Source organism: Mastigoproctus giganteus, chromosome 10 (genome assembly GCF_048544385.1).
Source record: "Mastigoproctus giganteus isolate SK-2022 chromosome 10, ASM4854438v1, whole genome shotgun sequence".
Lineage (NCBI taxonomy): Eukaryota > Metazoa > Arthropoda > Arachnida > Uropygi > Thelyphonidae > Mastigoproctus > Mastigoproctus giganteus.
Genome location: NC_143584.1, coordinates 91,743,506 through 92,031,863, shown reverse-complemented (window position 1 = coordinate 92,031,863; position 288,358 = coordinate 91,743,506). Strand labels below are relative to the sequence as shown.

At 39.3% G+C, this 288,358-nt stretch overlaps 1 protein-coding gene across 2 annotated transcripts; it reads right to left on the bottom strand.

Moving 5' to 3' along the window:
• Positions 1-57,814: 57,814 nt before the first annotated feature.
• LOC150079150 (ankyrin repeat and fibronectin type-III domain-containing protein 1-like) lies at positions 57,815-263,364 on the bottom strand. Of its 2 annotated transcripts, XM_090383663.1 has the most exons (23): positions 263,113-263,364; positions 142,728-142,861; positions 121,971-122,072; positions 110,786-110,915; positions 109,621-109,743; positions 107,281-107,576; positions 105,911-106,015; positions 105,339-105,417; positions 93,889-93,992; positions 93,578-93,708; positions 90,190-90,268; positions 87,923-88,042; positions 87,349-87,537; positions 86,851-86,964; positions 78,716-78,818; positions 78,481-78,613; positions 74,060-74,173; positions 71,192-71,413; positions 68,170-68,336; positions 67,813-67,965; positions 67,407-67,561; positions 63,041-63,141; positions 57,815-62,200 (listed from the first exon to the last, which is right to left on the bottom strand). In XM_090383663.1, the coding sequence occupies exons 1-23, from the start codon at positions 263,253-263,255 to the stop codon at positions 61,037-61,039; spliced, it is 4,161 nt and encodes a 1,386-aa protein (XP_090239789.1). In that variant the 5' UTR covers positions 263,256-263,364; the 3' UTR covers positions 57,815-61,036. The 2 variants fall into 2 exon arrangements, with proteins under 2 accessions (XP_090239789.1, XP_090239790.1); XM_090383664.1 differs by lacking the exons at positions 121,971-122,072; positions 142,728-142,861; positions 263,113-263,364 and adding an exon at positions 120,797-120,904.
• Positions 263,365-288,358: the final 24,994 nt, after the last annotated feature.

The window sequence follows — 288,358 nt, the reverse complement described above, 5'->3', positions numbered from 1 at the left end:
CATGCTCCTCATCATACGATTTTCGCACGTGTGCACAGAAGGTTACGTGAGACTGGTTGTTTCACGAGAGGTACCATGAATCGAGAGCAAACGACCAGGATGTCAGACAATGAGGAGAATGTCCTACGTCTTGCAGAAGGCAATCCGAGTACGATAGGCCAACGATTGGGTATTTCCCAATCCACTGTATGGAGGATACTGTCAACAAACCAAATGAGTTCATACCATCTGCAACGCGTCCAATCATTGGAGCCTGCGGATGATCCACTCCGGAGGACTTTTGCTACTTGGTTTCTTCAACAGAGTGCGGCAGACAGCGCATTTGCTGCGTCCGTATTGTTTCACAGATGAGGCAAGTTTCAGAAGAGAGGGAACCTTCAATCAACGTAACACCCATTTGTGGGCTTTGGAGAACTCCCATGATACGCGAACACGTGCAACTCAACGCCGTTTCTCTGTCAATGTTTGGGCCGGCATTGTTGGAGACCACCTCATTGGACCGTACCTTCTGCCCCCTCGTCTGGTCAGTAGGGCATATTTGATCTTTCTACAGCAAGTCCTGCCTGAACTTATTGAAGAAGCACATGTTCCTCAGTCGTTGCGCCGCTCAATGTGGTTCCAGCATGATGGGGCTCCCCCACATTACACCAATGACATCCGCCGACACCTAAACGTTACATTTGAACAGCATTGGATAGGTCGTGGTGGTTCGGTTCATTAGCCTGCTAAATCGCCGGACCTATCATGCCTGGACTTCTTCTGCTGGGGTCAAATGAAGACATTGGTGTACGAGACTCCCGTTGATTCAGTTGAAGACCTCGTCGCTCGCATCTCTGTAGCTGCCGGGGAGATTCGAGACACGCCAAGAATCTTCCAGAACGTTCCATGCGGCGGTGCTGTGAAGCCTGTGTGACTGCTTCTGGTCGAACTTTCGAACACCTTCTGTAGCATGGCTTTTTGCCAATGTAAAACTTGTCATTAAAATGATTTCTGTTACACTAACGAGTTTCTGTTTCTATTCTTTTTCTTTGCTTCTTTGTTCACGCGACCTCCCGCATGACGAAGGCATTTCGGACCCTGCAATTCTATGTGATTCCGATTCGTCTTTGTGCCCCCTACACCTCCTGCAAGTTTGTCGCACTGGTAGTGAATCACCCTGTATTTGTCAAATGAACTAGGAAGTGTTATACCTACAGGTATATAAACCGAAAATATAATTCGTGAGAAAGCTTTTTTTCATTTTGGAAGTACACGAGCTAAAATGAGTTGCCATTTCTATAGATTCTATAAGTATTCTGCAAATTTTATCCTCATACGAATCATTTCAGAACCAGATCTCTTAATTTAGAGCTACAAGCTTGGCAATAATCAGTTACAACGAGGCTACCATAATTCCAGACAGGGAAAGTGCACTTAAGTTTCGTCCGTCATGAATAACACGAGCCGACTACAGGAAGTTCGAACTCTTTTAGGAACAATGTTTTACTTTAAAACAATTGTTTCAAACCAAATACGCATATCCAAAAGCAGTTTATTACTTAATATACAAAGCACGCCAACTACAAAGACATGACGAAACAAACATCTCTGGCAAAACTGTTCTTGCAATAATCTAATTTGCATAATAACTCACGATGAAAAGAATATTTCTGAGAGTGATTTCCTGGAACAATGTCCTAAAGATGGTGACCAACCTTTTTTTATTAATTCATAATAGTAGTTGGCAGTCTGCGAAGTAAAGAAAAAAAAAAAATCGCTTAAAGTTTATCCATACCAGTTCCTGTACTGCAGTCACAGATCCAGAACTGGTTTTCCTTCAGCAAACAAGTCACGTGCTGAACTGGATTTTACCGGAATCTACCAGTCCTTTAAACAGATGTTTAAATAAAAATTTATGCATTTGGTTCTTGTCCATTATGTAAATAGATACGAACGGGATAATCTGGCAACCACTTATAATTTAGTTTAGGAATATGTAAATGTCGTTTTTTTTAATAAATTAAAAGGTCCACTAGAAAAAGTCATCGTCACGATTCAGTGATAATTTTATATTTAGAGATTAAAGGCGATGCATAAATACTGAGTGCTTGTTAATGCGCTACTTTAAATGAAAAGATGTCCGTGAAGACCAGTCATTAGAGTGGTTGGTTTTATAAAATATGTTTAACCAAGAAGACTACGCCCCTGTTATGGATGACCTGATGATGCTTTTCTGCAGAAAACTATTCGATGGAGCCTAGTTCAGTTTTACTTCCTATGTTTGTTTTTTTGACGTTAAAAACGTTTTTACTGGCGTTATTCCAAAAATTTGTAACGAAAAATCGTCATGCGAAAAGCGTTACGAAAATTTATTCCAGTTTAATTTATCTTCTACTGGACCAAATTTAATGAAATTTTGCACGGAGCTTCATCTTAGCTCTATACTGAAGGAAAAACTTTCAAACCTCTGAAAATTGCAGTAGTTTCTCCAGGATAGTGGAAAATGTGACCAAGGAAATTTTATCATGTAATAAACGGGTTAATGAGGACGTATAGCATATCGTTGGAAAGCTAAGGAATTTAGAAACAGAAATATTACGATTTTAAGATAAAAAAAAAAAAAAACTTTCAGAAACTAGGAAATGCGTTAATTCTGGCTTCATGTCACCTGGTGTTTTCAGATTGAATGTAATTTTTTTCTTTTCAATTAAATTGCGAGGCTGGAAAAGAGTTGTGCACATTTATGAAAACATTCTTCAACTTGGACACGTCATCAGATCTTTTGATAAATATTACACGTAATGGAACAACTATAGATGGTGTATTTAGTCGTGAACTCTTCAATGTAAAAATTTTACATCCTACTTTAGTGATCACAGACCAATACTTTCAGTAACCGATATGTAATTATTATTAATCAAATAAAAACATTGTTATATTATTATCCATGAATTTTATTAATATCTCAGAATTAAAACGTTTTTAACGCCTGCCGATGACTCTTAATTTAGGAGAAGATGCGTAATTTACTGAAAATTATTTGAACATTCATATATCATGGGTAGCATCTATAACGTTAATAAATGAATATTAATATTATTAATATTAACAAAGCTATATTGGCATGAAATTAGCTTCAATATTTAAATTCTGTAATCTATTTCTCGGTAAGCTCTCCAAATAGCCCCATTATGGGGCTATTTGGAGAGCGCACCCAACGTATAATGCTGATTTGCTGCACTTTCTTCTTGTTTTGTTTTATATGGTGTTTTTATGTAGTGTTTTCACTTATATGTACGTACCGACTGACATCCCATAATCTCATCTTGGTTCTGTTACGCATTACACCACAGTTAGGTGCAATATGGCCAAAGCTGCCGTTGAGCCCAAAACAACCCAAGGAACAATCCATTTTGGTTTGTTCGAATCCCAGTGTACGACAAATTCGGACCAATACGCTCGAAATAATATCGACAACAAACTGCCTCGTTGCTGATTGGGTCCCGCACGTTCTTCTAATTTACATCAACTGAATGCTGAAAATCTGCGGAAGAAAAGGATTTGAAAGCTATTCCTTTAAGTAGTTTTTAATATTATTAAGGAGTTTTATTTGTTTTTAGATTATTGAGGGCAGAAGGTGGTGATGTAATGAATCAATTTAATCTTTCAAGGTTAGCGTCGATTTTACCACTGATCTTTTATTCTTGTCATTTTTTCACGATTGAGTTTTAATTTGGCCGACATTTAGAATTAAAACTGCTGACTTTAATCAGCCCACAAATGTAATTTCTGTTTAAGAATCGTAAAGGAGGTGGAGGAGTTGCTGTCTTTATTTAAAACCAGTTTAGGATATCAAATCTATTTCATCCAAAAAAAAAACAAGCTTTCTTTTGATGGAGTTAACGCTAATTAATGCTAATTATAGGCTTGATCTGTTATATGTTGTTGAAATTAATTTATAAATAAAAGTTTTGTTTATCATCCGATACGATCATACGTGAAGAGATTACAATTAATCATTTTGACAATGAATACAGTCATTAACGACAATGGACAGTTATTCGGACTTCAACCCTGGTCCACTGAAACGAGTGTGCTAACTCGCTCTCGTGCTCAGCACTCCTGAAATATTTATCAGTTTTATAAAGGAATTACATACGCGTAATGATTGACCTTTCCTCGATGATTTTAATTTTCATTTTATTTTCCCCATTTTAGCATCACCTTTTTACGAGAAGGCCAAACCATTAAATATGATTATGGCCAATTCAACAAAAAAAAAAGAAAAATCCGACAAGAACTCTTCTACTTTTTTAGTGAACCGCTTCTGAACTTATTTAACAGATTCCTTGATGAATGATCCTGACATTTTCATTGGGTCCTTCTGTAATATCTTCCAGGTGCAGATTTTCTTACTCCAGTTGAAATTTTACATTTCTCAATTTGAAGTGCTTAAAACCATCAACCATCACTTGTTTCTTGATTGCCATCAATCTCCACTATGCAGTTAAGGCTTTCCAGAATCGAGTGTTGATTTGTGGTGGACCAGCAATTACGTTATGTAGCACTTTACTGTATATTGTGATACTATTTATTTGGCCCATATCTTTACGTTGCTAATCATTTGTTTAAATGCATTGTAATCTGGAAGTCCACATCTCTGAAATACCATCTTTAAGATGTATCGAAACTTGTTATGAAATTGTGTCCGCGAGTAGTACATTGGTTATAATCGCAGTTCTCCCACACCGACAGGAAAAGGCTCAATAACGCGTGGAACTTTTATGAGCTTTTTGTACTTGGCTGAGTTATTCGGTCTCTGGCAAGGACAGCAAGGTTTTTTCCTCCCGTGAAGTTGGGAGTTATTTTCCAACAAAACAGGCAAACTGACCAGAGAACGAGCACTATGTAGGAACATGATACACAAGGCTAGATGAGTTAATTCTCTTGTGGCCCTACAGGACAGTTTAGACAGTATTATGAACTGGCTACTTCCTTTCTGTGTATTCACTCAATAAAATGGATTAAAAGTTGCTATTTCCTCCAGTATAATATCTCTGATAGTATTGTTTGTCTTCGTATTTTTGTTTTTTTGCCTTCCATTTCGACCAGCCCCTGCCACTTTATTCTTAAGCACAACACACTTAGTTGATTTATTTCTTTACCTACAGATGCCTTACCTCCAGTATTGCCACGAGTTATTTTAAGTCTGTAATTAATAAATTAAAATACCATAATAACTAATGGTATGGTACGACCGGTTTCAAGGTTATCTAGTGTTTTAAAGTTATAAAAATGTTTTCAAAAGACCTTGGGACCAAAAATTCCATTCTTCAACGAATGATGAAAAGAAAATGATAAATTTCTTCTTTTGAATTTTATGGCACAAGGAAATGCAATAAAAAATAAGGTCAGTATGTTATTACAGTACAGGTGTAGCTTTGATATATCTAAATTATTAGCAGCATTAAAAATTGATCCAGGTCTCGTTTTACGGGTTTGCAGCGAGCAATACTCCTTTTGAGAGTACACCAAGCTCCATCGATAAATCCATTAGCCATGCGCTTTGAAGTCCATGCTTTGATAGATTGCGGATATTTAATTTATTGCAGATAAAAAAAAAAAACCAAACCGTGCAAATAAGCGTGACTGGTTGACATAAGTATATTATGTCTTTATCTGAATCTCAACCTACGTCTTCATTAAGGTCAAATTTTCCGCTTCGTACCCCCGATCCCTTGCTGTTAGATCACGGCACTGTATATGGTAGGCAGGAGCGGATTTAGGCATGGTGTTTATGGGCTGCAGCCCACGGCCCCCTTCAATCAAAGGGCCCCCTTCGCGGTCAAAACAATTTAAATTAAAAATTTAAGAAAATATATATTATACAAAATTTTTTCTTACCTAGATAATGTTTAAATCGTGGGTTTGCAACACTACTCGATTTCAATAAAATATCAATGTTTTAAATGACAGTAAATATGGTTCTGTTTTCTATGGCCTCAGTCGGTAGTCGGTAAAATCAAAATATACTTTGTCATTTGTCAATTATGCAAATAATGTGGCAACGTCGGAATGGGGGGAGTGCAAGTTTAGCCCTCTAAAGCGTTGTGGTGGGAATTTATTTTCCCGTTCTTTTAATCTTAGTATTTATTATTATTTAAGCCTTCTCTATACTCAACCAATCCGCCTTTTTGTCCCCTTCTACCTCTGCACCTCACGTGTTTGCTCCTAGAAGGTTCCAGGCCCAAGGAGGTTTCAGCAATAATGTATTCCTCGCACGGACTATTGGCTCTGTGTTCAAAATGACTGACACAACTAGTATGACCTATGTACAAATTTGTTTATTGACATTATTTACAAAGTTTAATTGAGAACTGTGAACATCAATCAAAAAAAAATTCTTTATATCTAGCAACTAATAATATCTTTATATGGAATGCAATATGGATCAGAATAATTAATAAAGCAATCACATTATTCCTCTCCGTGTCCCTTGAATAGATGTATAACAATAGGTCCAGGGCTTAGCCTCACTTGTCACCAATCAGTATCCAAGCCGTTGATTTCTCAAAATGTAGTAACATGAGTACATAATGTATATAGATATATATGTCCTTATGATTAAGTCTAAGAGAGTCCCTCTTAATAACTTCTCAATTTTGTACAGACTCCCAGGAAGAAGTTAACCTACACGTGCTAACCTTTCTACCTGTTCCATATACACTTAAATACCTAAATAAATAATAAATAACAGAAAATAGATTAAATCGAAGCAATTTATTCAATTAACCAGTAATATATCAAGCACGTATAATGTCAAATTTCCACACGACAATGGCATTAACGTAGCAAGTGATAAAAAAGTAATAATCTTATTAGCATTAATAAAAAACACAAAATATATATATAAGGATATAATAAGAAATACGACAAAAAAAATAAATAAAAATAATGGTAGAACGTAACGTCCGGAAAGCCAGAAGGAAGATAGCCGAAAATGTAGAAATATAATAACCTTAAAAAAGTAGTGGCAGTCTACATCACATAAAGGCAGGGAAAACATTTTGCAGAAAATGGGGAAGAAAAGCAAATATGCAATTAAATTAAGGTCTGATGACGGCAAAATGAAAATTGATACGTGAACAATTATTCCATCAGGGGACTACACCTAACCATGCATCAAAGAACTGCGTTTCCATACTAGTCAATAGCAGTGCAAGAGAAAATTTTTTTAAAAAAGTGAAACTAAACGGAAAGATAACTCTTATATAGTATGGACAAGGTAGTCCCTACGCAGTTTTTTAAAGAGAAGATTCAAGTAAAATTTAGTGAAATAAAATTAAAAGCTGTCAGATAAAACAATTATATATATATATATATATTTGTATACTATCATTGAATTATATTAAATAAAATTAAATTATAATAAATAAATAAATAAATAAATAAATAAATGATTAAGCATTCATTAGAGGCAGCGACATGCAATTCCTCCATATGAAGCTGAAATACATCCATTATTTTAAATTAAACAAAACATAAGCCAGCAGTATGGCAAAAACTGTAGAGCGAAAATTAACATAAAAATCGAACGAAAAGAAAAAATAGATATAAATAGTAGCCCAGAAACCCTAATATAATTTCGATCTTTAAATCCAATTAACAAAAACTATACAAATTTTAGAATAATGCCAATTAGTTATTAATTTAGCGGTACCCCCCCGAGAGGTACCAGTTCCGAAAGACGTGAAATATCACCCAAAGAGGGTTAAAGGAACTACCAAACGATAACCAAATCAAAATAAACTAAAATAAAATAGACTGACCATCATGCCCCATATCGACAGAGGACCACGAGGCCAATAATGGTCATGGAATCGCTGCATTTCAATCGTCATACAAAACATCGCAAAGGCGGAAATATCGAAGAACCAAACCACCCTACCATTCTCCGATAGATCAACCAATGCAGAGGATTTGCATGGCGGTGGTCCTTATGCAGCGAAAATAAACTATAGAACAGACAGCACTCTAAAGCAGAGCCACACTACTGACATACTGTAAGCTGAATCAGCTTATATTGGAAAAAAAAAAAAAAAAAAAAAAAAAAAAAAAAAAAAGAAAATAGATGGCGGCACTGGCGTTGCTAAATTAGCATATCGACCCATTACTATTGAATTATATTAAATGTTGACGAAAATTAAATTATAATAAAAAATTAAAATAATTAAAATAATTAATTATTTTAATTTATTTTAGTTTATTTTGATTTGGTTATCGTTTGGTAGTTCCTTTAACCCTCTTTGGGTGATATTTCACGTCTTTCGGAACTGGTACCTCTCGGGGGGGTACCGCTAAATTAATAACTAATTGGCATTATTCTAAAATTTGTATAGTTTTTGTTAATTGGATTTAAAGATCGAAATTATATTAGGGTTTCTGGGCTACTATTTATATCTATTTTTTCTTTTCGTTCGATTTTTATGTTAATTTTCGCTCTACAGTTTTTGCCATACTGCTGGCTTATGTTTTGTTTAATTTAAAATAATGGATGTATTTCAGCTTCATATGGAGGAATTGCATGTCGCTGCCTCTAATGAATGCTTAATCATTTATTTATTTATTTATTTATTATAATTTAATTTTATTTAATATAATTCAATGATAGTATATATTTCGGCTTCATATGGAGGAATTGCAATTTGCTGCCGCTAATGAATGCTTAATTATTTTAATTATTTTAATTTTTTATTATAATTTAATTTTCGTCAACATTTAATATAATTCAATAGTAATGGGTCGATATGCTAATTTAGCAACGCCAGTGCCGCCATCTATTTTCTTTTTTTTTTTTTTTTTTTTTTTTTTTCCCAATATAAGCTGATTCAGCTTACAGTATGTCAGTAGTGTGGCTCTGCTTTAGAGTGCTGTCTGTTCTATAGTTTATTTTCGCTGCATAAGGACCACCGCCATGCAAATCCTCTGCATTGGTTGATCTATCGGAGAATGGTAGGGTGGTTTGGTTCTTCGATATTTCCGCCTTTGCGATGTTTTGTATGACGATTGAAATGCAGCGATTCCATGACCATTATTGGCCTCGTGGTCCTCTGTCGATATGGGGCATGATGGTCAGTCTATTTTATTTTAGTTTATTTTGATTTGGTTATCGTTTGGTAGTTCCTTTAACCCTCTTTGGGTGATATTTCACGTCTTTCGGAACTGGTACCTCTCGGGGGGGTACCGCTAAATTAATAACTAATTGGCATTATTCTAAAATTTGTATAGTTTTTGTTAATTGGATTTAAAGATCGAAATTATATTAGGGTTTCTGGGCTACTATTTATATCTATTTTTTCTTTTCGTTCGATTTTTATGTTAATTTTCGCTCTACAGTTTTTGCCATACTGCTGGCTTATGTTTTGTTTAATTTAAAATAATGGATATATATTTGTATATATATATATTTATATGGAACACTTCCCCTGTTGGCATATCTCCACATTCACTAAGGTCCCTTTTAATTTGTCTATAGAGTATTTTGCGTGTCTTAGCACTCACTTATACTGTCGATTTGAATCCTACTGCCAGGCGTTGATCTCGGCACTTGGGGCTGCTGCCGTCGTCCATATGTAGAGTAATGACCATAACTCCCTAGAACTCATCGCCTAGTAAATGGACGGCGGAATTTTTCCGATGCAGGCTGCTCGTCTATACCTCCATGCGGTAATTTTTCAGCTCCCTTATCACTTCTTTTAGAATTTCACTTCTCCACTCCCCACTATACATTTTCTTTACTCATTGAACTTTTCACCCCCCTTTAGCTTGCAAGTTTTCTCTGCCACGATTCCCTTCTTGAGGCCTTACTCATCACTCGCCCTCGCACTCTCCCTCCTCAAGAAAAAACTCTCTCTCTCTCTCTCTCTCTCTCTCTTCTTGTTGCATCGCCTTTTGTTCTCTTCCCCCCACACTTTCATTTTCCACCAATCATTAGCTATTTCGCCCATTTTATCTCCTTTCTCATTTGCTCATCCCCATCCTATTGTTTTGACCTCCGACTTGTTGCCAGGACTTCCGGCGTCCAGAATTTTCTCGAAAGTTCCAGAAGGATGACCAGAAGGCTAGAAGTTTCCACATCTTCTTTGTGACTAGAGATGCCCTTAATTCGCCCAATGAAATTTTTAAGTGTGTGCTCCATTTCCTCGGATTTTTTCTCCACTATCGAGTGCTGTCCCTATCTCAATGGGTTTTGTGATGACCCATTGTTTGATTAACAGAGGAGTCCCACCTCCTCTGCATATACCTCTACTACGATTTTATCCAGATCGATGAACCTATTGTTCTGCGTGTCCGAGATGCTCCCCCCTTTAGCTTCCTATTATTTTTCACCCACATAAGGATTATAGGGAAATTTTTTTTTCATTAAAGCTGGGAATACCTGAAGTAATATTTTCGAATCTATTATTTAGTTAAAACCCAGTATTTTCTGAAGGCTGACAAAAAATTACAAATAATTCTCCAAAATTGAACAAGATCACTATAATAACGGTTCTAAGAACAGGTTCTTACCACCCTTACGCCCCCTTAAAAATTTATATCCTATATATAAATTTTCTGCAGGTTCACCGGTAGTGCACTTCTTTCATGGCCTACCTACTAACAACATCTTATCCTCCCCCCCCCCCTTTTAATCAGTCTCTAAACACCCCCTGATTTGCTTACCTTTCCCTTAAGCAAAAATTACCTGTATGTTGTCCTTGGTAATCCAATCTTCCTCTTTTCCTCAGCCTCTCTCCCTGACTTGTGTGTGCCTTACCTATGTTCCGATTTCTGGTTTGTCGGGTTGTCGATTGCGTCTTCCCCGTTCTCAAATCTCTTGGAGGCAGGTCATTCACGTACTGTCCTCCTCTGAAGTGGTATTGTCTCAGATGGTTCTCATGCTGAATCCTGACTTGGTGGGGTCATTATTCAGTGATCACTCAGTGTATAGAATCGATCTGGAAGCGATTAGCCGATACTAAGTTTAATATGCTGCTCTCAAATTTCTACACCTGCTTTGCACAATTGGACTGGCTTTTTCCTTGAGATGTATATGAAGAGTGACGAGCTACAATCACGTGACTTATTAGTATTTGCATGTGGGCTTCGTTGTGTCTAATAAATTGCGTGTTCAGTGAATATCCAAGTCACAATATAAAGGAGCCGATACGACATGAAGAATATTTCAGCTTCGGATGAAATATTGAGGAAAAAAGTTGATTTGTTCGTTATTTTTATTGTTTTATAGCGATTATAAAAACACATCTGACGATATATATTTTGTTTGCTAACAAGTGGACATTCAAAATATTAACCTTTTATTTTATTTAACCCTACATACGGACGTAGTTGAAATTTATGGGTTAACTATGGTGTATCTACACCGATATTATATAGTCTAATAACTATATACACTATGCTGTGAAAAGTATTAGGACATCAACACACATTCATGTAAGTGAGCAAAAACACAATTTAAGAAAATATATATTATACAATTTTTTTTCGTACCTAGATAATGTTTAAATCGTTGGTTTGCAACACTATTGGATTTGAATAAAATATCAATGTTTTAAATGAGAGTAAATATGGCTCTGTCTTCTATCGCCTCAGTCGGTAAAATCAAAATATACTTTGTCATTTGTCAATTATGCAAATGTGGCAACGCCGGAATGGGAGTGCAAGTCTAGCTCCTCTAAAACGTGTTAGCTTAGCGTAACTCTCACCATTTGACATTATATATAGTACAGTATAGTTGAATATTAAATAGACATTCGTTCGGTGAAGTGTACTGTTCACGTGCTTCGTTTCTTCACTGGTAAGTATCGACAAAGTTTACTAAATAAATATGTCAAATCACTCTCCGGAAAACTGTTGTTGCCACTTAAATTCGATCGTTTTTTGCATTTCCTCGAAATGAACCATAATAAAAATAACTGGACACCGTTTATTTGAAGTAAGCGATAGGCACTAGTAAGCGGCGTAAGCTATAGACAATGACATTATAAGATGTCAAATCTTACAAATTTAAAATAAAAATAATTGTTTCTAGAAGTAATGTTCAAGTTTGAAGAACGCTAGATTTAGTGATGAGATAGTTTAAGTCTGAGAATTGAGAATAGTAGCAAAGTGGTAAACAAGTAATTCAAATAATATGAGAGAGCAAACAGGGACAGCAGGAGTAAGTAAAAGGGTGCCATTTGAGAACGGACGTGAAGGGGTTGCTTAAGGAAGAACAATAAGACCTGAAGCGGGATTATGCGAGGCGCCTCCTTTGATCTATGACACCGTTGGAGCCAAAGCAGGAAATGAGTGGACTTCCAGTATTTGCTTCAAATTAAAAACGGCGTCAGGCTGACTGATTTTTGGGTGTTGTGATACTTTTAGAGAGAAAGGTGTGAAACGAAAATGAGTGTTTTTGGAGGTGGACATGAAAGGGTCATACTGCCTGTGAGAAAAAAAATAAGAAAGTTCGACAAAAGGGTTGGTTTTCCCGCTAGGGAGACAGCTTGGGAGAATTGTGTTGGCAAATGGAAAAGAACATAAATTTAAACAGAGTGGAAGGATTGTTTGGGGAAGAGTGAAGTTCGAGGAAAGAAAAATTGAGAGAAAAGAGCATGAGTGATAGTCCTTGTAAAAGAAAGAAACATTCCTGTTGTTAATGATTATGAATAAATGTAAGGGTGGTTCAGGAGTAGTAAAATCAAAGTAATAATGTAAAGGAATTAGCAAAGAAATTTTATTTATAAGGGTAGTACTGTAAGGATAAGTTAACCTATGTCATTAAATTAGGCCAAGTGCCAAACAAGGTAACATATCAGATGAGGTGCAAAGAGAAATAAATTTTATTAATAGATAAACCTCGTGAGTAAAGAGGGGTGGCTAGGATATTAATTAAGGCAGAATGTGTGACCTATAAGGAATGTTATTGAGATAAGAGGGTACCAAATGTAATATGTTTTATGTGTGAGAGGCTAAAACAAAGATTCTAAAGGAGTAATAAGAGCTGAAGTAAATATTATTGATGTAAGAGAAAGAAAAGAAAAAAATTGGTAAGGTTAATAAGAGAATGATTGAGTAATCATTGTGGAGTCAATTTTATGTAAAATACAACTGAAAAAAACTGATGTTAATATTGAGATTATAATTGTTAATATAAAGATCCAAAAAATATATATCCAGTTTAAATAAGGAATTACAAAGAACAAAACAGATCATTTTCCAATAAGTATTTTACGAAAAAAATTAAAAATGCCCAGTTACTGGAAAGATCTTGGTTGTGCTTTTCTACCAGTATGAGAAATGTTTTTTGTCTAGTCTGCAAACTTTTCTCTTCAGTCAGAGAATCCGGTTGTGTATTGAGAAGTCCCTTCTCAATACACAACCGGATTCTCTGACTGGAAACATATAGGACCTTGTTTAGAAAGTCACGAAAATTCTAATGAACATAAGAAATCATTGTTAGTATGGTTAACACGTAAAGAAAATAAGTCTGTTATTTACAAGCAGTTGCAGGAGCAACTAAGAAAAGATACGGAATATTACCACAATGTCCTAAAATGTGTTATTGCAGTGGTGGAATATTTAAGTGTAAGGGGCTTAGCATTCAGAGGTCACGAGGAAATATTTGGATCTCAGCACAATGGTAATTTTATGGGGCCTCTGGATTACTAGCAGAGTTCTATCCATTCATGCGCGAACATATCCAACAACGAGAACTGCGACCAAAGCCTTTCACTTCGAAAAGTTGATGAAAAGGTTTAAAAGTTTATGAAAAAATAATAGAGATTATGGGAAAATGAGTAATTAAAAGAATTATAGCTGAAATAAATAGTGACGATGCAAAGTACCACTCAATTGTGATGGACTCGACACCAGATTTGTCCCACAATAACCACAATTACAGTTTGGTAAGGAAGTGAAGCTCCCTCGGAAATCTCACCCTATGGTTAGAAACACCGCTCTTCCACCTTACCTATAAAACGGCTGGGTCCGAGTCTTATTTAGACGGGAGGGATTTTTATGGGTTTTTCCGCACATTGGTCAAATTAGTTGATGTCGGAGAAGATTTGCAAGACCATCTCTCTAAAAACTTGAGATTTTCATCCCACAAACACAGGAAGCCGACCATAGAATACATTAAATTTACAGATTATTCCCTTATAGTCTTAGTTTTCTCGACTCATTGTAATGCACCAGAAATATTACCGTTCATAAAAAATAAAAGTTTTCATTTGAAGAATTACTTGGTAAACATTCTGTTTTTGATTTCAGAATTTATACCTCGTTAGAACAATCGGGATTTAAACGCGAAGAGTTAGGTGTAAGTATGTGGGTGGGAATATATCAGAGTATCATGTCACGGATTGAGATGACTTTCTGGTAACTACGTATCTGTGATAATTGGAACATAAGGAAACTGCTTTCCAGACCATTAGGAGAATAAGTTGCACGCGCCGAAGTAATCTTCCCGGTTATCCAAGTAACTGCAGTAGCTGACAAGACTACAGAAAACTGGCTCATCCTTAATCTCGGAGCGAAGCCACATCCATGTCAAGGCTAATAGTTATCAGCATGCTGGAACCGGCCCATTAAGAGATCACAATGGGAAGATAACTAAGCTGAAAGAGAAAAGCGACGACACTGTGCACGTGCTCATACGCAGTGTCCCGTGGTAAAGCGATGCGATCAATTCGAAGGTCAAAATACAGAACAGTGCAACTGGCAGGTGTTGTGATCGAAATAAATTGTGTTTTAGGAACAAGAAAAGTGCTAGAACGCAGCTTCCATAGTTTGGTTCATCTACGATTGCTAATCACAGGAAGCAAGACATTGGTGAAGAGATGCGCTTTCTGGTATCTGCTGTTCAGAAGAACATTTATAAATGTTGAAAAGGTATAACTGTCATGTCGATGTAGTTCAAATGAAATGCCGAAACATTCCTAATTGTAATTTCAATATGAATTACCACTCGTTCAACCTCTACATTAATTATAAAATACCGTTGTTGGGTTGAAGGTTGCAAAGAACAGCTCTAAACTGTCGATATCGAGCTAAAATTTCTTTAATTTTCAGGAAAATTGTTCTTGAGGGAAGATGTAGCGAGAATAAATAATAAAAAAAAAAATTTCTTCTGTGAAACTGGACGTGAACCATGAAAAGATGGTTGGCATACCTGTCTGGATTGAAAGAGTTGGAATTAGAGATCGATGAGTGCGTTCACGAGAGATCAATAATTGACCAAATTTACTGTTCTCTTTTGGATAGAGCCGAGAAGTTCTTTTTGAGGTGTAAGGAAGAGTGCGAGAGCCATGAGGATAATATTACATGGAAGGCAGATCTGATGTAGCTATGGAATTAACAGATTCTCAGAAAACAAAAATTTATGCTGACGTACAGATTAAATTGTTCCAAGTATGTATATATTAGCATAATGTTTTGTGAAAGGCGCCACCTGTGGTTTCCCACATCTGCACCATGGTACTTTGTGAAGAAGTACAGAATCTCTGTAAAAGCCAGAAAAAGTGCAATGTTTGGTTTCTGTCAGAGTAGTGTTATGTTTTGTTGTTGTGTCACTGGCTGCTTGGCCGCAGAGCCCCTAGTGGGACCCCACGTTACCCGCCACCACCACTGGGAGATGAACCAGGCTGCCCATTATACTCTGGCTGACTTTTTCCAGGGTTGCCAGAGCTTCCTGACAAAGGCCAAGTGAAAAAAAAAAAGAGGGGGGAGGAAACATAGAACAGGGGTACGAGTTAGAAGGAACAGAAAGAGGGAAAAGGAGGATGGACTGAAGTTGAGGAGCAGTCCGCTCTTTGTGAGGTGAAAATAGAGGTCTGGGAGTGGGAGTTAAAGTAGCAGGGGAGGGTGCCCCTGCATAATCACCACAGGCCAGTGGACTCTGTATCCCGCACTCAGGAATTCTCCAGAGTGCCAGCAATCCCGCACTAGAACGGTGCCGGCTGATCCTACCCTATTAGGGGTTTGCAGCAGTATCCCGCACCAGAATGGTGCCAGCGGTGTTCCTACCCTTAAAGGATTAGCAAGTTGTCAGGGCAGTGTCCTCTAGCAGAGAAGGAGCTAACCCACGCCAGTCTGATTCAGGCCTTGGGCAGCATGATCCAATGTTGTTCTCATTTCAGCAATCTTGGCTCGCCTCAGTGCGAAGATTTCCTGCGCATACACAGTTAGTGCCCTGTATGTGTTTTCATCGAGCAGCAGCGAGGACTCTTGATTACGTGGATTCCTTTGAATTGCGGTAACAAATTTGATTCTACTGTTGTCATAGGCAGGGCACTCATACATGAGATGCCCCCAGGACTCTTCTTTTCCAAAATGGCACCGCGGGTCTCTTTCGGTCCCCATAGCTGTGAGTTTCTGACGGAAGGGGCCGTGTCCAGTGATAATAAACGTCATATAATATGATAATAGACCAGGCGAGAACCAGGGAGGGGGCTCTGGGTGAGTATGGTTTATAGTTGGGAGGAATCGCCTCGTGATGTCTCCTTTCTGTATGGTTTCCCAGCTCTGTTGCCATATCGCTTGTAGGTGTTGGATGATTCTCCCCCTCTCTATCTTGGGGTCATTTGCAAGATCCAGCTGGAGATTTACTATTTCAGCTGGTGTTCCTTTCCTAATGTGGTAATATAGGCCTCGCCTGACTACTTCTAGGTAGAGTGGCTGACATCCTGTTAGAACTTGCAAGACATTGGTGCTAACAGTGCGGCGCGCCCTACTAATTGATAGCAGCATGAACCTTTGAATTGTATCCAGCTTCTGTTTGTTTTTTACTAGTGTAGCTTGTCTGTACAAGGTGAAGGCACCGTAGCAAACTATCGGGACGTATACTGCTTTGTATATGAGGGTCAGAGCTTTTGTGTTTCAGGCCCCAGTCGGCTTTGCTCACCCTCCTGATCATGGCGGCATACTTCCGGATTTTGGTGGCTAGATATTTCAGGTGGTTATGGAACGTAAGACCCGAGTCAATGTAAATACCTAAGTATTTAACCTCTGTGTACAGTCGGATGGAAGTGAAGTTTAATTTCATCGTAGGTGGTCTTCTAATTTGTAGTCTGCCCTTGAGGAGAATGGATTTCGTTTTTTTTGCCGAGATGGTAAGGTTTTGCAAGGCTGCCCAGTTCTGGAGCTTCACAAGCGCCGCATTTGCAATAATTTCCAAGGACGACCTAGTGTCCGCACGCACCAACAAGACAAGGTCGTCCGCAAAGGCCAAGGGCTCAGCCGCCCCAAGGTCCAAGCCCAGGAACTCGTCCAAGACAATAGATCAGAGGAACGGGCCAAGCACAGAGCTCTGCGGACATCCCCGGTGGATGGATCTGGCAACTGTCTGATATTTCTTAGTAACTCTTACTTTTCTGTTGGTTAGGTAAGACTTTAAACTGTTATATAGATTTTTAGAAACATTTGATTGCCGAAGTCTCCGAAGAACGCTGGGCCACCACAGGCGGTCGAAAGCTCCAGCAAAGTCCACCAATATAAATAAATAAATAAATTTTCTGTTTATACTCCGGGACAACCAAACGGTCAGAGGAGTTCACTTGATAGATTGAATACAAGAAACAGCACCGTATTCAGTAGTCACGGGCTTGAACCTCGGTCACTCAAGGCACGTATACTTAGGCACCCGAGCGCCTGACCACTAGGCTACGGTGACCTCTCGATAGCAAGAGAGTACTTGAAAACTGAGTGCGTTGCTTGGGTGATTAGATTGTTGATAGCGTCTTCATTGCTGCAGTTTGTTTTAAAGCCATATTGTTTTTCTGAGGAGAGTTGGTGTTCTTCGTAGCAGGCAGAAAGTCGAAACCAGAGTAGACGCTCCAGTAGTTTGGCCATCACGGAGAGTAAGCCAATCGAGCGATATGAGGCTGGGTTCAGTGTGGTGACTTGTCCGAGTTTTTCAGAATTAGTTTTAAGGTTGCAGTCTTCCACGAAGCTGGGAAGGTGCCCTCTGCCAGGCACTTATTCAGTAGGCTTAGAAGTATAGCTGGGCAGGTCTCAGCGAATTTTTTGAGAACTTCTACCTCCAGCAGGTCTGCACCTGGTGTTTTTCCGTCTTTCATCTTGTTAATTGCCAGGTCCATCTCAAAACCGGTGAACAGGGGCTCCACCGTTGCTGTGTGGTATTTTAAATTCTGGTTGATAATTTCTTGTTGCTGTTGCGTCAAGGGTGCCTCTTCAACAGAGTAAATGGTACCAAGAATGTTATTTATAGTGTCCTCCCAGGTATAGGTGGAAGTACCTCTATTTTCAGTGTTGTATCAAGCACCTCACCACGTGGTAATTTATAAGTTACAATTTTGAAAACGATCAAGTATATATATAGTTGTTGTTGTTTTTGTTGTTGTTTGTGGACTTTACTGCGCAAAGGCAACAAAACCATTATGCGCCAACATAAAGGCAGCTTTCAATAATCTGAATGAAGACAGTACACCTTAGAAATAAAATTAAACATTCTGAATTTCCTGCAGTCGCTACTTATACACAATCAGATCCTCCAACGCCCAATCCATGTAAGGGTTCCACAAGGTGGAGTTTTGTGTGGACTCCTTTTACTGCCACGCTGATTCCTTTTTTTAAGGATTTGGATTTTGTACGCATTGGTGTGTTCATTCAGCTGTGTTCGGTGACGTTTTCATTTGTTTTTTTTTTCATTTATTAACACACAACTGTATATACATTCTCAAGATACATATTAATCAATTTATATACAAGATTTGTATATTCAAATCTCATATACATACTCTTATATATGCTGTAGCCTTCCTGTACATTTGCTTGTGTGTGTCCTGATATGAAGGGTGTCTCCTAGACATAAGCCCATCTCCACCTATTCCTCCTGTAAAGCTCAGAACCTCTGCAAAGCAGGCTTGAAAAAAGCGTGTTATATCAGGCCATTTCGCCACTAGGGACTAACCAACACCTGGATCAACCATTCTGTGTGTGTGTGTGTGTGTGTGTGTGTGTGTGTGTGTGTGTGTGTGTGTGTGTGTGTGTGTGCTGTAATGCACAAATCCCGCACCTACCGGAAGTAGTGCTATACTGGTAGGTGCCAGCAATTGCCCCCAAGGCTGCCCAAACTTGGAGGCCAGCGGGAAAAAAAAAATAATAATAAAAAATTCCAACTAGGAACAATGTATACTTATAGAAACAAAAGCAACATTATACAATTATTTACATGTAAATAGCAAATACATACACTCAGAATGACATTAACTTAACAATAAAACTTAGAAACATTAACATTAACATTCTCTCCACTTAGAGTCCATCCAAAAATGGAAGCCTGCATTTGGGTATCCAGGAGCGGAAGATCAACTCGCACTGTAAACCAGAAACATCCTATGAAGATGACAGTACACGAAGCTTTCTCTCGTCAAATGTGCAGCACTTCCGTTAATTGGTATCCTGCAATAGATTTCTTAACTCCTGTCTTCTTTTAAAAACTTTGGCCGAGAATTCCTGAAGCAAAGCAAAGATGTCCCGCCTCTGAACCAAGAGAGGTAAATTATTCTCCATGAGGTTTAGTAGCCTATTTAGTAATTCCTGCCTGTCTGAAGTATACAGTCCGCATTCAAGGATGACATGGCTCCAAGATTCAACCTCACCACATGAAAAACAACTAACACTATGAACCGACCGGGCTAACCAGGTGGGTAAAGTGCCTTCCTGGCAACCCAAAGGTCGCGGGTTCGAACCCCACCTCGGACTTGGATCAGAGTAGAAAATGCAAAAACCTTGGGAGGTGCAATATGGCCACAGAAGTCGATGCGCCAACAACTAACAAAAAAAAAAAATTATAAAATAAAATAATAACGCTTATGAGCTGTCAGTATCTTACGTCTGTGTTACGGGTATTTTTAGCCGATTTGCGTGTTTACTAGACGAAAACCGAGTTTCAGGAGTGAAACCATTCTACCCTTGCCTGAGACCCACTAATCTGGTCCCGTTGTGAAAAAAGTTCATAAAAATCTCGCGTTCTTAAGTGGTTTCGAAGGCCTTTTCCATGGGTGGGGAAGACGATGTTGTGCGAACACTGGGAGGGAGGGGAGGATTGGTCGATGGTAACGGAGAAGCACTGGGAATATTCCAGGGAGTACACCATTACAATTAGCTAGTTGTTGGTTGTAAAGGACCATCCAATAATCTTTATCCTGTAGGGTGCGCTGTTGATAACAAAACCCTACGGTGTCAAGGCGTTGTAATTCAGGTAGCATTTGATTTGGGAGGAAACGGCCAGATAGATGATTCATTGCTTTGCAAAAACGGCCAGATACAGGATTCAGTGCCATGCACCAACGGTCAGATGTAGACCTCAATACTCTGCACACAGAACTGGCGAAAGGTAGCCTCGATTCTGTGTACAGAGTATTGAGTTTGTCCGGAGTCCTGAGTTTCAGCAAATAGAGTCCCGTATTAACGCGGATGAGAAGTGGGCTATGACCATATCTACTGTGGCTTTGATCTTTTAATTTCAATGATGGCAGGTAGGTGATCTATCTCAGTTGCACTTGGTAAGATAGTTCAGTAACTAAAGCCATATTGTTTTTGTAACCGTATTGTGCTTGTACGTTGCGTAATTTATAGTCGGTTTGTCTGTTTATCTGGACTGAAAACCTGTTTCTGTCCAAAAAGCCCATGCATATTTCGCCCGAGACTGACTAACTCAGCCACGGTGTGGTAAAAGTTCATTAATGCTTCTGCGAGCCATACGAAGACAGGATGGGTTTTTTTTTAATGGCAACTTTTCATGAATTTTCAGGCCGTGTTCCGGGTGCTTAGTAGTACCCATTGTGCTAGACGCGAAGTCCCACGAAAACAGACAAACCATCTACAGAATGCACGCAATATACAAGCTCGATATTCTTAGGACAAATTCAATATTCCAATTCACACTGATGGTTGTTTTCTTATATTTTCAATATTGCAAATTGATGATTATACAACAAACATAAAAGAGCGCACGTATCAACGAACTGTCCGAGTAACGCAGTAAAATGATCATCAACAGAGTCCTTTGTTGCCCAATTCACTTTGTAAATACATTCTTTTAACGAATCTTGAAACTTAATACGAGAAAATTTATTTTTATTTCGAAATGAGACGAATTCAGTCTTAATGCAAATTAAGTTGCACTGAAAAATGATCCATTCATATTTGATCATTGTTGATGTGTTCTATTTTCTGGAATTATTATTATTATTAAAAGAGCACACGTAGAAATAGCGAGGACGTTGACTTTTCATGAATGGACGGATAATAAGTTTATCGCTTTTAAGTTTCCTCTCTCTCTCCTTCAGGACGTCTCTCATCTTGTCGGTGGATGAAAGGGTCTTCGGGATAAAATGTCAAAGACCTCCAGTAGCGTAGGTTAATCACGGATTGTTTGGCCTGCCATAAACCTGTTACAATTTGATGCCGGCAGGGAAATGAGTGGGGCTGTCAAATGTCAGCTTCTCTTAATCTTCCGCGAGGAGTGTCGTGTATGTGTGTGTGAGTGAGAGCGCGCGCCAGAGAGGTTTTTGATATCGTCAGGAAATATAATTATAGAACTTCTTGAGTTATTTCATGCACTAGGCCTAGCTACCTACTTCTTCCATCCTGCGGGGTTCTTGCTGTGGTGCATGTTAACGAGTTCTCGCTATTTTAAGAATTAATGTTCGCTGTGTATCTTACTCGGGAGACAGTACGCATAATTAATAATTCATTCCTCTGCTTTCTTTTTTTTTTTAGTTATTTTTGAGTTGTAGTAAGTAGGTCAGGATAAGCATGGTTTGCGGCCATTACAGCAACCTATTAAAATTGAAATTCTAAGGCCTTCTTATCTGAAATGATACCATCATTAGTCTACAAAGCACCATAACAGACTGGCCGTGATCTACTGGTGATAAAATTTCTCACTCTTTACTTTCACGAACCAAAACTCATTCATCGAATGGAGCTAAAGAACTGGCGCTATCGCAGGAGGACCTCCGAATGATACGTGACCCGACGGTAGATGGAGTCATCACAAAGATATTCTCAAGGCCAAATGCATTGTGTTACTCAATCTGATCTGATAATCAGCGCCTTTAGCTGATAAGAAACCAAAGAATACGAAGTCAGCGGGTGAGCCCTTCGAAAACAATAAGATATATTGCCGAATATATCGAATAGCAGGAACCGCTCGAGCGACAGACTCATAAGGAGGTTGAGTAGATGGAAATCAGTGATGCACAACTTTTGTTTTATTAATCCCAAAGGGATATAGGATCACTTTGTACAGAGTTCGTAGGTTGCATTCGAAGAAACTTTAAGTTTCTTCGAATGCAACGAACTTAAGAAACTTAAAGAAGAAACTCTACTCTCGTTAAAAAAAAAAAAAAAAAGATTTGTCGAGCACTGTATAACGAAAAGAAATTTTATGAAAAAAAAATGAAGCGCAAATGATGGTCCTCTTCAAGTTTCGGGCATTACATTTTGAAAAGTGTGTTCTCAAAATAGAATGCAAAATTATTATTTCCTTCCCTCTTCTGAGCATTTTCATTTCTGTACCAAAACTACTGGTGTCGCTTGAAGAAATATACTCGAATCTTCGCGATAGAAATGTTTAAATGCAACTTCACAAAAATAGCCAGTTTGAAATATAAGTTCTTATAAATTATGTATAAACCAACTGTCCATCGAGTCATATTTGTATAAGCAACTATAGCTACATTTAGCATGACTTTTTATATCTCAGCTGAATTTGCAGATCGCAGTGAGTCCGACATTTAATATTTCGTTCGACTCCACTTGTATGAAAATAAGTTTGGTTGATCCGCTAACAATGAGGTTGGTTGCTACGATTAGACCCTAGGCCGAGCCCTGAGGCGTTAATATTTCTTTTCTGTAAATTGCATGTGTTCTGCGATTACCTGAAACATACAGAAGTATCTTCCTTTACTCAGCGTTGTTACAACTCTGGTTTGCTTTACCACATCTCGGCATCTACTGTCCCAAATTATGTGCTTACTTGTACTGCGGTTCCTGTCATGATTGGTAGCGATGTTCATTAAGCAACTGGATCTGAAGTTGTTAACATATGGGACATGTTACTGCAGAGTGGGAAAGACGGTTGTACGCTTGTGAAATGAAAGAAACTAGAGAAAAATCTTGGGGGTGGGACCTATAACATCTGACGCTGTCATGACTGAGAGCTCTTTCACAGTCTGCAGTAACAAGTCCCATATGTTATGGCCTGATGTAGCCGAGTGGTCACGAACGCGAATGCAGTAGCACACGCTTTTGAGTGGACCGGGGTTCAAGCCCGTGACTGGTAAATACGATTAACATTTGTATTGATTAATTTATTGTAAACTCCACTGACCTGGTGGTCGTACCGGAGTATAAAGAAGAACTTTTTCGGAGAAAGACGTTTCCAACTGTTAACATTCCCACGCTGTTCTAGCTCTTCAGAAAGATAACGAAGTGATTTTTGACTTTCTGTATTATTCCCCTGAAAAATTTTCTGGTTCGATAACTTTGTCTTTAGACACCTTCGCTAAGATATCCTCAGATTGTTTTGTGTTTGTTTGAAAGCCGAAGCGAAGCGTATGGTGTTCCTAAAATTGCACATATTCTATGATCAGTTTCGCTGGATGAAAAACTCTAATTTCGTACAGAGAGAAAGAGGTTGGTTGGATGGTTTTTGTAGTGTTTTAGGTTAGTTTTTATAGGATTTTAGGTGCATCAGCAACTTAGGCCGTATTGCTGATTATAACATGTATGTAAATTACATGTTTTCTGTGGTCGATTTGCTGGACGAAAAATCCCAGTTTGTGATGTTGTGAAAAAGCTTCGAGCCATTGACCGAATTCAAACTCGGGTCTTTTTCACCCGGTGTGTAAAAGACCCGATTGATTAGACCAACTATACTACCGACGAGGCCTGAGAGAGATAGAGAGAAACTCGTGCAATCCTCTCCTAAGACCGACTAAGTCTCCCAATTAAGTTTCCTAAGAAGGGTTGTTTCTGTCTGTTTTTTATTTTTTTAAAGATTTTGTTGATCAGGAAACTGTAAACGAAGTTAACTACGTGTTCTTTCCGGTGAATTAAAAAAGTCCTGCTCGAATAACTGGAAGAACAATGAAGAAATTACAAAACCAGTCTACACGAATCTTTGTCTCACCGTAATTTTCATTTTAAGCGATTATAATCACAGTAGATTTATGAAAAGTATAAATAGGGCATAATTGTTAATTGATAATTTGATGATTGAAATTTTTAGATTTTTTTATCGTTAGTACACGGCTTAAATCTTGCAGAGGGCGCTGCATTGTACAGCACGAGTCTTTCGTTGGAGATTTGGTGGATAACGAAGCACGGTTAGTAATTGCTATTATATTTAGATTATCGTATGTTGTTTTAATCTAATAAATTCCGAGACTTCTGTTCTGAGTAGCATTTAAGGATATTTCTAGTGACGTACTCATAAGTACTTTGAAATGTTGCCCTGAACTGTGGATTTTAATGTTCAATTGCAGTGCACTCTTGTAGTAAAACATTATCTTCGTTTCTCTTTGAATAAAGTTCCCACTGAAACCAAATTAGGTTATTCGTAGGTCTAATTCCGTTATTGTGGTTAACAAACTATCGCAGACAAAACATTTTGAATCAGTGTCTGCCGAATTGTAAAATATTAATCGTTCAAATTTTCTCGCTATGCCCTAGTTAGTGTTACTTTACTTCGACTGGGTGTGGTATGGACTTCGCACAGCAATTGAAATGTAGAATTAGTAGAAGTGGGCGAGGGGGGTACTCATGTAAGGTGGCGATATAACTGCGCCTATTTGATCGACATCTTCAACTTGGGCGTATCATTTTCCGTTGACGTTGCTGAGCTCATTTTTATAGTTAATGATTTAAAGAACACTTTTCAATTTCGCGCAGGATTTGATACAGATTTAAAATAATATTTCATAAATGTGTTCTTTCTCGTCGTAGCATTCAAGACACTGGCCGGAGTAGAGAATTGCTTCATCAAGGATTCCACGCGGATTCATCGGCTGGTCTTCGAGGAGAAATGCAACTAGTTACAGGCATGTTTTGCTTATTTACATATTGATACCTTTTAACATAGTAGAAGTGTAGCGTTCAATTCCCTTGTTTTTTATTCAGAAGATAATCTAGTTTCACCTAAATTGACTATGTGGCGTTAATGTACTCTCATTTGATTTAATGGCGTTGGCGTTCCCATTTTATATGCCTCCGGTCACGTTTGTGTTATTTTATTTGCATTCTACATCGAATATTGCATAATTCAGCTGATGTGATGAGTATTGAAACATTTGAAACGATTTCAAATGTTTTAAGTAGGCCTGCATTTACTAGAATTTGCAATCTGCTTCCTTTTTGATTCGGCATTAATCTCTTTACAACAATCCGTGTTACGGGTATAGTTAATTGAAAAATTCCTTTTGATTACAAAAAGGAATATACTGTTTATACTAAATGATGGTGTCATCTTTAATCCCTTCTGAGATGAAACGCAAAAGATGGCATACATTTAAATTGAAAAAGGGTAGTTGCAGAATAGATGTGCGAAAATTCGCATTCGGCCGAAGAGTTGTCATTGATTGGTATAAAATTCTACTTAATATTGTGGATGTGGCTAGTTTGGACAAATTATTGAAAGGAATGTGGAAATCCTTTTTCGCTGGTGCTGTATAAGCTTTGCTTTTTAATTATAATAGTAAGCGTACGGTACTTGTTAATTATCCTCACTCAGGGCACGATTGGATAAGGTGATGATGTCATAAAAAATAAATGTTCTCTTTATACTCCGGGGCGACCACTCGGTCAGAGGAGTTCACAAAACAGAGAGAAAAACACCACCGTATATATCAATCACTGGCTTAAACGCAGCACGTGTACTTATGCTTCCATAGTATTACACCATGCTTTATTTATATTTACATTTTGTAGTTTATACATAAGTTTAATGGCGACAAAGATTGTATAGTTAAGAGTGGTGACCTCACAACTTAACAAGTATCATTTTCAATGCCAGATTAAGGCGCGGGCTAGTAGGGCCCTTGCCCGGGGCGCCTATCCCTGAGCACCAAAAACAGGAGGATGAGGCAAGAAATATATATACAAATTTGTATATATCCCTAGTAAGGGGCGCGGAAATACCTTGCCCATTTTAAATTATAAAAGTGTAATTTTCAAATTATTATCCATGGGATAGTATTTTTTCAAAAAAGATTTTTATAATAATTTATTTAGATAACAACTGCCCATATTTTTTAAAAAAATTATCCATTCAGTTACTCTGTCTATAGCTCCAATGGGCTCCTGCGGCCGGGCCATATTAGCCATACTCTGGTTCCATCTCTAGCGTTTAGTTCATGAGAATTCAATTTCTGACCAAAATACAGACGAGGCTTTGTTCTACAGGAATCAATTGAAAATCGATATCCAATATTTGAGTGCATTTTTAGTCTCATTCAAGAATTTTACTTCAAGAAATGTCAGCTATTCTGATGAAATGTGCTGTATGTTAATGCGCAGTTTATATTGATGATAATGTTCAACCATTTTATTAGTCCATTGAACGCCCCCTCCTCATCCTTTATTCGTAAAATTTTGTTTTGTAGATCATAAATGATCCGAAATCGCTCAACTATCTTTGTACAAGAAACGTAAACTTTCAAATGAATTCCTAATATATTGTAGATGGTATGGTTTAGACCAAATTGGAATGTCTGAAGACTGATTTGCACATACACTGAGTGATCACTGAATTATGACCACCACTATGAAAATTGAATGCGACCCGTTGACCACGTGAGGTACGAGAGTGCGCAGTTAGTCGACCTACGTACATAGATAAGGTGTCGGTGGTTCAGTTGTAAAATTCCTAGCGTGATGGGTAAAAGGATTTATCGGATTTTGATAAAGGACAGATTGTGGGAGCTCGACGAGCTGGTGCCTAGATTTCCCCAACGGCTGAACTGGTGGGGTGTTCGAGAGCCACCGTAGTTAAAGTGTACCAGGACTGGCGTCAAAATGGTCAAACAACGACCCAACTGCAAAGGTCAGCGAAAGGTTGATGTTAGAGGTGAGCGCCGGGTCCGACGACTCGTACAGGCGAATAGGCGCAGCACTGTTGAAAAGTTCACTACCCAATACAACATGAGCCAACCGGGAACAATATCTGCAATGACCATGCGTCGCACATATGAGCTATACCAGAGACTACCCCTACGGCAGACGACTCCTAAGTAAGGTGCAAAGAGCATGCAAGTTGGACGTTAGAAGACTGGAAGAAGGTGTGCTGGTCGGATGAGTCACGTTATTTACTCCACACCTTGGATGGTCGTGTACGGATTTGGCGTCAACAACAGAGGCTCTTCATCCATCATGCATGGTATCAAAAGTGCAGGCCGGTGGATATGGTTGTATGGTGTCGGGCATATTTCACTGCAGGAACTTGGACCCCGCGTGCATGTGGAACAACGTATCAGTGGTCTCCGCTATCGTCAACTGCTTGCTGACTGTGTACACCCCGCTGTGTTAAACTTTTTTCCGAATGGCCATGGTGTCTTCCAAGATTGACAATGCTCCGAGCCATGGGCACTTGAATCGCAGGAATGGTTTGAGGAACACAGTTCTAACTTCCAGCATATTGATTGGCCTCCGAACTCACCACGACATCAATCCCATAGAGCACTTGTGGGACACTATGGAAAGGCATGTCAGGCGTCTGGATACACCAATCACCTCCATACCTGCATTGCTGACCGCATTACACACAGCTTGGTTGGCCATACCTCCCGAACGCTTCCGACATCTTGTTGAATCAATGCTAAATCGGATATCTGCTTTACTGAAGGCAAAAGGAGGACCTACGAAGTATTAGGTAGGGGGTCATAATTCAGTGACCACTCAGTGTATATACGTCGGTACAAAATGGCAGAATAAGGCGACTTCTTGGAATCTAAACTGATTCAATCGAAGGGATGATTACAGCCCTAATAATCGTCTTGTTGCGGATAAAAATATGAGTTTACTATCTCGTATAACTAAATTACGGTCTGGAATGTATATTGTTATTGGCAATTTATGAAAGTGGATAAATTGTTGGTCCAAATTCAGGGAGACAAAGGGCGAATGCATTTTCTGCATAGTCGTCTATTATCGAAGGGAAACGACAAAAGCACTTTCTACAATCCGAGGCTGAAATGAAGTTTTACAAAGAAATCAGCGAGAGTGCAATAAACTGTGCGAGCCACTTAAGGAAAAGAGAAATTCTTATTTGTAGCCAAGCGGGTACTTTTTGATATCATCAAGGAAACGTCATCGGTCGAAGTCACTCCGAAATCGCTGACTTGAGTGGGGAATCAAAATAGTTCACAAACCCCGTAATTATTGGTTTTGGGAGGGAGAGTGAGTTTGGAAAGTGATCTATTTTGTCCATAAGCAGTTGAGGACGTTTAACTGTTATCTTGTTACAGCGGCCCGAGGGCACAATTGATCGAACAACCACCCCGCTTCAAGGTCACTAGTTTAGTGAGCCGCCATCATTCACCCAATGGCGTTCAGCTCCGGGCAGAATTCTAATTTTGTACTTGCGCGTGGATAAGTTAAACAGCTGGTACAGGTAGAAAGAAACGACCACATGAACAGCCATGGGGAGCATTCACAAGAATGGTCGGGAAGAGGCAGTTGGTCTGAATATTAACTAATGGCAGACTGGTAATTACACGCTATTTATATGTCATGGAGTAGCTGAATAGCGACCTATTTCAGTGAAAGGTCCACACAGACGCCGTGTTTACCCTTGCTGTATTGTCAACTTCTCAGCACATACCAGTGAGCCCCCCTCCGATCTTGACATTAACTTAATGTACAAAATATAAATAGCAGTTGAGCATTCCCCCTCCCCCCTCCGCTTAAAAGCTTCTGAATAGTGTGGACACACTAGATAATGACACCATTGCTTATTAATACAGTACATGAGCCTTCTGGGACAACACAGCTGCTGCGGCTACTGTTCTTTCCAACCATGTGGATAAGGTCAGAGTGCAGTTTTCGTTAGGACTGGAAGCGTATTTTTTTACACCCTATCGGTGGGAGGAGATTGTTGTACCGTTCTGCCCCTTCCTCGGAAACTTGAGTTTTCATCCAGCAATACAAGCAAATGGACTACAAAATTTACAATACACTGTGTCTGTAAAAACAACACACACACACACACACATGGTTGAATGCAAATGAATTCTGGAAACCAGGAACACTTGCATTTTAAGGGAGGTACGACGCAATTAAGATGCGCATGATGATGAGGCTGCTGACGAACTTGACAGAACGAAAGATAGAGGAAAACAGCTACAAATTGTCGAGTGACAATGGTTCCTGTAATCAATAGTTGATCTGTAATAGAGCAGCCCGGGGAGTTATACAAAAGCCGAAGAATATGAGCAGTCCTTGGAGAAGACAGCTGAGAATGGAGACAATTCTACTTATATGTAAATGCAAAGAAGAAAAGAGTAAATTAGATCGACTCCTTAAAAGATTAAACAATAGAAGTAGAGGTAAGACAGCTGATGAGCTGAACGGGTACCTCACATCCATCTTTACCACCCAAAAGATTTCAGGACTAGAGAGGGGCAGTGTGGTGGAATATTGATAATAATAATAATAAGATTCTTTATTAACATAAATTTTATACAATAGTGATTCCTTACACAGAAAGCCAGAGGAATCTTATAATTCGTTGTTTATACAAGTGATTTTGATTTATAAAAAAATAAATAAATAAAATAAAATAATAATAATAACTAAATAATAATTAATAGATCAAAGCAAAGATGATAATCAAAATGTAAAAATGAAGTAGGAATTACAGCGAAAAAGGACTACAAGTTGAGCAGAACATGAAATGACATCGGCTAACTAAGATTGGCACTTACATAGATGTCCTTTACAAACAGCAAGATAGGACAAGATGCCATCTCGATATACCTTGTCTATGGTCCACAGGTCGATGTTGAGCGAGTTGAGTGTCCAGAGTCACATTAGGGAAGTGTCTCTTGAAATTCTGTAACCTCTGGAGCCTTGAGCACAAGGAGGGGGTACTACGGAATGTCTGCCTGGCAAACGCCAACCAACCGTGTTCCAGATGTTGATGTGATCCTGCATAGCTGAGCACAGATGAAGGAATGACTTTATTTTTAGCACATGGGCTCTGTGGACTATGGGCGTATATTGCAGGTTGCAGCAGAGAGTAGATTTAGATGTTGTGTAGATCTGGTGCGACCACAAGTTGGCCCACTTCAGCACCCAGAATTCGAGGCCCCATAGTTTCCTGAGGCTGGTGGGTGGTGCCGCCGACCAAACTTCCACGGCATAGGAGAGTACACTACAGAAGTAAGTTGCGAGGTACTTCTTGATTATTTTCTTATTGTGCGTTTTGCACAGATCAATTTTCATTCCCTAGAACGCCCTCAGGGCTTTGGAATGCTGAGCTTGGATTTGTTTTTTTATAGGTGAGGTTGGCATCAAGGATTACTCCTAGGAATTTGACACTGTCTGTCAGGAATTTGACACTTGATATCCCAAATGAATCAAAGCATGGATTTGTAAAGTGCCACTCTTGTCTAACGCAATAAATTATTATGATTGCCCAAGTACTTGGTTGAAAAAGATCAATTTCAACATTCTGTACTTGAATTTTAGTCAAGCCGTTAATACGGTCTCATTATCGGTTACTATTCAAACTGGAGCAAACTGGAATTAGGGGTACGATCCTCTGGTGGACAAGGGGATAGTTTCCGGAGGAGGAGCCAGAGGGTGGTTATAAATGGACATTCTTCACAGAGCAACCATATTCTCAAAGTGGGTTTTCTTTGGAATTTTTTATGCCTCCCTCATTATGCCCGCGGTTAGCGTACTTACAATCACCATCCTTACACACCACATTCAAAACGTATGGATTCGAGACCCACTTAGAAGGGAGAAATCTCAGGCGAGGATTGCATAGTATTTTCACTTAAAAAAAATACAGATCAACCACAGAATAAATTGTTTTTCTTTCTCTCTCTCTCTCTATTTTTTCATGCGACGTATTCTCTAGTAGATATTTTGTATCGTTATTGATAGAAGTATTATACCTTCTTGTAAATAATTTTTGCTCTTTATTCTTTAGCTGGCCTACGAATACGTAATAACAGTGTGTTATAAATTCATCGAGGATATTCAGTGACGTTTCCATTATTGCTATGAATAGTTATTACGCTGATGCTGTTACTGGGGGGTCGGAGTTCACGGTCCGTTACTTGCTGTGTACTTGAGTATTATGCTCTGTCAACTTCTTCAGTACCGATTGTCAGATTTTTCTTGTGTGAACTGCCCATATTGGCATAACCAGTTGGGCATGGTATTAGTTAGTAGTGGCAAATGATGCCAGGAAGTAAGCTTATACATAGTTGGCTGCCAAACTGTGACCCTTACTTAGTGTTGATTTTAAAGAGGAGTAAGTTGGGGATTTTATGCTTCCCCCGCTCTCCATTGGGCTGTTCTTCCGCTTCAAATACCATGAGTCACTCATTGGTAACCTATTCTTCCGTGGTCATTCTGTGTAACACCGATTGCAGTTCACACTCTGGTCAGAAGCCTCAGGGTGACCAGTCACACAATTCACTGTCACATTCGAGAGCTGCAGATTTATTTTGTTTTAGGCATCCGTTTTAACATCTCTGCTACTTCGATAGGATACGTCGAAGTAGCAGAGATGTTCAGGAACTTTTCACACATGAAACAGAATTTGCGAAGTTAGTTGGTTTCGAGGGCTACAAGATCTTCTCCCCCAAACAGAAATTCGGAGTTTTCATCCAGGAAACAGGCAAAGGGACCATAAAGCTTACACAATATACTGACGCGTCATAGTCCGTTGCCCTCAAAGGCGGGCAGTAACATGTTTCTGTAGTTAAACCCCATTTGGGAAGCTAATTTGTTACTGAAATATAATATCTGTAATATTATAAAGACTGATTTTTGTAATATATCGAAGATGGCATGTTTAGTGAGCACAGCACACCAGCTTGTTTCCTGCGCCATTTTAATATACTGTATTGTTAGTTGTAGCTCCTTATGCTAGAACAAATTAACGGTTTGTAGTTATTATAATAGAATGTTATTTGTTTCTGGGTTTTAGGAGCATCAGCTACACTTAAACCACATTGAGCAATTTTTTCTGTACAAGCTGTGTTCAAGGGGCCGATTCTTATGTTGTGCAGGCTGAAAAATTCTGAATAACTCATTTTAAGTTCATGCCTACTATCTCTATTCTACCTGTGAGTTTTATTAAACGTTTTCTGATTTCAATTTCAAAGCTAATATTAACGCTATACAGAGCTTTTCTTTCTGTGATCTGGGTTGCACAACCACTAGACGTATTCATCTGATTAAGACGTCCGAAACTGGGCTTGGAAAAGATTCGTTTTCCTTGATGAGCGTGTGAACTTTCATCGAAAAAAATAATCTTACTCTCCTCTTTCAGAAAGAGTTAGGAATAGTTTGTGTTTGATCCAAAAAGTTCTGCTTGTTTAAATTCAGAAATTACTCTCATATGTACATTTAACGTAAGCAAAGAAGCCTCTCAGCCAGCTCAGGAGTTAAGACCAATGCCACCCTCCATACCATGTGGAAGAGACCAGTCCGATTTATTTCGAGATGGGAGGAACTTAACAAGCTTCTTTACTACAATCGAGTTAGCGAGGATTCAATGCATAGTTTTTCATCCCATACATTAGGGAAACTGACTGTAGAATACACGCAATTCTTTTAATGAAAACCCCAAACACGAAAGATATCAAAACCTACCTATAGTACTTAGTACTATTCAGGGTTTGAAGGAGGAGGGGAGGGTAAGGATCCATGAATCTTTTCTCTTTAGACTAAACACAGGTTTCCCTACTTCAAGCCTCCAATAAGCAAATTTATCGACCCAATTGCCTCGGCACTTGCACTAAGCAACCCTTTATTTTTCTTGTCAAATTATTTTGGAAGAACCGTGATTTTAATATGAAATGTGAAGATTTCTCCAAAGAACACAGATGGGTCAAATGATTGTAGTTATAGGAATTAACTTAGATCTGGGTGCATTAATGGTTGAGTTCGTGGAAATCTGTTGCGTCAGAATTCTTAGTAGGTTAGTGTAAAATGCCATTTTTATATTTGGCGAAGGTCAAAAGTAAAGGAAAACAAGCAAAATTTTCCCTGGAACAATTCGTGAGAGAGAGAATAGAAATGCAGTCAACAGGGAAAGACCCAGGTTGCTATCACATCAGTTATAAAGTGCATCGCCACTGAATGAAAAGATGAATTCGCTGATAGTTTCACTTCATTGCTGTGTGCAAACATCGCAACAACAGAAATTTAAAACGTGTTTTGCATTCAGGAAAGGGCCTACAAAGTAAATACACGTTTTACCGACTGATGAATCGATTTTATCAGCCAGTTTACGCTAACTGAACTTTAGACAGGAGTTCATATTGGGATGACACAAAAATTGGAAGAAAACTGGGTTACCTTTTCGCCAATCCGTTAAAATTTCTCTTCATTTGACCTGTGGAACTTTTAACTGGTTTCACGGGGAAACTTGGAATTGTTCTCTTGTAAAAATAGAAATTTTCATCTTGATGTACTCTAGGGTTGCTTTGTCCCAATGTTCCAGTTTCCTCGTCGTTACCTCCTACCTCGCGTAGTTATAGTAGTAGTAGTAGTGGCACATGATGCAAGAAAACAAGTGTAGGAGCTTATGCAGCATCAGCCAAAAAAAAAAAAAAAAAAATCATCACGCCATTCCCTCCAAATGCCTGTCCAGTTCCTCCTTAAATTTATTTAACCTATCAACTTCCACAACGACAGATGGAAGTTTGTTCCAGCAATTAACCACCCGCTGGCTAAAGGCAAATTTCCGCACATCTATTCTACATCTGTCCTTTCTTAATTTGAACTTATGTCCCCGTAGGTTCGTAATCTGAACAAGTGGAAGGATCCCATCAGAATTCAGCGTGCTCAACCCATTCAAGGCCTTATAGACCTCAATCAGATCACCGCGCAGGTGCCTAGTCTCCAGCCACTGCAATTTGCAGAACTTAAGCCTCTCTTGGTAAGAGAATCCCTTCATTCCCCTCACCAATCGTGTTGCTCTTCTCTGTACACGCTCAAGCAAATCTACATCCTTCCTAAAATGAGGCCTCCAGACCTGTACGCAGTACTCAAGGCGTGGCCTGACCATTGCCTTATACAGAGGGACAATCACCTCCTTTTCCCTGCTAGCAAAATTCCTATATATCATTGACAAAACCCCATGACCTGCCCTAGCAGCCTGTCTGCATTGCTCAGAAAACTTCATATCTGACTGCACAATTACTCCCAGGTCTTTTTCATTTTCTACCACCTTAAGTGTAGTACCACACAGTTGGTACGTTTCTCTGGGGTTACTTCTACCCATATGCAGTACTTTGCATTTGTCAAGGTTGAACTTCAGTTGCCACTTCTTAGCCCATCTGCCCAAATTATCTAGATCCTGTTGCAGTAGCACACTGCCATTACTGTCATTAACAACCCTGCCAACTTTTGTGTCATCTGCAAACTTCGACATTAAGCCTGATATACCTTCATCAATATCATTGATAAATACACAAAACAACAGTGGACCCAACACCGAACCCTGTGGGACTCCACTAATAACATTAGTCCATGAAGAGCAGCACCCATTGATTACCACCCTCTGTCTTCTCCCACTTAACCATCCTTTTATCCATTGTAGCAACTTACCCTTAATACCATTCTGCTCCAATTTGTACAGTAGTCTTCCATGCGCAACAGTGTCAAAAGCTTTCCTGAAATCCAAGTATATGATATCAAAATTATTTTTCGCATCCAGTTCCTTTGTGACCACATCATAATAACCAATCAAATTTGTCAGACAAGACTTTCCCTTAACAAACCCATGCTGTGTTTGAATTATTGCTGCAGTCTTGTCTAGATGATCCTGCAATGCATCTTTAACCAGTGACTCCATTATTTTACCCGGAACAGAAGTTAAACTAACTGGTCTGTAATTACTCGTGTCACCCTTCGATCCACCTTTGTGAATTGGGGACACATTTGCACATCTCCAGTCCGTGGGAACCTCCCCTGAGTCCAAGGATGCTCTCATAATTATGGCTAAGGGTTTGCTTAGTTGCTTTGCCGTCTCCTTTAAAATAACTGGATAGATCCCATCCACCCCAGGTGCCTTTCTTATGTTTAACTTCAACAATTTCTCCTCCACTTTGCTCTCAGTTATTACAAAATCATTAAGCACACTGCTACAATTTGATAACCTTCTTCCATTTTCAAACTGTAATAATTCCTCACGTGTGAATGTAGATGCAAAATACTCATTCAGTTTGTTTGCTATCTGAGCAGGATCATCAACAGTCGAACCATCGATGTCAAGTGGACCAATCATATTCATCCCCTTCCTTTTAGAGTTTATATAAGTAAAGAAATCCTTGCTGTTTTTCTTAGCATCCTTTGCCAAAGATTTCTCGTAATCCGCCTTCGCCTGCCGAACCTCCTTTGTGACCTGATTACAGACTAGCTTATATCTGCCACAGGCTTCTGCGTCACCTGATAATTTATATGCATCCCATGCATTTTTCTTCTCTGTCACGAGTCTCATTAGTTCATTTGATAACCATTTAGGCCTAAACCTTGAACGATATTTCTTAATCGGTATATAAAGTCTAGTAGCTTCCACGATTAATTCCTTGAATGCCTCCCACTTAGAATTTACTGTTGGTAACATCGTCAGTTGATCCCACTGTACAGAATTTAAAAACTGTCTGAGACCACTGTACTCCCCTTTACGGAAGCAAAAACCCTTTCCTTTACCCCTGACGGTAGTTACCTCTTTGAGTAAATCCCACTTCAGCACACTGTGATCACTGCCACCTAGTGGTTCCTTTATCTGCAAATTCTTAATACACGAATGATCACTGCTGATAACCAGATCAAGAGTGTTACTTTCTCTGGTTGCCTCTCGAACATGCTGCTGCAGAAAACAATCATCCAATAAATCCACAAAAGTCTGACTGGTGTGTGAGTGACCAACCCACAAGTTCCAGTCAATATCTGGGAAGTTAAAATCCCCCATTATAAGACATTCAGATTTACTGGCCCACTCTATTTCTCTGTACAATTGTTCATTGTACTCATTCAAGTCATTAGGCCTATAACACACTCCTACCCTTATTTTTCCTTTCGCAGTGCTTATCTCGCACCAAACTGACTCAACAGAGCACTGTTCATCTATATTAACTGGGTGCACTTCCTTTGATTTTATGTTTTTCTTAATTAACAGCATAACACCCCCTCCCTTTCTGTCCTGTCTATCCTTTCTGTACACATTGTACTCCCCAAATTGGCACCTCCGCAGCCAGGTGGGAAGGAGCAGCAGTGCGTAGCACACGCTTCTTGATTAGACCCGGGTTCGAGCCCGTCACCACCAAATACGGAGGATGCGGAAAGGTCAGGGAATGACCACCGCATATCCCGGAGCAATATGACCTTAGTTGCTAATGCTCCTAAAAACCAAATAACAACAACAACAACAACTCCCCAAATTCCAGTTCTGCATTCCTTATATCTTTGTGACACCACGTCTCTGCTATCCCAACAATATCCGCCTTTGATGTCTTGACCAACACTTCAAATTCATCAAATTTATTTACTATACTTCTAGCATTGGTATACATGCAAGCATACATGCTCCTATGCCTATTCCTGGTTACCCTTACACATCCCATATACCCAACTATTCCATGATGACTGCCATCCGTCCCTGAAACCCCCAACACCCCTCGCTCCAGGTCGCTTCTTATTCTAATAGAAGTTGTGCAAGAATCGCCTTCACCTCTGCCTGCGGTTACTGTTAAACTATTAGTCTTTGTATCCCCCCAAACTAGCAGTTTTCCGACCCACCTAACACTGCCTCGATAGCATCAGCAAATATTCTTGCACCCTTTCTATTTAAGTGTATCCCATCCCTGTAGAATCAATCTCTCCTGTTAACAAGTACAGACCAGGCTGAAAAAAATTCTACCCCTTGAGCCTTGCACAATCTTTCCAGGGCCGAATTGATCGAAAAGGCTCTCATCATATACTCCCTCCTATCGTGTCTGGGCAGAATTGCAGACACTTTCAAATTCAACCCTATTTCACGGCTTTTTTTCAACAGTGACCTGTACTTGTTGAGTAATTCTGCCGGTCTCCTACTCTTAATATCATTAGTGCCAACGTGTACAACTATATCACCTTTTGTGCCCTTGAAAGATGATATCCGCTCTACAACGTCATCAACCTTTGCCCCTGGCAGACATACCCTGGTCCTGTTCCACCTATCCTTTTTACAAAGGATGTTCCCCGTTTCCCTGACAATAGAGTCACCAACAACAACTAGTTCCTGTGGGACCAGCGCATTCTGCCTTAGGGGTTGCCGCTGTGTTGCGTGATGACCAAGTGCAAGCTCTGGCGTTGATGTGGGCAGCTGAGAGCCTGATGGGCCCCTCAATTTAGTTCCTTCGAGGGCATCCACCCTGTCCTTCAAGCTCTCATATAGGCCCATAAGAACGCTGAGTTGTTGCCTGATTTCGATACACTCCTTGCATCGCGCACACACAAAGACATCCCCCATGGCAATATCATGTTCCGTTCCAGAGAGTTCGGCAAACATTTCACAAGTTGCACATTTCTTTAGGCTGTGATGCGTTGGAGAATTGCCCCCCTCAGTTCTCCCCCGAGTCACAGCACTCCTGCCACTTTGTGCCCGTTGCTTTGCTGCTCTAGTTTGGGGCATGGTAGTTTAAATTAATAAAATCAATAAATTAAATATCAATAGTATTTGAATAGAAACTATTAAATAGAAACAGTGAAGCGTATTACTATATAATTATGCGTTAGAGCTACCTAGCTACCTCAATTAAAAAATTTGAATTCCCTACCACTATATCCAAAAACAATGGCTACAGAAATGGAACGAAATAACGGTTTTACCTATCGTAAGTAAAATCCACAAAAACTCTTTATCTAAATTAAAAATAAAAAATAACCAGCGTAACTATAACTATATGACTACGTATTAAGTACAATATAAAATAACAATCATGTAAATAACAGGTAAACACTTATCGTTTTTGCAGAGCCTGTAACTGATAGCTGTTATCCATAACCTATGGATGAATTATTATCGACACAACACTAATATTACTTTAGTGCCACAACATTAATTTTGTTTTCCATTCTCTTCAACACGGATCCACACATTTTGCGTGGTTTATTTATACAGATGAGGAGAGATAAATTGTCAATGTTAAACATTCAACATCCTCGTAGGCAAAGACGGATAAATGGTGTGATGCATTTCTACAATGTTTCAAAGGCTGATTTGGTCATTTTGGACAGGGAAATATGAATATAGGCAGTTTATGTAAGATGTTGAAGTAGATAAGTACTGGATATTCCGTGTAAAAACATTTACGGATGGCCCGCATTCCATATCGGTAAGGAAATGCAAAGGAAAATTTTGTTTTCTGTTTTGGTTGGAACTTTCCTCCTTCACACTGATTATGGCATTTTAATTGGGAAGTCAAGAGCAATTTGAAGCTGAGGAATCATGGGCCATTTGGCAAAGTGCTCTAATGATTAGCTAATGGGGTTGGTGTGACATTGGCCGGTATTGTAAGACGCATGCAAATATTTAGTAACACGCATTAGAATGTTTTTATTTACTGTGTACACTTAAAATATAAATTTAATAACATACAAAACGATAAAATATAAACTTCTATAGTCTGATGATCGTTCCTGAGTATAAACAGAACACTAAATGCTGGACATTGTCTACCTGCTGATATCTTATTTAAATCCGAGCGATCTTTGGGAAAAGGTGCAGGAAGAGTGCTAAAATTTGTAAAGGATCACAGCTACTGTTCAGAATTTATCGAAATATCTCCGGAGGATGGAATTTTGAAGGAGGCAGGTACTATGAAATGAAAATTGGTCTTAAAATCTTCAAAAGAACCAACTCAACGTGTGATGAAAATTTAGTGCTGTCCGACTTTCTCCTCTCAAGTAATGTCCAAAATAAGAATGAGGGGGTATCATAAAGTTCATACCTTTACCTTGAAATAATAGCCCTAGGAAGGTGAAACCTCACAGGAACTTTAATCCTTTGCTGTGTACTCTCCACGTGTAGTAACACATTTCTCCCATCTGTGGATCAGTTGTTTAATACCTTGATCATAGAAGTCCGCAGTTTTGCCTGAAACCTCGATTCCACTTCATTGATGACTTCCTGAAACGAATCAAAGCGGCGTCCACGCAATGGACTTACAAACAAGAAGTCTGACGGTGTTAGGTCAGGAGAATAGGGTGGATGCTGCAGTAGCACAATTCCAACAGTTGGCGAGAACATTGCATTTGACATTGCTTCTGCAAAGGTGTCAGCAATATTGGAACCCATTGTGTGGAGACCTTAGACATGTGCAGATGGTCATGTAAAATGAAGACCAATAACTAATTCCCACTGCATTTGCGATGAAATGAATTGTCACTCTTCTGTTACTCAAAACAAGCAACTCAGTCTTTGCAACTATCTCACTGTCTGTGGATGCTGATGGCCTTCTCTTGGTTGGTCAACGACACTTGTACGACCGTGCTGGAACTCCCGTTTCCATATTTTTACAGTGTCATAGGATAGACAATTCTGCCCATACACAGTTTTCATTTCTTCGCAATTTCCTGAGCTTTCTTGTCCTGCAAATGATCACTTGATCAAACTTGATCACTGCTCGATACTCCACTTTGCCAACCATAGCTTCCTTCCTCAAATTCCGGACTCCACCTCTGGTGTACCATCACCTACGGGAATGAAATTTCACACGTTACTTATTGAATATGTAGACAACTTATATTGAAAACGGCATCTTCCTGCTGATGTTTTATCTAGGTGAGGGTACGAACCTTTTGATACTTTCTTGTATATTAAGCCAGCTGTAGAGGCAGAATTGTTCTGAAACCTTTGCAGCAACTAACAGAACGTACACTGAAAGTGTGATGACAGCCTGCCCTGGAATTTGTGAATGTCTTATTTCCTTTTGTTTTCATATATCTTCATAAAAATTAAGATATATGAAAACAAAAGGAAATAAGACATAATTTGAATGCATTTCTAACTACGTACGCGTCCGTTTATTTTATTTATTTATGTACATTATTTTTTATTATTATAAATTTTTTTTGTTGTCATTGACTTCCACCCTACTGAAGTCACGGGCGGACACAAATTGCGACTCTGACTACTATTTTCAGAAAATTCCAAATTCCTTGGTGTATAAAGCGGTAAGTTAGCAGGGCATGAAGACGACACAAATTTTACATAAATAGCAAACTTTTAATAAGCATTATATAACAAAATTTACATAAATAAATTCTTTTTATGAGATATAAATTTACATTTTACATATACAAGAAAATTCACCATCTCACACACAATCAGCTATTCTCAAATAGTCCTCATATGTGTGCATAATTTACATTGGTAACATAACCCTTCCTTTCCTTTTTCCTTATTGGAAATCTCTCACACAATTAATAGATTCCAACTACTGCTTAGGAATAGGTGCTTCTCTCCGTTTACAGGTTTACACACATCACCATACATCAGTTGTCCTTACTACAAATGACCAATCTGTCAAATCAATTACTATTTTAATAATGTAGATTACTACATTCTCATCCTACTACGCCTATGATTTATTCTATTATTAATTCCTTTATATTTTTTCCCTTCTTTACCCCGTTAGTATTCTTACATCATTTCATGGTCGTTAACTTTATCCATAACCCAACCCGACTTAATAACTAAATTGTGCAATCCAAAAAAGAATTTCCATTGAAAGACTATCCAACAATATCTCAGAGTTTAGCATATACGAGTAATTCTATTAGTTCGGGATTCAATAAAACTGAAACACACTTGCTTTCCGAAATGGGCCGCTACTTCAATTCTTTGGCACTCTGGTTTCCTTCTTGGCAGACAGGCTCCTCGCATCCGTTTCAAATCTTTTTGGCGGTCTAACTCTTCTTCGGGGGCTCGTGGACTGGACACTCCTCCTCACCTAGATTCTTTACTCACATATCTGCATGACTGGATCTGGACGCAAGTGTAGCTTCCTACATGATTATACTTCAGAAATACAGCATGCGATTTCGTTGCCAGACACGCCGATCAACCTACGACTGGCCTCCCTCCCTCCCTCCCCCCACGTAGATCTCTTTCCACACTTCTGCATACTTGGCTCATTCTCGACGGGACTGGATCTAAACACATCTTAGATCTCTCACACTTCTCTCTATTCCGAACCCGCATTCGAACCCCCAACTCTCCATGTTCTCATTTTCTCTCTGCCTCACTACTTTTTTTCCCTTTTTGGTCTTCCTCTTACTTCCACGATTTTCGAACCTCTAGGAACTCTAACCCCCACACATCTTCAATCCACAACTCATGGCTCACAAACCTTCTTCCGAACTTTTTTCCTCAGCAGCTTGAACCTCTTCCCACAAGACTCTCAGTCAATTCAATACTCTACTAATTTCTCACTCTTTCCTATTTGCTTTTTTTTAAAGAAATTACTGATAACTAAGAAAGAGTAACAATTTAGTAGAGTATTTGACCACAACTCTCTCCCTCGTGAACAAACCAAACCCTTCTCTTGCAGTTGTCTTGTTTACTTCATTTATTTCACCCCTCAAATGACCACTGCTTCCCTAGTATGAGCCACTGCTTTGTTTACTCTCAGTTCACCCTTTTTGTACCACTTCTTGTCTCCATTTAATTCACACCATTTGTAATCTTCCCTATTTCTAATCCTTAATATTCACCATATTCATAGTTAATACTCAAACCTCAATAAAAACATTTCCATTATATTTGTAAGTGTAGTCTTACAACTAGTAAATGCCAGCATTTTCTAGACTTTTTAAGTGCAATTGCACTAATTGTTGAGGAAAAATCCATTTGAAAAACAGTCCAAGATTTAGGTCAAATGGCGTTTATTCCCTTCCAAACACAGTGATTGTTCTTAGTTATCAGTAAAGTAACTCAAAAAATATATCACCTGGTGTAAAGTTGTATTCTTTACTAAATATTTTTTCTTTATAATCAGAACGGTAACAGCTGTAATGAAACATCCCACAGAATTGTTGAATATCTTTCATATTCCTTATTTACACATCATCAACTCCTCATCCTGAAAACAAAATCGATAATTAGTAGTGGTAGTGTCAGTTCTCATTCTTGCGTAAAGTAAGTTCAAAGGGGACCAGTGACTGGCAGCTCTCCTGATTAGAGCATCCCAGACATGCTCTGTTGAATAAAAGGCATTAAGAATATCATCTCGATACCTCAGAGTTCCTCACAGAAACAATTGAAGATTTGAACTGCCATTTACACACATTACAGCTCGCACCTGAAAACTATCATCTGCAAAGGTTTCTTTTCGCGATTTTAGAGGGATGGAATCTAGTTCCTCCTTCCCTCCAGAAGATATTGCATTGAAAATCCAACTGATGATTGTATCTAGACTCATTAGTGAGGAATACAATGGCCCACTGCTCCTGGGTTCGGCACGAATTCAAATGGGATTTTTGTGTAAAAGGGCCAAGGGAACAACTGCTGACCATCGCCCAAAAAGACCCACCGTGACGCCTTCAATAGCAGTTATGCCTTGATACAAGCTCCAATAGATCCAGCAAACTCTGAAGCAGGTTTTCGTGATGTGAAGTCTCTGACGCTTCGCAGGTAGGACCAGATAACGTAACGGTCTCCTTGCGCGGAGGTCATGCCTGCTGAAGACTCTGCGAGTCAATTCAGTCATCTGGCCACTTCGACTTTCTTGCCTCATTCAAACGGTATTTTTGTCTGGTTACTCGATTTACATGTTTTATTTATTGGATTCAGAGAGATTATTTTTTTTTTCATAAATGAGAAATATTTGAGTACGTTGTTTATTAGTGTAGTTATCAATAGATTTTTATGCCTATAGAAACAGACAAAATCTATTGATAACTACACTAATAAACAACGTACTCAAACAAATATAGTAGAGCACAATTAGGCATCCTGCAGGAGTGGTTGGTTAATAGATTTCAAGCAATATTTCAAATATGCACGTGGCATTTTTACATAAATTATGTACATAATTTGTTTATTTCTTTTTATTTATTTCTTATAAGAACTTACATTTTAACGTTCAGTGGTTAATTTATTAAATCTGTGAGCTAATCCCGATTATATGCTTTCTAGTTTATATCCGTAGAATCAATTTTTATTTGTCGACAAAAATTAGAACAAAGAGGGGGGAAATACTTCTCCCCTGCATACTTGATGCCATGTACTAACACACGATATTCACGCACACAGAATTCATTCATCCAATGCAAAACAATACTCAAATGATTATCTTGAAGGCTCCGTATCCAAGTGGTCAAGAGTGAGGGTTAAAAAACTGTCAGTTAACCACTGTTCCTCTTATCCATCAAAATAATCGAAGTGGCGTTTTAAAATCCCGTAGGAGGCTAATTACTCGGTTCTGTGCTCCAGTAATTGCACGAAAATCCATTAAACAATTCTTTGGAGTAAGAAAAAAATGCCATCTGGTGGTGCGCTATCTCATAATAATTCTGCTTAGCAACAACTGCATTAAACCTTGGGTTCCCGCGACTACATTATTAAAAATTCCCATCAATTGTGCAGCGAGTAACTGTTATTTTAAAAGGGCTGCTGATAAGCTCGCTCCAGGGACACCCAAACGGTTTTTGAAGGTCGTGTTCAGTTCCGGCAACCTCTGTATAGAAAGTTATCGTTTTTGCTCGATTAACATTAAGTGGGAGTACACGTTATTGTGTCAATTGGTAACCTTGTCCTAACTAAATCGCTGCTGGGTAGTGCCACGTCGTGCCAGTTCAGCATAACCCTCTAAAGAGTTATGTTGAATGGAAGCGCGAATGAAACCTAAAAGTGTCACTTTACATGAAATCTCAAAAGAAGTTGTACTGAGAATTTCAAGAGAATACGAGCCGATACAAACAACGGCATGTGCAGTTGTCGATTGATGCAATTCTGGATAGGCTTTAATATGTATATGTATAGGGCGGCACCCGGAACGTCTGTTCAACTCAGCCTCTTGTCTCTCTAAAGAATAGAGTCAACTGTAAAAGGGCCAGAAATATGTTGGTGTAGGTTTTCGTGTGTTCTGTTCTGGCCTCTTGGTTACCCAGAACCATCAGTCACCTGGACAGATGATTTTGGGTACTCGTCCACACCATGGGAAGGTGGGCCAGTTCCAGTAGAGCACATACTGTCTCAAAAGAGACTCTGACCCACCTAGTGTTGCCAAAATGTAGGCCAGGATCCACTGGGGCCCATTCCCTCTTGACGATATATGCATAATTACATATTATGTTATCGCCCGTGACGAAGTATTGATGAATACCAAAATACGGTCCTCATGGATAGCCCCTTTGACACCGCATTGGTCTGTTTTCGAACCTGTCAAAGTGGAGGGAAGTTTTTTAGTTTTCTCACTCCGTAGCGAGTTAGTTAGTCTCCCAAAACAATCAAACTGATCACAGAATTCATGGATACCACAGAAACAACTCACGGCTGTGTGAGTAGTGTGTTATTTGTGCCAGTCAAACAACACTCACATCGACTGGCTTTGCATTGTTTTGCAGCATCACAGAGTACTTAACGCGGATTTGTGGGAACCGCATAACAATAATACTAGTCCAGACACATTACGAACATAAACAAAGCACTATTTTTGTTGTCGTGCTGGGCCATACGTTTAATTAATCTTTTTGGTACATGTTGAGAAATAAAAGAACGGATCGATTATGTAAGAATATCGTTGAACAGTGGTTTGGTAGTCTACAGTGGTCTATCATACACCGGTTCTGTGTACGTGGGAAGAAAACTCCACACCTCTGTTTGACAGCTTAACACAAACCGAAGTTGAAAAAGCCTTCATGGAGAATTCCTATACGAGAGTACTTCATATTTGAAACGAAGACTGCCTTTTAGGGTAGTTTGTGATGAATTACTGGTTTGGTCTGCCGTAGTATTGTATTCTCGTCTACCATGATATTGATTTCCTTCACTTTTGACTAAGCTTAATCTTTCTTCTATTTTGCATTATCAAAACCGTTCTTGAATACGTTTGTTGACGACATTAGCCAATTGAGTTAATTTTTAAATACGAAAATAAGTAATTGATGCGTTTGCTAAAATGACTGCTGACATAAATGAAGATATTCTAAGCACAGTTAGTAGCTGAACAGTATTGCAATGGATAGAAAATATTCGTGTGTGCTTTTATAACTTCGGGTATAGGTGATCAAGTCCAAAAGTAGGATTTTTTTTTTCTTTTTTTTTCAATCACATCTCCATGTGATTAGTTTTTGTTCAACCTGGTTGAATTTGTAGACGCCAGTCATAGGATTATTGCACGACCTCAGCATGTCGATTGCATTTGCATCTATCCCGCACTTAGTGGTGGTTATATTGAGCGTAAGAAAGATTCAGGTTGTTATGGCTTATAAATATTATTTGGTCCCTAACGTGTATTGATCCCTTAAGCAAACTTCTGAAGTGACCCTCGTAATTATCATCGTATTTTCTCTGCTAATGGAATCCAGAACTCAATTGCATTTCTCCTTGTCCTCTCCTTCAGCTTCTGTCAAATCTTCCAGATATCCAATTCCTCTTCCCCTCAGTCTCCTGTCCATCACCTGCTCTTTAACTGCATCCCTTAACAACCACTGGCCTTGTCCCCTCAGTGCATATTCAATCCAATTTTTCATTCTTTTCTATACAGCCTTTATTGTTCTTCGATTTCTTCTTACCCTCCTCAATACATACTTCTTCGCATCTTACACTGTATAAGTAATACGCGAAAATTCCTCTATCGTTCTTTTATATCTGTAATTAATGCGTGTATCCTCCGGTATCTTCAATAACTTTTTCCAAATCCAATCCTCTTAGCATGTATATTAAGAGGATTAGATTTGGAATATTTCATGATGGATTTGTGTATTTTTTCTTTGGACAGATTGCATCATTTAAATAAATAATAACAACGATATCGCCGAGTGAAAGAAAATAAAATATGAAGTATGTAGTCCACTCTTCATTTTTACTTTCATCCACCATTGCAGCTGACTAAAATAACTTTCTGTTTAGGAAGTTATATACACTGCCCTACTAATTAATGTACGCACTCCTCCGATGATAGTTGGTAACTTCCTATCCAAGAAACACGTGTCAGACAACTATAAAAATTGCACTCGAGGCCTTTGAGGAGTAGGGTTAATAGACTCCGTCGATCGGGGCATCCAGCGAAGAATGATAAGAGGATGCCACATAAGCTACTTGGCATTTCCACGGCACTGAGCAGCATCCTTATATTGAAACGGAAGGTTTCATGAAACCTTCACGAGACGATCCAGAAAACCTTCGAAGCTGACAGAAGGTGAGAAGAGAGCTCTGCAAACAATCGACCGCTCGGAATGCGGGTCGACATTGTCGCAGCACATCGAGTTCCTTTGCTCATTTATCGATACAACCTTCTCCTAATATGAAGAAGAGCTCAATCCTATCTCCTAACCTGAAAGAGCTCTGTCTCCGAAGTTAGAAGATAGGATCATTCCATTTAAAGAAAACTGAGTATCACTGAAAATGATCAAAAGCGAAAAGATTTTTCTTAAACAATAACCAAAGAATTCCTTTCAGAAATATTAAGGTTCAGAGAGAGAGAGAGAGATAATCTTTAATGCCCTTCACGGCCAAAAAGCCAGGGGTTTACATTTTTACAGCCTCCCGAAACTTCCGGGAAAATCAAACAATTATTTACAAAAAAAAAAAGGTAATTTTACAAATGAAAACATATTTTGATAGAAAGGAGAGAACTCCTTACGAGAGTTAAGAGCCGACCGGGCTAGCCGAGTGGGTAAAGTACCTGCCCGGCAACCCAAAGGTCGCGGGTTCGATTCCCGCCTCGGGCTTGGATCAAAGTACTGCAAAAACCTTGGGAGGTGCAATATGGCCACAGAAGCCGATGCGCCAATAACTACCAAATCAAAAAAAAAAAAAAAAAAAAAAAAAAAACGAGAGTTAAGTTTGATTGAGCTGACTTAACATTGAGATATGAGCACCAGCTCAATCAGACAGGAACAGATGCAAGGTACACATGTCATTGCTGATTAGTCCTACTAGACATAATTTTTTTCCTGCAAGTCCGGTCAACAGCGAATTTGTTCAGGTTGGCGTCAAGTGCCTGGGTTTGCTTGAACATCTGCTGAGGGAGGAACCTGTCCGAGAGATGGAGTCGCGCTGAATGCGAGTAGAGCTCGGGATTGGCCCTAAGGGCAGCAGGGAGAATCCTCCAGCCACAGGTGTCCTAGAATGAAGGTGTTGCGATTATGCCTGTTATCATATTGACTGTTGCTAGGAGGCGTCGGTCGTCGACTAAGGTGGGAAGCCGTGGAATCCCGAGAGAGTTGGCAAGCTGCGTGGTACGAATCAGAGCTGGAAGGTTGTGCTTCCTATTGGCCCACTTTAGGAGCCAGAATTCTGTGGCAAAGAGTGATTTCTTTATTGACGGTGCCGCTGACGCCCAAATTTCAGCAGCATAGAGTAAAGGTGGAAAGATAATTGTTCTTATGTACCTCACGGTTGTCTTTTTATCTCTGATATGAAGGAGATGCTGTTTTGCTATCCACCGGAGTCTTGACGCACGTGTGAGGAGTACGTGCGTCTGAGATATACCTCTCTGTTCACTGAGATATACCTCTCATTCACTCACTGGACAATAATATAAATACCAGCAATGAATATTCAAAAGGTTTTGGTAGTTTGTACAGCCAAAGTTGATCAAATAAGCAAGTTGGATGGATGCACGAGTCGTGCATCCAACTTTCTCATTTTAAGAACTTTCATTAGAAACACTTTAGATGGGATTTCCGTTGAATAGCAGGTCATTGATCTACAGAAGACCAGAATCTTGAGGTTAGGCGATGTTTGCAATTATAGACTAAAAACTTAATGCGTTCTAAAACTGGTTTGCCCATTTGTGTGAAAAATAAACCTTTAGATCGCTGCCTAAAACCAGTTAACATCCCATTAGAAAATGCCTCTACGAATTTTTCATCATCGACGAGATTCAAACCAGAACTCTTTGGCACAGTTGTGGACAGAACACATCGCTGCTTGTTTGCATCACAAGAGTCATTGTTTACAACTCGGGTATTCTTGATTTATTAAAAAAAGCACTTTCCAATTTGGCCAACGCTAGAGGGGGCAACCAAATTTCACTTTTTATGAGAGAGCTTGTCTCGTTTCTCAAAATTACGGAAACGTCTCCATCTCATTAAGCATTTTAGCGGCGACAACCTTCGGGCAATTTCAAGTCCCCCGTAAATTGGAATGAACTCATTATCGGATATTTCCTTCGTTAACTGAGTTGCAGTTAAGATCACTATCTGATCTGAAAACTAGTCGAAAATACGTTTACTGTCAGCAGATCCTAAAGTAGATTTCGACAGCACAGATAAAAATATTAGTCACTTATTTCCTTATCAGTTTATTGCCATAATTGCAATAAGCCATCAGTTGGAATTTTCTGTGAGGTTTTTTGATAAGGACGGCGTAGGGAAACCTCTTTGAAGCAAATGGCTGAATCTTTCTTTAAACGCACCTCTTCCAGATTAATGCAGAATGAAGATACGAAGAATATTTTGGATTACTTCATAGCTACTGACTTTAAGTTCAGTTTAAATAATGACGGACTCTTGGGTTAAACTTAGACATCTAATTTTCGCTGATGTGATAATCTGTACATATTCGCTATTTCTTTAATTCCTTCGTTCGAGACCAGGTGAATTCCGTTTTCAGCAATACTGACATGTATCGGAGCAAGCTTATGTCAATCCTTGCGTTTGGGATTTTTTTTTTCTTTTTTGCGTTCATGTCCAGCCATTGTGCTACATTTCGTGTGTTATTCTTTTCTATGGCTGGCTTTCACCTCTGGAAGTCATCCATAGTGTGATGCCCCAGTGTGCAATTTCTTTGAACAGGGAGACCCAACTCATTCCTTTGGGGTTGGGTTTACCAGCTTGGTGCCCTCCTGACAGAATACTCACTCTTTACCACCACCTTCTACAGAGAGCTTAATCCCCTGGTGGATGAAGCATCACCGACCTTGTTCCTTTGGCGGAGGAGACCGCCTGTCAGTGACATAGCTCATGCTCTGCAGCACGCTACTGCCTCAGAAGAACTCCTTGGAAGTCTATCTACAGTATTTACGCTTGGCATTTTTTTCTCTATTTCTCACTCCCACCACCCTTCTTGAGGGTATCCCACCTACTATAGACTTTCTTAGCTCCTACTCGGGACATTTTTCTTGGTGTTCCCCTTTCGCCTTTGATTCTTCCTTCTTCTACTGACCCTTATTAAGGGCACTTTATATGGTACGAATCTTCAAGCTCTTTCACTGATGGGTCGAATTCATTTCGCTTTGCCAAATGTTACGACTTACATTAGTAACCCCAATATGTGTGGTTATACACCGTCTTAAAATTGTATAAAAGCCAATTTAAGCTACAAAACAATTGAATAATCTCTATTACAAAAAGATATATAGACGGACTTGAAAAATCATTCGTGGTACAATCGAAGCAGCATCAATGAAGACAGCAAAAAATGTCCACAACTCATTAGTGGCAACTCCCAAATGTATAATGTCCTACGTTAATATCCGGACACCTGAATATCTACAGGAAAACTAATAACGTGTGCTTAAACCTTCACCCTTTATGATAGCCTCTGTTGAACACTCTCCACTTTTTTTTTTTCTAAATATTCTCCGATAATCCCAGCTATCCAGTCTTCAAAGCGGCGATCAGTCAGGGATCTTGGTTGACCAGTCCAACTAGACGACTCGCATGTCCTCTTATTTAGATACGGGCCTTCTCCAATGGGCTGCCACAACTTAGGTAATGCATTACTGTCCATGACAGCTAGACAAATCTCAGCAATCATGGTTTGTCCAAAACAACGATGGTCCTAGGCCAAACCATTTTCATGGTTTGACCTAGTTTCATTGTTTGTGATCGGACGATACAGTCCCTCAAGAACTTTTTCTGGGCATTCGCCATACCCAGCCAAGACCGTCAGAGTGGTATGTCATATACCGTGGCTCGTCACTGTAAGGCACATAAAGACCTTGGCTCAACTTTATTTAAAATTTTGTCATTCAAAAATCAAACGGTGTTGTACATTATATATTAAAGAAAGTCAGATTAACAAGAACGGTTTTTCATCCCTTCTTGGGCATGTGAGCCTTGAATATTCATGGTTCACGTGCCCATGCCCAGTATTTTCAGGACATTTCGTTCATTTATGATGAGACATTGTTCATTAAAGTTTTGAATGGAAACTAATTGGAGCATTGTGATCCACTAAGACTGATGATCCAAATACATCTCTGTTGATCTGAGAAAGAATTTTATCAAAACAGCTCGATGGGTCCCCACATATGGCAAGGAGAGTGTGAGTACCTTAATTGCTTGGATATGTCTGTACCCAAGAGAAGAAGCTTTATATCTTATTTTGTTTATGAGTATGATGATTATTCCTGCTTTGTGAGGTGCGGTTAGTTAATGTAGTAAAGCTAGGATGCGCGTACTTTAATCGTCACAGCCGGCATGAACAATTCTCGTTATGTTTCGTGGTGCTCTCAGAAAATGTGCACACTTCTTTCTGGTCTGAAAGTTACAATTAACCCTTAAAATTACTGCTTCATTTAATCCTTAAAATGCTAATGCGTTGACATTAAGAAAATGTGCCACTTCCAACATACCCCCCATTTTTTTTGGCAAATACAATAAGCTAATAATTAAGCCCATAATACTCTTAAAACTATTTTCCTCTCACGTAGCTTAACAACACCATTAATTTTAGCTGCAGTTCGTAGTTTATTATAAAATTTAAATGTATATTAAGATAACTGTGTAATTGCTTCTAAATAATTAACGAATGATTTTAAAATATTCCTCGCGCATTGTAAATAAAAGAAAAGAGTTAAAATACGAATGTTTTCCATAGGCTCATATTTTATTAATTAAAATGGGACTGAACGAATACGACGTGCACCGTTAAAAGTGTTTTAAATCTCTTTCGCCAGGAGATTAAATCAATTTTAAAGGTGCACGTCAAATTCATTCAGTCCCATTTTAATGAACAAAAATGGTTTGTATTAAAAATAAACACGAGATGAGCAAGGAGCTACCCTGCCGGCGTGGGGTAGTTCCTTAGCTGTACCTTGAAGTTCAACACCCCAAAAACGGGGCTAGAAATTCCAAGAAACGCGAAGTGTAGTGGTGTGTAACCGACTGTCGATTTTAGGTCTGTGAGGGGAAACCGGAGTACCCGGAGAAACTTCACTCCACGGCCTGAGATCGAGTGGAAGAAGGCAGGAAAAAACTTCCTAAATACCTTCTGCTGGATTCGAACCCAGGCCCTTCCACTCGGCGAACGAGCACGCTACAACTGTGCTACCGTGGACCACCTGACCAACCGTTTACAGTAATTTATATACCCACATATCTTGGGAGAACACGTCCTTTCCCCCATTTATGAAGGGGGGTTTGTTAAAATTATCTCCTAACTATTTTTAATTAAACAGTTACTGTGCACACCACGCCATTTTGTGTCTGTGAAAAGCATAATTTTGGCAATTTTCCAATATAGGACTAGCTTTGCAATATGCGCATACAGTGTCCAAGGAGATTCATCCGAATAGACAATCTTAATAATTTTCCAAATATTAGTTGAGTCTCCCGAACTTTCTCACCCCACATTCTTCGTTACAAAACTAGGGGTTATGGTTTCTTTGAAAGTGTGAGTATACCGTGCGGTGAAAATCGCACGAAGAGTTTATGACGGCTTTTAAATTAACAAAGTTAACGATTTTCTTCCTCGCTTATGATCTTATTGAGGCACATTACCGCTTATACACTGGTGTGCAAAACTTAAGGACTAACAGTATTTCTAAAGGTTACAACCACAAAATCAAACGAAACAGCCTGTGGCCATTTGCATAACTGTTACCGTTCAGTAGAAAGCTTTTGCACATGCAAAATTTGAATCGTGATGAGAGGGCTCACATAAACAGATAAAAGCAGCAGTTATGTGCAAATTACCGAATGGTGAGCACGTGCTACAGACGTTCGATTGATTTCATACGGTGCTACAGACAACGAAATGGCCAGTAGACAACATCATATGGATGAGTTTACCTGGGGTCGAAGTGGGAGAAGTGTAGCTGCAGAGTTCGGTATCACCCATAGCATCGTCTCACGTGCGTGGTCGGCCTTAAGAACGAGAGGTACAGCTGTTCGAAGGACCAGTGGTGGTCGTCCAAGAAAACCAACACCCAATGATGACCGCTATATACTCCTACAGGGCAAGAGGGACTGACACCAGACAGCAGGATCCATTGCAAACCAGCTGCACAGGATATCGCGGTTTACTGTGGCCAGGCGACTCCACAAAGGTGGACTGTTTGTTCGACGGCCAGTACGCTGTGTCGCTTTAACACCTGCCCATCAGAGACATCGAACACAAGGACTGAACAGCAGCGCAATGGGATAAGGTACTCTTTACTGATGAGAGTAGATTCAGTCTCAGCAGCGATTCTGGACGTCAGCTAATCTGGCGAGAGGCTGGCACACGATATCGTCCCGCAAACATTACTGAAAAGGATCTGTATGGTCGTCGAGGTGGTTTCTTGGATGGACGTACACAACTCTAGATACTGGAAGGCGGTACTGTAACCGGTGCACGCTACTGTAGTGAGGTAATCCTTCCCCATGTGCGTCTGTTCCGAGGTACCATTGGCCCTGAGTTCGTGTTTATGGATGATAAGGCCACACCCCATCGCACTGCAGCTGTTGATATGCTTTTGGAAAGGGAGGACATTGTTCGTATGGATTGGCCTGCCCGTTCCGTCGATTTAAATCCCATCGAACACATATGGGACGCTCTGGGAAGACGCCTAGCAGCTTGTCTACACCTACCAGAAAATGTTCACCAGCTGAAGATGGCGCTGACAGAGGAATGGACGATGTTACCGCAAGAACCTATCAGCAACATTGTTCTAAGTATGGACAGGCGGTGCAAAGCCTGCATCGACATTAGGGGTGGCCATATCTCCTACTGAGGACCACGTCTTCTCTTTGTTCCATCTTTCGCAGTGATGCATCTGTATCATGGCAGCCAGTGCTACGTTGCCATTTTTGAATAAGTTTCTGTGTACTGTTTTGTTTCCTTTATCATTTCTGTACCTCACGCAGTTCCTTTGGTATGCTTTTCCCATATCCAGGCGACTTCTATGAAAAGCTACAGGTGAAAATCTGAATGGTCCTTAAGTTTTGCACACCAGTGTATTGTTTTCATTCTATTCGACTCCCTGTAGGTGGATTTTCGTAATAATTTTGTGTTTTAGAAAGATTTCGAACCTTCCGAAATTTCATTAAAATAGGGCCAGTTGAAAACCGGCAGTTATTGTTAGTTTCACACATATCGCATAGGCTCCGCATATACTGTATATTGTTGCCGTGCATTGATTGGAGCAATGTGGCGGATGCGCAGAAACGAAACGTTGTCGGTTGGCGCATAAAAGTGATTCCTTTTTGCTCGTGTTTTTTTTTTATAAATCATTACTACAAGTATCCGCTAACACTCACGATTGCTTATATTAACTAACTTGTTCAAATTTGCCTTTTAGCATTAGCTATATAGTGCAAGAAAGTCCCATCTGCTGCAGCAGATAAAAAATAGACTAGTTATGCGTTTTCCTCCTCCTACGTTAGGAAGCACATAATTAGTCTTGGTGTGATTCCTCCTCGTTCTGTTTGCCTTCTCCCCCCCCACAAATTACTTGCCCTAAAACTGAGCCAATAATTACTCTATCACGACTGTCCTAAAGAACCATTTTCAAAAACACCACGACAAAGATATTTCCATCAGTAGTGAAACTAATTTTGAAGTCTTTCACCTGGTAAAAGTGCTCATTGAGTACTAAGGGATTTATATATATTTAGATAATTTCTGTTTCAAAAAAAAGGTTATCCACGCGACAAATATCATTGGATCGTTTGTTTCTCTTCTTTCCGTGTATCCAAATCACTGCTACCTCAACGTAGCATCACGTAAAGTCTGTGCCTTTGAGCAAAGTGTCTTTTATTCTGTCCAGGGTCTGGTCAAGAATTTAGGCGTCTGTATGCAAACAAGGAAACACCGTAATGTTGTATTCATTCATAGGGGAAGGGGGGATCACTATGTGACAATATAAAATAAATGTTCTTGCATGAACCTACACACATTATAGCATTTTTGGACAAATTCATGAACATGAATCCGGTATTGAGAGAAAACCTTACATATATTGATGGAATTCGAGTTCTGGTTTAATTAATTCATCTGCGCTTCCTCACAATACGCATGGATTCTCAGAGAAAATGCATTTGGTCTACAAGGAAGTGACTTTTAGTTTATGAACAATTCTGCCTATAGATGGCGCCACACAAGTTAGTAAAACGAACGGCCAATGCATCAGTGTTACCACAATCGTATTTTTTAAACAAAAATGCAGTTAAGACATATGTTCGAAGCAATTGAGGAAAACTCGAGTCAGATTATTGTGTTTTCCTAGTCCACCCCCCTTTTTTTCCGCTATTAGGCAGAAGTAGCTGATTTCTAGTCTGCGGGGCCCTAGATCGTGGCGATAAGTTGCATTCGCGCGCATATAATAAATAAATAAAAACAGCCCAGTAAGCACACAGAAGGGAGGTGAGCTAAGGAAAATGACAGTGTGGAAAGCAAACAGATGAACGGGCGGGAGTTATTTGCAGAACACAAAGGCGACAAGTGACACACATTAAAGATAGCTGATATATCACGTGCTTGTAACTGGAGATGCCCCCTGGTCGCTTTTCAAAACATCAAGAAAAAACACAGTTACGTACGCAGTATTATTTTAGGAGTGAAATGTGGCCCACAATGAGCACGTTCACAGCAATATACACCACGTGATTGTCATGTTTCGAGACTGAGTGCAGCGCACTCATTTGGAGGCTTAATGAAGGCAGAAAAAATAAGCGGAGAATCGAGTAATTGTACGAAATAGGGAAGGTTACTTTCGTGTGACACTTCGAAGCTAATTCGTGGGCCGTGGACGGCGACCTACTTCCCCGTGAAGGAAAAAGATGCGCAAACTCATCTCCCCGATCGCGGCACAATCACACCCATGGCACTCGCGACTCAAACTGGAGAAGCAGTTCGGGAATGAGGCCTCGGATGACCAGTCGGCTGCAGTCATTTACCCCACGATGCTCGGGGTACTCCTCCGAGTTTCGTATCACCGTGCTTTACCCGACTGACGGGCGTTATAATTACGAGTCTCAAAAGAACACGCAATTCCCCGCCGAAAAAGATGTTAACAGACAACACGCTAACCTAAATTTATTTGCCGCAATCAACCAACTGCCGTTCTATTAACATAGCAGACGACCGTTGAATAATGGAATATCCGAACAATAGAATTTCCAAACAAAGCAGCACCATTGTTAGGAAATGAATGGGTCGGAACATTCCTTAAAATAAAGTAGTTTAAATATCTATCGGCTTACCTAAGCAGTGACGTTATTGGTGGAAGACGAAAGTTTGGCATTAGACCGTGGGCACGAGGTTGCAAATTTTGATTAAAAATCACCGTTCGATTTGGGGTGACAGCCAAAAGACAAGGATTGCGAAGGTGTCATGTCGGATTTTTTTATGGGTGTCTTGAAAAGGAAGCAAATATGTCTTAATATTAGAAACCATTCGTGTTAGTTACAAACCGGAACTGTGTATGTCCATATATTACAGGAAAAATGATGACAACTACACCCCACGTAACCTTGCTCCACTTCCTCCGTGCGCTCGCCAACAGTGGAAGGCGCAGACAAGCAAAAGAAATGCCCGACATGGATAAACGGCCAGCCACCACGGAACTCCTACAAGTCTACAACAAAACGTTTCCATTGGCACGTGTCTATCGAGCGTCCTTGTGCCATTGCAACCCCCCGTCGCGTTCTTTATGTGTCCGTTGTACATAGTCGTATTCAGACCGCCGCGTGTCCTTCGTAAAATCGGCTGAAAGGAAAGGAGTTGTTGGTCATCCTGTGTCTGAATTTCTTCTTAGTGTTAGGGTGTAAATAAGTGGAAAATAATCACAACCACACGTAACAATCAACACCTTTATTACAAGCGGCCAATAACGCTATCTACAGAGCAACATCGTCTGCCTGTTGCCACCCACCAACAAAAGTCCGTGTCCCTATGTACATACGCTGGTCCGTAGTATTCTACAAATCACACGATGCCTGCCACTTCAACTGTCTTTAAAAGAAAAATAACGATTACTTCGAAATCTCGCTTGAAAATGTCTCTGTAATCTCCACTGCAGACTGTTCGGAGTTGAATGTAGTTAAGCTACAGGAATCGGGGCTGAGATTCCGTTATTGCAGTCTACAGTGGCACGCGGGACTAAAGAACACGTGAATACTGATCAAAGCGAGGGAGTTTTTTTGTCTCTAGGAGCACCAACTACTACGGACATGCTGTTTCAACTTGGGGAGTATTTGTTGGGAGGGGACGTACACCAGTCTACGTCAGCTACAAACAGGAGGGGGTTAACTAGTGATCAGATCGCTTGGAAACACCTCGAAAATCGGTGTACAAATTGGTAAAATGTTAAAGGAATCGCCACACTTGTTTCCCTTGGGAAGGAGAGGAAAGCAAGTGACATTAAGGGGGGGGGACTGTGTTTACTCATTAGGGAAAAGGGAGTTCGTTTCAACTTCGCACCATTTATTTCCTCCAAATTTTTGCTAGAGCTCCATTAATTAAACAATATTTTTTAGAATTTTCAAAAGTGTTTTAATAAAGCAGGTGGCGCGGCAGTATCGATTGTTAATGTTGGAAGTTATTTGAATGCTTAATACACGCACGTGAACTGCTTGCATTTCTCATACAGATGTGAGAATATATGGAAAATGGAAGCGGTGTATATTATTCATACCCGTGAGAGTCTCTCTTATACATTTAGACACAAACAGCTGCAAGTTCCATTTCAATTTATTTAATTGGCCTCGTTTGTTCAATACTACCTTAATTATGCGGCGTTTTTATTTAAAATTTGATATTATTTGTGTTAATTTTGCCTATTAAGCGTAATTTAATTTTCTTTATTTTAATAGTTATTTTAATGCATATTTATAGGGACACCTATTCTTTTTTTGTAAAGCGGTTCATATAAATGGATCGATAAAACATTTTCACGCTAAGGAAATATTCCTTTGAGATACATTGTTTGTATTCCTTGCTGTCGAGTGATTTACACTCCTGCCCAAAAGTTTGGAATCACGTTTCAAAGACCAACTTGTTTACGATTTTTTAAAATATTTAAGAATATTCCAGTGTTTTGTAATAATATAAATAAATATAAATAATATAAATTTAGCAGTAAGAGTTCAAACTTATAAAACCAATACTTCTCACGGAATAACTTTCTGTCAAGAAAGTTATTCCGTGAGAAATATTGGCCAAAAACTGGGTGTGTCATGTTAAGGAGAACAAACTACCATTCGGCAATTCAAGGACAAACCACACGTAACAACGGAAGCACAAGATAAGACCACAACGCTGATTTTTAAACGCAATCCTCTACTTACTGCACTCTGAAATCCAAGCTGAGTTCAGTAGGAACAGAGAAACTACTGTGTCTACATCAGCTGTAAAACTTCGTCTTAAACAAGCAGGTCTTCATGGTCGTATAGCAGTCCAAAAACCTTTATTAAAACCAGATAATCAAAAGAAACGGTATGGTTTGGGCCAAGAGATCAACATTGGATAACTGAAGAGTAGCAAAACGGACTGTGCAGATGAATCCAAATTATTTGACCCAAGCATAGAGTTTCTGTTCTCCAATCAACTGAAGAGAAAATGGTTCCACATTGTTTAGTGACTATTGTCAAGCACCGTGGTGGTTTCACCATGATCTGGGGTTGCTTCTGTTTTTCTGGACTGGGTGACATCGTCGGAATTTTAAGAAAAGAGACTATAAAAACATTCTTGAACATAATGCAAAATCCTCTGGACTTCGAATTTGTAGAATAAGTTTTATATTACGAGACAATGACCAAAAGCGCAGCTCTAAGCTGTGCGGGGACTTTCTAGCAACTAAGCAACAGGAGCGGACATGGCAAATTATGGCGTGGCCATCCCAATCGCCTGGCTTAAACTCAACAGAACTTTTATGGGAAACATTACAGATAGCTTGTAATGATGTTAATGAACGCATTTATAAAATTAATCGCCAGAAGTCTGTCTAAGGCAGTGATGAAATCTCGTTGAGAAAACTTTGATGAAAAATCAGTAGTTTTAATATTAATCATTTCAATGCTTAAAGTACTTTGTAGTGTGTTTCTTTTTTATATTAAACATTACATTGTCATACGCTGTGATTCCAACTTTTAGGCCGGAGTGTGCGTGTCATACCAAAGAACTATTTTAAGAAAATACGAAGGTCGTGACCAACAATTTTAAACAACCAACTTTTCACTTTAAAATTTAATATTCAAGATGCGAAAACACTCTCACGAATGATAAATAATACACAAATAAATTTATTTAGGATCTCCCTCTTGAAGACCTAAACTTTCATTAACCACTGCGACTCCGATTGTTTTTTAATGCATCAAAAATTTGGAGGAGGTCGTCTGTGCACACCTAAATAGAGACAAAACAGCATTTCCAGCATCTATAAAAACCTCGTCATATACAACAAAATTTGATTGCCAAAAATACTATTTTCCTATACAAATACCACTCCACTTTTCTCTCTTTAATATATATTCCCTACATGTCGGGTTCTTTTTTTTTTTTCATTAATCACATAAGAAAAATAAGGATAGTCGTTAAGTATTTAAAATATTAGCTTTCTATCTTCCATCCGACCGCATTATTTACAACAACCTTACATTGAGAAATTAATAGAAAACTCTCTTCAGCAAACTCGTTTGGAAGAGGAATCAACACTGTTGGGGTTTGATGTAAGAAAGGTATAAGTACATCGAAGCAAACCTAAGGCACAAGCAATAGAATGACGTAGTTCAACTTTGCTCAGCCCTTTTTTGTATTTTCTTTTTTTATTTTTACTTTGAATGCTTTTAGGTAGAGCACTTAATGGCAACATGCTCATCTCGGAGCATTGGAACAGACAATTAACAAAAATAATCTTCGTGGATACTTTGCATTAACTGGTATGATTCTGCAAGACTCTTTGCATTCTTCAATTAACCGCGAACAACAACAAAACTGATGTTGATGGCTGAAAACAGCAACCAAACCGTCTTTGTTTGAGCACCACGTGAATAAAAGCAATTTTCTGTATAACAACGCCTCCTAACAAAGAAATTTCGCAACCATAGAAGCGGCAACAAGATAGGATTCATTCATCAGCTTGGATTCCATTATCGCGTGATGCACGCCCGATTTTGGCACAAGAAACGTGCCCTTTTGTTGAACAGAACTTTAATTATTAGAATGGCTTTGATTAAACCATTGTAGAATGTTTGTTAGAGACGCACGAGCGAATAATTTTTATGAAACATGGCCGGTGATTGAGAGATGAAGATACTCGTAAATCTGATGTAATGGCTTTCTTGTTAGAACTTTTTAAAGTCATTAATCCTGCGGTTGTATTGAAATTTTTCATAGAAAGCGAATTCCAATGCATCAAAAATACTTTTTCTTATACCTAAATGGTTATTTTAATTTTTAAATAAATACTCCGGGACAACCACACGATCAGTTTTTCTTGATGGGGATCGTTGCTTGATGAGATTCACTAATATGGCGAATTTGTTTTTAGAAACCTTAAACGAATAAAGAGTGACTAGATGCGTTTCATTTATATACCGCTCATTATCGACATCTAAAGAGGAGAAAGAGAAAAAAAAATATATGCGCGCGCACATACATAAGGAGGGGGAGGGTTAAACAGATGAGCAACTGGGCACTGTAGTGCGATGGAGGGGACAAAACATCACATTACCGTAACTGTCAGACGCTTCGTTCGAGGACGGAGAAAGGAGGATCACACAAATGGGGGTTGGTTTCGATTGGATATATCAAAAGACAATCCGCCATTAAGGGGGTGCCGTACAGCCAAATAATGAAACGAAAATGTCGGGATTCGACTGCATCACAGAAATAAAATTCCACGAGAGGACTCCTTCGTCATGAAAGGGTCCCACTGGCGAGACATTCCAAGGTACAATGTTTCGGGGGACGAGTTGTCCGTTCAGGTGGAAAAGGGCGCCTGTAAGGAACGTGAAAGATTACATTGATCGAAGGAAGAATCTTGAGAGTGGGACGTTTGTGATTATTAAAGGGGGATGCAACTACCAACGACTACACGTTCGTTAAGTAAGAAACAGTAGTGTGGAAGAGACTAACAAGACCTGATAGGAGGAGGGTGTCGAGATGAAAAATTCTGAAGAAGCTGCCCTGTTTGTCTCACCTGCGAAACATCTTCAGAGAAGTCATCAGTGAACTGCTAAGGGACGCATTGTCCCCCTCTTCCTCCCGTTACGCTGGCTTCGGCCGTAGGCCAGTACTGACACGGAAGGAAACCGGCTGTGCGAGACGTTTCTGGCCTGAACTCCGTTCGAAGAGAAACGGGAGCGATGCATGCGGGTACTGAAACTGGGGAGTCTCAGGGATTGCTTTAATACTTTACCGCTAACCTATGACCCTCTACCGTTGTTGTAGGTCCCAGAGAGTCAATGTGCTCGCCTTCCTTCTCACGTACAGCTTTCCTTTAGTCCACGGGTTTTGCACCTTCAGGGGCTGGAAGTCGTCACTCAAATACCTCTCTCTCCTGCCGACCACCGCCACCAAACACAGATTGCGGCGGTCCTTGTGGTTGTAGATTGGCCTTCGCTTTCCTTTGATGATAACGGCCATGTTCATCTGCTTCACTACAGTGTCCACTACATCCCTGGCAGTAGTCTCGGAGGTTACATCCATCCGGACGCTGGTGCCCGACGGAAGTCCACTGTCGTACGCAGCATATACCCGCAACACCCCAGGATGGACGCTAGAATCATCCATAAGCGCCGACGACAAGGAAGGATCTGAATTGGACGACGAGGGTCGACGGAAGAAGTCTGCGTCGGATTCATCCTCGCATTCCTCGTCTACTCTATGCAGTTCCCTGAACTGCACACCGATGTCGTCTCCCGTACTACAAGAGCTGTCTTTGGAATGCACACTGGCGTTCTCGAACTCGATGTCGTCTTCCTGGGCGGGTTCTGTGGCATCATCATCTTCAGCCAAACCGATGTCCACGTTTCTCAAACTCTCCATTGGGTCCTCTTCCTGTTCGTACGCGGTTCCGATGCTACTACTGCCTGCGTCATCATTATCCAGATCAAAGTTCAAACTCATCTGCTCCACACTCAGAGTCTTAGGGCTGTCCTGCAACGAATTACACTCTGTTTTGTCGTTGTCACTAACGGGCGTCCGCAAGAGCCTGGAGGTTGACGCACACCGGCGCATTTCCGTATTGCTTCCCGTACTCTCGATGGTGTCGTTCAAAGAGAAGCTGGAGGAAGAGTTGGTAATTTTCAAGAAGAGTATATCCGGAGTAACTGGCTGCGGAGTGAGTTTTCCGTCTCGAGACATTGGAGGGAGCCGAACCGGCGACTGGTGCGGCGAGGGAAGCGGAGACGGCGACCCGGTCTTTTGTATCCAGATGTCCATCAGAGCGATTCCTCCAGCTATCTGCTTGTCTCGTGCGTACGTTAGGACATCCATGAGCCACCGCATTGCCCTCCATGAGTTGTCCAGCTGCTTTTGGAAGTCCTGCAGTTGGGCTATGCGATACCTGGCGTGGGCCACCTCCGAGGACGAAAACGCCTGAAAGAGGAGAAAAAGCATTAGTCAGATATTAACATATTGCATATCAAATCAAAAAGCATTGAGAGACTCAGGTTCCCCATGAGGGAACCTCAGTCTCTGTCAATGCTATCGGAAATAATTGTTGTGTCACACACTATCAATAGGATTGGCTTAAGACCTTCCACGTGATAACAAGAATATGCTTCTCTTTTTCAGAAAAATGGTAGGTTTTTTCTTGCCTAACCAGGCCTTGGTTAGCCAAGGGGTCAAATTAAAGTAGTGACACCACAAAAGAGTATTATGCTTTTCCCTGAATTGATGGTGGACAAAATTATACAAAGCAAACAACGGCCCTTTTTATTCAAGCTGCTTCCTCGTTATCATTTGTTGTTTAGCATCTGCAAAGCAACCTGAGTAAACGAAGGCAAAAAGCTAGCGTGCCTTCTCTCCTCCTCACACATAAATAACACTACTACTTGACTTGAGTTCCTTCGCATTGGATATTCATTAAAAACTAAATATCAAACTGATAATCTTAAAAAAAAAACTCATTATAGCTAAAATTAACAATACAGAAATAATCTTTAGCATTTCCAGGGCAACTTCGCGTTTTATAATTCATCAGCGTAATTTTCTATTGTCATTATAAAAGAAAAAAATCCTTATACGAAGTAATAAATCTCAAATTGACCTCCGTAAAACCTTTACAGCTAAAACTGATAATTAAAAACCACAGTCCGATGTCAATTATTAAAATAAACAAACACTGAGCGCTATATTAATTAGCGAACATTGCCAATTTTTACTTTATGTACACGCACCTGCAAGAAAGAAGGCGACCATAAAACGTGACCTTACCTCTCTGTGCGCGTGATGGGCCACGGTCGTATCCATCTCCAGTATCGAGGATAGGCGGGCATAACGAAAGATGAACTTCGGCTGATAGGTTCCCATGTGAACTGTTGAACAAAATAACCCGGATGTTAACAGGTGTACAGATCACTAGGCCTAATGTACTCATATAATAAATCTTAGCTTGAACAGAGTGATTTACGATCCATAACAGCTAACTTCATTATTTATTATAAAAGTGTCCTATTTTGAATATTGCGCATAAAAAAGCAGTCAGAATTCATTATCCTGCAGCCATCAAGATATGACATGACACAGAGGATTGGTTATTGGCCTCGAAAGCCGCTATTGTAACTGGAAATGGTTTCTCGTGGAAGAAGATGGTCATAATGGATATTTCTAGAAAGAACTCATCGTGACGGACTTTGTTACTGCCCTTTGTCTTCAGGAAAGAAAGAAGACAAAAGAAAGTTGCGCAAATGGACAGAGAAATGGAAGCAAAGTAGGTTTATGGACAGTGTGAGAAATGACACTTCAGTAGAAGGAAGTGAAGCGTGTTTATCTCGGCTGCAGGGAGTGAGGGGAGAAAATAAAGCCAGATGCAAAACTTTATTGCGAGGATAGCTTCTGCAACTGGTGGGCAAACACGTGACCAAATTAAGGCTTCTTTGATTGAGTGGTACAGTAAGCATTAATTCTGCCATTTTAGAGATCATTTTATCAACAGGATATAAAGAAAGAAAAGGCTCTGAAAAGTATGACCGTATTCAAACTGTCAGAGTTCGGCATCTATGTAATGCCATACGTCTAAGTGGCTTCATTAAACGTCCCACTTACTGCTTCAGGAATCCCTGTTCGATATTGAGGGGTTTTCTCTTCAACTTGGACATGGGACAGAAATAATTCGAAGAAAGTGCAACTGCTAGCTACCAATCAGCAGTCCTATCCCCTGCGGTCGACTTTTTGAGCTTCGGTCCAGTAAATCGAGAACAGCCCGACTTCCACTGCCTGTTCGTCATCAGTAATATACCAAAACAAACATTCTTCATAAAAATACCAATACCAGCATGTCAACAGAGAACTCTGAGTACCACATCTCGAGCCAGACAAACGGCATCCATTATGGCATCATGGACACCTCTCCGTTGACCTGAATTCGCGTTTATCGACTGATTTGTATTTAACTTACTCAGCTGTTGCTGTAACTGGGATTTTATTGTAGTATTCTCAAAATATTGATATTCCTGCTGAATCACACCATCTGTGAGACTATGGGAATAGCGGTTGTAGCAAAAATGCGATCAGTTTTGCTACAACCATTTTTCTTTCTGCTTCTGTTATGGTTGCCGACGACTTAAAAACATATCTCGGCCTACTTTCCAAAATAAAAAGGAGGGTTTTTGCGCGTCTTTCTTTTAATTTTATAGCCCAGGTCCAAACCAAAATGGAGATGTTTCTATTTTGATTTGACATTTCGAAACGGACTCTCCAACGTTAATTTTCGTTCAAATGTAGCTCTCAAAAAAGAAAGAACATGTTCGGAGGTCGCCGGCCACCGAGTTCATACTCGTGAAGAAATCAAAATTTTACAATTTTTTGTGTATTATATCAAAATGGGTAGTGGAAAGGATACAGAGTGAAACAGTGCTAATATTATGTCAAAATTGGGCATCCACTTTGGAAAGCTCTGGTCGCGACCCTCCCGAATAAACACATGTCCTTAGTGGCTTTGGTGAAAAAAACTGCAACTCTGTGGAATTTCTATACAGTATGTTACAGTAGCGGTTTCCATTTCCTTCCGCGTCTGTTCGTATATTATGTGTTCACAGGTCAATTTCAATGGCGGAGGGGGAAGGCTGAAAAGTCCATTCAGAAATTTCTCCAGTCTCCGATGAAGAGAATTAGAAATCACTGAACTCAAATCTGGTAACATCAGGTGGCACCTTAGTGTGCTCTACAATATGCGGTCAAGAGGATTTTTCGTTTAAAAGGATTCAGTTCAGTTTTGGGATTGATCTCGACCATTGTCTTTATTTGAAAACGATTTCATTCTAATAAAGAGAATTACACTAATGAATGTGTATTTGTCTCCATCCTTCAATTTTATATTTTCTTCTCCGATAGCGTGCTGCCTGCATCCTGCCCTCAATTTGACGGATAATAAACTCGGATTTTTTAAGTTATGTTAGTTCATTTAAGATCTTAAACTCTAAGTTAATGTATGGAGGAGTGCTTGTACTAAATTTTAATACATGTCACACTTATCTTAATCACTGGATATTGTGTTGTTGTAGTGCAGTGTTTACAAGAATGAATGAGCAATATGGTGGATGCGCAGAAAGAAGCATTCGTTTTTGTTATTAATATACACATATGAATTATTACTGAAATGAAGAAAGCAAGCATATACAGCATCAGCCAAAAACCTTCCCATTTCACCCCACCCATTTGCCCCAAAAGTTTGTCCAGTTCTTCCTTGAATTTATTTAAGCTATCAACGTCCACAAAGACAGATGGAAGTTTGTTCCAGCAACCAACCACCCGCTGGCTAAAGGCAAATTTCTGCACATCTATTCTAGAACCGGCTTTCCTCAATTTAAGTGTATGCCCCGCAGGTTCGTAATCTGAGCAAGAGGAAGAATCCCATCAGCATTGAGCCTGCTCAAACTATTTCCTTAATCAAACCATTTCCAAAATCGCAGGTGCCTAGTCTCCAGTCGCTGCAATTTGCAGAACTTAAGCCTTTCTTGGTAAGCAGACCCCCCTTCCTTCCCCTCATTAATCTTGTTGCCCTTCTCTGTACTCGTTCTCGGAACTCTACATCCTTCCTAAAAGGAGGTCCCTGTACACAGTACTCACGGTGTGGCCTGACCATTGCCTTATATAAAATTCCTGTATATCATTGAGAAGACCCCATGATCTGCTCTAGCAGCCTGTCTGCACAATTATCCCCAGGTATTTTTCATTCTCTACCACCCTGAGTGTAATACCACACAGTTGGTACGTTCGTTTCTCTGGGTTACTTTTTTTGCGTTTGTCGATGTTAACTTCAGTTGTCACTTCTCAGCCCAACTTTTTTAGATCCTGTTACAGTAGTATACTATCCATTAACAACCCTTTCAAAGCCTGATATACCTTCATCAATAAATATATTATACAAAAAAAAGGGGGTTCAATACTGAAATCATGGGGCAACTCCACTAATAGCATTAGTCCGCGAAGAACAGTGACCATTGATTACCTACCACTCCTGTCTTCAACCATCCTTTTATCCATTGTAGCAACTTGCCCTTAATGCCATATCTCTCCAATTTGTACAGCAGTCTTCCATGTGAAACAGTATCAGAAGCTTTCCTGAAATCCAAGTATATGACATCAGAATTATTTTTTGCATACAGTTCCTTTGTGACCACATCGTAGTATGCAATCAAATTTGGCCAGACACGATTTCCCCTTAATAAAACCATGCTGTAATGCTTCTTTAACCAGTGACTCCATTATTTTTCCCGGAACAGAAGTTAAATTAACAGGTCTGTAATTACTCCTGTCACCCTTTGTGGATTGGGGATGCATTTGCACAACTCCAGTCCAGGTGGACCTCCTCTGAGTCCAAGGATTTGGCCTGGATAGATCCCATCCACCCAAGATTCTTTCTTATGTTTAACTTCAACGATTTGTCCTCCACTTTGCTCTCAGTTATTACAAAATCATTTTAAAATTACAATTTTTTAATTAAAATACAGAAAAGCTGCGAGGTATGTTGAGGGAAGTGAAAACAATTCCTTTTTCTCCTATTGATCGCACAAAACGATGGAATTCAATTAATTATAAAATATATGGAACAGTGATTTCACCTTTATCCGTTCTTTAAACTATCATTGTGGAATTCGCGATGTGTTCTTTAATAATTTGAATGATGAGAAAATGATGCACAATTTTTTGTGAATCTTCATTTTGGTCCGCATTGTGCCATAATTCACTTGGTTGTCTGCCATTGATCTGAATTGTCGAAGAAGAAAATGACACAATTTGGTGCTATGTTCTTATGTACTTTTAGTTTTCGGTGACAAGTTAAGCAAAAGGCATCCAGAATTAAGTTTCCAATAACATCGCTTCGGTATGCTTTCACCCCTCCAAAATTGAAATTGGCAGTTTAGAATTAATAGAGCAAGTTGATAGCAACATTCTTTTCAAATAACATCCGGGGACTTCTTTGATCGCATCTCCTACAACACAGTGACTGGAAGTTTGTAAATGCCTGTAAAAAACAAAGTTCTGCTAATTCCAATTAAAAGTTTCCCAACTGTCAAATGAGAACTGTGGGTCCGCATTTGTTGCAAAGACAAGTACCAGCTAAGGATTAAAAACTTACTCATCTCGAAGATCTGGACCGGTAGTAAGATGCAGTCTGTTCTCGATGTGAGCTCTTCGTGCTGACCAGGAATGGAACATACATTTTCGACAGGAGGTAGCACCAAAATAAAAGACACATCGCGGCTAAGTTCAATCACTTCCACGTCATATATCCTACAAAAAGAAGAAACAGTGGTGAAGAAGAATAAGGATGCCACGTGTAATTTCTAATTCATATTTTTACTATGAATGACTCTTTCTGTCTGGATTATGGTAATTTGTTACACTAACTCTATTCGCATTTTGGAGAAGGGTGTAGGGTTTGTTTAACTCATACAAAAAGGGTAATCGCGTCAATTAAGTTGCAACTAATATAATAATCGAAGGTGTCTTCAACTAAACATGATCTCGAGTGCTGTTCTTACCTGTGGTAGTCACACTGTTCAAAGGGAATGTCCAGAAAGCTCAATAAATTACGGGCGGCCGATGAGATCGCTCTCTGAAACTTTATTTGAGTGTCATTTGGATTTCCTGGCTTTTCTTCTGAATTCAGAGATTTCAACCACTGCCACTCCTCGCTGCAAGAAAAACGAGCTTTATAAGAATTCTTAGAAGATGCAATTGCAAGAAACAGCATTTGATATTGTAACGAATCTAAACTGGCGAAAGAAAGTCAAAAGGCGTTTAGGTCTTCGTTAATCTCGACCCTTTTTGAATATTAAAAGATCCCATTGATCCTCGTTATCTTTCCTCCGCCAGTTTAACTGCTCTTAAGGGCTTACCAGGATACGTGTGGATTTTCTCTCACTCTACAGTACGGAAGGACGTTGGGAGACTTTCGCGGCACGAGCACCCTGATCAATTCTACAGAACTTTTTAACTTCACGTACCCCAGGTACAGACCTCGTGGAAGGGGAATGTTGCTCAGCTGATTGTAAGTGATCATGTCCTGGAGAAAAAGAGAGAATTGTAATTATTAAAGCTATACAAAAATCCAGGACAGTGTTTCGTCATAATAAACATCGCTTAAATACTGTATACGCTGTCACTAGTATTTAGAGTGCTGAATATCTTTCTATCGAAGGTTGTAAAGGTCAACTGCAGCATACAGATTGATAAATCTCAAGTATAATTTTGCCGCGTGGAGATAGAAGGAAACATCAACGGTGCCCCTATTTCGTACGTTAATGGGCGCTGCTGGCGTCCGAATACGTGACGGCAAACCCTTCAAATACAAGCGCCGGGTGCGAACTTCGTGTTTAAACATCCTAGCGCCAGTGCACCAATTCGTACATGTCAAGCACGTGTGCCCCAGTTTGTGTAGTTTGCCAGGTTACAATTACATCCCACGTGCCTCTCAATTTCTCGAACCATAGTGTTCCAGAAACGTGATGCAAAAGTTTTCTCCTCGGCGCTGTGCACAATTGCGTTCATTTATTTTCTTCGCTGAGGTTGAGGAGAGGACAGTGTACCAATAATTATCTATTAAACTTATTTGCGTTTGGTGAGCGATTACAAAAGAGTCTCCCTGGTCCCTTTTTGAGCTGTACTGAGTAACCAGTTTCTTGTGGTGTCATGGCGCAAGTGAGCTTAGTGTTATCGGAACTGTGGGAGTTTTTAGCCCGAAAAAAAATGGCTTTTGTACCAACACGATTTCTTACAAAACAATTCCAATGATTGAATGTGTGTGGCATGGAATGCTTGCCCTCAATGACTTTCATCGGCCTTTTAAATAGCAAGTTCGGAAAGAAATGGCTTCCATTAGACTTGCTGAATGACAGAAAAGAGCCAACGATGGTGTTTTGTTTTCACAGCGATTGGATAATTCTTAACGCAATATTTTCTCCTAAACAAAAAGCGAATCACTTTTTTTAACCTACTTTAACGGGCTTGGGAGCGTTTTCTGTATTTGAATGCAGATTTATTTCCAGTTTGCAAGTCCCGATTTTAAGCATGTCTTGAATTTTCATCGCACATCATCCCTGTTTACTTAACCTGTCACCATATTTCCGCTGTATCCTCTATATTTACTTATCGTAATGCCGTGAACTCCGGCAGAAAGGATACGTGACTTTGAATTGAGAAGCAAAAAAAAAAAAAAAAATCTCGACAAAACTGTACCGATTTCCCCTCCCCACCCACTCCTGGGCAGCTCCGATTTCTTATCCCTTAAAACCTCATTCAGAACGAAAGTTCCAAGGAGCGTATATTGGATTAGTTAGGATAAATTACAGTTATAAATCGCAGTATAGAATTTATTAAAATATTGTGTATTTTACTGACTTCGGTTAATCCTTCGAGGCAGCTTTATAACCCAAAAAAAAAATAAAATAAATAAATAATAATTTGGAATAAGGCAGTCTTGTGCTATCAAGAGTAGTTGAAATGTCAAATCTTCAACATGAAAGAGCGTTTATGTGGCATCATGAAATTCATTGGCAGCTATTACCCTGATAATGAAATGTTAACACAAACCACACCTTGAAGTAACATAAATTTCTTAACTAAGCGCACTACCAATGAATAATGATTTTCCTCCAATAATATAAGAGAATTTACACTAAAAGGATGGGATTCCTGGGCAATGCGACGCTGTCACTCCTCTCGCTAGTGGGTGAACCCACCGCTTGGCAGGTATATACGTACACGACATTCACGTAGTCAGTATGGATAAACGTCGTGAGTTAATCGACTTTGAAAAAGGGATGATAGTGGGTACCCGACGCATGGGTCACTCTATCGCGGAGGTGGTACAGAATTTGCACTGTCCCCGTTCGATAGTTTCAAGAGTGTATCGGGAATACGCCATTTCCGGAATAACATCTCATCATGGACAGCGGCCTCCGTAGCCGAGTGGGCAGGAGCGGGAGTGCAGTAGCACACGCTCTTTGAGTAGACCGGGATTCAAGCCCCTGACTGCTGAATACGGTCGATCTGCCAACCCGTACTGGACCAACGTGGCAGATTATGGTCCATTTCCCTCAGCATGAATTGTTGAGGAGGCTTCCATCCTGCTGTGGGTTGATAATGGCTGTACTTTACATGGACAGCGCTTTGGACGAAGAAAGGTGGTGGTGGATGAACGTGGCCGTCGACGTCTGCCTCGCATTTTTTCAGCCACCCGGAGAGCAACAGTGGCATAAATCACCGCCGACTTCAACGAGGGAGGTGCTAGAAACGTCTCCACCAAGACCATCATTAGCCGCAGCAGGTTATGGGAGCCGCCGACCCAGCAGAGTCCCATTACTAACACCAAAACACAGGACTTTATGGCTCAACTGGGCAAAACACATTGGCACTGGACCGGACCTTGGATGATTGGGGACGGGTCTCTTGGTCCGATGAGTCCCGTTTCCAGTCATTTCGAGCGGACGAGAGGGTGCGTATCTGGCGGAAACCGCACGAAGCTATGCCCCGTCATGTCAACTGGAACGTCTAGACGCATCTCTGAACAGTCCAGGTTGTGTCCATCCATGGTCATCGTGCACCCGCAGAGCCATGGTTCGAAGAGCATTCCGCAGATTTTACCACCATGGAATGGCCTTCCCGTTCACCGGATATGAACCCTGTGGAGCATCTTTGGGATGCAGCTGAATGATGGACAGCGGTGCAGCAAGTTTGGATGAAAACACGTGTGGAATGCTTTCGTGAACTAGTGGACTCAATGCCTCGCCTTGTGACTGCCCTTATCTGGGCGAAAGGTAGGTGTCCCATGATTTCTATCCACTCAGTATATTACGGTGCATGTTCTTAAACTAATTGTGTGTTTAAAATTAAACGGAAAGCTGAATTCCACCAACTTACCTGTAGAGAAGAAAGAAGAATGTCATTGGTTGGCTGATCGCCACATTCATTCACGATGCACAGTTTCCTCTGGATCTTTGCCAGCGGGAGCCACCTGAGAGATAGATTGTTTACTGTTTTTGGATCATTCACATATCTTACAGTACACAGAATGATGACGTCAGACATATCTTTGAGCGGAAGATAGTGAACCTGGCCAAGGTCTTGAATTCCTAGAGCAGCCTGCAACGGGATTTAAATTCGCATGAGGAAGGCGGTTTCAACAGACATTTGGAAAATATGGAATTTTTAAATTGTTCAGACCTCCCGAGTGGTTGTTTTTACAATCACTACACTTCTCCCCAATAGTAATCACCATATTTATACTTACCCATCTTTTTTGCAATGTTTTTCCTTTAACGAGCGTTATTTCATGACATTAAATAAAAATAAGGATTAATTCTTTTCTCGTTCTTCATTCGTCTGATGTTCCGTGGCATCATAAAACTTCTTAATTACTCTCGGAGCTTGCGTTAATTTTGAAAAGAAGGAAACAGTAATTTCTTACGCAGTTCAACCAAAAATAATATTCAGATGCAAATGTCTCGTGAAGAATAATTACAATGCATAAAAATAAATTTTCCGCGTCAGAACCTTACCGTATTTCATGGTATGCGTAGATTTGAACAAGAGGAGTTATTATCTCTACTGGCACAATCAACAAATTCACTTCTTTTTTGTGGAAATATATATGCGAGACAACACTGCCGAATACACCCGGATTGTAATCAAAATTATGGTAATTACCTTGTTTTGCTTGTGCGATAAGGCAAACACTGAGCTACTTAGGATGAACCCCAAATATTTTGAGTGTACTGCAGCGAGTATTGAATCCTTTGCCCCTGCCAGCTCTCAAGCCCTTCACTACACACACAGGGTCTTTTTAGTTGCTGACTCTGATGGCAAAAAGTCAGGAATGATGATTACATAGTCTGTTGGTGGCTCCAGCGTGTGCTTCTTGACTGCCAGTCGTATTGCAACCTGGAGATCTATATGAGACATGATGGGAGAAACATTCGTGAGGCACAGATAGTTGACTGGCTCGCTGGTATGTAATGCCACGCTCTTTGCTTGTGGAATCGACTACCGATGGAAATAATTGATTACTAAATCGACAATAGTGACGAACAAAAATGTAACGAAATCGTTGCGTTGAGCAAAGAGCACTTTCCATTTGATATTTGACAATATTAGATCGAATCTGTTCAGGGGTTTTTTTTTGTCAATCGCCTACATCTTGTGTTTGAAGTGATATTTAATAATTGGAGTACTACTTCGTTTAACTAAATTTCAGCAGATGCACTGTCATAAGTTAATGGTGCTACTCCCTTTGTTATTATATGGTGTGACTAAGCAGCTTTAGGAGACATTGAGCTGGCACCCGATTAGGACTTTTGCCAGATCTAAGAGCAACTTGAAGTGAGCTGCGCTTCTCCCTGTTAGCAGATGCACGATAATGTCACTGAATGGGCAGTCATTGTCCAAGCATAATAAATTAAAGCTTTAATGTGCAGTGTTAGAAGCTGACAGTCCAGTTCGAGAATCTACTCACTCGAATCAAGGCTTTATTCATTTATAAAGTGACAATTGGATGGATTTAAAATTAAACAATGAGAGTCACAGTTCCATTTTCAGTCTTTGAGAAATGCACAGACGATAATGATGGCATTCATTTTTCTATTATCATGAATTAAAACTGCTTCATTTGCTTTTTTGAGCTATCGTCTGCTTCATTCAAGAATCATTTTACTGCTGCCATCTGGTGTGAAAACTGCGAATTATTAATTTTCAGTCCTTTGACATAAAGGCTTCAAATCGTTTTAGTATTTGTGCGGTAAGTAAGGTCATGAACAGTTCGTTGTTTTTCCTCGAAGGCTAAACATATATTATACTAAATTAGTTTACTTTTATTTTTACCGTTCAAATGATTGATTTTATTTATTTATTTTTCAGAATTCCATTTGACTCAAGCTATTTCGACTGTATATGCGAACGCTGTATCTGTTTAGAAGCGCACAGCTCTGACGCTAAAGGTTAAACTTTAAAAAAAAAAAGAGACAGCAGAAGGACTCGAACCTAAAGCCCAACTGTTTCATTGTCTTATGCCACTCAACCATTCTCTCCTTGTGAATTTTATTGAGATTATTCCCATATCTGAAACGTAAGACAGCAAATCCTCAGTTGTCATTAAAGAAGTATATCCATACCAAGCTATCTTAATCCACAGTTCGTAGTTTCTTCCATCTGGTGCTTATAGATAGCCATATAACGCCCACACCACATATCTCGACTCAGGTCGTCTCCTTTTGTACTTTATGCCAAGAGGGTCGTCTGTAAAACCCTACAGTTGTGGTGTTGCAATAAAGATATACAGTATTTTTTAAAGTCTAACCGGAAGAGAGTGGCCTCTTCTCAGATTGATCCCAATCAGACTATGAAGCAGGCAAATTATTTATCTCGCTATTAGGATTCTCAAGAAATGTCTGGCAAATAATTTTATATGATATAAAATAAATGCTGTTTGAAACCATGTGGATAATTCCTACCAGGAGCATCAAATTCTTGTTCTTTAAAAGGGGGATAAACCATCTGGACTCTTGGAGCGTGTCGCATAGTTCAAACTTACATTTTCTTAGCTACTGAATTCGACATTTGAAGATAAATATTAAAATTATAAGTTGGTACATTTTGATTCAAATTATTAAGCAACTTACCTTGGTAACTATCGTTGATCAGCATCATTAAATGGATAGATTTTTCTTTATTAACATAAAGGCGAATAAAATAAAAACAAGACCTGAATACACACGCTGTAATTATTTACCGTACCTGCATCTGCTCTGCTGCTTGTAGTAGTTTACTCCGGAAGTGCACGTGTGAACAACTGTGGCTTTTCTCCATTTCAAGCTTCAAAGACTTCACGTCTTCCCACGTACATGCAACCTAAGAAATAAATGCGTATTTCTTATTTTTGCCTCAACTTTAATATCGCGAAGCAATTCAATTATATAAATATACCATTGGACGACAAGCGGGCAGAACTAGCTTTAATGATTTTCTTATCGGGGAGAACCTCTCATGCAAGAAAGAAAGCGGTTCCAAGTAGGCACATTTCCTTTATCCTGCAACACAAGACGATAATAGGCTAATCACTACTTATACGAAAACTTCTGAGTTACTTTTCTAATGGAATTTGGTAGTTCTTAAAGTATAAGACTGTTATATTTTGACGAATAAAGGCCTGGTACTGCACTGCACCGAATTGTAAAAATCCTTTACTAACAAAAAGAATAAATAGTTTTTCTATCGATAAAAATACCTATCTTGGCTGAACAAATAAATATGCATTTACAGTAATCTGTATTTAGAGCGCACAACCCCAGAAATCAAGTACTGTAAAGAAATTCCTGGCAACTGAATATTGGGATCTGAGGTAGTTGAACAAGATCCATGGAAACCTCTCCATCTCTGGATCTATGGAAAAGAACCTCATCACTCTTGCCAAACTATTAAATAGGATTTATAAATTATTTCAGCCTCAATTGTACATCCAAAAGAGCGACATAAACGTTATAGGTCGATTCTTACCAACCCTGTCTGCCTTAGAGATATGCTCCCAACAAACTATTGGAGGACAAGAAATACAGAAGAATATTCTGAAAGACTTGCATCGAAGCACCTAGCTTCAGTGAATCCTGACTAACACATTCAAGTCACTCCATCACATACCATCGACAGACACACATAATTCTCTGTATTTTTAACAGATTGTAAACTACATTAATTCTCCTTACATGTTCAAACCTAAGTTTTCTTCCTCTTGTAAATATACACAGTACTACCATAAATATTGTCGCAAAAGTAAGACTCCCGTAAAAATAGAAAATGATATCAGAGAGCTGTGGGTTTTGCATCATGTGTAGTACTAATGTATGGTTTTCTTTAACAGGTATCATCAACTAGTAAAGGAATCCAGTGAAATGGGGAGATAAAGAAAACAGGACTACTGCCATAGGTCTTCATAAGGCAGGACACGATGTACCTATAATTTTCAAACTTCTGAAACCACTTGGAATAAGCCGAAAGTTTGTCTACAGGGCAATTGATAGGTACAACAGAGAATTGATGACAGGCCCAAGAACTGTGAGGATCCCTGCGGCTATCAAGGCGGTGGAAAACAGAAAATCATGTCCAGAGAAATGGGAATATCACCAAGACCGACGTAATGCATAATCAAAAGTGATCTAGGATGAGTGCCTACCGCAGGACAATTCCTAACGCCAGCTCTGATGGAACGGAGGCACTGCAGCGTCTGTACACATCGACAGATACTCTTTACAGATGAGGAGAGTTACAACCGTCAAAATGACAAGGTGTATGCCCATAGCTCTGCAGAGGCATGTCAGGCCGTTGAAAGGGGTCACATTCCAGCATCAGTGATGGTGGGTCTCCTACGACGGTGTAACAAAGATGCATTTTTGTGTTCGGGGAGGGTGAAAACCAGTGCAAGAGTGTACCTGAATGATATTCTGGAGCAGCATGTGAAACCCCTCAATCAGACTCTCTTCAATGGCCAGCACTGGATCTTCCAACAGGACTCAGCGCCTGCCCACAAGGCAAAGATCACCTAAACATGCCTGAATCCATCAACCATGACGAATGGCCTCCTTCCAGCCCAGATCTTTGATTACTGTTTGTGGGTTATTTTGGAAGGGATGGTCTGTGTTAAAAGGCATGACACATTGGAGACCCTGAAGAGATCACTAGAATATGCTGTGGCCAATTTCCCCCTGGATGTTGTACCTACTTCTATTGATGGCTTGTGTGAAAACAAGGGGGGGGGGCATTTTGAATGAGTGTTCAAGAATAAATTTGTTCTGTGGGTACATGCAATGACACATGTGACAGTATTTATGGAAGTACTGTGTATATACCTATACTACGCCAACTCCAGGAAAGCGCACTATCCAACATTATCTATTGTCCTTTTAACGTATGTATTTTCCCTTATAATTCTATGTACACCTTCTAGACAACCAGCTGTACAGGGGGTGAAATCAATCTTAATAAACTGAATAATAATAATAATAAATATCCATGCTTTAGAGACAGAATTACCAACAATGAACAGTCAACAAGATAATACTCCCTAGAGCAGAGTTTGCCACAACTCAGTATTATGAAAATCTCAAAGGACAACAAAGTTCAAACCTCCGTTGTTGTATCCGATTCGGATAGATGAACCTGATCGACGTCTCACTCTGCAATAAGGTTTTTACCTTCCAGGGATCAGTGTTTTCAGACTATCCTACGAGAGACACTGATCCCTGGAAGGGATCAGTGTCTCTAGTAGGATAGTCTGGCATCACAGAATCAATGCCATACTTTGAATATTCCCTCTAGATTTTGGTAAACCACAAAAGTGAGGAATTTAATTATAACAGTGATATCGCAGCCATTAATATATTTCCTATTTAAAAAAAAAAAGAATGTTTAAGTGATTTGAATTCTGTTACTTATCACAAAACTTATAAATTAAGGTTTACACTGTTGAACCGAGAAAATCCTATCTATAAAACATCGTGAAAGCCACGTTTGGTAACTCACTGTCGAACGTCTGACCATGGGGGAGGGGCAAAAGCAGTGTGCGTTTAAATTGACAGCTTAATCTCAAACGAGCAACCACACAGATAAGTGGTATGAAAGCACTTATCATTTTAACAAATGCTGAACTTTTCTGGGCTGGCTATTCGAAAACTTGGATGGAGATGTGCGCCTATGGAAAATTTCAGCCTCTTCGATCGAGTAGGTCAATATAAATTAATACTTCCTGTGATATGGCATTTATCAATAGTAGTATGACATTCAGTCTTCAAATTACAGGCCATTAAAAGTGTCCGATTTCAAATATGTATTCTTTGATCTACAGGCTATAAACCATGTGTTTTTTTCATGCAGAGACACTTCAGCGATATCCTGAACAATAATGATTAAAAGGACGTTGGAAATGGTATCCCATTACTAAGAAATAGCAACAAGTATTTGATTTTGTTATTATCTTTATGACGATTTAAAAATTGGTAATAAATGTTGTGTGAAAAGTCGACTTTTCACAGAATGCAAAAGCGTTAAGAGTTACTGCTATGATTACTCATTTAAGACATTTTACTTTACACCGTGGTATGCCATCGATATTGGTTCAAAATGTCAAAAATAAGATTCCAGTTTATATATTCCCAATGGGAGAAAGAAAAAAAGCACATAATTTTTTTCCCAAAGAATTAAGGAGGAAAAAAAATAACTTCACCTGGATTTGATCACATCTAATCCAAAGTACAATGATAAGTCTTCTAGCCATTGCGCTGCTGGTTCAACTCTCACGTGTCTATATCCTTATTTTTTAAGTTAGTCAGTAATTTGTGCAAACAGGTCAACTATTTAAAAAGAGATCATATTGTGGGATTATCGAAAGTACGCAAAAGTTGTCCATAGCCTAGCGATTGTACTGATAAAAAAAAAAAAAAAACTTTCTCTGAATTTGATCAACGGTTTGATTTATCCGTTCTTAATTGATGGAGTATTAAGAGGAAATCTTCATCTTGTCTCATGCAGTGAATGATGAAGACCCAAATTCCACAGTGCTGGTTTTCTCCACTGAATCGTTAGAAATGATTCAGTGGAGAATCATTAGAAATGGCCAGCCAGCAGTAAAACGTTGGTCAAAGCGAGGCCCTTACATTTGAAAATTCACCTTAAATGTCTTGTGGTGTTTATGAAGCACGATATGAAAATCGGGATCCCTCACACTTTAGGCTGTCGGAGCCTAGTGGTCAGCGCGAGGATGCATAAGTGCACTTGGTTCAACCTCGTGTGACTGTTTCTTGTATTCTCTCTGACCGTGTGGTCCTTCCGGAGTATAAACATACCTTTAATCTTCCCAACCTAAGTACTGCAAGTTCTAATACCTTTCGTGTTTTCATTAAAAAATTTTAAGGATATATTATATGAATTTTTTGCTTGACATTAGGACGATTCTAAACGTTTTATTCTTTGTTATGTATAACAGCAGATAAAGATTTTGAGAGCGCGTATATTTTTAATATAGAGGTACTGATAAAAGTTGTAGCAGGGTGAAAATTTCGCGATAAAGGGCATCTTTCTTTTAATCCTCAAAATTCAGAACTCGTCCCGAGGAAAATTTTTAAAATAAAGTATATTTAGCGCTATTAAAAACACTCCTCGAACCTTACCTTCATTAGCCAGTGGAAGTCCGTATGCAAGGAGGCGGGATAATTCTCGTCGACCTCCATGCTGGGCAAGGTGTCCTCCGAAGTAACAAGCACTCGATCTTCGTTGTACAAAAGGCACGCCAAAAACACACCGCTGCAAAATAAATCCTCAATTTCAGCGTCCACGTTTTACATTCTGTCTCTGGAGTTTAATTAAATATCCGCACTGCGAGAATAAATTAACGCGGGTACTTACCGCTTAAGCGTTTTCTGAAACTTCGGAGCTGCTGCAAACAGATTTTTGATGCTTTTCTTCACCAGGCGTCGCTGATGTTGGGGTGTTTCTGTTATGTCTATCCCTGCAAAAATAAATTACGGATTCCTTCAAAAAATGTTCTTTCAATAACGCGTAATAAGTTGTTTCTATGACAACTGCTAATAGCTTCGAAGCGGAGCAAAAACAGTACGATAATGAATAAGCTGTTAAGGGGATGAATAGTTCAACATTTCTCCGCAAGATGGCAGCACAATAGATCTCGTGCTCCAGAAAATGAAACATTCGAATTTGAAAGAACGTGACATTTTTTTCCCCTTAACCTCGCTTAATTAACGATAGTTAATTATACATATTAAAAGAGAGTGAAGTTTCTTGCAAAATAAAAGGATTTCCAGAACCTTCAGCAATAATTTCACTTTTAACTGCTTTGGTGATAAGTTTCATTACGAGATGGCAGCACGCTCGATCTAGGAGTGATAAAATCGTTGATTCACCTATTTTGTTTTCTATTCAAGCTTGTAATTGCAGGAAGGCTTCTTTTCATCTCTCTCTGTACCATACGTCATAATGTGCCGATTCATTAACGCTTAAGGATTTTTTTCTCTTTGTAATAAACTTATTTGACAGCAGGTGCAAACCCTAGCAATTAATTTTCGCATTTTAGCTCCAACTGAAATTAGTGCATTTCTTTTAAGAAGTGCACATGTCTTAAATAGACTTCCCGCAAACCACTAGATGATGGTGGCGCGGCTGCCCCACTAACCCCCTTCCCTCAAGAGGAAAGTTCGCAGCGAAAACGCTGCGAAGTTTAGTCTACACGCGTCCCTAGCCCTATCAAATTTTCGTGTACCCCTCGGTGTCGCGAAGGGCGGTTTGTCTGTTGTGAGGGGAAAACCGGAGTCAATCCCGGTGAAAAACCTCACGACCACGGTTTGAGACCACCAAACTCAATGCTGAATTGCCCCTGAGAAAATTCCCATGAGGGTAGTGCTGGAATCGAACCTCGATCAGCTATTCAGCAAGCCGGCAACGTTGCCTCACGGCCACCGTGGTCCCGTGTGCTATCGTTTTAATTTCACATTACATTTCTCACCAGTCGCGTGGCGTGAATGCTAAACTTCCGGTACGTTGCATTGTTAGCTGCCGCTATAGATGTTTTCACATCAAAAAAAGTGTGACGCCCGATTTATTTCCATATAAAAACGTAAAGTCAATCAATTCCAGTGTGTGAGCAATGTTACTTTGGAAATCATCCATCTGAAGTTGTTAAAAGTGAAAATGCATCAGATACAAATTACTCGCCCCTTTCGTGTATATTTTTAAATATATATTTGTGCCGATTCTTTAACTGGCTGAAATGTAGATTGCTAATTTAATGATATAACCTTTTGACAAAATCGTTAGGTATGGAAATAATTTTCGAGGGCTACACAGCTAAATTAGGCGTGTATCACTACTGAAATGTCACTTAAATTTTCCGTCACTTCCAAAAATATAAACATACAAGACATCCTTTCATGGCTGCCGTTTCACTCATTAATTGTGGTTGGGTGGTTCCTAGACTAACGTCTAACTCCACCTGTGATACTGTCTTATTTATAAACTATGTACGCTGTAGGTTCAGGCCTCTTAACCACTAGGTAGTCAACACCTGGGCAGCTGCTGCCCGTCCCTAGCCAAAGGAAGCGGATCTTAGTTCTACTAACTGTGTAAAACAGTTAGTAGAACTAAGTTATCCCTCACCAACTACCTCGGGTGTTTTTATATACACAGTATACAAAAACACCCGAATACCCCTTACGTACATACACGTGAATTGTGACTGCGTTTACTTTTTCATATGGAAATAAATCGGGCGTCATACTTTTTTTGATGTGAAAACATCTCTAGCGGCAGCTAACAATGCAACGTACCGGAAGTTTAGCATTCACGCGACGCGACTGGTGAGAAATGTAATGTGAAATTAAAACGATAGAACACGGGACCACGGTGGCCGTGAGGCAACGTTGCCGGCTTGCTGAATAGCTGATCGAGGTTCGATTCCAGCACTACCCTCATGGGAATTTTCTCAGAGGCAATTCAGCATTGAGTTTGGTGGTCTCAAACCGTGGTCGTGAGGTTTTTCACCGGGATTGACTCCGGTTTTCCCCTCACAACAGACAAACCGCCCTTCGCGACACCGAGGGGTACACGAAAATTTGATAGGGCTAGGGACGCGTGTAGACTAAACTTCGCAGCGTTTTCGCTGCGAACTTTCCTCTTGAGGGAAGGGGGTTAGTGGGGCAGCCGCGCCACCATCATCTGGTGGTTTGCGGGAAGTCTATTTAAGACATGTGCATTTCTTAAAAGAAATGCATTGCATGCACTAATTTCAGTTGCTGCGAAAATTAATTGCTAGGGTTTGCACCTGCTGTCAAATATAAGTTTATTACAAAGAGAAAAAATCCTTAAGCGTTAATGAATCGGCACATTATGACGTATGGTACAGAGAGAGAGATGAAAAGAAGCCTTCCTGCAATTAGAAGCTTGAATAGATGAAGCAAGAGGGCCATATTGCTCCCAGTTGGTTTGGCTTCGATGTATAAAAATACAGGAGAGAAGGAATCGAAGTGAATCAACGATTTTATCACTCCTAGATCGATCGTGCTGCCATCTCGTAATGAAACTTATCACCAAAGCAGTTAAAAGTGAAATTATTGGCCAAGGTTCTATAAATCTTTATAGTTTCCAAGAAACCTCGTTCCTGTAGTGTATGTTTTTACATCACACTAATCCCTCAGGTGGGTGTCAAAACTGCCAACATCCGAACTTTGGCTGCGCAGACCCAAGTGCCAGCAAAAAAAAAAAAGTATATATATATATATAATATCAATCAATCAGAAGTAAATTGCATTTTTCTTCTCTTAAAAATATTATCAGAGTACTCTTGTAAGGCTAAATAAGATACTCGACTTTGTAAATATGTGCTCTCATTACCACTTGCAAAATTACCTGCATCAAATTAACTCTGAAATCGGAGTAGTAGTGGCATGTGATGCAAGAAAGCAAATGTATGAACTTATGCAGCATCAGCCAAAAAAAAAAAAAAAAAAATCAAATCGCACCATTCCCTCCAAATGCCTGTCCAGTTCCTCCTTAAATTTATTTAACCTATCAACTTCCACAACGACAGATGGAAGTTTGTTCCAGCAATTAACCACCCGCTGGCTAAAGGCAAATTTCCGCACATCTATTCTATATCTGTCTTTTCTTAATTTGAATTTATGCCCCCTTAGGTTCGTAATCTGAACAAGTGGAAGGATCCCATCAGAATTCAGTACTCACCCCATTCAAGGCCTTATACACCTCAATTAGATCACCGCGCAGGTGCCTAGTCTCCAGCCACTGCAATTTGCACAACTTAAGCCTCTCTTGGTAAGAGGATCCCTTCATTCCCCTCACCAATCTTGTTGCCCTTCTCTGTACACGCTCAAGCAAATCGACATCCTTCCTAAAATGAGGCCTCCAGACCTGTACGCAGTACTCAAGGCGTGGCCTGACCATTGCCTTATACAGAGGGATAATCACCTCCTTTTCCCTGCTAGCAAAATTCCTATATATCATTGACAAAACCCCATGACCTGCCCTGGCAGCCTGTCTACATTGCTCAGAGAACTTCATATCTGCCTGCACAATTACTCCCAGGTCTTTTTCATTTTCTACCACCTTAAGTGTAGTACCACACAGTTGGTACGTTTCTCTGGGGTTACTTCTACCCATATGCAGTACTTTGCATTTGTCAAGGTTAAACTTTAGTTGCCGCTTCTCAGCCCATCTGCCCAAATTATCTAGATCCTGTTGCAGTAGCACACCGCCATTACTGTCATTAACAACCCTGCCAACCTTTGTATCATCTGCAAATTTCGACATTAAGCCTGATATACCTTCATCAATATCATTGATAAATATACAAAACAACAGTCGACCCAACACCGAACCCTGTGGGACTCCACTAATAACATTAGTCCACGAAGAGCAGCACCCATTGATTACCACCCTCTGTCTTCTCCCACTCAACCATCCTTTTATCCATTGTAGCAACTTACCCTTAATACCATTCTGCTCCAATTTGTACAATAGTTTTCCATGCGCAACAGTGTCAAAAGCTTTCCTGAAATCCAAATATATGATATCAAAATTATTTTTTGCATCCTGTTCCTTTGTAACCACATCATAATATCCTATCAAATTTGTCAGACAAGACTTTCCCTTAACAAACCCATGCTGTGTCTGAATTATTGCTGCAGTCTTATCTAGATGATCCTGCAATGCATCTTTAATCAGTGACTCCATTATTTTACCCGGAACAGAAGTTAAACTAACTGGTCTGTAATTACTCGTGTCACCCTTCGATCCCCCCTTTGTGAATTGGAGATACATTTGCATATCTCCAGTCCGTGGGAATCTCCCCTGAGTCCAAGGATGCTCTCATAATTATGGCTAAGGGTTTGCATAGTTGCTTTGCCACCTCCTTTAATATAACTGGATAGATCCCATCCACCCCAGGTGCTTTTCTTAGGTTTAACTTCAACAATTTCTCTTCCACTTTGCTCTCAGTTATTACAAAATCATTAAGTATCCTGCTACAATTCGATAACCTTCTGCAATTTTCAAACCTTAATAATTTCTCATGTGTGAATGTAGATGCAAAATACTCATTCAGTTTGTTTGCTATCTCAGCAGGACCATCAATATTAAGTCGACCAATCAGATTCATCCCCTTCCTTTTAGAGTTTATATAAGTAAAGAAATCCTTGCTGTTTTTCTTAGCATCTTTTGCCAAGAAGTACAATACACAATAATGGAGAACACCATACAAACTCAAAATATTCACACTGGCTGTTGGTTCGTCGACAAGAATAAAATAAAATAATTTGTGATTAAATGAGATTAAATTAAGTGTGGTTGGTAGAAAGGGAGCGTGCCAACCACATTTAAATTGACTCGAGATGAGCAAAAGCTGCAGTCAGCATTACGCCAATTTGTAATTTGAAGGTGGCAGGTCTCGAAGGTAAGAGGATGGATGATGTCACTCGCATCGGTATTACCGTAAACCAGGACAACTTTGTGACACCTACGCCGCGTGACTTATTTTTGATTTTACCGGGCATTCTGCAATCCGTCCGAGGACAAAATTACCCCCAGCATTTTTACAGTTATTGCTTCCATCTGTTGGAACTGTTAAAACTACTATCACAACCCTCAAGCGGCCTAGTGGAGCCATTGTGTGTGTCGCTTGCGAATATCATTTTCAGGCAGCTGTTGAAACTTTGTTTTGATACAGAAAAACTCCAAGTGCAGTGGATTTGAAAGTAAGTTTATTTTGTGATAATTTTGTAAAAAGTAAATTTTAAATAAGTGTTTATTTACTTTATTTTTCGTGAAAATAAGTAGAACGTAAACATATGGAGTACAACATTGTGAAACTGGCGGTGTCACACCATATTTCAACACTTTCTTTTATTTTATTATATTTATAATAATTTATCTGTTTTAGAGTATAAAATGCCCGGAAAATGCAGAAGGAAAGTTGGGTCACGTCAATATCGAAATTATACTGATGCTACGCTGACAGAGGCCCTTAATGAAATTAAATCAAATCAAATCAAATAAAATATCCTTACGGAAAGCAAGTTTCAAGTAGTTTGTATCAGTATTCTGTTTAAAATTAGAAAAATAATTTAATACTACCGTTATTAATAATTTTATGCTAATTAATAATTTTATACTAATAAATAATTATTTTTTAGGTATGGGATACATAAAAACACCCTATGGTTAAAGCTGAAAGGGAAATATATGCCACCCCAGGACATCCAACTGTTTTTAGTGAAACTGGGGAACAAGCTTTCGTCTCTCATTGTATTGTGATCTCAAATTATGGCTTTCCTCTGACAAGGGTGGGCCTGTAGTGCATAGTGAAATCCTATCTGGACCGCGTGGGCCGTACAGTGCTTATTTTTAGAAATAATTTTCCACGAGTTGACTGGCAAAACTCCTTCATGGGTCGCCATAAAATTCTTACGCAAAGATTTGCTCAAAATATATCAATTGCAAGAGCAGCAGTTGATGAGGATGTTGTTAATAAATTTTTTGACCACTTGCAAGCAGAACTTGATGGAGTTCCAAGTGCAAATATTTGGAACTACGACGAGACGACCCAGGCTCTTGCAAAGTAATCACAAAAAGAGGTACAAAATACCCTGAAAAAATTAGGAACTCCACAAAAGCTTGCACTTCTATAATGTTTTGTGGGAATGCAGATGGCCAGGCCAGCTTGCTCCACTTTATGTGAACTACAAGTCCAAGCATTTGGGAAAATACATGGACTGAAGCTGGTCCTGAAAGCGCAAGATATAACTGCATTCCCTCTGGATGGTTTGACTACAATACGTTCGAGGACTTCTTCACCAAGGGACACTAATCAATGCAACGGAACCAGCAGGTAAATACTGGAGATGGCCTGCGGAAAAAGACGAAATTTGGTACGAAGACAAGGAGATTGTATGTAAAATAAATGTCCTAAACAGAGGAAGAAGTGAGCAATTTTTGATGTTCCAGAAACAACCCAGTTGTTTTCAACGTAATGAAATTGAAGGGTTTCTTTTTGTTGTTTTTTTAGTAAAGTTTCTACCCTATGTTCTATAAAAAAATTTTGTGCTGAAGTACTGAAAGCTAACATATTAATAAAATGCATTCATGACATTGTTCCATCGAAAATACTGAATGATTTGCTTCCGTTTATCCTTTAATTGTCCTAAATTAGTCATTTCGCCTTGACTCTGCCACCACGGACTTTATGAAGTTCAGTCCACTGAACAGAATCAGCAAATGACTCTCTCATTGATTTCTTTGACAACTCCCAATCACTGATGAACTCCATCCACAAGTTTGCCTCTTCTCTTAGACTAGAAAGTGACTAGCTCTGATCTAATTATTGTAGTTTATTATTTTTCTATTCTCTAGCTGATTAATTATTACTTGTTTTACCGGTAACTTAACTTAATACAATCCTCTTCTGTACATATGATTTTAACGTTTGAATCTATATCAATGTTTATCGTCCTGTTGGATTTCATATTATTGTTATTATGTTTATTGATCTGATCTCAGATACACTGTTAATGGTTACCTGTTGTGTATCTTGTTATTAATAAAAATAAATAAAATTTATAGATACAACACTATGACAGATGTTGAAATACAAAGGAGTGATAGCAGAATTTTGGTTGTCACAAAGTTGTCGTACAAAGGAGTGTAACATTGTGACACCTAATTTCTCAAATTCTAATGCAAATCTGTAAATAAACGTAATGGTATTCAGAAGATGAGAGGTAATTATAATCGTAATCGGAATATCATTTCGTTTATACTTACATGTATCTATTTTTAGAAAACAGCAAAAAGTGTTACAAAGTTGTCCTGGTTTACGATACTTCTGATAACGCCGAAAGAGAATTTGCAATATCCTGGCCCATAACTGCCTCGCCTAAAATCCACATATTTGGATATAATTGCTGGCACCAATGATATAAAATCCACGTGACAGTTTTACGTTTTAAAATGAAAAACAGGAACCATCCCAGAACAAAACCTGATGGCGAGGACCAAAGAAAATTTCTTCCTAAGAGGTAGTGGGGCCCGAATATGCAGGTTCCTCGTGGCCATGAGATCTCAACCCCATTGGGAATAAAATTATAAAATTCCAGTGTGGTTCAATTGAAGAAATTGTTGCGTGGATCCCAAAATGATTTTACAGATCCTTTGTCATTAAGAAGTAGCAATGTTCAAAGCATCTCAGCACGTGTCATTTTTCCGGTTGACCATGAGGGTTTCTTCCAGGCACTCATTCCAGATTACCTGGTGCATATAACTAAAACGACCCTCGGGAGAAGTCTTTTTTTAATAAAAAATATGCATTACTTACAAACTTTGATACCGTGTCATAACATAATCCTAGAGAGTGCTATAAAGGTAACCTACCGGCATTTTGAAGCATTAATTGCTAAAGAATTACAAATTAACAAAACTGTTAAGCCTATTCAGCCGGCACTTAGCTGCTGTTGAATACTAACCTTTGACCTCCGAAGCATGAGGAGGACGCGAGCAGATTATTTGCTGGAAGATACCATCTAATTGGCTTAGCCTACCGGAAACCCGTGACATTTTCCCATCGACGTCTCTCCAGCCTGAGAAAAAAAAAGAAAAAACAAAGGGCATTTAGCAGACGCTATATTCCCAAGGCAGTTCGCATCTTCAGTCATTCTACTGCGTCGTTAGTGTTTTAATTATAAGTTATATATACGCCTGTCTCTCGGCACAGGATGTCATTAAGAAGGATTCAAAAAATCGACCTCCCCACTTCACTTCCCAGATTTGCGAGTGCCTTTAGATGTTTACAAAAGAAAAATAAGTTTTTATTTTTGCATAATAACACCTGTTCAAAGAGACGCATGCGTAATTCGATCTTAAGGAATTCAACACAAAATAAATCACGGCTGCGCATTTAATTTATTCGGACACGTATGGGAAATTCAAAAGTTGTTTCTATTCATTCTGACAGGTTCACTTACTCGAAGGTACTGCAGAAGGCGGATTAGACCCTTCGAACACACTGTACCCTTTGGCGTTCCCAGCTGCCACACGAATATAGCACGTGATACCCTGAGTGAGGTCTGGAATGGTGACTTCTAGCCTTTGCAAGTCTATAATTTCCCTCGAACCCGCGAGAGGATTGAAGTCTTCGTAGCAGCTCCACTCCACTAATAAAAAGAAGAAAAAATTAGGAGGAAAGACCAGACATTGTTTGAAATTCATAAATTATTCAACTGCTCGAATAAAGGTTTTACTCGCATTCTTTACGCATGCGTGACGAAGCTAGCTAGAGGTCGCTTAGGTTAAATGTCGAGTTAATGAATTTGATACTGGCTTATGGCCGTTAAACGATAAAGTGTCACCAGGTGGCGTTAATATGACTTAAAAAATAAATAATTGATTAAAATCCTGGCGACATTTTACTCTTCATTTTATTGTACGGCAATTTGAAAAGCACACGCTGTTTCCTTGACAACTAGCTCTGTCCGGTCACGTGACATCCTTTTCCGGTTAGATGGAAAAGCTAAAAATGCACGAACCCGCGTTAATTACCTTTGTACTTGGTAACAATGGTTTCGGCCTCTCCAGCACTTTCTGGTTCAGTGAAGCGAACTTTCAGAGATCTTGTACCCACCACTTCTAACTGGACTGCAGTCGGTGGATCTGGAGGCCCTGGATGAAAAAAATAAATCAACATTTTTTACAGCGCATTGCATCCTACATGAGAAGAATTGCGCGCAATATTAAAATATTATTTCTATTTCCAAGAAACGCTTTCCTTTCTGTAGCGCAAACAGGAAATTATGAATTTTCTTAACAATGTAATTTTCTCCACAAGATGGCAGCACAATGACTCGCGCTATTAATTTTAAATAAAAAAGATATTTATTATTGCAATTAGCAATAACAAAACCATTCACAGCCTCTTTTTTTTTCCCCTTCTTTCTTCTTACGAAAGATGTAATTTTTTTTGGCCTTCTGATGGAATGATAGGCTGCATTTGAGAAATTGGAAATAACGAATGATTGCTGCATTTTAGATTAATGTGACATTTGTATTATAAATGCCAAATTAACTTATATTCACAAATATCAAGTTTTCTGAAATGCAGCTTTCAAGGGAGAAGATAGAAATTACTTCGATTTCTATTTATGTAATAAATTGATCGATTCGTGTATATATAAAAACAAAAAAATATGTAAATTAACACTTTATTATTATTATTAGCCATAGAGTGCAAGGAAGCCTGAGGCTTATGCTGCACCAGCCAAAAAAAAAAAAAATTTTGAATTACCCCGAGAGAGAGAGAGAGAGAGAAGGGAATCACCAAGAAAAAGAAGAATGATGATATCCAGCTCAGGACCCTGGGTGTGCCAAGCCCATACTCACCAGATGTGAGCCCCTGGGGTACACATTTTCATCAATTAAGTAACTTTCTATATGGCTTATATATATATATATATTTTTTTTTTTTTTTTTACTGACGTGTGAATTCGGACCCTGTAAAACTCGCCACGAGGCGAACGAGTATTGGGACGAACCGACAAACTCTCGAGGGACATTTATGCTTCCTGGAGGTCCTCACTGAAGTCTCCAGTGCATCTACTTATAATTCATACAAAGATACTTACCAACTGTTGACTACTACATAGTTTTCGTGCGCGTCCTCACAAAGAAATTAATTTAGTAATTAAATTATTATATAATCACCATCTGTGAATATTTTTTGATTAAGACAGAATTTGTAAATCTTTCTCTCCATCTACAGGAATGTGCTGTAATTGATTTTAAGATAAACTGTCAATGGCTCTTTTTTTTGGTCTTGGAAATGGACTAATTTTCCTTTATGTGCAATGATTCCTTCCCCAAACACAGTAAACTCCATGTTGGATAGTCTAGTAGTATTACGCTATGGAAACAAAGTAAAGTTCACTACAAATTACTGACAGCTTGTTCCAGTGAAACAGAAGGCCACCGGATTTGAAAGAAGTATTTTAATCTTCGTTTCAAGCAGAATAACACAACTTGCGATGGCCAGAATGGAGTATTTCGAGTAACTGTACAACGTTTAGGAAAAGCAAGTGTCATAAGACTGAATAATTCTTCTCTAATATGAGTTCTATACAGGACTTTATTATCACTCGTTAAACTCGAAACTTTCAGGAGAACATCCGAAAATTCCCATTCAAACTGCAAATAGAGAGAATAGGGACAAAAGCCATTGTGTTCAAAGCGCCTGGCAGTTGTCTCATAAAGATTTACGTTTATGGATTTGCGGCGCAACAATTTACAGTTAGCCTTTCGCACAATAGGCCGGTGTGGCATTCAGTACTGTCTTGAGAAGGGTTCTACACAACAGGTCCAATTTATAACCTCAGTTCCATTAGCAGAGGTCCCAATCGCTGGAAGCGAACAACTTTTGAAGCTTGTTTCATTTAGAACACTGCCTATCCGCCACCCTGTGAAAGGTACACGAAATCTATACTCGATAAAGAGGAAGGATTTCTTCATTCGGTAAATGCGAAGTGAAAAGATGGATTAACTAATTTATACAAACACAGAGCATGAGAAGGAAAGATAAAATCTGGTAACACAGCAAACGTGGGAAATATTTTGTTTCCCATGTCTAGACAATGTATTAAAGAACTGGCTAAATATTATGGCAGCACTCTGGAACAAAGCTAGCAGACCGGCTGTGTTTGGAGGTTAAGGCAACTCAGGGTATTAGGCGTTTGAATGAACTTGCGTTTTAGTCTAATTTTTATCGGAAATCCATAAAATAATATCTAAATTATATAGGAAAACTGAACGGAACTTACTGATTTTATCAAATCCTGACTTCATTCGCCATAAAAGATGATGCCGTCTTTTCCATATAGTCAGCTGTCTTTCCTTTTCCTAGAAAATAAAAGATATGGTCTTTATAGTCGCAACATACTCGATTTTTGAAATGTTTTTACTTACGTATTCTCTCTTGACCATTTCGGCGCTGCCTGCATCATCAGCTTCTGAGTTTATCGTGGAAATCTTTTCCTTCCATGCGAAGTATTTGTGGTCTGTTTTATATGTAACAGAAGAAAAATATTTTCTTCTTTTAAATGTCTTTCCATTCATGAAACAAATTTGGATTTATATACTTGGGAGATTTTATCGAACGCAGAGAGTGCTCTTTGCTGGCTGTTCTTGAATTCTGCTATTGAGAGACTTTCTAAACTGTATAGAAGCGGTTTAATGCTATAAACTTATCGGTCTGATAAAGCAGCTTTCTCGATACAAATATTTAGGACAGAGAAGATGATAAAAGAAACCCCCCGCTTGCTGCTTCTGAAGTGTGCTGGTATCGGACCGAAGACGCCATAAACAGATTGGATAGTGTTTCAAGGTTTTGTTTGTATAAATCTATCCGAAGCACATCTATCTTAACAGTTGTTTTCTTGAGATATATTTCGGTCCCTAGCAGTGCCCATTGTTCATTTTCTAAAGTGGCATCTTTGTATCTATATGAAACACAACCCTGTAATGCCAGACAATTTTTTTGAGAAGTTTGGCTTTGGGTAATAGAAGCTTCAGTGGGAGATATAAAACCATTACGTTATTTCGCTTATAAAATCAAAAGTAAGAGTTAGTTTATACCATTAACTGGTGCACAATGACATTTGATCTTTCTTTGCGTGAAAATGCAAGTTTGTGGGCTCCATATCTTTAAATTTTCATGTTATGGTACCTTAAACTAAGTAGAATATTAATAAACTATATTTTTTGTTTCTTATTGCATACTGGAATTAAAAGATACTTCTTGTCATGAGAGAAACCTTTCCGTCCCCTTCGGGCACTACTGATAAAGCTTCGCGATTATTTGTGTTTAATGAAATAATCTTTGGACCAAAGAGTATTGCGTATTCAGAATGTTTGCAACAAACTTTCACAACCGGAAATCTCTTAAGTTTTGGTTTCCAGATTTTTCTGACGAACTCTTTGCTTCTGTGTCATGCTGACGCAGAAGCAAAGGGTTCGTCTCTTGTCGGAAACAGATACGAAATTTTAACCTTAGCAAATAAGAAATGCGTAATCAAAATTAAGAACTTTTTGTAAATCATATCACCATAATTTACCATTTCAGCTGTCCTTAGAGTCACTAAAGAAGTGGTACAGGAAGTACCACGAAACTTTTGAGAATAATCTGTAATTCTTTAAGAAATTAAAAGAATATTACACGTCATGTAGGTTTAAGTGCTCATCATTTTACCAATTTCCAGTTCTTAAGATACCTGGGCACCATGTCCTTAAAAGAATATTTAAAAACCACGTTATTCGGAAACAGCACCTGGTTACCATCCATATGATGTCTGTGTGTTCACGTATATTTGCACATTGTGCTGGCTGAAAAATTTACTCCGACTAAGCTAACTACAGTTAAAGATTAAGCCGTTCTTTTTCTCTATCCGATTGTAAGCAATGCACTTAGTAACAGAAAACTCAATCTGTGGGCGTAGCGAATCATTAATTTGGGTGTTTACAAATACAATACATATTCCTTCTTATAAAGACCTTAGAAAACTTTCATGTACTCTTCTTCAGTGTGTTGTAGAAGAAAGAAAAAAATATTGTTCTTCTTTGTCTGTTTAAGAAGAAGGAATCAATACTGATCTTGTAAAGCACGAAATAAATTATTGATTCACTACTCCCGGAGGATTGAATACAGTACTGCGCCTTTCACTTACCAACTTCCTGAACCTGCGCATTATGCCGTAAAATGACTTCATCAGGTGTGAGTAATGTTTAATCTTCAAGACCAAAAATGCCATTCTAACACAATATGATACGCTGTATGCAGTCTTTAATATTGATAAATAGAATTTTTACCATATCAAAAAGATCTCTGGCTTCTCAAAATTCAGAAAACATTTCTGATAGAAAAATGAGGCCATAAGAACATTGTGACGCACTAGATGGGGATATAGATTGGTAAAATCAACCTCCAATATTCTGTTCCGATTAAAATATCCTTATTCCAGGATGGCTCATAACTGGATGAATAGATGGTCTCTGGACCAAAAAGCCAAGAAGACATCATCTTGACTCCAGAGATACATTCCTGGCCAATATCCTAGAAATCTCCAACAAATTACGCTTACATCCGGATGTATGCTCAATTTGTTGAAGGATATATTCTGAAAAGATAAGCTTATGAATCTGTGAAGGGAAATTCACCTAATCAATGAATGTTCATCCCTCCTAGTCGAATGACCGTCAAAAATGGAATAAACAGTTTCAATAATATTAAACAATTATATTTAAATAATTGATTATTAGCTAATATGCATCTACAAATAATTTGTAAAAATTCAGGAAGTGTGTAATAATTTCAACACCTTTTGTATGTAAATGAACGTGTGTGTAAACTTCTCAGAAGAAGCCTGCGTGAACATTGCATGTAACCCAATGTAGATGTGGTACTTCGCACGTTGGATTGTAAATAATACTTCTTTCTGGCACAGAGCCGTCCCTGGCTGGTCCTCATTTCGTGGACAAATAAGCGGATAATAATAAATGCCATTTGATGAACCCAGATTTATATTTTTTATTACAAAGGCAATTTTGACTGGTACTGCAGCTGATAATACCGCTGTAAAGCGAAACTTAGCAGATACAGCAACGAAAATTAATTGTCAATCGCAGAAAAATAAAATAAATATACAAAATAAAAACGCGAGGTGGCCAGGTTAGTAAACCTGACGCTGTGAGGATCATTAGCGTTAATGATCGCACTAAATACATGTTACTCCTGATGTATACGTACTTAGAAATAATCATTAAGTTCAGCAACAACGACAATACATTGCATGAGATAACCGAAGAGGGCGCCACATTCAATAAGATCGATTTCGAAAATGGGGACAACTGGGACTAATTATCCCCGGTAATATTTCATGGCAGACATTACTGTCCACGTAATAGCGGCAGCGCTGTGCTGCAGGGATGTATCCGTCTTCCGCCTCATATTTGGCTTCTTAAACATTGAATAAGGCGCACGATATTTAAATGCAATTATGTATATTTATAAAACTATGTTAATATACAGAACTCGATAATAATGTTTGTATGTGGCAATAAAAAAAATACTAAGACGAGTTATTTATTTCTATAAACACTAGCATGGATTGGTCAAGTATTGATTATTAATAGGAATGAATTTCAGCGGAATACCTTGAGTAAAGCCACTGATAAGCTTCCACTGGTAGCCGCTGTTAACACGCAGGTTGTGAGGTCTCCTACGCATTTCTCTGCCTCCTTCACCAGGCTGATTAGCTGGTTGAATCGACTCTCTTTTGTTCTAACTGCAACGCAAAAGATTGTCATCAGAAAGTGAAAAACATCCACATCATTTTTAATAATAAATAAATTAATGTAGCTTATTTCAAAAGGGGCATTTTTTACAGGAAATCTGAGATCTGTAAAGAAGTGGGAAAAAAATACACGTGAAGGTTTATACAAAAGAGATCGTGGATGGAACTTACACCGAGTACTCTCTCTTCCTCCGTAAGATTGTAGTAATTTCACCATGGAGACATTTGACGTCATCACAGCTATGTCAAGAGGAGTAAAGCCATCGACGTTCACACTAGAAACAAAGAAGATCTCTTTGAATTACATCGTTATAACTTTTAAAATTAGCGTAGATTAACTACTGCTACCATTTCGCAGCGCTTTTAGAGTATCAATTTCGATATTTTGAGCCAGTATATCATCAAAAAGTTGCACTGAATTGCAAAGATAGAGCCAGTCGGCTGGAAGGTACACGGAAGAGGCTTAAGAAGTAATTGGAGACTTAAGACGTTCAGTGTTATAAGAAAATTGAATGTGAAGCTTTCATTTCGAACATTACTTTTCGTGCATGATTGCAAATATTCAAGGAAAGGCCAAACGCAACACCAAACCTAAAGAAAGCCAAAATATTGATACCATTCGCTATCCGAATGCCCTGTTAACCGTTAGAAATCTGTCAGTGAACAACGCATATTACACCCATTTAATTCTACGAACCCAACTTCCCCCACTCTGGAATTTTAACTCTTCCTGTGTGTTACACGATGTTTATTTGCACTTTAACAACTACACCGAACAGCTGACCTTTACGGGATATCAACTACTCATTCTTTTTACGACATTTCCTTAACTGCTCGTCTTATCTATTTTTTGTTTCGTGATTCTACGCATTCACAGTAAGGAATGAAATCAGACACTGATAAGGGGAGTTTTGCAATCTGATTACAGCGGTTTAAACTGCACCGATTTTTCCGATTGTATAATCAGGAAGAATACGCGTCAAGAAATATAAGACTGAGAAAATGGACAAATCTTGGTTTCAAAAACTAATTCCAACGCTTTAAAAGGCCTCCTTTCTTGCTGTATACAGAAATATTTGGTTCTTCCCAAGTGCACGTTCGGGCACTTGCTGTTTGCTACTTTTTTTAGTATAATTAACAAAACTATTTTAGCTTGGAACTCTCAGGAATCAGAAGTTACCACGTTCCACTAGTATTCTATTGGCAAACAGTAACATTGATTCATCAGCTTTAAATTCTAACTAGTTAGCTAAAGAACTATAACGATTATATCAAGGAAAAGTCTCGAACTATGACGCTGCTAAATGTGAAGGTCCACAATGAGATAAACAAAACGAAGATGGTCATTGGAAGAAGAAGAAGACCATTATAAAGGGCTTCTGCCAAATGACAACACTGACCGGATATTTGCTCTTTTAGTTTATTCTGTGTGTACAGCTGAAATTAGTGAATTAATTACATCAAAATTACCCCGATGTTCTAGTATTATCACTTCATGCATTATACAGACATTAAGCCTAGAGAACGATACTGAATTTTGTAAGCAACCCTTGACAGTCAATAATTATAAGCATATTGGCAGTTATAATTCACCAGCCTTTGCCTAATGTGGGTAAAATGACTAGAGAGATTATCATAATCTGAATTACTTTGCCTTTTTGAAGAAAAAATATTTGAACAAGGTTCTGTTAATTATTGGCGTGTAATCCAGAATATATTTTCATAATTGAGAGTTGGGTTAATAAAGAGATTAAATTAATTTTCTGCTATTTAATCCTCAGCAGCACTCTTCTCGATAATTTAATTATAACGAGGCATTCCTTGTACATTTTAGTTGCATACTTTATAACGATTATGAATCAGTCTGTAGTTCTATGATTGTGACAATCAAGTTTGGGCAAAATAATCATTCCAAAAGGCTTATCTTCGTGGTTTAAAGTTAATTATTAATTCAGCTTTCAACAATTTTATGTTTTCTCGTAAGGAAATAGTAGGAATTGCTTTTAAATGTAGTTTATTTATTCTTAATTTAAACACGCGTATTTTTGAAGTTCTTTTAAATTTGTACAGTTCTGAATACGTGTAGAAAGACGTTAATCCGGTTTTTCACATTAAAAGAACTCGCTTCCGGTAAATAAATTCTAAATGTTCTTACCTGCTTTAAAAAGAAAAGCATGCTAAGTCTGTAAGTAACAAATGCTACACACAAAACATTTTCACACATTTGGCAAAGTGTGCGAATGAACCTTTCAACGCGAAGGCGAAACTGGCGAACTGAAAAGCGTTCTTTCACTGGCTTTGTCCATCGCCACGCGCATCAATATAGATTCCAATAGCGGTCATTCGCAGCACAAAATCCAATACGATCTTGACACTTTTCGTATATACATTGCGGCCTCTCTAGCTGGCTGGTCATGTGATCGAAGCCTGGAAGTCCTTTGAAACGCCTACTCTACCACGAATCGCATTTCCGTTTTCAGGCCGTAGTATCCCAGATAAACAGGAACACCCACTTCCGCAACTTTAACGGGAGTACTAAGTAATGACAAAGAGTATAGATGTGACCGTTGTATACCCAGACTGCGAGAGCCACACTAATGCACAGAGCTGATAACCGAAATGCGAAAGTACGCTTTCTTCAGCTGAAAGAAAACCGCATTGAAATTATGAAAGCTCGAATTTTTTTCCCCAACTCAAAGCCTTTTCAGCCATCTCTGCCAATACCACTAGTTTGGATACTCATGAATCATTTGTTAATGAGTTTCTATTGAACAACTGCACATTGGCCATCACGTAATTTCCCCATTTATATTAAAATAATATCTTTAACTTGTTAACGTGTACTGACACTACAAAAAAAAAGCACATTTCTTTATAATGCCAGCAGAAAAGTCTCCTTTACCACATATGCTTGCCAAATTGCCATCTCTTAACTATCTTGATACTTCAGACGAATATTTCTCTGTATAGTGCTCAACGGATTTGTTTCTAATCACATCACCAAAGAAATACCGAATTAATTCGATGGCCAACAAGAGCGCAATAGTATGCAGTTACAATTTAATGTCTCGAAATATTTTAGATTAATAATCAAAAGGGATTCAATGTAAAATTGGTCCTGTTTGTGAAGAGCAGTTCATCCCTTGGGGCATTTCTCCACTCGCGATCAGTAGAGTGGGTATGCGCGCTGTCCGTAGAGTTGATGTGGGTTTCTAACGTAACCTAGTCCATTTCGCAAAGCTCTCAAAGCTTTCTTCCTCTCCAACTCCTGTAAAGTTTCGCAGTAAAAACACTTTTACTGAAACTGAGTTCCTCTGACTTGTCAGGTCTTTTTTTGTTTATTGTAAACTCACTCATTTGCTTTGTCCAAACAGATAAAACAAAATTTTACCAAAGAAGAGACTATATACTCTGTAATATGTGGACGACTTTTTCCCTTATAGCGTTCATATCGCATTGTTTTAGCAAAAAATTGCATCTTGGGTTTGAGGGCAGCTGTAATTTGAAGTAAAGGAATGCGTATAAACATGTCTTCATATTAAATGGCTGTGGAGTTCGGAATGTTAAAAAATAATAAACAGACAGATGCCTAATTAAATGTTTATTCATAATTACACGTTTGCCTATTTTCATGTATTATTTTTTACTATTGAAGACTCCACAACTATTTTTTAAAAATTCAAAAGAGCCATAGTTCACAATCAGAAATGTATACGAATTTTTCAAGGCTTTCCAGTATCGGAATAGATCACGGGTGCGCGTCCATACGCCTCACTTCCGTTCCAAAACATCCCACAAGTATTCAATCACATTGCGGTCAGGCGAATCTGAAGTCCAATCAAGATGGACTACTAACCACACAGCTCTTAGGAGACCATTGCAGGGTGCATTTATGTTTAAGCCTTAAAAATTTTGAACGAGTGTCCGAGTCATAGTGATTATTATTATTTTTTTTAATCTTTTCTCTCAATTATACTCATTTCTTGATATTTTTTCCCCTTTCCTGAGGGACCATACGTTATCTTGTTCTGTACCTCGTATTTAATTATAGACTTTGTGGAACTTCCCTCTGCCTATCAAAAGAACTGTCTTACACTTGCGTTCATTAAAGTATCTCCAGACAACATGTTCTTCCCGCTGCCTCAAATTGTTTTTGTTGGAATCTTGGGCGTGGCAAAAATTTTTCTAGAAAACTGCGAATTTAAAAATGGCTATTAGTACCTCTGAAATGTCTTTTTTCTTTGCCGGGTGAGTCACTCTATGTTATCAAAACCCTGTCTAATTGACAGTCTATAAAAATGCATAAGAAAAGAAAAATTAAAAAGTTAAGTTAATTAAAACTAGCACTATTTTTATAATTATACTGGCCCTTGTTATTTATGGTATGAAAATCAACGTATCTGATCTTTATAGGATTAATTCAGTAAGCAAAAAATAGCGCTTACTGCAATTCTCTGTGTTTCTTTGATATCAATAAATGGCTTGAGGCGGCTCAATCCATTTATTGGACATCTATAATAGGTCCAATACTCCCCACAGGCCACAGTCATCGGCAGTTAGCTTTCCTATCCTGAATGGTACAGTACAGTCCATTGCACTGGTTTCCATTTACTGCTTTGCAGAGATGTTTTTGAAGCTGTTAACATCTCGCATTTGAGAAAGTTGCCAGCCCGATATGATCATTAATTTCTACAATTACCTTCCTCATTAACATAAAATTTAACAACAGTGAATTAGTGTTATTCCCAGAGCCTATATTCTTTCAAGAACATCCACGAAGAATCAACCGAAGAAAAAAGAAGAACCCGAAATGATCATTGTCAAAGTTTTATAGCCTTCATTATTATTTCTAGTATTTGTCTCATACTCTCAGTGGACGGTTTATTAGAATTACGAGCGCCCGCAAATATATGACCACGTGTAATCCATTATGCATAGTTTATAGGCTGGCAGTAAAATGGACAAGACATGTAAATGTGGAATGATAGTAGGAGAGTGATAAAATTTAAAAATGTCTCTCAAAGTGGCCAAAAACAAGCGGATCGAAATTACAGAGAATTTCTTAATTCGTTTTATTTTAATTTAATTTAATTCGCTCGAGGAAACTTGACTCTTGCCAAGTCGTTGTGAGAGGTGAACTGCAAGGATATAACTGACGCTAAGCAGCCTTCCGTAAGGTCCACGGTAGCACAGTTGCAATGTACTTGTTCGTCGAGTGGAAGGATCTGGGTTCGAATCCAGCAGAAGGTAATTAGAAAGTTTTTCCTGCCTTCCTCCACTCGATGCTGAGTTAGTCGATCCCAGGCCGCGGAGTGAGATTTACTCCGGTTTCCCCTCACAGACCTAAGATCGGCTGTAGAACCCATACGAAGTTACAGACCAATACACTTCGTGTTTCTTGAAATTTCAATGTCCCGTTTTTGGAGTGTTGAACTTTCAAGGTACCGCTGAGGATCTACCTCTCGTGTTTTTATTATAATATAAACCATTTTTGTTTATTAAAATAGGACTGGACAATTTGGACATGCTCTTTTTAATCTCTTCTGATGAAAGGGATTAAAATTAATTTAAAGAAGCACGTCGAAGTCGTTCAGTCCCATTTTAATAAAACTCTCAGTCTATTCCAATGCGATCAATGAAGGACAGTTCTTTCCAAAGCTTTTTAGCTGCAAAGAAACTTTATAACCCAAGGAATTATTTGAGCTTTTTCAGTATTTAAGCTCTCTTAAAACGAAGACTGCACCACATGACTTCGCTCACACTGCAAGGAAATGCATATTTACGATGGAAGGCATTGCACGCAAGTGCAACTTGGCTTGCGATTATTTAGATTTAATCCCTCTCTTTTCGCTGTGCGCAATGAGTCAGTTGCGTTTGGAAACCAAACTTCCTATACGTCGTCACAACCACGAGGATCAACAACTAAATCACTACACTTCAACTTCCTGCAGATGACGACATTGCATCCCAGTCCTGGAAATCGGTAGCTTGTCACGTGGACTCTTACTCAGGAAGGAAATGTCAAATAATAATTTTTACCTGTCCTTAGCAATTTGAATCGAGCGAACTGAATTCGAGATGGCAGTGGCCAGTACATCGTGCAATAATGGACTTTATGAAGTTCTGTGGCATGATTCCATTTCAAGTACACTTCCAGCAACGTTTGTCATTCCGTTCTAGATGTTCTTCCTGCCTCTTCATCGAAATAAGCAAAATATTATGCTGATGCAATAAACAGATCCGGCCTGATTGTAATAGCTAAAGCATCTTATACTTTGTATAAACAGAGCAATTTAAAAAAGGTTACAAAAGATGAACAAATCAACGCGCGATCACATAAAATCTGGAACTTTCAAGAAATGAGCTAATAACTGCTCTGAACTCGCCTGTATATAAATAGTATAGTTGTAGTAGGACTTTCACTCTTTGAATTATTCAACACGTTAAAGTAATAAAACCGTTTATGAAAAGTTTTAACTCCTTTTCTTAAAATGTTTCCCTTTTCAAACTCACACCTGCAACAACTTTTGTTACAATACACAATAATATATTTCCTAAAGCGGTTCATTGTAAATTTGTGGCGTTTATCGTCCAAGATCTTTGAATACTCAGAGAATGACCTTTCTACTTCTATGAAGTGACTGAGTTGTATTTAAAAATGTGAGCTTTTGAAGCCTCTACTTGAAATGAAAGTTCATTTCCTTTGCCATTTAGAATTCATTTATTTTCCTTAAAGTGTGAAATTCTGAGTTCTTTTTTAAAACATTAGCGCATTTTCTTCTTATTTCTTCTCCTATGCATCCAGGCACGGTTGAAATTTGCAACATTGATGACCCATTTCAACTTTATCCATTTCTCCAATTGCGCTGCTCAAAAAAGACCCCACACAAATGCAGACTCTTTCGTTTTGGGTCGATTCTGGCCCAAAACGAGAGAGTCTGCATTTGTGTTGGGTCTTTTTTGAGCAGCAAAGAATCATTACAAAATCTTGCTGTCGTAGAGTAATTCATCTTTTCGAGGGTATTGCAAGCAAGTAAATTTGGACGCGAGGTTCTGCGTTTAATTTTCCATATGTAAAAAGTGCAATTAGCGTCCATCGCCAAAACCGCTGACGTTTTGTCGATGGACATCCAAATATGGTTTTCTCTTAACGAATTTCGCGAATAATGTGGTCACAAATAGCGTTAAGGCAACTCTTTCTCAAGGTAGATTCGTCTGGAATATATTTTTAAAACTTTCTTGAAGATTCAATTGTTTAACTTATTAAAAGAGATATTGCTGCTTGCCAGGGCGAGACAAATCCTTTGAAAAATCATTTTTCTCTTCTTCTGAGGTACATGGCTTAGTTAAAAGTGGCTACTCTGGAAATTTTTCCTTGCTTTTCATTTGCTTGGCCGCAATGTGCGATGCTCTTTTCACACGTTGATCGATCTGGAATTTTTTCTCTCATGGAACGTTCTTTTCACAAACACCAAGAACACAATAATGCCATCCATAGTAAAATCTTTTCCGGATTGGCAATCCACAATTCCATACGAAGTTTTGTAAAATATTCATTTTTGGAATGTTTAACGAAAATGTTTCATCTGATGTAGTCGACAGCATGATAATGAATAGCAAAATAGCATTAAAACTGTGGGCTATTTACTTGTTTATTTTATTTTTTTTTTCTTTCCTTTGCTAGCACTATTTTCTCAATTTGAACATTTCGCTACTACAAAATAGTAGCCTCCATTACAGAGCAAATACAGTTCCCCTCTATTGCGATTTGTATTGAGGCTGGAGAGAAGAATAAAAAGCGACTCATGCTACAATCAGTACTGAAAATTGAAGACTCGGTCGAATATCTTGACATCTTGTGGATTAAGCCCATCGTTTTTCTAACACCGGTAATGCTCAAAGTAAACGGAATGAGCAAGCAAAGTTTACTGTCTAAATACCACTTCTTGATTGGAAACAGATCAACGGTTCTTAAACTTATCTCCACTGGACAGGGAACACATTCTGGAAGGAACAAGCGAGCAAAATTACAAAATCACCTAAAAACTAAATACTTTTAAAGAGGCATGCAGAATAGACTAACTGATAGCCGAAACTGAAATGAAAGATTATAAACCATTTGTACCACGGTTTTCAAATTACAATCATGTAATTTGGAATCACAAAATGTCTCAGCAAGTTCCTGAGGCTGATTCCTCTGGAAATCGGTGGAATTTGAGAACCCCTGCGATAGATTGACCCAAATGCTGTGCATAAAAAGTGGACTGGATGTCTGAACATGGTAATCGATTTTTTTTTTTTATGAGAACCCCAAGCACGAGAGTTAATAGAACCTATGGTACTTAGTGCCGTGCATGGGTTGAAGCCTGAAAAGTTGAAAAAATATATTTATTAATATTAGGCTTGAACTGCAGTAGATTGTAATTTTCAGGAAATATATATAAAGGAAGGTTATTCCAGAAAACAGAAGTTTAATAAATACACGAGGAAGAAAAAAAGTTGGTTCTGCTGTTGGTTCGGCAAACCATAAGATGAAAGCTTATTTAGAAGACCTTTATTGCCAAACACGATCAAAAGCCTTTCAAATGTCAAAAGCGACTGCTTGAGTTTCGCTAAACTTTTTCATTGAATTTATCCACAGTTGGGTAACAAGCGAAAATACCACCATTTTCTTATCGTCAATCTTTACGAGAAGAAAATCCTTCTGATATCCTTTTAACGGAAGAGTGTACTGGAAATGGCAGGAGGTGGTTCGCTAAGATCATCAATACAAGAGTTATAAGAAAAGTAAGATGCTAAAAGGTCAGCTTTATCTTTGGCTGAAGTGGCAATAGAACCGCCTAACTTTGACAGAGATGGAAATAGAGATGGGCAAAAGTTGCGACCAATGGCTTTGGCAAGAGACCAGAATGCCAAACTACCATTTGGACAAGAAGCAAGTTTTCTACTGTTCGAATCTAGTTTGGACTGATAAATAATAATGATAATAAGATTCTTTATTAACATAAATCGTATACATTCGTGATTCCTTACACAAATAACCAGAGAACCTTACAATGCATTGTCGATACAAGTGAACAAACAGAGATAAGCTACATTACGAAGTTACATAAAATAACGAATTAAGATTAAAAAAACAAAGAAATAAAAAAGTAATAGTAATTAAAACGAAAAAAGGATTACAAGTTGAGCAGAAAATTACCTCACTGTTAGGAAAGTCGGACCGGAAAAGCCAAGTTTCAAAGAGTTCCACCGGAAAAAGCCAAGTTTTAAAGAGAGGAAGTCAAAGAGTTCCAAGTGACATTGACTAACTAGGATCGGCACTAATAACTGCTTTACAGCTGTTGGTGTAGGCAGAAAATGAAGCTGGAGATTTAGATACAAGCCAATTGTGATATGCAACATTCTTATCTTGAAGAGCCTTAGCACATTTATTGTAAAACAAAGCTTTAGATAAAGGACAATATTTTAAGTAAGAGTGTAGAAAAAAGGATTTCATCCCTACAAGAATAATTTTACTGACACTTTCTGAGCAAACGCTGACATCAGAAGATTTGAAACAGTAATCCGACCAAGGAAAGTAAATCTCACAGATCATCTCATTTTGTATTATTTTAATGCCAAACAACACGAGGTTGAGAATGGCTCTATTGGAGAAGAAACCATCACCAAGTTGTGATGTGAGGTGCCTTGAGGACCACTCACCTCGACTGTGTACTCAGAAGAGTTGTTTGTGAGAAAAAGATCAAGCGTGTTGGCTGCGTGGTTAGGATTGCCTGGTATTCTGTAGGTAAATGAACAATCTGTCCGAGGTCATTAGCAATTGCAAAAGCTTCAGCATCTCAACCAGTTGGGTGGGTCTGTGTGACTAGAAAACAGAAGCCAGCTGGAATTGTGAACATTAAAATCACCGAGAAAAATTACCTCACTGTTAGGAAAGTTGGACTGGAAAAAGTCAAGTTTCAAAGAGTTCCAAGTGATTAGTGGATTTGGGAGAACGATAGAGGCAACAGATGAATTTGGCAGAGAGATTTTATGCCAGAGATCAAAAACAGGAGAGTCCAAATTCCTAAGTCTCTGACAGGGAATATCAGAATGGGCATATGAACAAATACTACCTTTGAAGCGAAAGTAGTCATACAGCTAATAATTTGGACAAGTGAGATGAGTAATGGTTGAATCAACTGATAATTGGGATTCTGTCAGAAAGAGTACACGAGGTTTGGCAGACTAAGTGGAAACGAATGTCATTGAGATTGCAGCTGAGACCTCGTATATTTGTGAACTGGACGAAGAAATCCTTGGGAGGTTTAGATCTTTTCGCAGATAAAAGTTTGCACTATTAGTTTGACAATTCATGATGTATTCGATGGTAAGAAAAGGTAGGGAAGGGTACATGCTGAATGAAGTAAAGAAATTCCACATGGGAAGAATGTACTCGACTCCTTGACTTAACGTGACCTCGATAATGCCTCCTCCCGCATACACAATACTCGACTCCTTCCAGCCAATATCAGACAGGGTACGGGCAGAGAGATTAACATCCGTTATTTCCGGAATGCTACGAGCATGGTCAAAATGCTCGTGTTCTACAACTGAGAACAATACTGTAAACAGATATACGGTTACGTGGATATTTTTCAGACAGACATGTGACTATCTTAATATACTAACAGCTTATTCAAAGAGTAAATGGTATAAATAAAAAGAAAGAAAAACTCCCAGTGGAGACTAAAACCGTAGAAATATCTGCTCCACATCAGTAGATCCTTTTCCGCGGTAATGCCTTTACCGTGTATCGTAAGCTAAGCAACCAGGACAATTGATCCGGCATCGACACAACTTCACGGAGCAAGGTCTAGCAATGATCCACGCTATTTCAAGCTGATTAAGTAACCAGAAAGATACGAGGAGATCGCAATTATTAAGGGCAGTACGGTGAAGAAATGTTTTTTGTTCAAAAGTTACAGAAACCTACTGAAACTGGGTTATCCAACTTCTAAAGGAGACGACCCAGTTTGATCAGGTTCCTGTACCTTCATTAATGAGGTCCCGTGGGACTTCAGTTTTCCGGTCATTGAACAATGCATTGAGAGCTCATGCCCTCAATGCACTGCTCACCAAAATTAAATGAAAAACCGGATAAGACGCTGAATCACTGTTTTTCTTTTTTATTTGGGAGTACATAAATGAAAAATTGCATGCAAGGGCTATGATAGCCTTTATGGTTGTGTGCACGTCTCAACGCTGTTTTCTGTGTTCAATACGGAAGCGTCCATCCAAGGGCGGGGAAAGAAGTCCCATCTTCCTTAAGAGTTAATTTCAATAGGCCAGAGGTCTTTGAAGATGGTTGAACCGCTTGCAGATTCATGGATTTTAATCAAGAGGTTTTCATTCACTTTTTTCTCGGTGATAAAAACGTACTGTGATGTGAATTCTTGCGCTATCAGTAGCACTTTAATCGAAATGTCTAATTGCAAGTCAAATTCCACAAAGTCTTTCCATACCTAATAGAAACTTAGTCGATAAATCAGCGTTGAGAACAAACCAAAGTAAGGTAATCCCATCAAGATTTTAGACAATAAGTCTTCAAGAACAAAAATTCAAATTGCCACACTTACCAGTTGATGTTGACATCCGTTGTCTCCAGAATGCTGCGAGCACGGTCTAAATGCTCGTGTTCCACAGCCGCGAACAATGCTGTAAAGAGATATACGGTTAAGTGGACATTTTTCAGGCAGACAGACATCATGTGACTATCTTAAAACGCCAACAAGTTATTCAAAGAGTAAATGGTATGAAAAATTCGTTGCGCGAATTTTAAATTTAACACATTTAAGTTTTCCATCGTGAACTCAACTTCATGGAATTATTTTCACACTTCTATAAAAGTTATTCATGCGATATCTACAAATATGTGGGAAGGGGGTGCTAAGGAAGGCCCATTTCGTTTAGTGAATCGTTGTTTTGGAAATGTTTATAATCCTAAAGAAACGCTCGCCAAGATTTCTGATTTACTGTAAAATTATTTTAACTACAAATGATATTGAAAAAAAATGTCTGAGGATTAACGTGGAATAATCAATTTTGGGGGAGGAGTAATTTCTAAATAATAGTAACATAATTCACTGGATTCGCACTGGCGCTATAAGGCATTTCAATTCTCATTTTGAGTTAAATAATAAATTCTTACCTTCTAGATCTATGTTGATTTTATTCAACTTTTCCAACCTCTTCCGTTCGGCCTTGTTAAGAGGAACTCCTTCCAGTAGCATTTCCACGCTGCTCTGTCTGTAACCTGAAAGCCAAAATAGCCATCAACCATCGTTCTGCTTAAAGAATAAATCAAAACGTGCAATGAGATTTTAAGATACTGAGGGGAGGTGAGTGTGGCAGTGTGTGAAAAATCCCACATTTCATCGGCACGATATTTAAAAGACTCGACAAGGATTCCCATGCCATGTTTCACTACACCTTCGAATTTTCGATATCTGGTTCATCGATCTACAAAATGCAACTTCACGAATATCAAGTTTTGATTTAAAATTCTTGTATTAATTGCAAATTTACTTCTAAACAACGTATGCTTTCCATTAGAAAAACGTTTTGTTTTTTCAAGCTAATAAACAGCTATCAAAACCCAGAATTAGATGAGTTAGGCAAACGACGCAGCAGTCCTAAGAATACAAATAAATAAATGCGTATTCGTAAAGAAATAAAGGAGATTACTGTAAGAGAAATCTCATTTGGTGCGAGCTAAGTAGCGGCAAGGTCTTCCAGTGGAATGATGTCAATTGTCCAGTTGGTGCTGCCATCTAGGTACAGAGTAATGCCTAAGGTGATCAGAATACCCATTTAAAAATACCGAACAACTTAAACATGAAACCTTTTCTCGATTCTCAGCCTTAACAGAGCGATTATTGGGGATGTTAAAATTCTCTCACTTTCCAAAACTTTAATTTGATCAATTTTATCTTTGTCCTTTGGAGTTTTTGGTGCATCATCTATTCAGATCATAATGGGCTAGTTCCTGCGTACTCATAACACACACGTCTATACAAGCGAGTGAATGATTCACAGGCAGACCTGCATGTCGCGCGCACTAAAAAAACTCAGATGAACACTACTCCACCAAAGACAAGAATACAGCCCCGATTAAAGAGACCTTCAAGTGTTTTCCAATAGGATTCTAATCACAATCTCTCTAATCAGTGAAAAATATGGAATAACCAATAAATCGAGGGCTTCGATGAATTATTCTTTGAACTTGTTCCGAGGAAACTAAGGTCATGAAGCATAATTTTGTGTCTGAAAACTGGGCATATTCTATGGTCAATTTGTCTTCTTTTTTGTTGTTGTTTCTCTGGAGAAATGTTCAACCGACAGAGACTCACCATAGTATGAAAATGGCCGATAAAAATCCTTCCTGTCAAGTCGGGGGATCGAAACTTAAGCCTGCGTTGTGGAAGGACTCGTATTGAAACCACTGTGTTACTCTCCTAGCTAGCCACTGTGGTTAAGATCAATTCACTTAGAATTAAGGAAACTATGGCACTTCCTTACCTGTGATATTCCTTCCTCTAATGGACATTGTCGGGGACGGAGGGATGTCCACCCTCTTATGAGCCTCGAGTCTGGCGGGAATACTTGGCGACGGGGATATTGTCTTGGTATCCATGGGAACCGTTAGATTGTCGGTAAAAAGCTCGGCACGGGAGTGTGTATAGGAATCCGCTGTGAGATATAAACAGTTGGTGGAGGCCCTGGACTCTTGGATGTCCTCCTTCAAGTGGTGGCTGCTGCAGGACACGTCTAGCAGGCTGTCGATGCTCCCAGACTTCCTGAGACTCGTGATTTCACTAGAAGGTAATTAAGACGTATGAAAACATGAAGTACATTGAATTTCATCTGGTTTTCTACACATCTCATTCTCTTTCACCAGACTCTGCCATGTATCTAATTCCACCTATATATACGCGAGACATTCCTACATGGTTTTTGGCCTCAGCGATGAATTTGAGATTATCGCAAACTGGCGAGCGCAATTTAAATGCATATGAGGTTCGATCAAAAAAGGTTCTTCTCTTTTATAAAATCAGCAATGGAAAGGAAAGGTAACCACATTACTTGGTCGACTCGATTACTGTTTAATAATTCCAGTTAACCAAAGTAATGGGCAGCGTCTTGATACGAAAGAGGAACATTTGAAGGATCTCCTTTTTAATGAGTCCTCTTACCAAGAAAGGCTTAAGTTCTGAAGATTGCAGCGTCTGTAGACTAGGTACTTGCAAGACCCAAAAAAAAAAAAAAGGGTTATCCTCCAAATTTTAAGAATTGTATTTTGCAATGCGCGTTTATATGACTGCCGTTCATAGCGGATTCTCATAAACAGTATTACATTCCATAATGTCGGAGAATCTGTCAGAGATGGTCAATGTTGAGGTCGCCTTCCAACTTCAAGCAGTGATGACATGCTAAAGTGCCCAAAAAATTTCAATGTCATCTGCGATTAACCATTTGAGAAATGCTGGTGAACTGGGAACCCCCTTTGGATCATGGCGGCAGTAAAACTTGATATATGTTGTGACAGCAAATCTGTTCCAAGGATGTTGAATATTGATTAAAAAGTGTCCTGTTGAGAACTGTGCCAGAAACTGAAATGAAGGTGGTGGAAATGGACCTTCATTGCATCAGTTGCATTGTTACTAGTGGCGAAAAATGGGTGTACGGCTATGATCCCCAAAAAGGAAATTCTAGTCCATCCCAGTGGAAGTCAAACTGTTTCTATCCAAAATGCCCAAGTTCGTCAATTGCGAAAGCAACGGGGTTTTTTTTTTTTTTAGGATCGTTCATGATGAATTTATTTAGAATACTCAGACGGTAAATTACATTATTATAAAGGTCGATTATAAGAAAAAAAGGTTCTGGCTTGACTGACCGAAAAAAAAAAAAAAAGTTAAACAAAAACATCTATTTAGAAATGGTGGATGGTTTCTCCAGCAAGAAAATGCACCTGCACGCACCTCACTCAAGAACATTCCTGTAGTATTCTAACAGCCCATATTCACCTGACCTCTCTGCGTGGTTTTTTTGGTCAACATAAACGTCAGTCATCTCAATGCCATTCCAAACATCCAACATAATGTGACAGTGAAACTCCACCTGCTCACAGCTGTACACTTCCAGCGACAGCAATGATTTCAGAAGTGGCAGGAGCATTGAAACACTTGCATATCATCGGAAGGCCAGGGACCACTTACAAAATGTTGTACGTATCCTAATTTTTTTTTAGAAAATTAGGATCTGAGAACTTTCTAATCTGAAATCGCATGCTCAATGTATCAAATATAAAATGTCTAAACAAATCTCATCCATTGCATACAATGTTTTATCATTACTGCAGCTGTATGCAAAAATAAATAAATAAATCTACATTCGTTTTAATAATTTAAAACTTAAACTGTAGCTTACTTTTCTTTTGAAAACACCTACTGAAGAACTTCCATCTTCCTTCTTATAACAGTAGGGGTATATCGGCGGATGCGAAACACTAATATAAAATGATATTTAAAACCAGTGGACTACGTTCAAAAAAACAACCAAATAAGGTTATTTTACAGAATTTAATTAAACGTTTTCGAAAGAGATGTTAAGTGAATTCTTTCCCCGAAGAATGGAAGGTTTCATTTCGACCTGGGTGCTCCCATCATCATCACCAAGGGCGATGGAAGTACTAAATGGGGTAGAGATTTTTATAATGCGTTATAAACATCGCAGTGACTCCTAGCTGAAGTTTTCCATAGTTTTAAATCAGTAAAATATAAACATACCCACTTATATAGAGAAACAAGAATAAAAATAAGCTGTGTGCTAACTAATAAGACGTGTGTTATGCATACGTACATGACTGGTACAGGACCGGAATGTCTGTGTAAGCTTCTGTCTCCACACTTACTCTCTTTCGAAGTAAGGAGTCGAGCCAACTTTGCCAGACCAACTCGAGTTGACTGACCCGAGTAGTCACTCCTGCAAGGGGTAGAAAAGAAGAGTTACTTGCGGTAATAACTAGGCAGTAATAAACAAGTCAACTAACGACATAAACATATCTTTTAAAAAGCGACCAGATAGGAGGGTCTTTCTTCTCAAACATACCTCAAACACACGCACATTATTAACGAATATCTAACTCTATTGGCTTTACTTCCACTTGAACAGTTCTTACAAATTCAGATTCAAAGCAACCCCGTTGATTTGCATTATTCGTAACACTTTATTGAACATTCGGGTACATACACCAAAGTACAACGAGTATAGCCATAAAGAAGAAAGTGGGTGAATTTCAAGAAATAGTGTCGATGTATTTCCAGCGTATAATAATTATTATTTTTATTGTTTTTGTCTGTCGTAATATGCTCCATATTTCTCTCTATCTTTTGTGGAAGTTCTTTTCCACCATTTCTTTCTTTATACTGCAAGTCCTCGAAGAATGTGTCCGCTGCTTCTTCTTAGCAATCACTCTCTCAGTTGCTCTGCCATCGGCTATTGGAAATCCCGATGACACAGTGAGCGAGTGGCTTCCGGGAAGGATTATTCTGTTGCTGTGGTGATTACTGGCTGCTGGGGTGCTGTTTATACCCGAGTAGATGTCTGCTAATTCTGTATAAGGAAGCATCCGATGTACACAACAGGATTACTTTCGTTTATTTGTCGAAAAATAGATCCTATACGAGCAAAAGAAAACGTTATTCGAATAAATGCACTAATAAAAGATTTTGATACACAAACTCGTGAACTGAAGTAGTATAGAGATATCAACAGAAGCCATCATCGATTCCTTGCATGCATGATAGATATGTGCCTAATCTGTGGTGATTTTTCAGAAAAATAAAGGACCAGTTGGTGATTCACGTTTCTTTAACTTGACTCATGGTACGACCCAGGTCTAAATATTTAATTTACCAGAGAGTATTCAGAAACCACTAAGCAATTTTATTGCAATAATTCTGCTTGATGAATGAGGACACTCACCACGCAGATAAGATATGTCCACTATAAATAAGCCACTTACTTTCTAGACTCCTTCCCACTGGAAATCTGGGAGGACGCGGACCCTGTAGAGGACAGACTATGTCTAGGGGATGCACTTGGAGACTTGCACAGCATGGAGGATTCTTCATCTTCCGTAACCAAATGCCACCCTAGAAACAAAAGAAAAATTGGCTAAGTGGCGTGTCAGAAACATCTATTCTTAACAAATACCTTAAAATATAGAAAATGGCTTAAGACATTAAATATTTGCCGAATGGCATCCGTCTTTACAATTACATAGTCTTTCCAGCTCCACAAAATTAGGCATAAATTATTCCATTAAACGATTACTCTTTAGGGTACAGGCAAATTTTTCAAGTCTACAATTAGTCTTTCTTAATTTAAAGCGATATTGATCGTGTATGTTGACGAGAAAGAGAGAGAGAAGAAAATGCCGTCCATTTGGAAATAGTCAACACTTTTAAATTTCTTAAATAACTGAAGGTCACCCACGAAATGGAATTCTAAATTACAGAACTGGGCTGAATTCCCATAAGAACTTTTTTCGCCCATAACAAATCTTGTTAAGCTTCTCTGTATCCTCTCCAGCAGGTCCACATCTTTTGTAACGTGGGTGTCCAAAGCCTGCATGCAATATTCAATATGTGGCCTACCCACTGCCTTAATACCATGGAATAATCACCGCTTTGTGTCTACTAGCAAAGTTCCTGCATATGGTTAGTATGCAGATATCAATTTCTCCTTTTCTTATATCTTGTCCCGAGGGATCACCTTCCTTTCTTATTCCCGGACATTTCAGCTTCTGTTTTCAATGTGAAGTTAATGCTTGGTCATTATTCATTAATTTCCTCACGTGCTACTAAGCTTAGTGGAATTTACATATTTTGCTTTCATCTATTTCGCTGTGGCTTTCTTTTGACTTTTCGTTCTGTCTATTGTTTTGTGAATCGCAACCCACGCCATAAAATTAGCCGGAAATTAAGGAGTTCTTGTATTCAGCAAACACCTGGCTAATCCTTTAATCGTGTAGGATTACTAGGATTTTATGAGGCATTACCGAAAAGTCAAATTAGTTTGCGATTCGGGCACACTTAATCCGCGTGTAATGAGAAAGTGGAAAGTTCGGGATTAACGTGTGAAGACAGCGTTCTTATTTGCTGACTAATCAGCCAATTAGCTAATTGGAATAGCGGGACAATTTCAGGATGTTTCTTCTTAGCATACTGCTAAAGCAAGAAATATTAGACTTTGAAACTGGTTGTGGGAACTTTAAAGTGCAATGCTATTGCACGGAGTAATTCCTCTAACACCGGGATAACATCTCTCTGCATTCACCACATCCCTGATTAGTTACGCTGCATTTTAATTTGAAAAAGAAAACCGCAAAATTCGATGAAGTTTTTTCTGGCCGATCAAGCGATTCATAATCAGAAACCTAAGGCGGATGCGTACACATATCCATCCTCGAAATCGCTTGTAATAAACTACTTTGGGTGGCCACTTTAATAAGTATATTTACGTAATAGACTAGGTCCATTTTAGCCCTCAGAACAGCCTGGATTCGTCATGAAATAGTTTATGCATTCTTTCATCGAGGGACTCAGCGAGGTGTGAAAAACGTGCCACGGAGATGCTGGTGCATGTTGACCCAATTGCCTCCTGTGGGAGGCAATTGGGTCAATATGTTTTGGCATATTGGATGGTTGCGTCTCAATACAATTAAGCACCTGAGATTGGGAGACCACAGCAGTAGATTGAAAATTTGCATGGTCCTGGAACTAGTTCTGGCCTTATGACAGCATATTATCCTGTTAAAAGAATTTATTCGCAGATGGATACACTGCAGCCTTGAAGGAATGTGCCTGGGTAGAAACAGTTTCCAGAAAACCTCAGCAACCAAATTTTTTACATTGATATCAAGGGAGGCCCAGTGTGCACCACGAATATACTGGTTGGTTGTTGTAAGGTTTTAAGCACGTCAGCAAATTAGGCCATACTGCGCCGTATATAATATATCTGTAAACTGCGTGTTCTTTGTCTATATTTTGAACGAAATACCCGAATTTTGGGGAGGAAAACCGTGCTACCTTCCCCTAAGACCGATTAAGTCAGACAAATTGTAAAAAAAAGGTCCATAAAAATTCTTCGCGTCATTGACGAGATTCGAACTCAGGTCTTTTCCACCCGATGTGGGGAGGACGGCGATTATACCAGGAGCGCTGAATCCGGTTCGGCCGTCGATTGCGATATCCCATCCGTGACTATGTACCACGAACTGGGCGTTTGAAATGCCTCTTTGGTTGCTACCGTTACACTGAGTTGTAATTTGACCGAATGTAGCTTTTTTTTTTTTTTTTTTTTACTCCACACAACTCTTGTCAGCCTATCTTGGTCTCTCGCATCAACGAACTGTTTCCTACCAAGGATCGCAATTCGCTCGATGTTATTGGATCAATCTGGACACATTAAAGACACAGATGTTCGTGAAAACCACAACATGGTTACAGTTTCTGCGATACCCATACGGGCGCATCTGGTGCCAAATACCATATATCATATTCAAAATCTTTCGTCTTCTGCCCCCATGAGTAGCACAGTTGGTAGAATTGCCGTACTCCCCACAAGGGGTGGAAAAGATCTGAGTTTAAGTTCCACTGATGACAGTAAGAATTTTTATGGGTCTTTTCCACAAAGTGGCTGAGTTAATCGGTCTCGGGCGAGAGTAGCACGGTTTTCCTTGGAAACTTTGGTTTTTCGCTGGCAAGAAGGCAAATCAACCACAGAACACACGCAATTTACAGACATGTATAAGGCTAATATGGTCTAAGTTGCCGATGAGCCTGAAAAAAAAAAAAATAATCCTTCCATAGCATCTGTAACTGAAGGAACGTTCCATTTCATGCAAAGGATAGGTGTACCTAAAAAGTTGGTACTCTGTACGTTCTATCTTTATAAATGCTTTGAGATAGTCGTGTTCCTTTGTAACTGCTAGAAGATTCCAGCGAAAGAGCTATCTCCAGATTTCTAAGGACACTTTAGCTCTCAGTAAATAAATATCAGCCTGCAGTCGTAATTCTACTGATTTCTTCTTTAGCCTCCATCAAAAGGGACTCGATACAGTAAACTTTTCGAATGTCCACTCGTTTATCTTGCGGTTTATCTGCTTTCAAGTTGGAAAATCCCAGAAAAGCTCTACATCTCTGACTGAGATCAGTTACGCCACCACTTGAATAAAGTTGTTGTTGTTGTTATTTGGTTTTTAGGAGCATTAGCAACTAAGGCCATATTGCTCCAGTGCGGTGGTCATTCCCTGACCTTTCCGCATGCTCCGTATTTGGTGGTGACGGGCTCGAACCCCCGGTCTAATCAAGAAGCGTGTGCTACGCACTGCTGCTCCTTCCCACCTGGCTACGGAGGCGCCCCGCTTGAATAAAGTCTGAAGTTCCTCACGTCATAGAACCTTTAGAAGCACGTGGAAAGAGAAAGAGATATATACGCTTAACTACAGAGGCTGGCTTATGACAGAATTAAGATGAACGGTATTATGGTAGGTATTAATAACTTCATTGATTATTCTTTTCTTTCCCTCGAACCAAGAAAGCCTGTGTATTCTATAGATTTCATGAAAAGAAAAGATACACTAACAAGTTATTCGCATTAATAGCAGTGTTCACCTAAAATTCGAGAAATTTCTCGTGGTCAGCCCCTAAATTAAAAAAATAATAATAATAAATAAATCATATCCAATTATATTAGTCTTATTCTTAAAATAGCAGATAATCATCCGATTTTAAATACCCTAAACTGAGATGAAACACATGAGATGATGGAATGGATCCTGGTAGGACAAAAGCTACTCGGGTCGTTCATTTATGAAACTCAATATGCGTTGGCCTTAGATTAACTCTTAGTGTAATGCAGTTATCTGATTAGCATGCTAAGGTTCTTTGTCCAAGTTTATATAATATAAGCTCGCGTGCATTTTTTAACTCCTAACAGAGTTCAGAGCTAGTTGCGTTTAAGTTAAATTCTTCCTGCAACAGAGGGAAGGGAATTCCAAATTAAAAAAAAAAAATACTTCCTCTAACTTGGTGGTCCTGGATTTTTTCAAATGCACTGGCGCTGTTCATCCGCACATGTGTGTAGAAATGAAGTAAAAAAAAAAATGAGACGAAGTTTTTCCAAAATATACTTTACAAAAAGACGTACCTGCCTATGGCTGCAGAATACCAGGAACTTGGGGTTTTGTCTTTGGAATAACGCCTAACAAAAGAAAGGCGTCAGATGGCGCAGAACCAGTTGTAAGACAGTGCGCGCAGAGCTTCGCTTCTGATGTACTGTATTACCTCGCGTTAACAACACACTTCGTGCTGTTGTTGCTTCGGCGAAGGGTCATCGTACGAAAGTGTGTTGCACTAGTTTGTGGAGTGCTAAACACCGCAACTTTCCCACAATGTTTTTGTGTGTGTCGAACATGCACGTATCCCCAATGAATCTCTACGAAACATTAGCGGGGAGTCCAAAAAGTACTTGACGTCTTAGGCGATTGCATCTTCTAAACGGGAAGATCGAAATGCATCCAGCGACACGGTAATGCCGGTGATGGGATCTGTGACTGAGAAGAGCCATTTTGAGTTTAAGAAAGTACATAGAGCGTCGCCACAGCATAACAAAAGTAGAATTGGAAATTTACTCGATCCGGTCTTGCAACATTCATAAAGAATACATCCGAACCCACGCTTACCATCAAGGTCCAAATAGTTAGACGGGTGTAGGGTAGTAAACATCAAAAGAGTACATTTAGATCGGTACAGTCGTACAGATATGAACGGTGGTTCTTATGCCATCCATTCTGGCAAACATTCCTTGGCGTTACTGGATGTGATTCTCCATATAGTTCAGGAATCTCTCTATTGGCAACTCAGCGAATTGGAAGACTGTGTTTTGTTTCGTCGGCCTATTTAAACTTATGTTCTCTCTCTCTCTCTCTCTCTCTCTCTCTCTCTCTCTCTCTCTCTCTCTCTCTCTCTCTCTCTCTCTCTCTGAGGAGGCAACACTGTAAAGCCTTGGCACATTCATCCTCACAAGATCATTGTATGTACCACTACGTACAAACATCGAAATTCCAAATAGAAATTTCCTTTAGAGGGCACCATCGATTTATACCCTCGGCTTAAAAAGTTTCCACGGCCTTTGTGTCTCTGGACTATTATCGAGTTACCTGTATTCGGAGATGTGTCGTTAGCAACCCTGCTTGGCATGATGAAGAGTATTATATACAAAATTATGAGCATTTTTTTTTATCACGTGGAAGTCGCTTTGAATAGACACAGGAAAAGCATTGTCGACTGCCATCAGCAAACAGCAACCAATAGAGTTAGCTGTATTTCATCCCAAGGTATCAAATTTAAAACACAGCTAATTTAGGAATATGATAACTATGAATAAAAAAAAACTGAAAGGTCAACTGCAGCCATTATATCAATCCACTGCAGGATGGAATCCTCCTCAACGATTCATGATGAGGGAAATGGACCATAATCTGCCACGCTGGTCCAGTGCGGGTTGGCAGATCTACCGTATTCAGCAGTCAGGGGCTTGAACCCCGGTGCACTTCTTTGAGTAGACTGGGGTATGTCTACGGCCAATCCCTTAATTTCCACAGAATATGCGAAGGAGGTAGTTTCTAATTATTGTCAACAGGTTATAATCATCATAATGCTCATTGCGTCTTGAGAAATTGCACGCAGTATCCACTATAACAAAATAAAAACATACTACGAATAACCAACACTTGTTTCTGCAGTCTAAACTTTGAGGTTAAGAACCACACAGAGAAAAAAAAAAGTTGTACCTTACCTAATAGTTTTATGTACCCTGGAATTAAAAAAAAGATAAATCTTCATTAACAGACGCATACCAATTTCTATGAACAACACACTGTTCTTAACAAATAGTGCCTAATGATTTCAGGAACCAATCATTTTCATCTAGTATCAGGCGATTTCTTTTTGACAAAGTGTTTCTATTAAAGCGCTATACGCTTTAAACGTGTTATTTTTTGTCTTTTTCTTTTCCCGAAGATTAAGAAGAAAAAAATTCGATAAGTGATTTAATATTGCCGCCCTAATGAGGCCTATCGAAGTATCACATATCTGCAGGAACCATAAAGGCAGCAGTAGGGAGCTCAGAGAAGGGCTCGACGATAATTTAAAGCAAATCTGCCAAGGGAAGCGGTAAATTGATATCTCATTAGGGTCACAATAACGCAATGGAAAGTCTCAGCTTCCATTAAAATTCAGATTAATATTGGAGAGGAATGCAATTAACAGAAATAAACTTGGCTTTGCTGTTGGGCTAAATGGACTTGAAAAGTGATTTGGTTACTGCACTGCCCAATTGAACTGATCCGGAAAAGTTGTATAGAAGGGGAGTGTTTGGGAAAGGGCAAAACATTGCAGCGTTGTATCGGAAAACTTAAATGTGATTAAATCGCCCAAATGCCAAGAGAAATGCTACAGACATCTCGTGCATGTCTGATTCCTGCCCCCCTCTCTCGCCCGATGCTTTAAAGTACAGGGATCGCTTTTGTAACTGGAGCATCAGCGCCTGCATGACCTCGCGAGTCATATTTCTATGTTACGTGACAAAGTAGCACATAGCAGACGTAGCACGTTATATCACTTCCACTTGGTGGGCTCGCGTGGAGTGGCTGCAGCTCCTCTCTAAGAAACACTTCACCTCGAAGTGAGCGACAGAATGAAGGCCTTCAAAACGATGCCGAATGCGGGAACGAGACCAAAGTAGGGCAAGTGTCACAGAGTAGGTGATAGTCGTGGCTTGCGCTCTGGGATACTGTGATGATCCGCGTTGCCTGGGCCAGTTATTTCCGCGTGACCTATTTTGAAACTCCTCAGATGTGAACCCCCCCAGATCTTCCGGACTCCCTTCGCATTTCAATTGGAAAGACGTTTTTCCCCCCAAATTACTTCGAGGATTCAGGTTTAGTTTGCTCGTCTTTCTGGCTATGTGGGCCAACCGGACTCACACTCTTTCGAAACGTACTAGTTGGCGATTTCTTTTTATCTTCGCTTCCAATTTAATTTTTGATTCCCGATGGGAACCTGTTTCCACTCGCCTCCTGACAACCTGCTTCTCTTCTCTAAATGCTCCATCAGAAGTTCTGAGAGAACAACAGCGTTAACAGAGTCAGAGTTAACAACAGTCTCAGTGTTAACAACAGCGAAGTGCTCTGAACTCGTTCCACCAAGCCAGGAACTCTCTATCTGCTTCTAACAATAAATAAGTCATATGATCTTCTCTTTTCATATGCATTTTCAGGCTGGTAAGACTGAACTTATGGTTGTGCTCTTTTATAAGTTGATTTGTTATCTGAATGTTAATTATAAAACTTCACTCTATTTCTCATCTTTCCTTTGACTCAGCACACACACACAGGAATCAAAGAACTGTGCCCATTTTCATCGATTTTCTTATAACCATGGGTTTTTGCATTTTCTCATTTCAGTTGGACGAACTTTCAATAATAAATGGTAATTATTTGCTTTGATAATTAATCTTTTATAATTTAACGTGTTGCCTGACTTTTATCAGCCTATTTTATAATCTATTTAATGTATTATATAAATTTGACGACGTAGACACGTGTTCGTTTCACGTCAGCCCTGGAGAAGATTTGTTTTCGGATCAGTTCTGAGCTAGTTGATCTCAGCCTACTTTTTTTTCCAAGAGAAAACAAAAAGGCATTGGTCCAAACTCATCTTCTCTTTGAAACTCGACTATCAGTGACCTTGTGGCTCCAATGCACGTGACAAGGAAGGAAGGAAACGTATGACGACATATCATTGAGCTGCGTTCTTCATTCTTCTAACATAAACATAAGGAAGTATAAACCAGCATATCTCAATGGCATTCTGATATCTTTTCTACCATTTGCTTCAGAACTATAGTTTATTTTCTTTGTTTCTTCTAAACTTCGTAATACCAAATATAACCAGGAACAGAACTTTAATAATGAAATACAACCTCAAAGGATCATCTCAAAATCTTCGGTGCTTGAATGTGAGTTATATAGTATTGCCAGATGGTTTCAAACACTCGTTATATATATCGGCATTTTTTTCTTATCTCGCAGTTTAAAGAAAAACCAAAATTACTGACTTAATAATCATTTATAAAGCAGTTAAAATTCTATTATATACATGGGCTACATTATAATAAGCACTAGAGCACTTTAGGTATCTGGGGCATTTATTTGCACAGGACATTTCATGTCAAACTGAGATTCAATCCAGAATTGCAATGGCAAAACAATCTTTCAAGAATAAACTGTCCTTGATTACACAGAAGATGTCACAAGAAATTAGGAAGAAGATAATAAAGACATATCTGGTCAATGGCTCTATATGTAGCAGAGACATGGATTCTAACAAAGAGACAAAAAGCGACTTGAGGCCTTCGAGATGTGGTGCTGGCGCAGGATAGAAAAAATTAAATCCTGCGTCAAACTGTGGAAGTATTAAGACGTGTCCAAGAACAGAGGAAAATTTTAGGTAGAATAAGGTCAACTAGACTAAAATGGGTGGGTCACGTGATTCGACATGGTGGATGCAATGGAGGGGACTATGGAGGCAAAACGCCTTAGGGGTAGATCAAAAAAGACCTTCATCAGGACGTTACTGGACGAAGCTGGACTGAAAAACCTTGACGAACTGAAACAAGAGATACAAAGATGGCGACAGCTCACCAGAGGAACTGACCAGTCACAAGACAATTACTGATAATATTATAATGAATGTGTATTTGTTTATTGTTTTTTTTTAATTATCTTATTTTAATGAAAGAATTTTAATTATACAGAATCATATCCATATTTTTATGATTTTCTTCTCGTCCTTTTTTTTTTTCAATTTTCCAAAACTGGGTTGAAAAAAATCCAAAAAAAAAAAAGAACTTGTCAACGTCATGTCCCCGTGTTCAAAAGCCAGGGCTTTATTTATTTTTTAAATTCTTATCCCGACGAAAGGGATTTCTGCCTTGTCAAAACCATTATTACGCTCAAGATTCCCAGAACACTTGAGATTTTTCAACAACGCAGCTTTCCTTAAGAAGAGAGGGAATATAATGCGATATCCGATTTCCAATAAAATGGTTCCAAAGCCCCACAAACACAATTCAACAGACTACTTTAACACAGACAAATCGAAACGAAATTCCAACTGCAAGAAAATTTTTACAGAATTCCAAGGATTCAGAAAACAAAATACACAAAATTTTTTATCGAAAGATTAATTAAAATTAGTTTCTACATTAAGCTATAATTAAAACGATTATAAATATTAAAAGGGGAAAATGTCGTGTCCAAAGTAATAAATAAATTTCCTCTTCGAGTAATTCCATTACAATTAAACCACGAGTTTCACTTATTCATCCCTTAACTTTTTGAAGCGAATTTATTTTTCGGTTCGGCACTAGAAGCATATGATATCTTGATTGGGGGAAGGAGGAAGAATGCTCCATTTGCAAATGTATTGGAGTTTCCACATGTGATGTACGGACACACCATCTATATGTGGATCTGTACTAAGAATAACGTGTGTACTGCAGGTGTTCATGCACTGGAATAGCCAGTTAAGTTCCAGACCACTTTTTATAACAGCAACCATCACCACACCACAAAAAAAAAGCACTAAAAGAATCATGACTACGTGTTCGCAATATTAAAACGCACCCCCTCCCCCTTTTCGAACGAGAAACTTATGCTTACATTGTATAAATTTGACCACTTCGTGATTACCCTGAGAAGGTCACCTGCAAAAAGGAGGAGAAAAACGCCAAGGGTCGTCGACACGCCATTTAGCGGGGTGAAGGGGGAGGGAAACGCGTTTTCTGGCTGACGGTAATTTTCTTGGAACTATATTTTTCGTTTTAAGAATCAAGCTCTAAGATATTTCGAAATTCTTACAATTTTAAAAGGAGGCGCGAAGTTACAAAGGCAACTGACACTTACCATGCCGCGTTCTTCCATGTCTGGTTCGAAAGCCCGGAGACCAGTTAAACTCGACTTTGGAGACGCGGGGGAATGACTGAGCTGTGCTAAGCAAGTGGCCAACCATTGTTTGAACAGAACTGAAAGGAAACGCAGTGCAGACTGACTTTTGTAACTGGTTCTTGCTGACGAGCATCCAGTTTTTGAACAACGCTGCACGTGGAGCAGTAGAAACATCGGGAGGTTGAGCAGCATCGTTTGGTAGAGCGTGGGAAGACGGGCCAATCATTTTCGGTGTTAAATACAAAGGGGGGAGGGGTAGAGAGGAACGAATTCTTTTAGAAAAAGGAAGATCGATCTGTTTCCCCAGAAGGGAAGTAGTGAACACGTGTGCAGGTAAAACACTTCGTACTGGCATGCTAATGACGCCACCAACTCAGCGAAAAGAATGATCGTGTTGCTGTCTCTCAAAGTGTTCGGTAAAGTTTTCCTATTTTGTTTAGCTTCCGAAATAACAGCGCATCTCACTGATTTACTAGATCTGTCAGATGATTCCCGAGACTTGCTTTCAACGATTGTTTAATTCTGTCTTACAATGGAAGAGTTAGATTGGGACAGAGAACCAATTAAAAATGCGAGGAAACCGAATAATAAGGATTTGCGCTCTAACAACTTAAAAATATGCAATTTTCTCTGTCTAGTTGATTGTTGGATGTCCCAAGCTGGACACACTTATTCCAGTTATTCGATTCTTCGATATAAGTGAGACTTAACAAACCGATAAGGATTGCTATGGATTGAGAGTGCTCCTATGGATTAATTATTGAGAATTCACATTGGTATTCACAGTGATTCCTTCGTAAATTTGCTATGTTTGATGTGGAATTCATCCCCGAGTTATAAAATATAGCAAAATCAAGGCATGTATAAATTTTACATCGATTTACTTAGCTAGCGTGGCAATACACAGCAGAATATGCAGATAGTAAGTATACTCTCGGGTGTACAGATAAGAAACGAAGTTCAACAAGAAACAAAGCCATAAACACACGCATACATTATGTAATAGCGTCACGGCATGAAACTTCAAAGACCGAAGTCGCTGTAAGTTCCATGGTAGACATATTCAAGTTTCTCACACACCTCAGATCAAAGAAAAACAAAGTAATATGCTCGGCAATTTCGCTGAACTTACTGACTGATTCCTGAGACGTTCTGATCTTATCTACAACACTTGATGGACTTTTCTTTGGCCTCGTTTGCGGAAGGGACAGCTTTCCTCGTCGCTGTGGTTCTTCTGAAAAAGAAAACAACAGTACTTAGAGGAGTGAGAAGTTAGGAACGTCTTAAGAAAGCGGTTTCCTACCATCGCGACCTTTGGTAATAGCTGATGTGGACAGAGTGCTTCATCGTCCCGATAGACTTCGTGTGTTATTACATACTGATTTTTTGCTGTGTCGCCTAAATCGTCATATTGCTGTGAAAGGAGGGAACCCAATCCTGTATGCATTTCTCAAGAACTTTGACACGAAATAATGGAAAGCGAAGATCTACGACACATTCTATACAGCGCGTAATCTCCTAAAGCAGCAATCTGAATGGGAAATAAGAGAACCCCACAGTTCATTCTGTTTTGATATCCTATCTCTCTCTTTTATCGAAATCTTAATTTACTCTTTTAAAATTTGATGACGTCACATTCAATTCGGATACCTTCGCTAATTGCATTGCTACTGCAGCTAACTTATCCGATTTCTTTTTGTATCTCTTTCTTGGATGGCTACGGGAGTCTTTCTTATAATAAAGAGTGAACTGCTGTCCAATTTCTTTGCTCTTGTTTTTTTAAGAGCAACCAAAATGGAAACAGCAAGTTTGCCTTAGCAGCGACAAACTCCTTCGATCCCTCTATTTGAAAAAAATGATTGGTTTCCAACAATTGTTATTATTATCTTTTAACTGGATCAGCACATTTAGCTAAATACAGCAGCTGGATCACTCGCTTTGAAACATCCGTTTTAATTATGTAATAATATAGACTGGTCTATAAATAACGAAACATGTTTAACTGTAAATAACAGCGCTATTTTAAATGTATTTTAATTAATGTCAGCACAATAGAAAGGGCATAAACAAACTGCTTATATAAACGTAAGAAAATACGTGTTCAATATCGCAGCCATTTTGTTCTTTACAAAATTGTAGTCTTTTGGGAACAAAGCCACACACGGCAAGGCACAATGAAAATGTTCTCAAATTCTCTATTGACTGTTGAAGCACCCACAAAGACCCGTGCTTATTTCTCAATACTGTATTCTTTAAGAATTCCACAAAAAGTATTCACAGGTTGTTAAATCTTGGGAGTGCAGTAACCATTCAATGGAAACCAGCTGCAAGAGCCATCGACCTGGGAGCTTTTCGTCTACGAATTCGCGGACAATTTTGGCAAGGTGAGGTGGTGTTGGTGCTCCAGCCTGCATAAAAATGCAATGCTGGAAAATGATTTTGAGCTCCTTTAATAGAAGGATTTTGTCTCAGGGTTTCCTCAAAGAAAAAAGGCTCAAGAACACCTCAAACTAGGACGTTTAAATGATTCTTAAAGATTAAATGGAGGATCTTTAAGAGAGCAGTAATAAACACAGTTATAGAGATTAACAGTAAATTCAGATTAAATGTGGCTTCACCAGTCCAAAAAATATTGCAACCGACTTGGGTTTGCAACACTCATCGCCAAAATCCATCCGGCAAGTTTCACTCTTCTATCTGGGTCGTCCTCGTTCAAACGCTTTTGAAAGCTTGATGAAGACATTGAGTGATAGCCTTTGTTCCTTTTTCGGAACTCCTTTCGGTATCCTCTCTTACAAGTTTTTGTAAGTTAAAATCCACTATTCCCATGTCATCAAACTTATTCACAATTTGATGCATATCTTTAAAAAATATCTTAAACTGGCGTGCAACTTCTGCAGCTTAAATCCTCTCCTTCGTTGTAAGACTCATGGTACTTTTCATATGTTCAAATTATTCTGAAATAATTTTTTAAAAATTATAAACCATTTTTCAAATAACTGCTGATATATTCACATCAGCAGTTATTCAAAATAGTTTCCTTACTTAAGGACCATCCTGTATATTTGAGTGCGAATTAATCGTTCACTTCCTTTCGTATCTGCTGAGACATTCTACTGACAACATAACTGTTACAGTGGTAGTGTCACATGGGAAGACTGGCCTCCAGCTAACAGAAGTAACACACTTTCTTGGCTGAAATTTTAACGTTGTTTCAAGGCGAGTAATCCCTCTTTGTCTTCAGCTAACTTTGCTGATCTAATTAGTAGATCCCTATTTCTAGGAATCTTCTAAACAGGTCAGCGTTTATCTTATATACTTAAAAGTAAAGACGCGTATAAAACATAGCTTAATTAGTTAAAACCAGATTACTTAATTAATTAGATATTTAAACTTGCGTTAGACAGCAATTTTACCCATACCTTTGTCCTTCGGTAGTCCAGACAGATGGGTGAGTTACGTTGGCAGCACTTTAAGATGATATGAAAGTTTCTTGGAAAGAGTTTCGCGATATCGATGTATAGCGTTTGGTTCCGGGTTGGCATAACTGTTGTAAAATCGTCTCGTCTATCAAAAAGGTTTCCGGAAATCAATCGATTTGACACCTTTAGAAAAATATAACATTCCGCATAATGAAGCACAAGTGGTGTTATTTCTGGAGGTTAAATTAGTCCTGTTTTTTTAAAGAATACTTCGACATCATAAGAAATATTCTGCGCATCCTCATAAAGCTGTTGAATCAAGAGTTCTCATTAAAACCACGCATATGCTGTAGTGAAAACTTGCTATCGTGGAATACTTCAAAAGACACAGACTTATTCTTCCTTTCAATCTGTTGCTCTACAGGACCTATCTTTTTCATCAGCCTGGATAACGCCTCGTTATATGCAGCCGGCAAATAAGTGATCCTTCACGTCTAACCCATCGAATACATCTTCATGCGGCAACGGGTTATAATATATAGTCAAATCAACAAATAGAATCTATGAATGTATTTCAACAATTTGGTACAGTTGACAGCCAAACCTACTAAATCTTAGGATTATGATGATGAGATTACTTGGGATGATGATGATGTTAATAATAATATCTACCAAGCCATAAGAAAGATAGACAAACGGCACACAACACTCAACTTCAACAAGGAGACCACACTGACACAGACAGAAGAAACCAAGATAGAAAAATGGGCGAAGAAGACACTCCATGGCGGACACTACAATGATCTCCATCAAGATTATATAGATAAGATGGCTTCCAACGCTTGGCTCTCGAATGGAAGGCTCTTCCACGAAACCGGAGGATTCATGCTCGTCGTCCAAGACCAGGTAATCAACACTAGGAACTGCTGGAAATACATCGCTAAGGATCCCGGAATAAGAGAGGATACATGTCGACAATGCTACCTGTCTCCAGAAACATTCCAGCACATCACCGCAGGATGATCATCCAGACAGATTTTACTCAGAGACACGATCAAGTGGCTAGGATAATACATTAGAAGCTAGCGAAAAATATCAGCTGATCAAAGAAAGTTTACCGTATTACAAGTACAAGCCTCAGTCTATACTTGTAATAAGGGTTTACAAGTATAGCCTTGGGAAGTTTTTTTTTTTTTTTTTTTGTATAATAATAACTTAAGACAGGAGATCGAAGACATGTGGCATATGCAACAAGTAACGACCATCCCGATCGTCATGTCAACCATCGGTATGTTGCCAAAGACCCTACATAACAGCCTGGCAGCAATAGGTCTCCCAGCGAACACCTACAAGGAACCCTAGAAAGTCTCAATCCTGAATACCTGACTGTAGCAAAATCAGAGATTTCCTCGACCAACAGTAACACAAGACATAAAAACCACCCTATACACTTGGTACCAGTACCCGTCACGGGATGGAATCCCCCTTCAGGGAGAAATAGTATAAAAACAATAATAAGTTTGTTAGTAAGTGTTCTCCTCTCAGCAGCATTTCTCTAATATAAAAGTCCTTAACGGCAACATGGGACAAGAGGAATAACAGATAAAATACTTCAGGTCAAGTACGTCCAAACATGTTTAGTACCCATACCCCTATATATTGTGGCAATATAGGGGTATAGGTATTATCTTCCCAAAACCCTACAGTGCATTTCAAGAAACATTTGAACATGGAACATTGGATTATGAGGTAACTCAGTTGAATCAGTGGTCACGCCCCTGACTATATCCAAACTGATTCTCCGATCCAGTAATCATCACTTATAGAGAATAAAATTACTGTTCAGTATAAACTTTTAGCAGGGAAAACTTGATGGTCCTGACTTGAATAATATCGTTTGCAGCCCAGATTCAACAGAAATTCTCAGGGAGATGAGTGGATTCCACTTCACCTAACCCTCAAAAACTCAATTCGACTCATGAACCTATCCATTAAATATTCTCTGCATCTTTAATAATTTAGGGGATTAATCCTGGCAATTTGGTGAATTATTGTGATGTAATCATCAAACAGTTGGATGTAAGTAACAATTTTGACACTGTATATGAAAACTTTAGTAAAAGCTTTGATACTGTCCCTCGCGGAAGGCTCCTATACAAACTGGAAGAAGCTGGTTGCTGGTAGGATCCTAAGCCGGATCGCAGGAAAGCTAAAAGATGGGAGAGAGAGGGGGGGGTGTCATAAATAGTCAGTCTTCAGAATGGACGAATATAAGAAGTGCTCCTCAGGAGCTCAGTGAGTGTAGAATCTCCTCCAATTTCTATTTTTCAAAAGTGATACTGAAGAGACTGTTTGTTGTTGTTTGTTATTTGGTTTTTAGGAGCATTAGCAACTAAAGCCATATTGCTCCAGGATATGCGGTGGTCATTCCCTGACCTTTCCGCATCCTCCGTATTTGGTGGTGACGGGCTCGAACCCCGGTCTAATCAAGAAGCGTGTGCTACGCACTGCTGCTCCTTCCCACCTGGCTACGGAGGCGCCTACTGAAGAGACTATCCAAGAGAAGTTGTCAAAGTTTGCTAATGATTTGAAGGTGGGAAGGATGGTTAACAATCTATGTAGCTTCAAAGGGCCTTGGATCGGTTTCATATACGGACCGATAAATAGCAATCAAACTTTAATGCTTCCGAATGTAACGTTTTTCATCTGGGGAACAGAAATCCTGGAGACAGGTATAAGCTAGTGGGAGCGAGCAGTGCTTCAGGACGAAAGAGACTTAGCTGTTATGATTCAATCTGACAAGAAATTTTCCATGCAGTGTAAACAGGTAGCTAGGAAGTCACATGGTGTTCTGTCCATGATTTTTCGGACCTTTTATGACAGGGAAAAGGACGTCATTATCCCTCTTCACAATGGGGTGGTGAGACGCATTTTGAACACTGTATTCAGGTCTGGAGGGCGCACGTAATAAAGTATATAGGACTTCTTTGAAAGAAGAGAAAGCTGATTGGTGACGAGCGCAAAGTGATGCACGTGTGAAGAACGGCTTAGAAAGTGTGGAGTGCAAAGTTTGACAACCAGACAACTAAGGTAAGATCTGATCGAGATGTAAAAACGCTGAAGGGATTGAGCAAAATGAATGAGGAAGGTCTCTTCTCCCTCATAGGTGAGACAAGACTTGGGGGACACGAATATAAAATATTGACGAATAAGAGAAAGACTGGACCTCATGAAGTGTACCTATGAGCAGTGGATTGTTGAAAATTTAAAAAACGTACCCCCCCCCCTCCCTTCCAGTGCAGCACAGACAGTGAGTCTAATTTCAAAGCGGAATTATTCATTATATTAATGAAATTATAAACAAAATATTCTGTTATCCCCTCTTGCTGGTATATCAGCTGTACGGAGATTTGGCGATGGTCCAATATCGTAAAATTTACTTTTCCACTCCGGTTGCTCAACTTCCCTAACAGATCTTAAAGCTGACATTACAGAAATAGTAATAACTGATTTACAAAACGAGATAATGTAAATGTCTGTTATTTTTGAAAGCATTTACAGCAGTTAATTATATTGATTAATATTTTTGTTATGAATACCTCACTCCTTAATAGAGCCGTCGGATCTTCTCTTTGATTCTCACCCACTGTAAGCTCTTTTTATTTAATACTAACCACGCACTCCGTAGCCGAGTGGCCAGGAGCGGGAATGTAGTAACACGCGCTCTTTGAGTAGACCGGGGTTCAAGCCCCTGACTGCTAAATACGGTCGATATGCCAACCCGCACTGGACCAGCGTGGCAGATTATGGTCCATTTCCCTCAACATGAATCATTGAGGAGGCTTCCATCCTGCAGTGGATTGATAATGGCTGCAGTTTACCTTTATGGTAAAGGACCCTTGTAGATATTTGTAACCGGGATGTGGTCTATGGTCAATCATGTTCGTTCATGAGGAGAGAAAGGCAGAAAACGAGAATTAAAAATTCATTCTTAAAATCAACTGAGAAAAAAAAGTCAAAAGAAAGAATGTAAAGAACAAGAGAACCCTTAAGATACAATATGCAGAAAGTTCCAATGAGAAAATCACTGCTTTAAATGATTGTTATACGTATCACGTTCTTTGAAAAACTGTTGTAGAAGGTTTCAACGTACTTCCCCCATCTGAATACGAATAATGTTAGAGATTTTCGTACTTTGGGTGAAACATCAGATATATATAACCTTTCAGCCCTCATTTTAGCCTTTTATATATGTTCTAAATCTCGGAACCATAGCATGAGAAGTTAGAAAGTTAACGTTCCAACTGAGAAATTTATAACGTTGTACAGCTATGTCTCCAAATGCGCTTGTGGGTAGCACAGTTGGTAGAATTGCCATCCTCCCCACACGAGTTGGAAAAGACCGGAGTTCGAGTCCTATCAATGATATGAGGAATTTTAATGGGGCTTTTTTCACAACGTGTCCGATTTAGTCCGTCTCAGACGAGGGTAGCATAGTTTTTCCACCGGAAACTTGGATTTTTCATCCAGAAAACAGAAAATCGACCTCAGAACACACGCAATCTAGAGACAATATACACGGAGCAATATGGTCTTAGTCGCTGATGCTCCTAAAACCCTACTACATGCCCCAAAATGTGAAGTCCCAAACAAAGTTTCTGTCCTCACGTCTGAATGCCAGTGAATACGTCAAGAATTATTTCAAACCTTCAGTTTCATTCGAAGAATAACTGAAGAGCGAAACTCCCTCTTATAAAAGAACAACAGGATCTTACACTCGTACAGAAACACACACATTTTGTGCAGCGGACTAAAAGTTAGGCGCTTGTCATCCAGGACTGCTTTCTCTTCGGTTTGTCCGTCGATAATCGCACAGACCGTGCAGTTTCAAGCGATGACTGTGAAAGAGAGCGTTCACTATACACTTCTCTTCACGCTCGATTAATCCAAAACGAGAAATTCTGGCGAGCCATTTAAAGAGCACCGTGCAAAGACACTGCCGTTTAAATTTAGCGGCAGTTATTGGGGGGAATGAAAGACCTTTAAAAGTCCAAATTTAATCTCAAAAGATTAGATTTATTTTTTCCTCTTTATTCATTCTCCGCAGAATGCTGTGCATCCAAAGAGCCGCGGGGATGTATGAAGTAGCCCTTAATACTTTTTTTCTCTTCTGGTTGTTAATTCAAGTTATGATTTTCCACTTCACTAAGTTTACCGAAGAAACCGGAACTTCGGAAGTCTCATTAGTTTTGGAGTTGCTTCTTCGTTAGTCGTGGACTGCGGGGAAATGCAGCAGAGTCATTTGCTTAACACGTGGATATGAATGTTAATAATGAATCTTTGTGTGATTCGCATTTTCCATTGGTTTTTATGCATTGCAGAGATGCAAGAGCACTTTAGAAATACGTACAATCCGGATGATTGCTTTAGGGAGAGTTGACCTGGCGATGATATCTGAACTGCAAGAATTTAAGCCAGAAGAAAAGGAAACGCGATTTTTGTGTTGTAAGCTCTTAAAACAGCTTCTGATAAAGTGCAGGATTACCTAGGGGATAGACGTCACCATCTTCGAAAAGAAGCCTACGAATGCAAAGCCTTCTTTGATGGAATCCATCAAAGAGTAGGTAAAATCGTAAATACAGAAGTTAGGGAGGAAGAAGAACGTATCGATTTATTTTCATGTAGAAAACAGCAGGAAAGGCGCCTATCGATAGGTAAACTTTCTTTGAAGAAAAATTTAATGTCTGAATTCTTCACGATAGAAATGGTTGCTCAGTTGAAGCTGCAGTCTTCACAAATGTCCAAAAAAAAAAAACCTGAAAGTCTTTAGAAAGTGTACTTCAAGGTCGCCTCTGGGTTTTGTCAATTGCAACCCAATGCTTGTGTGAGAATACACTTACTGGCAAAAATATCCGATAACTCTGTAAGGGCACGCAAAGAAAAGCGAAGGACAAAGTAATAATGCATCCACGCTTATATCACAAATGATTTGACAAAAATGGTATCCGAGGAGCTTCTTTTCTCCTTAGAAAGCCATTCAGCAATGTTTCAGGTGGAATTCCCGAAATGTCCAAGACTATTAACCGAAAGGAACGCCATCTGCAGGCGTTCTTTGTCCAGCGGACAAAGAACGCCTGCAGGTGGCGAAACTCTGACTGACACCGACTGTTTCAGGAACGCGACGGTAGCTGTCAAGGGACATTCCAAGATGCTTTGACATTCAGCCATGTAGGAAATTCCCCTGTTTAATGAAACCATACCTTACTTTTTCGAAGGGAGCATAGACATCTCTCAGGATAAATATGTTACTGTTGATTGTCAATCAACAGTAACATTTTAAGCAATCAGCCGGATTGGATGCTTTTCTAATAGTTCTAGGAATATGAGAGGTGTGGAACCGCCCGTTATCTTTTTGAAGAACTTTCGAAAGTCGAGAATATAGGTCATAATAATCAGTATTAGAATAGACAAATGATACAATGAAGCAGCCTTTTTCCTGCATCTATCAAAACACGAAAAAAAGTGGCCAATCACTTATACTTTTCCCATTGCAAAATCTCCATCCAGTTCAGTCATAAGCTTAGTTAAACTTTCTGCCTCTGCCACCTTGACACGCATCTTATTCTAGAGATCCATAACAGGCTGCCCAGAGGTAAAATCCAGCCTTCTGTCATTTCCTAAGATTTATATTACTTAGTTCTTTGCACCTCTACCAATGAACATATACCTCCATCCTTCAGGATGTTGTACACCTCTATCAGCCCCTCCCCCAAAGAAGTGTATTTACCAAGCTTTGGAATCCACACCTTAGAAGTCGTTCTACGTAAAGATAAATTTTAGTGCTCCTAATCGAGATAGACGTCCTTTTAATCCTCTCTAGAAATTGCATGTGAACAAGGACTTGTGTTTAGTAACGTGATACTTATTAAAATATCCATCATGGTGTATAAGTGTTAGAATAGTTCATTCTAACGTGTATGGTCGAAAAGTCGTGTCCAAGGAACAAGTCTGCAGTCTTCTGCAAACAATAAATATTCATAATATCCTCTGCAAACAATAAATAATCACTGTCGTGTACGGATATTGTACGTGACAATGATTACAACGTTGTGTATGGAAGGTGCTTTACCATCCGCTATGTCCTCCATGACAGTATAGTAATTTTGCCATTTGTCACTCGTTTTGCGGAATCTGTTTGATTCCAATCGACGACTGGGAGAATTTCTGTAGTCCTTTTCAATCCAGGATGTAGTTCACTGATCTCAAGCAGAAGGAGTACGGATCCATCGTGTGTTATTCTGGGTTTTTTAGCCCAGAATCAAATCACGGTCTGATTTGCACAATGTGCAGATCGGCCAGTGATCATACACTTTGTACAAACATAATACACAGCAGCAGCGCAACATGATCTGAGTAGCTAATATTCTTGAAGCACAGCAACAGCCCATCCACTATATAGTTGATCAGAGCTTTCCTGAGACTGGCAAAATGCCCGAGAGTGACTAACTCAACCACGTGGTGATAAAAGAAGCCCATAAAAATTCGTTGCGTTATTGCGGGATTCCAACTCGGGTCCCTTGCACCTAGTGTGGAGAGGATGGTGATTATACCAACTGTGCTACCCATCAGGGCACAAAGCGGAAATCAAAGAATTTCTCGATGGTACTAAAATGCATAGATTAAAAACCCTCTCTCATTATTCCCATTGTCAAAAAGTCCAGTCCAGTTCTTCCTCGAATTTTTCCAACCTCTTCGCCTCTACCATCCTTGCAGACAACTTATTCCACCATTCCACAACACGCTGCCCAAAGGTAACCTTCATAAGGTCTAATCTACTTTCTGCTCAATGATTTTATAGTTGTGCCTGCGGTTCTTTTCTCACTCATCAAGACTGAGACAATATAGTCCTCCCCGTCTCATTCATTTTACTAATCCCCAGGAAACAGGGAGGAATATTCTCATTGACGAGTGAGAAAAGAATCAGAACTAAGCAGTTCCTCGTAGGTGTAATGGCAAAGTTAAGACAGTTTTACTTTTATGAATAACTTCATCGAACGAGTAGTGGACTTCAAAAACTTAAGTATTTCATATTGCTTGATTTTAGTGTTTTATTTGTGTATTCTTCCACCTTTTTATGTACACATTTCCGCTGTGCATCGGTAATCAACGCTGAACAGCTGCTTTCTTGTTTCTTCGATTATTGTTATCACTTTAGCTGAGCCCCAAAGAGATCAACAATAAGGAGTGTCCACTGTATCTTTTCATACTCAATATAATGGAGTCATATCGTAATAATACAACCAGATTTTGTAGTTGTAACTTAATTTTTTGGTTACTAGTTTAATTATCTAGCAAATCCATTTTAGAGAACATTTTCATTGATATTTAAAGTTGTCTAGAAGGTATTTTGATTGGCATTTGCAAATTATTTAATTTTTAAAAGGCCTAGCTAAGCCTACATTTATGTTATTTGAACTACCAAGGGCAAAGCAGAGCACATTATTCACATTAATGATTTTCAAGCAACTTTTTTGAATCTTTCACATTGTTTAACATATTTGTGACACCGTCCGGATTTATAGCTCAGATTCTGAGAAACACCTGACTCCTCAGGGACCATAATCTGTCTATTTATTCAGCGATCTCATCAGTAGTTAGTGGCTCACTTAAACCCGACAGCACGCGTTTAAAAATCACTCAATATCTCGTGCACGACACCGACCAGGTCCTTATCACATATCAACTCCAATAGCCCTATCAATAAGGATGACAGTGAAGCCCTGGTAAAATATCACGTAGTTATTAAGGAGGAGGCAGAAAAACAGAAGAAATTAATAAGAAAACGCTTCCTTCTGAACGAAAATTTATGCCATGCCAACGGTAGAGAGACTGCTCGAAGGTATAATTTGTGAGGATTCCGATGTACGAAAATTGCTGTAATCTAACATCACGTGCCCTCTTGCTCAGACGGAGCAAAGAGGGCACGTATTCAAATTCATTTAATAGTATTTCTCAACTATATGCAAATGTGTTTTCTCTGTGTACGTTGACCTTTCATCTTTGACGCACTTTTGTTCCACCGAGGTGAAAGTTCAAGATTTAACTTTCTTCCCCAACTTCCCCTTAAGCACGATGAAGCGCGATGATCTTCGAGCAGTACATTCCCGTGTTTCTGGAACCATCTCAGAGACCAGTAAGCACTTCCACGAACCGAATAATAATCCATTCAAATGAGATTATTAAATATTGACGAGCTATAATTATAAAGTAATGCTTAGCATTATTAAATATAAATTTTATGGATCAATATTCACAAAAAAATAAAAAAAAAAAAAACATGGACGCAAATGAAAATAACTAATGGCCGGATGCAATAAAAAAGTCTAAAAAAAGAATAATAATCGTCGTTAACTTTGAAGTTTGAAGAATTATCTGCATATTTGATAGTAGATGGCGCCACAATGGCAAACTTACTTTCTGCGCTAGGGTCAAACGTTCCTAATTTCGGGATCGATTGAGAGCACAATATTCGGCATCTAACGTAATTCTTATGTGTGTTCGCGTGGACCAAATAACTGCATTATTAATTAAGTGGATTTCGCAGGATGTGCAGAGTCACTTAACGCTATTCTCAGCCTTAAAAATATCCTGTTAACACCTCTTCAAATACGTCGACGTTGGCGCGATAAGTGGATAGATTCGACCCACACTGCATTCGATTTTTTGCTGTCAACACACTCTTGTCCTAAGCATTCGTATGCGGTACGTGAATGTCAAGCTTTTCGTTATCTAACCTCTTGGACAGTCATCGGCTGTCAACGTGCTCTTAAGCGACTGAAGGGGTGGTGTTTGGGTCGTCACGCAAAGCTGTCTGCCTGGTATTGAAAGACAAGACAAGCGTGATGGGTCTTTCAACTGTACTCGTATTCTGCAAACGAACCGACTTCTATTTGGAACATTAATTTAGCGATATATCTCAGAAACACGGACCGAAACTATTGACAGAACAGTAAGAATAATCATCCATCATAAGAGAAGTGCCATCCAAAATTCTGACTTCTGGTTTCCGTATGTTTCAACTTTCACTGTAAGAATGGTAGCGGGGGGGAGAGGGGGGGAGAAACCAATGAGCAGCTGTGTTGAGTGCCTCGATTTTTTTACAAAATATTCTACTTTATAAAAGCTGTTCATTAACACCGTTCAAAGCATGCTTAATTTTAGCATGAATCAAAAATTATGAATGTTTTGCATTTCGTTCAATACGCCACAAGCATTCATTTTCAAGGCTTGTAACGCAGACACCCTGAGCAAAGTAATCTGTAGCTATCTAGATCTGTGAACAGTGTACACAGGCTGCTAAAATTCCTACAATGTGAACGTAGGCATCTGCTGGGTGTCTTCAATCGAGGTTTAAGGATTAATATTTATTTATTTATTGTAATTAGCGGTTCCTGCGGTTTCAAAAGTACGAACCCGCCTTTAAAATCGGTCCGATAGAAATCCGTCATTTTTATACGTGTCACGTAGGCTTTCCCTATACCTCATATTGCAGTTGACCACTAGATACCGTTTGTTGCCATGCGCTGAATGGAAGAACGAATGGACAATATGAGATTCACAGAAAATACATTTTATATATTGCCCATAAAAGTCGTAGCTTTTTGCTCATTTTATTTTTTATTTTATAAATCATGGATTATTATTATTTGTTAAAGCGCCTGAAATACAATGCTGAGTACCTTAAATAACGTGTCGCATTCAGTAACGGTGTCAGCGAGTAGTAAATCCATTCTTCTATTCCCATTATTCATAGCATACTGTCTGCCCACCAATCACAATGCCTGCGATAAACTATAGTTTTAATAATGCACTCGGTGCCAGGGTTCACAAATCAATGCTGCGAGGATGTCAAAAAATATTTATAATCTTTTGATAAAGTTGCGCGAGCTAAATATATGTATTATCACGTAACGTAGCACCTTCCCAGCGTGGATTTATCAAAGGAAAGTGTGCATCTGAAACCTCTCCTCCACCTCCTTTGGAGTCATATCTCACGCGCTTTAATTTTGACATTTAAACAGACAACTTTCTATAAAACAGACTTAAAAATATCGGCAGATATCTGCCTATGAAAAATGGGTGATGAAAAGATTAAATCTTGGATTAAATGATATTTTGACAATAATACTTAAGTTTCATCATTTTTAAATATTAGTAGTAAAACTAACGAGTAACAGTAACCTAATAATATCTTTACTTATGTCATAATATTTAGAAAATCGAATTATCTGAAACGAGAACGAAATAAAAGTCACGTGATATTACCGAGTTCTTTCTGAACAGCAACAATGAAGTTGATACTTATTGTGGCGCCATCTACCGCCGGTGATTCGCATAATTTTTAAAATTATTTCCATAATAACGTATACAATAGAGTAATACTTAACGTGTATCTAATAAAAACTTTTAATTACGTGATCTAAATATTGTTTTTATGCCAATGAAAAAAAATTCGCCGCATAACGTTGACTTAAGGAACGCTTAATGGAGGATATAGAATGGGCGGTAGAAACAAACACAAACCCACTAATTGGTTGTCGAAGAATGGATGCTCTCGTGCAACTCAACAGCCCCGGAATCCTGCATGCAACGTCATTCATTCGTGGACAAGAAGGAATGCCCTGAATACCAACTGTGGCAGTTATTGTGATCAGATGCGGGAGCTCAGTGGAGAATGGCTCGTGCTCGTTTCATCGGCTGCTTTTTTTTTTTTTTTGGCGTCTGATAACGGACTAATCATATTTAGTTGCCAGACGTGCATAAGATGTACCATTTCTTAGCAGAAGAGGCAGACAGCAAACGATGTTAAGACCAAGTGAGTTTCTTAGAGAGGAATGCGTGGGATTGTGTTGTTTTTTTTTCTTTGGAAATGAGTTCTCGTTTATTATTTTCCCGATGCGTTTTCGAAATTCCCTCACGTATTGCACGTCATCTGTATTTCCTCGAAGATCACTCAGTCGCTTTTACCACGATGTTCATTTGTCAACCAAAGTCACGCTAAGCCTAGCGGGAAGATCAGGACGCCACTAGTGTTGCTTTCCATCGCTTTTTCTTTTTATTCTGACCTAATTAGTGCGGTTTTCTTCTTTTATGTCGATCCAATAGTATCATAGAACTGCGTCCCACAATTATTAGTCATAACAGTAGCTGCTTATTGGAATTAGCAGAAGCCGACATCGGGAATTAGCATTTGATGATCTCTTGGTGCGATATTTTGGTGTGGTTGGTAGGTAGTTGGGCAAATGAGACGCGGTTTCCACAAAGGTACACAATTACTGCGGTTTAGTCGAACCTACCCACCATAAAGTCCCCCGAGAGGTACCCCTGCAAGGTGCAATAATTGGAATACGATGGTGAATATTTAACCGGCGACACTAAATTCCTAATATGTCGTACAGCCCTCCGCTGGACGGGTGTGCCACTTGATGAGAATAGGTCATTAATTAGTTGGGGAGGAGGGCAGTGGGGGCGGAGGAAGGGTTGCTACTACGTCTATTCGCCATAGAAAGACTATACCATTCAGATGGATTCCTGTTTTTTGAGGAATTTGAAAAGGTCTGAGTTCGATCTCGTGGAAGATTAAAGAGGGTTTCATAATGGCTTCTTTCATTGGAATTTGTATTTAACCGGTCTTAAGCAAATGGTGAAGGGTTTATACAGTTTAGGAATAATTTTTTTTTACCAATTTTAACTTATTCATAATAACGCATTAAGGGAACATTTTAACAGTTTGTTTTTGTTGAATATTTTTATGCATCAGCATCTTATGGGCCACGTTGCACTTTATGTCTGTAAATTACGTGCGTTCTGTGGTTCGATTTGCTGGATGAAAAACCCAATTACCGGGAGAAAAAACCATGTTACCCTCGCCTGATACCGACTAACTCTGCGTAAAAAATACTCATAAAAATTCCTCTCGTCATTGATCGGATTCAAACTCAGGTCTTTTCCACCCACTGTGGGGTGGATGGTGATTATATTGACTGTGCTACCCACGAAGGCACGACTTGAATACTTGAAAAACAAAGTAATAATAATAATCACTGTAGACCAACAGACGAGGGATATAATTTCAATTAATTCCTGAAAAATTAAGCTTGGGGTTATAGACACCGTATTCTCCATGATTTATAAAACACCCGAGTTCGATTCCACTCGTCAGTCAAAATTAAAAGATCTCTCTCGCTCCGCTTTGCAGACATTGTTCATATTGTGGCCTAATTATCCGGTCTAGATAGGATAGATTGTTTCGCTTTTTCCACGAGTCCTGTTTTTCGTCTACACAAAGGAAATCTTGTATAACCTAGTTTTTTTAGGTTTTTACCATTTACTATCTTCTCGGTAATAAATAGGTGAATTTTATTATAACAAAATTTCACCGATATTACTTACGTTTCCAACAAAAACACCATTTACCAACTTTATATTATAAACACGAAACAGTTCCTTGAACGTTGTTTTCGATTTCTTAGGAAAATCCTACTGCCTTCAAACTGGAGTATCGATCGACTTTTATCAGAGGATCAAGAACACGTAGTATTTGCAGTGATACCATATGTTTCTATTCGCATAAAATGGCGAAATAAAAATCACAAGAACAGAATACGGAAAATTCCAAAAGAAAATCATATTTATCGGTACTTTGCCAGCCAACATAACAGTTGCAGTTTCTACGTTTTTCTTCTTAATACTCAATTACACATTAATCAAATATGAAGTTAATTCGTACGCAAATCCACCGAGTATAAGAACGTCATTCATTTCCAGCATGTCCTGTATCTTGAGATGTCAAACGCTAACCCCAAATTGTGCGCGTTCCTTTTGTTCTCCTGACATTGTAATGAAGGTATGGAAAAATACAAGTGCTTTGAGGGTCTTCCATAAAGTGTGCGTGCTTGTGCAAGCGTTCTTCATTAGTGTCTGGTTGAATATCTTTGTTAAGAAGGACCATTACCTCCATCCCTTTACTTACAAAATACCATTCTGGAATCTCCCGGCATTAATCGCCAGGTGATGTTCCGCACTCCCAAGCGGATAGTCACGCTTGATGAGCAGTTGGGAAGCAAACAAGATGACGTAGTAGTGTATTATCCAGCAGCTGTTGCGAGATCGCTTCTAAATCCCAAGAACCAGACGGCGCAATTCCCTGAAAGATAACTTCACATGGCGATTCGTTGATGAATTCTCTCCGGACAGCATTACGAGTAAGGAGAAGAAAATTAACTATCATTGTGATAAATGGAGACGTGAACTGGAAGCTAATAATTATCACTGTTTCGACTTCTGTTAGACTGTAATACCAATTTCCTCCACATGCATGTTTGTTAGCAGTGCATCTCTGAACAAAATGCAGCGCGTGATTGTTTATCTGCTATAACAACCAGTTACCAAAAATAGTTAGGAAAGAAACCACTAGGTTACGAGCTTCGGAGTTTCCTGGGCCTAAAAGATTATTACTTTTGAGATAATGAAAATAGAAGCCTCCATTTCGTCAAATCTGGCATATCCTTCTATAGAAAATTGGGCAAGCTGTTGGGTTAGTAGTTCTGCGCAGAATTAGCTTACTCCGGTTGTTCCATTAAAAAACAAAAATATGTAATCTACGTTCATCCTCGACTTACTTACCCATGCATTTATGCCTTCCAAAGATCTCCTTGCACATCACTTCGAACTGGTGGATGAAGGCAAACGACAAAATGCGTCTTCGAAGCTGTCCAAAGATCTCTCTCTCTCGCTCTTGGCCGATGTTTACACGTGCATTCAATATAAGTTGATTATATTTGGGCTGAGGAATAGCCCAATTCCATTTCCGCAGTTGAGAAGTATAAAAAAGTGCATCGCTGGTTGCAGCGTGTGACAAATGATGCCAAAACCTCACTTGACACTGTTCCTCGACAATATGCTACATACGGGCGTTGATGGCAAAATATTTTCATCTTGACAAGATAAAACCCAGTTTATTTAATGCGTGTGAAATGCGACATAATGTCAGAGGTCATGCGGAGGCTAACCGGCACGAGGGAGATAAATCTGCACTGCCATAGGTCTATTTTATATTTTTCAGGGTGTGTTCGCATTCTGTTACGGATTCACCGAGCTCATCAATCCTTGGCCGCCTACAGCATCATGGTAGGTGGTGCAGAAAACTGGAACATACCCAGAGAGAGAGAGAACGAGAGAGAGATGCGCGCATTTAATGTAAACCCCCGGGATCTGTTTTCTCGGATGAAAGCTTTGTTTTCACAAACGTGGACTGTGATCACAATATGACTTCTCAATCCTCATCTATCTACAGTATTTCGTTCTTTTTACCAGGCGAAACGCGTAGAGGTTGAAATGTGAGTGATGAGGGGAGAAAGCTACTATCAGGGACGGTTATTGGAAATCAGGATTTAGATGCGTGTTTTGTCTATCCATAAGAAGTTAATGATTGCGACCGTCTGTATATTGCGAGTATTCTAGGTGATTCCAAATATGTGGAAAAGAGAAATGCTACGCATGAGATCAGCTAAATGCATCTTCTAGAATATATTACATACTAGGGAATGTTAGCTGGTCCCCAAGTGAAAAAAAATCATTGCAGAGAATTCTTGCAATCAGCAACGACAATCGAACCTTGGGCCTTTTCTAAATGATGAATAGTAAGGTCTTTGAGATCAGATAAAAATGAACTCAGTATTGCAGCTTCATCGAAAGTAAAATTCTTAATAAGCAAGTTAAAGGATTGTTGCTTATAATATCAACATTTCTTATAAATCGTTGCTGGAATGTGTGTCAATACAGCAACTTAGCGAGAAGTGGCTTGCCTGAACGTAATGCAACCGATCATGAGTTTTTCAAAGCCAGCAAAAGCAATCTGATTCTGGTAACTTGAATGACAAATTGTCCCGTTCTGGATCTTAATCAACCTAAAATGTTTCCTAACGAGGTTTCCATATCTGAGGTTTCAGTGAGTAATAGCTGTAGCCAAGGATAATGATGGCCATTTGTTAAGCGAAGAAGCCCATCCCCACCTCAGGACACTAAATGTACTGAGGTGGAAAAAACTGCATTCACGTGACTTGCATGAAACTCCCTTCGTCGATTCTTTAACGTAGCAGCAGCAGAACGTGAATGTAATTAATTATTTAAGCGGATTCTTGTTGGCAATCAGACCTGAACCTTTCTTCTTTCGGCCTTTGATTCCGAAGTTAATACGGTACGCATCTGAGGCTGTTGCGAGATCATCTGCAGTAATATTTTTAAACTCTTCTACACCTGGAACCTTCGCTCTAAATTTATTGCATTTCCTAATCTCCACACTAAACCTGGTTTTAATAATGATTGCAATCAGCCGAATTTTCGATACATTTTAAAATGCCAAATAAGCTGCTAAATATTTTAAGTGGAATGAACAGATTTTTGAAAACTGATTATTGAAAATTTTAAATCTGACGGATTGTTTTAGTATTTTCTCCAGGTTAGTAAGACTATGAGGCGTCGGCCTATCGGGTGGTCTGTAAAGCACCTATGTTTTATTGTCGGTGTGCTCGTTTTGTCGTTTTTCGGGATTAGATACTCAATTTACCAATTCGAGTTTTTCATATTTATCAACTGCGATCCTTCGATCGCAGTTAATCAAAAATCTTTCCAATTCGCACACAAACTCACTTACTGCTCCCTCTCTGAGCAGTGTCCACTACCTTAAGTAATTCAGTCTGTGCATCAGTTCTGAGAAGTCAGAAAGCCATCTTCTTCTCGTTAAACAATACCCCGAAAGCATCCAGTCCACCGTGGAAGGAGATCCCATCCTAACTCTTCTGTTTCTGTTGATCATCACGTAAAAATTCTCCTCACGAGACCTTCCCGACCCAGTAACGTAAACAAGACAACATTGACGTTAATATATTACTGGAAACATAACTACTATCGTAGGCTGCATAGTTCTGGGCACCAACAGCCCCCAATAGCATCGAGCCAGTCCCATAAAATTGAGTTTTCATCCAGTAAACAGACCACAGAATAAATGAAATGTATACAGTTTATGTACCACGTTATACTGTTTTCTAGTATACTATTAGTAATGCATAGTACATTACGACAGGGGAATACTTGAAGGCTCTCCTTACACTTCTTCACAGAGATAACTCACAGGGAAATTCTTAAGAATTAATGTTAACAAAGTGAGCCACTGTTTTGAAAACAAAGATGTTCAGAATTCATCGTTGACATCAACCAAATTGGTGTATCCGATTCGAATACGCATTCTCGAAGAAAGAGAGGGCATCACCATCCAACACAACTAGCTCATTACTTATACGGAGTGGAATGGAGAAAAAATAAAGAATCGAAATACGAGCAGCGGGGTTAATGATACTGTTTGCGCTGGGTATGATTAGTCGAAGTAGAATGAACTTGGTCGCGTGCGGTTTATGACGTGGCGTGTGCATGCAGCCACAAACTCACATGCTGTTGGGCAGCTAATTAAACAGAAACATTCGCAGGATTCATGGGACAGTAAATTAGCGACGGAAGCTTCCGCTCACAATCATTTCTTGTTACAGTTTAACAGCTATCAGTCCTTTTGGGTATCCAATGACAAGTTCATTACCAGCATTTGCATGATGCGCGCAAGTTATTACCACAATCACACGCAGAATGAGAATCATTCCTGTGAACTTATGGTGCGTTTTCAACCATCTCCAAACTTTGAAATTCTCTGCTGATCGTGGTATTGAGAACGGTGAAGGCAATCATATTAGGAGAGCAACAACAGCGATGAAAGATTACAGTGCTAACTACCAATAAGATTTCATTGACAAAAGGTTTATGAAACTAGATCACGTGGTCTTTAATATGTAACGTCATTACAGTCCAGAAACAGCAACCACCAACTTCCCAATATCACGTCTCCCTCAATAAATACATCGTAATTAACTTAATGAATAATCCAGGAGAAGGTGGATGAAAAGCAAATTTTGAAAGCTTTCTGGATAACGGCCATTTAGCCCCCATGTGGTTTATACGCTGGCCAAAACAAAAGGCAGCATTTTGCTGATGACGTCACATCCATAAGCTTATTGCATTTCTATTCAAATACCTTCAGTTGAAAATTAGCATAAATCCCTACATAAAGATTTATTGACAGGATTTAACTGTGAGTAATACCAGCAGCTACTCGGAACACGGACCAACCCACACAGAAATGATTAAGAACTTCCCTTAACGCCTTGGATTACTTCCAAGGTTCGAACACATTCAGAAGTATGGTCAGTTCTATTTCCCCATCATTCATTTTCGTCTGAAATCAAATACGAGCAAGGGCCAAAGCGTTATTAATCTATACATTAATATTTCTCAGAAAGTTAAATGAACAGCTAAGATATTATAAAGGCTATTAAAGGGATTTAGCAAGAAAGTTGCCTTACCTGGCATGCTGGAGACGACACTTTGAGCTTCTAATTGTGCTTGAATTATACTTAGACTCGGATTAATAATAGCTGGGAGCGTTAATGCCCTCAGTAAGGGAGGCTTTTTCTTGGCAGAAGTCTTCTCAGATGAGCTGGAAGAAAAAAATATACTGTCTTCAATAATTGAGCAAAGTCTTAGTTATTATAAAAAAATACTCTTCTTTAATCCAAATGACTGGTTCGATATTTTTTAACACGTGCAAGCGATTTTTTTATGTTTTTACAGGTCAGCCTACCAAATCTTTTTTCATCACAATAAAAAAAAACTCTTGTCCTCTATTTTTTCTTTTATATTTCTCTCCTTGCATATTCAACTAAGTTTTCTTCTAATTTAGAATACAGTTAGAGACATCTGTACCGAATTTCATGCATTTATGCTAACTTTTCCACGCTTAAACTTATTCCACTTTGTGCTGCTCTATTGGAGCATTTTTCTATCTAGTTATAATACGATTAAATAATATCCATCATCCGATTTAAGAGAAAATACTCTTGGCCTATTAAAATGTATACTGTAAGATGGTTATTCAATGTTTACACTTACTTGTGTGTAGGAAAGTTCGGACTAAATGTTTTCATTTTAGTGGCAGAAAACTAGATTTTTATGGCATCGCCGGTTCGGAGTATTTCACTTCGTTTGACATTTGGGAAAGCGTCCTTCATCTCGCTCTGCTTACCCACTTTCATTTGCCTTAAATAAACTTCTATTGACTTTGCATTACCCTTGGATCCTGCAACATTCAAACACAAAACATCTAAGTGCCGGTTGTTATTATGACAAACGTTCTGCATTGCACGCATTCCTCCTTAAGTACCAAGATGTCGGTGGGTCATTAAGAATAACGAGCAATACGGAAAGCCATTTTCTAAGCATTTCGGATTCCTCAGTTGTGGCTCTAGATGGAAATGTTTATGATAGAATTCACTTAGGTAACGATGCCCCTGTGTTTTTGTATCGGGACGTCTCAGATCGCTCTCAGGGGACTGCAAACCAGTCTTCGGTACGATTTTATTATGACTTTTAATTCATACTCGCTCACAATAAATAAAAAATAAATAGATTGACTATTTTGAGTAAAGTTAATAAATATTTCCGCAGATAACTGACTAGAAAATCAAGGTTATGTGTGGAACGAGTTCATTTACAAGCCTCGATAATTCTATTAATTTTTAGCCGTTGTAATGGTGAGTAATTCGTGGGATAATGAGGTCACTGAACTCGTGGTCTTCCTGTTCAGACAGCCACTCCTGATATCAGTCTCGTCTGTGTTGAAATCTGCGCGCAGCTACTTCCATTCAAGAAGTAGCCGATAATCTCACGTGACAGGAGCCATTGTTTGGCTAAAGGATTTCGATGACTGCAAAGTGTTATCAAAGCAAAGCAATCCACTGGAGCTTTGCAAGTGACGATCTTTAGCATGAAATAAGCATTAAAGGATCAACCTGGCAGTGGAATTCGCTTAAGGTTTTCCATCATCTGAAATTTGAAAGAGACAATTTGGTTGCCCGAATTAATTACTCCTTTGTGTTTATAGAAACATCGCCTTTTGTCCCATATCTATTAATCCTACGCCAATAAACCACGTGACAAAGTGCGCGTATGTTATTAAAACACCAATAAACAATCGGCTCAGCATAAGATTAGTTTGATTTTCGCCTGAAGAATGTCTTGGAAACCTTCTTCCTAACAGTTCCAATTACCGGAATTAACTTTGCTGTGGCTCCTCCACCTCCCCCAATAACCTTTTACAACAATTCAGATGCGAGAGAAAAATCACAGGATCCACAGGAAGAATGGGGGCACTTTTCTGAGATTTAAAATCCTACTTCTTCAGATAATTACTGTCAAGTTAGAAAGGGACCATACGTGGGGAAGGAGAGCGAATAATAAATATAAAATAGGTAAAGGAACGGAGACGCTTAGCCTGTATTTGAGAGACAGGATACCTGCTAATTGCTGCTGTCATCAAAAGTGAATTTTAAATTATATCAGCCCTCAAGAAGAAAGAGGGAGATTCAAACTGCGGTGTTCGATTGAGTATGCACGTATCCTTCGAAAAAAAATGACCGTAATTGATCGGATGCAATCTATTTTCATGGTGTATCGACTAAGTATTCAGAAAATCTTTCTCCAAGGATATAATGACCACGTGGCTAACAGAATTTGATTATTTAATGGACAGTTGATTCACCCGGAAAAAATTCAATGCATCTGAAATCTTCCAGGCATAGAAATTTATGTTAATAAATTTGATACTTTTTTCCGTAAGAACAGACCAACGTTACTTGCGATGTGCACAGGCCATGACATATAATCGATAGGCCATCTGTTCTGATAAAAACCAGATAACAGGAGGGGAAAGAGTATTGTTTATCTTCAACAAGTAAATCATGCTCGAGTCTATTTATTAATGATGCTACTCCAATACTGTTCAGCTATAAATAACTGCTACAGAACGGGGCAGTTTCGTAGTAACCTTCAACCTCCGTGGAGACCTCAAAGGCAGGAAAAAAAAAAAAACATTTTCGTGAGATTGGCACGGTTTTGTTTATGACATGGTAAAAGGCATCCATCAGTTGAATTTCTGAAAAACATAATGGGAAAATGATTATTTTTTTCTGCACTCAATAAAGATTTAAAGAATTTACAAAGAACCGTACGATTATTTAAACTAAGTTGCCCAAAACGAAAGAAATAATGTAGTAAAATTTCCATTAGTTTGAAAAGCAAATAAGAGTTTCTAATTTAATATATTCCTAGTTTAGTTATGGATAAAAAAACGCACAGCCGATATTTTTGTGTCGTTTTTTCTTATCAGCGCATACGGACCTGACAACTGGAGATCAGAATAAAATACGTTAAAGATTGAAATAAAATAAGTTTCGTTCTCGATTAGTGGGATGGCTATTCCATATTTCCATAAAAAAAATGCTTCATAAAAACAACACACGCCCTTAAAAAACAAAGGGTGCTCTCAAGGGGTCACTCTCCACGCTTTGGGAAGCCCTTCCCTACAATTATCCTCTGTTAATTTATGCACGTCCTCTTGTTTGTGCCACCTGTGGAAGAAAACTACATCTTCATTATTTAATTCATTCAACATTTTAAAGTCTTAAATACCTGGATCACATCCCCACACAGACATCTGCTCTCTAGATTTTGGGATCTCAAAAACTGAAGTCTCTCTCTCTCTCTCTCTCTCTCTCTAGGAATACTTCTTTATGTGCCAATAACAAACCTTCTTACTCTTGGCTGCTCCTTTTCCAGCAGATTTACATCCATCCTGAATTGGGGGAGGCCCCAAGCCTTTATACAATACTCAAGATGCGGCCACACCAAAGTTTTATAATTTTTAATATAAAAGCAGTAATTTAAAACCTCTCTTTGTCTTCTACTATTTAACCGAATATTTATCCACTTCAGTACCTTTCTCGTTGCCAGTGAAACGTTATACAAAAGGGGCTTTCGTATTAGACTGTAATTCCACAGAATTATGCAGTTTCAATTCTGTTGGGTGCGATTTTCACCTAGATATTATAAATTCCCATTTGTAAATGTTGGGGTTAAAGTTCGGTCAACAATGCGATATAATATTTCAATTCAGACTGGGCTAATTTAGCAGATCTCAAGCGAGTGAACGAGGTTTAATCCTGCAAACAGACAAACCGCTTTGGATCACATAATTTGCAGGAATCTTATACTGCAATTAGTCCTGCCACAAGAAACTAAATACCTTAATGTACCTACGTTAGCTACCAGTTCCAAGAAATGGTGACAACAGCAGAAACACGAGAGTTAATTCAGCCTACTGCAATAGCCTTCAGAGTCACAGATCTCAATTCATGAGCTCTCGTGAGATAGCGAGGAATGAACTTTCTAGTAGAGATCCACAACCATCCAAATTCCAACAACTGTGGGAAGCAATTGAGTCAACGTGACCCAGCACACCTGCGGCGCATTTTACGCCTCATTGAGTCAGGCATCATCGTCCGTACGATGTCGAATCCAGACTGTTCTGAGAGCTAAAGAGGGCTGCTTGCTATTAGTGCTCACTCAGTAAATACACCAAGCGACCTAATAAAGTGGTTACTCGGTGTATTTACTGAGTGAGTACCTGAAAATTTAACTGCACTTAAACAACGCAAAGCATGTCCATGCTCTGCGTTATCAGAGTGCACGTATCCATGCGTGAACATCGAGTACAGCATCTTCAAAGTGCCTGAAAGAACTCTCCCAACCAAAATTCCTGAAGGAAATAAAGCATAAAGTGCAGTCGAAAGAGCAACAGCATCTTAAGGACATTAGGAAATGATTATTGAGGGATAATTTTGGGTTATACCCACTTTAATGGGTCCCATCTACTCCGATACATTAGTGTATCGGAGTAGGCGAATTGAATTATGAAATGACTTAGTGGAGACGAGGGAGAAACTCTAAACTTGCGTATTATAATGCACGCATCATAATTTGTTGTTTCTGTCATGTTTGTTATTTTTCACACACTAAAGTACTGCGCTGTTACAGGGGCATTAAACTATTTAAATATTTACCGTTGATCTTGGAGTATTCTTTCATATTCGAAGTTGTTTTATCCAGTTACTGAGGAGTATTATCGAACAATGTCCTATGGTGAAAACCTGAATGATTACAAATCGGCAATAACAAAATTTGCAGTATCATCTTTCAAATAGATCAGACTGTATGACTTACTCAACAATCTGGGAGTTTTCAGATTTTTTAGCAGAAAAACACCGCGCTACAGAAGCTCATAGTTTAAACACTCAATTTTAAGAGATTGGGATCCATTCTTTTAAATAAGAGCGGTGAAGGAAAAAAACTTTAATGTCCTGAACGATCACTACCACACTTGTATACGTCCATGACCTATTCCACTGGAACAGTTAAAACGCCCACACTTTCTATTTAAAGGAAACATTACTCTGCACAGGACTTCAAGAGATTATGATCTCCCGAAAGGCGAATATGTGATATATTAACAACGTAAACTTTATTTCAACTCAAGACCATTCCAGGTATAAATGTGGTAGTCCTATATATAAAAATAATCAGCCCAGACACTTCGGTTGTTTGCAGTAGCAGCGAAAGCAAACTGGATTTTATTGCATCGTAAACCCATGTCGCAAATGACTTTCCGCAAGAGTTTCTATTTTGAGTTTGCAATTCTTAGTTTGAAAATAAAGCAATTTAGCAACTCTGAGGTAAGAAATTGGTAGAGTTATAAACCGGTTAATTATATGAAGCAATTTTTTCACATCCTTAAGCACACATTTTGTTTGAAAACTTCCATAAACCGATACTGGTATATTTTCAGCTATTATAATAGTATAATAATATTTTTGTATTATTATACTATTATAACAGATAGCAATTAAACATTAAAATATTCTGAACAAATTTTCTATATTCAGTTTTAAAGCTGTAAACGCGTATGTGAACCGAGCACGTGGGTACGCTGCTTCTTACCTCCATCTTAGTTCATGTAAAATTCAATGAATATTTAATATCTCATTCCTGCTGTGTGTTGGATTTCTTCTTAAGGCGCTTCTTTTCGGGAAAATCGAGTTCTTGACACATTCAATCCATTATGACAAGAATGAACATTTCAGCACACTATTGCTCTGAGAGAAATCGAAGTTGGAAATGTTTATTAAATGTTTATTAAATTAAATGTTTAAAATCGAAGTTGGAAATGTTGGAAATGATTGGCAATAATCTGATTCTTGTGCACTCGTGCGCAAAAGATGGTACACATTTTTAGAAATATGTCGTCGCCACCTCTCAATAATTTAAATAAAATTTATAAATGTAAACTGATCAAACACAATGAACGTGCATGCCGTGAAAGAATAATCATCATATCATGTAAAATCACATTTCATACCGTGAATAAAGGTACCAGGGGGTTAATATGGAGCTAAGATCATTCCACACTGACATACAACTCTCATATCAAATTCATATGCTAACATGATTATTCAGGAAGTGGCAGACAGTAAATCCCATTCATCAGAGTAAATTTTAGCTCATGTGGGATTCTTGTGGAAAGTGATGATTTAAATTCACCTCCTTCATCATCCTAGATATTTACTAGAGAGTTCAGATCTGGGGATCTGACGGGCCACTCCATTCTCTAGATATCTTCGCCTTCCAGAAATTCGTCAACCAACTGTGCCTCTTGAAGAAATTCCTTATCCATAAAAAAGGAATCGAGTGGCAGTTTTGTTTTCCTCTTAACAGCCTCACAAGAGAACTATGTGATTCCATCTTTTTATTGCTATGTATAACGTTCTCTTTCTCCAGATATAAAACCTTCCAGTTCCACCACCACCACCACCACCACTGAGGCCGACATTTGGCTCATCAGAGAACAGAACTTGGCTCTACTGCTTTCAGAGCCTCATCTTCGGTGTTCTGAACTCCACGATAAATAGAAAGTATTAGAGGACTGAAAATCGCAGGTTTTCAGGCATGGTCCTTTGTTTAAATGCAAGTTGACGTTCAGATACTTTTGTTTACTTTGGTGGTTAAAGCCAGATATTTTCCTGTGGACCGCCTTCATTTTTTAAAATTGTTTCTGTAGCCTTCAAGCACACTGAATCGAAAAACCTGACGAATTTCATGTGGTTCGCCTCCAAATCTTTCCAATGGCTTCATCGCTGACAATCATGCAGATATTATCTCCTTCCAGGGCAATCTTTTGATGGAAGAAAGTATGCTCTCTTTCAGAAATAATAATTAAAAATACCATTTAAGCTTATTTCTAGAATAAGTACCAAATCTATATGTTCCGGACCTTTATTCGAAATTTTATCTATATTTCTTGAATAACCACTTGAAAAGTTGTATATGACATACATTTCTGCAAGTTTTACACATGTTTTATCTCAAACAGTGAAAAGCGCACACCAGGTTAATTGAATTTAACTCATAGCGCATGAGGTTAATCGAACTTAACCCATAGCCATACGTTAGTACCCAGACACCAAACGGTACCTGGGAACGTAACAATTCGCTATAAGCTTTCCCATTTCTTATTTTCCAATTCCTTTTTAGTCCCAGGTGCACCGATTTCAGCACGATATTTTCAACGCTGTAAAGCTGTTAAACCCACCACACACCAAAGTACAACAGAGAAAGTGGAATCGCAGGGGACACGTTATCAGCTCAGATATACTGTATTCTTAACAGTATTTGAAGAGACTGAAAAATGGATTACGAATATTTGAGCAGGACTTGTAATTTTAGACATGATATTATCAAGAGAGGATAACGCAGAGCAAATTATCAATTGCATAAATTGAAAAGGTAATTATTTTATATTTTTTATTTCAAATTTAAATTAAACAAAGTCGCTGAGTATGTTAAATGTTCAAGCGAAAAGAAAGTAGCACTCCTCAGAATAGTCTTTTTGTTCCCTGCCATATTGGTGAAGCTGCAAATTTTAAATTTACCGTTCAGTCATCCTCGAAATGCCACTGCACAAAGTGCAAAGTAAATATGTGAGCCCAAGGTCTCCTATTCTTTAGCAAAAGTACAGATTGAAAATTTAAAATACAAATATCCTAATAAATATGTACCTTCTCAGAGAATTTTTTATTTCTTGTAGTTCTTTGTTCTGATTAGCTCTTAAGAATGTCACTTTCAGTGTTGCCAACTCTTAATAATATTTCCCGCTAGCCGCATACTCAAAATCCGCTATTTTTAGCACTTGACCCGCCAAATTTTTAAAATTTTCATTTGTTTTGAGCTTTGAGCGAAATGAAAGACCACGTGATATTGCACGTGCTACAGGCCTAAATGAGGCAACGCCGAGAATTACAAAGAATGCGGAGAAAATAAAAACAACTTTCATAGCGGGAACAACTAAAAGTGTAATTAAAATCCATTAGATTAAGACACAAAGAATTGGAAGAGATGGAACGGCTGTCATCTGTTTGGATATAAAATCAAACAAAAAACAAGTTTGCTTACGATAGAAGCAAAAGCATTAGCAATATTTTATTACGACCTTTACGTAATAAAAAAATACGTAATAATCGTAATAAAATACTTACGTATTTTATTACGATTATTTATTTTGTTTGGTAATGTTTTGGTTACAAATGTGTGTTCAATCTTGGGTGGTCGGCACCTAACCCAATTTTTCCCATAGGGCCTGTTGTTTATATTGCACGAGGATTTCTAGGAATACAACTATCGTGCTATACGAGGACTGACTATACTAAGATATTATTACACTGTGGTTATTAGAAATAATTATTACCTATTGCTCTGTGGTTATTAGAAATAATTATTACTTATTGCTCTGTGGTTATTAGAAACGTTGAAAGAGATGTCGGTAATTCGGATCGCATTTCTTGGAAGCCAAACAAATACGACGAAGAAAAATTATCCAATGCCATTCCTTTGCGGTTTCAAAAAAAAGGCGTCATTAGAATTTTTTCCACATTTTTAGATTTGATTCAACAATTTAAAGCTATGACCCAACGATCAGGTCGTTTGACCGCGAGCGTAACTACGTAAAATTGTTGGGGTTCTCCTCAGGGAAATCCAGAATAATATAAAACCGATTCTTCACTTTATAAAAAAAAAACTATGAAATATGATATCCCTACTATTTCAATTATGAATTATTTTTAGTGTTAATTAAATAATTGATTGAACAATTAATTTAATATTTCTTAAATTAATATTTCTCAATTTAAATGTTACATTGCCAAAATACATAAAATGCTAAACATTTATACTCTTCCCGCTAAAAAATCCGCTATCCGCTATTTCATATTTTTATCCGCTAAACCTGAAGCAATTCCGCTAAATCTAGCGGGAAAACCGCTAAAATGGCAACACTGGTCACTTTCAGTTATACAAAACCCATGTCTGTAAAACCATCCAACAAACTCCACCATAATCCATAATATGAAAAAGGTCCTTCAGTTCCAATATTGTTGCTGGCAGATATTGAAAAATCGTATTTTTCAATATCTGCCAGCAACAACAATCGAAACCAGGCCTTTTCTACAGGTGAGAGAGAGAAACAAATTCATATTCACCCTCTCAGTGGTACCTCCATGCACGTGCTTTCGTATCAGAAAAGCATTATTATTACAATCACATCATTAAAGTTATTTCTCCAAATGTAACGCGCGCCAAATGAAGAACTTGTTGGTAACAAACAAGCCAGTCAAGTCCATGGGGGAAACAGTATTATTAGATTACTCGCTGTTTCAAAGACAAGCCGAGAAAATCGACCGGATCTCTGTAACGATGTATTCATTTGTCGCAGTGACCTTTAGAAATCTCGTCTTCGCAAACAGTCAGCTTGATCACCACGGACACCCTAAAACAAAGTGCCTGTCACCTTCGAATACTGTTACAAAGACAAACAACCTCGTACAGTGGTTGCCAATGCCTGCGGCACAAACTCCATTATCCAACCCAGTAATGAAGATCTGTCGTCTTTCCGCATCTATGCCGTTATTTGCTAAGAATGTCGCTTTCTGACCTTCACTTCTAATTGCATCACAGAAGACATCTGCTTGTTCTTAAAAACAGGGGGGCTGTTCAACTTTGACTAACCCCGCAAGACTTGTTTACGTACCGCAAGTTAGGTTCACTAATACCAATACCAGATTACCATTATTAAACTGCGCATGCGATTTATACATTGAGAGTTGTTGAAGAAAAATATTGGGATTGAGAGCGATTGGACTATATCGAAGAGAATTATGCAAAACGTTTTAAATTCGCCATCAAGTGAATTCTTGTTCGGCCAACTCTTAGAGTAGGACCAGCTTACATTAATTAGAAGACGTACACCAATATGGATTCCGTTTAAATATTGGATCATGGAAACATTTTCTTCTGCTATAAATCCCTCTATACAGATGCACTTTCCTTTAATGTTTTTCCATTGACAAAGGTAATGAAAATTTACGAGTATATTAAACTTTTAAGTGCTGTAGATTTGCACTGCCTCGATAATTATCATCTTTCTCAGAAGTGCTGCGATCTTTATAATTAGAATCCACCACATTAACATATTCCAACATGAGTGAGTGATGGAAAGAAAAGTTGGGTTTAAGAAAAACCATTAATACTAGAGAAGAAAGAGTAGGGTTGGAAATATAATTATCTTAGCAAACAGGACACGTGGAGTTAGATTTCTCGTGATTCATAACCTAATTAAAAAGATCATCGATAAACCAGTCTGGGGATGTGCAAATGACGGCATTTGTTATCGATTAATTACGACATAACAAGAACACGAATCAAGAAAAGAATGGGACAAATTCCTCTTTTGTAAGGTGACGTTGGGGCAATTAAACACAAAAAGTGATGGGTGGGAGCAAAAATCAGTTAACCTTTCGCCATCTTAATCGGTTCGCTTTAGCGAACAGGACTGTAATTAAAGATCCCAGCAAAATAAGGTTCCATGATGGCATAATAGTATGCTAATGCTACTAAGGAACTTTCAGACAATTTTTCAACGGAATCTTTGAAGAAGGCGGTGAATGTATTTCTCCACGAATGCATTTTTGTTCATTTTAAGCTTACCTCTTCATAAATTGAATTATGAAGTGCACGTGAACATATTCATCCTTGATGTCATCTTTATTATTACCTCATACTTTGACAGCTAAGGCTTCAGCCTTTGCTGTCACAAAACTGCCAGTTGAATACCCAGTGCTGCGTGGATATATTAAACTCTTTTCAACGGCGTCTCTAGTGACGTAATCAGATTTCGCATCCACTAGTTCTATGAACTACTCGATACTACCTTCATCCAGACTCCGTTACTTTTGAGTACATCGTAATACGCGTTACTAGGGGCTCAGCATATGTGCATAAAGCGCCTATTGTATTCACTCCTCCGTCCGCCTACGTGTAATAACTAAGTTGCTAGTGGATGAATTTCCACAAAAAACTTTACCTTTACATCTTTTAGAAAGATTTGTCAGTATACTACCATTTTTTTTAATATATTAAATCACAAAGCCTGAAATGTATGTTGCATTTCACGCGCATATATTCTGAGGTTGGCTTGCTTATTTGCTAGACAAATTTTCTTCTTAAACCTGAACTTTCAGGAGAATAAAACCATTCTCTCCTGAGACTGGCTAACTCGGCCATTGTGAAAAGCAGCCGATAAAAGTTCCTTGCGTCGTTGAGATTCAAACTCAGGCCGTTTCTACTGCTACCCCTCTCCAATAGTGAAGATACAGCTTAAAAGTTATCCCACGAGGCAGTTATCGAGGATAGCTCAGTGTTTATAATCGCCATCCTCCTCATACAGGCTAGAAAAGTCCCGGAGTCTAATTCCTTCAATGACGCGAGGAACTTGTGTTCTAAATGCGGGTGAATGTTGAAGAAAAATGCTCCGATATCTACACGTCCTGGAAGGAAGGGGAGGGGAGAGGAGATCATTTTGTAGTTTAATTATATTCTTCAAGGAAATGTTTGCAAATAAAATTCGCAACGAAAATTTGGATTTGAAGTTGTCTTTACTTTGCCGAAAATATGCGTAATAGTCCAATGATAACATCCGGCACATTGTGTCCCAATGGGCTTAGTAAAAGCAGTGAAAATATTTGTAAAATAATTTAAAAAGACAATGATAATAAATCCTACTTTGCTAAAAATACGAATACAACCGTTGGTTGTAAGATCTATTGGAGCAGATGAAAATCTGATGTGCAAGCACTTCGTGGTAAAAGCTATGCGTCACCCCCACAGTTCTTTACGCTGTTTGTATAGACTGGATGCTTTTTGCATGAAAATATGAGTTCCAACAGTAAGTAAGATAAAACACGCAGATCCCTTGGGAAATATTTTTCGGTACACAAATTCTCCAGTGTTCGACTTTTTTTCTTTCAAACGAAGCACCTCATAAATTTTATTCCACAACACCTCTCACTTGTCCTTGACCTTTAGCTTTCTTTTGAAATGCATCAAGTAACGGCCATCAAAATCACAGGCTTCCTCGAGTCTCTTAAGTGAGTTATTTCCATCTTTTATGTCTTTCCATCTCTCCACTCTTTTGGCACCGCATATAACTGTCACGCCGCTTAGTTCCTTTCCTCGCCGAGTTAATACTGTGGTACGGGAAAGAGCTATATTTCGTAGTACAATATTCACCAACGCCTCATACTAACAACAGTCTAAGTAACTATGTAACCACCGTTATATCAACGTCCTCACACAGCTGTTTTTGAAATACAGTAAGTTATGGACACAGATTTAAAAGCATGTCTTTGCTGCTTCCAAGTACACGCATAGCTCTTACCACAAAGTGTTTTGCCAAACCCAATTTTCATGTGCTGCAGCAGAGCTATGTATACATTGGTAACAACAGAACTGCCTGAAAATAATCTTAATTCCAAAATACAGTGGAAAGTCGAATATCCAGACCAAGTAAGGAATTGACAGAAGGTGCTATTTAAAGGTGACGTGTGTATGTCAGTCAAAATAAAGCAAATTTAATTTATAGCTAATAAAAAAAAGCTACGTCATATGATCAAATTCAAATATGAACTGTTTTAGGGGCATTCGCAAATGTTTAAAGCTTCTCTGTCTTCACCATGTGTGTGTCCGTCCGTCCACATGCAACAACTCGACTTCATTGAACGGATTTCGATTAAATTTTATATATTTGGGTCTTTTTAAAAAGATTTGAAGAAGAACTCCTTATTGTTGAGTCATTCCAAATTTAATTAAAATTGGACCGATAAAAATTCGTCAATTTTTCCCATAAAATTGCCAGATTGACACTGGCATTTTCAACACTTGGTCTGTTGGATACGTGGGAAGATTTTTTATCAATCCTGATTTGATAGTCCCTCCTTGCTTCCCCCTCTTATAGAAACCTGTATTAGTCTCGAATGTTCAGCATTACTTAAAAAAAAAAAAAGCAAGAACAATACTAAATTTTCGTATGTTTCGTTAACGCCATGTCCCTTGTGCACCCGTTCCCAACTCTCATCTGAACAAGGTAATGTTCGCATTGCGTTACATTTCAGACGAGTTCGACTTTTTAATTAAATTTTTCATTTTCTTGATTAACATATATGAAAAGTAAATAACCAATTAATTATTTATATAAATAGTAATAGTTTTCAGTTCACTGAACATCCCTCAACGTAATATTCATTTAACTTTTTCTAATGTACTTTACTTCGTTCCTTCTGGGTTTTAATAAAAATTGAAATGCAACACGTATTTCATTTAGACCAAAAAAACTCGTACCTCAACATCGTAGTATGTTGTCAAGCTCATGTGACCGTCCCAGAGTATAAACAGAAATGGAAATTGGTGAATTAATGGCAATTCAACCTATGGAGAAATTAATTTAATTTCTTAGAAAATTACAGATTATTCTCAGACATTGCGTGGTACTTCAGTGACTGTAAAAAAGCATAACTAGTAAATTATGGTGAATTCACCTACACAGAGTTGTTAATTTGATTTATCTGATAACGTATGAAAAATTTATTTATTTATTAGCAATTGAAATATAACACGTATTTCACGTTTCCGCTGTGATTAATCTGATAATCAAATAGTATATGTATTTAAACTAATAACAAAAAGCCAGCTCTTCAAAAAGCAATGACTTTTATGGGCGAATCGAGAACATTTCGTTTCTGAGCATCCGCCATATTTCCCATTCATTCCTCCAACCAGCGCATGGCAACAAACAATATCCAGTACTTCAGCTACAGTGTACGGTAGATGGATAGCCTATATGGAAAAAAAATAATAATACTCTTGAAAATTTTCCCCTATCATTCTGAACATGACAATTAACCAGTCTTTAAAGTACCATCCTACTCGAATTACTAAGATCGTTACTCAATCTTCCAGGGACATTTTCTTTGGACGGAGAACATTCCTAACGACTACAAGCGGCATGGGAACATATAGATGAAGTGACGAAAGAAATGCGATCAATAAATGATTCAAAAAAGGAAAAGGGACATCGATGGCGGAGTGATAAAAGTTATCTTGAGGGCAATAGAGGAAACAAACGTGAAGACACAATAAGGAACAGCTCACAAACAAAGAAGAGACGATAAAAATAACAAAAGAAAAGCGAGAGAGAACTCGGACAGCAGCAAGGAATTTGGAGGCCAAGGGAATCTGTTGTCAAGAAGGGCCGGTTGAGTAATTGGTACGGATGGACGAGGCTATAGGGATTCTTCGCCTCCTTTCATCGAAGTTCATTTCCGTAATGCGCATTCTTGCCCTTCATCTCTTGTTATCATCCCAGCACTTTGGCCGCCCTTACATCAGCAACGCTCTGGCTCCTACCGCAATAGTCCCTTAATGACCGCACGTTGTGGCGTGTCCCCAAAGAGAGGACATGCGTCGCAGGAAAAGAACTGCTCCATCTCAGCGAGAGTGACAAAATACGACAACGAACGTTCATCTTGAGAACGGTTCTTTCACTGAATTCGAATTCCACATTTGATAAACACTGTCAAGCGTGTGTGTTCTCAGCCACAGAATCCAGCAGTGGACATAGTTCCCTCCAAAGCCAAATTCGGCCCTAAAATGTTATTGAAATTATCATTAAGTTTGGAAGAACACCGCACTGCGAATGAATCTTGAGCGGACTGCGTGCATAAATAAATGAAAAATGCGAAATTCGAACTCTAATCTTCATTTCGAGGGACAATGCATCTCCTGGAGTAAACTAGCGCTCGATTCCACGGGGTAATCAACGCTCTCCGCATCCTTACCTCCATCATCCGCGATATCTGTTTTGAATAAATCTTTTTCCGTCTTTTCGTTGACTGACAGCCAGAATTATTTTATCTACCTGAGGAACAGAACAATTCTGACAGTCTCCCAGTTCGGAATTATATTTATCACGTGCATAGAAGGAATGCTACCTATTGATTTTTCATCAGTCTTCCAAACGGAGAATCCTGGGCAGTTTCGAAGAGCGAGAAATTGCATTAGCGGAATATTTCACTCTCTCTCCCATTTCTATGCTAAACACGCAATGGTAGAGTTAATTGTCTTAGGCATGAAGCTGTACTGGCTGGATTCAACAATCCAATTATTTCTGGAGTTGTTTTATTCTGTTTGTGAATCTGAGCAGATAATTCTGCCGATTCTTTTAATTTAAGCGAAAATTAGTAGCCGGAATTAGTTTCTCGAAGTTTCGTGATATCTGTTCGCATTTGGCAAAGCCAAGTTTTTTTTAAATATAAAATTCATTCTGAGGAGTTGGATCGACCCCTAACTGTATCTTTGGATTTTAATCAGAATTTGACCTTTACGTTTTTTGTAAACGATATATTCTTTAAATTTCGATGTGGCTTTGTGTCTATGACTCCATCCATTCTAATGTAGGCCTACAATTATTAGGACAGTAACAGAAGTAATATTGCCATAGAGTGCAAGGAAGCTACAGGCTTTTGCTGCACTGGCAAAAAAAAGAAGATAAGGAAACAGATTATATGCTTTCTCCTTATATAGGTAACTATCCAGTTGACCTTTGAATTTATTCAAACTGTCAGCCCTAACTACCTGCGAAAGCAACTGTTTCCAGTAACCAGAATTTGCTGGCTAAAAGAAAACTTCCTACAATCTAAACGAAAAGAAAAATTCTTACAATTTAATCTAAACCTCAACTCAACCCTTGTAATTTGAATTTATGGCCTCTGGAATTCTTTATAATAGTGAGAATTCAACCTTCATTCGTTATACTAATCCCTCTCAGAGCCTTATGAACCTCAATCAGATCACCTCTGAGGTGCCTGGTTGCCAAGCTCTGCAAGTCCACATAATCGGAGTGTTTCCTCACACCGTCGTCCTTTTGCATATCTCACCATTCTAGTTGCCCGTCTTTGGACCCTTTCAAGAAACTCGATTTCTTTTTTTAGGTGAGGTCTCCATACTTGAACACACTGTTCCATATGTGGTCGTACAATTACCTTACACAGTAGAATTATGACGTCCCTGTCTCTACAGGACAACATTTGATAAATCATCGATAGGACACCATGGACTTTCCTGGCTGCCTGTTTACACTGTTCAGAAAACTTCATATCTGCCCGTATAGTAATTCCCAGATTCCTTTCAACTCCACCAAGTGTATAATTTATGTAGGGTTGCTATTCCCCAAGTGTAAGACCGTGCATTTAGCTGAATTAAAACATAGCTGCTACTTCTCTAACCATCTTTGAAGTCTATTCAAGTCATCCTGAAGGAGCGCTGCTTGACTCATTAATGACTCTACCAATCTTTATGTCGTTTGCAAATTTTGATATCATGAGTTCTATTCTTTCGCCGATGTCATTTATGAAAATGAGAAAAAACAATAGTTCAAGAACCGATCCTTGAGGGACCACACTCCCGCCATTACACCAATTTGAAGAATATCCATTAATCACAACCCTCTGCCTTCTGCTCTGTAGCCACCTATCAATCCATCTTAGAATCTTACCAGTAATCCCAACCTGTTCTACCTTATACAACAACCTCTTGTGAGGGACCGAGTCAAATGCTTTGCTAAAATCCAAATAAACTATGTCGAAATTGTTCCCTACATCCAGTTCATCAGTAATTGTTCTGAAATAGCGTAAGTTACTTAAACATTATTTTCCCTTAACAAAACCATGTTGAGTGTCCTTCAGAATGCCATATATATCTAGAATCTCCCTGAATTGCACTCTTGATTATTACCTTTAAGATTTTCCCTACCACTGAAGTCAGACAAACTGGTCTGTGGTTACCAATTTCTCCAATCCAATTTATCCAATCTAAATGGAATTTGCCCCTAGTCCAAAGATGCCCTCATAATCATCCTCAATAGTTCAATACAATACACCCCTTGGCGGTCTCCTCAAAACTATCGGGTATATGCCATCAACTCATGGGCCTTTCTTGCCTTTATACTCCAGATTTTTCTACTAAAAAGTCATCTGTAATTCATATGGCTCAGCCTTACTCGCACAGCCTCTTCTCAGCATAAAGGGTCTTTCGTCAGTAAAGACTAATGCACAGTACATATTCAATTCATCCTCAACACGAACTGGATTAAGACTCCCATATCCAGTGCACAAGGGTCCACTCTGATTCACTTTTTTCTTCCTTGTATTCACATACATGAAAAATTTCTTGTCCCCATTCTTTGCTCTCTTACTCGGTGATTTCTCATACGCAGCCTTGGCCTCTCTAACCTTATTTGTAGTACTATTACAGACCAACCTGTACCTGTAGGCTTCAGTACTTTTCATCGCTCTGTTACCGTCCCGTGCTATCTTTTTCTGCTCATCTGACCGACCAGCTGCACAGTCGTCCATTTTGGCATCCTCCTCCTGCAATATATTCTTAATGGTACGTGTGCGCTCATGGTTTCTGCGATTTTTACTTTAAAAGCATTCCATAATTAAAATGTATTCGTCCTCACTCGGCAATACGCCCAACTAAAAGATGCCCTGTAGCGCCTTAAAACTGTCAAAATCCCCTCTTCTGAAGTTAAAACCTGTGCCTTACCTTTAACTACCGCGACATCTTTTATATTCCAACTGACGATTGTGCGATAACTTCCCTTCAGTGGTTCCTGTATTTTAAGCCCTGAAATGTCATCTGATCCGTTAGTAATGATGAGATAAAGAATATTCTCGCCCCTAGTACTTTCTCTAACATGATGGTACAAATAATAATCACCTAGTTTATTTAAAAAACATTTTCCCCATGGTGAGTTGCCCTCCCACTTATTCCAATCAATCTGGGGCAGATTAAAGTTACCCATAATAAGACATTTTCACTTGCTACCCACTCCACCTGCCCACAGAGACTCTCGTCGTACTCTTTACAATATTCCGGTCTGTACATTACTCCCCTCTCATTGTTGCTTTGCTTCCAACTAACTCACACCACACAGATTCTGTACTAGCAGACGTAACTTCAGACTCAGAAAAAGCTCTTTTCGCGCTCAGGCTGCGTTTGATAGGAAGCATAACATCACCACCCCTCCTATCTTCCCTAAATACATTATACATAACATAGTGGAACTCGTAATCTCCAATTGGCACCATGTTTCTGTTAGCCCTATTATGTCAGAATTAGTTATCCTAACCAGGAGTTCAAATTCAGTCATTTCGTTGATAACACTCCTGACATTACTGAAGACACACTTAAGACTCTTCTATAGTTTACTACCCTGCAACACCCCTTGAAGTCATTTAGGTTTGTATCCCAAGCTTTGTCTTCCCCCTCATCTGAAACGTTGGTACCCTTATCAACATCAGCTGTTGTTGTGACAACAAACAAGGATTCTTGAGGTGAGTGCAAACATTACTTTGACCCACATCATCAGATAAACGAATCTAAATTACCATTCTTCCTCCTAACTAGCAATTTCCCAGAACCCTTAAGGCATCCTCAGTGATACTGGCTAAAATCCTTGCACCACCTTTGTTCAAATAAGAACATCCCTAAAAAATAGATTCTTTCTACCTACAAGGGTGGGCCAGCCTGATAAAAATGCCCTCCCCACCTAGAGTCTTGCAGATTCCCTCAAATGTTGAGTTAATCTCCAATGTTTTCAGCATATAATCGCTCCAATCTTGTCTGGGTAGATTGCAGACACCTGCACATTCTGACATAACTCTCAGCATTTTTTTCAGCAGAGTCCTATATTTATACAACAGATGGTCAGGTCGTTAGTCCCCAAGTGAATAATAATGCTCTCTTTACCTTCCTTAAAATCTGCCAACCTCTTGATAACATCATCAATTGCTCCTCCTGGAGAACACACTCTGGTTCTGGACCACCTATCTCTATTACAAAAAATGTTACCCGCTTCCCTGACAATAGTCACCCAGTAAAACTAGATCACCTTCGACCAGAACCGTCCGCACTTGGCTATTCTTATCTGGGACCCGAATCGGGATGCATCACTGGGCAGGTCACAAGATACTCGAATCCCTGACAAGCTCCCAAGTACATTTGTTTCTAAACCAAGAACAATCCTAGCCTATGATGTGATTATTCTGTTAATTACCTAAATGCCATATAAGGTGTTTTAGACTATATATTTTTCAACTTTAAGTCAAATACTTCTTCAAATTAAAGTAGATGAAGCAACTAAGAACCCGATCATGACTTCTTCGTTTCAAATTAACCACTGTAAATCTTACAATTCCTTAAACTTCCCTTACATTAATCCCGAGGCACATCGATGTTATAATCGAAACTGCCGATTAGTGAGATTTGAGTGCATTATAATTTCTTAATTATTCTTGAACTTGCTTCCTGCTTTTATAATCCTCCCCCTCCCCTTTCTTTGATTATATTACGAAAATTTTAATGCCTCAATTAAGATACTGCACTTTATTCACCAGAGGCGTTTTACTCTTAATTAGTAAGTAAATATCTTAGTAACCTCAGGGTTAAATACAGAATCGAAAATAAGCGCAAATCTGCAATTAATTAAAATTGAATTCGTTAAAGAAACCCATTCCGCATCACTTTGTATCCAAGAGCTTGTTTTACTTCAAAATAAAAGCTATTGTTATTTTCCTTACTCGCAAAGCATTGGTGAAACTAAAGATGTTTTCGTTATTTCTTTTATGGTTGGGAGAGAAACTCCTTAATGTCCAGCACTTGATCAATCTGCTTTCTACAACAAGATCAAAATAATCTCTCGGGACCTATCTTTCAACAGCAAAGTGTGGTCTGAGAGTCAGATCTCATATTGATACTTTCAGGAGGTTAACCAAGTTCTTTTATGGTGGGACATTCAAAAGAAATCGGATTTTAAAGTGACATATTGAACTTTTTCCTTTTGCAGCTTATTAGATCTTGGGGTCTTTGTAGTTTCACGTGCATTCTACTGTTTAAAAACTTGATGCGTGAAGATATCTTTCAAAATAACTAACATGTACAGGAATTGTATGCTTGCTTTCTGGTACACATAATTATTGATCAGAGCTATTAATGAACTTCGCATCTTTCAGAATCGACATTAAATATTCGCTTTTCAACGTTATAGAACCCTAAGATATACTGAGCACTGTAGCGTGCAATATATCTTAAGATTGTGCACTCTAGTGTACAGTACATCTTAAGATGTTCAAGTAAGAATTCAAAAGACTTCTTTTGGTTTTACTGAGAAGATGATGTAGCGATGGTTCATCAAAGATGTGCGTTCGTAATGCCCGTCTGAAAGCGTTGCTGCACAGCGAACCACTACATATTTACTCAAGCTAGAATTTCAACGGCCATAAATCTTCATATTCCTAAATAATGTTGCAAAAACTTCCATCTTACGGTCTTCAGTCTTGCATTAAATATAATCTCCACATCGCCCGCAGACTCTGAAAGGATAACAGTCATATCCCTTCTTCCTTCTTCTCCTGTCCTAAATAGATGAAAAATTTCTCCGATATTTTTTGGACTTTTTTCGTTGGGTGGCAACCCGAATCGACCAACCACTATGCCTGAAACTGCCTTTAGGTAAACTCACAAGTGTAATGTTAGCCTTCGGCGCAATTCTTTTTATGAAAATGTTTCCACCATTCCTGGAAGATATAAAAAATTCAAGTTATTTTCTCGCTACAAGACAAGATTACAAACGCCTAACGGCTAATCATTCTCTGCGAGGCTTCAAAAAAAGGAGTCTTCTTTTCTTTGAAGATTTAGCTGTCTAGGTTGTTTTTCGAAAGCATATTGTCATTCGATTCGTGACAGAGAAGTATGACAGGAAGCACAAATAACGGGGAATTCTACGAAGAGTAAAAATGCCCAACGACCAGACCCTGGCTAAATAACGCATCTTAAGTTGGCCACTTGTCAGGCTATTCGAGGTATTATTTCCATGTTCGCTTTACAACAGATCGCTGTAACGAAGTTTCCGTTGTCCCAATGCATCAGGCAGTCCCTGACAGCACAGTGAGTGTACTGGGTGAACTAAGGACTCGTTTCTCTGCTGGAAGTAGGAAAAGTACCGTAAAAAGCATTCTCAATACGAAAGGCTAAGTTTTGTTTGGTCGTCTCTTGTTCGCAGGCAAAAGAATTTGAAAAGATTGCGCGCACGTGTACACACACGCCCGTCTACAGCTGATCAAAATGCGCCCTCCCTCTGTTGCGGGGCTGCTTTGTCGTGTCACTTCTGGTGGTGGTGTCACCTTCCACCGTGGCAGTACAAATGTTGAGGGCGTGATTTCTTCGCCCGTGGAATGTTACCCGGACTCGTCGCCTAGCAACAGCACGTGCCGCCTTTACTTTCAAGGTGTCCTTCAGCGTCAGTTAAGGTACTTATAAGAAAAGATCCGGCGGTCTCCCGGCGAACAGTGTGATGTTGAAGAGTCTTAAAGAAGGCACCAACAGCACCTAAATGACATATTAATGAATGTTACTTCCACGTGACAAACCTGAGAAAAATAACACCGGTTTCCGGGTAAATTAACGCCTGCAGAAATAATGGATCGGTTTCGTTTAACTTCCGCAGTCATTATGGCCCTTAATCCGCCCCTCTTGTAAGGTACACAAAAGTAGAAATTACACCTTGTGTTTGTCGAACGACTGGCACAAAGCTCGTGTACAGAAATGAGGAGGTTTATTAGGAGGCTACAGCACTTTTCAACTGTAATCTCGCGAGTGATTATTGCGTTTAGCCTCCCAGGTACACATGCCCTGAAAGCAGTCTCTAGCAAAGTGCATGTGCTCTAAATAATGGAAAGGTGCCCAAGTAAAACATGGCCGAGTTGCAGCATTATTCCTCGCCCGAGAAACTCAACCACGATGCTAATAATTTGAATTTAAATTTTACTCTAACGTATTTCTGCATTTTATGTTGAATTTTCCCATAGATCAGGGAATATTTCCCCACCCACTTCTTAACGAGACAAAAGGTACATTGAATCTCTCTTCCAGTGGTAGAACAGTGGGGGACAAACACTTTTGAGAAACAGCGTTTGTCCATCACTTTTGAGAAAAGAAATGGGATCTTATTCCATTTCTTATTCCTTGACTTAATTGGAATACGACTTGTAACAATACTGATTCCCTGTATTTCAGCAATTACAGATACCAAATTTGATTAAAGAAACTTTCAAAACGCATTCTCCTCATCGGGAGTTATCATTTAACATTATAATTCAATGTAATTTAGACTACTGAGAATGCCACAGCTCAGCCGCGAAATCCGATCTAATGTCCTTAAGACAAAGAAGACGACACCAGGTTTAAAATTTGGTCATAATGCCAAAGGATTCGTTGTGGATGAAGGCAGCTTCGCTCATTAATGTTGAAGCTTCGGTTCATATAAGAATGCAACGACTTAAAACGAACCTTTTACTAAGAAACCGGCAAATTGCAAATATTTCTCTGGAGCAGAAAGCTTCCGGTGGATGTCAGAGGCAGGAATGCCGAACAAAAAGTTAATGAGCTCATTAGTACCACAGAACAGAACTGTATACCGAACATAATAACAACATCGGAAACAACTTAATTTCCTCCAATCGCGCGATGGAAGCCTTTTCCATCTACAATGGATTTATTATCTCTGTTAGAATAGACCGATGGTGCCTGGTGATAAATTTCTGTGATGAGTTTCTTTAAAAGAGCTCTTAGCATCGAGGAATGGACGTTCCACCAGGACAGCAGCAGTAAATCTAACAAAACCGCCCTTCCAACTTCTACATACATTGAGCCCGGAAAATGATATCGTTTGCAATGCTATCTTCTGGGAAAAAATTCCATAATGTATAAAAATATAATTCTCTCTCTCTCTCTCTCTGATAAATTGGTGAGTGTTTCTCTTACTCCTTATATTTTATGCGCTTTGCCTCTCTTTCCTGTACGTAAGATTGCAAATGGAAGAAACAGCGTAAATAATTCATTATACTGATATATCGCAACAAACTCTTTTGACCAGCTCTTTCCAACTAAGTGGATTGTTGTTTCATTCTCCACTTCGCTAAACGTGACACTTCAGGCTAATTGAAGACAGCTGCCGTGGACTGTGCCGACTCCAGATGCAAAATGCGTGCCTTAGTGTCGCCTGACTGCAGTTTTCGTTTAAAATAAAGCATAGCACGTGATTAAAACGAAAACAGAATGAACGACGACGATGAAGAGCATCCAGACGAATTCTCTACAAAACTCCGAGCTTTACCCTTTATGAGGGGGCTCAAAAGGGATAAAAAAGCGAACACAACGACGTCAGTTACCATCACACATTAAGACGTTTTATTAATGCTTTCCAGAGATCATAAGAATTTAAACTTTAATTTCTTTTTACTTCTGCATCAGTACTACCGGAAATGAACTGGGGCGTTTAGGAAGACGCCGACTTCCTGGCATTCTTCCTGATGCTTTTGCGGCGCCTAAAGGAAGCGCATGTGCAGAATCAATGATCTTTCAAATCCCACTCCTCCAGGAGGCCAAGAGTGTAATTTATATTTTCACAAGATCTTTAATGAGGCAAATTAGAGTCAGGTAATTAGGCGCTTAATCACTTGGTAGTGTTATATTAAGTGTCTTTGAAGGATCGAAGACGCCCGAATCCAAAATAAGTAATCTTGTGAGAACGTTAACGGATTGGTTATCTTGTGAGTCGATCTGTTGCATCGAGGTGAGTTTCCAAAGCGACTAAATGGAGAGAAAACGCTCATTCGCTTTGGAGGTAAGGATAAAAGAAACCGTAAAATGTTTCAGAGAGAAGTAGTTGAAAAGAATCCATGAAAATCAGTTCTTTAAAACTCATAGCAGTTATAAATAAGTATAGAAATATTCATTATGTTCTTAGAAGGATTAGAAATCACTCCGACAAGATACAGATGCTCCAAAAACTGCATCATCATGATAAAGATCATATATTGGACTTCCGTCCTCAGTTTCTTTAATATCTTCAGGAAATCTTCGCATTCTCATCTAGTTTACGGTTGAAGCACGATTCTGTCCAAATAGGTTTGTTAACAAACCATGAGAATTGGAAGAGCAGAAAATCCAACGATCCAAAATGTGCTGAGTTGCACATTGCAAGATGAGATGGTGTGCGCTGTTCTCTATCGACATCATTGGACAATATTCTAGAGAAGACTAGAACCTATGGGATGCGTGATGCGCTTCCACCGGAAAATATTGTCTCAGTTTTAATGTACTGTATTCTTATAATATAAAAACCTTTTAATATAAAATTTAATTTGTTTTTATTATTAATAAATATTTAATAAAAACAAATTTAGGTTTATATTCTTTAAAAAATTAATAAAAACATTACTATAGAAATTTGTGGGTTTCGATTAAAGTTACTTTAAAAAAAGAAAATTGTAGCTCCTGAAAAAACGTATAAAATGCAACTGTACAGCATACAATTCAATCTTAAAACACACTTTGATTGGAAGACCAAATCAGATACAAACAGAAATAAATCACACTGTGGAAGTATTAAATATTTATGAAGTGGAATGAATTAAAACTTGTTTTTATTATACTCCAGAACAGCCACAGGAATGCCATATCTTCATTATTATGCTAGCTAATGCAGCAGGACTCAGTTAAAATGGGCCGTGCAATACTTGTGGCAATAGATGCATTTGAACACGCACTTGTGTAACAATGATGAGTCACGAATGCTACCTCAGGACGTTGAAGATCCAAAAAGGATTTTTATCATCCCTAAAATTCTTAAGACCGTAGATCTTGTCTTATCTACCCACTGGTGGAAAGAATAATCCGAATAGAAGCCCAAACTCTTGATAGTCATCGCTAGAAGCTATCAAAAAACCACCAATAACACAATTTAAAAAAAAATAAATATAAACAGTCGACGAGGATTAAAATGAACTCATTTTACATTTGTACAATTATAAAAACATTCACTTCTAGTTGACCCAACTATCTACAAATTAAACTCTTTTTTTATCGAATAAATAACAATCATTAATCTCGTGGTAAACCGAGCAATTGGCTTCAAATAAAGCTTAAAAAGGAGAGCGTACAACTCATTAACAAAATTCCCAGCATAGTCACGCGTGCGTTTTGCCTCTTTGTAAATCCAATTATCTTTTGCACGACTCATTAATTAGCTCCTTAAGGTTTATTCAAAAACTGTTCCTTTACATTTTAGAAAGCCATGCAGGAAGTGGAGTGTTAACAGCTTCACTGCAACGGAAGATGCATCACTGCAATCAGTTAACAACGTACTGCGAATTTTTTGTGACCACGTGCAGATTAAAATGCTCAGGAACTAGCCCATTCTCCCTCCCCACCTCAGAGGTATTTACTCTCTTGATTTTAATATTTTAGGCCAGGTTAATAGTTTTGAAAAAGGAAATTTGATAAAGAAGGAAGTTCTTATAATTCTAAATGGAAGTTACCTGTCGTGTACTTCCCCCAAAAAACTCAAATCCATGGTATCTTATACTGTTATGGCAACAGCCTTCAGTACGTCGAGTCTAAAATACTGAAAGCTGTGTTGCCACATGAAAAGGCTCAGAAACACTTATCCAGTTATTAAATTTTCGACAGATAAGAGGTTTCTGTTAATGGTACATCAACGTGTGTTGAGAAGCTCTTAACAGAGATTCAGGCTTGGATGGAAAATGTCCATATTTGAAAATTCTGCAAATAACCAGATCTAAGAAGAATCACCAAAAATCTCGATGGTTACGTCAAACATCAAAGAGTCACATTAACTTCAAAGGATTGAGCAGACTGCGCAGTGAGTTCGATGTTCTTGTTAAAGTAGGTTTGTGTGCTTCTGTGGAAATTACATTTTCAGGAACGGAGAGACAAAAAGAAAGGTTGCCCAAAAACTCGGTGGCATTACTTACCAAAAAAAAGGATATTTCTGAGGGAAGTTTAATAGATGAAAGATGAAGAACATACGGGAGAAGCCATTATAGGAAACAGAGCCAGAAAGATGTAATCTCCAACTCCCTCCTTTTTTTCAAATAAAAAGGAGAGTTCGAGAAGATTTAAAAACAGTAAGCAGGATTTCGTTTCAATTTCTCTTTGTGATTACAAAAAAGCAGACTTTAAGGGAGGGGAAACTCTTGATGGCTCTGCAGAATACGACCACTTGCAAGAAGGCCCTCTTCTTCTTCTTCTTGCGACACTAAAAGCAATTTGCGATTTCCATTACGATTGCGAGTGTGGGTATCAGTCAAGGCATATTACCCGTTATAGTTCAAGGATAAAATAACACCTGCGCAGCTTTCTTTTGTTACCTCTACAAAATCATTTTCGATATTTCGAGGAATCCTTTTTGGGGAATCCATGATTCTAAAGACACAACCCAGCTATAAAATAAGCAAATTTTCTGCTCACACTCCTAGGTGGCCCTAAAAGTCAGAGGAATTTAGAAAATAGAAAGCATTGCTACGTACAGAATTAGGCACTTAGTATTTGGTACGGGTACATCTATCTCAATATTGTGGAGGAACTGAGCCATGAGTTGCCCTAGTATTGAGCTACGTACTTTAAAAAAAACACTACTCCAATGAAGAAATATATTGCTATTCATTTAAGTGTACAAATCAATAAAAAATTAACTGAACATTTCAGTGACCTCGGGGATCTCTCTCTCTCTCTCTCTCTCTCTCTCTCTCTGCGAAATCTCAAGGTACTGTGGACACACTTTGAGAGCCACTACTTAGGCAGTTCAGAATATTTGATATTTCTTAACTAGTAAAAAAATATTATTTATTTATCTCAAAAACTCTCATCCAAGACTTCGGTCTATGGTTTCCTTCCACTTTCATTAAAAAGACAAAAACAAAAATTATACCTCTCTGTCTCTCATTAAAAGTCTCCAATGGACTCCAAGATTCTCTAAAATGGCCGCTCAATAAACGTCTGATTGATGTGTTTTATGTATTTTCCAACTTCTCAACATATGCTAAAGAATCTCTTTATTTTCGTGCAAAAGGAAAAAAGCACTTGTTAATGTTGGAAGGTTAGCGGAAGGTCACTTGAAGTGATCTTCCGTTGACTGGAAATCCTATGCAAAGTGTCGCTTGTACTGGGATTGGGATCACTTTTTTTTTTTTTTTTTTTTTTGATTTTCTCAAATGACATCAATGAAGGGATGGAGGGAGTAATGTCAAAATTTGCGGATGATGTCAAGATCGATAGAGTAGTTAATGATCACACAAAAGTGAGAGCTATGTTTTTTAAGGCAGCAAAATCCAAGGTGTTATACTAATCCTAAAAGTTACGATACGTTGGACATCAAGTTCTCCGAGAGCAGTGTAGACAGGTGGCAATAATGGCCCATGGTATACTATCGATGATTTATAGAACATTTACTCGTAGAGATAGGGAGGTCATAATTTCACTGAATAAGGCACTTGGAATACTGTGTCCATGTATGAAAACCACACATAAAAAACAGACATCGAACTTCTTGAAAGGGCCAAAAAGATGGGCAACGCGTCTGTTGAGAACAACAAAAGGAAAGACTTCGATTCAGACCATATCAGGAAAGATTTCGATTCAGTTGGCTGCGATGATTTGATTTAATTGAGGTGTATAAGACTCTAAGAGGTGAAAGTAAAATGAATTAGGATGAAATTTTCACTGTTATAAATTATCCACTGAGATTAGAAGCCATATCGCGGTGAGTGGTTTAGACTGTATTGCAGGAAGATTTCTTTTAGTCAGCGAGTTGTTAATTATTGGAATAAATTGTCTCCATGGGTGGTTGAGGCTGACAGCTTGGGGAAATTTAAAATTCATCTGGATAGCAGCCTGCGTGAGGATAAAGTAAAATAGGTGTTTATATTATTTTATTATTTATTTGTATTTTATATTATTATTTAAGTTATATTATTATCAATAAAAAGCTGCAAGCTTCCTTACACCATATGAGTAATACTAAATACTATCACAGATACGCAGTTTCTGCTTGTGTGCCTTTTCTAGAGATTTCCTTGGGCACTGTTCTTTTGTATTCCTCCTCTTTCTTCTAAATACGTACATTAACAGTCAAAGTCCATTCACAGTTCAATTCAAAACCCATTAAACTACCTTTTCTTCTTCGTTCATTCATTTAATTCTTTTGCTTCTTTTTAATTCCTCGTCTGTTAAATACAGCTTACGGAAATCATCAATGAGAGCAAGTTTTTTCCGGATTTCTAGTCCATCCATGGCACTACAGTATTATTGGTTTTCAAAGACCTTTTTGTAGTCGAAGTCACCATTAAAAAAAAAAAAAGTCAAAAGAAAAGTGTGTGCCCACTTTTGCCGGCGCCAAGCAACCCCTATTGTGAACGGGCTGCTGTTCTAAAATCACTTAGCGTTCATCTTCACCAAATGAGGGAGAGTCCATTCTTAATTAAATCCTGTCCCAAGTAATTAACAAAAATTAAAGAACGCCCGAGCTGCTCTGTAAATTACTTGCCATTGATAGCTCGTGCGAAGAAACCTTTTAGAGCTTTCCGCTAGAAGAAATTCCTGAAACTAGCAACGGAAGGACATGCGTGATTGCCAAATGACAACCTTAAGATGGTAGAGGTCTAGCCTAGAGGACTTCTGATATAAGAGCATCATCTTATTCCTGAAGATTAAGTACCATTTTTTTTTTTTTCGCTAGCCACAGAGTATTGATCAGAAGAGCACGTCGAATAACACAACGATACTGCTGAACATCAAGGGATCTCAAGCAAATAGATATGTTTACAGTGCCTCAAATCTGCTGTGTTCTAAGGCCGGTTTGTTTACTTTTGGATGAAAACGCAAGTAAAAAATCGAACTACTTCAAAAAACTTGTAAGACCATGATATGTTTCGATGTTATCTATGGGATTTGAATCCAGACCTTTCTAAAGAACTTTAACGGACATATCCATCAACCTTCCATGCAATCAAACTGATACCAACATCGTGTGAACAAACTCGATGCTAGATGACAATCTTAGCATAATTTTCTTACGAATATAAGACTATTAGACTGTTATTGTCCCATACACGTACAATTCACATCCCCCAGTCACACCGATGGCGAAACAAGGAAGTCGAGGATGTCTAATGATACCTGTAGAAGCCGCAAAGTTTGACTTTTTAATAAAATGGGACATCCTAGTATCTGATCCACCATATACCCTGTCATCGCAACAGAGGTTGTTCTTAATAAACGTCATTTAAGATGGGACGAGGTATAACTAAGTTCTACAGAAATGAAGCAGCTGATCAACACGCTTGTCACATATCGTGGAAAACAACTAAGCCAAAAAAAGAAAGCTTCTGTCAACACTCTAGAAGTTAAGTAAAAGGGAAGTGTAGACCTGCAGTGTGTCAGTTATTAAAAAAAAGCTTCAAAAATTCTGACTAATACTATTTTATTAATATTCCATTGTAGTATTACTAAAATAGATTAGATCACATAGTGTAGTTACACTTTGCGTAAGGATTTTTCTGGGGACTCCGAAAACGAAAGCGAGTCCCCTTTCCTCGGATATCATAACCGAAATGATAAAATCCAAATCAATCCCATTTATTTAAACCGATTAATACGGATTTGAAGAAGGAGAAAAACACATTGGACACGTATCGGCATCCGGATCTGCATTATTAAACGAAGTTTAACTCTGACAGCGCATTAACGCGATCCAATCAGAACTTCACTCAGTCAATTATCATTTAAACCCATACTAGCACACTGACGACATTTAAAGAAACGATTTCTTCAAAGCATAATCTTTTTTGCTGACGTCATTGAAAATTTATCGATTTTTACCAACACCTTATTTAATTAGGCTGGATGACGAGTTTAGAGAAAAAAAAAAAACAGCGAGAGAAATAAAAAATGCTTCGCGGAATTAAAAAAAAAAAGCAAACAAACAGCACAACCGGGGGAACATGCTCAAGTGGATGTGATGAACTGAAAAAAAAAATGCTCTTTCAATTACTGTTATCTAGCAATGATTAATAGCAGTAATTATGATTCGAGAGTTAGCTAAATTTGGAAAGAAATGGGAAGTTGGATAAAGAAGAAATCCCTCTGCAACTATCGACAGAAATTTCTTTGAAAGTTGAGGAAAAATAAGCAAAAGCTTCTCTGAGAATGTTTTCCGAAAACAACCAGTCGTGCGAGTTACAGTTCAGAAAAAACAAATAGAAAATTCACATACTTCTGTGTGTTTTATATCCACAAAGAAAACTGTTTTCAGTTTGCAAACTACCATCAGCCTTGGTAGAATGCGTGAAGCATGCATTTGCACAACTTCAAATGTTTCTCAGAACTGCCAAATGATACAGCTACATTCTATCAACCCAATACAGAAGAAACGTGAGGGCCATCGCGTGCAGAAGAAACGCGATAACAACGTTATTCGTACATGATCACTCATGTGGTGGTTGTTAATAATGGATTTTTATTTCAACTACAGAATCCACTCCATTGTGTAGAGGAGTGAGTTGTCACCAGAGTATCGGTTAGGCTTAGCGCGTCCAGCAACAAACTTCTCTAGTAAACAACCAGATGTGGTGTACAACACCACCTAATTACTAATTCATTACCGGAGTTACCATGTACTCTCACAGTCCTGTTGAAATAATGGGTTCGCAACTTCAAGCGTGGTAACTGTTTTATAAGGCCGTGGGGATAAAAATGCGTATGTAATTATTTGTGGCATTACCTAACCCTTGTAATTAAGGTGTTTCCTTCATAATGCGAGCAGTTAATCATCTCTCTGGGAATATCTGTAATACGAAAACCTCTTCCACGACTCTCGGAGGAGATGGATGACGCAAGAGGCGGAAACGTCACAAAAACTGCGCAGTTACAACAACAACAACAGCGAAGTTCTTTTTAAGGAACTTTTACAATCGCACGCGCGCTGTGCTGTAAGGGCTTCAAATAGAAACGTTTTGAAACTACAGAAATATTTTTAGAATGGCACGTTAAGAATAAACCGAGTCAACAGTGAGAACTCGGGACATGAAAAGCGAGGGATTCGGATGACGTCTGCGGGAGCAATCTGGTTGGCGAGGCGGTGGCAGTCCACTTTGAAATCATTACTGTTACTCCTTCCTTCAAGTTTTTATATGAACATTTATCGGTCCATTAACATAAATATTTGGTACGGGAGGGAACCTTCCTTTGCATGTTCGGCAATGTATTTGATGTGCCGAGTACGCCACCAATTCCTGGAATCAACAACCAAATCAGATAAAGAATAAGGATGGTCGTGGGCAAACTCATGGTTCAGATCTGGTCTTTCGCAGATAGTCTCCTGCTTTACATATATATCTCCATTATATTTGACAGTAATAGTCATGACGAAACATAATATTGTCTTGACTTTTTGAGTTTTGTGGAAACCCTCAAACTCAAGACTGGCGGTGGATTCCATCTAGTAAATTCCGGTTAGATGGAATTTACTGCTAATGGCTTCGTAGGAGTTTGATAATTATGCTGGTCACCGTACGATCTGGAACTGATTTTCTATAGAAGCCTCTCAACTTGAAAGTAATGCAAATTTTGTTTAGTAGCAGCTGATAGGTTGAACTGAAGAATATAAACTAAAAATCTGAAAGACGAAACCAGAATGATGGTTATCAAAATTTCCCTTTCTTCGACAAGACGAAGAAGAAGAAGAACTCTTTATTGCATACAAAACGCACATGCCGTACACAATACCCTTCACGGCCAAAAGCCAGGGGTTGGATCAGAAAGACCTGGATCAGAGTCAATAATTTAATCCCGATGACGAATATTACCAAATTTCTTGACGTAGATAATTAATTTTCTTCCAAACTCATGGGAATTACTAGAAAAAAATGGGCTCTCAATAATTGGACTACGAATGTCTTGTACAACACGGTTATCCTGCCAATTGCGCCATACAACAGGAGCCCCATTTTCGAGGGCCAAGCTATTATCTTTTCAAAAGAAACTTGGATTTCAACGAAGATTTTTTTTGCTCCCTTTAAATTGTGCTTGCAGAAGGGTATCCGCCGGTGTTGCTTTCATATCAGAAGTAAAACGTCAATTGATTTCGATGTCATCATCGTAAGTAATTCAGCCGATCCAAAGGAGAAAGCACTTTGCCCACCGCTTTTGTTTTGCCGATGCCAAGCAAGATTGTGAGATTGCACAAAGGGGCTGCTAACACAATAGGTCACACCAAATGTTACTTTTCTAAATAAGTCTTCAAAAGATAATTCACCCGAGTCTGTTCACAATTTATATTATCACTGTATATGGATCAATAAACGCTAAACTTAAATTTATTCATTTTTCTGACACGGACCGCCACTTTAGAGGGCCCTAGCCACTTTAGGGGACCTTAGAGAATTGGAAGCATCTGCTGTATTAATCTATTGTTTATGGAGCTCTCAGGCAACAATTCATTGAAAATAAAATCATTGAAATCCTAGACTTAGACTGTCCTATTTTCGAATTACGCCAAAGCTTTGTTTACTCGACGTAAGTTACTCCTTAATACCTCTGACAACTGAGGCAAACTTGATTGCAATGATTGCAATTGACCAGGATAACCTGCTAAATTCGCTGCTTGAATAGCAAAACATTACTGACCCATTTCTGGTCATTTTACAGAGTTCTATCACCACGGCAGAGTTGAAGTAACGTTCAGGAGCTAGTAAACATAAGTCGCAACACATGTCCATCTCCATTGCAGACTGGGGTTTTCTGCGGGTCGTATTCCAATTCTAATTTTCACAAAAGATCGTAAATCATTCTTTCTATTGGCATGATATTGGACAGCGCATGCACATCAAGTAATTATGGTTTAATGATGTCGACATGCCCACTGCGGTGTTCGCAAACTTCTCGCTGTTATCAGAAGAGTCTCGCCCACTTGTTCGGCACATCCACAGTTGCTACGGACAGAGCGGAAACCAAAGGAACAGATCACAATTAAGAACAATTTAATTTCCCTTTTAAAAATCACGAAGTTAACCTACGTGAATCATCGTATCACGTTGTGAAATAATGCTATCTGACACTAATTGAGCATTCTACAGAACCTTTAAATAAAAATTGGATCTGCACACTTTGCCCATCGCTTCTCAAGTTCGACCATTAAAGACATTTCGATGTCTTTTAATCAGAGATAATAATCGTCTATAATTGGAAAGAAATTCTAGAGTTTGCCTTTTTTTTAGCCAGTTCTGGACGTCGGTGCTATTGGATTACGAACCCTCAATTCCTTCACTAAATTGAGAAAAATAAAACAAATGCCACGCTTTTATTGACCAATTTCTCAACAAGATGTCTTTTGATGTGGAAGAAGTGAAATTCGATGCAAACAATATTAAAGATAGTGAGTTTTGGCACAGATTAAGGGTCCGAACAACCCCCTCCCCTTCGTTAATCTTAGACTGTCCTATTTTCGCTTCGTCGACTTCTAACAAGAATTTTCTGCCGCCTCATTTCACCTGCTCGTGCCACTATCTGCGGCAATATCCTGCCACATCTGGCACGGTCAGCTGAACGACACTCCAAAAAGTACTACTCGTAACTTCCTGTCCGTTGAACTTCTACTGCACCTCCCTCACGTGCGGCTTATGACAGCCCCGAAGTCCTCCCTGTAGACACGCATGCTGATGTGTCCTTGGCAAGGTCGAAGGAGGACAAGTCGAAAGCTCTTTCATCGCTTCTCTCGGACTTCCTGTCACCATACAGCGGGTCATGCTTCTCCGCAGTTGCCACATAATTACTGTCTTCTGTTGCTCAACTGACAGCACTGTCACTGCGTCTTGTCCCCTGGAAATAAATCAACCGGAACAATCAGCGAACTGGTCATTATAGAAGCTTATCATCACCACACTCTACTTCTCCTCAGATCTCAACGCTGTCAATGAATTAATGAAGTTGCGTTTGATATTTATGTTCCATCGGTTCGTAGCAGTTTACATTATGGCCTTTTGTAAATAAATCTATTCAGCAGACGTATTTCACTTCACCGCGAATCCTCTTAAAGCATCTGATATTTATTTTATAAATATTTTATTAGAAAACTCAGTCCATTTCGATGATAAACGTGTGCGATAGGAGAAAGAGAGAGAACACAAACATCATGCTTCTTGCATATTGCTAGGCTACCCAACTGTTTTAGTTCATTATACTAAACTGCTGTTCAGTGTAAAAATAGCATCCAGTGATGCTTTCTTATTGCTTATGCTTTCCACAAGGCTGCCGTCCGCCATGTGGAGAACTAGAATTTAATATTTGAGTTAATCATGTATAATAGTAGTGGTTTCTCTGCATAGAAACGAATAAACAGTCCATTCTGGGACACAAATATGAAATATTTGATAAAGGGCAACATTTATTCCGATTGGCTAGGAAACAAGTCGTTTGTCATTCACCAGGATTCTGAAAGTTACTTAGTCCATGCTATGATCATACCTCATTTATTGGAATCATTGGGTTTTGCCGCTAAGTGGCGTGAAATGCAAGCACAAACTGTACCAACTTTTTTTAGCTAGTGGTGATAATTATTTTAAAAACTAAATCAGAACTAAAGAACTGAAAAATGGTCTTGGGCAGGACACATAGCTCGAAGATGTGATGACAGATGGACTAAGAAAATAAGAGTGGTACCCAAGAGGAGATAGAAGAAAACTTGGAAGACAACGGGAGATGGACAGATGAAATTGATGGATGGCCATTGCACAAAACAGAAGGAATTGGAAAGTCCTGGAGAGGTCTTCATCCTGCAATGGGTGGATTGAAAATGGCTGATGATGGATTCTTTTAAGACCTTTGATCAATTACGTAGAGAATTTGTTTATTTATAAAAAGACAAAAATATATTAAAGACGATCTCCCCCTGTCCCAGCTTAATTTTCATAAATAAATTTCAAATGAAAAGAGAAAACCCGCAATGGTATCTCCAGCGCCGAGTGATATACTTGTATTCCAATCCTCTGGGCTTTAACGCATTTATGTCACTTAAAGTTTCTTTAGATATTAAATTGTTCGTATTACGTTAGACACCTCTTCCTTAAGGAATAAAACGTCTTTTGCAATAAGACTGGGTTTTCTGCTAACTGTTCCGCTGCTTTACAAGCGCGCAGAAATGAAATCTGACTGTTTTGGCCAATCTTAAATTGACAAAGTTCCCGACAAACAACTATTTCTTATCAATTCACAAAGACACACTTGATCTCAAGGACTAAGTAAGTAGAATTTTCGAAAAGACGACACACGATTCCGAAGACGGTGTCGTGTCACCGTAATGTAAAAAGTCGTTTTTATTGAAGTCACGCGCTATCTTGTCTTATCTTCGTTCTTTTATTTGATCGCGTGCCAAACGCTTTTGTCACAGCCTTTGTATCTTAGCGACAAAAACGATTTCGCCGTCCTTTCTGCCAATGATATTTGCCGACAAAGAAGGAGGGGGACTTTCTTAAGACGAACAAAGGAGAGTGTCAAGAAGTTATGTGGATAAGTTGTTGAAATCTACATTAAATCAAGTAGCGCATTGTGTCCGCCAAGGTTATTTAATTTGCACCCCCTTCGCGAGACCCCCCTTGTAGCTGATGCGAACGAGAGGTGAAAATACAACGCTCCACCGTTCCTGATCGATTTCTGCCCGTCTGCATACCTCGTGTCATTTCTGCGTTCCCCATATCCCATTTCACGTATCGTTTTATACGCTTCTCCCATAACTTTATATCAACTCTCACAGATCGATACCCTATTGTGCAAGCGCCCAGATTGACTTCTAAAACATTTGCGCGAGCAACACAGACATCTACTGTATTACGGTCAGCATTGGGAATATGGTGGCTGCAATGCCCAACCTCGATGAACACCTCCGACTCAACCAAAATTAATAAAAGTTGAAATATCAAATTTTTTAAAAGATTTAAGGTGAAAAGCCCACATATGTTTGTACATCACCTGCAGCATAGGAACTCAACTAATTCTCTGACGATGGCTTTAGTGTAATCGGCCACATTATAACGTCATAGCACGTGTTGCTCGAAAAGTATCTCGCAGTACGTGGAGTCTTTGCTGATCTCTTCGAACGAAACCTAGTAGCCTGAAAGAGGTTTTAGGGGCATCGCCCCAAATGTGAGAACAATATTCCATGGTAGGGCGGATTCGTGATTTGAACACAGTGAATCAGTTGTTTGGAAGAAAAGTAACGCAGAGAGCGAAAGAGAAAGCCCAGTTTTTTTTAGATGCAGAAGAAGCAATATTTGTGATGCTTATGCCAAGAGGGAGATTAAAAGTCAGGGTAATCCCCAATAGAGATAGATATATGACCTTGCCTGGAAATCGAAGTGTCATCGAAGATAAGCATAAGAGCAGAAGAATCATTTTTGCGAGATATGAGACAGGACTGAGTTTTAGAAGGATAGAAACCAACTAAGTTATCTTTGCCTCACTGAAGAATTACCTATACATCAGCATTTAAGGAATTGGTAGTGGATATTCGAGAAGTTGAAGCTGATTGAGTGGGACAAAGTTTCTCAAACTGCAAAGTGGAATGCAATGTGCTATTATCAGCAAAACTAGGGACAGGATTTCTGGTCAACGGAAGAAGATCATTAATATACAAAAGGAAAATAGTGGGAGAAAGAACAGAACCTTGGGGAACACCAGCATTAGTTAGAAGACAGAGAGCCATCTACCATTACTCTCAGTGATCGGTCAGAGAGAAAACTGGATACCCAATTACAAAAAACAGATTGGCAAACCAAAAGATAGAAGCTTATTTAGAAGACCTTTATGCCAAACACGATCAAAAGCCTTTGAAATGTCAAGAGCAGCTGCTTGAGTCTCACCAAACATTTCCATTGAATTTGTCCACAAATGGGTAACATAAGCCAGAATATTACCAGTGGATTGACATCGACGGAATCCAGACTGGCGATCATTGATCAGATGGAAGGTTTTCTCCATTGACTGAATGATTTCTCCATTACTTTAGAAAGAGTAGAAGTAAGTGTAATGGGACGATAATTGGATGGTAGGGATTTGTCACCCTTTTTAGGAACTCGCTGAATATTAGCAAATTTCCAAGCAGAATCCTCTGTATTGCTTGATTTGAGAGTATTTTACAGGGTCTATTGCCAATGAATTAGAAAGGTTGACTGCGTTGTTTGGAAAGAAATTCTTCAGACAGCAGAGGTTGGACAGTATAGAATGTAACATAGATGTTGCCATTATCTCTACTTCCTCTACTCCAGCACGTGGAGTAGAGATAAAACCTTGAAAACTGGGGCGACAGTCACACCGGTAAGCATCTGAGAAAAAGAAGAATATTGCTGGATGCTATGTGAACTCTCCAGGGAGTGATATTTAGGTTAGCACATAACACAGCCCTGGAGATATGGAACGGGTTGCCGTTGACCCTATTCATCCATCGCATTATTCAGCATGATGGCGGAGCAGAAGACCAGATTGGTGAATCGATAGTGCAAATGGTTGAAGGCACCGCTGGACATATCTATTGACTACATCGACATTGAGTAACCCCGTCAGTTCTTGTCGAATTCCCTACATCGCCGCGTAAGTCTTCATGATTGAAAATTGGTTCTAAAAAGTGTCCTCATCCCATGTCAAGCCGAGGTCTGTGTGAGCCTTCACTTTCTTTATCTGCAGTCCGTTGTGATAGGCTCTAATTTCATTTTTGATTCTCTTTTATTTTTTCGCAATGGTAATTTGAGCTGATTTACGTTTTTTTAATTACGTTTAGCTCCAGGCCTGTTTGCAGTAGATAGGCTACAAGGCAGTTAATTAGGGCGGAGACTGACTGATTTATGAAGAGAGTCTGTCCACCGTCTTTCGATGTTATGTGTAATTTGAGGTCCTCCGCACATGATGAAAAATCAACGTACCTTGCGAGGAAATGTTCAAGGGCAACGCGAATAGCAGATCGGACAGGACACCTCCCTGCGGCACTCCCCGCATTATGCAGACCTCCCTTCGGCACTTCCCGGCTGATGATGAGTTGTCTTGGTGTAAGGATGAGGGTGATGGTTTTTAACAGGCTTCCTGTAATACTAAAGTATTTTTCCGGAATGTAGATGAGAGCGAGAATTGAGAATTTATCATAAGCAGCTGATATATCAAAGAAGATGACGTACAACTGAGATTTACTGTTGACAGCAGTTTGAATTTTAAATAGGGTGTCCAGTAGGCTTGTATATGTAGATCTTTTGGGGATCACAGTATGATGTTTAGGTCTGTGAAATAAGATAGTTTTCTCAAATACTTTTAATAGAGAGCATCCCACTGAGATTGGTCTGAAGTCCTTAGGCTCTTTAAGGTTTCTTCTTTTGGGTATGGGTTGTACCCTGTAGTGTAGTGATTCCACATTGTCGGGATTGTTGCGAAGTTTAATATCTGATTAAAGATTGTTAGAAGTAGCTCCACAATGAAGGCACTGCACACTTTGACCATGAATAGTTGTTGTTGTTGTGTTGGTTTTTTGGAGCATTAACAACTAAGGCCATATTGCTCCGGGGATATGCGGTGGTCATTCCCTGATCTTTCCGCATCCTCCGTATTTGGTGGTCACGGGCTCAAAACCCTGTCTAATCAAGAAGCGTTTGCTACGCACTGCTGCTCCTGCCCACCTGGCTACGGAGGCGCCACCATGAATAGAGAAAAACGGTCAGGACCAGTTGTAGATTTATTGGAAAGTCTGTTGATAGAATTTATAAGCTGTTGCTTTGTTAGAGATATACTGTAGTTGAAAGTCTGGAGTGTATGAAGAATTCGCTTAGGTTTGGGGTTCTTGGATCTGATGGCACCTCATTTAAAGTCAGAGATTCCCATTCCTCTCTTCCATATAGAAATCCTTGTTGCATTTGGATATAATAGGTTTGGAGTGGTTTATTCTGTTGAGTACCAGCTGCTGGACTGCATTTCATTTACCCCTGGCTTGAAGCCGTGAAGGGAGTTGTATACAGCAATGTGCCTTCTGTATATAATAAAGATTTCTTCTTCTTCTTACATTTAAGGAAGACTACCTGCTCTTTCTTGTACATATGGCAGTCAGCTGAGTTAAGATACTTTTTCCATTTTCTTTCTGCAAGGATGATTTCTGGGTGGAATATACTTAATGGAATGTACTGTTTTGGTCATCACTTCTTCATTCCTGAATGCTTCGCCAACTTTTGAGTCGTTAGCAACGTTGAATTCAAACATGATTGGAGAGTGATCAAAAGGGAAGCTGTGGTATTCGGTGGTCAGACTAAGGTATGGGAGATTGCGTAATAATAGATTCAGCATCTGGTTTACTCTGGTAGGAGATGTGATCTGCTGAACTAAGCCAAATGTCCCCGTGACTGTTGTGAGATCTGCAATGGCCTCATCATGCCTGTAATGAAAGTCGGGGTAGTGGGAGCTAGATTGGCTGCTAACCATGCTAGGAATTAACTTCGTGAATCTTCCATGTGGTCAGGAGGTAGATATACAAGACAAATTTGGAATTGTATGCCATCCTTTCTGAATGTGACATATGAGACTTCAAAGTTATCTGATTTGGTCACCTGGAATCTTCATTGTTTTATAACTTGATGAGTATAGTAACGCAACAATCCTTGATCTGCGCTATTTATAGTACAATTCCACTAACAAGCATTTCCATTTAAACTATGAATCTATATTAAAGCCTTATAATTTTTGATAAACTGCAAAACAGAAGCTACCCTAAATGCGCCAGACATCAGACAGGGTAAGGCCCTTTCGTGCCAACAATTGGGCAAAGGCGAGCGTGCCATGGAGAAGTTTCAATGTACATGTATATTATTACAAACTTATAAATGGGTTAATATTATTTGGACAGTGGATAGAGTCAACAATCCATAACAGGATTGCAAAGGGCGGAGGGGTGTCTGCCAAATGCAACGAACGCTGTATATAGGGACAACATCGCTAGTTTCCGGTGTGGCCGTCTCATCCTAATTACTTCGCCCTTACAATGTGCTCGGAGGACGCGCTTTTTGCCTATCCGTAATTGGATGTAAACGTTCGGAGTAAAAATAGGCAACCGTTGTATAAATATTTGTCCATTACCCAGTGCACGCGCGGCACGAGGAACCGGAACACCACCCAGACAACAGTCGCGTCTTCTTTGTCGAAGCCTTTGCACGATGAGTCGTGGGTCAAAACCGATTTGAACGGCGAGTTTATCGGTAAAGGACTAATGGAGGAGATCCGAAGTGTTTCGTAGCTCGGCGAGATGTCAACTCCATTAAGAAAATGAGGTGTTTTGTTGTCACGGTGGAAATCATCACGCGCTGGCAAAGGAAGTGCTTCACGACAGGCGAAAGAGAGATTATCACTTCTCTCGGCTCGCTTGAATCGAAAGGGTCCCCTCGAAGGTCACGTGTCTAAAAATAAGCTACGATCGGTTAGTCGTGTGAAGGGGGGGGGGACAGTGTTGCTTGGGCCCCCGAAACCAGATGTATCGCACACATCCGGTAAATTTCAGTGAAAAAGTGTCGTATAATTTTACTTCCATGTGTAGATAATCGGTGTAGATAATCGTAGCCTTTCGATATCAGCGTGTTCAAAGACTATCTTGATTTTCTTTTTTTTTTTCCAGATACTTCTTTTTCTCTCCGAAATCTCTGATCTTCAGGCCTCGGCCGTCTAGAATAAATCGGCGTACCTTTAAATAGAGAGAGAGAGAGAGAGAGAGAGAAAAAAAAACAAAGTTTGTTGTATGGCAGAGAGTAATGGACACTACGCAAACCACCCCTTGCACATTTCCATTCTTATTGACACTTTCCACTTTTCCGAAGTGACTATCTCTGAATGCTCGCGCTACTTTGCTGATTGGCCCTCTTTGGCCTACTTCCGTGTTTCTGACATCAGACGGTTTTCTTCAACAAGAAAGTCGAGTCAGCTACTTCAAAATGACCTTTATCTTGCCAATGGCGCTGTCCTCATTGGCCACCAGCCAGGTAACAACTGGAGCAGGTGACTGAATCCCGATAAAGGTGACTCCCCTCGAGGGTCACACAGAAATGGAAACGTTTTAGTGGCAAAAATAGGCGATTGGGCAAACATTTGATCAAGGCGGAATCGAATATTCTTCCACGTGATCGATAGCGTGAAAAGTAGAGGCAAAGGTGCACGCGCATATGGGGACACGCGAACTACGGTAGCGAAGAGTAATTTCTTTACCGTATGTGAAACAAGTTCCAACGTCCCTCGATCTCTGTCTCATCAAAAAAACTGAAAATATTCAAACTAATAGAAAACCAACCTTCAGAACCAACTCAGTTTACCCAATCGGCTTAACCTACGCACCACCGCCTACAGTTTGCCTTTCATCTAACATCAATTCAACTCAACTGAATACGTTCACTTTCTGAAAGATAAATCGGTACGCAGCATACCAGCACGAAATTGCGCCTTTTTGGTCTCAATAATGTGAATGTGTGAGGTTTTATTTTCAGTTGTAATATTGAATAAAAATGGCGACTCCAACATTTATTGTTAACCAATTCTGACACAGTTAAAGCGCGCAGTCCAACAGTATTAAATATTTGAACAACCTATTTACAAGTTTGATGCCTAATTTTCCAAAATTGGTCGATTTTAGTTGACTAACACGAGGAATGGGAAAAGCGGGCCCAAGTAGGAAAGCCAACGTTTGCTTTATTTGAAGCAGAATGGATTTTTTTTTCCCCGAAGAGGCGAGTGGATACAAAATAAGCAGCGCCTCGTGACAGTCACAAACTTCTGTTTTCACGTCAGGTTCTCTTCTCTCCCGCTAACAAACTCTCTTCTGTCATCATCACGGTATCCGCGAGGGAAAACGATAATGACTTCCTCTCCGACATTCCCAATCGGAGCTGAAGATCGAATAAATGTTTGTTGGCAGAATTTAGAAAGAAGATTCATCGGGAATGCGCTGTTGGGACTGCAGCAGAAGAATGAACACAAAGCGGGCGTTTCACTTGATTTCCTTTCCATCCGAGATGCTGCGCGTGTCTTCTGTACTGACAACGAACGCTTCCGTAACCTTTTATCCATGAAAATTGTTTCCTCGACGAAAGTGTAGACCGGCTCGGTTATGTCGTGTTAAACAACACTTTACAAGAAATTCTAAGCCCCTGCGCAGCGTCCATTATCGCTTCCTCCCTCGTGTCCTCCGTAAACTAAGTTACTGATGAATCAGCAGATTATCGGGCTGTGGAACCATCTTAAACACGCTCAGTCTCCGTGGATGTCGCACTTTGTAATCACCACATAACTCCGCGCTCATGGCTGATAACTGTATTGCGTCAGCAAGGGAATTTTCGATTAGAAGCGACTTCCTGCGGTGCTACGGATGTCATAACTATGGCTTGTTCTCGTAAGAAACTTTGCAAGTCATCCACACTTTTGTTTCAAATATCTGTACCTACAGGAAAGTCTGGAAGAAAAAATCAATCACTCATAACATCAGTTTTGCTTAGAGAAGGACTTTGGTAACATTCTGCTATTCAAAACGTTGTCGTCTATATTAAAGTTCAGCTAACTGAATTAAAAATGACATTATAAGTCATGATTACATCAAAGCGAGGCCAAGACTCATTTTATTTTTCTACAATTCTTGTTTTATGTAAAAATGGCACTTGAAATCATCCCCATCGATCGAAAATCCAAATGGATTCTGGGTAAAAAGATTTCGCTTTCCTATTTTTCGAATTCAGTTTTGTAAATAATGCCTTATATTCCGCGATTGTTGCGCACGGATCATTGTTAAATTCCCATTGTTCAGTTTCCATGTTGTTAAAGCCATTTCGTAATTTGTCTGCTGTCATATCGATGCAGCTGATGAGAACTGCTGCTGGTAACACTTGATGGTAAACAGCGGAATAGATTAAGCTTTATAACATTTCCTATAGGTTATTTAGATGACGCACGCTTGAACAATACGCGTAGCTCAGGAATTTAATGCAAATATTACAGCGAACATCGATACCCTATTCATAATATCTCTAAAATAATGTCAGGCGCTTATTCTCGTAAATAAAACAATGCCACTGAAATAGTTTACCGCTTACATGAACAACGCGTTTTTTTATAAACAGAATCTGCAATTTGTCGAGTGTATGCTGCAGTTAGAGAATATACGAGTTGTACTTCACCTAGAAACCGTAGTTATAGCAACGCAAGCAAAGCAGTATGCTGCACTTAAATAGATTGCACTGGCAGGGATGTAATCGCTTTAGCCACGAATCCATCTGAGGTTAATGCTTTATCCGTTCTGAATGCGTGTCAGTTCGGTGTTTCTAAGAACGAGTTAGAGAACAGGTGTTTCCGTCACGCTTAGCCATTCTCTGCTGCTCGCAGTAGTTTGCTTAAACACTAATCTGTCAGAAGAAAGTTTGTTCGATTTCGGACTGCCTCTATATCGACTGAGGATGCTGCCCTCAGAACGCACCTGAACGCCACGGGGTTGGTTGACCCAGAAAAGAAAGCGGGGATCGATTCCACAGCGAGAGTGTCTGGTATGGATTGAAAAGCTAAGAAAGAAAAAAAGCGAAATAAAACCGCAAGAAAGAATGATTAAAGACTGAAGGCAAAATGTCTGCACCCCTCCCACCACCAAGAATTGAATTTATCGGAAAATACTTATCGGATTATGGAAACTAATTCATCTGCGGTTTTTTTTTTTTTTTTAAATTTTAAATTTCGTTTTCTAAAGTAAAATAAAGCCATAATTGAGAACCGGAGGCTTTTTTGAGGAATATTTCAGCAATTCCATTTGCCAAAAATAAGCCTTTTGGAAAATGCCATTATTTGTGATACTATCCTTGCATAATTGGTTATATGATCGGTTAGTCCATTTCGCTGGATGAAAAACCCGAGTTTCCATCCAAAAACAATTCAGCCCTCTCCCGATACCCACTAACTCGGCCTCTGTTACAACGGCCGGTAACCTGCGTGTTCCAATCTGCACGCCACAAAAATCCGTGGCTCGTTGTCAACAACGCGCGGTATATGTCTGGCGTGACAAAAAAGCCGTCTGTCTGTCTCTTAGAGTAATTAAACATTTTTCACATCTAGAGCGTAGTTAATGTCAACATTTCTTAATAACTGTCGTTAATATGGATCAACATTGAAGAATAATCATTATTATACGGTGTGTTCATTGATTATACTCTCGGGGACAGATTCTCCCATATATACAGACATAATCCCTCCCTCCTTTTATTTCTAATCGTAGACTAAGTACCGAAATACACATTTACACAGCTAAACTAACTACCATTTATAATTACCACGCGATTATTTTAAAAAATTAAGAAACTTCAACGTTTTTTTCATATCAAACCGAATTGGTAGATATTATCAACCTAAAATAGACGCATATCGTAATTTCAAGTTCAGTTATTCTCAAATTTGAATTTTCAATGCATTCTGGTGTCAAGACAATGTCTGGTCCAAATAATCTCGCTAATTAACTCTTTCAGCAAACTGGTAGAGAGATTTCACTCCAGTTAAACAGTCGATTTCTATCTGCAATTACACCGGAACAACTATATATTACGGACTCTATCAGCGAGTTCAATCCACTCCCTCCAATAAACTCGTAGATCGATAACCACTTCCATTCGAAATGCAAATCCTAGCATTCAAAGTAAATTGTGTTCCTTGGCAAACCAACACAACGGAAAATGCAGAATAACTAATCAAAGGAAACTGTGAAATGCATTTCTGTAATGAATAGTTTAAATGTCAGCAAACTTCGTCCATGCTTCAACAGATTTCTTATATGCGTGCCCATTAAAAAGGAGTTTTCTAGAAACAGGTCTGAAACATGCCAGACAGACCAAATCGTCTGAAGAGACGTTAAACAGCTAAAATCTAAATAAGTTATTTAAGAGCATTGCATTTCTGCGCATCCACCACATTGCCCATTCATTCCTCCAACTGCGCACAGCAACAAACTTAATATCCATTGCTGCAGCTACAATATATGGATAGCCTAAATAATAACTTAATTAAATTTGGAAAGGTTAGACAAATCGTTCTAAAAGTCCCAAATATAAAATTTTAATGAATCCATCCACTGGGAGGCAATCGAATTATTACATGTGGATGGACGAACGGACAAAGAAACAATAATTGTTGGATTTTAATGAAATTTGCGATGGTTCTACAAATCTTTCTAAATATGAAATTTCATTAAAATCCGTCCATCAAGCTCTTACAGTGACCGTACGGACAGACGGATATGGTGAAACCACGAGGCGTTTTATGCATGTATGAGAACACACTTAGAAAGAACAGGTTAGTAAATAACGAGCACACTCGTAAATGATGTTTAAAAAGGCATTACATTTTGTATTCGGGGAAGAAAACGAAAATAAAGTCTGCAATTGATTGCGTAACTCAGCAGAAAACGCTTAATGACCGAAGGAAGTTGGGTTGGAAAATTATCGGGATTAACTAACAGATTGAGTTGAAATTAAATCACGGCGCCTTGATTTAGTGTCTGGAGTGACGCCAGCGAGTGTGCCAAAATAGGAACTACCATTCAGTCCACGGTCAAGTATTGTTACGTCATCGGAAACGCTGAAATCACTTCTGGAGCGTGCGTGGACACTAAAAGAAACATCGCGTGCCCGAGATAAGACGTATTTGGGAGTTCGAAGTCGGATTTTCAATTTACGGCGGAGGAATAATTTATACGACACGTGGGAACAAATAGACCCTAATTTTAACTCGCTGCAGTGCTGGAATGCCGAAAATAATTTTTAGTTTTCTAAAAATGCATTTCTGCGATTATCGAATTCTGAGAATAGAAAGGAGATGAATATAATGTACTTGATAAAAGAAATGCACTCAAAGATCGGGCTTTTTTCTTTAATATTGCCCAGTTAAAACTTTAAACAGAGACACGGGGGTGATTAAAAATGTCACGTATCCCAAATATTAGTAATTAAAATCTTTTTATTAATTAATTCGTCGTTGTCATGTAACACAATTAACTGGTGGATTAAACCCAGGTATACGTTTCTGCCAACTGTGTTCTCGAAGAAGAGAGGGCCAGTTACTCTGTGAAGTGAAACGCCACACCACTCCCGATCATTGAGGATACAAGGGCATTTCGTGAGAAGCGTGGGGATTTTCATTACTCCATTTCCTGTCATTTTGACTACCGCCGTAATCAATCAAGTGAAACCAAACCAAAATGAAATTCCGTTCGATTCAACAAAGGCGCAAAACTGGAGACAACTATGCAATCTGGTTTCTTTGCCAATTTCTTTAAGTTCATATATTGCACGAACACGACAGGAATGGAGGCTCAACTTTTTACAACCTTCCGTGTACTTTAGGACAAGCTCGTTTGTAATGTCTGCGGATTTTTTGCTGGACAGCAATAAAAGTTGGTTAACATCTTTAACTTTTTAATTTGCTTAGAAATAGTGACTTGGTGTTTAGGGTAAGACGCCACCTGTGATCTCCCACAACTGCGCAATTTGCTTAGAAATGCAGGGCGTCCAGTTTTGCTTTGTTTTTTTTCCACGAACGCTACCTGTTTCACCCTCGTGGTAGCACAGTTGGTAGAAGCGCAGTCCTCCCCATAACATGGATTCGTCAAGAACAAACTGGCGTGGATGAAAAGCCAGTTTTGCATGCAGAGGAGGGGGGAGAAGAATCGAGTACGGTTACCAGAATGAGGTAGAAATTATTCTTTTCTTTTGGGTTTATGCGAAATTTGAATCACTCCGTGTAAGTCCCGTTCGATCAATCTTTTGTTCGAAGGCTGGTCCAAGTATTTCGGAAGGCTGACAATATCAAGCGTTGATTTTGACAATGTGTTTGTACAGTTTGTGGACTAACTCACACCAGAGGGCACTGAAGAGAGTAAACTGTAATTTTTCCATGTCATTGATAATCTGGTACATTTCAAGCAGTTCATGACGCGTGTTTATTGCTAAAGAGACACCCCGGTTTCTAAAATTAGTGCCGCTAATGTGTTTTAGAAAAGATTACCGTTTCCTTTTCTACAGCGCACAACTCAAGACGTCCTTCAACTTCGCTTACAAACGGTTCCTGAGGTGCTGTTTTAGCAGCTTGTTATGTGTGCATATCTATTTTCTACGCATTTACTTCACTTCATGGAACGCCTTACGCATTCTGCACTTCAACTACGCCGCCTCGAACAGCATCTAAGAGAGAGACAGACCACTGAGAAGCTATTCTCATTCGCATGCGGGTTGGATCGCTCCCTTTCATCCTTGCTGCACACGAGGCTATTCTAAAATATGAATGCATCCTAGAACGCTGTCTCTCGCTCTCTTAAATTGGTTCCAGTGTCACGTGACATTAGAATTCAAGAGGGGTTACTGCTATGTGACTTCACACGAATATCAGAATGATGTTCGATGCAAAACTAATGTACTGTAGTTGAATCAGCCAAACTGGCCAAAAGTTTTCTACTCTTGGAGCACTTCGATTGATAAGGAGTTCACCAGTTGAGAGTGCTGAGCTAGTTCATTTCTAATTCCCTTCAAAGAGCTATATCTCTATCACGTTCCCCACCCCCAAGATGTCTAGTGGCCAAGCTTTGAGATCCTCAAGTTTTTAAGCCGTTCTTCATATGTAATTCAATTGCATTCATCACTAATCTGGTTGTCCTTCTACAAGCTCAATGTCTTTCTTCAAGCGTGGCCTTTAGATCTGCTGAACACTATATTGTAAATTCGATCTCTCCATCTTCTTATATAAAGAGACAGTGACATCCTTTTCTCTACTTGCAAAGGCCCCCCACATTATCTTAGACAGGACACCATACTCCTTCCTAGCAGCCTGTTTACAGTGCGTTGAAAATGTCATGCCTGGCTGAATTAACCCTTTCTTCGTCCTGAACCACTGCACTGTTTTAGTATTAGTAGGGCCGAATGATGCAAGGAAGCGAACTTTTATTTTTCTGCATCAACCCAAAAAATAATAATAATAATAAATAATAAAAATAGTACAATTCAAATAAAACAGAGTATTCATACAATTCCCATTCCGACACGGCATTAATCCAATTCTGCTTTAAACTTAGTCAGTACCCTTATACCCCTCAATCAGATCTCCCCCTTACATACACAAACACACCTAAGCCGTTCTTCATATGTGCATCGCTTTGCACTCGACACCAATGTGGTTGCCCTTCAGTGAACCCTCTCCAGAATTTGTCCTTTTTTAGGTGCAGTCTCCAGACCTGAATACAACATTCCAAATGCAGTCTAACCATCATCTTGTACTGTAGGATAATGGTGTCCTTCCATGCTAAAACCAAGCTAACCTCCCCTGAGACTGACTGACTAACTAACTAACTCAGCCACGTTGTGAAAAAGGCCCATAATGAAAATTCCTTGCGTTATTTACGGGATTCGAACTCGGGTCTTTTCCACCCGGTGTGGGGAGGACGGCGATTCTACCAACTGTTCTGCTCACGAGGGCGATGTGGGTTCTAATATAAATTGGTAATACGGTACGAGTGACAGCAGAAACAAGAGCTTTTGCAAAATTAAGAGGTTGTCGTCTACTGCACAGTGACAAAACTGCTTTTTTAATTCGCAGTAGCGAGCCTGGATATGTTGCTAAGCAACACGATTCTGTCACCTGCTCTTTCGCTAGTTCTGCCCTCCAGGCGCCTCCTAAAGAAAGAACGAAGGGGGGTTTCTGTGATTCCGCTGTAGTACGACAGGTGAACGATGTCAGCTCTCAAACAACGACTACACTGTGCTCCGTCCTGTAAGTGACACTGACGCTGGAGGCAGCACAAGTGCGCGATGAGATTTACCACGCAGCTTTACATTAAGACCTCCTCTTCCTTAATCAACTTCCCCATCCCCGGTGCCGCGTACGATCTGTTTGAAGTAATTCCACACTCGTGACATGTTTTCTATTGTGTCCTATCTGTCGCGAATGTCGAGACGTTATCTGATTAAGGCCCTGGCAGGACTTTTCTTCGGTCCCATATGAGTAGGACAGACAGCAATGTTGCTTGTCTCACATTCATGTTTGTCGCCGTCCGCTGTGCAGTAATAAAAGGAAAAGCATCTTTCAGTGAGATGCTCCAGACAACCCAAGAAGCAAATCATCCAGACTTGGAAAAGAGATTGTTGTAAATCGTTTGGCGTTGTCATTCCCATGAAGCAACATCTCTTCGACACCATCCGTTCTTAGAAAGAGATCTGCTTTTACACAAACACGATCTGAAACCGTATTGAGTTTCCGTCATCTATAAAATCTTCATCCGTCTATCTAAGAATAAGAATCCATTTATTTCAACGAATCTGCCAACGTTGATGTTATTCGAATTCTTATGGCATTTAAGAGTAACACAGAAACTTAGTTGTTATCGCTAAAAGCTGGAACACAAATATATCGCTATTCTTAGGAGTTTTGTCAACAGTCTTGAAAGATGTTGACAGAAAATATTAACAGATGTACCAAACTATGCCGTGCACATTGTATTCATTAGGATAATCCTCTCGAAATTAATGCAACTATGACCAGTCAGGAATAGCAACCGTAGGCGATGTCTGCCCACACTTCATGTTTTTCATTAATTCGTAATCGCAATGACATTGTCGTTAATGAAAACCCTTCCCCACCCATCAAGGTCTGCCGCCCACTTAAACGTGCTACCCACAGACCAACATTCAAATTGCGAATATTAATTTGTTTTAGGTTCTAGCGGGGGAATGAATTGTCATCGTGTGTAATTCAATGAGTCAGAAATTAAGCGATGAATGTTTTACCACGAGCACATTAGTCATAATTGTGACGATAAGTCGCGTGGTTACCAGGATCAACGCACGACACGCATACCTTGTATGGACAGTCTCTCTTCAGACCACCATGTTGCGCGATCGGATATGTTGTTTCGAATTTTGAAGATTCCTTTCGGAACTTTCAAATGTTCCAACAACATGGCAGATTTTAAGTGGGAAATTTTAATTTCCATTTCCTCGTGCAAGCCACGATTCAATTCTGTGAATGTCCTTGAGAACTGGCGACCTCGAATAAGGACACATAGAAGCGGAGCATGTTATCCAAACTATTACTGGCTAAAATTAATTACACTCGCTAAGAAGTTTCTGTAAAATTCGTTTAGCGGGCAGAACCAGTCCTCAGGGAATTTTGTGGAATTCAATAATTTTCACGCGTGTGTTCAGAAGAGGGGAATGTAACTGGAAGCAGGCACGCGTTGCAGACTAACATTGCGCATACAGTGGAAAGCCTCCACTATATACTGTATAAGCTACAGAATAAATAAAGGAAATCTTGAAAGGCAGAGACGGCTGATAAATTAGGTAATCGAGAAAATTAGAGTGGGGAGGGCTGAACTGTGAAACACAACATAAATAGAACAGGCAGAAATACCACAGCTCACCCGATAAAGAGTCGATTTTGCTACCATCTTAAATAATCGGATTTATTCTCTCTTTCTGAATCTTGCTATTGTTGATCTAAATACATTCGCGAGCATTCTTAATTCGCAGACAGAAGACCAACCTTGAAACCTACAGCTTTAGTCACCTGTAAACATAACCCGAGCTCCCACGGGTCACACAATGGATGTGTAGAAAAGATCTGGGTTCGAGTCACGTTTAGACAGAAGGAATTTTGATCGTTATTCGATCTCGGAATAACGATCAAAGGTAAATCTCGGAAAAAGTCGATGTCAGGAAGGTTTCCCGACAGCGACTAACCGTGGCCAAGTTAGTCGGTTTCGGAAGAGGACATATATTTTCATTCTGTAATACCACAAAGTACGCAATTTGCAGGTATAACAGATTGACGCCTCGTAGCCTTAGGTTTCTGTGCACGAACGCAAACACGGAAGCCTTTTCTTTTATACACGAACGGACTTGTGCCTTCTATTCTTATCTATTCAGTCAAAAAGAATGTCCGATTAAAATAAGGATATTTATTCGAACTCCGCAGTTAACCTCAAGTCGGATTTTAAATTGAATTAATAAAATTAGCTTAAGGATATTTCGTTTCTTTCACGTGATGCGCTGTTAATTTACAACTCCCAAAAGGGAAAGACAGACTTACAAGAATGGTAGCGCTTTTAAGCAATCGATAATTCGATATAAGCGAATACATATCTCGTGTTTCCTTCTCCTTCCCCAACCGAATTTTTTCGATTTCGTTTTAATTGTGGCGCCATTTGTAAGTCAGCTTCCATAATGTTCGAAAGGAAATGAGTTTGTTTCCCTGTACGCGATGTACTTTGGTAGCAGATTAATCAATTGAACTTAATTAGTTTCCTGAAATAACTGGCTCCAGATGTTCGATGTACATCTCAAAATAGAAAGGCTACTGTGCAAGTTGCGGAGCGCTAGACCATAAGATAGATGCTGTCTGCCTTTTGAGCAGCTTGTAGGTTTGAGGGCCTGCTAGGAAACACGCCCTTCGCTTGGAAATAAATTTTTAAAACGATCTAAATGGTGGTCCTTTTAACCCCATTCCTGTTTTTCAACGCACAATTGCCATTGCAATAATCGAAATATTCTAAAAATAGAGAAATTCGCAGTACACAAACCGAGAATGACTTCATAACTTGTTAAGAACGAGGCCATTAGTTACAAAATGACACATTCGCGATGATGGGGACGTCTTCTACGGTTATTAAGTCACGTTACGTTATTTTGACAACCAGCGTTGATAACATCTGGGCACTTTGATAACCCAGCTGCAAACTGAAAGAAAAAGAGATCGCTATTCAAGAATGATGAACCAGAAATGCCATCTGCAGCAACGTGTATAAATATTTGTAGAACGATCGTAGCTTCCAAAGAAACCGTGTTCGCCAGTCTCATATAGCTCATATTTTCATAAGCTGGCGAAGTTGAAGAAATACAATATCTTGCATGGAACAAACACACTGCACAGACTTGCCATGTCAGAAGCAGAGCATTGTTTTTCTACTCGGAGCCCAATGCTATTAACTACGTTACACGGCTGGCTGCTTTGCGCCAACGCGTAAAGCTGCTCTTGACCTTTCGTTTTCTCCGTCGTGATATTTCCAAAGGTATCGATCCGATACGGATTCTTTCATCCTTGACCGTCAATTTTCTGGAGATGCGAATCCGGTCGTGCCCACACGTTAAATATTAGCTGGGGATTTTGCCAAAGAACAGCGAAATCTCTGATCTCCTGAATGGAGAGCGATGATGCGTGGGGCTAATTGCAGTTATTAAACCTCAGAAATGCCGAATTCCCACTGGCGTGCCTCGTACGATTTAAATACCCTTAGCTTCATCGCGAACACCCTTTAACTAGTAACCTTTACATCTCGAAAAGGTCAGCATTTCGGCACTCCCGTTTCCAGCCTTTCTTCTGAAGAGATGAGAAAGGAAGCCGTCTGTCTGGGTAAAGGAACTCCTCGCGAGATGCGTAAACACACGCGCTGGAGTAAAAATTACTTCCAAAACAACCTCCGCTTGCCTCTGTTTATCTTAACTTCAGCACGTAACAAGGCACTAAGATCCAGTCGAGAGGGAGGATAACGACGCGTTTGTCCGACGCTTTTAACTGTTTTCGGCCATTAAATCAGTCCTAGACGAAAATCAGCTTCATTGTGAGGAGACCAGAACTTAACTTCTTCAGGTGGAAACGGTATTCAACCTGAAAGAGAAGCTTCGGTACAATGAAGCTTTCTCGGAGAATCCGTGGAGGCAATTTGTCTGCAGCAAAGTTAAGTCCAGAAGACAAAAACTGCTAACACACGGCAAGGTAAAGAAGATTAATTCTTATTTCTTTCTTAAGAAAAATAAAGATTAATCTTGCAGCGTCAGTGAAGCTGTAGCATCTGCCACCACTGGGAATATTCTTGAATCTAGCATTCAGGAAAGGCCAATTTGAGAACAACACACACGACGAAAGAGGTGCTCGCAATACACTAATGTTGGTGGGATTCGTCCTTCATCACCAGTTGTGTTTATGAATGAGTTGGGATGCATTCGTGATTATTGAAAGCGCGGTGTAAACAGAAAAAGAGACAATGCTTGAAAACTTCTCTTCACGAGCAACAAATTTTTCGAAAGTGTGAAGGATTGGTCGCTTAGTCTTGGAGCCGGGGAAATTAAGAATATGAATCGTCCGTCCGTATATCTTGTCAATTGGGTGTATTTCGTTTGGACTTGTGGGGAGGAACCCCCCCTCTAATCCGCAATAGATTCGAAACTTCAGGCCTTGAAAACAAACGGAAGGAGCTGTGACAAAAAGAATTTGTTCCATGATTCATAAGTTCCATAGCATACAGAAGAAGAGGCATACGAGGGGGCTGGGGGAGGTTCAAAAATATTTGTATTCACCCAGAAGTAGTTCTGATAGAAGGTTGAAACAAACGCCACGTATTACAATTTTTCAATATAGTCACCACTTCCGCAGGCCAGTTTTTTAAAAGTCCTCTGACTGTCCTTGAAACCACGACTTAACAGTAAAAATCCACTCATCGTCAACAGCAAAGTGTTTTCACGAAGAAAGGACTTTCGGGGCAAAAAAGAGAAAGAAATCGAAAGGTGCAAGGTCGGTGGAATAAGTAGGATGCGATAATATTTCAAACTCACATTCGTGGGCACACCTCACTCCAGCATGCGAGGAATGCGCAGGGGAATTATCGTGGAGCAGTGCACACTTTTTGACAGCTTTCCTCCACCTTTTTTTTTTTTTTTTTTATAGCAGTACATAGTTTTATGAGGAGGTTGAAATAATACTTCGCCATCACAGTGCAAGGCCCTTCTGAAGATAATCTGTTCGTATTACACCATGCTGATCCCCAAAAAACTGACAGCATCACCAACACTTGGTTGCACCTTTTCCTTTTGGGAGAAGGTGATTCTGCATGATTCCATTGTTTTGCCATTTGTTTAGTTTCGGGATCAAAGTGATGGATCCAAGTTTCATCCATGGTGACTAGCATTGAGGAAAACTCCCCTTTCTTTTCCTGTCACATCGACAACATTTCTTGTGCACACTGTGCCCTTTCCTTCTTCTGGTAATGGACCAAAAGTCTGGGAACCCATCTAGCAGACTCTTTACTCATATGCAACTGTTGATGGATGTTGTTCTCCACAGACCTTACCCTAATTTGGCGCTCTGCAGCTAATTTTTGGCGCTAATATGGCGATCTTTCAGGATTAATTCCTCAATTTTTTTGCAACACTTCTGTTACAGCAGTTTCTGGGCATACTCGGATTTCTTCATCTTGCACCGAGGTTCTTCTACATTTCAATTGTTTATACCAACATGCAACAATACAGTAACCTGGGCAGTCTTCTCCATTAACAGCGACCATTTCTCGTGGATTGTTTTCGATATTTTTCCATACAGAAAGAGGAACAAATCACTGATCTGTGTTCCTCTTCATCCATTGCGACACTTCACTTCATTCAGCACTGCAAAGAAAAAAAATGAATTGTCAGATCGCAACCAAAATTGGTATGGTTGCTATAGAGATTTCAAGGTATCAAACAAAAATCAATTCATCTTTCTATCGCAGTTACTTCCTGGTGAATACAATGTTTTCTGAAACCCCCTCGTATATTTCCAAATACTTGCTATTAAAGAGGCGAAATTGCAGTTCAAAATGCGTTTTTATTTGCATTTAATTTAAGAAATATTTCCATATTTATGCTGGCTCTGTTCTCTAATAACTCCTGCACACACAAAAAAAAAGCCCGAATCAGTTTTTTGCAATGAAAGATCAGTTTTATCCCCACTACTTTGTTGTTTATATCTGACTCCGTTTTTTAAAAGCTTTACAAGAATTAAACAACCTAATCTTGTCTCTTCTAAGTTAGCCAGTTGAAAAGTTTCATCTTAGCGATATCTTAAGAAATTGGAGATTTGTCCAAAGTAAACAGCTGAGAGCTTTGAGGACAGAATACACACGATGAGTGAAGGTCACTTTTTGACACTCGCCATAAGCACTTTAGAGAGTTGTTTTTATTTCATTATTGATACTAGCGCCTCCTTATGAGTTACCCAGGAGGGTCACTTATGATTTTCAATGAAATTCTTGTACATCCCTCGGTAAAATTAGATATTTATTGGTTGACTATATTACCTGAAGTTTCTATATATTTTTAGAAATATAGAAAGAAAAGAGACAAAAAAAGTATAGAGAAGAAGAGCAATAAATATTATACAGTAGAAATTAAATTGAACGGCTCAATTTAAATAGAATACATAAAATTAGAGTTTTATTACGTGTTCTTTGAAGTTGTTAGTAATTAAAGGTTAAGAAGATAACTACATTTACTTTACACTTCTATTCAACAGAGAAAGAAAAAAAAAATAATTAATTTAAGAAAAGAAGAAATAAATCGAACGAGCCTGAAATGTAACACACTGTGTACATTGGCTGTCTTGTTTTTATTCTACTTTGCTTCGATTGAGCTTCTGAGTTTTAAAGATTTATGCGAGACAATGCAAAATTTATTTCTCAGTAACCAAACGGGTTCCATGGCGTCTTTAAAAATTTTCTAACTCGTAATTAAAGCGAAACGACTGAACTACGTGCAAATACAAGGATTGGTGTGTGCCCGACCTCAGAGGCTCTTTCAGCAGTTACAAAAGGATCAAATGAAAGGATTGCTTTTTGCGGACATTCAGAAATTCACAAAAACATTTTTAGAAAGTTTCAAATTAGCGAAAATTACTCCAGGAACCAAAAGGACAGGTTAGATTATGCGTGGGTTAAGCGCCAAAGCAACTAAGGTTATGAGGCATCCGTGTATGTCTGTAATTGTATTCGGCTGGTTTACTGTTTGAAAAACTGGTTTTCGGGAGAAAAAACCAGCAGCCCTCTCCTGAAACCGACTAAACCATTTTATAAAAAAGTCCATTAGAATTCCTCGCATCACTGACAGGAGGAGTTTATTCGAACTCAGGCCTTCTCCACCACGTCTGGAAGGACTGTGATTACAACCACTGTGCTACTCGCGAAGTACATGTCCTTTGAGTGACCTTGGTTCAAACGCTCGTGTGACTGCTAAATATGGTGTTGTTTCTTGTATTCCCTCTCCATCTTGTAAACTCCTCTGACCGTGTAATGTCCAAGAGCACAAAGAGGAAATTTATTTATTTTTTATGAGGATGGCATAGATACCATCGACGTTGCATGGGTTCGTTCAATTCCAAAATTTTACCGTTAGTTATTTTGTTAAAATCAAAAGATTTTTCAAACACTAATCTACTTCTTTCTACTCAAGTGAACAGAAATGGATTAATGGATAATGCGGAAAGACTTGGGATGATGCGGAGAGGATTCGTTGCTTGGCTGGATTCGCATTTAAAAGCCAACTTATGCAACAGTCTTTTGGCCTTTTTGTCCATAAATTTTGTTTCCTATCTGAGAAAGCAACCCAAATTTATAAACCGCCTGTTTTGATTGATGAGCATTGTGCTTCCAGGAGGGCATCGACGATTTTAATCAAAATAGCTGGCTTGTCTGCAGCTGCTCTCCAGAGATTCCCATTGAATGTATTACTGATGTACTGCGCTATACTGACATTGTCTCTCCCCCTTTGATGACTCATTTCAATCTTTAGTTATGCCATGAAGATTAGACCGTCACTTTGGCTTAAGCATCCCTCTCTGCATCTATTACCCTGTGGTCAAGCTTTCGAAGCATTTGATGGATGGTCATGTAGCTTCCAGTGTTTCTGCTTCAACGATTTTGATATGTCGTCGTGGCTGATATAGGAAGAACATGGAGTTGCAATATTGTACGTCGGCCTAAGGGTCATTCAGCGATGAAGTCCTATTAATTTCGATGAAATCTTGACAGAGTGTTTAGAAATTAAACCCTATCTGCATGCTGTGTGATGATACAGTAAGAGTACAATTATATGCACATAATATGCAAAACTGGTTTGTTTTGGATAGGAAAAGTGGGTGAGTAATTGCATATACGATAATCCATCCATGGATGGCATCAAATCAGAGTGGGAGTTATCATTTAGTGGAAATATTACTACAGAAGGCAGAGCGAGTTATCTTAGCAACAATAATGATATACAAAAGTCTTCTTCTTAATCTTCTCCTTGAATATGGCCATTATGAGAGTACTGGTTTATCGACTTGAGTTTCACAAATGTTTGTTTGAAATTTTCAGTACAATAACAACACGAAAAATGCGTTTTAGATTTTTATTTAATTTGTAGACGCCAATGCACATTTAATGTGCAATATATGCATTATCCTCTGACATGCATTGGAAGACCAAATAAAAAAATATCTCGATAGAAAAATAAATTGATTTTAATATCGATATTGTAGCCCGATATTGACTTAATAACATGGGACGTCTCTACTAGTTTTTTTTTGGTATAAGAAGACTAGAATCTTGTCCACTTCTCCTGTAAGGCTATAGACAGATCTCCGCTTGAAGTAGAACATCTTGTTCTTGATCTCAGCTGAAGGCCTGCGATATCTCAAAATTGGATTTAGATCTGAATTCCGGGCTGTAAATGGCAGGTTCACCATATTATTCTCCTCAAACTACAGTTTCCCTGGCTGCGCTTTGAGGCAAGTTTAAACTTTGCCATTCTGAAACACGGCTGCCTCCACCCCCCCCCCCCAAAGAACTGCTATAGCGCAGACAAGGCAGAATTGGTTAGAACATCAAGATATACAGCTGCATTAATGTTTTCATCGATGATTACAATGGACCAAGTCCAAACCACGTGATGCAGGCTACAATCACGTTGCTACCACCACAGAACATTGTTGGCGTAATAAATCTGGATGAAATCGCTCTTTGGACGTAAGCTACACTGGGATCCATTTGATACACCATGTGAAAAATTTTGGTTGTGCACTTCACCGTCCATCCTGATGCAGCGTGATTCATCACTTCTCATCATGTTCTTCCACTGTTATAATCTTCAATGTTTTCGTTCTTTTCTTCAGGATAAGGCAGTGATGGCGTGCACTGTTGAGAAGGAACTTCGGCTTAAAAACAGCAGCGCGACCATGGCAATTCAGTCTGTGAAGTGTTTTACTGATGGCTGTTGGTCCTACACTTATCCCAATTCTGTAAACTGTTTCTCCATTAAGTCCGTAAATGGTGCTTTCGCGATTTCCTTTTACTATCCGCTTCGACTGACTAGATATTCTTGGGGGTTATTAATGGTGTTGTACCTGGCTTGGGAATAATGGCTGCATAACATTTGTCTTCCATTAGCGGACGATATTTATATCAGTGAACTATGGCTGTAGCACCCTTTCTGCTACCTGGAAATGCTCGCTATGTGAAAACCTGCTTTCACACTTGTTTTAAAAAGGTATCCAGATTTTTTTCCCCTTCCCATGTTGCTCCATCTGCCTATCACTGAGTAAATTGCACTAAGGTACACATGTATCGGTTTTCAATAGCATTCTGCCACCAAAAGACATTAAAAAAAGGAATAACGTGGAGAATTGATTATTTATTCACCAGTTTATTATGTATTGGCATCACAAAACAATATTTTATAACTAAACAACAGGCTGCTACATCAAACTAGTTTTTACCTGCATTGGAAAACATCAAAGCTTTTGAATTAACCTAAATATTACACAGTCTGCACCTTCAATGAAAGCATTTCGACTAATGGTGTGAATATTTGTCCCAGACTAGCAGACACCAAAGACAAACCCATATAAACCCTGCCCTCTGCAAAGTATCTGAATTCCAGTAATGTTGACGAAAATAGTGACGCAAATTTTCATCACCATCTGAGGCAAAAATCGTCGTAAATGTTGACGAAAGGTCGCCATTTAATATAACTAAACATTAAAGGGCGACTTTCGTCAGCATTTTTATTTAAAATATCAATAATATGTGGATCACCTTTAATCCTAAATGTATTGTTTATTCTTCAAGGAAGGCCTTTTACCATTTGGCACCCTTTCTCTCTCAATTCAACAGCGAATTCCATTCAACAGTCGTTTTGAAGCGAAACATATTGAACTTGCCCTCATTTGGCGTTCCAGCTGGTCTCCAAGGTGTTCAGTAGGATTCAGATCGGAATTCTGGGACAACCAGACCAGTTTCTTAACGATTTTTTGTTGGATTTTAGACGCATCAGCAACTTATATAACATGTCTGTAAATTGCGAGTATTCTATGGTTGATCTATTTTCTCGACGAAAAACCAGAGTTTCCTAGGTGGAAGAGGACCATGCTACTCTCGGCTGAGACCAAATTAAGTAGCCATATTGTGAAAAAAGTTCCATAAAAATTTCTGACGTCACTGACTGGATTCGAACTCCGGTCTTTTCTATCCGGTGTGGGGAGGGCAGTGATTATAGCAACTGTGCTACCCACTAGGGCCATAGTGTACGTAGTGTGCATAGAGTTAGGTCGAGCGCCACCTGTGGTTTTCCACATCTGGGGACCCACGAGAGCCAGATACGTAACCTTGTTTTCCTTAAAGCACGATGTGGAAGCAATGGAATATGAAACGTTCCCAAAGGACAACTCCGAAAAATAGGGGGAAGTTGCCAAAATACGATATCACATTGAGGTATTTTCGGTACAGTCAACTATCCCAATCATAAACAGAAGAAACAGCCCCACACCGATGTTTTCTCCCCTCCGATTTCACTGTGGGACCAATGCACTCTGACATGTAGAGTTCTCAGATTCTGAAAATCCAAACTCATCCACCACACCTCGGTAAAAGCGATATTATACGAAGAGGCTTCTCACTCCATTAAGAACTCGCTCTGTCGCCCCCGAACGACTGGCAGCGCACCACTCCAAACATGGTTTTGACCTTTTGGTGTTATATGGACCCTGTCTAGGTGTTTTGTGGGACTCCATATCACGAAAAACAAACCCTTGCGTCAATGTGCGCACTTATGGATAATCCTGTTGATATATAGAGCTCCGACGTCAGGTTTTGAATTGAATTTCTCGTAAAGACGGCTTTGGGGTTAATGTCTCTTCACGGTTCGCCGATTTGTTTCTGCCACAGCCTACCCAATAATGTTTTAAGCGTCACATCCTGTGAGAGTATAGTCATTTCGCCAATTATCTGCTCCTTTAGAGGATCTGGATTAGAGTCCCATCACAGAGTGGAATCATGTCTCAATCAGGGCTGTAACAGTTAATCGATCTCAAGCTGGGGAACAGTATTTCCCCGTGAGTTATTCCGAATTTTTCAGTTCGCACAAGAAATCTGCCCACGAACACACATTTATACAGACGTAATACACAATGGCTCAACGTAGCCTAAATTGCTGATACGCGTAAAAACCAAGAACATTTAAGATTCTCTCGGGCTTCCATCTTTACGCACAGGCTTTACTGACTTCACAAGGTTGATTATTTTAGACTCTGTTCGTAGGTAGTTTAAGCCTTTAGGTCTCACGTATATTTTGCGTAGTCGGTTTTCCGGGATTTCGAGAGACCTCAGAAGATTCAAACGGTCTGTTGTAGTGTGCATCGATGAATGACGGATATACGTAAACACCTTGCCGAGACTTTTATATTCGTTTCATATCTGGGTACGGCCACCTCGATTGTTTTCTGCTTTTGGGGATGTCAAAATACTTTTAAGAGGGTAGTGTATAAGGATAATCATTGTATACTCACGGCATCCATTGATATATAACCACCTACTCAATAATATACTATGTCTATAACTGCGTATCCTCCGGTCGCTTTGCCTGTACCTTCTCTGTCCCATTTTCATAACTTGACCCAAGACCTCTGAACGAGATCATTCCAAGACAACGCATTTCGGTCCATTGCCTCGCTTCCTTTTTGTTAGATGTGATATCTATGGTCAGCATGTGTGATTCCCCAGATCAATACACATTTTTACACTCTTCGACTGCTCACTTGCTACTCCTGGCACCACAAGTGGCAATTGTCCGTGATGCAGAATTAACTGTGATGTTGACTTTGACGTTTGCTACTCTATTTCAGTTGGTGTCGAGTACGATATACTGTCCTGGTGAAAATACGTTTGGATTACCTCGTATTGCATTCCAAGTTGAGTCTTCACTGTCATGCCAAATGTCCTAAATTCCACCTTTCTCTAGCCCCTTTATATTCACATTGTGTTCCTCTCTGCCCATATCTTTTATGATGGCTGGATGTCTTGCTCTTAATTTTTTAGTGTGAGTTCACGATATCAGCTCCATAACACCATATTTCGGTGGTACCGAAGCCTATATATTAGTGGGCTCACGATCTAACTATTCTAAGATGCCAAGTCCATCATTCCAAAGAGCTAGTCAAAACAGAACTTTGCCATCAGAACATCTTAACAATTTGCAATCTTCAATACAAGACACGCAAACAATATGTGAAAGAAATAATAAACAATTCGCAGCAAACTTTTGTTCATCCGTAAATTCAGATCTATGGAGAATAATTTATAACTGGGGAAGCGCGAGGGTACAGACATGCACACGCTTGAGTGACTGGTTCAAGGCACAAATATGGTGGTGGTGGTTCTCTCTATTTTGTAAACTCTTATGACCTTGTTCAAGAGTACAAACAGAAAGGTTTAAAGATTAAACAGAAAAGATTAAAATGTCTGTCCAGGAGTACAAACAGAAAATTTATTATTTATTTATTTTGTTCGTTTCCACAATTCACTGGACCTTCCACGTATATGACACATTCCATCGCTCGCTTGCTTTCTCTTTCATAGAACTACTACAGAGTAGAAAGCCAATGGAGGAACTTTGAGCGTTTGTTGTTTTGGTTCATATACTATACAATTATCAAAGTAAATCCGTACTTAATGTATTTGTCAACAAACTTTTTTTTTTCCCTTAAGTCATTTTTTAAAAAAAAAGAACGAAATAAAATGTTTGATACAAGAACACGTGGATAAATAAGATTTCACAATAAGAACATTATATCGCTGCTTTAATAAAGAAATATCTGTATATACACGCATACACGCTACAACAGTGCAAAGATATTGAGAAGGGCTAATTTGGTCATGCTCAGAGAGCTTCATGGGCCTATCATGTGGGGGAGCTACAGCACGTAGAGGAGAAGCCAGTGGTGGCTTAATTCGTCTTTTATTATCAAGGAATCGTTCTTTCCATACTGTAGAAAAGCTGGGGATGAGGTGGGGGTATATTTCAATGGCCATCATTTTCAGCATTTTTACCAAAAGGGTATTCGAAAGTTGTTTTTTTTTTAATAAATCGTCTGTGATGACGGCAAGAAGAAACTTCAGAGAGATTTCTTCGTCGAGATACTCCGTCTTTATTAAGAAAGCTGAATAGCAGTCGCAGCTCAGATGGTTAAAAAAAAAAAAAAAAAAAAAAAAATCATGAAATTCTCGCTCATAGTATTTGATAGAAAAATTAAAATCTCTCATCGAATTTCAGTTTTTTCTTCTACAGAAAATCTCGACGGGATTAAACGAGAGCATTACTGGAAGCACGTGCAATATTCATTCGCGATACAGAAAAGATTTTTATTTATTTTTCCCGCGAGGCAAATGTGCAGAATTTTAAAGAAGTAGTGCTAAAATTTGACGCCTTGGAGCGCTTCAAACACTTTAAAGCGAAAAGATAATTGTATAAAGTTAAATAAATAAATAAAAAAAAATGTCTGGCACTCTACCTCCTACCAATATAGTCTTCGTAACACCACCTGTCAGACAAGCTTTACTCCCTCTCCCAACCAAGCCGCTCACACTTACAAAGAACCCCCTGACTACTTCAAGTAGTTGAAATTTCAAATCTCTATGTCTGGCAAGAGCTCGTTGGCTTGTCACTGAAGATGGAGAAAAGTTCAATCTGTCCCATCCGCCGAGAATTTATTCATCCCACTCGTGGCACTTCTATACAGAGAAAGGAGGGAGATGATCGATAGTAGAAGGGGGAAAAAGTGCTCCGGTTCTTCCCGGTGAATACAAACAAGAAAAACAAACTCGAAATATTTCTATCCGGTTGCAGTTTTGGTCCATTTTTGCTATTTCTACAAATCTCCGCTAGATGGCAGAACGAGTTATTAAAATTGGTTCGCTTCAGACTCGAATAGCGAGCATTTCGCGGTCCAAGTTTTTATCGAAATCTATTACGGCAATGAGAGCCGTCATTAATGTCTAATACTGAGAAGCGTTGCATCCGACAAGAGAGCACACGGAGATGAATAATTTAGAGACGAGCGGCGGCCACCAGAGCAATGTAATGAAATAGTAACAGCAGATAAAGCGGATGGCGGCTGCAGCCATCAGTCCAACACAACGCATGTTTCAATTTGACATTCGAGGCATTTGTTTTGAGAGCCCACGCGGTTTCTGTATTCTAAAATCGCCGGTGTTTCTATAGCAGATATTAATCTCAGTTTCGGGATCTCTGTTTCCAGATTACACTTCGGGGAACACCACCTGGTTCGGCGAACCTCTTAAGAACTACAGTCGATCCGCAACGGGTTTTGAATAATTCAAGTGACAAGCTTCCGACGCTCGCCGGTTGGAACTGCTCCAATTATGGAATTCGTTTCGCTCGTGAATTTATCGCTACCCATTGTGGACGACAGCCTCAACTTTTAAAATTGGTCCAGCGCTCGCGGACATCAAGAACGATTATTTTTGAAGGAACCGTCACCCGAATTTCTTTTTTGTATTCCTTTGATGAATGTTTAAAGATGTAAGAACTTCTTCTCCTACCTATGCATCGTGAGGAGACTTTGTTCTCTGTTCAGAAGCCCCTCCTCATCCTCCTCCCAGATATTTTCCAAGCCTTTAAAGTTAATATTGTCTTTAGAACACTGTTTTTTTGTTTTGTTTGACGTATGGTAGCTTCACAAAGCACGAAGCTATGCACATTATTATCATCATTCAGTTTGGGCGTATCTCTCACACGCACGAGAACAAAAAAAATATGCCAACCAAACGCCAGTGTCATAAACGAAAAACAATAAATTATATCTAATGAATCGAAACGAGGATATTCAAGGAAAAATAGTCTACAGGAGGAGTGAGCAAAACTTGAACATTTTTAATTTAGTGTATTAGGCAGTACGGGTCAATTCTTGGCAACCCCGCCCTATTTACGATATGATTTAGGTTGTCAAGATAGGGGTGACGTACCATCTCCATCTTCAGCACAAGCCCTCCCCCCAGAGCAGTATTGTCCAAACTATTTGAACTCTGAGAACATCGCTCAGATCACGTTAGTGCACAGCATCCCATACAATTATGACTCTCCATGCTAGAGGTTAGCAACCTCTAGCATAAAGGGTCACATAAAGTTGTTCACATAATTAATAACCGCGGTTCGGTTATACTTATGTACAGGATGTTTCGATTAAAAGGCACCGCGGTATATCAATACCAAGTGGTACATCGACACCTCTTAAAAGTAAGCCTAGGCTATTACAAATAGCCTAAGCTTACTTTTCAGCTTGGGTTATTTATAATAATAACCCAAGCTTAAAAGCTGTATGGTAAAAGCTGCTTAAAATTTCGAAATAAATTCAAGCTAAATTCGAGCTTCTTTCTCAGTTGCTGCCAATCACATAAATCATCATCGTTATCTCTCTATCCCACTCATAGAAATATATCATCATCATTACATCGTCCCTCAAGAGAAACAGTCTGGATCCGCCCCTTATTTGAAGCATACATAAAGAAATCTTTATTTAAGGTGCATTCCTTTTTCTGCATCTTATATCGCTGCGATCCGTCTCCAATGCGATTTGGGGCACTGATTCTTCGGCCATAAATAAATAATAATTTCGCTTCCTGGTTCAGTTTCCTGTGTAAGGCTTAAGGGTGGTGGGGGGTATGTTTATTGCCATCCGAATCCCATGGCTTTGTCAGCATAAACCTCTGGTGACTGGAAATGAATTTCAACAGATCATCAACCCACACGAATCGAATAACGCTTTACATCTCACCAGACCGCATACTCACTATTAGTTGCGTTGACAACGTTTTCAAACAGTTGTCAAACACGCGACGAAAAATGTTTGACCAGTTCTAAGAGTACTATTAATGCGAGCGCGCATACGTACACCTTTCGCAAATAGTTAATTCTGCTAGAGTCTTTGTGATTAATGACAGAAACAAAATTATGATGACTTAATGGTTTCTTTTGTATTTTACCGAATTAATATTATGGAAAAGAGTTAAATACAATACTTTTATTACTATCCGTTGATTAGATCCCGTCTGTCAGTTAATTTCACACTGCCTTGAAAAGAATGGTAAAATAGCAAGGGAGTCTCAGCTTATTTAATGTTTGATCAAAATCTAATGAGAATAATGGCCGATTTCATGGTTTACCAGACCTCAAACTGAAATTCAAGGCATAAGAATCTATTTATAATACCTATCTTGCAAAGCATCCTAATCACTTTGATGATTTAAATGCTCCAGATTTCGATATTACCCACGTGCGCAAATTTAAGTACCAAACTTCAAGCTTAAAGGAAAATATCGTGAAGGTTAATAAGTTTCGATGCAAAGGAGTTAATAAGATTGATTAGCGATCGTTCGGAACAAAATGTGAAAATTGACGTACTGATAACCCTGTAGCACCATCTGGATTATGTGTTACTTAATGATACAGCCATCTCACGCGATCACCCTTCTACAGATTCATCCGATAATTGGACAGAAAATTACCCGCTCTTCAGTAACAGAAGATGTCCCACTAATCACCACTGGCTTTCTTCGCGACAACTGGCTGAATAATTTTATTAGGGAAAGTAACGTGCAGTTAAATGAGATTAGAGAGGTTCTTTCCAAGGTACATTTCCTTAGGAATAAGATCTCCAATTTAAGTAGAAGGTTTTACATTTCCATTCACTATAAAATCATTCGCGTACTTATCTATTTTCAGGATTGAAAATGCGCTATCAGTGATCTTATTTTCAGATATCAATGGATCTTTCGAACAGGCAAAACAAAAACCATTTTTATTTTTAAATTTTATGTAAAAATCTCTCATTGGGTACCATTTAGACTTTCGGCGTTCAGAAATACGACCTTCTGCGTAAATACAACCCCAAATCCAATTTGCGAAATTACCTTGGCGAGCTACCCCCTTGGCTAAGACCATTTGTATCGATCGCGTGGTAAGCAGCGAAGATGCACTTCGCAGTGGTTTCAAATTGGCTCTGCTGGTTTTACTCGAAAGAAACTGAACTTGGTCTTGCGAAGTGGACTCGTACGGATTATCCGAAATGGTCCGATTCACTAAGAAGGACGTCTGATTCACCTCCTTCCACTTCAGAAAGAGAAAAAACGTCCGATTTTTTCGCAACTGCGTATCCGTTGAGCTTACAGTTCCATCCAGAGATGTAACGGAGGATGATACGAGGCACGATCGATACCTTCCACACCTTACTTCTATCCAGAGGCGAGAAAAGCACAAGGCCTTCGACTCTCAAGTGATAAAAAAAAATTCCAAAGCGTTCCTGATACAATAAACAGAACTGTTTCGGGTGGATGAAAGAATTCCGAACAGCAACGATAATACGTCAGTAGTTTTCCACGTACTTGGATAACTTTACCGTGACCACTTCTGCCAGTGCTTCCTGACCTGCTACGAGGAAGCGGAAATCATAGTTGGCACAATGCCATCTCCCAAATGAATGCTTTGTGATTCAGTGTCTGTTCAGCAAGCTGTTAAGTCAACTCGGCTGGAGGTGCATTTCATATATAAACATCGTAAGTGATTGTTTCCGACATGGGAATGTTTAGTTATACACACGGATTCGTGGGGATATCATTAATCAGCTGATGAAAGTACTGTAGCAGCCAACGCGCAAGATCTCTACTGCTGCCACAGAAAGCCTAACAAGAAGCCTTCAGGGAAATTAGCGAAGAGGAATGAGACAAAAAAGGAAGCCTCACCATCCTTTCAGAACTTCTTTACAAGAAAGAGGCCGATACAAAACAGACCTGATTATTAATTCCCTTACAGACACTCATTAACATAACTTATTAACACGAAGAGGTCTCTCAGGTAAAAGTCTGTAAGGCGCTTTTCTCAATCTCCAAGGGCTTCACGGAGTATTTCTTGACAGCAGAAGAAATGTAAGATCAAAAGCATGAATACCTAAAGTATTCCTTATTATTTTAAGAAACTATTTAAAGAAAAAAAATCATTTGCTGAATATATACGTGTAAGGAATCAAGCAAATTCTTTGTAAGCTGGTGAAGACTCTTCTCAGAGTCACAAAGCTAAGTTTCTTTATATAAATCACTCGTTCTCGCATTTCACTGAAAACAAAAATGAAGAAATTGACTGTTACTGATCAAGTACTTTACAGCATGCCATAAACATGTCCCTCGTTTAAAATACACACAGAAGTCCCTCAAGGTTGACACTATGTAAGAATAGATAGAAACCAAAAAGCAAAGATAAAGAACCCAGATTAGAAGAAAATGGTTGAATCTCTCCTTTAAGAGTCTATTTGAGGTGCTACAGTCTACATACGTTATTTGCATTCCCGAGTTGAACAAGGGTCCAAGATAATCCACAAAGTCGTAGAACAAATGACAAGACATTTCGAATTTTAGTTGGTCACACCAGCTTACAACCTCACTTAAGCAAAGTTCAGAATTTCTCGACGGAAGATGGAATAGTTCACGGTAAAAGCCTCTATGAATGATGCTACGAGCTTCACGACTTCTATTTAGCGTACATAAGTTATAAATGCCATAAGCAACCTTTAGCATTATCGGAAAATGCTACTTGCGAGAACTTTAATAAAATTCAACGAGCTCCTACAGTGAAGCGATTTTTGCGTGCGTTTAACCAAACATTTTCTTTTTTCGCCACATTATGAGAATTCCAGAAAAGGCTCCTGATTTTCAGCTTATTATATCCAAATAAAGTTTATTAAGCGCGTGAATAAACAGTGGAAACATTAAAATCCGAAACATGCACATACACGATCCCCTCATTTTCTGCCACCCTCCTAATCCCTTAAAACACATCCCAGTTGGGTTATTAATCGAGAATGCGTCAAACTCTGTTAAGTGCGTCATTTCAAGACGTCAGTGAAGGATCTGCTTTTGTCGCTCGCCCTCAAAAGTTTTTAAATAGCTCTTATGGCCATAATTTATATGAGATCTGTTATGTAAATACGTCAAGGGGGTTCTTCTATTGAAATAAGAGGCCATTAAATGGAGCTAAAGATCAATACTCTCCCGCGCACCAGTTACTACGAGTTTCCTGCCATCCGAGTATGAACTGTCCCCGTACTTCGAACTCAATTCGAAATGCTGACGGCGGAGGGGGAAACTGAATTAGCACAACCGTAATTGAAGACGAAGTTGGAATAACAGATTTCGTTATGAAACAGTCTTCGTCCGGCAAATCTTGAAGAAATCCCAAACAGTTCCTCTTACTGATCCCCTTGCAACTTGTAACCTTGAGTGAGTAAGCCATGCGGGGTTTTCACTAGGATAACACGTGCAACGGTCGTTACGAAGAACTGACGGCAAATATTAAGGTCACGTAACGAGCAACGGAACCAGTAAACCTCGTGGGGTTTACAAATATGACATGAAGAGGATGTTATATCAAGTTAATCTTGCAAACGGAAACTTATGACACCATCAATTTCAGCTAACTGTTCTTTTATTCAGAATTTTAATCTTAATTTTTGCTGTTAGCCTTTTAAGAACCAAAGACCAACGTCCAATCGGTCTTCTGATAATTGAAGACAAACGCAGTACTGATAGCATCTTTAATATTAAGAAATATTTTTCATGGTGTCGCAAGCTGACAACTAGTTACTGTTTTATGGTATAAAATCGCGCATTTTTTAAAGTGCAACGAAACTTTGATTGCATAAAAAGGTTAACACCTACTGTACGTTTCATTTATTTCGGGTTTTCTTTGAAAGGAAGCAACTGCAGCCACTTCCTGCTACTCGATGACTCCATGCTGGTGTACTGATAACAGAAAGCGTGTTCCAAGAGGAGGTTTCAAGTACTTCGGCGTTCTAGCGAATATTTCTCATCTGGTTGCTGAAAGAACTGCTTTTGCCACATTTCGCACGACGTTGATTATTATAAGAGACAGAAGAAAAGGAAAGGGAGTTGTAGTCAAGCTACTCGATGAGGGAATTGCCATTAATCCGACGTTAACCGATGTCAACATGTTTTGCCTTAGCCTTCGTGTTTGTAGATAATGCTAAAAACTGCGATGAAAGCTTCGTTATAATGACCTTTCCGACTCCTCCGCATCTTCGTACGTGCTCTCGTCCGAGCGTTTGGAGAGTATGTGTGGGCAGAAACAAAAACAGTTCTTAGAAACACAAATACTTCCCGTTAGTCTTTTTTTTTCTGAAAATATGACGAAAATGGTTTTCCCATTGGGAAGAGGAAGTTCGGAACCACTTAAAGCGCAGAAAAAGTACGAATTAGGTGACTTAAATCCCATCTTTTAAGTTAAAGGTCATTTTCCGACATTTATCTCATCTGACATCAAAGAAATTCGCATAAGAATTTTATATTTTCATTCCAACTCCCTGCGTGTTACAGAAAGATATCGGAATGTGCACGAAGCGTAAAAAATCTACACAATTCCATCCTGTGACGCTAGCCATATATTGGCCGAGTTCGATTTGGGAAATTAACCGTTGGAGAGCACCCCCGCTGTTTCCATCCTTGTGTGTATCCACGAGCCCGCAAATAAAGTGACATCACTGTGACCCTGAATAACGGGAACGGCAACTGAAGAACGACCTTTATCACACGTGCTAAGCTCGCTGTCACCGGAAGCTTGCATGTTGGATGACTGTTCCTCTCTTTATGGCCTCATTACGCCTCAGAGCCAACATCAACACGCTGCGCTTTACACTCGTAACCAACGAACCTGCAAATTATTCCAAAGTGCGGAGTGGTCCTAAAATGATCTTCTCCCCATCACCTCGTGCACTACGGAACGCTATCTATCTTAAGAGCTGATGGTCGGCAAGACTCGTGGTGTAGAATGACGTGTCTAATAACGGATGTAGGAAGCAGTTCAGATGGACACATTTATGGAAGATTCGTTATGAGAGTTACCACGGAGGGGGAAGAAAAAACAGTCACGCGCCAGATTACTCACCTGACTTACCAATCTGTACTGCCCGAGCACTGTTATGTAATGTAGCAATCCAAAAGCTGTTTCTGTGCTTTCCGTTCCTTCACATACGCTTGGGATGTCAAAAAGTTGAGGGCGTACACTTTTGTTGGCATATCTTTCTTTTCTTTAGGTTGTATTTCTGTTTTGCGCTTCAATGAAATACGTATACTTCATTATTTTATTACAATGGCCAGTCACACGACACGAACAGCATAACCGATCAGTATATTACGCTATATTATCTCCAAACGAGTGCCAGGTGGTGAAACCACTATATGTCACAGTGGCCGATTGGAGAGAAGTAATACGAACCAAGAGGAAGAAGCAGTCACCATTCACGGTCATTAACTGCTCTTCCAATACGTTCAAGGACTGGACAAAGTACCAATCACCTTATACAAAAACGTGTATATCCGTACAAGGCCAATAAAAATATTATACGACACGAAGGAATGGTCAATGTTTCTTTACCATCGTGAATCATGTTTTGGCGGCTCGTACCACTCAACAGTTGTAACACGCAAAAAGCCAGGTGTCTCTAAAAGTGTCAAAACTAAAAGGATTTCCAGCTGACCTTCATAACAAAATGTAAGGATGCTTAACGTTTAAAAACAACTGCTCAAATCCTCCTGAGAAAATTTGGCTTTGCAACTATCAGAAAGCAGTAAGTGATAAGAACCATACGAAAAGCGTTTTCTTGGTTTATTAAAATTTTGTCGTATATAGTGTTTTGTATTTATTTATTACAATTTCGTCATTTTTGTCAATAAAGTGATATTAATGATTTATTGTACCGATTCGGATGGCCAAGCTGCTTAAAAATCTCTCCTGTTTATAAACAATAACAATCAGTCTCCTGACTATTTCATAAAAAATTTAATTATTCACATATTGTACTTTTCCAATCAACCTTTTATTATCTGCATAAGGAAAACCTAAACATTTTATGCACATGATTTTCAAGCAGCAAGTCCAAAAAATTTGTTTTGTTTTTTTAATTCTGGAAACTACACTCTAGCGTCTCTGTTCGTTCATCTCCAGCGGCCTTCAACCAAAAAAGGAATAACTGCCAAAGCAATAAACACGTGTACCCTTTGGAACAAACCAAGTTAGATAATCTAACTCTCATTCAAAACAGTTATTCAGTAATACATTTACAAATAAGCCATAAATTTGTACGCCATTTTTCAAGAAGAGCCGGGATAAACGTAAATCAGTCCATTTGGAAGGTTGCCAGCGTAATGCATGATATCCTTTCATAAATCTTCATAAAACCCATCAAAATAAACCACTTCTTTAAAATATCCATCTGGATATGCTCCAAAATGAACGATATTCAACTTTCAAATCAACTTGGGTTGGATTATTCAGATAAACACGAGGACAAGTGAAGCTATGAGCATCTATCATCTCATCTTCGACAAAGAAGGGATCCGTAAACATTTGTTGAATTGCTAGTATGTTATTATAGAAAATAAAGGATCTCCTGAACCTACAAACATTCAGGTTCCAGGATACAATTCCATGATGGGATTGCTCATCTTTTAAAGCTAACTTTTCTCGATAAAGAAAAAAAAAACCGGGGAAGAGGAAGGACTTTCAGAAAATACAAAATCTTACCACAACATGACAGTAGTTAGCTCGCGATAAAAAAAAATCCCACCATTCTTCCAACTACCGACAATAGTTGAACCCTGGACCTTGTTACAACTTATTTCTAACCAAGTCACAGGCCCTGGCAAAGGCACTTTAGATAAAAGGTATTGGAAATCACGAGCGATAGCTGATCATGTCCAAATTACCGTTGCAAGGAAATTATGCGCACTCATGTTGGATTAGATAGTCCTGGCGTGAGACATCATTAACCTCATTTTCTATGATAATTATTGTTCATCACAACAAAGTTCGCCAAATAAACTAAGGGCGTCCAAAGAATTTACAGCTTTTACTAACACGAGAGGACAAACTGTGCCACCCGATAATTAATTGCCATCCCGTCATTACTACGAGTTGTCCTCCCTCCTTTATTGGCCTGTAATTAACTGAAATTTAGGATCTTCGCTTTGGTAGCAACGCCAGATAATAAATGACATCGAATATTTAAAACAGCGTCTTTGTTGCGCTCTAAACAAGCTAAATAGGTCACGCGGAACAGAATTAAAACTTTTTTTGGGAAAAATTAGCCCTGAAATTGAAGTGGCTTCTTCGCTTCCCTGTGGCGTTAGACATGTGACAAGAAGATTGTGAATGGCTGTTCCGGATCTGATTACGTTCTTTGGTACAACACTCGATAGAGCATTCGCAGTTAATATTTTAGCGCCATTGAGAAACTCGAATTAATATCCATTGCGAAGTCTGCGCTGCAATTTAAATTGAGTTGCTTCTGTTGACACATTAATCTGAAACACGATTTATAAAGTTATTCCAACGCAAACACACTGCATTAACAAAGTAACAGAACATTCTCGGCGAGTTCCCTTCTCCAGAATAATCAAATTCCTGTGTACTGCCCTCCCATTCTATCGGTTATCTTCCTTAAACGCATCCCAGTTGTGAGGGAATTAGCACACATTTACGGATCCACCTGAGAATGGACATCCTTCTGAAGACGGCGGACGCCAAAGAGGCGCAAATATATTACCAACCAGGAAAGGAAACAAAATCTGGACTGATCACCAAACAGCGCAAATGCACATCTAGGATTACTGCTAGAGTGTTCTGTTACTCGCCGAGAATGTTCTGTTACTTTGTTAATGCAGTGTGTTTGCGTTGGAATAACTTTATATATCATGGCACTAATTTCATGTCTCAGATTATCTAGCAGTAATCCAGAGGCAATATTGGAAGCACGAAACATGGATGGAGACAAACAAATACTACAGGGCGCTCCATTGTATGCGCAAGTGACTCGATAGTAACCGGCAAAGCACCCGAACACATAAGAAAGACCCTACCTAAACAACCACACTTAGTGGTCCTACGACCAACAAAACCTGACAACAACCAGTCCAGTGAACAATTCAAATCCCAAATAATGACTAATCTAAACGAAGAATTTAAGACAACAAGAAGGCCGTAAGGAGAACAAGGAACGTCGGACTACTGATAGAAACGGAAACAATAATAATAATAATAATAATAATAATAAATTTTCTGTTTATACTCCGGGACGACCAAACAGTCAGAGGAGTTAACAAGATAGACAGAATACAAGAAACAGCACCGTATTCAGCAGTCACGGGCTTGAACCCCGGTCACTCAAGGCACGTGTACTTATGCACCCGCGCGCCTGACCACTAGGCTACGGCGGCCTTTGAGAGGAAGCACAAAGAATAATAGAAAATACCTGAACTAGGACTAGCCGCTGCTGCGCCCAAAACACGAGGCCCTTCAATCGTAATACTGTATATGACCTGGCCAAAGACCTTACCCCAGACCAACTATCAGAGGAGCTATTCCAAAGAAATCTACAGGCCATATTTCCGGACAGGAATAAGGAAGACCTAGCGACGCCCAAGTACATAACCAAATCAAGGGACGGAAGCCGCCAGAACTGGGTTGTTGAGCTCGCGCCCATGGCATGGAGGACTTTAAGCACCCAGAACAGGATCTATGTTAACTGGGGCTGTCACCGCTTTCGGGAGCATGTGACTGTGCCCAAATGCTATAGGTGCTGCAAATTTGGGCATACAACCCACACATGCACCCAGACAATTCCCACGTGCGGGCATTGTTCGACAAAAGGTCACGCCTTCCGTGACTGCCCAAACAAAAACACAGACCCAACCTGTGCAAACTGCAAGAGTTTAAAATTAGATAGCGCACTTTCAATCAGAGATGGTCAATATCCTACATACCTCAAAGCAAAGAGTTTATTCCAATCAAGACTCAACTATGGGAACACATCCTAAAAAACATAACATCACAGAGGTTAAATTCATGCAGATAAATGCACATAGAGCCAAGGCGGTCGCCGACGAAATCCGCAAGGGGGGGGGGGGGAGAAGAAAACATTGATGCAGTAATACTACAAGAACCATATGTACATATGAAGGCTGTCGGGGGCTAACCCATAACATACAAAGTAGTCCAAACGGAGGATGACACTCCATGCGCAGCGATCTTGGTAAGAAACCCAGATATAACGGTGACCAAAATCACTCATCCAAGCACATCTTGGGTCGCATGTGCCCAGCTCACCACGGCCTTGGGAGCGTTTTATGTCATAACCCTTTACTGCCGTCCGGGTGAGGATATCGACTTCGCAGTAAGGTACCTAAGTGTAAATGCAAATATCATCGTGGGAGCAGACGTTAACTGCCGGTTGCCAATGTGGCAAAGCATACCCCCAGGTGGACAGGGTACCAGAAATGGGACCAGGTTGGAAGAGTTCCTGGCAACCTCAACATTAACTGTACTAAATTCACCCAACAATCTGCCTACATTCTGCAACCCATTATGGGAGGTCACTATAGACGTCACCATGGCAACGAGGAATGTTGCCAACAACATTTCCAATTGGACCGCCCGTGAGGCCTGGACAACGTCTGACCATCGCGCCATTACGTTCAGTCAGTCTAAACAAATCACTGGCCACAGTACCTGTGAACAGACAAACCGCCCATAGTATACAACGACAGAGAGAATTCCAACATATCGAGGACCCAAGAATCCTCCAAATTAAAACGACTGAAATCATAAAACAAGCCAGCGACACAGCCATCAGGAAGAAAAATCCAACACCAGGAAAGAAGAAAAGCCTTCCAGCGAGCCAGGCGCTCCTGGTCGGCGGCTGAAATTGAAACTCTACGACAGAGCTACAAAGAGGCGAGAAATGCCTATACAGCACAAATTAGAGAAAGCAAAAACCAATCCTGGGAACGCCTGGTCTCCACCACTGGAAACAAGGACCCTTGGGGACTTGTATACAAGCTCGTCACCAACAAACATCCCAGAGGGGAAGTAGTTGAAGCCACTAAAACGCCCCAAGGATACTTGACTATCACTTGGAAACACACCATCAACAATATCCTTGACGCTGCCTTTCATCCAGAGATACAAACAATGACAACAGAACAGACCCGAGTTTGCCAGGTCAACGAGACTCATCAAACGGCAACAAAAGAGCACCCTTTCACCATGGAAGAGATCAGCAATGCAACAGACCTAATAAAGGGAAATTTATTCCCTGGACCGGACCTTCTGGAACCCGAAATTATCAAAAAAACGGTAGCGTACGCTCAGAACTTACTATTAAACTTATATAACCTCTGTCTCAGAGAAGGTACCTTCCCGACTTCCTGGAAGATGGCGAACGTTAAACTCATCCTAAAGAATCCAACAAAGCCACCACACCTTCCGGACTTCTACCGGCCCATTGCACTTTTGACAGTTATCAGTAAGCTATTTGAATGACTACACATGGATCCAATATTACTATGATGAGGCAGGCCTGGCCTCAACAAACCAATTTGGCTTCAGGTGGGGGAGGCTCTCCGCCGTGGACACCTCAATTCACTTCCTGACTAAGGTAAACAGATGTAATACAAAGTACTTCCTAGTGATACTGTGGACTTCGCTGGGGCGTTCGACTCACTTTGGTGGCCGAGCGTCCTGGCGAGGCTGCGCGAAGCCAACATGCCGGCAAACCTCTATAACACCATCAAAAGTTACCTAAGCAATAAAACCATCAAAGTAACAGCCCCCCTATGGCACACTCTCCAGGCATGTCCATCGGGGCTACCCTCAAGGTTCGGTCCTTGGTCCAGTACTGTGGAATATTGTCTTGGACACCTTTCTTAACATCCCCCCCTATGGCACACTCTCCAGGCATGTCCATCGGGGCTACCCTCAAGGTTCGGTGCTTGGTCCAGTACTGTGGAATATTGTCTTGGACACCTTTCTTAACATCGATCTCCATGAAGTACAATTTCAGGCATTTGCTGACGATCTCATTCTGACGATACAGGCAAACTCAAGAGCCGTGTTAGAGGTCTTCGCAAATGGGCCCTCACCACTCTCCAAGAATGGGCAAACCGAAATCAACTCAAAATGTCCCCCACGAAAACAAACTCCATCCTACTAAAGGGACGCCTTGATCTTAGGCGACCTTCGCAAATAAAAATTGGGCAGGAAACAATCAAATTCTCCAACCAACTGAAATACCTAGGCGTGATATTGGACCAAAACCTGTCATTTCAGGACCATCTGAAATATCTCCGTGAAAAAATAGGACGCTATGCAGCCATGGTTGCCAGGGTCACGCGTAAAAAATGGGGCTTGAAAAAGCGAATCCTCCAACCGTTCTACAAAACTATCTTCACTCCGATCGTCACCTACGCATCCGACGCATGGTTTCAAAAAACTACAACAGCAGTAAACAGACGCATCACAGATCCATCCTCCTAACCATCACTCGCGCTTGCCGCACGGTGAGCACCCATGCTCTGCAGGTGCTCGCCGGCACTCTCCCGCTGGACTTAGAAATCATACGATGCGGCCTACTGTACTTACTAGATAGGCTACCGCGGATAGGCTACGGCCTCGGTAGCGGATTCGGCGAATGGAGGTTAAAATGTACTTACTAGACGTCTCTGTCAGGAAGCTCAGGCTACCCTGGCAGACACCAACCAGAGTATAACGGGCAGCCTGGCTCACCTCCCAGTGGTGGTGGCGGGCAACGTAGGCTCCCACTAGGGGTCCCGCGGCCAAGCAGCCAGAGACAGAACAACAGAACAAAACACAGTACTTCATAAACCAGACATTACACTTTTTTCTGGCCTTTGCAGTTGTTCTGCATTCCATCACAGAGTGCATACGGCGCAGATGTGGGAAACCACCGGTGGCGCCTGACCCAAAATACTCTGCCACTATGCACTACCTAGACAAAGGTACCCCACAAACTTTTCTGGGGTTCATTATTGACCTAACCAGCAACAGAAATGTGGAAAAGAAGAGAATACAAACTCACCTGCAGCAGGCATGGCAGAAAAGGTGGAGCAACTCTCAAAAGGGAGAGATCACAAAGAAATTTCTACCCAATATTGAACAAAACTACCCAACTGGGTGAGGTTGAGGTTTGAAGACTGCTGCACAAATTGGAGCAGTGTGGCATTGGAGGCAAATTGCTGCTATGGATAAGGGGATGGTTGAGTGGCAGAAGACAGAGAGTGGTAATCAATGGACACTGCTCAACGTGGACTAATGTTATTAGTGGAGTTCCTCAGGGTTCAGTCTTGGGTCCGTTGTTGTTTTCGGTGTTTATGAATGATATTCATGATGGGATATCAAGTTTAATGTCCAAGTTTGCAGATGATACAAAGGTTGGCAGGGTTGTTAAGGACACTACTGACGCTATGCTGCTGCAACAGGATCTGGAAAGGTTGAACAGATGGGTTGAGAGGTGGCAAATGAAGTTTAACATTGACAAATGTAAAGTACTACATATGGGAAACAGTAACCCCAGAGCAACGTATCAACTCTGTGGTACTACACTGACAGTGGTGGAGAATGAAAAGGACCTGGGGGTAATTGTGCAGGCAGATATGAAGTTCTCTGTGCAGTGGAGACGAGCTGCAAGAGTAGCTCATGGTTTCTTGTCAATGATATACAGGAATTTTTCTTGCAGGGATAAGGAGGTGATTATTCCCTTGTATAAGGCAATGGTTAGGCCGCATCTTGAGTACTGTATACAGGTCTGGAGGCCTCATTTCAAGAAGGATGTAGAGCTGCTGGAACGGGTACAGAGAAGGGCAACAAGATTAGTGAATGGAACAAAGGGTTGCTCTTATGAAGAAAGGCTTAAGTTGTGCAAATTACAGTGTCTGGAGACTAGGCACCGGCGAGGTGATCTGATAGAGGTGTATAAGGCTTTGAATGGTTTGAGCATGCTCAATGCCAATGGGATTCTTCATCTTGCTCAGAATAATCAGCTCAGAGGGCATAAATTCAAATTGAGGAGGGACGGATGTCGGATAGATGTGCGGAAATTTGCCTTTGGCCAGCAGGTGGTTGGTTGGTGGAACCGACTTCCATCACTTGTTGTTGAAGTTGATAGCCTAAACAAATTTAAAGCTCAACTGGACAGGTATTTCGAACGAACGGAGGGGTGAAATGGGAGTGGTGTTTGGTTTTTTTTTTTTTTTTGGCTGATGGTGAATAAGCTTGCTTTCTTGCATCATATGCCTCTACTAATGCTAATGCTAACTGGTTCTCTCCAGGTCTACAAGTAACGTACCTTTTAACTGGACACGGAGCGATTAATGCCAAACTGTCTCTACTTGGGATCCAGGACGATCCAACTTGCACTTGCGCGGGGTTGGAGAGCTGGCAGCACCTCATGTATGACTGCCGGCTCTATGAAGACCTACGTGCTGTTTTACTCACCAGAATCCACTGCTTACCACAGGGACAACATCACCTCCTAGACATGGAGTAGTATCAAGCCTTCTCGGATTATGCACAGGCACTGTTCGCGAGGAGGAGAAACCAAATGGCCGCAGCCCACACCCACTACCATTATAACCAAAGAACATCTGTTCTTCAGCTCGCTTGGACTGGGACACCAGAAATGACTCACCCCCAAGAATTAGAAAATTCAGGAAACAAACTATACCAAAATAGACTAACATGGCCGGGACTCATGTCCCATGAAAGACAAATAGAGATGACTATGGCCTCCGTAGCCGAGTGGTCAGGAGCAGGAGTGCAGTAGCACACGCTCTTTGAATAGACGGGGGTTCAAGCCCCTGACTGCTGAATACGGTCGATCTGCCAACCCGCACTGGACCAGCGTGGCAGATTATGGTCAATCTCTCTCTCTCAGCATGAACTGTTGAGGAGGCTTCCATTCTGCAGTGGGTTGATAATGGCTGCACTTTACTTTTTTTACTTTTTTTTTTTTTTTTTTTACCAAACTTAGACACCCCCACCAGTTGGGTCTATGTGAACAAGACACATTCCTTAGAACCGGAAGGCTTAGGAAATAAACCACACTAAGGTAAAGGACTAACATGGACGGGACCCAGGTCCCACGGATGACAACTCTGACATGACACCAGATTGGACACCACCAACAGGGTCATTGTATAGTTTTCCTGGAGACGCTTGTTGGGATTGCAAAGGCTCCCTTGCCTGGTGCCTTTCCACCCCCTCCCCCGGCGCCCCCTACTTTCTCCTAGTGAGGCATGGGCCTGCCTCACTAACTTCAGGGGTTGCCTACTCTATCATCCCTATATTTCTACCTTAACTTCCCCCCAGCCTTCAGTCTCCCATCCACTATCTTTATGCTAGCGAATTCCCCCCTACACACAAAAACTTAATTATGTCAAAATTACCGTTCGCCCATTTTCTCGGCCTTTATTATGCTAGCGGTATCCCCCTCACGTAACGATCATCAAACCGACGATGATGGATATATGTATCTGTCTGTACGTACTTGCATATAAAAGAGCGTGCGCGTTGTTTTTTTTTTTTTTTTTTTTAGGTCCTAGCCACTGAAATCTAAGAAAATTAGGTGGCAAGACCTGCTAGAGTAACTTAAGTCTACTGGGTTCCTGGTCTGCCTCCACGGGGCGAAGGTGGGTCAACGTTGGGCCTCAACAGGGGTTCAGAGGCTAAACGACCAGACGAACAGTACACATGTACAATATCCATATACTTTTAAACCTCTGGCATTTCCAGCAAACTGGTACACCCACAATGAAAACTACGCGGAGATGGGGGGGGGGGGAACTCCTGGTGCCGTCTGATACTAAATACACTAAATACACAAATAATCCGGTGGAAATGCTTAACGCCCTCGCATGTAGCACAGTTCAATCACAGTCCTCCCTACCCCAGATGGAAAAGGAATGGGTTCGAATCCCATAAATATTGCGAATTTTGGGACAATATGGCCAAGTTATTCCGTCTCAATAGAGATTGCACGTTTTTTGTTCGGTAAATAAAATAGGCAAAGCGATCACAAGATACACGCAATGTACACTACTGCACCAAAGTTGCTTTGACGTTTAGCCCACACACATTGTGAACTGCAGAGATGGAGAAAGCAGTGTACATAAACCACTGCAACTGTGGTACGGGCTGTTCAGATTGTACACACGTATTGCGATGAGAGTACGATGACCCACAGACAACCTCTGTGTCTTCGTGTTGCCTCGGAAGTCGACCGTTAATGATTTGAGCCCCGCTCACTTCGAGGGCACCCCTGCTTGCTTGCTTGCTGGGATTACTATCATTTTCTAGCGCCTCAAGCGCTGCAAGCGTTTTCCGGTAGCGTTAATTGACGGCGTTCCAATCGTTCTACGTTGGAATAATTGTCACGAGCTCATTACAGACGCCCAAAATGCTTCAAGTAGTAGCCCGAAGCTGTCACGAACAGCGCTGCTGCCCTGGTCTGTCAATCTTTATGCAAATTCACTGAAGCAGTATTGTTTTCACTTTCAATGATGGAAGAGTAGGCCTACCTAAGTAGCCTACTGTATTAAACCATTTCTGCGTATAATTTTCTGACGTAGTCACCGCAGAAATTCGTAAAAATTATTCGCGAATTTGGCATTAGTAATGGCCACATGGTGCAAGGAAGCCTATGGCTTATGCTGCACGAGCCAAAAAAAAAAAAAGGCGAAAATAATAATAAGAAAAAAAAATTAAAAAAAAAAATAAATAATTAATAATAAAAAAAAGGAAATAGAAAACCTATGCGTTTCTCTCCTCCCGTAGGTAACTATCCAGCTGACCTTTGAATTTCTCCAGACTGTCAGCCTCTACCACCTATAGTAACGTATATACCACCTATTTTAGTAGGCAACTTATTCCAGTAATTTATAACTCGCTGGCTGAAATAAAACTTCCTGCAATCCAGTCTAAACATAACTTGAATTTATCTCCCCTTGTTCTAGAATCATTTATAATCGTTAAAAATTCGTTCTCCTTCATTTTACTCATGCCTCTCTGAGCCTTAAACATCTCAATCAAGTCTCCTCTAAGGTGCCTAAGTTTCCAAGCTCTGCAACCCACATATACGGGTAACTCACCAGGCGAGTTATTCGTCTCTGGACTCTTCCAAGAAGCTCGATGTCTTTCTTTAGGAGCGGTCTCCATACTTGAACCCAGTGTTCCAAACGTGGTCTAAACTTTGCAACCCACATATTCGAAGTCTTTTCTCATACGAACGCCCTTTTGCCGATATGAGGAATAACCATTTATCACAACCCTCTACCAACTGCCCTGCTATTCATCTAAGGATTTTCTCTGCGATTCCAGCCTGTTCCAGCTTATAAAGTACCGCTCATGTGGGACTGAGTCAAATGCTTTGCTGAAATCCATATAAACAATTTCGAAATTATTCCTTAAGTCCAGCTCTTGAGTGACCCTGTCAAAATAGCTAACGAAATTAGTTAAACATGATTATCTCTTTACAAAACCATGCTAAGTATCCTTCAGAATTCCACTTCTATATAAATGATCCTGAATTCTAACTTTGATCGTTATCTCCATGATTTTCCCTACTACTGAACTTAGACTAACCGGCCGGTAATTTCCCACTTCACTCTTAGAACCGCCCTTATGTATCGGAGGCACATTCGCACTTTTCCAATTCAACGGAATCACTCCTGAGTCCAGCGATGCTCTCATAATTAACCTCAATGGTTCAATGCACTCACTTAACACATCCCTTAAGTTTGTAGGGCAAAAGGTAAAGTGCAGCCATTATCAACCCACTGCAGGATGGAAGCCTCCTCAACAATTCATGTTCAGGGAAATGGACCATAATCTGCCACGCTGGTCAATGCGGGTTGGCAGATCGACCGTATTCAGCAGTCAGGGGCTTGAACCCCGGTCAACTCAAAGAGCGTGTGCTACTGTACTCCCGCTCCTGACCACTCGGGTACTGGTCTGTAGGCTCGAAAGTTTTTTCATTGAATAATCATGTGAATTTTCGATATTCATTTTAATTAGATATTTTTCAACTCCACTCCCATAATTTCTCATTGACAAACTGTTTTTCTTCTGTAAATATCGATGCAAAGTAACTGTTGAGTTCATCTGCAACTTGAGCTGGGGTGTATAATACTATCCCACGCCCATTACATAAGGGTGCGATCTGGTTTGTCCTTCTCTTCTTTGCATTTATGTATGTGAAGAATTCCTTAACCCCCCCCTCTTCTTTGCCAACCTAATCTTTTTGTGTGGCACTGTTACAGATAGGCTTCAGTATTTTTTATTGCTCTGTAATTTTTTCATCCCGTCTTTTTCTGCTCAAGTAATTTGGCAACTTCATTATTCATCCAACTTGGAATCCTCCTCGTGGAGTATTTTTTAATGGTATATTCAAGGCTTCTGATTAAAGTTTTTAAAAGGTATACCATCATTCAATTGTATTCGCTCTCTGTGAGATATCTACCCAGTTAATAGAGGTTATGTAGCACCTTAAGACATCGTAATTTCCTGAAGTTATAGCCCATTCCTTTGCCTTTAACTACTGCTACCTCTCTCTTCATCATCCACTGTAGAACTCAGTGATCCCTTGCTGCTACTGGTTCCTCTACTGTCAGCCCTATTATATCTTATCTTCCACAACACAATGTTCTACCATATCCAATTTTGTCTTCTGTTGGGCCAATACGCTAAATTTCAGCTGCTCAACTACCACAGGGCAATTAACGGTATCAACTACTTCGCACGATAATCTCCGAATGTCAGACTATACAAACGTTCCCATCTTTGTTTCCAATGAATGTAACAAAAAGTGTCTAAACAGAGAATCATCCACAGCATCCAGAGTTAACCCACTTCAACCTTGACCTATGCAGCAACATCCAAAAACTGGGCAGTATTCGAGGTTGATAGTTCAGTAAAGCTCAAACCGTAATTGAACAGGCACTTTTTGGCGATGGGGAGGGTACGACAGATAGACATTGTGGGTTTTTTTTTTTTTTTTTTTTTTTTCAGGCGAATTCAGAAAAAAAACAAACTGCTTCCTTTTGCATCACTTAGCCATTATAATACTAACCATCTACCTTCCGAAGGAAGAGCTGTTTTTAGGTGTTCGTAAATGCGTAGCGTTTCCATTGCTACTTCAATATTGCCTTTACCGTATTAGTCTATTCTGTCCGTCCGTCTATCCTCATGTAGTTTTTACATGAGGATAGACGGACTGGCAGTGGATGGGATTTTGAAATTTCTGGAAAAAGATATGTAAAGACATCCTAAATATATTTGGAAAAAGTTTCGGCAATTTTTTTAAAATAAGATCTTGATTTACCTATGTAATACTGCATAGATGGAGTGTGTTTCAGATGTTTAGGCAATACTGAATAAAGAAAGACCACACACACACACCGAAATCTACGGGTCGGTTCAACACCAAATTCTTAGCACATGTTTCTGAATCTCCGGGAAGTGTTTTAGCCCTGTTCCGAATTCCCCCTGTTTCTTTCCCTCAATAGAAATTCTATACACATAAAATCTGGTTCAATATTAAATTTTAGCATTTTTTTTTTTTTTTTTTTGTCCCAGCAGGTTCAGATCCAATTCTGATTCCAGAATCCCCTCTCCTAATTCTCTTGAAAGAAGTACTGCTATAAATTTGGAACAGCAGCTTATTTAGAATAACCTTAGGGACCTTTCTACCAAATTACGTGCTCATAGATGAACCCATTTTCTCTGTGTACCTGTCCCCTTCTAAAAGAAACAGAACTACTAGACAAATCTCACCTCACGATTTCACAAAAGTTTGATTATTGGAGTCCGTTAAAACCCAAGTAGTTTAGCTAATATTTTACATAATGAAATTATCACGTAGCTTTTACAAAACCATACCGGCTGGTCATTGTATTCGAAGAATACTTGCATCTAAGTGTCCAATACTCAACAGTGAACAACGCAGATCAATAATGCGGTATAAATTCTCCATTGGGTTCATTATCGTTCTTAAACGTGTTAAGAAAAAGTAAAATAGTCAGAAAAATATCTTGCAATTATTAAAAAGATTTAAGTTGAAGGATATGTTCACAATGACACCATTCCAGCTCATCTCACAGGTGACCCACTGAGATTTGGGAATTGTGCACTTTCGGATAATTATGTACAGTCCCTGTCGTGATCATCAAATCACATTTAAAGATATACTTGAGTGATCTGACAGTAAACAATACTCATCCCCGTCACAGTAGACAAGTAACGTTGCCAGATACACTTGACCAGAAATTATGCCATATAAAAGGTTTTGTCCACGATTCTAGCGGGACCAAGGGTTCCATGAGAACATGCTACCCCATTATACCGAAACCAAGAGCCGTTAAGCCGTGGATTCCACCTGCTGGGCTCCAACCGTAGTCTATGATTAGCAGGCGAAATCCACTGTTCGTTGGGTTTCTCTCATATGTGAAGCAATCCGTCACTTTGGACTACCGTAATGCAGAGATTCATCAGACCACACGACCTTCGTCCTGAGTCCACTCTTTTTCTCTCCTGACATCTCTACAGCCATTTTGTTGGTTCACTTCCGAGATTAACGGCATCAATGAACTGCGCTGTTATTTGATGACAACCCACCTTAATCTGTTACAAATGCCACATACTTCGTTCTGTTGCCTTAGATTTGCAGCTGTATCTTCTTCTAATGGTGCAGCTTCAATCTAAGCTTACAGACCGACAACGTCAAAAGAACACTGAAACACAGAAAAGACGACACTGTGAGAAAACATTGACAATGTTTTTTTTTTTTTTTTTGCGATTCTACATCCTTGAAATATACTCAAATGACTGCAGTCTTGGAACACCTGACAAAATTAACTGCCTTCTGTACTGAAGCACCTGTTGAACACGGACTAACGATAATCCTTTGTTTAAAACTGGTGAGATCCTTTCATTTTCCTATTACTGGTGAAAAGAAATGTCCGGTAGTGGTACCTCACTGAAGTTTATCGAGGAAGCAACTCAGCATATTCCTCCAACAGATGAAATCATATCATAACAAGAAGAAGACAACTTCTCGCAGTTCGATATACCTTTTGACCTGGAGGTCTCTACTTTGTAGAGAACATAGGATACGACGTTCAAACTACTCCCTTGCTTAACATCTGTCAAATCCCTTACTTCGCCTAAAAGATACATGTACCATTGCTCTTCTGAAGATGACTTCGACTACAACCTCAGCACTCTGACTTACACCACCCCTCCTCTCTTCTCAAGCTCCCTCCCACACGCTGACTTATTTTTTTTTAGGTCCTGTCACTGAAAGCTGAGGCAATTAGGTGGCAAGACCTGCCAGAGAACTTTGGGCAGCCTGGCTTACCTCCTTGCGTTGTGCACAGGCAACATGGGTCCCACTAGGGACCCACGTTGCCTGTGCGTCAAAAGCCAGACAACAACAACAGAACCCAACATAATACTTCTCACATACCACACACACACACAAGGCTTTTGTCTAGCTTTTACAGAGTAATCTCGTACTTCACAAGAGTACTTATGGCGCAGTTGTGGGAAACCACAGGTGGCGTCCCCTCCCCAAACACTACGTACACCTCACATGATCTCACGTGTCTCTCTTGATACGCGACTCTTACCCTGGCTGCCTGTCTTTCCGACCCTCTCGAGGGCCTTCGTCGACTTTCCGCCTAGGTGGGACAAATCCCACCCAACCCGGAGAATTCCTTCCCATACATCATCCGTCGCTCTGTCTATACCCCCTTTCCTTCATTCTCTTCAGTATATCCTGTACTCCATCTTTGTTTTCTTTCTTTCTTTCTTTTATTTTTTACTTGGTCTCTTTCCAGGAAGAAAGTGGCTAAACAGTATGTTCAACTATTATGTAACGCATCTCAGCTAAACACTATCAATGAGCATGATTGTTCTGTATGTTTTGGCTGGTAAAATATACTGTATGCAATATCTGATCCCACTCTATTATACAAATAATGTAAATGTACTCATTAGTTTTAATGATAAAATAAGCCAACTTCCAATCGAAAGTTGGCTTATTTTAGACGTCACTTACACGTTTAAGTAGTGGGAAAAGAAGAAACCGTGTGCACCATGAATTACCGAACATTGGTGGGGACTCGAACTTAAAATTGGACCAAAAATAGAATACAAGACCTCGGTGACAATGATGGTCGTTTCACCAATCTCGTCACCCATTTGGAAAGGTCTGAGTTCAAATTCCATCGACGACTAGAAGGATTTCTTGAATGTATTTTCAATCGAGCATGCGTTTTGTTACCATCAACGAGAATGCAGAAGTATTTATTTACCCCTGATGTAATTTATTACACGAGCAAATAGAACAAGATAAACTTGCTCTGTTTGGTCCTGTAATAAATTAATTTAAGAGTATCTTCATTTGTTTTTATGTTCATTAATAATAAGAATTCGTTCTATCGAATCACGGAGAAATTTTAGTAAATAAACCTGACAGTGTTAGCAAAATAAAACTTATGTTGAGAAGCGAAATGAATCACGAGAATAAATAAAATAAATTAGGAGTTTTAGGTAGTCCCTTTCGGGAGTACTTTCCCTTAACGCTGCGTAGTTTACTGAATGGAAAAAAGCTGTAAACGGCCAATGACAAGGGTAGTCGTTGGTTGGTACAATTCAAAACGAATTTTTAAAAATATTTCTGATCTTATGTGAAGACTCATTTCTTTTGTGAAATCAGCTCCTTTTTAAAATTAACAAAATTGGACGGAATAGACAAAACAAGGTTAAATTCAAAAGGAGTGATGAACATCCATCCATCAAGTACTTCTAGTTCGCCTTGTCGAGTAGAAAATTAAAAAGATAAATAGGGATATTAGATCTCGAGCGAGACACCGAAGCATCTTAATACATAGATCAGAGATATTTGATAGGTAATAATGAATATTGGTACATTAAAAATAAACATCAATTTTGACACATCAGCCTTATAAGCGGTTTTGTTTATACCTCAGTAAAACTGCATTGCATTTTAACTCTATTTCCAGTGGTTATATTCACCGATCTCCTCACATTGGGTGGAAAAGGCCCTGGTTCCGATCAATGACAAGAGGAACTTTTTATGAGCTTATTTTTTTTCACTCCGTAGCTGAGTTAGTCGGTCCAGATAGGGATGGAAAAGTTGCCCCCACGATGGGTTTTTCGTACAAAAAATTGGCAAATCAACCAGAGAACACACGTAATTTATGGACATATTATACATGGGCAGATGAGTTGGTTCCCGGGTGACCCTAATATAACAGGATTTTTTTGTTCAGTACCTTTTGTTCAGAACGGACCAAATGCCAAATCTTAGACCCAGAAGATTCAAGTTTTGTTGGTTTTTCGTTTAAAATCACTGATGTACAGAACGGAGGTTTCATTAATCAACTTGTGTACCATGGCAGAATGCACAGACGATTAAACACAACTAAACCACGGCAGTTCCTGTTAAAGAACTTCTGTGATATGGCGTAGCCTAGCAAATTCCCTCTCATCAACTACTACGATGTGTCGAATTGGATACTACTCTCGCCTGTACCAATGTTGATATTTCATTTCGTATTTTTAATCTCATAAATGGACAAACGAGCCTTAAAATACACGGTTTATTCACCCACACACACACGCTGACACTTAAAGTTGCCTTTAATTCAAAACACCATCCGCTTCTATGGAGGATTCTGGAAAATTCTATCGCATTAATGAATTTTATACTATTAGTTGATCGACCACCAGCCAAATTGCTCTTGAGGATTCTTCAATAAGCTCTAAATTGGATTGCTCGGCCGTTGGTTAAATATAGAAGTTTCCAACGGCAACATTACCTCTAAATTACATATTTCGCAATCTCTCTTATAATTCGTTTATAGATTCTCGTAACAAAAGATTCACGGCCAGCTGATTAAGCTCGGTTGACCTATTTCATTTACATGTTTAGAAATTCAATTGACTCTCCTGATTCACGGTCAGAGATTGCCTGGCGTATTTATCGCCCACGCGCATTTGCTGCAAGCTTGGGTTAATCCGTTTGCATAGCTAACTACACGAGCGTGAAAATGTGTCCATGAAATACTATCTCTTTGATCAAGAAACACGATATTGGACTGAACAGATTGTACACTGATCCGACATATTTGAAGCTAATTCTTATATTTTGTAATTCAAATATTTTGCCTCGTGATTTTTAAATTATTTATTTGTATTTAAAAACCTTTCCAACTGTTTGCCTTCCCTGATAAGTGACGGATAATGAACTTAACTCCATTTTAGTCCATGATCAAGTTATTCAATAATAAAAACTTGTATTTTAAGTTCAAAATTAAATTTCCAGTTCTGGAGGACACGTTATGCAAAATTTAACCTGTTACTTTAAAATTTATATATCAAAGGGGATCAAGGGCAGAGTCCTGTGAGGATTCCTGATATTGGAGTATAAGGATTAGACTTTTAATTTCGTATAATAATAAAAGAAAGGGTTTGGTTTTTTTCCACAGCTCGAAGACAAAACACAGTCGAGTTCTTTGATCACAGAACTAAAAACTTTACGCCAACCACGTTGCTATTGATTTTTTTATGGATTAAAATATTCACAGAGCTTGTGATTACATTTAATGAAGACATTGACTTTTGAATTCAGCCTGGTCGAAAGAGTTTTTGATAATGATTGCGAAATGGCCAAAATATCGCATTAATTGAACTGTTCGGCATCATTAAAGAAAAGAAAACAATTAGATCATGGAGAAAGAATTGCGAAACAGATAATAAAAAAGTACCTCGGAGACTCCGGATAAGAATTCATCCTCATCATGGACAGGCCGTTGAAGAAGCTATTCAGAAAAGTCATTAAGTAAATTTAACTTAAAACTGGAATTTCAGAAAAGAAACGATCAATTACTCTTATTTTATTTTTTTTTCGAATGTGAAGTTCAATGTGCTCTGTGTACAAGGACATACGTGTTCCTGTACAGAAATTAGGCTTCCATGGCATAACTCCAACGAATTGCTTCTCTTCGTGAACTCATTCAAAAGTACCTGAAAATAATTTTTATTACACGATGGGAACAGGAAGCCATCAGACCATCCCCCCTCAGTTCATAGCAAAGATATAAAAGAAACCTATTAAAATATAAAACTAAATGTTTTCATACCACGTGTTATCAATAGCGAATTAAATAAAACTGAAAAAAATCAAAAAAAAAAAAAAATTAAAAAATAGACTAATAATGAATATCAACAAACTCCATAGAAAGCACAGATTCAAGTTTGGATTGATGCATCCTCAGCCGCTATCACGATACTGGCTTTGCCCCAGTACCCATCACATCTATCCTTGTACCTCGCCCTTTTCTAATTCTGGAAATAAAGCGTCTTTGGAAGCTGCACTTTTATCTCCAGAATTATTTCGCGCATTGCTGTTTAGAATGTAGGGATGTCTTCTTCTCCCCTTTTCTTTCCACTGTGTATTCTTAAACATTTCCTGCCTAGACACAGCGATGCTCTTTTCACATTTCCCAATGTACAGTAGCTTGCAATTTTCAATGGCTGTCCGTATATCTAATTTCATCGTTAATAAAATAACACTATTAGTCAGTTAAGGAAAAAGATATATTAGGTACACATTTATGTAGTGGCATACATGTTGGTAAACAACATTAGATCATGGAGAAAGAACCGAAAAACAGGTCGCCCAGATGATGAAAAAGTATCTAGACGACTCTGAATAAGAATCGATCCATTTACTCATAATTGTAACATAAATACAAGATAATCTATAAGTATAAGATTATTATAAGATTCTAAGGTTTATTAATCGAGCAACAAAAATAAATTTGTACGCATGCAGCCATTTATTGATCCACATATCTACAATGTCCGCCATTTCCCGTCACTAGCATGGACGGGAAATTGCGCTTACTGATAACCCGAGCACTAATTTTATATTCTTCATTCAAATACTGCTCGCTTTCCGAAAACTGATTTTTTCCACACTCTGGGCTATTAGTTTATACGAGGGCAGGAGTGTATACTTATATCCTAATTCCTTATATAATCTCGCCTACCGTTAACTAAACTGCTATGCCTTTGCCTATGACCACAACACGCAATATTCGATAAATAGAGAAAGCATTTTGTTCATCAGCATTTTAGAGACAAATAATTCTTTTAATAATCTTTTTATTTCTATTACATTAATTTTTCATATATCAGAATCGTTGTGATCTATGAAAACCTTATATTTTGTCGCCTGCTGCTTTAAAAGGCTATTGAATTCTTAAGAAAATTAAGATGTGTTAAAAAAATCGACTAATTACTTCAGTTCTAGAACTGCGCCAATGTTCTTAGACGCCACTGCATCTCTGGCATGCTGCCAGCTACTGTTTAAATCTATATGCTTGTCCATACAGATTTGAAAAGAAAGTTCGAATGCTTTTTTCTCATTTTCACACAGAGAAGGCTTTTTCTAGACAAAAAAAAATAAAATAAAAATACTGGCTTAGCTAACCGTTCAGTTTTAAAAGCTTAATTTCAGATCCGATTTCTAGAACTCTTAATAATTGTAGGACTGGATTCTAGTCGTAGTTAAAATGATCCGTGCCAAATATTCCAGCAGTCCTAGCAAGTACTCATCCTTCTCTGTGTCTCGCATCAACTCATTCTTCCCAAAACTGTAAATAACAAAATCTTTCCAACTTTTGCTAATTCAAAACAAATAGTGTTTGCGTGTTCTAATTACAATCTTTATGCAGCAATTGTAGATTCCAGCCTTCTTCTATGTGCGATTTTTTTGTCAGAAGCAATTTCATTAGCTAAAATTGGATACACAAAAATGAGGAAATGACTAATTGAGTGGAGCATTCTTCGTAGTCATTTCTCACTCCCCAGATGATTAATTAGCACCTACCTGCTGGCGTCATCACTTGCGTTATACTGCTTTCGAAACCCCTCAGGAAATTAATAGCAGCCGGTTGTTTCATCCAGGTTCTGACGCTAATGAATGACCAAGAACAAAATCACAGCTAGATTGAAGGTAAATGCTGTGAAAGACAGCGGAAACTCTATAGCGTGAGCCAGTAGGACCCCCCCCCCCGCTTTAGACGACATTTTCAAACGTGAACCAATTAGCTTCCCTAAATCCGAATTCCAAAAGGTGTATTAATTTGTCCCCTTCAAAACAACGATAAAAAAACAACAACAATGCAAACCAGGATTAATGAGGAAATCCAAAATCACAGCCAGAATGGTCGAGTCAAAAGCATAGAAATGCGAGAATTTCCCGAGATCGCAGCTAATGAAATAGAATCCAGTGTTAAACTGGATGGTTGAGGCTTCTCTCTCTGATTAAGCAGTCGGAAACGTAATTCAGTAAAGAGAATGGAAGTTCACTAAATACCAAGTTATTTGGAAGATTAACTATTGGAGTCAAAGTGAGAAAGTCGCAAAGTGAGTAAAAAACTGACTTGGATACCGCATTTACTTTTAAACGTTATCATCAAAACATTATGTTTCTTCGCTTTATCAAATTCTGGAAACACATCGTATAAAAAAAAAAAACATCGGTCGCAACATCTTCAAACTCCACATCGTCAGAGAAAAACGTTTTCCGCCAATATTTCATCTCAGATTGTACTGAACAACGACCAAGAATCTTTTCAATAGACATATGGTGGAATTAATGAATTTTTAAAAAGAATTTCGAATGTGCAGCTCGTTCTTTCCAGTACCCTCAGTTTGAAAGATATGTCATATTTTGCTTTTCACGTAAATTTGCATTTTCTCTACATCTTAGTTGAACTGCTGATTGAGAAGTTCTAAGATCAGGAGTCTAGATATTGCAATAATCTGTGGGTGATAGGAATTTGGATTTGAAGAAAGGCTTGCACATCAAAGTCTGAGTTTTACCATATTCCTTGAATGAAAAAATCTAAAGCTTAATTTATTGTCCGATATAATTAATGGTCTGTTGGGTTGCATGAGCGGGACGAAGCATTGCGTTGCCATGCAACACGATTATCGCATCCATCGTCCCACTAGCTCAGGCTTCTTTTCGCGAATTAAATTCGCAAGTTATTTCTGAAATGCGCAATACGGTGCAGCAATCGCAGCATTTCTGGACTTTCTTTGATAGTTCATCCCCGACAAAGAACTTCGAGAAGTGTGCTTCCCTTGATGCAAATTACATTCGTACTGAAAATGGTAGATTCACGATCCAACCCAATTTACGGAGGTTTAAAGTGATGTACGGTATGTCATTGCTACAATAGTATCCGACATCTCTTTAAGCAGTCTAGATTTCAGAATCTGATAGCGCGATGTGACAGAGTATAAATGTTCTGGTTATTACGTTGAAAAATAAATGTAGTTCCAGATCAGTTTCATACTTACATCTTATTTCCCTACTTTGTAACTTATTTACTGACTATCCCTCGCATCGAGACAGTCATTCCTACAACGAACTCGACAGAGTGGGACACTATAATTGCGTCAACATTGACACAATGTTTACAAATATAAATTCCGTATTGGATCTCCACAAAACCAATGTTATTATCAAGTCCAAAATAAATCGTGCCGCAAGAACTATTATAACTGGAAATGAGTGCTGTGAAATGGAAGCAGTAAAGATTTCAAAGTCTTTTGTAAACGAATCGATAAAAAGGATAAAACCGAGTACACACAGATGGCGGTGCAATCTGTACACCGACTTCGAAAGATGATGGTTGGGCTCTATAGAGAGCAATCCATCTCTTTAGTTGCTCGTAAAATTGTGTTTTACGAGAGAGAGAGAAATGGATCGGACGTGAGTGGTCGTCACTTAATGGTGTGTCCAGAAGAAATACACCGCCTCCAGGGGCCACAAAGCGGGTCCCATGATCGTTCTGATTTTCTTGCTACATTTGAGGAAGTTGGCGACGGCTCTTCGGGCCTGCTTTCTATCTGATGGATGTTACGCGATTTCTTAGCAAATCACGCAACCCAGATAAGGAAACATATCGTCGTGAATAGTTAAGCAGGAACATGGTGACGTTTGGAGAGTCGAAAATGGATGCCGCGGGATGCTCGTTGAATTTCAAAACAGTCTGGAAAGTAGGAAGGTGGCAACGAAATCGGAAAGGGGGTTTGGATGAAGGGGAAGGAGGTGGTGACGGTACAGCTCTCTGCGGCTTCTTTATATGAGTAGATGACAAAAATAACATGAAGCCATTAAGAAACAGAATCTCTTTTACTGCTGAGAAATATATACCGGTAGCAAAATGCATACCTTCAGCGATGGGTACTTCTCTGCATAACAAATTCACTCTGCAGTGAAGCTACCTTTACGTGTTGCAGTTTAGTAAACGTACAAGATCTACAATATTATAAAAACAATTAAAAAAAACTAGTAGTAATAACCAATATAGATAATGACCATCATCCCAAATAATTTAATAAATAAAATGGAATATATACTAAGTAAAAAACAATGTCATCCAACTAGTTTACCAAAACTGCAATCTGTTATCTAACGAAAAAGATTTAATTCTTTTCTTTCTCTCCAAACCTGTGCCTTTAAATGAATTTTTTTCCTTCTGTAAGCCCGAGTTTTTATGTAAATCACTTCCCCGATTTCATTTCGTATTCAAATCTTTTGTTTACATTTTTCTCCTTCGCGTCTTTTAGTGATATCCGTTTCTTTCCTCCGATGTTCTCTCTTTGGAGATTTAGGTCGAAATAACCGATACTGGTTTTGTCTTAGCACGCAAACTTTTATCGATAAAACAAGCAGGGAATATTTTTTTCCATTTCCCGAATTGCAAATTAGCTCTTACGTAAAGAAAACATCTTCGAAAATGAGTCTTAGCCTTAGCGTTCAATAAAATGATCTTCGACAGACATCCTTTCATTTCTGCATAATATTTCCACTCGCTGTTGATACTCTCATGTCCGTGAAACACATTAATGCAAGAATATGTACGAGAAATGGTAATCAAGTTCTAAATGTGTTCACTTAAGACACTGCTCGCTATTTAAATGAGGCTACAGAGAGGTCGTTTTATTCAACTAATTTATCGATTCCCATTTTTAATTCACGTCAGTACAATACAGTGATAAACGAGTATAATATAAACGATCGAATTACTCACTGGCTTGTAATACTGCATTTGGCAACGTTGATTTGTAAACGCATTGTCAATTACTCGTGTTATTGCCACTGGACAGTGCATCACAGACGTTTAAATATTGCTAATTTAAAGCCGATAACTGCTATTCACTTCGGTTAATTGTTCTATCATTCATTTACACTACTGTGGCGATTATTTTGAAACAATAACTTTGTCAAAAACGAGATAACGTCGGCCAATTCATAATATCAGCACAGTAACTGCTGATCTAATATAAACAAAAAGGTATTCGCAGCCTAAATTTCAAAACAAATATATCCGAAAATGAAATCAATTCCCATAAAATACTTGAAGTAATTTTATCGCCAAAATTGCAGGGGAGATACAATTGCAGACTTCAGTTAATAATAATGTAATATCAGTTGCAATTTTCAAACAACATCTAAGTCAATAAAGGGACAGTGTGTTCCAGTCGCACGCTTATCCAACAGAAATCGCTCTACCAATGGCCCGCTTCGATACCTGGCTCGATGTGCAACAGATGGCAGAAAGTACCGTCCAAATCCGCAGTTCTCACGAAGGAGGCAAATAAAGTACCTTGGTAATGAGCGGGAAGGCTGTCCAGTTATGATAGGCGATGCCCTAGCGGAGTGCAAAGGCAATAACAGTGCCGACTGATTCCAGTAATGGAAAGGAACGACGGGAAGACTCAAGGCCGATTGCCATAAGTTGGGTATTGATGACAATAACCTATTTTCTAGAAGGCATTCCCTGCAATATATCAACGGGTGCCTGGATGCATGGCATACCTTCACGGCATCTAATGTTCGGAATAGAGTGGCTATTCCTGTACACACAAAGAGAGCAGAGATGTATTTTATTCTTCTGACTACTTTGCTAGATTATATTCCTGCTGTGCGTCTCTCTCTCTTCAATGTGCGAGCCCTACTTTTTGTGTTCTTACTTTCTCTCCCCGACAAGCACATTTGTCTGTGTCTACTGTTCTTTATTTTCTCTTCTTTTCCCCTTTCATTAGCTCTTTTCAGTTACCTAATCAGCCCGAGCTTCATTTTCTAGCTGTAAGTGTGATCGTTAATAAATCTAAAAGAAGGATGATGGCAGTATTTTGCAATCTCATAAAAAGGATCACGTCAGAACTCAAAAGACTATATAAAGTTCGAGTCAATGATTTATCAGCTGTTAAATACTTTTATCTGTAAATGCACAGGGAATTTTTAAGTATTGGTAAAAGCTGTTTTCTTTTTGCGCCAAAGAAACTAAGGCTATGTGTCCATATATTGTGTCTGTAACTTGCGTGTAATGTAAAGATCGAAATATTCATCGATATGTACTCGAAAAGTATCCTTAAACAACAAGATGTTTAAGAACACTTAGGGAATTGTAGCTCACGAGTGTTTTGAACAACTGAAATGTACTATATTGATTCTAAATATTAAAAGGAATATCTATTTGTTCTGCCTGGTGGGCATTCCTTTTTCTAAGCAGCTCCCGATACGTTTCATTTGTCAGAAGATATTTCGAATGGTATTTACAAATATTTCCGTCCAAGCATCAATATTTTCAGGGACGATTTTAACATACTAAACTTGAGTTTATAAGTGTATGGCGGATAATCAGTTATTTGCCAAATATGGTTTAAAATTGTCCTTCTACGTACACCAAAATGTTTTATAAATATTTAGCACACATAAATGATTAATTATGCTTATTTGACAAAATAAAGAGTGATACAGCCCTCTAGACAACTATGCAGTTAAATTACATGCGCGTTATCTATGAACGAGCGTTTCTAATTGGGAAATGATCACGAATTCCCTGCCAGTAAAAGAAAGTCCTGTTCTGCTAATGAGGTGAGAAAAGGTCACTTTCCTCACCTCATGAACAACCTCGCCATCATCTCTAAAAAACTTTTTATCCATCCTGGCTGGATAGTGATGGAGGAAATCAGTCTCTGGAAGGTATGTAGCTCTGTTCTTCAGAATGGTGAGGAAGTACGTTGAAAGAGGATTGTTTTCCATGTCTCGTTGAATTTGCTCAATTTCTTTAAAAATGATACGAATATCATTAACATACGGTACAACGCCAGCTGTGACACGACAACCATGGCATGGCGTCATGAAGACCAGCTCGTCCTTTTTCCTTCCTCTGGTGCTCACTTTTCCTAGTGAAGGATAGTGCTTCTGTCCACTGTAACACTTCGGTAAACAGTCTTGAGCGTGTTTGTCTTTTAAAGCGAAGATCCTGACTACTTCTCCGCTGTAAAAGGCAATTTCAGCTGACACTTTTTGCGAAGAAAGCCATGGTCCAAACTGTGACAGCTACTCAGTCTCCGGGCATCTGCAGAAATTGTGCAAATGTAAGTGAAGAACTTTTGGTGCTGGAAAAATTTCCGCTTACAAACTGGGAAAGTTTAAACACGAACAACCTTAGAAGCTAATGGGATGCCTCCGTTTTTACAAATAGCTTGCTTCGATTTTATTTCCTCGGGCTAATTTGCATGCGAAAGCAGAGAAAGACCCCATAATGTTATGTATGCTGTGAAATAAATGTATTTATTAAACTGTAAGTTTAATTTCTTCCATTTCCAAACGTAAATGAAACATTGTCAATATTATTTGTTTTATATGGATGGATATGAGGGTAAAATCCAAAGCCCCGTGCCACAATTGGCCGTGCTGCGCAATCTGGAAACCCATTTTCTTGTACACATTTTAACCCGAATTTCCAGGGAGTGAAAGGAAGAACTATACGACTTCATGACGCTCTCCTATAACCCCCCGCAAGGGCAAATTATTTACTTTATTCCTCCCTTTTTTAAATTATTATTATACATAAATATTTTTTTATATTTTATATGCTTCATTTAATGTATTTTTACTTTATTTCTGTTATCAAACACTAGCGTATAATTGCTACGCATTTATACTCTACAGGTGGTTTGATATCTTATTACCAATATTATTATTATTATTTATAAAATAATAAATTTATGTGACTCACTTTATCTCTGCATAAACTATAACTGGGCTTTCATTTAAATTCCGAGCGTACGTATGCGGGTTAGGAAATAAATAAATCAGAATTTTAAAAAGAAAACTCTTACAATCTAACAAATTGCAAAGGTCACAGAACGTCGTCCAATTTGTATCTCTGATTTCCAGCAATGGAAATGCCTAACCATGTGCACTGACGCACTGTTAAACCAGCTGAGCGACTAATTTCTTCATCTTGTTTGTCTTTGATGCTCAGGAGTTGCAGCACGAACATTTCCGATGAGTGAAAATAGTGCTGTTCTCTTACAAATCAGCTGCAAGCAACCCCCCTAAGCAGCGGGATGTGGTTGTGTTGAATGGCTCTAGTTCAAATATGTCAGACGAACTCGCGCACATATATCAAGGTAAATAACTTTAAATATTCCTTTGGGTGCTGTTCCGCTTACACATCGTGATTTATAGCCATTCCTTCATAACTTAGTTATTTAAGTTGCGAAGGACAAGCGAGACCTTCTCCGCCAGAAATGAAAAATTCAGTTTTATTGCCACACTCAGCCCTATGCGGCTTGATCTAATAGCGATGGACTCCTCTTTGACATTCGGCGCACATCGTAACCATCCCTATATGTCGCCTTGTTAATAAATCTGTTCAGCAGAAATCATAAAACGACCCAGTTTTCCCTTCACCGATCCGAGTACCAAATTGTGTTGCCAAGGCAACAGCATCACTTGTAAGCTCCGTCACGGTCGTAGGAAAAAGGGCCTGGTTCCCATCTGAAAACTGGAGAAATAGAAGAGGCGGTCCCAGAAGAGTTCTGAGAGGCCCTCGGGACAGCTCGATGTGCTTGGAGTGCCCGTGGATAATTCTCATAATAGACGCGATGTCGCTCTTAAGAGGGGATGGGGCTGTGCACTAGTGACATTGCTGCGGGGCTTTCTTCAAAATAGTCCGATTCCTTGGTGTTTCTTCGTCTCAGTTTTACACAGTACACTTGTGTACTTCAAACGCTTTACGAGGTTGGATCAATTTAAGTTTCATCTTCCACAATAACGTAAATATCCCATACTAGGTCATGATTAAAATTATTTCTTGGGCATCTTTCATAGTCTCCTATGTAAATAAATAATAAATAAATATTCATTTATTGCAACTACAGCAAGTCCATCACAGCACTAGGCTAGGGGCATAAATTCAGTACAAAGGAGACAAATATATATATAAATACATAAACAACGAATATGAATTATAATGATCAAAAATATATATTGCAGAACATCACATTTGGCTCTCGGATGTAGTTACTGGGTTGCAGGCAGGCAGCTGTTTTTATTTCTCATAATTTGTTTGGAAATGAGACTCCTGTAGGCTTCAGAGTTGATCAACCTCTTACAATCAATGTTGTGATAATTTATGAGGTGAAGGGATGCATTGGGGAACATCCTGTCCATTTGTTTTAGTCTGGAGAGTTTGGATTTGAATTGTTGTTGGTTTCTTGAGTTTTCTCTGTTGGTGGGAGCTATTATGTTGGCTAGGTTTGGTGAACTGGTTGCAGAAGTAATTAACTTTGCAAGAAGCATGGCTCCAAACTCATTGATCATCTGTTGAAGAGGCTTTGTTTTTAAGTTTTCATAAAGCTGTTGCCTGGATATTGCACGGGGAAAACGAAGTTTATTGTTCAGCCATCTCAGAACCCAATACTTTAGGGAAAGGAATTTTTTTTTCCGTAACTTGAGGAGCGCCAGACCAGATTTCGGAGGCGTAAGACAGAATGGGAAAATGCATCTCTGAACATGTTTTATGACTGTTTTTCTATTTTGAATCGCCGCTTGATCAGCCATTTTGATTTTTGAATTTTTTTAGCAACATATACATAGTGAGAATTAAATGAATGATTTTTGTCAAAAACAACTCCTAGATCTTTGTGAGCATATACGTTGGGAATTGAAACATTTGCAATTTTAATTTCTATGTGGTTTGGTTGTTTCTGTAAGGAATAAGTTAATTGAGCAGATTTGTTTGCATTTATAGTCAGATTGAGATTCTTCAGATACTCGATGATTCCGCACATCTGTAAATTCGCATCATGGCTAACCTTGGAAATGTCATCACAGGATTTGGAAATAATAAACAACTTTAAATAAATCATCGGCATAAGCCAGCAGATTTGGATTTTCTTGTAGAAGTGGTTGTAGAGATGCTGAAAATATAGTACTGGAGAGAACACCTTCTTGAGGAATGCCTGTTGTGGTTGTGACGAGAATATTATCGGTATTAGTGGGGAAGATGAGATTTCTATGGTTTAGGCTGTACTGTAGATAGAATATAACCATTGTGTCAATGAGGAAATGATTTTTCAGTATTTCAATGGCTTTCTTGTGATCAATGTTGTGAAAAGCACCTTTGATGTCTATGTAGGATGTATTTTCTTGGCATTATTTAATGATCAAATGAGAAAGAAACACGCAGGTGCAAGAAAAAGAAACAAAGTCACCAGAAAGATGATTAAATGAGGGGAACCAGGGATGAGCTTAAAAAAAATAAAATAATCGTGTATAAAAACCCTTGGATACTCAGAGTTCATTGCAATATTCAATTTCCAATATTAAATATACCAAGCTTTCATAAATGTCAAATATGTAACTTGGTTTTATAAATAGTTCAAAAACATTATAATACCGTTGTATTTGAAAATTTGATTTTTTTTTTCTCTTAAAATCATCTCCTCGCCAAAAATTTCCAGAAGTTTGCTCATTTTCTTTTTCCGTTGCCCAATTCATATCCAGTTTTCTTTTTCTCAAGCTAATCAGTAAGGACAGCGTTAAAGATTTTTATCATTGTCATAGTAAGGAAGTGGCAAAACTCTTCTGATTGTCCCATCTATTTCATGAGAGGTGGAGTAATTCGCGGCAACCCAGCCTGACTTACAATGAACTTGTTCTATAACTTCTACAGTAACCACATTCGAAGAGACATCTCCAACCAAAGATATCTTGTGTTTCCTTTAATCATTCATTCGTAAACACCCGTGTCTTTATTTTACTTTATCTATTCTCTTCGTGGAAGTTACAGATCGATAAAAGACCACAAAATATCGGATCTTTTCTCGCGTTTGCCAAGGAGTTATCCGGCTGAATGTGAATTCAGAATGCCGCAGATGCAAAGTCCTTTAAAACCATTAGTTCCGACGTCACAGAAGAGCAACGACCCGAAAACGGAATTACATAGCATTCTGGGATATACTGTAGTTTCACGAAGAATTGCTACACCCATTTTATTAACTAAAAGATATTTTAAATTGAAATCCCTGAGAGTTTTAAACAACAACTTAATCTGCAGTTGGCTCTAAAACATTCAAAATAACGTTAGACCTGTTAAAGGAGGGTTTAAATTTTACCAAGAATCCAACTCACTCTTATGAATCCTCGTCACTAAGCACATGATTATGATCGTTGTTTTACCACTCCAGGCCAAGGTCCATAAAAGCTCCTTCCGTCTAGACTGGGGGAAAGACTGAGTTTGTCCGTCTCGAATTGGATATAAAGTATTTTTTAACTTCCATATTTTTCGGGTTTTTCATCCAGCAGAATAGACAAACATCGTAGAAAACACGGAATTTACGTGGATAACAAGCTCATGGCGTTTGTTTTCTTTTCTTTGACACATAACCAACTACCAGAACAACACCCCAGAGATATTTATTTTACCCAAAAGGCAATGCCCCCCTTGGTATTACTCAGAAAAAGTAGAGATACTGTGAATGCACAATACACATTCTTCTTGAGACATTTATAATTAACTCCTTTTGATTTCCCCGTGGACAAGCATGTCAAGATGAAGAGAAAACTTCGCATCGCTAATGAATCTGAAGCTGCCCACCGTCCTCTTACGGGACTTAGAAAGCGCTATTTAAAAGCGTATTTGTGATTGTCGTTTCTGATCATAATTAGCTCTCCTTGAAGTGAGCCACACTTCCAACCGCTGAGAGACTCCCTGGAGGGAGGATAAAACCTCGCGAGTACTAATAAGTCTCTTGACGGGGAAATCATAAAAACTGAACTCCTGTATGATCCCCAGAGCATTAAAATTCCGAGATAGTAATTCTTATATCGACTGATTATTTTTTTTTTTTTGAAGTAAAAGTGAATCAAGAAAATTCCACCGAAGACTTTAATCTTAGTGTTTGTCTGCAGTAAGCAACTGGTGCTCATGTGGGCTTGGAGACATCAGCAACGGTGGATGGCATAATGTTATGAGCGGACGTTTCTCTAATGCCATTGTGTTCGGAAAACGATTTTTACAGAGGGCGCTACAGTCACTAACGACATACCTCGTTGCGATAATGGGCCAATTTTAGCAATGTCTGTCACATCTTAGGCACGTTAGAAAGAAACGTTTTGTTTTGAAAAGAAGAAGAAGAAAAAAAAATTCATCTGAAGATCTTGGGGAAGACAAAAGCCCATGAAGACTGCTTTCAGCCTTTTAAAGATTCGCCGAAGTAAAAGTATATTGTACAAAGCTCCTCTGTAAATTATTGGTTGATACTGGTGTAAAATTCTTAAAAAGAGTTGCATTATTCCATACCATCGATTGTCTTCTTTATAAGTGCGGGCAGTAATTGTGTGGTTACGTTATACCGCGTGGTGGAGAGATAAATTTAAGAGAAAATGCGGGGAAAATTCATGATAAGAGAGAAAAAAAAATAACAAATGACCAGGCATTCATCAACAAGCAAGCATCACATGCGAAATTTTTAATATTGACTCTGAGCCAGTGGAATTTCAGCAGGATTGAACTGATCGAAAGAAACGAAAACTTTGGAGTAATGCAGATGGTACCACATATTTACACCACCAATTAGACTGAATGTCTCTGGAAAAATATTTCGATACTGAATCCTCACGGGCAACTTATCGATGGAGCGTTGGTCTTGCATATGAAAGTTTGTTAGAATTTTGGGTTATCGGAAGAATTATGGGGAACGAGCAATTCAATAAGAGATGCAGCTGACATAAAAGGTGCCGTTTTTAAAAGAAGTATTAGAATGGGGAGGTGATGATAAAAATTTGAAGCGCTTAATTAAAGTGGCCGTGGATGGAAGTTTACCAGCGGGTGATGAAAAGGAATTGCAACATTGCCAAAGTGGTTCACCTCACATCTTCAAGAGTGCTGTTGTTTGTTGATAGGCTTTACGTCGCAAGGGCAGCAAGGCCATAATGCGCTTCTTCAAGAGTGCAAAGAATGAATATGTTTCAAGCATCAAAGCAACTAAGGCTATGAGGCAGTATATAGTGTTTCTAATTCACAGCATTCTGTGGTCGATTTGAGTGTATGCGCAAAAACTCCAGCTTCCAAAACAAAAAAACCATGAAACCTTTCTTGAAACCAAATAACTCAATCACGCCTCGCATCAACTGAGGACTCAAATCCAAACCATTTACATACGGTGCAGGGAAGATGGCGACTATATCTACCTGCTACCTATGAGGACACGAGCAATGTAGACAGACTCTTGCACAACAATTCATCCGATTTCATTAGTGTGCAATTGAACTTTAAAGCGATTCTAGTAAGTGGCGAATCAACGGACGTGCAAATGATAATGCTTCTCATTTTTCAGAGGGTTAATCATTAAAATTTGTGAACACGAATTGGAACCCCGACGGTTTTAGTCAGGCAATTAAGTGGTTATGATCTTCACAATGAGACAGAATAAAATATTTACCGGCAGATTAAAGCAACAGGATGAATGGGGTGAAGCAACATTAGGATGCTACCGGTTATCTTGAAATTGTTTCCGCCCCCGCGCATCCCTTCACGGCCGCACTGTATGCATCTGTGAATTGATTCTTCCAACAGAACATCGCAAGGCCAGAAATGACGAGAGTGATTTTAGTCTAGTGCTAAAGCCTTCCGAGATTAGATCTCAGTCCAATTGAACACACACCTGTGAGATGAAGAGGAATGGGCTCTTCAAAAGCAGAAATCTGTGACCATCCAATTTGCAATAACCGGTGAGAAGTGATTATCGGCGTCAACCAGCATCCCTATGGCAAGCGTTGTATACTCGTTGAAATCCATGCCACGAAGAATCCAAGTTCTTCGGAGAGATAAAGAGATAAAAAGTTGCTACTTAGTGTAGTAAAGGTACGATAATCAAAATTTCATTTTGAACAGAGAAACCAAACAACCCAGGTTATTGATTTCTTCTCAGTCTCTTCTCTTGAACTTTCTAGGTATCTGAATGGCGTGTTATATTATAACACTTGTGGTTTCTAATGCGTCATATTAGAACACATGTGCGTGTTATTTTCATGCTCAATAAATCAAGGAAAACAATGGAAACTTCTAAAGTTTGGAATGTTAAATAAGCAGTCGCCAGTTTTTCATATATATTTGTTTATATATATATATAATTTTTTTTTTGTTAGTTGTTGGCGCATCGGCTTCTGTGGCTATAATGCACCTCCCAAAGTTTTTGCATTTTACTCTGATCCTAGCCCGAGGCGGGATTCGAGCCCGCGACCTTTGGCAGCGGCCAAAGGTCGCGGATCCAGCGGCTCCAAAGGTCAGTAGGGGTCCAGCGGCTAAACGACCAGATGAACAACGGTACATGACATTACACATATACACTATCCATACACTTTTAAATCTCTGGCATTTCCCAGCGAACTGGTTCACTCACAATGAAAGCAACGCGGAGATGGGGGAAACCCCTGGTGCCGTTTGACCCTAAACACACTTTACACTTTACCTTTGGCAGCACACACCTTCGTGGACGACTTGACATTGACGGTAGAGGCGGACTCCAGGGCCCAATTGGAGACGCTGGCAAATCAGGCACTGCAGCGGCTGCAGCAATGAGCATCAAAGAACCAGCTGAAAATATCATCAGACAAGACCTCATCGATCCTCCTAAAGGGGACTCTACAACTACGACGACCACCGAAAATTAAAATCAACAATGTAACAATCAAATTTGTGAGCCAACTGAATTATCTGGGCGTTATCCTAGATAAAAACCTGACGTTTCAGCCGCATCTGAAATACATAAGAAGAAAAATCAAAGGATACTCTGGACTGGTAACTAGAATCACAAGGAAAGACTTGCAGTACGGTAAGTACCCCAGCATTGCAAGTACTTGCTGGAGCGCTCCCTCTGGACCTGGAGGCAGTTCGGGCGGGGCTACTGTTTTTGCTGGCCAGGGGAGTGGCCGCTACCCACCAAGGATACACGACTGACCCGGCCGGCAACCTAAAACACGAAAAAATTGGGCTACAGACCCACCTCCTAGATCTTTGGCAGAGAACGTGGACAGAGACTACAAAAGGCGAAGTAACAAAAAGATTTCTGCCAGACCTCCGGAAAATATACCCAAAGCAGCCACCGTGGTACTTCCCAGGGTACCATATGGCAACACTATTAACCGGACACGGACCCTACAAGGAGAAGCTGTTTGTCTTCGGACTCGTTGAGGACCCTAACTGCATATGTGGGGAAAGCGAAAGCTGAAGCCACATAGTCTGTGATTGTCAACGCTATGAAGACCTCAGAGGGCTACTAATAACAAGATTAAGATACCTCCCAAAAGGACTGGAGCACCACTTCCTGGACACTGAGGATGAATATAGGGCACTCTCTCAGTATGCGCAAGACCTATTCACCAGGAGAAAAACACTAATAGCTATCTACAGCAACGTACACAGAGATTGACAAAAATCGCGGCCAAATGTGACAGAAAACTGAAACCCCGCAGAGGACCAGTACTTGGACAAGAAGAGTGCTGATCACACGGAAAAGAAAAGCAAGGACGGGGCTCGCCCCATGTGTGACAAAACAGAACAGAATGCAGCACAGACAGTAAAGAACAGACTAAACGCAGCAAACAGCCTGATGGCGATCTGAAGAGGACACCCTAGCCCTCTTCACCTATTATTCCCACTTCCTTGAGGGGAGGGGCCGTTTTTTGTTCCCTCTCCTCCACCCCCAAACTTCTACTTTGGTGGGAAACTGGGGCTATCTACTCTATTGGCCCCATATTTCTGTCTTTTCCCCCCCAATCTCCAGTCTTCCTTCCCTCTCTACCTTCATCATAGCGAAAGCCCCACACATCAAAAACTTAATATGATAAAATTACCTTACGCCCAAAACTCGGCCTAGCAAACCAAAGCGATATTACCCCCACGATAGCGCAGATTTTTCACTTATTCATATTTTTTCTTTTATTTATTTATTATTATTTTTTTTAATTTATTATCATTTTTTTTAAGGTTCTAGCCGCCGAAATCCCAGGAAATTAAGCGGCAGGACCTGCCAGAGTGAATCTACAGCTACTGGGTTCCTGGTCTGCCTCCACGGGGCGTAAGTGGGACAACGTTGGGCCTCAATTGGGGTCCGGCTAAATGACCAGATGAACAACGGTACAGAACACAACACATGAACAATTCCCACACACTTAAATCTCTGGCATTTTCCAGTGAACTGGTTCACCACAATGAAAGCAACGCGGAGATGGGGGGGGGGGGGAATCCCTGGTGCCGTAAGACAACAACACACACACCTTTGGGTTGCTAGGCAGGCACTTTACCCACCTGGCTAGCCCGGTCGGCTGTTTATTTATAGTCAGTTATTTTATGTAGTTGAAATATTCAGTGGCCTCATAAGGATTCCATCTGATTTAACACGAGACGATTAATTTAATTTCATTTGATAATTACAGCCACAAGTGAGGTAGTGAATGTCTTCCAGCAAGTCTGCTACATGTGTTCGGCATTGGAACAACAAATGACTTCTAATATGTATCATCGATTGGAAATTTAGCATCCTTCCATGATCAGAAAGGATGACACAGATGGCACAAAGTGATCAATAGCATGAGGCAAAGACCTTATCGAACCATTGATCTTACAACAGAAATTGGCTTGCTCAATACGTTAGGACACAAAGGATTTATGGAAAGTTACCGCACCATAATGAAGAGATTTGTATGGCGTACCATTTCATTATCGCTGTATGCTATTAATCATCGATGGAGAGGAATGCAGTCGCAGAGGCAGGATGATGTCGATAAAATATTTAATGAATCATCACGAACGATAACACGACGAGATATTCTACTTTAACAGTGGACACAGCTGCATTTCATCCATGACATGGCTGAAATTTGTTCTGGGCTGTTGCTTTTGCCGATAATGTCTAAAGGTCAGTTTTATTGTTATATGCCTTTCGTTACACCTACCATAAATGATATATGGATGACCTTCGACTGCGAATAATAGTTTATCCTAGCAGACACCACCAAATTCCAAAAGAAAACTCACTACCCTGACTGCAGACATTAAGAAGGTAAGATATCGCCCCTGACTGAATTTCTGTTCATTTAATTATAATATTAGGGAAATTCTTTAATTAAATTCGATTCTAACAGCAAAGTTGATCTGCATAGTTATCAGGTCCAAATGTATGCATACGTCTCGCTGTCCCTCTTCATGTTCCGCCCCTTCATTCCCTATCCGCCCCTTCGTATTCGTAAAAATGTTCGGAGTACGTGCCGCTATTCTTCTTCTCACCCTTAAACAGTACTTGAGTCAACGGCAATTCGCTTGATTAGACTTTAATTATTTTAACTTCATCTTAATCTTTTTCTAAATAGGCTGCTTATCTGAATACACCGAAGCAAAGGCGTCGCTGAACATGCCAGATCACATTCGTTTAAGTATTTTGTGTAACACACCTCTCTTAAGTAATTTAAAAAGTGTTTCTGGTCTAATTGTCACTTTCTGGGTGGAGCAGCAGCACGCAAGCCCGCAAAACACGTGAAGAAAGGTGTCAGAAGAGGAAACAGAATTATAGCAATCTACTTCCTGTAGCAAACTGCTTGTCATAATACTTAACACGCCCTATAATTAATGAATTTGTGTTTGCTCATGCCACGAAATTTTGCAAAAGTATCGCGGAGCTCTTTTTTTGTCTATTGACAGAGTATCTGAAGAGGGAGTGGAAGGAACTGGATCATCCCACAATTGTACATTCACGGAAAAATGCACTTGGCGTTTATTAAAAAGTTTAAGCATTTTTAAAAGACAACTTTCATGATCACAAAAAGCCTTCTAAGCTCTTCGTGTAACGGATGCATACTAGGATTAGTAGAAACAAGATGCATATCAGAGTCTTAGATGATAATGGATTACTCTAAATAAGACTTACCCTAACGTATTTTTGCCATATTAGAACCACTCGAGAATCAACTTATCTGCCCTCGTGTAATAGGTCCATAAATTGCGTATGTTTTCTGGTCGATTTGCCGAAGAACTTTTATGGGCTTCTTTCACTTCGTGACAGAGACCGAATAACTCGGCCACGGAGTAAAAAAAGCCCATAAAGTTCCTCGCGTCATTGACGGGATTCGAACCCAGACCTTTTCAACCCAGTGTGAAGAGGCCGGTGATTATAACCACTATGCTATCAGAGCGGAACACGAATTAATTTTCTTTTTCAATCCTTTCCAGACTGATTTAACGTTCCACAGTAAAGACGGCCGTGATTGAGGACTCCATTCAGTGATGTGATTCGAGCCATTCAACTCAATTAGTGACCCAAGTCATCAGTAATAAAATCACTAAAGCCATTCAGCAGAACAATAGCCACTTGTCTCTCATTTGTGCTGATATTGATGGACGATATACAAGTGCTAGAGTCAACAGCTCTTCTCTTGATTAGACTTTAATTATTTTAACTTCCAGTAACACGTGTGAATATTGTAATGTCCAGCTATAATAACAAAATGACAGGTCCAATATTAGTACCTCATCGGAAGCTTCATATGCTACGAACAGATCCTACTGTTTTGGCAGGGACGTGATTCTACTGTGATACATCTTGTTAGAACAGACAACTGTTTGATAAAAGGGACTATTATTTAAAACGGAATCATTCATCTCTGGTTTTCATATTTGTCCAAAGTAGATTTTGGGTCGTTATCACTTCACTTTCAAGATGATCGCCGAAATACGTAGCGGATTAACAGGTGAAAGTGACAAAAACGTGTTTCTTTTTTAAATTGAATATAAAAACAACAGTTTCAATAATTTTTTTAATTTAATACTTTTATTCTTCGTGTTCTTCAGTCTCTCACTATTGTGTTTATGTCTATGCACTGTATTTAAATGTGCAATATTATCACGATGTTTTATTTCTTCACGCATTAATTAAAATGCACGCTTTAATTTTTCCTGTATTGTGTGAATAACTGAAAACTATTTCAAAAATAAATTTGCAATCAAATTTGTGGCCGACAAACTGATAATGTTTCTCGATTCGAATCTAAAAAAAAAAAAAAAAAAAAAAAAAACACTAAAACATGTACAATCAATACATGGAATACTCAAAGGCTGATACATGGAGGGTGTAGGATATACTGTCAAATTATGCACTATTCACATTAAAGTAAAGTACAGTATTTTGAAGCCATTTTCAGATGTTACCCCCATGCCAGAACACGCTGGACGAGAGGTACAGGTACCCATATTAGCCAGCACGATAACAACGAGTAGTGGATTTAAGCAGGCATATTACACCTGTGAACACACGTGTATTCAATGGTGAACGACGATATTTGTCATTGGATAAGTAGATACGAGCAAAGTGGTCTGCTGATACCCAGCTCAACTCACGTTGTTTACCACTGATGGACGTGTAATGGGTGTTCAGGATGCCAAGAAAAGAAAACGAATGCAGAGTGCCTTTGGTCTTTTTTCAGAACACTAGAAGCAAAGTGATCTTAACTACTGTGCTAACAGCTACGGCCCTGGTTTTGATTGTAAGAAATGTTTCTTCTCACAGTTCAGTTCTGGCTCGCTCGTCATCACTGAAGATACCATCAGCTGCAATGGATCACTACGCGTCGATGCGGACGACGTCAAAGCATGTCTGCATCTTCCCAATTTTAATCTGATAGAGAAAGGGTGGAATCGTTTGGAAAGACTCAGAGCGACAACAGTTGTCAATGAATACAGGAATCCGAGGAACACTCTTATGCGAATGGATCTATATAGGATAGAATATCCGTGAAAATATTCGAACAATGCTAAAGGTGTTTTTCCTGCCACTTTCACTAAAGCTGAGCAGACAAATACGAACTAAATTTTCTAATATTTGGTACGTCGATGTATTAATATTCCAATCAGATCGAAAGGGTTATGATCGCGTAATTCCTCCCTCACTCCCGAAAGGGTGGAAAGAAAGGATGGTGAGAGTGAAAGAGAGAAACTCTTTTGCAGATTGGAACCATTGGTTTGATTAATCAACTGTGAAGCATTAGAACCTACTTTTATCGATTGAATTCAAACCTAGCTCTTCCTCATTAAAAACTAAACTCTGAAAAGCCGAACAAAAATCGAGGAAGCTATGGAGGTCCATAGCTATCAAATATCAAAAGAGAAACAAAAATACTAACTGGCCCCCAATATTAATGGATTTCAAGCGTGCACTCATGACCGCAATGGTATTGACCACAATACCATTGCGGTCATGAGCGCACGCTTGAAATCCATTAAGTGTGTGCTTGTTGCGAGTTCACAGGCCAACTTGCATGTTGCACAGGCTGAAAAAGCCGGATTAGCTCCAGAGGGGAACCCTACATCTCTGCTTGAGATGAACTAACTACAGCCTCGAATGAAGAGGACTTTAGAAATTCTTCCAGTCGTTGAAAGAAATCGAAGCCAGACCTCAATGAACGAGTGGCAAACGGCGATGTATCTTGCCAATTAGGCTGCCACGGAGTGTTTGATATTTAATTAAATAAACTAATGAGAAAAGCTATTCAAGTTTGTTTCTAGTAATTTCTCATGAATAAACTTAACTGTCGACAATTAATTAAACTTCACCGAATTCTTTAAGATGTAATGTTTAATAAGAAACAAAGCAAGAAGTAATCCTACGAAACAAAACTGTTGTCTCGAATCTCTTTAAAATTCTAAGTACTCCCTGTGATTCATAAAAATACACAGCACAGCACCTAGTTTAGTGTTTGGCATCTGCATTTATTACAAGAAATTAATTAAACATCGAGAAGAAACAACACTTAGAAAAAGAGCGGAGATAAAAACTCAATTCACAAAGAATGTTTATGTTGTAGCCGTTTCTCGAGTGCCGTGGGTCCTATCTCACTTATAAATGCAATTCCGTTCTCCATTTTACATATTTTTTCCAACCGCATCCTCTATCCTGCGAAGCTCCATCCTTGAAAATTCCTCAATTAATGTCTCTATTTTATCTTCATTCTTTGTCCTCAGAAAACAATGTGAAGTAAATGGAAATAAGGTCCACCTTTTGTTTCTCGAACAATAGCCCAATTAAACAAAGGACAAGAAAAGCCCTACTTAGAATTTTTTCCAGTTCTCGTTCCATTTTTTGTTTATTTTTCGCCCTTTTTGTCGGAGATTTAAAAACAGCGAGATCTTTTCGAAAGTTCTAGCATACTTTTGAGATAAAAGCAATCTTATAACATAAAAACAAAATTAAGAGCATCGCCTAAATCTCAGCATTGAAACATTTAAATTCGTATTCCGTTTTTATCTTCGCAGCCATTTCAAGCCAGTTTGCTTTTAAATTCTTCCGACTACCGAGATAAATCCTTGAATTTATTCTTATCCCTCTGAAGTACTCAGCATCGCGTGTTTACGTTGCATTCACTTTGCTTAATGCTTTTCTGATGCATAGTTAATCCATTAGATATTGAACTCCCTCCTCCCACTCTCAGGAACAATTGTAGTTGGTGCTCCACGTTAAAACTGCCTTAAACTATTGCGATTTTAAACATGCACATTTTAATCAGGAGTATTGGACTATAACGTCAATAATCGATATTATTCCGAAGAGAAATAAATCCATAAATGTGCACGATTTTTCAAATCTTCTCAAACAAAAACACACAACAGAAATGGATGACAATTGAGAGTCAGTATTACATGGGGAAGAGGCCTCCGTAGTCCAGTGGTCAAGACCGAGAGCAATAGCATACGCTCTTTGAGTTGGTTGATTGGTTGGGGTTTTTTTATGGTCCCAATGCACCATGTCACGCAATTTGAGTAGACCGGGATTCAAGTCCCTGACTGCTAAATACGGTCAATCTTCCAACCCGCACTGGACCAGCGTGGCAGATTATGGTCCATTTCCCTCATCATGAATTGTTGAGGAGGCTTCCATCCTGCAGTGGGTTGATAATGGCTGCAGTTTACCTTCTGTTTTGTTTTTTTTTTTTACCAAAGCAACTCTCTGTGAACATTGTAATGGAGAAAGCAAAAAGGTTTTGTTCTCTGGATAAGAATGCAGTAATAAATAAGAGACTTTCAGCCCTTTAATTTCAACAGAATTTGCGATTCAAAAACAACCGAAGTTACAAAAAAATGAGAGAGAGAGAAAGGGAAAAAAATAGCACAATGACTTTCAAGAAAGATCACTAACGTGTAATAATAGGAAATGTTCTTTCGAATAAGCCGAAAGAATTTATCAGGCTAGCGCCTGATAAATGTCAACACATTATACGAAGATGGTTGTGAGGGGAGTTTCGAGACTGCCGGCTGTTATTTGTAATTTTGTTCAGTAACGCCCACTAGTATTTAGTCTATGGAAATGAGGAGAAGATTACAGTCCAGAGAGATCATTAATTACAATTAAATTTCAAAGAAGGACATCAGCAAATAGATATTTAAAGAAGAAAACATGCTGTCCCAAATGGGATTTTAAAAAGAAAAAGTAAACTGGGGGACGTTGATTACGTTGATATTCCGTTATATAATAGAGGTTGGAGCATTCTTCGTGTCTTTAAACAGTTAAACTTTAAAAAAAGAAGAAATGTTATTAGAAATAGACCTTACACGTATAAGCGAACAATTTTTCATCCTGCCTGAAAATTAGCGAGTAAAATGCAGAAATATAATAATTTATGGCATGTATTTACACAACCACGCAGTTCATTTCCCCCCCCCCCCTCAGTTTACCTGTGGAGAAACCTCATTTATAAACATAGAAATGATGCAAATGACACGAACAAATAAAGGCAACTGAAATTTTAACTTAATCCTCCTAGAAAGCTTCCAAATTTTATTAAAAGTTTTTTTTTCTTTAATTACAAACTCGAATGCATTTAGATGAACCTGAAATACTTTTCGTGAATGTTTTTTTAGAGACTCTACTCAGTTTTTGAATAATATTAATGTTAAATCGAAATTTAAATTTATTTCCTTAAGAAAGGCTTAATAAATCACGTTAAACCCTAACGAAATAACCTTGCTTTCCACCAAGCATCCCATTGCGTTCACTATTTTTATTCATTTATCCAAATCGTGTTCAAAGAGAAGACTTCGATTACAACGTATGTTTCAAGTACGTTTTCCTTATTGCATTTCCCCTCATCCATCTTATTATCTGTTTCCTTCCTATTGTAATCTGCCTACTTCATTCCTGGAAGGATACAAAGTTAAGCAAAGTCATTCGGCGGTATTAGCAGCAAACAGACTAAATGAGTTCAGCAGAACGCGGTTCCAATATGCGGAAGTCATTAACGCGTCTCAACCGATATGAATCCGCAGCTTTGTCAACATACTGCGACACCCACAACCTCACCAAACCCCGTATGATAAGAACCGTAAATTGTTTCATTTGTTCCTGATGTTTAACACCCAACGCTATGTGAGACCAGCCTCGTAACGTACTGCATTATCGATCTGATCAATCGGTTCAAAGATCGATACAAGGATTCAGGAGGTACTGCTTTTGAAGTACGGCTGCTTCGTAATTTCGGGTGTAAAAATCCGTTATCGCCATAGAAACGAATAAAACGCAATCGAGTGGCGTGAAATGTTGCACCTTGTCGAATATTGAAACAGACCCAAGGGCCCGTTCTCCGCTCGTGAAATAAACATCGTTCAAAAGCATACCTGGACGTTGTTTGCATTTTATTTTCGTACTGTCGTATAAACAACCCATTCCAATTAAATTAGAGCGATAGGGTGGCGTGTGTAGTGCTCCTTTCAGAACTAGAACGCTGTTTGGTCATGCAAACGTTTCTTGCTCTAAAACATTATCAGAAGCAGTACGACACGACATTACACATTAAATATAAATCCCTTACAAGGCCTTTTATCAATAATGACCTCTACGAAGAGAGTAGATATGCCATTACACGCGGCTATAGATCACGCAGAAAGAAGCCCATTACCTGCGCAGAAAGAAGATTTTATGGGAGGGGGGACCGAGAGATATAAAAAGGGAAGGTTGCGAGCGTTTGAAGACATGTAGTTGGTCCGTGCATTCAGGAAGAAGGAGATAAAAGAAAAAGAGAGATAGGGAAATTGTAAACTAAGTCAAATGTAAAATATTGAGTACTACGGAATCAACGGCCATTTCGTTTCGTGCAATGTTTCATTTTAGGCTGTACCAGGAACCGAATGAACAAAGAGAAAACCATTCACAAGTTCTGACTTCAACCAAATTGGTTTACTATGAAATAAATCAGTGAGATAATAAAATAATTCAAGCGTCATAGGCTGTCGGTAGCATATACTGCCTTCTTCAACTTAAAGAAGCGTTCCATCGTCCGAATATACTCGGGCCAGGCGGAATACTGGAAATGTGACTTTCATTATCGAATAAACGTTCAGTCCCAGAGAAGCAAAAACTATTTCGCATCCACTGATTGCATATTCAATGAACTCAATTGTTCTTTAAAAGGACTTCTGTAAATCACATTATCAGCGAATCTAATAGGAGAAGAGTGGCTAAGGATGCAACCTCAAACTCATTCTAGTCCTGAAAATTCAAATTCTTCCCAATTATACCTTCGATAAGAAGACGTCGTGAACCATAAAATAAGCAAAACGTATCCAATGTTTCAGCAAGCATCCTTAACTATGTACATCCGAATGTGCTAAGTTGGGTATCGCTAAGGTCTGAAACACATCCTCGGATCAGACATACAGTCGCGCTTGCCACAACCAACTGCTGATATTTGGACCAAAATCCAAGTACTTAGACATGCCCTTGACATCTACGTGCTATTCCGTAAATCATGTTGGCAGCTTGCCCACGGCTACCTACACTCGCCGAGTGTGCAGCCGGAAACTGAGTGGGTATTTCTAACTTCACGAGTCGATCTTCGTTTGTTGCGTGTTAATCAAACCTCTTGCTCTCGCCACCCAGTATTTCTGTCTCTCAAATTTGCTGCTTAGGGCTCTCGCAACAAAAAAAAGGCATCCCGTCCACAAAACACAAACAGAATAGAATCGCAACAGCCGTACAAATTCAAAAGAAATGTGAATGTTTACAGTTTCCAATAGTTTCCGAGGTTATTTGCATAACTAATTGTACATACGCTGTGATTGTTAAATCTCCTATACTTTCTACTAAACTGAAAACATCACTCTGGATTGTTTTTTATGGTTCTTCTGTGTCTTAAGAAATATACAGTAAACTACTAATAATAATAAACTCCACTTGTTCAAAAAACAGATCTGCAACCACGTCGCATCTTGCAGAACCACCACTACTCCATTATCTATAAAGAACTCATCGTGCAGTCCAGGCAAGACATCCTAAACAATAAACGAAGTATCAAATCGACAAACCTTCTACACTTTGGATGTGTTTTAATCTTTACTGCAACAGTGAAAGAAAAAAAAAATAAACAACTGAAGCGATTATAATCTTGTAGTGCCTCCTCAATGAAAAGGCCAACTAACAATTTATAAAATACCACTTTCATGATGTACAAAACACAAGAATATTTCTTCTTTCGATCTCTCCTGATCGCTAACAGCAGGTGGGGTGGATGAAAAGCCGAAACATTTGGAGTCTGGTGGACCCAAACATTTTTACTGAACGGCAACGGTGTTCTTATTGAGGTTTTTCACCCCTTTCCTACCCCAGAACCGGAGAAAGACGCAGGGCTATTGATTGGCCGACTGCCGTATCTTGATAAGAAGCCAAAATGGATCAATACGGTTGCGAAGGTGGGCAAACTCAGATCATCTCTGCAGAGGTAGAGTTAACGAATTGACGGGACAGCGGAATCAACCTTCGACATCAAAACTGCCCTTCGAAATCCTCCGTTACACGGGCACAGGCTATAAAAGCGGGCACGTCTGGAAGTCGCGTGAAATGTGCGCGCGATGATTTCACTTCCCTTCGTCCGGCAGAACGACAAAATTTTGCAAAAGTGTTCCGTTCCGCGAAAGTACCGCAATGCGCGTTCCCTTCAAAATACGGCGCCTGCGCGTGCTCACTTGCTGGGGGAAAATTTCTCGACTTCCGATCAGTGTCAGCCGCAACTTGGAACAAACTTTGAGAAGAAGGTGAAAAGTGCCGAAGCACCGCGATGGTTTCGGGATTTGCATGGTGTCGTGGGTAAGTCAACCAAGGTTCTAACGATGCGCGAGAGAAGGGTTCTTAACCTCGTATAATGGCTTCGGAGTTAGATAAGTCGGCACGAAGGACACGCCGGGTTCACGCGATGTCCAATTTCATATTTGTGAGCAAAAATGATGCGAAGGAACGGACGTTTTCTGCATCGCCCGGCCGGCGGTTATTTCTGGCTGACCTAAATATTTTAGTCACTTTTCGTTAAATCTTCCTGCGTTTTCTCGCTCGAATATACTACACGTGACGTCATCACAGGTTGTGCGTGCAACCTGCGATATCAAAAATTTAAATGGCCGAACTTTAAACACTATGTCGCCTGGCGGCGTGCGTCGAACAGACTCCACCACATCTGTTGATATACGACGAATACTAGCGAACTAATGAGAGAGAAGAGGATGCTCGCGATTGCAGACTGCACTTTTCAGGCGCTCTGCAGGTGTAGAAATAAATATAAAATCCCAGTCGTGATTTTGTTATTATACAATTACTGAAATGACCTTGCTGTACTTGATATTTAACTGACAATGGGAAGTTAAAATTATTCTCTAAAGTTTACGTGACCCCTTCCCTCCTAGTTACCCCTAACTGACTTTATTCGTCAGGCCCCAAAACCAAAGCAACTCTTCATTAAATCGATGTTAAAATAACTCGCCTCGCCGGTTATTTTAAATCCGGCGAATGATCCGTTGTAGATCGTGTGCACTCCATTGTTTTATCACTTTAAAATTAAAAGCTCTCTCTATCTATCTACCTATCTATTAAGCAGGTCTGTTGGTCTAGTTTCCCTTAATTAAACTTCGAAGGCCGGGGATCACGTGACCCTCACTATATCAGCAGCCCGGTTGACTAGTGCGCAGGCTACTGAAGTCTCAGGAAATGAACCAGATCAGAGCGTCTGGGTGTCTTGACAGCTGGGTGATCAATGCAGGCAGCTGCATGACCTCATTGCTCGCTGACGAAGAAATTTTCCAAGAAAGTGTTACCTAACTCCTTTCTTCTCGATACTATCACCAATCTTCTCCACCCCCCCCCCCAAAAAAGTGACACTTTAATCGTTTCCATGTCAACTATTCTTCACTCATTTATATCAACAAGTCGAGGATTTGTGTAAAAAATGACAAATTGTATAAACAAACCAATAAAATTTTTCATAAATTTGCGCTGTGATGAAAGTTTTGTGAGAAATATCGAAACGTTTCTGCGCTGATCTATGATTTTCAGCGTAGCTATTTGTTCACCGTATTCAAAACAGCTACTGCAATATTTATGACGTTCATGCAAATAACTGTTTCATCTCTTAGATGGATAAACGCCACATTCGCTCTGGGGGTTGACGCGACTGCTAGATGCTGCTTCGTATGTAATAGAATGCGAAGATGAAATGTCGTCACAATGGATGCTACGACACACTATTCCTGAGATTTACCGTGAAAAGTTCTTTGCAACCAGCAGCCTTGATTCAGTTTTGCATAAACTTGCTCTCGATATTCACAAGGCGGTTTGGCTACGATAAACACGCCACAGAAGGAGCGCTGCAACGGAACAACGTGGTAAAAGCAGCTCCCCTTCCAAATATCAACTTCGGGATTTTCTACTGGGAGGAGCAGTTTGGAACTTATTGATCGCCCAACAGGTTTTGATAAATAAAAAAAATATATATGGCGTATTACTTCACCTATGGAAGCGGCCATTCTAACCATCCAAATGCCCGAAGAGAGCTTTAAAGATTTGTATTCTTAACCTGAAAATTCCTTCTTCGTTCTTTCTTTTTTAAAGCGTGATCACGTTTAAATGATGGATGTTTGAGACCAGCATATCTGCTATGTATGTTGCCTGTGCATCTGATTTATCAATGATATTAAATATTTAATCACCGTTGGTCTAATATTCAATGGCAATCATAAACAACTGCATATTCAAACGCTGTTGGTTGTTTACAAATCTGTGTATATTCATACACTGAGCCACCGAAGGCTATATATAACTTAAATACAAGGTATCAGTTGTACTGTGCGAGTTAACTGCTTTTTGGGGATGAAAAACTCGAGTTTCCGGGAGAGGGATACCACGTAATTCTTCCACTATGACAAAAACATATTTAAGCATGCCTATTTTTGCTTTGCCCTTATTGTGGTGTGTCTATTGGTTAACCCAAACTACTGTGTCCTCACAGCAATGTCGCAGCTTGTTCCCCTGATTATTAAGCCCCCTTATCTTTAAATATTTTCTAACTATGCATATAGGATCATTTACAACTGTTCACTTATTATTCTTCGGTACAATTAGATGAAATAAGGGCCAGCAAGTCGAAAGGTTGTTAAAATTGCTAATCAAGCTATTAATGGCCTTAATGAACATCAAAACTAATCACAAACAAAAAAGTGATAGGATAACCACTGGTAAATATCGATTAATCAATCGCACAGTATAAATTAGTGCGTATTTTTTAAATACCGAAATTTAAATTCCGAAATTAATTACCTTTATTTTAATAATCGAATTTTATGAATTATTATCGCACGTTTAATTAACTACAAAATCAAAATCTTTCTCTTGGCGATATAGAAAACAAAGCAGAAAAAAAACACGCATTTGGCACAAGTAGAAAAAATATAACAAACCAGCTGCTATTAATAAGGTGTTTTTAGTCAGAGTGCCACTCCGGCGTTTCCCTTGGCATGCTTGTCCCTGAGTTCATAACCCGACTACATTTTAGTGATAATTTTTATACTTCGGTTTTCGCTGATGCTCTTAAGTGTTTACAGAATTAGCTTGCAGCTGTAGCGACTATTAACTTCAGAAATATCGATCGGAGGAGGTTTTTATAAACCTGAGAATTCTGCCTAAAAACTCCTTTAGAGACATCTTTATGTACTGATAACGATGGTGACCTTCGAACAACGCTTCGCTTGCTCTTCCGCTGTTTTAATTCTGATAAGCCGCTGTAAAGGAGTGCAACATCAATCAGAATAATCTTAAAAAAAAATCAAAATTTAACAATTCCAAAAAAGAAAACACTTCATGAAAAAGGATAAGTAAAAATTCGATAAATTAACAAGAAAAAAACTTCCCAACTGTGCACCCCACTTGACCACTCATCTTTCCAGTGGATCACAAACGCTTTAAATATTTTCGCGCGTCTTAATCTGAAATTATCTTGCTCTACTTCCTGCCATTTATCCAACGATATCTTTATCTGAATAAAAATATTTTACACTTTAACTATAAAAATAAAAACTCGTGGATTTTGGCTTTCGCATTTCTTAAAAATCGATTCTTCTACCCACACTGAAAACGGAATTAACAGAGCCAATTTTTAAGAATAAAAACCAAATAATTAGTTAAAACCATTCAGTAAAACTCGTTGTTCTGTAAACCTAATTAAACTTAAAAGTCCACAAAGCACCGCCTCGACATTCAATGCAAATATTCTGACGTCATTGAAACAAAAGATGTGCACGCGATTTAATTTCGGTTTATAATAAATACTGCACGCGATTTAATTCTGATTCAAGTTCAGTTATAATAAATACACGAAGAACTGTTGCTGGTTGAAATACAAAAGCCGAAATTTATTTCTTTGCACGAGGGGAAGAAAAACAAATATTTGAGTACTGCCCACCATAACTCCAAAACTAATCTGCAGGGTCAGTTTTTTTGTTTAAAGCTTTCGTGGTAAAATACTCGAGTCGCTGCAAGAAAGATTTTGCTATTTTTGGATTTCTTCCAAGTGCGTAAATCAACAACCTAAATACACTCGTAACATAAATAAATACTCTGTTGTAGATCATTTTTAACTTGAGTGACGCTGCTGAAATAAATACAAGCAAAAGAACGCATTTTGCCCCAATATAAACAGCGTAAGTTTTGTTTAAATACTTTTTATGTCAACAACAAATAAATGTCGGCTTAAGTATACATTAATCCAACTTACAGTTTAAGAGTTAATATTTACTTTTGTAAGGAATAAATGCGCGAGAAGGAATACGGGTGTACAGCTATTTAAGTTCCTAACTCCAAGCGTTCATTTCTCCTCCGATCAACTGCATTAAGATGGAGAAATACTCGATTTAAAACCAAATACGAAACTAAAACATGCAAAAGGTATTCATATGAAACAACTTTACGTTTGTCAAACATCATTAAAAATGAGCTTTCATTAGAGCAGAAGGCTTTAAATATGGCGATCATTTTTGGTGTTCGCTGCCACATTGCAAGCAGGGGTGGGAGGAGAGGATGTGCAATGCACACCGATCATTATAACACTAACCAGTGGTCATATATGAATGTCTATTGAGATGACACGTTTCAAATTATTATTATGATGATAATAAGCGGTCCATCGTTCACAATTACGTCGATCTCTGCGCTCATCCGAACACTGCTTAACTGGGAGCAGGAGGACCAATCAGATTTTAAAGTCCATGATGCAATATGATGGTTTATCGACGCTGCTATTACGAACACTTTTTTCTACTGCAGGTGCCTAAACCAGCATGTAGTGTTCATCGAGGACTCACAGGGATGTGCATAAATGGTGATTTTTCATACAATAAGGAGAAGAAAGTTGCATTTGCACTCCAAGACATTCTGCAGCACCTATGCAATATATCAACAATAATCAGAGAGGAAAGTCGTCCGCTCTTTCCTACTCCCCCACCCCCGTGCGAAGAAATCCGCGTTCCATTACCCCACTTTTAAGTGCATTCAAACTTTTCCAGACACTTCATAACTTGCCAGCGAACAACTGCACGATAGCGTTTCTGTTTCCGTCATCAGAGCCCTACCGAGAGGCCGCACTCGTCCCGCGGAAATCAATAAAGGTTGCGCTACTTACCCCTTGCTTCTCTTCTTGTGGAAAGCCTTCTTGATCCGAATGAGAAGGAAAGCTGCCTTGTCCATAGTAAGAGTACCAACATGCTTGGAGGTCGGCGGAGGTGCTGTGGCCATCGCTATTCCTTTCGGGCCACTGAAGGACATTGTAAAAACCCAAAACAAGAAAATCAAACCCGCAGCTCTGCTGCCGAGATGACGGGGTGGTTACGGCGCCGTCGCCAGCGCCGCGGTTTATCCCTGCTACCTGATAGGTTGCCTCTCTTTCCGAACTGGCCTGCTCCACAGCTCCTCTTGACCAAAACTAAGTGTCGCTGACGGTGACTCCGTGGATGCGAGGTGCTCCTCGCAATACGACCAATCACAGGCGTTACTGGTGCCGTTATTTCGACATACACACAAGAGTGTTCTGGTGGGGGATGATGCTGCAGGTGCAAACAAGAAAACTGTGTACAGCGTAGGTGTGGACGAGTTCCCAGGGTAGACTCGACAGACAGTCACGCGAGGAATATGCAGCGGCAGCAACACTTTCAGACATTGTTATGGAGATTGCGATGGAATTGGACTTTTCTTTCTTTCCAACGTGGGCACGTTCTGTCGTATACAGAAAGCATGCTTATGACCTTCACTTAGTGACGAGGATAAGCCTCAAGTGTAGCAGATGTGACACTAATGCGTTGCTCACTTCTCATTAATTAAAAAAAAAAAACTGGTGGTGGTGGTGGTTATGGCTTTATCATTTCACTTGCTTTGTATATCAACATCTAACGATGGTCTAATTATTCTAGGAAGGTCCTTCTTTCTTCGGTATTTCCAGTTACTGTCGATAATGGTCACTTCATTTAAAATGGAGCAAATAAAGATCCAAAGGCTTTATTAGGCTGAAAGAATCAGCCACTTGGAGGCGCTAGCAACTGGATATCGCCGAGTTAAAGACAAACAGAACGTTTGAAAACACATGGAATGTTCTACAGAAAAGATAAAAGCTCCATTCCTCTTTAAAAATGAACTATATTGAAATATATCTCACTATAAAGCTATGCAACATGGAACAATTGCGGTCACGGATAAATTCAAACACTCTTTTACAAAATGTCATCAAAACCGCCATGTATATTCAAATACTAGAAAGAAATAAACAATATTTTGATAAATTTCGGATGTTTGTTTGGCAATTTATAAAAAAAATAATATGAATATCCTTTCAAAGAGTTTGCAAAACATCTTCCACTGTTTGAAAGACTATTCTAAATAAATAATATCCACTTAATGGGGGAAAAGTTGGTTTCAGTGATCGCAAAATTAAAACAAATCACTTTAAGAATAAAAATACATTTTTATGATAAATATTTCGACTATTTATTTCACAAAAATGGTACGTTTTTTTCAATAAAATGTTAAACTGAAAAATAAGCTACTCGTTTCTGACAAGATTTTCTTATATTAACAGAACAGAGGGACGGCTCTTAAGATAATTGAATCTAAATATCTCAAGTACAGTCAGATGAAGAAGCAGTGTGGGGATATTCCTCTGGGAAATCTGTTAACTGTTATGCTTTAGAAGTGATCTAAGAAGTTCGGCTGCCTTTCTCTCACTTCCGGGTTCAAGAGAATGTCAAAGGTTCGAAATTACTTTCGGGGTTTAGATAGCACAGGGATCTATACACAGAGTAGCCAATTTATTAGGTAAGCTAACCTAATAGCGCATATGTTCCATTTTAGCCATCAGAACAACCTTGTAATCTTCATGCCATGGACACGATGCGCGGTCCGAAAGTGTCACGGGGATGCTGGCCCGTGCTGACTAAAATGCTTCCCACAGATGTTGCTAGGTATTTGCGGATCTCTACTCAGAAAACATAGTCAGACGTCATCCTTTATGAGGCTAACCCAACAGGCTAACTTCACTCTCATATTCCTGGAACCAATTCTGTATAATATTTCTAGCATTATAACATGGCGCATTGGAAGAACTCATTTGCAGACGGATGCACTGCAGCCATGAAGGGATGCGGTCGAGCAAAATTTCCAGATAACCTATGGCATCCAAATGTTGTTCTATTTGTGTCAAGTGGCCCAATATACACCACATAATTATACTGCCACTTCCAGCGAGGTTGTTGACGCCTGATAAGACAAGGCCACGAAAATGCCAGGTGTACTAATAAATTGCTCCTCCCGTAGGCGAAACAGCAGGCACCAGGATTTGTCGAAGCAAACGATGATTTTATATTTCCCGAACTAGTGCATTCTCTAGTGTTGGTGTTCCTGAGCCTCTTCGTTTTGTTAATATGAGTTCAGCCATCAGCTCCAATGCGTGACACTAACCCCATCAGTGACAAGGTACAATGATTCGTGCTTTCTAAAATGACGACTCTCTGATTACCACTGTTGTATTAAGTTGTTATTTGTCCCGACTGTAGCCTTTCTTGTTATCCAGCGCAAGTCTGCCTCCCTTGGCATCTCTCATTAACGAGCTGTTTCCGACCACAGGATCGCCGTAGGCTGATGTAATTTTTTTATTGCAATACCCAAGACACAATCACCCGTAAAAGCCCCAACAGGTTACAGTTTTAGAAACAGCGATAAAGCCAATTTGATCTTTTGTCTTGTTCATTCTCGCATTGAAACTTGAGCACATCCAGCATCCCCGCTCACCTGCTTTATATCGCATAATACGAACACATGATATTGTTACTGAAGGAGAGCTCTATTCCATAAAAAGGATAAACGTGTCTAATAAAGTAGTCACTCAATGTCAGTTGTTACAGGCCTACGTATGCCGTATCCTTTTATGCACAGATTTGGGATCCATAGCGGCTGATTCCGTTGATCATGTGGACGTTTCAAGGAATTATACAACCAAAGTCTTTTGGGCTGAACGTTGGCCGTTTTAAAACACACATATTTCGTGAACCGTTTACATTTATCCAAACTATTTTACAGAAACCAAGACATTCCAACGTAAAATAATTCAAAAATCAGTTGGAGACAATAAAAAAAACTTACACTTTGCATCATCAGATTTCCAAATAAGAAATCCCACATTACCAACAAGAAATGACACCACCACGACTCCATTTCAATAATCAGCTGTTATGATAGTTGAAATTTTGTTGCAGTACGTCAATGAATTAATACTACATATTGAGACAGGCACTTCCATGTGTACATAACATAACACAGAAATCTGAAGCAAAATAGCCAGTGTTTGATTGGATCTATCCGTATTATAAGTGAGCTATGCAGATGGCTTGAACCACAGTCAACTAAATGATGCAATTTTTCCTGGAAAGTAATCATCCCAAGACATGTACAATAACTGAGTGCAAGTTACTCTAAAAGAGCACAGCTAGGATTCACATTCCTTGGTAGTGTTCACAGGGCTCATTAGAATAGAACCGTTCCTATTTCTTTTCCCAAAGAGTAGTTCTGATCATCTTGGAAACAGGATTTCCCAACCTTCATTCGTCCTCTGCTGACCACCATTTAAGAACATTTTCAGCTTCAAAAATATGCTTGCGTACGCCAGATGGAACTACTTCAGGCACCTCCAGACACCATGCGTAAATTTTTATTACTTTCTCTGACGATTATTCGGCAACTGTGACGTCACAATTGTCGTCAACAAGTTTACACTGACGTTATCCTATTGATCTTTCAGAACGTTACATAACAGCCACCCTTCTGCATGGCATCCAACTGAATCACTCTGCGGAGCAGAGAGAGGATTTGAACAAGCCTGATCTCTGGCACTGTTTGTGATGGATGCTGCACGACCTGCGTGTCTCGAAAAGATACAAAATATCTTTTGTGTAAGCTCCTTTCGTGTGTCAAATATGATTCGTAAGTTTTAGAGCAAAGGAGTAAAAGCAAATGCCGCTTCATTTGTGCGCAGTGACATTAGTCTCTATCGGACTACACGTCAAGGACTTAGTGTGTAAGGTAATCGATGTGAGCTCGTAACATGTTGCAAAATAAGTCCAGTTTGACGCTCGGTGGATTCGTATTTACCACGGATACTGAGTTCTTGTGCTCTTTGTGAAACGCTGCTATCTGTGATAGTAAAAATAAGGAAACTTTCGCAAATTCACACGCTCCCATATCGGAGGAATGTCGAGCGTCAGGTGCTCGGAAAATAGCATCACCGCCTGGACGTACCACAAACATCAAATGATAGAATCTCGCAGTAACTAACTCTTATCATCTAAGATAAGATAAGATAAGATAAGATGACTTCTGTATCATTTTGATTTACTATAACAGATCTTATAAAGTAACATTTATGTACTTTTAGGAATATAAAATAGATACTTCTAATTCTGACAAAATTGCTTGTAGATAAATCCGTGAAGAAGGAAACTGTAAATAGGAATATGGTAAAGATACTGTACAATTAAAATCAGTTGAGTATATCTGAGGAATTAACAATTCTACAGAAATACTGTGAGTTTTATTACTTTATAAAAGGGCAAAGCGTCATTTCAAAAGACATTGACATCACATCCATCTGAAGTTGGTTTATTTTTCCACTGGAATGGGATCCATCTTGGATCTCGCTTATTATCACTCGGCTTTCTGAGGTTTGTCATTTTAAAAATTCTATTCAGTCTCCTCTTCTGACTAAAGAAATTTTACCAACTCTCAAAGACAAGAGGCACAAAATAAACACAGTTACGTCACAAGGCTGTTCAAGATTTATCCGCGGACTTGGGTGTACCTTTGATGCTTTCTCGCTGATATCAAATTCAAGTTTATCTTGCTTACTGAAGTGTTTAAAGTACTACAACGCTATCGAAACTTCAAACTGCTGACATTCCGGTCCTTGGATTGTCCTTCAACTACCTTCGAAAGTCAGAGAAATGGCTCCCTAAGGCATCACTCCATATAACGCAATTTTCTGAGAAATGTTCCGCATGAAATTATTCATGACGCCGCCGATATACTGCACCGTTAGATTCTTTCTTTTGTATACTTTCACTAGTGATTCTCGACAGAATAAAGGAAACGAAGATTTCTGCAAACAAACGATGGCTATGTCGGATTATGAAGACAGTTCCAAGTAAAAAGAGTGTATTTATGCGAAACTAAATTTGTAATCTTTCAGCTCTCCATCTGTCCCCGGGACATAAGGATAAAATACTTTTATTTATCCTTAGAGATAAACAGAACTAGGATGCATAATATTTTCAGCAACCAAAATGAAGTGAAAGCTGATAATTTCTTAAGATAACTTCATCATTCTAGCAAGGATAATGTTGAGCTGTTCTGCCATACGCGGAAGTGTCATTTACAGGAGAATCGTTTTCTGCAGCGACTGGCAAAATGAATGACAGCATTTTATTGTTAAGGTACTCTTCTCTGCTAATGGAAGAAGTTTAACTTTGTACAGAATAATTACACGCATCTAATTTTCAGAAAAACGTTTGCTATCCCGCTGCTCCTCGAGAAACATCCTCCATCCTCTACAATGAGTGGCAATGTTTCGTAATGTACTGCATATTTTTCAGAAAGTTGGAACAATGAAGAGTAGCTGCATGTAGTTCACAACGACATTTAGAGTTCTTTTCATTTGAGGACTACACCACTCCAGTTTGTAGATCAATTGTCCTGAATATTCAGTCTTTTTGAAAAAGAAGGTCTTTTTTGCTATAAGATACTTAGGACGAAGTCAACAGTAAATTATTTTAATAATGCACATACTCTGCAGAGTTCTGCTCTCAGGTTGGGAGTTAATTTTCAGTATAACTGCTTATTTATAAAACGTGTTTAAACTAAAAGAACTGAATTACTCAATTTTAAGCTGTAGTAAATTTTAGTGAATAAGGTATTAAATATATTTACTTGCTAATTCTTGATTATACTGATGTAGTCTTGAAACACAGTGAAGAATCTGTTCAGAAGAATCCCGTTATACGTTAATGTTTCCACATTGTCAGAACTTGTACTACAATAATGTTTAAGTTGTAGTTTTGAGGTTCAATTTTAAGCAGTCAGGCTTTAAGGCTTCGCCGTGTTTCATATAATTATATGAAACCCATTTTGAGCGAACTGGTAAGGAAATTGCAAATTTGTGTATCTCATGGGTGATCAGTGAAAAGATTTGAAGTGGCCTTACGTTGCACTGCCCCGCTCCATGGTAAAAATGGCAGTACAAGTTAGGTTTAGTGCACTCAATTCCAAGAAGATCACAGTCCCTCAAATTTAAATTTGTTCACTTCCTTCCAAATGCAGTTTTGGTCGCTTAATATCAACAGCATTTTAAAAACAAATTTAATGAATCTACAACGGCAAATTCAATTGTGAATACTCAGTACCTGAACTGATTATACAGTTTGGATCTTATTATTAAAAGCCTAAACCTCGATGGGGAAACAGAGTGGTTATGGCACTTCTAACCATGTGGAAAAAAGGGCTGGGTCCGAATCCCATCAAAAAATGAGGATGGATTTTTTTTTGGGAATTTTTCACGCCGTTCCTGAATTGGTCAGTCTCGATTCGGGTTTTCATCCAGCTAAAAGGGAGTCTGATGCTAGAATACACGCAGTTCTATATATGAATACTCTGACGCATCGTGGCTTTATTTGTTTTGAAGAAAAAGAAAAACCAAAGAAACAAGGATCTTAATTTTCTCTTATTTGGCTTATTTTTATGGTATTTATTTCATATTTTGATACAAGTATAACGGAGTAAAGTATATTACTTTAATTAAAGTATATTACATAAATGTCACGCTTTTCGGATTTGATTTTGAACTGGAACCTTCATAAGACATTTAGCCTGGTTTTATTTCGCATTCTACAGAATCCGATCTCATTTGTGTGCTCTCCAAGGGACTGTTCATTTAAATGTTGTTTAGCTTTTATTTAGGATAAACCTCAACATTACTCCGATGTCACATTATGGAAGAAATTAATAAAATTTGATGCACCGTGTCCAGATCTCATAAAACGATCGATATGTTCTAACTGATCTGAGTTCGCTTCCTGGAAAATGCGCTGCCCACTTCCCTCGTTAAGCTATTTAATTAGAACTGAAATCGGGAAACTGCGCCAAACAAATCACGAAGTAGTGAAAGATTTCTAAATGAAAAAATTCCCAAAAAATGATCGCGCGTATATTTCTCCGACATATAGTAAGATACGTTGCGCTTCTTCTGCGAGAAATAATTGAATCTCATCTTTTAATGTAATTAAGCGTATGAATAAACTAATTGCCCGAGAAGAGAAAGACCGAATGCAGAAATAACTGTGCGCCGAGTAAACGACTCGACAAATCACCGCAATGTGTCAAGCAATTTAGCTTCGGTAGAGTTTAATGAAGTTATAACGAAGTGGATAACTCGGGTCTCCTTCTCTTAATTTTCTCACTTTTGGGTTTATTACCTTCATGATCCTTTTCAGTGAGCTACAGTAAATCCCAGCTTTCAATCACCAGCGGTTGACGATGTATTTCTGGATGGCTGGCTGACTGAATCAAAATTGCAACCAGCTGCTACGTGTTTTGCGTGCGCAGCAGAAGGAGAATTGCATTTGCTGTAAACTCAAGTGTCCGGGTGAGAGACTAGTATTTTTTTTTAACACCATCCCTCCCTATCTCTTGCAAAAGAAAGAAAAAAGTCCAATATATTACTTAACATGCAGCAGAGGCTCTCAGATTAGGTCAACTCATCACTTTCTTTTAAAGTCAAGTTGTGGTTTTTAATGTTTTTCTTTCTTCATTCTTCTTTCTTCGTCCGGATTATTTTATTTATTAAATAACCATACACAACGGAGTGAATGGCCCTCTAGCTATGAGGCGTCATAGCATTAGTTACACTGTTTGTGTAAATTTGGAGTATTTATATGTGCATTATTTGTGGTCCATTTGCCTCTTTGCGAACGAAAAAAAAATCAGCTTCCATGAGAAAAATCTCACAATCCTCTGATAAGTGAGGCCAAACAGGTCGCTCTCCACATTGAGTGCCCCCGTGGGAAGTATCGCCGTCCCCACACCGGTTGATAAAGGCCCGAGTTCGAATCCCGTTAATGACGGGAGGAATTTTTATGGGTCTTTTTCACAACGTGGTTGAATTCGCCGGTCTCAGGCGAGGGTGGCGTGGTTTTTTCCTCCCGGAAGGTGGGTTTTTCGTTCAGCATACAGAAAATCGACCTCCGAACACATACAATTTACAGACACTACACACAAGAAGCAATATAGCCTTAGTCGCTGATGCTCCTAAAACCCAACAACAACATTGGGTGCCCACTTTATTAGATACACTATCCATTTCACGAAATTGCGCGCTCCTACAGTTAAATTCCCTCATTACTACAGCCAACCCAGCCTCAAATTTCTCTGGATACCAATATTGATTGTCCTCCCCATCACGCTAATATTCATAACCAGATCTCCTTACTCCGCCAAGTAACAGCCTCCAAACCTCGTCTGATACTGGCCAAGAAATATAATATCTTCTTAGTTTCCACCAGAGCCAAGATTTTCGTCTCCAGATTTGGACCTAGAACATCTCTCGAATCTATAAGGAGAATGTTTAACGAGGAACATAACCTATCAGTTCAGGTTAAGCGGCTTAAAAGTCGGCAAATACATCTTGCCTCCTTCCTTGTAATGCGTTCACCTGCTGTCTACCAAAAGGTTGTAGATCCAGCCTCTTGGCCCCAAGGTATATACATCAGACCCTTTTCTGAGAAAAAGAGACCCCCAGCAACAACCTTAACTAATTCACCCTCCTCGATAGCAATCAGTGCTGCAATGGAACAAGCATGAATGCCTCACATTCCGGGTATTTTCTCAAAATGTGCGCAGCATAATTCAAAATTATACCAGTGGTGACAAATAACGACATCGTCAAATTGGTATCATCAGCCTTCAATCACCAATAATAAACAGTTCGGGAATGCTCATCCCAACGTGGGTCACGAATCGACAAACTCGAAAGCCTGCCTTGAATAAAAATACTAGAGACACTTGCCTTAAAAAGATCCATAAAAATTACACAAAGTCTTTTACCAGAATGTTAGAAGGATCCGCAATAAACTGGATACCATTGATCAAATTCTGCTCGCTAGTGATATCGATATTCTCTGTGTCACAGAGACTTGACTTGATAAACACCAATAATTTTTTATATCTTTTACTCCAGCTAGGTAAAAATCAGCGTTTACTTCTAGAGTTGGTCAAAGAGGAGGCGGTGTAGCCATTTTCTTTAAGAGCTCACAGGCCTCACTTGTTCATCAAGTTTCTAGCCAAACACCAGCATATGAAGATCTTGCTGTTACTCTCTCAGCTACATAGCGTCCTCATAGACGTAATTGCTATATATATATATATATATATATATATATATATATATATATCCCCAGCACCTTCACATGACGCCATCCATGAAATATCAAACTGGATCATTAACCAGCTTCATCCTTCAGCCTTGCACTTTGTCTGTGGAGACTTTAATCTTCCTCCTCAGCTAGCTAACTTTCAGCAAATGCTCCTGTCAAGCCTATCTTGTACAAGGTTACAAATGATCAACGACCTCCCGAGCAGAGGTAACAACCAACTAGATCTCATCCTTGCCTCCTTTCCTTGCACTCCCGATTACCTGTCAGAGACTTATTTTAATTCGGACCACGAGCCAGTTATTGTTCTTTTACACATACCTCCAAACTTCAGTGTTGTGAATTCAACTAATACCAGAATAATAGTTAGTCCCAGATTTTTGAGCATTGCTAAATGTGTTGAGGCTGCCTCTACCAACTCGTGGTCAGTCCTAGAAAACTGTGATCTTGTGACTGCAGTGGATTTGCTTACTAATTGGCTTAAGACGATTGCGACCTTAGCAGCATAAAAGAGAATTTCTGTTATGCCTCGGTCCAGAGCATGGTGGACTCCATCTCAATATGAGCTTCAGATTAAAACAGCAACTGCACAAAATGTATTCAAGACAGGATAATTTACTCTAGAGCCCGTGCAGCATTCAACAAACAGAAATATCAAGCAATTAAGAATTATATGGACACTATCCTTCGTAGAGTTAAAAAAAAAAAAACCCTACTTTGAGCGGCCTTCTGATTTCCCCCTAAATCTTGAACCTAACCAGAGGCTAGACTTTATATATAGATTTGCCTCGAAATCGGAACGATGTGCTGATCTTCAGACAACAACAACAACTGGAATCCTGCTTGACACGCTGTCTGCAGTATCAATCTCCAGGGAACAGCTTATTGCTGCCATAAATTCTATACCGGTTTCTGCTAAGGCAGGTGCAGATGGAATATCCCAATTCATTATTAATTACCTTAGCCCATACATTTTGGGTCGCCTTCTAACTATTTTTAATGCTATTTTGTCAAGTCATTCCTTTCTCCAGCAGTGGAACATCTACGTTGTGAAGCCTATATCCAAAACTCAATCTCCTGCTCTTAAGCAATAACGGCCAATCTCCAACGCCTCAAGTCTTATAAAACTCCTAGAGAAGATACTTCTTCCCGTTTCTAACTAAACAACTTCTTCCACATCAGCCTCATCAAATCCACTACTCCCTTCCTCATAGATCCACTGTGACTAATCTCTTAGCCACCACCAGCTCAATCCTCTCTGCGTTTGAATCTCATGCAGAGTTTGCAGTCACCTATCTAGACCTCGAAGCAGCTTTCGACTCAATAAAGGTTCCTGCAATGTTGAAGCTACTTTCAGACCATTATCAAATCAAGGTAGACACTCTACAGTTACTCACTTCACTCCTTCAAAATAGAATAATCCAGCATACTGTCCACGCCAAACATACGAGCGATGTGTCTCTTCAGGCGTGCTACAGGGTGGTGTCTTATCTGGGCTCTTGTTTACAGCACTTATCTCTCAGATTAATTGATGCTGTTATTACAAGAAGATCACCATGTTGAGTCCAGGCATGATACTTTATGTTATGCTGATGATATGAAACTCCTCACACTGATTTCTCCACATGATGATCTTCTCGTAATAACAGCATCAATTAACAAAATACTCCTGAAATTTGCAAACTACTCGTACCTCAACCAGTTTGGACTAAAAATAAATCCAGAAAAATCTGAATTTATGATATTCTCATTAAAGAAAACTCTCTCTTATATTCAGCCAATTCTGTGTAATTCTCCTATTCCCAACGTCAATAAACATACGGATCTGGGGGTTGTTTTTGATCCTAAGCTCTGCTTTAGTAACCACATGGAAAAGCTGCTCACCAAGGCAGCTCGACTCTGATGGTTGGCCAAACAGCATTTGCATTATATTAATGAAGTAACGACTAATAGAAGATATATAAAATCCACAATATACTCTCCACTTTTATATGCTGCAGCGATATGGGCATCTGCCTGCTGAACGTAGCACAATTCGACCACTCTTTTCTACTGAGTTTTGGCTCTTAAAATGGGCCATAAACAAACAAATTTCCTCCACAGTTAAGGACAACTTAAATGGCCAGTTTGATAAAAATTCAAAGGCTTCCCACCCACGCTGATTATGGTGAAACGCCTTATCACAACTGTAAAAATGATCACTGGCAAGATTTTGGCACCATCATTTTGGGATTGTGCTCTTGGAGAGTCCCTCAACCTTCACTCAGAGCAACTACAATTCTGTGCCTACATCTCATCCTATTCAATAGGTTTCTGCCATTTCAGCTACTTTCATGTGTCCAGTCTTTGGATGCTGACCTTAATAAGTTTTCTTGTGACAAGGAATACAGACGCCGCATCCTTAAATTGTACTTCCCTGTCCCTTCTCCTCGAAGCTCGCCTTAATGCCGCAAGCCAGTAATATGACATGAAGAGGGCTTACTAACCTTTCAGTTTTCCACCTACATATTCTTTATACACTGTGGTGTATATAATTGTATTATACTTTGAGTGGTGAGCTGTATTTACTTTTATTGGTCCACATACACTGTGCTGCCACTTTATTAGGTACATCCCTGCTGTGCCCACAAATAGTTTGTCCCACAACGTTGAAAGTCACATGACCGCAGTTGTGGATATAAATGCAGCAGAACAACCTTTCTAGTATCAGTTAAGTGCCCAAACCGTAGCAAGAATGGGGAAAATGAGTGATCTAACGCACTTCGAACGTGGCATGGTAGTAGGTGCAAGACGTGCTGGACAAAGCATCTCTGAAACGGCAGTTCTCCTGAACTCTTCACGCAGCACAGTTTCAAGGGTGTATCGAGAATGGTGCAACGAACAGAAAACATCCTCTCAACGGCACTCCTGTGGAAGAAAATCGCTTGTTAATGAGAGAGGTCAGAGGAGGATGGCTAGAATTGTGCAAGCAAACAGACGGGCTACAATGTCGCACATCACGTCAGAATAAAACCTTGGTGCTCAAAACAAAATATCGCGATGGAGCACTAGTCGCACTTTGTCGCTAATCGGCTACAACAGCCGACAGCCACATCGCATACCCCTGTTATCAATGAAGAACAAGAGAGCACGCCTCCTGTGGGCACAGCAACACCAGCATTGGACTATCGAGGATTGTAAAACAGTTGCTTAGTCTGACGAGTCGAAGTTCCTGGTACATCATGTTGATGGAAGGCTCAGAAATTGGCGAAAACTTGAATCCATGGACCCGTCATGTCTAACGACTACTGTGCAAGGTGGTGGGGGCAGTATTATGGTGTGCGGAATGTTTTCTTGGCTGATACCCATAGACTCACGTCTGAATGCCATATCGTACCTAAACATCGTTACTGACCAAGTGCATCCGTTCATGTTGACAGTTTATCCTCAGTCAGATGGTTACTTCCAGCAGGATAATGCGCAGGTGCACAAAGGCCCAATCACTATGGAATGGTTCCGGGAACATGAAAATGACTTTTCTTTGCTGCAGTGGCCCGCTCAGTCCACGGATCTCAATCCTGTTGAACATCTTTGGGATGAGCTGGAAAGGGCTGTTCGCTGCAGGCCTACACCTCCGTCGAATCTCAAGGAACTGCGTGACACTCATGTCTCCATGGTACCCCATTCCTGCACGTTTTCAGCATCTTGTTCAATCCATGCCTAGATGAATTCAAGCTGTTTTGAAGGCTAAAGGAGGCTGAACACGCTACTAGGTACCTAATAAAGTGGCAGCACAGTGTATGTATTTTCTTATGGTTATTTTTTTAACTTATTTTTCTTACAGATTAACCCCTGAACTTGTGGCCGTGAAAGACAACATTGCAACGTATCCATTTGTATTATTATTATTATTATTGCAATAAAGATTTCTAAATTATCACGTGTTCGTGCCATGCGATAAAAAGAAAATAAAAACTTAAATAGAAAGGGTGCAAGAATATTTGCTGATGCTATCGAGGCAGTGTTAGGTGGGTCGGAAAACTGCTGGCTTGGGGGGAGACAAAGACCAATAGATTGACAGTAGCCACTGGCAGAGGTGAAAGAGATTCTTGCACTGCTTCTATTAGAATGAGCAGAAGCCTGAAAAACAAGATGCATGGTATTTCAGAGACTGCTGGGTGCCATTGCGGTACAAGTAAACACATGGGTTGTGTTAGGGTAGCTAAGAATAGAAACAGGTGCAGGTATACTTGTGTGTACACCAATGCTAGGAGTTTAGTAAATAAATTTGATGAATTTGAGGTATTGCTCAAAACATCAAAGGCAGATATTGTGGGGATATCAGAGACGTGGTGTCACACAGATATAAGGGATGCAGAACTGCAATTTGGGGAGTACAACATCTACAGAAAGGATAGACAGGATAGGAAGGGGGGAGGGGTTATGCTATTAGTTAAGAAACACATAAAAACCAAGGAAGTGAAGCCAGTCGACATCGCTGGACAGTGCAGTGTGGAGTCAGTTTGGTGTGACATAAACATTGGGAGATGAAAATTGAGAGTAGAAGTGTGCTATAGGCCTAATGACTCTGATGAGTATAATAAGGAACTGTACAGGGAAATAGAGTGGGCCAGTAAATCAGAGTGTCTTATAATGTGAGATTTTAATTTCCCAGATATTGACTGGAATTTGGGGGCTGGTTACTCATACACTAGCAGGGCTTTTGTGGATTTATTGGATGATCGTTTTCTACATCAGCATGTTCGGGAGGCAACTAGAGGGAGTAATACTCTGGATTTGATTATCAGCAGTGATTCTTCATGCATTAAGAATCGGCAGATTAATGAACCACTAGGTGGCAGTGATCACAGTGTGCTGAAGTGGGATTTACTCAAAGAGGTAACTACCATTAGGGGTAAAGGGAAGGGTTATTGCTTCCGTAAAGGCGACTACGATGGACTGAGACAGTATTTAAATTCTATACAGTGGGACCAACTGATGATGTTACCAACAGCAAATTCAAAATGGGAAGCATTCAAAGAACTTATCTTGGAAGCTACTAGGCTTTAAATACCAACTAAGAAATATTGTTCAAGGTTTAGGCCAAAATGGATGTCAGATGAACTAATGAGGCATATGGCAGAGAAGAAAAATGCATGGGATACTTACAAATTAACACATGACACAGAAGCCTATGATAGATACAAGTTGATATGCAACCAAGTTACAAAGGAGGTTAGGCAGGCGAAGGCAGATTACGAGAAATCCTTGGCAAGGGATGCAAAGAAAAACAGCAAAGAGTTCTTTATTTATGTAAACTCTAGAAGGAAGGGGATGAATCAGATTGGTCCACTTCATATTGATGGGTCAACTGTTGATGATCCTGCTCAGGTAGCTAACAAACTAAATGAATATTTTGCATCGACATTCACACATGAGGAGTTATTCAGCGAGGGGAATGCCAGAGGTGTATTCAACTCTAGCAGTAAGCTACAGAATCTTGAAATAACTTTGAGTAAAGTGGAGGAGAAACTGTTGAAGATAAACACAAGAAAGGCACCCGGGGTGGATGGGATCTATCCAGTTATATTAAAGGAGGCAGCAAAGGAAGTAAGCAAACCCTTAGCCATAATTATGAGAGCTTCCTTGGACTCAGGGGAGGTACCCATAGACTGGAAATGTGCAAATGTGACCCCAATTCACAAAGGAGGATCAAAGGCTGACACAAGTAATTATAGACCTGTGAGCTTAACTTCTGTTCCAGGAAAATTAATGGAGGCACTGGTTAAAGAAGCACTGCAGGATCATTTAGACAAGACTTCAGTTATAGCTCAGACACAGCATGGTTTTGTTAAGGGGAAGTCTTGCCTGATCAACTTGATTGGATACTATGATGCAGTCACAAAAGAACTGGATGCAGGGAATAACTTTGATATTAAAGACTTGGATCTTAGAAAGGCTTTTGATACTGTTGCACATGGAAGACTGCTACACAAATTGGAGCAGTGTGACATTGGAGGCAAATTGCTGCTATGGATAAAGGGGTGGTTGAGGGGGAGAAGACAGAGAGTGGTAATCAATGGACACTGCTCATCGTGGACTGATGTTATTAGTGGAGTCCCTCAGGGCTCAGTGTTGGGTCCATTATTGTTTTCTGTATTTATAAATGATATTGATGATGGTATATCGGGCTTAATGTCCAAGTTTGCAGACGATACAAAGGTTGGCAGGGTTGTCAAGGACACTACTGACACTATGCTGCTGCAACAGGATCTGGAAAGGTTGAGCAGATGGGCTGAGAGGTGGCAAATGAAGTTTAACATTGACACATGGGAAACAGCAACCCCAGAGCAACGTATCAAGTCTGTGGTACTACACTGACAGTGGTAGAGAATGAAAGGGACTTGGGGGTGGTTGTGCAGGCAGATATGAAGTTCTCTGAGCAGTGCAGACGGGCTGCAAGAGTAGCTCATGGAGTATTGTCAATGATATACAGAAATTTTTCCAGCAGGGATAAGGAGGTGATTATTCCATTGTATAAGGCGATGGTCAGGCCACACCTAGAGTACTGTATACAGGTCTGGAGGCCTCATTTCAAGAAGGATGTAGAGCTGCTGGAACGAGTACAGAGAAGGGCAACAAGATTAGTGAATGGAACAAAGGGGTGCTCTTACGAAGAAAGGCTTAAGTTTTGCAAATTACAGTGTCTGGAGACTAGGCACCAGCGAGGTGATCTGATAGAGGTGTATAAAGCCTTGAATGGTTTAAGCATGCTCAATGCTGATGGGATTCTTCCTCTAGCTCAGAAAAATCACCTGAGAGGGCATAAATTCAAATTGAGGAAAGACAGATATAGGATAGACGTGCGGAAATTTGCCTTTAGCCAGCGGGTGGTTGGTTGGTGGAACAGACTTCCATCCCTTGTGGTGGAGGTTGATAGCCTAAATAAGTTTAAGGCTCAGCTGGACAGGTATTTTGAACGAACAGAGGGGTGAAGTGGAAGTGGGTTTTTTTTTTTTTTTTTTTTTGGCTGATGCTGCATAAGCTTGCTTTCTTGCATCAAATGCTTCTTCTAATGCTAATGCTAAAGCAGATTCGTAGATCTGCAATATCTGTTCAATTCAGTACGAAAATGGAAAAGTAGACATGTGTATAGTATCTGATGTATGGCCGCTGCAGAACGTTAATCCAACTCCGCCTCGGTACACTGTGATGGCACAGAACTCTGTAAAACAGCAAGAAATGCGTGTAATGTTATGCTTTCGCTGTGTGTGCGGTTTAGTTGTTTCTGACCACTTTGCCACCAGAAAAACGATCACCTGGAAAGCCTACCCAGTGCTCATCTAAACCTCGAGGAAGTGGGCCACAGCTAAATATGGCAACATCCCAGTCCAACAGGCCCTCAACAATGAGAGAGAATACCAGACCAAGGAACATCGGGAGCTGTGACTGGGTTTAACTAGAGGGAAGCTTATGTTGGAGGTAAATTAAAGGTCTTGCTAATTGGGTGATGAAATGGTTTTAGATGCTGAAGGGAAGCAAGACGAAGCTATTGGTTCGTGATCTGTTGCCTAAAAGCAGATGGGAGAAGATTTGCATAAGTACATACTCTTCCTGGGTGAAAAAGAGTAAAGGGGAGGGAAATGAAAGTTTAAGATTTTGTTATGGTGATCAGACAAGTTGGATTAAAAGGCAAACATGAATAGAATGGGACTGGAAATCTTATTGTGCAGTCTAAAGGCGAGTATTTTTCAAATGGCAAGGGGGATAAACATTTCTGCCACAGACTGGAGAAGGGAGGAATTGAATTTTGAAATATAACTGAATTTGGGGAAACTCAGGCCTTTCAGGGATGGGAAGTCTAATGGTGGGCTTAATTTTGTACTAGGGGCAAAAGGGAAAAATTTAAAGGCATTCCAAGGGGTGGAAGGTAGCCATAGGTGTAATGAGAATAGCGGTGGGTGTCTTTTTATTCATTAAACCAAAATCTGAGGAGCTGGGGGGGGGGGGGGGGAAGGGTCACTTCAGAAGAATAATTAGGTTTATATTCCTAATATGAGGGTGTCCAAGCCCAACAGCCCCCAGAACCAAGAATGGAAGAAAAGGAACTGTGATTAGATGTAGGAAGACGGAAAGTGTGTTAGAAGATAAAATTGAAAACTATGGCAAGTCAGGTGATGGAAACGGTTTTAAGAGTTGCGGGGAGCCAAGACAAAACCACTGATATGTGTTCTGTTTCCCAGAAGAGAATTGGATGAAATCATTAGCATTAATTTAACATAAGGAAGGAGGATATAAAGTATGTTAAAATTTTGCTATGGAGGTCAGAAGACATTATGGGGTCCAACCAGGGGTAAAATGTGGCGAGGAACCTGATAATGCATTCTATAAGCTCTAAAGGTAAGTGATTTCAAAGTTATGGCAAGGGAAAAGATTAGCCTCCCTGACGGTTCGACATGTCTCCATTACGAGAACGGGCAATAAGAAAGATCCAAGTGAACTTAAATGTGGCATGATCGTCGGCGCCAGATGTTCCGACATGAGCATCTCGAAAACTAAAAACCTGCTTAAGTTTCTTTCTCTCTCTCTCTCTCTCTCTCTCTCTCTCTCTCTCGTATATCCAATAATAACCAAATAACATCCAGCGATCCTAGATCAGAAATAGCTGGTTGAAGAGGGGACTTGTGCAATATGACAGAAGGGCTATTGTATAATGCTCCATATGACGAATTCAGCCAAATAAATACCCTACAACAGTAATAAAAAAAAGAGAGGCATTTCTGAATGCTTAACTCACCGTGTATTCACGGATAGGATATCGAACCAATGGCCAAACTGGGTTGTTCCACATCTGTCAGCAAAAAACAAGGAAGATACGGTTACATTTGGCTCAAGAACACGCATACTGGATGGTGGACGATCGAGAAAGCGTTGTCCGCTCAGATGAATCTGGGATCCTGCTGTTTCACGTTGATGACCAGAATACAGTGAGTTCATGGTTCCATCCTAATAACCTGACAAGATGGACACTATGCAGGTTGGTGGCGGAAATGTAATGGAGTGGAAAACGTTTCCGTGGTGCCCAGTGGAATCCATGATACCATTGGAGCAATATCCATAGTTTATGTGGAAATTGATTGCAATCATGTACATCCCTTCAAGTCTGCAGCGACTCCATCTGCGAATAGGTTCTTCCAATTGGATAATGTTCTATATGACAAGGACAGAATTGTACAGAACTTGTTCCAGGAACAAAAGAGTAAATTCAGCCTACTACGGTGGCCTCCTCAGTCATCAGACCTTGACCCAATTGAGCATCTGTGGTATAAAATGGATCGAACTCTTTGGAGTAAAGATCCGCAATCATTCAATTTGAAACTGTGGAAAGAAACGGAGTTGGCATGGACCAAGACTCGAGGTACCAAAAGCGTACCATATACCTGTGGCTGCTTTCTTTACTTTTATAATTAAAAGTAGAGATGGTATTATAAAGACAGAGAAGCTACTCAAATTGACATTAAATGTGATAAAATATTGAAACGTTACGTATAATAAATTGATTGGTTTGTTGGTTGGTTACGTATTTTTGGAGCGTCGACTACTTTGGTCATAGTGCACCACATCACAGCAAATCATGGAGAGTGGACTCTTTCGTCTGAATATGCAGTAAAGAAAAAATATAACAAGAATCATCGGACCACAACGCAATCTGCACGCGTTATAAAAGTATACAGCTCAGTCCGGTACTCGTTCACGCAGTCGCTATAATCATTAGTATAGCGACTAGGTAAGAAAGATTTGTTTTGCCCAGTTTCAAAGAAAAAAAGATCCATCACCTACTCGATGGCCCAATGGTTCAACGAAGCTAGCTTTTTCGGCACCTGCCAAAAAATTTCTCATTTTCTGGCATTTTGTTCCAATGGTCTACAACACGCTGCCTGAAGGTTACTTTCATGAGATCCACCTTTGTTACTCTGCGTATTTTGTGCCCTCTAGTTCTTTTCTTTTTTGCCAATGAAAATATACCTCTCTGGTCCATTCTAATAGTTCCCTTCAGGATCTTATACGAGTTGTGGCTATTAAATAAAGAGATTGGGCGCACAATCGCTGCATACCAAGCGCCACCTGTGAAACAAAATAACAGCAGTTGATCTTGATGCTTTCCCCAGTTTTCCGCCATGTCACATTTTCTTTACAATTAGATAGGCTTTCATTACCTTCTGTTTTTGAAGTGTGCCGGAAAATTGACAAAAGAATCGAACAAACGAATCAACCTCAAATTTTTAACAAAACTCATAAAACAGCAACTGAAAGTTATGAGTTGTTACGTCAAGTTTATGGGGTAGATACTATGCCGCGTTTGAATGGCATAAAAGATATTTTTAGAAAGAAGATTAGTTGGTTAGTTGTAATAGGGTTTGGCGCATCAGCAACTTAGATCATATTGTGGCGTATATAATATGTCTGTAAATTGAGTGTGATCTGTGGTCGATTTGGTGTTTGCTGGACGAAAAACTAAGTTTCCGGGAGAGAAAAAATCATGCCACCCTCGCCAGAGACCGACTAACTCAGCCACGCTTTGAAATAGACCCATAAAATTCCTGGAGTCATTGATGGGATTCAAACTCGGGTCTTTTCAACCCGCTGTGGGGAGAAGAGTGATTATACTAACTGTGCTACCCACAAGGGCTTAGAAGGAAGAGGGGGATGTGGAAGACGATGAACGACCAGACAGTCCGGTATGCAGGAAAACTGATGAAAATGTGCACCGGGTAAGGGCATTGATTAGAAGTGATCGTCGTTTAAGCATTATAATGGTTGCATCAGAACTCAATATGGACAAAGAAATTGACAAATTTTAACTGAAAATTTAGACATGAGAAGTGTGTGTGTGTGTGTGTGTGTGTGTGTGTGTCAAGGTGGCGCCAAAATTTTTGAATGAAGATCAAAGAATGAGAGGACTCCAAGTTTGTTAAGATATTTTGAAAAAGACTAAAGATCCAGACTTTCTGAGTACTCTAATTACTTGCGATAAAAGTTGTCTGTTCCAGTACGACCCAGAAACCAATAGTCAATGCAATGGAAGACAAAATAAAGCAAGAATATCAAAATCAAAACTATGCTCCTTGTTTTCTTCAATATTAAAGGAATTATTACGCTCGAAGACATACCCCCAAATCAAATTGTCAATCAAACATAGTACAATGAAGTTCTGGAAAGGCTGCTTAACAAATTTCGAAGAAAGAGACCTGAATTGTGGAAAGGATGGTTGGATGCTCCATCAAGACAATACTTCAGCACACAACACGCTCTCTGGTCGGCAGACCTAGCCCCTTGTGACTTTTATCTCTTCCCTAAATTGAAAAGAGTACTTAAGGGAACAGAATTTCAGTCCATTGAAGACATTCAGAAAAAAACGACCGAAGTGTTAAAAGGGCTTATAGACGATGACTTCCAAAAATGTTTCTGTGCTTGGAAGAAACATATGGAACAGTGTGTGAAACCCAAGACAATTATTTTGAAGGGGACAACTTGCAAGGTACGAAATATTTCATTATATTTACATTATTGCAACAGTCTCGTTATTTAATAGCCACACCTTGTTTACCTCTATTACGCCCCCCTCCCTAAGACTGGAGTTTTAATGCAGTAAAAGCTTAGAAAATAATTTAACTGCACGTTTTTTAACATTTTCCATAGCTCTTATCTTTTTACTTCCATTGTCACTGAGTTAATAGAGGTCGCATTGAGAGGATACAGTTTTATCATCCATGAACGTGGAAAGAACCATCGAAACAGCTGTCTTGGAAGTAATAGTGTTATAAACAAGTAACATTATACTTTTCTTCAAGGGAAAACTGCTGATTTACAATGCAACATCAAGGCGATTCGTGTTGATAGATTAAAGATTTGAGAGGTCAGTGCTTTTGAATACTTTTCGCTAAGAAGCTTATTCTTATTGTAAATGGGTTGACATATTGCAATTCAATTAACAAAAAGATTAAATTTAGATGCTTCCTCACTGGATATAAAAAGACAAAGTCAGCGTGTCGAATAATTCAACACCTTAAACGACTTTTGACAGTCCTCAGTTTTATTCGACCAGATGTCCAATGTTTAACATGCATTTCACATCAGAATTGCTCCCAGCGAGTAGTGCCTAATGCAATTACGTCACAGAAAATTTCTCCCACCAGTCGTTCTCTTATAATTTCCACGATACAACCTTTATAACCGTCGCTCTTTTATCATGGCTTTAAAATGCTGTGCCACAGAACAGAAGATCTTGGCCTTTTTGTGCATCTCTCTCTCTCTCTCTCTCTCTCTCTCTCTCTCTCTCTCTCTCTCTCTCTCTCTCTCTCTCTCTCTCTCTCTCAATTTTACCCAGCAAGAAAAGAATTTCTGCTGGCTACTCTTTTAAAAATTAACTGAATCCAGAATTCGCTATGGTTATGATATATATCTAGTTGTCTTTACAAAGAAATCCAATTATGCACAACATATACTGTTGTCTAAAAGTTACATAACACTCAAATTCTGAGATATTAAGAAAAAATATGCTTCTTGGAATGCTATCAACTCTTTCTTCGAAGACTATTATTATCAGTTTCAGTTATGTAATCACGTAGGGTACCCTTCATTAAGTCATTCCATCTCGCAGTGAGTTCTTCCTTAAACTTTTTGTATGCAGTTTGTCTTGAAATTGTCTCTCTTTTGGTCTCTCCCTATGGCGTCTCACTTTAGGGTCATATATCGGTCATCCCGAAAATAACTCGTGGCCAAGCTTCAGCTTGCTTTAGGGACGTCTCCTTATGTTACCATAACCGTGAAATATCATTCGTCATACGTTTAACAGTTTAGCCTGCCATGATTCGATAGCCAACTACCACATCGATTCTTCCAAAAGTTTGCAGTGCATTCTACAGAAAGAGGAAAGACAATTAGAAGTTCACTACACATAGGTTGGAAAACTGACAGAAAGGCAACCATTCACCAAAAGCTATGTAAGAGAAAGCACAAGGCGGATGTACAGAATGAAAAATTAGTGGACTGTTTAGTAAGGGCTAAATGCACAAGTTGCATTGGAGACACCTTGGATACAACGCTTGACAGTCCATGCCCACTACCTGCAGGAAGGATGGTGCCAAGTCCTCCACTGTCTGGGATGCAACAGCAGACCTTTAACACTTGACATTGCCAAACTAGCCTCAATCACTAACACCTAAGACTTTCGTGGAAAGTCAAAGACTGCTAAATACGTCCTGTTCTAACGAGGAACGTTTGCTTCTAGACCATACTTACATTATACACCACGTGTCGCGAAAACAGTATGGCAACAGACCCAAAGTTCAGATAGACACCCTGATGGCGGCACTATTTGTTCTGGGAATGTTTTATTCAGAGTCTCTGGGTTCTCTGATACAAATGCGATAACTTCTGACAGCTGTATCTAAACATTACGGCAGATACTTCAGTGCTCCAGCCGTTTCCCAAAGAATTGCATCTTCCGACAATGCCTTTTAACAATATTTAAATGAGAATGACGGTTTTAATCGAGGTTAAGACTTTTCAAGGTGTCAAGTTTTTGTAGTATATGCTCTTGCAAGTTTTAATGTTAAAAATGAAAATGCAACTGGCCAGACGTGTGTAGATATGGTTTTCATGACATTCATGGAACACTACTCTCCTGTCCTAACCCCGCCAATTCTTCATATCATCCGCTCAATAGGAAAGGCCGAGCGGGGACTATATGTGGATCGACCATCCGCCACTGTGGCCTAATTGTAGGGCGGCGCTCTTCAAGCAATTCGGTGGGCCATACCTCCCGATGTTTCTCGAGACCTACACACCAAAGAATTTAAGATATTATCCGCTCCGGTGGGGGGAAGGGGGGTCCAATACATTGGGATTTACTGGGTGTACGTCAAACTTCGTCATAAATTCAATTTTATCTTATTAGAATCGATGTGCTCATGATTTTTTCAAAGATAATCTTAAAAAAGCCAGATGGCGTTTTCGCCCACTACTTATCCGTGGCAGAATCCCGTTCTTGATTTAGTTACCAAACAACTTTAACTGTAATGCCAAGGTCATTGAAAATAAGAACATGTTTCAATCACAGTTCATTTAACACAAATCGCGGTATATTTTCTATCCTGAACACGTTTACCAAAGTAGACTACGTCTTCACAAACATTTCAGATTCTCTGGAATTCTGCAAAGATTTACCAACAAGTTATTTATTCCTCTATCTCTTTGCACGTACTTTGATCCTCTCCAAGGAACATTAAATTTAGTCGGCTTCTCTTAAGTGCACCTTCCTTTTTACTTCAAAGCCCATTTGCTACCACAAAATGCCTTTTCCAAACCTGAAAAAAGAGTTAGAATTAGCCCCTACCCGTTGTAGGGGCTAATTCTATTATTTAACAAAGCAAATTGTAATTGATATTTAAATATTAATCGCATTAAATTTAAATTTTCATCGAAAATGTGTTAAATATCCCTGCTGAAATCACTTTCGTTAAGTGTCAATCACATAAAATTTCGCATAACAAACTGATCATATAATACGTACGTAAAATTTATACACGATATTTACAGATACGATTTGGTGACAACTCATAGCTTTGATTGCCTCAGCACCCCTCCGAAGTAAAGGGAACCAACGACATCTCGAATTTATTCAGCATCAAATCGAAACTTTAATTTTCTTCCAGAAAGGAACTCGTTTTGTGTATTCCATTATTCACTACTTAAAATTAAAATCCCCGGGAGTTTTCAGTTTCTCTTGCATGTCAAGAAGATGGTCGTCTCCCTTTCTTGTACCCCTACTCGTTTCGCAGTTCTTATCTTTTCGCTGTTAAATGAAAAATAACCTTTTTTATTGCGTCTACAAAATTAAGTTTCGTTGCAGAAAAGCACCCTTACTAGACTAATCCATTTTAATCTTTGTTGGTATGGTCATCGGAAAAGTATTACTAGCAGAAACAAATTAGTTAAAGTGGATGGAAGGTGTAGATTCTTTTCCTTGATTTAATGGCATTAAGGATAAAAACTCGAACTTTTAAGATTAGATGTAAAAGCTTTTTTTTCCATTTTAGGACTTGAATATTGGACAAGAACAAGAGTTCTTAATTAGAAAATCTTACCTCCCTTGGGAAATTGAAGCTGGGATTCAGGGGAGATATAGCCTCTCAGAATACGTCCCAAAACTTTTTGCTTGCTTCATTTATTCCTTTTCAAGCTGTTATAATAGTTAGGATGTGACCATAATCAACAAACTATTCTCAAAATTAAATTTTCCTATTTGAAACTAGAATAAGAGGGGGGGGGTAACAGTGAAAAATTGAAATAGAAATGACTGAACAAAAAGGCAAAGAACGCCTGGACTTTAACTACGTACGAACAAAAGAAGTATCTGCGAAACTACTTGAATAATTCCAGAGAACTGTTTTCGTTTATAAATTTAAGCATCTGAAGTTGATCCTGGCAGGAGATCGATAAGATTTATATTTATTATCACAGAATACGAGACAAGCTGTATTCATTGGTGGCTGGTATTTTTCAGAAGAAATTATATTACTCGAAGTTTATAATTTTCTAACTGTAGCCTCTCTCTCAAAAATAGTTTGATATCCTTGAATAGTTGCGAAGCCATCCAACACCACCAAAATGTTCTCTAATATCACCACGGGGTATTGCTTTAATGCATCCACTTGGGCTCCATCGCAACCGTGAACGACACATTGATAAGTTCTCTCCAAACATAAAATTATCCAAACAAGAGAAGTCCGCAATTCACCGCAACACACACTTAATGCGTGGTTCCGTCAAGTATGAAGGAAACAAGTTCCTTTTAGTACATCATTGACAACCACTCCTTTTCCTTCGGGCTTCTTTGGAACAACTAGAGTAAGCAGCGAAAAACAGAAC

What these genes read in the sequence shown, in the direction of transcription:
- LOC150079150 (XM_090383663.1), bottom strand. Translation starts at nt 263,255, where the DNA reads ATGTCCTTCAGTGGCCCGAAAGGAATAGCGATGGCCACAGCACCTCCG. An exon ending in CACAAGAAGAGAAGCAAGGG is followed by an intron (nt 142,862 to 263,112) that starts GTAAGTAGCGCA and finishes TTTTTCTTCCAG; the next exon opens with CTCATCTGAGAAGACTTCTG. An exon ending in TATCAGTGGCTTTACTCAAG is followed by an intron (nt 90,269 to 93,577) that starts GTATTCCGCTGA and finishes TTTATTTTCTAG; the next exon opens with GAAAAGGAAAGACAGCTGAC.